The 288358-nt window shown below is 35.9% G+C and overlaps 14 protein-coding genes and 2 long non-coding RNA genes across 24 annotated transcripts; 7 read left to right on the top strand and 9 right to left on the bottom strand.

Annotated features, from left to right (window-relative positions):
- Positions 1 to 3529: 3529 nt before the first annotated feature.
- Positions 3530 to 30015, bottom strand: LOC126965658 (ATP-binding cassette sub-family F member 1). The gene is made up of 18 exons (XM_050809363.1): positions 29663 to 30015; positions 29470 to 29586; positions 28932 to 29030; positions 28662 to 28781; positions 28043 to 28153; positions 27826 to 27933; positions 26654 to 26751; positions 23525 to 23708; positions 22550 to 22837; positions 21087 to 21163; positions 19026 to 19174; positions 17493 to 17576; positions 15823 to 16060; positions 15208 to 15388; positions 13453 to 13631; positions 7200 to 7433; positions 6570 to 6728; positions 3530 to 4243 (listed from the first exon to the last, which is right to left on the bottom strand). Exons 1-18 carry the CDS (start codon positions 29883 to 29885, stop codon positions 4142 to 4144), a joined length of 2751 nt encoding a protein of 916 aa, XP_050665320.1. The 5' UTR covers positions 29886 to 30015; the 3' UTR covers positions 3530 to 4141.
- Positions 30016 to 37869: 7854 nt separating this feature from the next.
- Positions 37870 to 38945, top strand: LOC126965721 (trypsin-like). Its single transcript, XM_050809475.1, has one exon. It carries the CDS (start codon positions 37897 to 37899, stop codon positions 38881 to 38883), a length of 987 nt encoding a protein of 328 aa, XP_050665432.1. The 5' UTR covers positions 37870 to 37896; the 3' UTR covers positions 38884 to 38945.
- Positions 38946 to 47475: 8530 nt separating this feature from the next.
- On the bottom strand, positions 47476 to 50528 carry LOC126965763 (uncharacterized). 2 transcript variants are annotated; one of them, XR_007729583.1, is made up of 4 exons: positions 49978 to 50528; positions 49785 to 49889; positions 48961 to 49146; positions 47476 to 47904 (listed from the first exon to the last, which is right to left on the bottom strand). It is a non-coding gene; the product is annotated as an uncharacterized LOC126965763 (long non-coding RNA). The 2 variants fall into 2 exon arrangements; XR_007729582.1 differs by having other exon boundaries at positions 49785 to 50526.
- A 461-nt stretch (positions 50529 to 50989) lies between these two features.
- LOC126965714 (uncharacterized) lies at positions 50990 to 63495 on the top strand. Of its 2 annotated transcripts, none has more exons than XM_050809463.1 (7): positions 50990 to 51106; positions 51261 to 51394; positions 53329 to 53457; positions 59540 to 59844; positions 60223 to 60357; positions 62075 to 62329; positions 63191 to 63495. In XM_050809463.1, the coding sequence occupies exons 2-7, from the start codon at positions 51321 to 51323 to the stop codon at positions 63316 to 63318; spliced, it is 1026 nt and encodes a 341-aa protein (XP_050665420.1). In that variant the 5' UTR covers positions 50990 to 51106; positions 51261 to 51320; the 3' UTR covers positions 63319 to 63495. The 2 variants fall into 2 exon arrangements, with proteins under 2 accessions (XP_050665420.1, XP_050665419.1); XM_050809462.1 differs by having other exon boundaries at positions 51030 to 51177.
- On the top strand, positions 53494 to 56340 carry LOC126965770 (uncharacterized). Its single transcript, XR_007729589.1, has 2 exons — positions 53494 to 54039; positions 54296 to 56340. It is a non-coding gene; the product is annotated as an uncharacterized LOC126965770 (long non-coding RNA).
- A 3648-nt stretch (positions 63496 to 67143) lies between the features above and the next one.
- Positions 67144 to 68351, bottom strand: LOC126965757 (anaphase-promoting complex subunit 15-like). The gene is made up of 3 exons (XM_050809516.1): positions 68095 to 68351; positions 67886 to 67979; positions 67144 to 67356 (listed from the first exon to the last, which is right to left on the bottom strand). The coding sequence occupies exons 1-3, from the start codon at positions 68212 to 68214 to the stop codon at positions 67184 to 67186; spliced, it is 387 nt and encodes a 128-aa protein (XP_050665473.1). The 5' UTR covers positions 68215 to 68351; the 3' UTR covers positions 67144 to 67183.
- Positions 68352 to 70770: 2419 nt separating this feature from the next.
- On the top strand, positions 70771 to 76479 carry LOC126965712 (uncharacterized). Its single transcript, XM_050809460.1, has 4 exons — positions 70771 to 70918; positions 74512 to 74668; positions 75161 to 75822; positions 76175 to 76479. Exons 1-4 carry the CDS (start codon positions 70862 to 70864, stop codon positions 76421 to 76423), a joined length of 1125 nt encoding a protein of 374 aa, XP_050665417.1. The 5' UTR covers positions 70771 to 70861; the 3' UTR covers positions 76424 to 76479.
- Positions 76480 to 77406: 927 nt separating this feature from the next.
- Positions 77407 to 78009, top strand: LOC126965755 (nucleoside diphosphate kinase). The gene has a single exon (XM_050809514.1). The coding sequence runs from the start codon at positions 77484 to 77486 to the stop codon at positions 77943 to 77945; it is 462 nt and encodes a 153-aa protein (XP_050665471.1). The 5' UTR covers positions 77407 to 77483; the 3' UTR covers positions 77946 to 78009.
- A 367-nt stretch (positions 78010 to 78376) lies between these two features.
- LOC126965691 (zinc finger protein 595-like) lies at positions 78377 to 107619 on the bottom strand. Of its 4 annotated transcripts, none has more exons than XM_050809424.1 (11): positions 107516 to 107619; positions 106959 to 107166; positions 106561 to 106870; positions 104904 to 105029; positions 103066 to 103188; positions 101470 to 101595; positions 98785 to 99088; positions 97936 to 98026; positions 86515 to 86591; positions 85730 to 85887; positions 78377 to 84356 (listed from the first exon to the last, which is right to left on the bottom strand). In XM_050809424.1, the coding sequence occupies exons 2-11, from the start codon at positions 107094 to 107096 to the stop codon at positions 84217 to 84219; spliced, it is 1593 nt and encodes a 530-aa protein (XP_050665381.1). In that variant the 5' UTR covers positions 107097 to 107166; positions 107516 to 107619; the 3' UTR covers positions 78377 to 84216. The 4 variants fall into 4 exon arrangements, with proteins under 4 accessions (XP_050665381.1, XP_050665383.1, XP_050665379.1 ...); XM_050809426.1 differs by lacking the exon at positions 107516 to 107619 and adding an exon at positions 107280 to 107494 and having other exon boundaries at positions 101470 to 101592; XM_050809422.1 differs by lacking the exon at positions 107516 to 107619 and adding an exon at positions 107280 to 107492.
- Positions 107620 to 110166: 2547 nt separating this feature from the next.
- On the bottom strand, positions 110167 to 111848 carry LOC126965761 (general transcription factor 3C polypeptide 6). Its single transcript, XM_050809526.1, has 3 exons — positions 111265 to 111848; positions 111013 to 111183; positions 110167 to 110431 (listed from the first exon to the last, which is right to left on the bottom strand). The coding sequence occupies exons 1-3, from the start codon at positions 111404 to 111406 to the stop codon at positions 110286 to 110288; spliced, it is 459 nt and encodes a 152-aa protein (XP_050665483.1). The 5' UTR covers positions 111407 to 111848; the 3' UTR covers positions 110167 to 110285.
- Positions 111849 to 129058: 17210 nt separating this feature from the next.
- On the bottom strand, positions 129059 to 129906 carry LOC126965756 (endothelial differentiation-related factor 1 homolog). Its single transcript, XM_050809515.1, has one exon. It carries the CDS (start codon positions 129762 to 129764, stop codon positions 129327 to 129329), a length of 438 nt encoding a protein of 145 aa, XP_050665472.1. The 5' UTR covers positions 129765 to 129906; the 3' UTR covers positions 129059 to 129326.
- Positions 129907 to 130515: 609 nt separating this feature from the next.
- On the top strand, positions 130516 to 159440 carry LOC126965680 (probable nucleoporin Nup54). Its single transcript, XM_050809407.1, has 13 exons — positions 130516 to 130754; positions 130908 to 131021; positions 134825 to 134920; positions 138390 to 138631; positions 139726 to 139870; positions 141409 to 141565; positions 142087 to 142195; positions 144592 to 144772; positions 146867 to 146955; positions 149179 to 149346; positions 152389 to 152508; positions 158411 to 158498; positions 159235 to 159440. The coding sequence occupies exons 1-13, from the start codon at positions 130691 to 130693 to the stop codon at positions 159366 to 159368; spliced, it is 1707 nt and encodes a 568-aa protein (XP_050665364.1). The 5' UTR covers positions 130516 to 130690; the 3' UTR covers positions 159369 to 159440.
- A 2738-nt stretch (positions 159441 to 162178) lies between these two features.
- Positions 162179 to 188640, bottom strand: LOC126965710 (zinc finger protein GLIS2-like). 2 transcript variants are annotated; one of them, XM_050809457.1, is made up of 4 exons: positions 188539 to 188640; positions 164158 to 164381; positions 163480 to 163627; positions 162179 to 162919 (listed from the first exon to the last, which is right to left on the bottom strand). In XM_050809457.1, the coding sequence occupies exons 1-4, from the start codon at positions 188539 to 188541 to the stop codon at positions 162242 to 162244; spliced, it is 1053 nt and encodes a 350-aa protein (XP_050665414.1). In that variant the 5' UTR covers positions 188542 to 188640; the 3' UTR covers positions 162179 to 162241. The 2 variants fall into 2 exon arrangements, with proteins under 2 accessions (XP_050665414.1, XP_050665413.1); XM_050809456.1 differs by lacking the exon at positions 188539 to 188640 and adding an exon at positions 164812 to 165134.
- Positions 188641 to 193769: 5129 nt separating this feature from the next.
- LOC126965718 (uncharacterized) lies at positions 193770 to 250558 on the bottom strand. The gene is made up of 7 exons (XM_050809469.1): positions 249833 to 250558; positions 209364 to 209479; positions 204929 to 205063; positions 202948 to 203101; positions 201135 to 201349; positions 199875 to 199988; positions 193770 to 198050 (listed from the first exon to the last, which is right to left on the bottom strand). The coding sequence occupies exons 1-7, from the start codon at positions 249930 to 249932 to the stop codon at positions 197829 to 197831; spliced, it is 1056 nt and encodes a 351-aa protein (XP_050665426.1). The 5' UTR covers positions 249933 to 250558; the 3' UTR covers positions 193770 to 197828.
- Positions 250559 to 253408: 2850 nt separating this feature from the next.
- LOC126965749 (NEDD8-conjugating enzyme Ubc12) lies at positions 253409 to 259428 on the bottom strand. Its single transcript, XM_050809508.1, has 4 exons — positions 259233 to 259428; positions 258960 to 259093; positions 257513 to 257680; positions 253409 to 253622 (listed from the first exon to the last, which is right to left on the bottom strand). Exons 1-4 carry the CDS (start codon positions 259339 to 259341, stop codon positions 253482 to 253484), a joined length of 552 nt encoding a protein of 183 aa, XP_050665465.1. The 5' UTR covers positions 259342 to 259428; the 3' UTR covers positions 253409 to 253481.
- Positions 259429 to 269889: 10461 nt separating this feature from the next.
- LOC126965657 (myb-like protein X) lies at positions 269890 to 286703 on the top strand. Of its 3 annotated transcripts, none has more exons than XM_050809361.1 (6): positions 269890 to 270135; positions 270211 to 271873; positions 273333 to 273498; positions 275270 to 275532; positions 282164 to 282344; positions 282413 to 286703. In XM_050809361.1, the coding sequence occupies exons 1-6, from the start codon at positions 270070 to 270072 to the stop codon at positions 283557 to 283559; spliced, it is 3486 nt and encodes a 1161-aa protein (XP_050665318.1). In that variant the 5' UTR covers positions 269890 to 270069; the 3' UTR covers positions 283560 to 286703. The 3 variants fall into 3 exon arrangements, with proteins under 3 accessions (XP_050665318.1, XP_050665317.1, XP_050665319.1); XM_050809360.1 differs by having other exon boundaries at positions 269891 to 270135; positions 270208 to 271873; XM_050809362.1 differs by lacking the exons at positions 269890 to 270135; positions 270211 to 271873; positions 273333 to 273498; positions 275270 to 275532 and adding an exon at positions 276196 to 279078.
- The last annotated feature ends 1655 nt before the right edge of the window (positions 286704 to 288358 follow it).

Below are 288358 nucleotides of genomic sequence, written 5' to 3'. Positions count from 1 at the left end.
TTATGATGTGTATTAACTGCTAAGCTTACTGCCAAATTACTATAAAGCATATAGTTGTATGTTCTTTCAAAATCTAATTATTTGATATCAAATCAGTGGCAAACAAACGAATTTAAGAATGAATTTTGTATAGGTATCCTTAAATATAGGAAACTAAAATATGTAAGTAAGTCATTTCTTATATCAGTTAATACAAAGATACTGCAAACAAGACATGCACAGGAATCAAACCTGCAAACCTTACTTTAAAAGTGCAACTGTTTTTTTATGTAATTTATTTATTTACTCATACTACTGCCTGCAATATTAATTTTTATTTTAGAAAACAATCTTACAGAAATTTAAAAATCGGAGTTAAAAGTATTTGTGACTATATAATATTACGACTAAAAACGGGACATGTAATCGTGCCATTCTATAAGGGAAAAGGGTCACGGCAGGACTGCAGAAATTACCGCGGTATAAGACTCACAGCTCGCCGGTAAATTGTATGCGAAAGTGTTGATTGAAAGAGTTGTGAATGAAACAGACGAAAAAGTATGGGATGCACAAGCGGGATTTAGAAAGGGAATGGGATGTACGGATCACGTCTTTTCCTTGCGGTGATAGCCGAAAATTTTTTGGCTAAAAACAAGAAAGTCTATTGCGCGTTCGTGGATCTAGAAAAGGCCTATGATAGTGTGGTGAGGAATGAATTCTGGTCAGCTTTATCCGCGAACGGTGTGAGCAATGTCCTCATACGGGCACTACAATCTCTTTATAGTGATTCTAGACCTTGTGTAAGGATAAACGGGGCATACACTGAATGGTTTAATATCGAAAAAGGTGTTAGACAGGGATGTGTAGCGTCACCGTGGCTGTTTAATTTGTTCATAAACAATTGCTTGACAGATTTAAAAGAGAATGTAAGTGGGTTGAGAATGAATGAGTTACTCGTAAGTCGTCAAATGTCTTTTCTATGCTGATGACCAAGTATTACTTGCATCTTCGGCCGAGGAGTTGCAGGGGATGATAACTGCTATGAATGGAGCTTTTGGCAGAAAGGGAATGAAGATGAATGAAGGGAATGTAAAGAAGACGAAAGTGATGGTGCTTGAATGAGATGAGGTAGTGACAGACTGCAATATCGTGATTGGAGATGAAAAAATTGAACAGGTGAATGAGTTTGTGTATCTGGTTTCTAAATTTACAAGAGATGGAAAGTATGAGATTGTATAAGTATGTGATATTGAAAGAAGAGTGAATGCAGGCAACATGGTGAATGGAGCTTTTCACTCCTTTATGAACAGGCAGAAGGTGTCTAATAAGGCTCGTTTGGCTGTGCATGTGGGGGTGTTGGTTCCAACACTCATGTACGGAAGTGAAAGTTGGGTATGGCAGAAGAAATATGAAAGCTGAATAAATGCAGTTGAGATGAGAGCGTTGAGAAGTATGATAGGAGTTAAACTGAGTGACAGGATAACAAATAGTGAGATAAGGAAATGTTGTGGTCTGAAAGAAGATGTTGTGACAAAAATTGAGAAAGGTATGGTGAGATGGTTTGGACATGTCGAGAGAATGAATGAAGAACGATTGACGAAGAAAGTGTATAAGGCCAGTGTGAATGAAAGTGTTGGAAGGGGTAGACCTAGGTGGACGTTTCGAGATCAAATCAGGGACGTCTTGAAAAAATCCAGTTCAAGAGTACCCTAAGCCCAATGTATGTAAAAATAGGACGAAATTTGTGTTATCTGGTATCCCCCGTAACTGCACACACACTAGCTTAAAGGTGCTTCACTTGTTAATATGACGGCGCGCGGTCCTTCTTTTTTTACTCGTCCGTGTTTTCAATATATATATTTTTTCCATAATAAAAACAATTCTCGCATTGTCGTCATCATATTCAAAAACATTTTATACAATACTAGCTGACTCAGCAAACGTTGTATCGTCATGTAAATTAAAAAATTATAATAATATAGATATATAAATAAAATATAGATTATGACCGATTCTAAAACCTACCAAATACACAAATGCATAAAATTTAAAGTTTTTATGAATATAGTGTGTTATCCTTAAGAAACAGATATATTATGCCATCGCATAACGTACATAAGACGTAAATAAGATACACAACTCCACCATACATCATTCACTCAAAGGGTTAACAGCGTTTTCGTTGAAAGCTTCCAAACGGCCTATTTTTTCCGACACCTCCAATAAATATCGTTGATGTTTAAAGAAACTTGACAAATTATATACTAGAACCTTCCTCGAGAACCACGATATCCATTGGTGAGAACAGCATGAAAGTCGGTCAGTAGTTTTTGAGTTTATAGCGAATAGACAGACAGACAGACGGACAGTGAAGGCCTTTGTTTTATAATATGTAGTGATATGGTTACTAACATAATAAACCAATTTTAGTTAAATTTTCAAATGTCCGTCAAACATCAAATGCGAGACGTCAAAGAGATTTAACACGGAGCGGGCATTGGTAAGTTTTTTCATACGAATATGTCACGGGCATGTCGAAGTCAACCTTGACATTAACTCATAAGTTTTTACCCTGCCAAAAATTTTCATTTCAAAAAAAGTTAATGATTTTAGGATTAGTTATTTTATTTGAATAATTTTTTTTCATTATTTATATTTACATTCATAATTACGTAACGCCATCTAGAGTTTAAATAAGTAAATTTAATTGTTCGCTATGTATTTTTTTAGGATAATATATATACATGTGATGGCTCTGATTTGTTTCCTCAGTAGATATACATATAGTTTCATAGTCATAGTCGATTCCGATGACGTAATCGCCATCACGAAAATTTCACCACCACTTTTAAAGTCTAGGCGGTATGATCTATAGACAATAGCCTGCACTTAATAGGCGCATTACAAAAAACTTCATGAACACAAACTGTAAAACTGTGTTGTAGAATGTTTGACATCATCAAAACAAATCCGCAAAAAGCAGGGTCGCTTAAAAGAATAATTTTCGGTCATTGAACCTTGTGAGCTATGGTGCTTGTGTGTGTGAGCGCAAATGAAATATAACTTCTAACATTCCGTCTACTCCTCAACCGAATATTAACTGCTATTTTGTAGTAGCACCCTTAAATAATTGTGTGGCGGTCCTCCTCAGTGCGGTTTTCAAGGAACTTTCTTCCACGTACTACAAAGCTGTGGAATGACCTTCAAAAAACGCGCGTTCCTTAAAGGCCGGCAACGCTCCTGTGATTCTTCTGGTGTTGCAAGAGAATGTGGACGGCGGTGGTGATCACTTAACACCAGGTGACCTGTACGCTAGTTTGCCCCCTTTTCCATAAAATAATATTATATCTAAGATGTTGTCATACCATATTTTTTACTTTATTGTGCGTGTCTTACAACCGCGATACGTAAGTTACTTATTTGATGCGTGAGCGCGTTGCTAATAATAGAGGTTAATAGTTCACCGCAACTTTTTTTAGAAGTGTTCACAGCTGTCATAGTATATCTAGAAGTATAAATTATCCCAGGTAGCACCAAATAAACGACATCATTTGTAACAAAATTTATTGATAAGTATACAATATAGATTCAATTACGATTACTTATAGAACACAGAACGGGCTCTTGATATAATAATTGGTTTTTTCTTGGCTCGAGTCAATTAACATTATCAATATATTCTGGTTAAACCATAATTAGGAAATTAAATTAAGATGGCGCTTTTTCAAATCTTATGTTTATAAATTTATTTTGTGCAATTTATCCCAGAAGTGAATACAGCCAAAAAGGTACCTAATTAATTTATACCAATAGCACCCATTTAATATTCTTTTTTTTTATTTTTTTTCTCTATCTAGTTAGATACGAAATTTCATATCGAAACATTACTTTTTATGCCTATTTTAATAACGCAACCGCGGAGATTGAAATAAATAATAAAAAGAGGATTAAATTCTGGAAATTAGAAATCGATTGGAAAAATAATTTAAACGCATTATTTAGTAATTAACTCGCCAAAAATTAGACTGGCTACTAAGCATAGAACATATTGTGAAGAATACATAATTCATTTTGTAATTTTCGTATGTTTTTATTACGTTTGAGCTCCCATTTTTGACGGAGAGAAAGAGAAGTGTCAACGAAGTCATTATCCAGCAATCTCTTACTGCAAGACAGCCGCGTTGGCAATGATTGAGGGGGAGTTGATGGTTTCTCCGAGACTTTCCAGCAGCTCTTTTCGATAATCGTCGAAGTCACCGTCCACCTAAAAAAAACAATAGAATAACCATATCAATCCGGATTTGTTACCGTTAAAAGAAAATGTTGTAAATAGTGACTCTTTCATTCTCTTTTATTGACAATTGTTCGGAGAGTCAACATCAGATGAGTATGCATTTTTAGAGGCTAAACACGTGTCGAATCTGTTTCAGCAAAGTTTTACTTTACCGATTAACCCGGTCGGTCGGGGGTTCAGCGTGGGCCGATTCCTCGGTGGAGACGTGTATATATATAACCTCTACCTCTACTTTTCTTATTACTAAATGGTAACCCTATATCCATAGATATTATTGGATATTATGGAGATCCGCAATATAACACTTAATTCAATAAATTATCTTATATATATTATTAGGCAAGTACCAGTTTTCCGTTTGTAGTATTAGCCAGACGCATGTTCTGTTTTTTTGATGTATAGTCGTTAAACGAGCGAGTTTAATATTGACTTATTAACCGGAATATATTCAATAAGTCGCTACTCGTTATCGCGTGGGAGTCGATAATTAAGCTATTTAATTTTTTTTTTTAATATTTTCCAAGATCATGCAAAAAATGTTTATCTCATTATCAAATAAAAATTATAACAATGAAGCTAAAATTTGGCCAAAACTATACAAAATGCACATTTCATGTTTGGCAGAAAATTATAATAAGAAAAGCTGAAATGTATACCATGAAATGAGAAAATGCAGACAATGTATAGTTTTAGTATAGTGTGATGTGGTATAATGCGGTGTAGTGTAATGTGGTGTGGCGTGGTATGGTGTAGTGTAGTGTGGTGAGGTATGGTGTAGTGTGGTGTGGCGTGGTATGGTGTAGTGTGGTGTGGCGTGGTATGGTGTAGTGTGGTGTGGCGTGGTATGTCTATTCTTGGACCCTTCCTCTTCCTAATTTATATAAATGATCTACCTAACCTTGTAGAAAAAAACACAAGGTGGTATTGTTTGCGGATGACACTTCACTTATATTCAAAGTGAAACGAAGCCAAGTTTTACATGACGAAGTAAACAATGCTCTATCTGACATCGTGTACTGGTTTAGCGCCAATAACTTATTGTTAAATAATCATAAAACCAAATATATTAAATTCACCGCGCCAAATGTCAATAATGTAGATGCGAATATTTTATTAAATGGAGAGGTGGTAAAACCAGTGGAATCTGCTATATTTCTTGGCATTACTCTTGATTCCAAATTGCAGTGGGGCCCCCATATTGAAGGATTGGCGAATAGGCTTAGTTCTGCAGCATATGCGGTTAAGAAAATCAGACGTTTAACTGACATAGATACGGCGAGATTAGTATAATTTAGTTATTTTCATAGTATTATGTCCTATGGTATATTGTTATGGGGCAGTGCGGTCGATATTAATACTATCTTTGTGCTACAGAAGAGGGCTATTCGCGCGATTTATAACCTAGGTCCTAAAGAATCATTAAGAGAAAAATTTAAAGAAATAAACATTTTGACTGTTGCTTCTCAATACATTTTTGATAATGTTTTGTATGTTCATAAGCACATTGAGGAATTTTCTAGAAACTGTGACATTCATAATGTTAACACGAGGAACAAACATAAACTTGTTATGCCTACTACTCGGTTGGGTCGAGTTAGTAAGTCTTTTGTTGGGCGATGTATATGCTTCTACAATATGATCCCAGAAAATGTACAAAACAAATGTGTTACGAAATTTAAAAGAATTGTTAAAAAACGTTTGTGTGGGAAAGGTTATTATAGCATAAACGATTTTCTTAATGACACCACGGACTGGGATTAAAACGAACACCCTAAGGCTCTTTAATTATTAATGTTTATTGTACGATATTACATTGTAATCCATATTTTATATAAAAAAAAAAAGCCCGCTGAGTTTCTTGCGCCCATTCTTCTCAGGTCTGAGGCAGTCTCTTTTGAATGTGTGGTAGATTTTGACGTTCAATAAGTGATTATAAATCCTATTTTGAATAAAAATATTTGAATTTGAATTTGAATTTGAATTTATGGTGTAGTGTAGTGTGGCGTGGTATGGTGTAGTGTTGTGTGGCGTGGTATGGTGTAGTGTAGTACGGTGTGGCGTCGTATGGTGTAGTGTAGTGTGGTGTATTGTGGTGAATAAAGTGTCGAATAAACGTACATTTATTGTGAATTCGAAAACCGAAAACACATTGATACGTGGCGACATATCGAACCGGGGGCCCGGAAAAGTGGTGAAGTATTGTATGGTGTGGTGCAGTGGAGTGTAGTGTGGTGTGATGTAGTGTGGTGTAGTGTAGCGGAGGGTTGGTGTAGAGTGGCGGGATGCGGCATGTTACCTCGTTGATGGTCTGGTCCTCGATGACGTAGAGCGCACACTCTGTCTCTCGGATGAGCCGCTCGTCGTGCGACACGATTACCACGCCGCCCTTGTACTCGTTGATGGCTTCCGCCAGCGCGTCGATACTCTCGATGTCCAGGTTGTTCGTGGGCTCGTCCTGACCACAATTACAAGGATGTTATTATGACAATAAGGGACGAAACGAGCAGGATGTTCAGCTGATACGCCCTATCCTTTACAATGCAGTGCCGCTCAGGATTCATAGAAAACTCAAAAATTTTGAGCGGCACAACAATTGCGCTCGTGTAGCTCGTGCTGCAGTGATTTTACCCCATGAGGGTACCGGCTCTACCAGAGCCGGAGAATCCCTCCCCGAGAAATTTCGCTGGGGCTGCCGGTCGTATTCTGGAGAGGGCACAGAACCGCACAAATTCGAGGACAAACGAGACAGTCCACCTTCACACGACACTCGAGGCCGGCAACGCTCCTGTGTTTCCCAGAGGAATGCCGTACGCTCGATTTTCATAAGAGGATGACAAGGCTACACTTTACTCCGATGACTATCCGGCGATAAAAAAAATTTAATACTTTAGAAGAAGACTCGGATATAAAACGTAAATACACTCACAAGAATGATAACATCGGGTGCCATGAGCGTGAGTTCTGCCAGCGCAACTCTGGCCTTCTGTCCTCCGCTGAGATCCTTCATCTTGATGGTGTGTGCGTGGCTGGCGAGCCCAAAGGTGCCGAGAGCCTTGCGTGCCTTCTCGTACTGGAGCCCGAACAGCCGCTGCAGGTACTCCGCTGGAGACTCCTCGGCCGTCAGGTGCTCACCGGAGTGCTGGTCGAAGCGGCCAATACGCTACAGCATTCAGGTTCATTGATGAATCCATTTAAATAAAACACTTTTTACACGCTTTTTATTAGCTTCACCTGTATCTATCTTTGTTTGTAACCTACTCATTTGGGCGCGATTTTGACCCACTGCCAGACCACGTTCAAACTTCGTAGATTTATCAACGAGCGATGACAATACATTAATTTGATAAAATTATTACATTTTTCAATTTACAAAATCTTCTATTGTGGATAAGACAGGCATTGATTATTTAATTAACATTTAATACAATGCTCACTAGACACCATTTTCGTTCTATAATGTAATTAGTTATAAGATTTCTATAAACTTTTTGAACCAATTAAACCTTTTAATTATTTATTTATTTATTTATTTTCATGTAATCTACAGCGTCACAATTTATATACAATATATAATATTAAGTATAAAAATAAGGCCAAAAACTGATTACAGTATATAGGTATTAAACAAAAGAAGTAACATTTTATGATGTAAACAAGCCAGAATAAGCTAACAAAATATTTACAATTACTGTAATAAGCTACTTAGAAAATAAGCTTTACAAAATAAGGTTACAGGAGTGTGTGTGCGTATATGTAAGGTTGTGTAGTGTATTTGAGGGTGTATGTCGTATGTGTGTGTTTGGATAATCATTGCAGTCGATGTATATTTCTTATTTCTTTTTTTAGCTGTACTTTGGACAAGCAAAACATATCTAAATTAAAATAAGCTTTATTGTAGGTGAGAGCCAGACGTTTCAGAACAGAGTTTTGTGTGTAATTGGTGTTAGCTTTTGGTACAGCCAGAAAGTGCGTGTGACGAGTTCTAAATGATGGGACGTTCAATGAAAAACTCGCTAATAAGGAGGGACAATCAATTTTACCATTTAGGATTGCTTGCAATAGCAGCATATCGTTTAGCTTTCTGTGTCAATTTCGTAGTGCTTACAAGCTTCTTCATAGCATGAAAAGTTTTTAAATTGCTTGAACGCTAGATACTTTAGGAATTGCTTTTGTATGGATTCAATCCTTTGTTTGTGTATGATATAGTAAGGTGACCAGATGTTACTTGCATACTCAAGTGCACTGCGAACATAACTGAAGTATAGACTTTTTATGCACTCTATGTTGCTGAAATTACTAGTTGCACGTTTGATGAATCCCAGCTATTTATATGCTTTATCGCTACGATATTAACCTGGTCGTTCATAGAAAGCTTAGTATCAATTTTGACTCCCAAGTCTCTAACGGAGCTCACTTTAGATATTGATCCGCCGTTTATCTTGTAATCGAAAAGTATTGGTTTTACTTTACGTGTCAATGTTATGTAGTGGCATTTTTTAACGTTAACGACAATCCTATTATTACTATAATATTCAGACAAAGCATTCAGGTCTGTTTGCAACTTGTCACAATCATCAATAACACGTATTTTGAGGAAGATTTTTTTGTCGTCTGCAAACATTAAATGTTGGCTGTGAGTAAAGCAACTTCCTATATCGAATAAATAGGCATTATAGAAAAGCGGGCCAAGGATAGAGCCTTGTGGCACACCTGATGGTATTGACACGAAGTCGCTTCTGGCGCTACCCGTCACAACAGCCTGCATACGATTCGTGATATATGAGGTGAATCATCTGTGCAGATTCCCACAAATTCCGAGTGCATTTAACTTCTGTAGTAATATTATGCGATCCACACGGTCAAATGCTTTTTTAAAGTCTGTGTAGATCACATCTACCTGGTACCTCTCATCCATGCACTTTAAAACGTAATCGGTGAATACCGCCAAGTTAGTCACGGTGGAACGATCCTTCATAAAACCATGTTGTTCGAAGGGGATAGACCTAGCAATTGTTGGGGTAATCCGCTTGCAGATAACCGTCTCAAATAGTTTGCTTATCCCATTGAGGATTGATATTGGCCGGTAGTTCTCAATTTTAGTTTTTGATCCACTTTTATGAATGGGAACTATTAAAGCTTCTTTCCATTTATCTGGGCAGGCGCAGAAAACGTTAAGGGACAGATTAAAGATTATGGAAAGGGGCTTAGCCAAGGAAGAAGCACATTTATGTAGAAAAATTGAGGGAATGCCATCACTACCGGCTCCCTTATTTGTATCCAATGACTTTAGCAATTTGAGAGTTTCATCTTCTCGAATAATAATATTGCATATCGTTTCGTTGTGTGTAATGTTTGTGAAACTTGGCGCATCGTTTGAATTTGCTGGTTTTACGAATACGCTTTCAAAGTATTTACTAAAGCCATTGCATACTGTTATTTCATCGGAATATGTAGATTGTCCCAACGTGAGTTTTACAGGATACCCATTGTTATTGTTTTTGAGTGATTTTATGTAGGAGTAAACGACTTTAGGATCTTTACGAATATAATCTTGCATGCGCTCTGTATAATCTGTAAAGCACTTCTTTTGAATATTTTTTTGCCTTGACCCGAGTATCACAAATTCATCATAGTCGCGAGGATTGTTAGTTTCCTTCCAATTTCTATGTTTTTTAAGCATTTCCTTCACTATGTGAATCTGAGATTTAGAGTACCATACAGGGAATTTAGATTTGGACTTAACTTTAACTGCGATGTAGTTGTCTATAGATTCTTTTAAGCAAGCGTAAAAAATATCGGTAATGTCGTTAATTGAATCCGCTGATAGAATTTCGTCCCACTTAATTGAGGACAAAGTTTCATTTATTTTAGTGTCAATCACCTTTAAAAAAATTTGGGCCTTTAGTAGGTTTACGCTGTGTATTACAAATTAGCAAGTTAGACAGATCGAATTCAAGGCATGGATGGTATTTATCTTCAGAGACAAGAGGCAAGGAGCTGTGGTTGACTTCAAAATCGATGTTACTAAACAAGAGGTCCAACGTATTTTGTTTGCAATTACAAATTGTATTCTGCTGTTTCAGGCCTGCCAAATTGCATATGTCGTGGAAATTCAGAAATGCATTTTGTAGTTCTACTGAACCTCTGCTCTGAATAGCTGGCCCGGATTCTGACCATGTAATGTTAGGCAGATTAAAATCACCAGTAAGGAGTATGTAGTCATTAGGATATAGAGAAATTATTTCAGCAAGACGAGTTGAGATGGAATTGATGCGAGCAGGTAAGAGGTTGTCTGGTGGCGCATAAATTAAGCCAATGTGGACATTGCGTCTTCCTTGAATGTGAAAAGTTTCTGCTGGTATGGTCGCCCATACAGACTCTACGCCAGGGCAAACCCAATCTTGTTGATGTAAGATTTGCAAATTCTTAGAAGCACATAATAATACTCCACCACCTAATGTCTTTTTGGAGGTTTCAGGATTTCGATCATGACGCAAGATATCGTATCTACTATCGCAAATTTCACGATCATAGATACTACTAGTTAACCAAGACTCTGTGATAAGGATTAAACTCAAATTGAGGTTTTGAATATTAAGACGTACTTCTTCAGTTTTGGTACGTAAGCCACGCACATTTTGATATAATACACTTAAAGGATTAACGCCTGTGAGTTTAGAGAATGTACCAATATATTATAATAATAAAAAATTATAGGGATATGATGATTATTTAATGAGTAATGTGCGTGGTTTTGATTTATGACTGTTCCTAAGATGGTAATGTAATGTCTGGCGGTTATGTTAAGCTTGTGCGATGATAGTTGTTGTTGAAAGTGTAGTGAAACATGTTGTGTTTTCGTGTTTGTGTTTAATGTGGATGTAGCATGAGACATTTTGTAGAAGATCACTTTAACTTGATCAGATCGTTTTCCGTTCGTATGCTTAAGGCCGGTGATTCTTCGTTCTTTCGTAAAAAAATGTTGCAGTACCTGACCCAAACAAACTTGAATGCTTCTTTTTGTGCGAAACTTTTAGTTTTTTAAGAAGCTGTTTGTTTTCTGGTGTTAGGTGCTCGTTCACGAAAAATTTTTTCTCCAGTCCACTGAACCCTATATCTTTTGTGCAAATACCCTTTTTTCTTTTTAAACCCGACAGTATTTTATCTTTATACATTCGGTCCCTCATTTTAACAACAATGGGCTTAGGCCTTCCTGCTGTGGGTCTCTGGGGCTGGATACGGTGCGCAAATTCGATGTCATCTGGCTTGAGTTCGACGCCAGCATACTCCGCTATTTTCAGCACTAGATCAGTGGGCGATTCGCTAGTCATCTGGGGCAGTCCTACGATTTCTAGATTATTAATTCTACCCTGTTGCTGTTGCCTACCGAACTGAGAGCGTAAGTCGGAAAGCTGATCCTCAGAAAAGGTGACGCGAGCTTGCAACGTGCATAAATCGCTTTTTAGCTGGTCATTTTCTGACTGTAGATGATTTTGTGCAACCTGAAGTTGGGAGAGCTCTGAAGACAAAGAAACTATTTAATTTTTTAGTTCAGTAAAGACTGTCGATTTCAATTCTTCAACAATTTCATCCTTAATTGTTTTCAACTTAGCGTCTAAGATACTTTCGAAACGACCAATTAACATAGAATTGGCGGCTGTAGTTGCCCTTGTGACGTCACATACGGATATCGTCGGATCGGCAGAGTCGGTGCGTGTCGAGCGTGCTACTTTACTCGATTTGTCTACGCGGATCGGTGTGTTACTATTGTCTCCGCCTTTCCTGGCAATTGCCACACAGTTTGGGCACTTCCATTGTGTTCTAGACGATGTCGAGTCCCCCGTAAATCGGACGCATTCGGAATGAAACATGTTATTGCATTGAGTACATTTTATACGTTTTACGGTAACACTAATGTGCTCTCTACACGCTTCACAAGTTCCAACCATATTTTTGTAACGGTTTTGATGTAGTTATTATTACCAAAGTTAAAATAATATCCAAATATAAAGTGCAAATTAAAATAAAAACTAAAAAAAAAACTTCTTGACCAACGGGTGTGATACGAACCAGGGCCCTGCGGATCTCAAGTATACTTTAGATACCTATACGCCACAGACGCGGTTAACAAACTGGCGAAATTAATAGTCTAAATGAGAATTATTTGTGATTCAAACGGGTGACGTGTACTCTTATTTGTGGTTACCCTCCGTTTGATAGACACAGATTCAATGGATAACTTCACTTAGTGAGTTAATACACTTTTGGAATTGATATTATCACAGTGTCTATAGTCGAACTTAACAATTCACATGTAATTCACACATAAAGGAACAAGTTTTATTTCAATATAAATGTGAACAGTGAAGTAATAACAGCGTTTAGAATGCACGGGAACTTATGGGTAAGCCGTCACTATAAAAATCACTTTTTATTAGTTATTTACTTGCCAGTAGTCGTTGCGAACATTAACACTTCTTTATTGTCTTCTAAACTATTGTAATATATATTCTGTACTATAATTACTCTTCTATATTATTATTACGTGGTTTCAATACGCTAACACACGCTACGTTACTTGTTACTAGTATTAAATTCTAGTTATTATTAATTGATGTTCATTTTAAATTTCAACCATTATCTTTTAAACCAAAGCGTGGTTTTTAGTTTCTTAAAATATTATGCGAAAAGTTACATTTTTATTATTATTTTAGTTAACCCGACGTTTCGAGACCTTTCCAGACCACATTTTCAGGGGGAACAAATCTAAAAAAAATCAAACGTCAATCTTAAGTCATTCAGGGGACCGCTCAAACACACACAAAAACTCTAATAAAATTCGGTTCAGATGTAGATGATGATATTTATCAAAAATGAAGTTAAAAACGATAATAATATAACAACATCGTAAAAAATAGGTATCGGATAAAAACGCAGTACTCACACACTCCCACTCTCTCTCACTCACACACAAACACACACGCACACACACTGTTGTAATATTTTATTTGTTAGTATATTAATTTATAAGTCTTTTCTGTTATTAAATGATTTCTTTTTATAATATAAAGTTTTAGAAATCTTTTGTGGCTTAATGTAAAACTTAGATCAAGATTGTAAAATTTGTTTACACGCTCTGGATTACCAATAGAATAAAAAAGAAAATAAAAATAACTTACTAATCTGTGATTCCTGAGGAGATCTCCGGTAATAGGGGTCAATTCACCCACGAGCAGCTTCAGGAAGGTGGACTTGCCCACTCCGTTGGGTCCCACGATCGCGATACGAGAGTTCAGATCTATTCCGAAGTCCACGTTAATGAACAGGGGCTTCTGGCCGGGGAAGTTGAAGTTCACGTCTGTGTACAAATAAATCAAATCAAAATCAGTTTATTCACGTAGGTCACGGAAATGACACTTATGAATGTCAAAAAAACAAATTTTTTTCTTATTGTATCTACATCTACATCGTAAAGGTCAACCCTTTAATCCTAACCTAACCAACCCATTAACCCGCTAATGAGAAGAAGTAGCAAGAAACTCATTGCCACTCTTTTATATCAAGATTTATATTTACATCGATTTACAAATCATTTCAATTACAATATAATATGTAAAATGTAAAATGATGCAACAGACACACTCAAACGTCAAATAGTCAATGTCTTACACGAGTAAGTCAAAAAAGTAAATGTAAATTAATACAAAAGTTATTGAGTACAGTAGCTGCATCATCCACATACACCATAAATAAGTAAAGGTATTCAGTAAGCATTTTATAAGCGATTATAAATAAATAAATATGTATATATCCATACATAGATATACACACAATAGTTTTTAAGAATCTGAAACCGAGTCTCCCGCAACAGGATCATCCTGCCACCACAAGCAGCGCCCGTTCACGAGCATGACGCATGAGCCAACCATCGCCTCCCTCAACCATATAGTAGGGAAGGGGACGACCCGTCCCATGTCGCCGCCACAAGCAGTGACATTTAAGCGAGCAAAAAGTAATTATTAGTATATTGCTACTTTGGAACACGTAACACACAAAATTGAATGCGGAGTTCAGAAATGCGATAGTGGTGTGACCTAATTATGAGTGTGTCGATAAATTTAAACAATGCTTCAAGTTTACTATTTTAACCTAATAATTAAATATCAAATTTTTGTTATATCTTTCTTCACACATGTCTAAACATTTTTCGCCATTTCTCGTGTTTGGCGATGAATAAAAACTCGTTATTTTTTTAACGGAACCTTACTGACTTGGGTCAGTCATTATAATATCAAAAAATAACACATAAATAGATAATTACTTTTAAATTAAATATAAAAACAATCATTTTTATATTTTGTAATATTTACTCATTTGTTTCATTCATCATTAATTGTAATTCATTTATCTGGTAGGTAATAAAAAAATAGTATGGTATGTATGTCTGACGTACTGATTAGCGGCCCTTTTCAATGACGTATCTCTAGTTACGGATTCAATGCTATCACCGTTTAATGACAAGATCTTATCTATCCACAGTTATGTCCAATATAGTTATAGTCCAATGCTCTCTGTCGATAGTTTATTGAAATGTAAGTAAGCGTAAAAGGATAGATTTGTCTACCTCTAGTTAGTTAAACTAAGGATAGATAGGTTATTGAAAAAGGCCGTAGATCAATTATCGATAGATTGTAATCCTTTCCAATAGATATCCAAGCCAACCTTTCTAAGTGTTATTTGGGACAGTTTTTTACTGTACAGTTTGTCATTGCGTGGCGTTGTATTCAAAGCGCGGTCGAAACACAACTGAACAAAAACTCTGCCTAATAGACGCATCGGTAGAGTTTTGCTTCAGACAAAATTTGAGCGTGATTGTAAGTTTAGAAGGATAACGGTTGTCTTTATAAGTAAATTGTAATGGCAACCATACGTACTATGAAGTCCCAATATGGGAGGCTGTAAGGGTGGCGGGTCTGGGAAGTTAAACTTGACGATGTACTCCTTCGGCCGCTGTAGCAACGTGACGGGCGCAGAGTTCTCATCAGTCTCTTCGCGCTGAGACTTGCTCTTGTTCTTCTCCTGTTTCCGAGTAAGAGCTTCCTTCTGCTTTTTCTCCTGTAATTACAAATCAAGTAAAAATTCATTGGAAAGGGAGATATTTGAACAAATTATAGTATTATTTTCCATTATTACCCCGCACATACACTCATACACACGCACCGTTTTCAGTTTGTTTCATTGTGCGATTGTTGTAAATTTTTTGTGATCATTTTTGTTTATTTCTATATGTGTATCCACTAAGGAACGAAGGAGACTAAACATTTTATGTCTCACGGTACCGAGCGCAATTGTAGTGCTGCTCAGGCTTTTTGAAAAAAAATTTGGCACATTGTATGGACAGGGCGTATCAATTCTCTTCAGCTGAACATCCTTCTCGTCTCGTGTCTAATTGTCATAAAAAAATGAAAATAATTTACGTAAGTAACAAAAGCCAAAAACTTATTTGTCTTCATCAAGTCCAAGGCTACTGACCAAACAAAAACACTCACCGCCTGCTTCTTCGACTGCCCGTGGGACTTTAAATCCTTCAACCGCTTCTCCTGTTTCTCATACTCTTTTATCATCTCCTTCCGCTTTTGTGCGTACATTTTCTTAAACATAGAGTAGTTTCCCTTGTAGTAGAAGAGCTTCTGTTGATCCAAGTGGATGATCTCATTACAAACGTTATCTAAGAAGGACTGGTCGTGGGACACCACTAGTAGGGTTTTTTTCCACCCTTGCAGGTAACTGAAAATTTCGTCTTGTATTAACGCATAAATTTGCACGGCATAAAGTTATACTTGAGAATAAACCGAGAATACACATTACTAAATTATTTAAACTTTCGTGAGACATTGCTAACTTATGGGAACCGATTTAAGAGAGACAAGGATTGGGATCTGCCACCTACTTGGAAACTCGTGTTGTTAAACGCATTTCGCAATAAGACCTACAGTGCCGATGATCACGTAGTGGACATTGTGAGTACATTTTGTGCACCCGTGAACATATTGATGTTACAGTGACACAGTGTCAGTGATACCGTGCTCCTCATCACCACCGGCGCCCCCCGTGCCCCCTGCACTGTCCAGCCGCGCACTACGAGCCCAAGTCCGCAGTAAGACGTAAGACGACTACACTCACCCTGATGAAGGACCTCCGAATGGTACGAAACAAGTCGGTACCCACACCGATAAATCGTGAGTAAAGCCGTATTAACAAAAAAATATACAAAATGTTTACAAATTGACATTGCACTTATGATTGGTTTATTCGGACGTATAACTTTTCCCCCGTTTATTTGCAAGGGCTGCTTGACATCCGAAAAACTTCAGAATTATCATTGTATTGACAGTGTTGTGAGCGATATAGTCAACATTTTGCACATCCTTTGTTTTATTCTCAGGTATAACTTTATACCAAGTTTATTTGTAGGGCCGGTAGTATTCATACAAGTAGTTGTGAATTAAAAAAACAAGATGGCGGATTTCAAAATGGCCGCCATGTATATAAATAATTTTTTACATAGTACAAAAGTATTTAAATAGTATTACGTGTCATATCTTGTATGATAGTACGGAATGTTTTATGTGGCCTTCCGGCTCCCCTTATATTTATTAACCACAGGGCTGACAATAATAACATAACCAATTGCAACAACACTTAGTAAAGGGGGCTTTGACATGGGGAGAAGAACTGATAACTCCCACTGGCCATCATGTAAATCATATAGAAACTTATACTATTAATATAATATTTATACCAGTGGGAGGCTCCTTAGCACAGGGCGCTGCGGCCGGTTAGATTATGGGTACCACAACGGCGCCTATTTCTGCCGTGAAGCAATAATGTGTAAGCATTATTGTGTTTCGGTCTAAAGGGCGCCGTAGCTAGTGAAATTACTCGGCAAATGAGACTTAACATCTTATGTCTCATGGTGACGAGCGCAATTGTAATGCCACTCAGAATTATGAGTTTTTCAAGAATCCTGAACGGACCTGCATTTTAATGGCAGGGCAGCAATTACCATCAGCTAAACGTCATGGTTGTCTCGTGCCTTATTTTCATAAGAAAAAAAAACCAGACAAGGACCATGCATCATTATCCTATATATAATATACTATAGTATAGTAAGCATTCTTTGTCAATCAATATAATACAAAACAACGATATTACTTACTTGTCTAACCAAATAACGGCGTTGAGATCCAAATGATTTGTAGGTTCATCGAGTAGCAGTAATGTGGGTTCTATATAGAGAGCTCTGAAACAAGTCATATTATATTAGTTTCAAAAGAAATAAATCGTTGGAACAATCTGGGGTGTAAACAATACATGCTTTAAGTCACAAATAAGAAAGAAAAAATAAAACAATAAACAATAGTCACAAATAATAAAAATCATTTATTCAATTAAGTCAAAACTCACTTATGAATGTCCAAAACTGTACCACCACATCGGAATAACTGAGCTTTAATTAGAAGAAGTGGCAAGAGACTCGTTGCCACTCTTTTTAATCTTTTTTATATTTACAGTTTCAATATTTTATATTATACTAGCTGACCCGACAGACGTTGTTCTGTACATAATAACAAAATACTGTTTATAGGAATTTGCCAAAAATATTTTAAAACATCAAGAATTCTTTCGTAAAAAATGTTCCCTGCAATAATGAAATTGTTTCACAGCAGACCTGTCAAACCATGCGTCAATAAATTTTCTCACAGAAAATATGTCCATCAAAACAAATACTGGAAAAAAAAATATTTGGGTCCCAAATCGAAAAAAAAACTATCCTGTCTCTCAAGTTGGACTAAACTGTAACAGACTTAAATGGGGATTACATGATGTTAAGTGAGGCGTCAAAATTACTCAAACATTGTGACTAAAAGAGTAACGAGTGCGTTACATATTGTATCGTTGTAAAAAAGTAAAGGTATTAAGCAAGCAATTATATATATTAGCACCTACAAGACAGAACCGACCAGGCACCACAAGCAGCGCCCGTTCATGATCACGACGAATGGACCAGCCATCGTTTCCCTCGCACACATCTTAGATAACGTAAACACCCGCCCCATGACGCCGCCACGAGCAGTGTTTTTTTAAAGAGCATGACAAGCCCTGCCCCGGCAAATCAACTAAAAAAACCTAACAGATATGTGATATATTTGCTCACTAAATAGCTACATTCTCAATAAAACTTATCCTTGCTATTTTTTCGGCCAATTATTAAAACATTTGATATAAAAAAGTACATAATATTTTGTTTATAACTCACTCGCTAACTTACTTGTAACTTATTCTAGATAGTAGGCTTCATAAGATACATAATAGCTTTAAGGGTAAATGTACACACTTTTATAATAAAGTCCGAGCCACAGTTCAGGTATTATCTATAAATAAATTTAAATGATTTATTAAAAAATGCCTCTGTCGTAAATCCTACTGCTCCTCAGCTGAATATCTAAGTGATGTAACAGCCTGAGACTAGATTAAGATTATTTTATAGCAATAACAATGAAAGTACAATATTGTATATTTTATTAGAAAGAGCATAAAAAAGGATGCTGGGAGAGTTTCCTGCGCCGCTTCTTCTCTCTCAGAGCGCCATTTGTTTCCGAAGCAGTGGTAGTGTTAGAAGCGACATCAAAAAGAATTCTAAAGGAGTCAATTTTGTGAAAGAAAATATAATATTGAAGCCAAGTAATACCTGGCTAAGGAAACTCTCATTCGCCATCCACCAGAGAAATTCTTTGTAGCTCTATTTTGCATCTCCCGACTAAATCCCAAACCGGCAAGGATCCTGCGGGCACGAGGCTCGGCAGAATCGGCACCAATCGCCTTCAGCTCCGAGTACACCTAAAGCATCGATAAATATATGATGAAATGAGTTATAGTAAAACTGTTATGAACAAATTGCAAGGCTGTTAAGTCTTACTAGCTGATGTTAGGTCAAACTAGCTTATACGTCTAGATAGAGCACTGACCTATATAAATACCACTGGACAGGCTGTTCCATGTTTGAAAGCAATTTTTTGTGCCTATTTGAAGCGCCACTCGCGACCGTCCACAGAACTAATTTTGACGTATAATACAAATGGCTTTTTTTATGAAAATAAGGGACGAGACGAGCAGGACGTCCAGCTGATGGTAATTGATACGCCCTGTCCATTACAATGCAGTGCCGCTCAGGATTCTTGAAAAACCCCAAAAATTCTGAGCGGCACTACAACTGCGCTTGTCACATTGAGACATAAGATGTTAAGTCTCATTTGCTCAGTAATTTCACTAGCTACGGCGCCCTTCAGACCGAAACACAGTAATGCTTAAACATTACTGCTTCACGGTAGAAATAGGCGCCGTTGTGGTACCCATAATCTAGCCGGCATCCTGTGCAAAGGAGCCTCCCACTGGTAATGGCTGCTAAGGAACGTACAATACTCTGAAGTATTTTTACATATCGTTCGTTTTCCGTGTTATTCTACGTAAAAAAGTACACAATATCTTTTTGTAAATAGTTTCCCCCTATCTATGTTGTAATAATTAGTTTTAGTACTGCAGACTCTCGCTACATGGCCAACAGCACCAAAATGGCGAATATCAAACAGGCACAAGTCAGTGAGATAGAGCTTCTTGTTGCTAGACAACCGATGAAAACTGGCCAGGTTTACGTAAAACTTTGGTGTGCGTGACAAGCTACGTTTTACACTCACGATTTGTATGTCACTTTGTGTTAGTGTGCGTGAATTGCTCAAAATAGAGGTTAACTGTCAATGTTTTTTTCGACGTTTTCACAGCTGTCACAGTCTATCCAGACATATTAATGATCTAAGACTTCAGTCTTGGGTCTTTATCATTAAATGCGAGGATTTTTTGGGTTTCAAATGCCCATTTGACAGTTGTTACAATAAAATAATATAGATGAAATATATATAATACGTAACCATATATATAAACAATATTTTTTAAATATTTATTTTGCAGAACTGGAAATTGCAAGTATTTTAAATTTGTAAAAATAATTTATTTGTTGACTAAAACAACATAAACGTGACGACCATATTGACCGTTGTGCGTGACGTCACATTATAATAAACATTTACTGTGTTATTACAAAAAAGTTAAACATGTGTTGAAAACTTGTTCAGTTTATCGACGTTTAATGTTACACTAACAATAAATCGATACACAATATCGACACACACTGACCAATATATAATAATAACACAACAAATATTAAGCTTAATCGCTTAGTTACTAAATGACCTATGAATAAAATGCGCCTTTTATATTTACCGGTAAGGATTATTCTCCAATGATATCTAACAGCCTAGGTAGTAACTAGAAGTGTACGATATGTACACGTACTCGTAAGTGCACGAACATGATTCTTGGACTTAGTGTATAATTTTATGACTTGAAATGTGTATCTTGTGGCGATCAGAGAGCCAATATCCGGACAGGTTAAATAAATAGAAAATGATAAACTCCACTTTAGACGTCGTTATTGTTACGTCACTGTCTAACAAAACACGTGTCTAAGCCATGTTTAAATTATTTTTTAGTAATAACACCGCTGTTGTTTACATTTTCTTAGTTGGTACAGACTGGAAGAGTATTTTGTTCTTTGTGATAATGTGACGTGAACATGTTTACGTCAAGGTCGTTAAGGTCGAGATTCCTTTGCGCCGCTTCGCTTCGATAAAAAATTTCAATAAGCCGCAAAAACATATTATATAAGTATAGAAATTTAAAAGAAAGCTTTGGTTACCTCATTCAAACGGTCTTGCTTCGTTAGATCACCCTTCTCAATGACTAACTCCAACTCCTTGCACTCTTGCAGTAACTCTAAAAAAAAAACATACAATGTTTGCATGATACCAGTGTATACATAGGTATAAATAAATAAGAAAGTTGTATCAATTTAAAATAGTATTTCCAATTTTAAATAATTCATCTGTCTATTCCCGCTAATCTCCCCTTACCTCTCCCCATGGAGCCCCCGGTTCGATCTTCGACCGCCACGTACCTACCAATGTGTTTTCGGTTTTCGGATTCATTTGTACGTTTATTCGATGCTTTATAAGGTCAGCAACTCTCTTGTGATTCCTCTGTTACAAGAGAGTGCGGGCTGAGGTGATCACTTACCATCGGGTGACTCTTCCTTAAAAAAAAATAGCGGAAATTCACTGACGGTATTATATAAGGTGAATAAATTGAGACCCATATAGTAAACATTTTTTTTATGAAAATATGGGACGAGACGAGCAGGACGTTCAGCTAATGGTAATTGATACGCCCTGCCCAAATGCATTACAATTAATGCATTGCCGCTCAGGATTCTTGAAAAACCCAAAAATTCTGAGTGGCACTAAAATTGCGCTTGTCACCTTGAGACATAAGACGTTATGTCTCATTTGCCCAGTAATTTCCCTAGCTACGGCGCCCTTCAGACCGAAACATAGTAATATTTACACATTACTGTTTCACGATAGAATTAGGCGCCGTTGTGGTATCTATAATCTAGCCGGCATCCTGTGCAAAGGAGCCTCCCACTGGTAACAATGTTCGGTTCTGAATGAGCCGCAACTATCTATTCTCTTTCTTGTAGTTTTGTTATGGCAAATTATAGTGCAGACGATTCCTGTAAAAAAAATAGAGAGATACCATAGACAACAGACGCATTGTCATCTGAGTGGCTAATCTAAGGCCAGTTGTCTCTTGCACTGCTTAATAACAAAATTGTCATTGGTCGCTTGCACAGTTTGCACGCAAATCGCAGAACATAATATATACGCATATTATAATAGTTAATTAGATACTTCATCAGTGGTCAACGACCTAATCGCCTCGCATTAATATCTCGGTGTAACGCCACGCATAAATCCTTTTCCTACACACGCCGAGAGGAAGTAACACGCACCTTAGCACCAGGAGTTCCTAGAGGATTAGCCCCCAACTGCAGACCATCTCATCTTGGAATCTCAGGTATGTCTGATTTGCAATTTTAATAATATATGTTTTCCTACGCACGCGCTAATACAGGTTCAATGGTCGAATTTCCAACTAAAAGAAAGAAAAAAAAATAACAGTCCGCTGATAAGACTGATTTTAGTTCGTACTCAGCTCAGGTAAGGTGGTCTTGCAATACAATGATAAATTCACACAATAAAGCGACGTCTTTACGCAAGGCAAAGTGATCTAGCCGTTCAGAGCTGATAAAATAATCATTACCTTTCCTTTTAACATCTGAATCAAGCAATGTGTCTACAGCACTCATATCGCTCGCGGTAACTTCTTGCTCACACAGCAGTATGTCAATATGGGGCGGCAATGGAAAGGCTCTCTGGGCGAGATGCCTCAGCAGAGTTGTTTTCCCATGGCCGTTGGGCCCCACGAGACCGTACCTGCGCCCGTTGGCTATCAACAGATTTGCGTTCAGGAACAGATCTTGGCCTTTGGCACTTATTGAGAAATTCTCTACTTTGATGTCCACTGCATTCTCTAAGGCAGCCATCTGACCTGAAATATAAAAAAGCAATTAATTTGTAGTGTGTATTACCTTTATACACTTATGTACATACTCATCTCGCTAACAATTATATAAGCGCTTGAATAATATAATAAATGAGATTATAATCGCAGTCAGACTAATCATTTAATACCCGAACCTCCAACATCGCAAATTCATATTATCCATCCATCTTAAAAGAACTGAAGATTAAAAGAAAGACTATCGTCGACTGTGCAATTACTAATCTCTACGAAATCTCCAGAAATGAAGGATCGATGGAGCGGTTGATAGTGCAGGGCCAGGTGACGAATCTCATCAAAGCAGCGACCCAGACACCTGTGGTGGAGTGCTCCCGCAATGCTACAAACCGTCAAAGTGGAGGAGCATTGCGTGGGAGGCAGTGAGGCGTAAAACTAAAGAGCCCAACGACGACTAATGTTGCATCATCTTAGCAACCATGACCACTCTGACAAGAGTGACCGATTGAGAAGAAGAATTCTAAAGGAATCAATTTTAAGAAAATAAATGCCTTTTATGCCTTTTTAAAGCATGCAATTTGAAACATCTATTCTATTCTAACTACTGCGGCTTCTGGGGAAGGTATACCACAAGAAAGCCAATGTCACGATAAAGTAGACCTCGGTGGTCTTGTGGCTAACAGTGTTTGCTTTCTAATTCTAAAATTTGAAACTTACCAGCAGATTTCTGTGCTTGGCTGACAGTGAAATTGGCATCCAGGTCACTGTGACCCTGGCCACCTTTCTTTGTTAACAGTTCTACTTGCTTCTCATACTCTTGTTGCTTCTTCAATTTCTTTTTCTCTTTGTGACTCAATTTTTTCTCCGGTTCAACTTTAGAATCAATCTTGTCCGACACTGACTGGAACATAATGTTTAAATAAAAAATAATAACTAAAAAACAACCGACTTCAAAAAAAAGTATTCCAAAACATTATAATATGCACTTAAAAGTAAAAAAGTAATTGCGTATTCTCCTACAGCATTAATAAGCAATTTATTTTTAGAGGACTGAAAAATGATAATGAATAATATTAGACTACTTAAAAGTCAATCAAATAACTACGACAATATAATGTAGGTCCAATTATTGTTATTTTCGGTGTCAGACTAAAATGGGACAACACGGGAAGCAACAGCTTCAAATAAAAAAAGAATCATCAAAATCGGTTCACCCAGTCTGAGTACATAAAAAAGAATAACGTCGAATAGAGAACCTCCTCCTTTTTTGAAGTCGGTTAAGTCAGAAATCGAACCCGCACCTCTTGGGTTACCTCGAGGGGCGAAGTGAGGGATAATCACTTTAAAAATAACAAACTGTTTAGACATTGACGGACACAAATGACATGGGGAGGTAGTTAAATATGAAATGAAATATATCTTTATTGCACGTCACAAAATATTTAAATATAGCACAAATTAAGAAGGCGGCTTAAGAGCGATTTATTCCAGGCAACCTGTCAAATAATTTTAGTTGATAAGAGAACAGTAGGTGGTGTTATCGATACACATATAATTTAAACATACACATACAGTACCGTATAGTAAATAATACCAAGAAAAGAACTAATGAATTTAAAACAGTGATAAATAATAATTAAATAGCATTGTTTTGAAACATTGGAGAGTTTCATCCTTTCTGATTTCAGTGGGAAGAGAATTCCAAGTGGAAGTTTTAGGAACAGCGGGACTACCATGAACTCTTATTGCGATTCAATTGACAACCTAAAATGAACTGCTTTGCTATTTCGTACCACGACATGATTAGAGCTATCTAATTTAGGTTGACGTCAAATCAACTGATTCAATCGCAATGATGTCAATTTAATGTCAAAAACGATGTCAATTGAATCGCAAACTGATTTAGTTCGTTCGTTCATTCGTACCATGAGGTAATATTTCAACCTAAACTGGATAGCTTATGTGTCAAAGTGAGCGATTCGAAAAAAGTTGCTACCTCCTAGAGGAAAGTGAATCGTGTCGTTAATAAATTTTAAAAAATAGTGAAAACATACAGAAAAGGAAATTTTTATTGATGAAAGATAAGATGAGAATACTTTATTGGACTTTTTTGTAAAACAAAATACTGGAAATAAATACCAAAAATGAAAATACTAGACGAGGCAATAAGAGCCCGGGCTATAGCCTGTTTGCAAGAACGAATAAAAAAAATGTACTCTGTGCTCCTGTCAAATCAAACATCAATGGAGGTGCGTTCATAACTCGTTATTTTTACGTAAACACTTAAGCAAACATTTAATTTGTAATTTAAAGAACTATATTTACTTATAATACTATTATTTAATAAGTACAAAAAAGGGCTTAATGGTTTATAATTTGATATAAAGCGCAATTTTAATTTTATTTTTTTGTACTTTCTACGCAAAAAGAAACGCTAAAATAATATCATTTTCTGTTTCGAAACGCAACGCATATGGTTCGAATAAGAGAGACAAACTTATGCAACGACTGTAGAGCCTCATCTCTTTCGCACACCGCGAACCACAGACAAATTTATTTCGTTCATTCTTCATAAGCGATCCAAACGCCATTCAGTAAAAGGCACTTCATGGATCGAATTTTAGTGATTCAGTTTAGTTACTTAAACTGAACTGCATCGGAATCGCATCGCTTATTAAAAGTTGATGGTGTATAAAGCAAAAGATTAAGGCATACCCAGACCGAAGATTTAGTTGGTGATAAGTTAATGCTGAAAATTTTTCCTTGAGATATATAGGAGTTTTAGGATCAAATAGGACACGATAGAGAAGTATAAGTATATGGGAATTGCTACGCCGCTTGCGATAGGGAGCCATTTGAGCATTTTGCAATATTCAGACAATATGCCTTTATGTCTTAAAACATTATATAATTTATAATTACGTGGTGTGAAAGTATTACTTTCTGTTACTATACAGAACTGTATTTGACGACTCCCTAGTCTGGGTAGCGAAAGGTGCCACTGGGAAAGGCGGCAAATTAAAATAATCTGAGTGTTGCAAAACGAAAACCAAAAAAATGATAATCTATTTATTTAAAACATAAAACATTTTTAATATTATATACTATGGTCCCTAGAAGATGTTGTTAGGTTAGCTTATTACGTTAGAACTTAAGACAAAAAGACCCTTAAGTAGGGACTTAATAACTTAACTGGCTTTACATAGATCTCACAACTTTTTATGGTAGAAGAAATGAGTTGCGAGACTTGGTTTTTTTACAAGTTATGTTTATTTATGGCATTATCAATTCTCTACAATTATTATTTCAATGATAAGACTGTTCAAGTAATCCGTAGTTGATGTATACTCATTTTAAACTACCACAAAGGTTGTTTTTCAGCAAACATTCTAGTTGCAACACTGTTATATATAAAATGGTATATACTACATTATACTAATCGCTCGTGCCGAATCACTCATACACTATGTTCGACACGCGAATTTCTTCGCCTTTCCAATTCCAAATAACTTGGCGTGCCTTAGGCGCCGCATTAAACGGATGATCATGACAATTTTAACATGATACATTATGTAAATACATATATATTTTAGCAAATCACTGACATTTTAATATTAATAACATTAATTTCATATAACAATAAGATACTTTGTAACAGCATTCCATTTTTAATTACGTCCCTAGACACAAAAAGATGAAGAAAAAACAATTTATAATAAATTAATATGTGAGAAATCTTCACACCATTATTATTGAGGAACCTTCTTTTAAGTATATTATGATTATTTGTGAAGTGAATTTGATGTTTGGATTTATCTTTATGACTGTAATTATTTAATTACTTACCTTCTCTTCTTCGTTCTCATCTTCAGGTTCAGATTTAATTTCAAATTTCTTAAGCTCCTCTTCAATATTATTTATATCGTTTTTCTTCCTATTTTTTACTAAAACAAATAACCATTTCAATTTAAATTCTAAATATCATCATCAGCAGGAAGACATCCACTACTGGACAAAGGTCTCCCCAAAAATGACCATGAGGATTGGTCCTCCGCTGCCTTCATCAAACCTATTCCAGCGATCTTGACCAGATTGTCGGTTCATTCTGAACAAATGACATTTCAAATATCCTACATTGCTAATGTTACGTACAAATTGAAGCACATTCCACTAACGGCCATTAGGTCAAAATGTGAAACTCTATCTCTTTGACATGTAATATTATTCTAGAACTGCACATTTTCCGAGGAACTTCTTGCCTCAAACAGCCACTTTGTGGAATTAATTACTGGTCGCATTTTTCCCAAACCGATACCACTCAAGGACCTTCAAGCACTTCAAGGCCGGCAACACATCTCTTGACCCCTGGATTTTAGTATTACCAACATGGGAAGCACCTCTGCACAGGATGTCGGCTAGATAAAGCAGTAATGTATAAGCATTACTGTGATTCGATCTGAGGGGCGTCGTAGCTAGTGAAATTACTGGGCAAATGAGACTTAACATCATGTCTCAAGGTGACGAGCGCATTTGTGACACTGCATTATAATGGGCAGGCCATATCAATTATCATCATCTGAACGCCCTGCTCGTCCCGTCCCTTATTGACATAAAAAAAAACCAAGGCCTCTGCCTCACCACTTCCTATCATGTGAGTCTCTTGTCGATCATATAAGATAGTGCCCTCAACAAATGTGACAAAATTGACCCAGAAACTTAGTCTTGTTAAAAGAGCTGGCAACACTCCTGTGATTCCTCTGGTTATACAAGAGTTTAGGTGGCAATGATCAGTTCACTTACCAGTTCAGGTGCCTGTACACTTGTTTGACCTCTTGTTTATTTAAAAATATATAAAGTTAGCAAAGTATGGTTATAGTTTGTAAAGTGGCTTTGGTCCAGTTCAGTGCAATACTGTATCACTGCGACCAATGCGATTTATTGTGATAGGCACTGTAAACTATGGCTCATTGCTTCTACAATAATTGCATCTACAACATATTAAATAATTTCAGACTTACATTTATTTTTGACAATCGGCTTAAACTCATCTTCCTCTGTTTCTGCTTTCAATTCTAAAACTTTTTCTTCATCATCATCATCTGGCCAATCCTCTTTTTTATTTTTACCTAGAAAATTAATAATAATTGATCAGCTAAAGAGAGCTTCAATGCATTTTTAATACATATATCTACTAAACCGTAATATTAAATCAAGTAATTGATAAATGTATAATACCTTTTTTGCTTTTTGTTTTAGCTGGTGGATTGCTGGAGACATTACTAACAACAGATTTGGAATCATGATCTGACTCATTTGATGATTCTTCAGGTTTCTTCTTTATGTTATCTAAAAAAAAAAAAAAATCAATAACAATATGATCAGGATCAAAATTCTTTTTTCTAGAATGTATAAACTAGTTAAAGTTATCTAGAATAGTTCTTCTTGGTTTATTAGCTTGCATAGTAATAGTTTAAGCTATTGTCAAACAGACAGTGAACCGAGTATAGTATGAATCTAGTCACATAGAAAAGTGTAAGCAAACCTAATATGTGGCGAACCAAAAGGTGTGCCACAGCTTTCGGTTTTTATACCTCCAGCTACATTCTCTTGCAACACCAGAAGAATCACAGGAGCGTTTCAGGCCTCTACGGAAGGTGAACACACTATTTGAATGTCCACATACCATGTACCATGTCCTTTAGTCAAGGAAACACTGCACAAGGAAGTTCATTGTGGTATGTTGTGGTAGTTACCTGTAGTAATACTACAATATGCCCCTTTACCTATTTAATAAAGCTGAACAAATATTATTTATTCTAAAATATTACTATATAAGACTTAGTCTTAACAATACCTTTTTTATTATTTGTTTTGGGTACTGCTGTACTCGAAACATCACTAACAACTGATTTGGAGTCATCATCATAATCAGATTCTTCGGATTCAGCAACTGAAGCTTTTTTCTTATTTTTATCTGTACAAAGAGAAGAAACTGAATCAAACAACTACTTTTGTTCTGGGTTTTGGAAATAATAATCTATATTTATATAACAGTGTTCCTCATAATATGCATGCTTTATTTAAATATGCCAAATTATAGTATTATAATATCAAATACACATACTCTTTTTCTTTGACACTGGTTGCACAATTTCATCTTCAGATGGTGGTTTTAATTCAACGTCGCTGCCTTCATCGGACCAATCATTTTTCTTACCTTTACCTGAAGAAAGAAACATGCATAGGGGATGTAAATACTATGTTATAAGAGGCGAGACTGCCTAAGTAAAAATTGAAATTTAGTTTAGTATGAAACATGCAGTGATTTGACAAATGTTTGAAATAGTAGTAATTACAATTTGGTGATTAGCTACAAATTATAATCTTGCTAAGCTTGAACGCAAACAGTTGCTTAAGACATAGTGGATTTCGGCTATCCCCATTGTTTACAAGAGGATAGTCATCTGTCAATCTAACAATGACTGAATGTTTCATACAATCTAGTGAATCCCTTTTTTCTTGGAGAATTTCACTAGGCTGGAATTATAATTCACAAATCATCTTACTTAATATAATGCCTATTTAAGTTTAGACAGTTTTACAAAACGTACAATTAATATCTATATATTAACTAATAATAAAAATATTTCAATATACAGTACCTTGTTTCTTCTTGGTTTGTTTCTTTTTTGTAGCAGAACTTAATGTGTCACCAATTAATTTACTAGCATCGTTATCATCATCTGATATGTCATCAGCACCTTTCTTTTTATTTTTTCCTTTAAAATTACAAGAATTACAATTAAAAACATATTCAAATCTAAAAGTTTGATGACAACATTGATATTTCGTCACCTTTTTTCTGACTTTTTTTGGGTGCCGGTTTCAGTTCTTCTTCGTCGGAAATCTGGCTATCCTTTAATACTATTTCATCGTCATCAATATCATCTTCAATGCGTTTTCCTTTCTTTTTACCCTTTGCTTTGCTTTTACAGGTTACCTCTTCATTCAACTTAGGTTTCTCTTCCAATTCATCATCGAAATCAACATTTTTTTTGTTACCTTTCTTTTTAGACATTTTATGAAACTCGCGTGAAAGTGCTTTAGAAACTACGATTTAAAAATTAAAAGAATTAGGTATTTAAAAAATAATCTCTAACTGTATACGTCACAGTAACTTAACTGCAAACCTAGGGCCCCCCCCCTATATATTATTATACTCTTTGAAACATATGGTAAAGAACAAAGAGGATGAACATTCAACATCCTAAATATTACGTATTAGAGGACCACAGAACACTAGTACTCTAACGAGGATGGGACTGCCAAAGTAAAAATATAGTATGAAACATGCAATGAGTTTTGAGTTTATGTTTGAATTAGTTTATAACAACACTGTGGCGACGAAGTATAATACCGTGCCACTAAATAAATTAAAAAAAAAAAAAAAGAAGTATAATACCGCTAAGTTTTAAAGCGAACAGAACAGAAAAGCCTTAGAATAATATCTCTGTATATTCTAAGACAGTTACGGCTATCTCCATTTTTCAATGACGTTCTATACATATGGACATATCATTGGCAGTCTGATAACGGGACGGCAAAAGTGTGCTTAAAGACAATATAAGCACACTTTTCTCCTCAGTCGTATGTCAACTGTGTGTCAATCAACAAGCCTAAATGTGCTATAAAAAGTGCTTCAATAACACACTAACGACTCAAAAAAAAGATGGTGTGACTTATCAACGGTAAGGTTATTTTATTTATATAAGATTGATATGCAAAAAGCGGAAGTAATTTCATAAAACGAATATTTTTTCATTAAATATGGTACAATATTATTGACAAGCCCCAGACAAGACCCGCTTGTCAGAATGGGACAGATGAAAGGACAGAGTCAGAAATGAAAAGAATAGAGTCGCTGTTTTTACCCTACTTCAAAAAAGGAGGAGGTTCTCAATTTGTCGGTATTTTTTATGTTTGTTACCTTAGAACTTTCGACTGGGAGAACCGAAGTATGAGCGCAACAGATTTACGAATAACTCAATATCACTCCTGCTGATATCGATAATTCATTTTTATTGGAAAGGATACACTTCAAATATAGTTTGATGACAGTTTCATATTTTTTTATAAGTAATCTTTAGATTTTAGTATTAAAATAGTAATTTACGTAGTTGAATATTACGATGATCAATGCAACTCCTTAACGACTTACGGCCGTTCCCAATATTCAGTCTATCTCTAACTTGTGATAAAAATCGTAACTATCTACTAGTTTTCTGTCCCAATAAAGTTATCGACGGTAACTCACCTTATCCGTACACGCTGTCTATCAATGGGATGACGTATAGCTTACCAGCGATAGAAGTTTGTATTTTTTTTTTATATAAGAGGGGGCAAACGGGCAAGTGGCTCACGGGATGGGGAGAGGTGAGGCAACCGCCCATGGACATCCGCAACAACAGGTGTCAAGAAATGCGTTGGCGGCCTTTATGGTGGGATTATTGGGTATGCATTTTTCTTGAAGGTCCCTAAGTCATATCTGTTCGGGAAAACCGCAGCCGGTAATTGATTCCACAAAGTGGTTGTGCGAGGAAATAAATTTCTATCGAAACGCGCGGTTGTGGAATGCCAGACGTTTACGTGGTGCGGGTGTTACTTTGCACGTAATGTCCGGTGGTGGAATTCGGCCGCTGGAATCAACCTGAACAGCGGTAGATGCGGTAGAAGATGCAGAGAGAACCCACATCTCTACGCAATGCCAAAGAATCAAACCAATCGGAGATGGCTTGATCGTCGATGATTCGAACCGCTCTTCGTTGTATGCGGTCAAATGGAAGAAGCTGCTACTGGGAAGCACTGGCCCAGAGGTGACAACAGAGGGCCTACCATCAGCTTTTAATAAGTGATGCGATTCCGATGCAGTTCAGTTTAGGTATTTAAACTGAATCACTAAAATTCGTACCATGCAGTGCCGTTTACAGTATGGTGTTTGGATCGCTTATGAAGAATGAACGAAATAAATTTGTCAGTAGTTCGCGGTGTGAGAAAGAGATGACGCTCTACAGTCGTTGCATAAGTTTGTCTCTCTTACTCGAACCATATGCGTTGCAGTTTTTTTTGCGTAGAAAATACTTAAAATACATTTTAAAACCCATAAACCATTAAGCCCTAATTTGTTCTTATTAAATAATAGTAATATAAATAAATATAGTTCTTAATTACAAATTAAATATTTGCTTAGGTGTTTTAGTAAAAATAACGAGTTATGAACTTATGAACGCACCTCCATTGATGTTTTATTTGACAGGACCACAGAGTACATCTTTCTTAATTCGTTCTTGCAAACAGGTTATAGCCCAGGCCCTTACTGCCTCGTCTTTAGTATTTTCAGTATTTTGTTTTACAAAAAAGTCAAATAAAGTATTCTCATCTCATCTTTCATCAATAAAATATTCCTATTCTGTATGTTTTCACTATTTTTTAAAAGTTATTAACAACACGATTCACTTACCCCTAAGGAAGTAGCAACTTTTTTCGAATCGCTCACTTTGAAACATAAGCTATCCAGTTTAGGTTGAAATATTACCTCATGGTAAGAATGAATGAACGAACTAAATCAATTTGCGATTCAATTGATATCATTTTTGACATTCAATCGACATCATTGCGATTTAATCAGTTGATTTGACCTAAATTAAATAGCTCTAATCACGTCGTGGTACGAAATAGCAAAGCAGTTCATTTTAGGTTGTTAATTGAATCACAATAAGAGTTCATGGTAGGCCCCCAGTACTCCATGTGAGGCCGAATTTGCGCCTTATATAGTTGCAGGCGGTGGCTTTTAGTGAAGTAGTGTCTCGCCTTACTGACTACACCAAGCTTTTTAGAGGCCAGTTTGGCCTTCTCTTCCAAGTGACCACGGTACTGAACGTCGCTCTATATATCGACGCCAACTATGCCAATACAGGCTGTGGCAGTTAGAGGAGTGATCTCGAATCGAGCAGATACGACAAAGGGAGACTTTTTAGTGGTGAACGCAAAAAATTGTGTCTTCTTGGGGTTGCAGTGGTCTAAATTTTGTCGACCCCATTCCGAGACTTTGCAAAGCATAGTCTCGATTTCAGGCACAAGTTTGTTCCGGTTCTCGTCGACGATATCCAGGGACATGTTGGCACGGCCGGTGTAGGAATCATATCCTGTGCTGTCGTCTGCATGGCAATGAATACTGCTGATTTGCAGCATATCATTGATATGCAGAAGAAACAGTGTAGGGAATAGCACGCAGCCTTGTCTTGTTTTAAGTCGGAGCATGCACCGTTGATAACAACCTTAACAATCGGCCAAAAAGCTAGCGACCCATTTGCAAAACTTCTCGGGAAGCCCATAGGTTGGCAGTTTCGCTATAAGCGCTTTATGCTACACCCTATCGAAGGCCTTCGTTATATCCAAACTCACCGCAAACGCCTTAACCGCTTGCGCCCATTTATGGGTGAGGTATGCAAGAAGATCACCAGCTGACCTGTGACCCTGACGGAAACCGTACTGGCAGTCGCTGATCAGCTTGGGATACCTAGAGGAGCCTCTAGGTATCCCAAGAGCTGGCGGTTGATGATCGACTCCATTATTTTGGAGAAAATGGAGGTAATGACAATGGGGCGGTAGTTGGACGGATCCGAGCGTACACCTTTCTTAGGGACCGGATGCACTAAAGCCGCCTTCCATAATTTCGGGACTACGCCTGATGCGTAGGAGAGCCGTAAAAGATGGGTAAGGACCGGCGTCAGTTCTGGGGCACATGTCCGCAGCGCTATCGGGGGAAAGCCATCGGGCCCGCTCTATTTGTAAATGTCTAAGGTAAGAAGCGCCTTAAGGACGGCGCCATGCCGGATTTTTACCTCTGGCATGTTAGCTCGCATCGCGGAATATGCGGTGGTGGTCATCCAGAGTCGAGTTGGACACGAAGAGGGAGCCCAGGAGATCAGCTTTCTCTTTCACGTCATGGGCCAGCGAGTCATCATGCCTGTGCTGTGGCGGAATGGCTGGCTGGCAGAAGTTTCTTTGGACAGCCTTGGCGAGTGACCAGAATGCACGAGTTCCCGAGGGAAGGCGTGCAATCGTCTCTCGCCAATGTTGCCAGTGAACTTCGACTTCTCGTCAGCAAAAACTCTTTTGAAGGACCTGGAGGCATGATTGAAGTTTTTTTAAGTTCGCTGGAATTTATATCCTCAGATACCACCGCATTGAGCCAAGCTTGATAGCACTCCTGCTTTCGGCGAGTGGCCATTTTGCAGGAGCGGTCAAACCATGGTTGGAACCTGCCACCGATAGGCACAGAGGAGGATGGAATGAAGAGTTCCATACCTTGCAGTACCACATCAGCAACAGCGTCAGCAGCGACATCTGGTTCACCCAGCGAAAAACAGATCTGCCTCCACGGGTAGGATGCAAAAAAACACCGCATCTCGTCTCACTCTGCTGACCTATAGTGCCACACGCGGCGACAGCCTAAGAAGCAGGGCCGTGTTAGGCGCGTGCTCCGGATCAGGCAGTGGTCAGATGATCCCAGAGGAGGGTCAACGGAAACAGGTAGCCGTCCGGATGTGAGGTCAAGAAAGTCAGAAGTCTGAAGGTCCAACAGTGAAGGTGTATGACCTTCCACATTTGGGATTCGCGTTGGCGCAATAACCTGAGTTGCGTCAGACCATATGCTAAGGCGAAGTCGTGAACAGATCTCCCTGCATGATCGGTGGTACGTGAGCATAGCCATTCGGCGTGGTGGGCGTTAAAATCACCAAGAAACACGATATCTGCTCCAACACGGAACCTGTGGCCATTTGGATGTGTTCGAGGATCCGGTCAGTCTCTGCGTTACCGCTATGGGACCTATACAGGCATGCGTAGATTCGCGGATGGTCATCGAGTCAGCACAGATTTGCTCCCACCAGAATACGCGGGGCAGCCTGGGCAACCACTATTAGGTACAGGCCCTAATTGTGGACGCCCAGGGACGGATTCTCCAGGACTGCATAGCCTGGTACCGTCCTGGAGTAGTCTATTTTGGTCCGTGCTGCCATTTGTATTTGGGAGGGGGGGTGTAGGCCTCCGGATACACCCACCGGACGAAACACAGCGGCATAGCTGCTATTTTACGCCGGTTTCGAGTGGGGGAGTGGTATTTCTAGAGGCGTGCCGGCCCTATTCGGTTGTGTCCGCGAGGACCCAACATGGCACTACCACTTCAAAATGTTTGTATGGAAATTGTAATTCACGCGTCCTAATATAGGGCGATAAGAATGACTTATCGGGTATAATGGGACAGCTTCAGATTATTGACAGCTACTTAATTACTGACAGTAAAAGGTTGTAATTTATCTCTATCTGTAGATAGTATATTGGAAACGGGCGTTAAAAAATTGCAATTCGCTTATGTTTATTGCTGCATTGCAAAATTTTGTAGATCTACACAAATTTAGACAAATTATTAGTTAATCTAGTTCAGATTCACTAAAAATCTATAAATAAAAAAAATTAACAAAAAGCAACCGACTTCAAAAACACTATTCCAAAACAATAGAAATATGCACTAAAAAGTATAAAAATAGTTACGTATTTTCTACAATCTAATTCTAGTAACGATTATTGTTATTTTTGGAGTCGGTTGTTTGTTGTTAAAAAATTTTTTAAAGGTCAAGTGAATAATGATTAGCAATATTGTATTTTGTGTAATGTGAACGGCTTACAATACGTGAACAATTACATACTAGTGCTATTCACACGTTATCAAGTCTCGTTACCTAGTGATAATTGAGAGGTACCTATTTACATGGCAAATATGTAAAAGCTAATATTTTTCAGCTTTACCGTACTACACGAGATAGTGAAAGAGAATTGGCGCCAGTTGGTAGCAAGAGAGAGATGTGAAGAAATTTACAAACCAAATAAGCATATATATATTTCACCACTATAGGTTTTATGTGATTTTGGATTTAACCAAATTTAAAATTTGACAAAAGCTGTCATTCAAATATATGTTTTTGTCCGCTGACACTTCATAATATTCAAAAAAGATGCCCTGGAAAAGATATCTAAGTCTAAAGACAAATTTCAGTTAATTCAAGGAACTAAACATTTAAATAACCAGTTTAACTAATTATTTTATGTAAATAAAAATTTTATATTTGAGGATTAGTTTCTCTCATTAGAGGTTACCTTAACTTATTTAATACAAATCCCTTTACGACGTAAAGAAGTAACAAATATAAACACAAACCAATAAATAAACATACAAACTTTCCCCTTTATAATATGAGTGTGATTTTTGATTAAAAACGTGAAAAACCTCCGACTAAACAGATCTTGATCGGAAAATAGGGACAGACTGACGAAAGTAAAACTAATAGCAACACTTTTTTTCGTTTGGCTTTGAAAAATACCTAACTGGTATTCCACTGATGTCACTGTCCAAATCGGGTTCTAAATTCAAAATACGCAGCTGAAACTGAAATAGTATCTATATGTATAGAACCTCATTGCCATTTTTACAAGATTCTAGCTGTCATCTGTCAATCTATCACTCACAGATCGCTGCACATTAATCGAGTGAATCGTATTTTAGAGTTTCGCTAGGCTGGTAAAGAAGACTGTACTAAAACTCTGAAAAGGTGAATCAATAATACACGCCACCTAGCCCAAATGTCCCTTGTGTAATGTACAGTGTCCAAAAAACTTTTTTGTTTCTATTTAACTTTCTCATACGAAAACGAATAATATTTTTATTATTTAGACCTCTTATATATGTTTAATAAATTACATATATGTATCTGTTTTAGGTAGTTACTTCTAGTTGTCATTGGATAGAAAGCGTATAAAACTCATTGTCTCTCTATCAAAATTAATAAGCTAAGCTAGAAAAAACGTCCAACCGTAATAATGAGAACAAAAATTTTAAAAAGTACAATAACACGCGTTATGATCCTTTAAAAAGTATCTTATTTATACAAAAATTTATCAGATATCTAAGAACTATAAAAGGCATCTATTTTCTCAAAATTGGATTCCTTTAGAATTCTTTTCGATGCCATTTCTAAAATACTAGATACTACTACGCTTCGGAAACAAATGAGAGAATAGGGGTCTGTGAGAGAGAAAAAGCGGCGCTAGAAACTCTCCCAGCATTCTTTTTTTGCGCTCCTTTTAATAAAATATACAATATTGTACCTACTGTCATTGTTATTGCTATATAATAATCATAATTTAGTCCCAGGCTGTCCGATCACTTAGATATTCAGCTGTGGAGTAGTAGAATTTACATTTATATTTATTTATAGATACTCGTAATGCCTTAACAGTGGCTGGGACTTTATATAAATGTGAAGCCTACTAGAACTATTTACAAGCAATCCCTTTTTTCTAGTGTTATAATAATGAAAATCACTATTAAGAGCAAAAATGTAACGATTTTTGTGAACATATATAAAATTTTCATAAATGTACTGACAATTAACAGTATTTATTTGTTTAAAATTGTCTTTGAGAGACTGTCTATAACCAAGTACATATATATCTCGAACAGCTCTCTTTTGCAGAGCAAACACTATATCAATGTCATCAACATGATCATGTTGATCTTACACCGCGCTACATGCACTGGCTTGACTTTACTAACCTACGCGAAGCTCAAAGCACTGAAAAGAGACAGACATCTAACCTTGTTGCTTATAGTCATCAGTCTCAATAACTCATAAAATGTTGAAGTTAATGAGGTTTTTATACTCTTTACTTAATATACTTTTTAATGATTTCAAACTGAAAGTTATTAGTAACACCAATAAAGACTTATATATTTTGTTTTGTTTTATTCAATTTTTACGCAATCATATGAAATGCAATTTACTTCACAATGAAATTAACGATACAAAATGCAAATTATATCGCTTCTGTGCGAATGAGTATGTAAATTGTAAACCTTAATAAAAACCTCTTTGAATAATTTAAAACTGGTTGATATGCTATTATTTGCGTCAAAAAAAACAGTGAGAGTCGAATAAAGAATCAGAAATACGCTGGATTAAATTGTATCCGTCATGGCTTCGTATCAATATTTAATTTATTTTGTGCTTTTTATTACTTTTCATAGTTCTACAAGCGACAGCATAGATGACAACAGAGATGATGATTCTGGAGAAGATTCCATGGAAATACCTACCGACTTACCTGAAAGTAATAATACTATTACATGCGCCAGAAAACAAAATAGCTTAATGCATGAAATATTACAAGCTAACCCAAAGCAATTTCCATTTGTGGTTGCATTAATGTCGCAAAGAAATGAATACATATGCACCGGATCAATAATCGCAAATGGTATGATACTTACAGCTGCTGAATGCACGTCAACAGTTAGTCATGTTTTATTAAATACAACGATGGACAAGAAAGATGAAACGAACGTGCAACTTCATGTTATTAAAACTGACAGTTTTCCAACGTACACTGGACCTGATTCTCCAAAGAATGTGGCTATATTGTACACTGAGAAACATAACAATACTTTAGCTTCGAAAATTCGTATTAGCAACTTTACTAATCCACAGAAAATTAGTGAGATGGAAGCGATAGGATTTGGCCTAAACTCAGAGGTTGGCCATTCAAGACCTTTACAGTATGTTGGAGTCGAAAGGAGAAGTGCAAAAGGGGACATAATGCATGGGTACCTCGATTGTATTGAAACAAAGATCTTGACATGTTTTAAAGATATTGGCGGCCCTGTTATTTTCGATAATGAACTCATTGGAATCATAACCAGAGGCCAAAATGACTGTACCAAAGAGATTATGCCCAACTATGCAATTAATAAGCGCTTAGTTGACGTATTGCCAACTTTCACATTTAAATCTTGGCTAGATGAACAAATTGCTAAGAACCAGGAACAGGTGAAAGAGCCATTAGAAGTCTATCCAACGAAGCTCGTTTTTAGGGAACCAGTATTACGCGTATTAAAAAGTAAAGCTAATGTTGTGAAGGATTTTCTCACGATTTCGATAGTCTTAACTAAATATTTATTTTCTTAAAATTTGAGTGTGATTTTTATCCATTTTGTTTTGATTAAATGCTATTTTTTCTCACAATTCTATTCGTGGTATTTTATTTTTCAAAGATGCTCTTTGGTTTTCGTATCTCTGAAGAAGAAAAAACAACCCGTAGGCGGAAAAAAAAGTGAACCTAACTTATTTCTCCGCCTTTCCGAATATAACTTGTTTTTTAACATATCTAGGAAATATTAATAATTAAAATATATAGATATCATTGAAAACCGAACTGCATTGCAGTTTTACTTTAAAAGTAAAAATAATTTGCATACTTAACATATTTTTGAAGATATTCTTCTTTTGGCGCGTTATGCTCCGGTCACATGATCCCAGTCCAGCGCTGGATTTTTTTTTTATAAAACTAAGGGAACAGACAAGCAGGACGTTCAGCTGATGGTGATTGATACGATTATTGAAAAACCCAAAAGTTCTGAGTGGCACTACAATTGCGCTCATCACCTTGTGACATGTCAAGATGACAAGTTTCATTTGCCCAGTAATTTCACTAGCTACGGCGTCCTTTAGACTGAAACTCAGTAATGCTTACACATTACTGCTTCACGGCAGAAATAGGTGCCGTTGTGGTATCCCTAATTTAACCGACATCCTGTGCAAAGGAGCCTGCCACTGTTACTGGAGTAGTGTGAACCTTCACTGGAATGCACCATTGCAGTAATGAATCCAGTCCAGTTGACTGAATTGACGGTCTATTTTTCATTCGACCTTGCCCATACCTTGGCCACTGAAATAGTCTGAACAGCCAATCAAGTGCTTGATTATCTAAACATTTAACAGTGAAAACGTATTTTGTTTAAGTTAACTGAAAACCAATCCCTTCATTTTGTTACTTTGTACAGAGAACATTATTGTGTCTTTTATCATTTCTTTTTAAATGTGAAATGTTAAGTATTAAGTGTTAAGGACGAGTCTTGCCCATTACAATGCAGTGCCGCTCAGGATTCTTGAAAAGCCAAAAAATTCTGAGCGGCACTTCAATTGCGCTCGTCACCTTGAGACATAGATGTGTGATAGGACGAGACATATCAGGTGCGTTGAAATGTTAAGTCTCGTTTGCCCAGTAATTTCACTAGCTACGGCGCCCTTCAGACCGAAACAGAGTAATGTTCACATTACTACTTCACGGCAGAAATAGGCGCCGTTGTCGAACCATAAACTAGCCGGCATCCTTTGCAAAGAAGCCTCCCACTGGTAGATAAGTAGGTATTATAAGAAATACAGAAAATTTGATGTCTTGATGTGATTACTTATTAGCCTTTTTATTTCGAAACAGATGACTGAGACTTCTGTAATTATCTCCATATTCATTTATTTTTATTTTTGCAGGTATAGAATTTGTTAATTATGTATCGCTACGTTGAATATTGTTTTAAAGTAGTGATAACAACTCCTCAAAATTTTCTACTGTCATTCTCATTCCCAATCTGTATTCAAAGGCATCTTCTGATTTCAGCTGTGGCAACAGCATCACTAAGCCTGCTTTATCATTTTTTTTGCTTATACAATTTCTCACTCAAATCAGCTTTTTTTTTCAGTTCCTTTCTCCACTACGTCAGTTACTTCTACTAACAGTAATAATAGAACAGTTTTAAAACAATTTCTAAACTTTTTTCTTGAAAGCATTGTCACTATAGTTATATATGTTACCGATCTTACACTTTTTGAATGACTGGAATACTATGCACCAGTCCAGCCCTGGGGCTGGATAACTGGACTGGAATAATGTGAACCGAGCATTAGGGAAAAATAATAAGAGAGTGCTAACAATGGGCGCTCACACCCATTGACACCTATACCTAAATTCGACACCCTGATGTTAGCTGGTCAACTAGACCTCTTGTATCCTACTTCAGCTACCAAGAAACGCATCTCTTGACACCTGTTGTTGCGGATGTCCAATGTCCATGGGCAAAAGCCCACAAGGCAACAGCCTCACCTCTCTCCCATTTGCCCTCTCTTTCATAAAAAAAAATAAAGCCTCTTGTAACTCATACGTGTCTGCTGACCCACAACCAATGTACGATTTTTAAATAAAATTAAATATTGAATTGTAATTATTTGCCACATCAAAAAAATAATAATTTCTATCTAATTGTATAAAAATAATGATAACTTATAAACGTTACTTATCAAAATTATGGGATATGAATATATTCAATGGTTGTTGTTTAATACCAACATTATTACTATCTATCTAGCTATCGAAAACGCTGCTTAATTAATCTTTTTGAGAGATACCAAAACAATGTGTGATGGGATTGCTGCTGATGGCGGTGTTGACGACACCTGCTCATGAACAGGCGCTGCTTGTGGTGCCTGCGGACTTCAGAGATTTTTATATTTCATTTTTAAATTGTTGATATACCATTTTAAGTTATTAGTTTAAATATATAATTGCTCTCATGCTACCTTTCCGTATTTACAGCGTATACGAATTATTGATATCAACTGGACTCATTACTCTTTTGAGTTATTTAAAAGATTAAATCACTTTTTTTTTAACCTAACAACAACTAAGAATAAACGTTTGAGTAGTTTTGGGGCATCATTTTGTAAAATGCTGAACCTGTAAATATAGATTAAAATACTAGCAATAAGTTTCTTGCCACTTCTTCTCATTCAAACTCAACTTTCCCGATACGGTGGTAAAATTTGTTGTATTATTGTATCATTTTGACCTAATTGGTGAAATGATTTTTCTTTCTTAATTTTAATAGGTCTACAGAAAAGTCAGCGGTGGTAGGTATGTATATCTCTTAAGACTAAATAACTAAGCCTGTTCTCATTAAAAAGAATGGTAATTCATATAAGTCCGGACTGTACCGAATACAACGGCCGACTAATTGGTGCGACTTGAGAGTCACCCACACAATCCGATCGGATTGTGTGGGTGACTCTCAAGTCGCCAAGATTTATTGGATATATCATCAAATATATCATCACCGAGCCAAAAAAAATGGGCGTTTCCTTTTTCTTATTTTTAATATTAAAATAATTTAAGAAACAGTCCTTCGGAGTGAATTTATTAACATATAAATTTCTTAATATATAAAAACAAATCATCTTTTTATTTGCTTTTTAACCGCACCCTCGTCCACAGAACACTTTTACTCTAACGAGCCCTCGTCCGAGAAGCCTCCGAGGTTACTACTTACTAGTACAAAATACAAAGGTACTCTGTGCTCCGAGGTTGACCATTTAGCTGTACCTACAATCAATAATATCAGATAATACAAATGTCTAATATCTAACTTGTAACGTAGCATTATAGATCGTAGAAATATTAATCGTGCATAATAACTGTAATAAGCGTATGCCGAAAGATTCGTTCTGAAAAGAATATTTTATTTTATGTAACGTAATATTAGCTCTGATAAGAACCATTTCATAATGCTGTACATCAACTCATAGAATCATACAGATCACCAGTAGTCAACTCATCGATGTACGAGCATCGTCACGTTCTCTCGACGACCGCAGATATACTCACGTGAACAGTCATATGCTCCGCGTTACACAACCGCACAGCAAGGTCGAGCGTCCTCGAATGACGCGGACTCGAGGGTTGATCGCTATTCAAGCAATTTTAATCAATGAGCGACAGAGTAGGTGCTGAATGCTCATTGACATCGTATGATCGAGGTTCGACGCGAGTTTACACAAACCGCGCTCTCTGGCCGGCTTACTGCGATAGCATTAGTTTTAGAGCGAGATAGAACACATAATATTATTCTCAATTCTTATTGAATGAAACGTTTTACTATTGGTTAAAATGTAAGCTTTAGTATTGGTGTGTATTTTCTGAACTTGTAAATATTTTTTAAGTAATAATTGTAATTGGGTAAATAGTTTTAAGGATTTTGTATATATATCATGTAACTTTCAAATAAATGATATCTTCCACATATTCCTCACAGTCAAGCAGTTGTTTTATTTAATCGCCAAACGCTCAGTCTCTAAAACCACAAGTTCAAATTGTGATTGTCAAACAGCGTTGCCAGATGTACCGCTTTTCCGCTTTTTACTCCGCCTTTCTTGATAATGGACCGCCTTCCGCTTTTAACTGACGCGGTTCCGCTTTTTTTGAGACTAGTTAGTTCCATGTCTTGTTCAACTTTGAACAAGGTGAAAATTGACTCGGTTGAATGAATACTTCCAATTTGAAAAGAATGTTGTAACAGTAGTACACGAAAAACTGGTGACTTATTGAATGAATGGTGAAATACGAAATTGTTGAACGGCTGTTCACAAATCTTCCTAACTTTGCGCTCACAGCTCTGTCAGTTCCTATTTCAAATGCAGATTATGAGATGAAATATTCAAAAATAAATAATATAAAAACTGACAAGCGAAATCGTCTAATTACACCAACAGTCAATGGAGTTCATTTGGCGGACTAGGCTGTAAGAAAAAATGAGGGGCTGTTCCAAAAATTTCAAAGCTTCTCCAAACATGTTGGCAAAGATGACTGTCAAACAGATTTACAACATTCCAAAAGCAGAGGTCGAAGAGTCGGGAGACAATGCTGAGGATGTGTTTTCCATCGAATAAGGAATAAGAATAAAATTCCTTTTAAACACTCACATTTTTTTATGATCACTGACATATTCCCTTTAATTTATAAAATCACTTTTCCTGGTATGAATAAATATATAAAAAAGACGTGTGGCACTCGGGGACTGCCGCGGTAAAGCTATTGCATAGCATTTTTTATCAACTTATGCAATTATAATTATTTATTTATTTTATTTATGCAGTATTTTTTTTTTGATAAAGTTAATTTTGAAAAAAGGAAACGGAGAGTGAGTAAAATTTAACTTGCAAGATTTGATTACAGACAGACAACGGTACAGGTGAATCTAAATAAAAATGCTTGTCATAATAATAAAAATTAAAAAAAAAGTGATATAAAAAATCAAGTTGTACCCCAGGCTCGAACCTGGGACCTTCTGCTCAAAAAGCATACGTAATAACCGCTGTTCCTGTTATGACCGTGCCGAAATATCTATATACATCTAGTAAGTAAGTGTTAGGTTATTTTCGTTACGGAATTTCTGGATTCGGTCTCCACGCTCAAGGTCTGCGATAGAAGCTATTGCATAGCTATAAATAATAGCTAATAGCTTAAAAAATAAAGCTTATCGATTGTTCATGTTAATATATAATGTTTAAACAAGAAGTTCCGCTTTTTTTGTTGAAAATCCGCATTTTAAAGTACCGCTACCGCATTTTCAACTTTCGTATCTGGTAACACTGTTGTCAAATGTCAAGTAAAAGACTTTTTTTTGGCGGGAAGTCAAACAAAGCGGGCATTTTAAAATTTCTTAATAAATAAAATTCATATTTCTTGGTAAATTAATTATCCCAATCTACGAATAGGGTCTCAAAGTGATGGAGATGGCGATGGGGAGTCTTCGGACAAAAAAAGAAAATACGCGCGGATTTCGGGGAGAGATGAGAGAAATAATGATAAGTATAAAATTTATTTTAAAAGAAATTATACTAGATTATTTCCAGAAAATGTCACATACAGTGACTATACCGTGTATGTTACATCAACGGACGATGAAAAGTTGGGTAATAAAAACCCTGTAAAACTTACCCAACTCTTTACAGAAAATGTGAAAGGCATAATGAGCGTATACAGAATAAATTGCTGTAACTTTTCAAAAAGCTGCTACAGCAAACAGCTTTTTAAAATACGACAGTTTTCTAACAAAATATAAATATAGAGCCTTCATACCTGCCCACCTGGTTGAGAAGTTGGGTTTAATCAAATTTGTGCCAACTGATATGTCCAATGAATATATATATCAAAATATCACTTCAGATGCAGACATAATATCAGTTAAAAGATTCATGAAGAAAGATGAGAATAAAAAGTTAACACCAATGACCACAATAGCTATAAGTTTTTCCTCAACAACTTTGCCAAAATGTGTATTTTTAAATCTATTTCGATACCAAGTTTTTACATATATTCCACCAATAATTCAATGCTTCAAGTGTTTTAAGTTTAATCACTCAGCCAAAGTGTGCCGAGGCACACAAATGTGCTCCTCTTGTGCGGGCAGTCATTTATACAAAGAATGTACAATGGATACCATGTGTTGCATCAACTGCGGAGGGGCTCACCTAGCAATTTCATGGGACTGTCCAATAAAATTAAAGAAATTAGAAGAAAAACGTACACTTATATTAAACCAGAACCGTACATTTGCATCTATTATCGGTTTAAAGAACTTTAATTTCTCATTAAGACTGTCGTCACTTACATGAGAACATAAAATCAGTGAGTGAGAGGCGAATTTGCTCATTGCTGCTTTCCGGTTTTTTAAGGCGGTGGTCCAAGTTACAAGATATAGTTTATTGTTATTTTGATAAGATGTTTTTATTCATTGCTTTGTAAATGATATAGCAGCCTTTTTTTGAAGATGTTGAGCGAAGTCGCTTCTCTAACAGTTTTCGGTAGCTTATTGTATAGCTGTGCTCCTGCAAATGTTATATTATTTTTACCATAGTTGGTTCTAATACTAGGTAATACAAAGTGTCTGGCGCGACGTAATACATATTTGTTGGTATTGTGTTTTGTTGTGAATGTTGTATTTGAGTAAATGAGTCTATGAGTTATCTTATATATAAGTATGCATGTGTAGTAGTTGTAAAGTTGAGTAATGTTCAATAGTTTCGTTTCTTTGTAAATAGTTTCTGTAGGAGTTAAGTAGTCATAATTATGTAAAATTTTTATTATTCGGTTTTGTAGCGTTTGGATTGGTTTTATATTAGTCTTACCTGCTTACCCCATATTTCAATGAGGTAGAGTAAGTGTGGCTTAACTAGGGCATTATATATCAATAGTCGAGCTTGTTTTGGAATACACCGAACTATTTTGTGTAGAGAGCCTACTAGAGATGAAAGTTTGTTTTTTATATTTATTAGGTGTGATTTCCATGTTAAGTGTTTATTGAGTGTCAATCCAAGGTATTTTTCTTCAAAAGTCTTTTGCAATACTTCTCCGTTGATGGTAAGATTAGGAATGTTAGGTAGTTTTTTATTTTTAGCACTATATATCATATATGATGTTTTGGAGGCATTGATAGTTAAAAGGTTACATTGAAACCACTTTTGCAGTATATTTAAATCATCTTGTGCATTTCCCATTAGTTCTTCTAAGTTTTTGCCGAAGTAAAATAGACATGTATCGTCTGCATAAAGGGTAAGATGACCCTGCATACCTGCTTGATGTATGTTATTTACGTACACCAGGAATAATAAAGGTGCTAGAAGGGATCCCTGAGGAACCCCGCATGTCAGCAGCTTGGATTTGCTTTGATGAGATCCAATTTTTACAATCTGGTACCGACTTTTTAAGTATGACTCTAGGATTTTGTGTGCGGTTTCTATTATACCGATGTGTTGCAGTTTTTCTAGGAGCAGGGTGTGGCTGACGGTATCAAAAGCCTTTTTGAGATCAATAAAGACTCCTATTGCAACTTCCCTCTGATCTACTTTGGTTTTTATTGTGGTTACTAGATCAATGGTGGCACCAACTGTATTTGATTTTGGCCGGAAACCGTACTGTTTATCATATATAAAGTTTATCTCAGTTAGGTATTTCTCTAATCTGTTATATATGATTTTTTCAAAAATTTTTGAGAATGTCGGTAGAACTGAAACTGGTCGGTAGTTCCCAGGGTTAGATTTATTGCCTGCTTTGTACAGTGGGGTAACTCTAGCAACATTTAGACTGTCCGGAAAGATACCTTCAGCCAAAAGTTGATTTAGACATTTTGTTAATTTATTTATTATAGGATTTTTGATACATTTTATGGCTTTGGTACTTATACCATCCAGTCCTGTACTCGTGTTGGGGTCTAAGTTGTCTATAATTTTGGAAACCTCATTTATGGTGCACGGAGTAAATTGAGACAAATTATGATGTTTGGTGTTGTGGTTAACTATGGGTAGTGTGTATGTGTTACTATTATGAAACTGTTTAGGTATTTTGTTGGCCAAATTTGTCCCTATATTTGCAAAGAAATTGTTAAAAATTTCGCATACCTCTATTGGGTCCGTAGTAACAGTGCCGTTTTCAGAGGTTAGGTTTGGAGGAGCACAACTATTATAAGTAGCAATACTTTAGATGATAAGAATTTTCCAGCACTTAAATCTAAATCCATTGAAAAAAATGTAAATAACCCTAAGTCTATTGTAAATACTAACTCATCAAATAAAAGAGACACTATAGCAGTAAATAATAAAACAGAATTAGAAAAAATAGCAAACAATGAAATTATTCTCAATGCCATTGTGAAATCATTCGTTTCTTTAGCCAACTCACCTTGTAATGAAGCTCTTACAACAAATAGAATAAGAGATATTTTCTTGAAAAATTTATTATAATATGGATCATAGCTCTAATAAAAATAATCAAAATATAAAGAATTACATTACAGTAGCACAGTTTAATATTCAAAGTGTTAAAAACAAAAACCTTTATTACTACAATTCCTTTTTGAACAGGATATAGACATTTGTATGTTAAATGAAACATGGTTGAAAGAAAACAGTTGCCTTAATATACCAGACTATATTATAATACTTCAAAACGGACCTAATGGTCATGGTGTAGCTATTTTGATAAAGAGTTCATATAAATATAAAGTTATCCAAACACCATACTATGACCATTTACAAACAGTTGCAATTATTTTAAAACTCAACATTGGCCAAATATCCATGCTGTGTGCATATAGTCCTCCAAGAGGGGGTTGTTTTAAATGCAAGAAATTAAAGCAAATTATAAATAACTTGCCCAAACCCTTAATGATATCAGGTGATTTTAATGGACATCATGTTGCCTTTGGTTGTAATTCTTCAAACTCCAGGGGAAATTATATTTTCAATTTATTAGATGAGTCCAATCTTTGTATTCTTTTAACACAGGTTCTCCAACCACAATAGGTACCATAAGTCATAATCCATCTGCAATAGATATAACATGTGTAAGTCCTGATATAGCCCCTTTATGTGAATGGAAAGTACATAATGACCCAATGGGTAGCTACCATTATCCTACAATAACAGATATTCAAACATCAATTGAAAAATATGAAATTGGTAGTCCCACTGAACACTTTATATATAGTAAGGCAGATTGGTGCAAATATCATACTTTAAGTGAAAAAGCATTCAATAAAATAAACTTAGAATCACAAGATTCAATTTATCTTTACAATAAATTTTGTGACATTTTAAACAAAATTAAACAAGACTGTATTCCTCAACTTAAAAAACCAAATAATACAAAATCTTATAAATTTAGAAAACCGGTTCCATGGTGGGATAATGAGTGTTCTGAGGCAGTATTTAAAAGTACAAAAGCATTAGCCTTTTATAGACATTTTCCAACAATACATAATTATATTGAATACAAAAAAGCTGATGCACAAAAAAAAGGTTAATATCCGAGAAAAAGAAGGCAGGCTGGACTTCATTATGTGAGTCATTTAATAGGTATACACCAGTTAGCAAGATTTGGAATTACATTCTACATGAGGTTTAAAAGAATCTCACACAGAAAAGCTCCAATAAATGATGAGTGGATACCTTCTTTTTTAGATAAGCTAGCACCTATAATAAACCTAAACCTAAGATATAAACACAGAAAAGTTCAATCAACTGGTAACCTTCATAGCTACTTTCTTACTGAACCCTATACTATGAAAGAGTTTAAAACTGCTCTCAAATCTAGGAAAGACACCACACCAGGTCTTGATGGCATAACATACAAATTAATAAAGAACCTTCACCCTAATGCTTTAACTATCTTATTAAAAATATATAACCACTTATGGCTGTCAGAAATTATCCCCGATTCATGGAAAACACAGTGTGTTATCCCTATAATTAAACCTGATAAACCAGCAAATGATTGCAACTCATACAGGCCCATTTCATTATCGTCATGTATAGGAAAATTATTTGAATGCATGTTAAAGTTTAGACTAGAACATTATAGTGAAAGAAATAACATCATACCTAAAGAGCAGTTTGGATTTCGTAGACGTAGAAGTGCCACAGAAAGTTTTACATCCTTAATTTCAGACATCAAAAACTCATTTCATAACCATTCCCATACAGTTTGCACCTTTCTTGATGTTAATGGAGCATTTGATAATGTTAACCCTTTAGTGTTAATTGAGATTCTCACAGCCATTGGAATACCTGGCAAAGTTTGTAAATGGTTATTCAGATTTCTGTATGAGCATACAATGTTCATTAAATTCAATAATGTTTTACATGGACCTAGGCTTATTTATAAAGGAATAATGCAGGGATCTACTATCTCACCCTTATTGTACAACTTGAATACATCTCAAATTAACAGATATTTAACAAATTCATCTGCTAAGTGTATCTTGTTTGCTGATGACATAGTTGTGTATAGTGTTAGTTAAAATGTAAATAGTGCTGTACAATGCTTGAATAATTCACTTGACCAAATCCATAGATTTTATAGTGACTTAAAACTAGATATTAATGTAAATAAAAGTGGTGCTATGGTTTTCAGTAAAAAAATGGGTAATATACAAGATACTCCTCTAATATATTTTAGTGGTAATCCATTGGTTTGGTTGAATGAAAAGAAGTTTTTGGGAATATGGTTGGATACCAAACTGAAGTTTGAGTCTCATATTAATAATATCATTAAAAAATCTTCTAAAGGGCTTAACATTATGTGTTCTTTGGCAGGTGTACACTGGGGTTCTGACCCTAAAATATTGTCCATGCTGTACAAAATCACTGTTAGAAGCCACTTTGACTACAGTACCTTAGCATACATGAATATGAATATTACTTACCTCAGGAAGTTAGATTCTATCCAGAATAAGGCTCTCAGGATTATAACAGGAGCTATGTGCTCCACTCCAATAAATGCAATGGAGGCAGAATCTGGCATTTTAACTCTAAAATTGAGAAGGTTACAAATTGCCAATAAGTTTGGTCTTAAGTTATTAGCTAATAACAATAAATTTGTTTTAGATAGAATTCTACCCAAAGAGGATTTTCCTCAGAGTTTGCTGTCTAATCTTTCCATTAATGCTACTCAATTGATATCTGATCATATCCCAGACATAATGAACTTTATATTAAATTTAAAAACTTTATGTATAAATGTATATTCATGTAACATGAAACCTTTGTATAATATTGATTTTAGATGTATGAGTAATGATCTTTTTGAAATAGACACTGAAATAGTTAGAAATCAGTCAGAATTCTTAAGCTTTGTATATAGACAACAACTTTTTTACAAATTATATACAGATGGTTCAAAGGTTGCAGGAAATGTCACCTCAGCTTATTATGACTCTCAAATAAATAAAACAAAATGTTATAAGATTGATCCCACATGCAGCATATTTACGGCTGAGTGCTATGCAATTTATAAAGCTTTATTGTACATAAAGGATGTAAATAGTAGAAACTTTTTAATTGTTTCTGATAGCTTAAGCTGTATTACAGCTCTGGACAATATGTCAAGTAAGCAATGTTGTAATTATATTTTATTTGATATTACTAAAATTATATAAGAGTTAAAGAATAGTGGCAAATCTGTTACATTTAAGTGGGTACCTTCCCACAGTGGTATTTCTGGTAATGAGGTGGTGGATAAAGCAACCCGAGGTGAATTCGATGAAGATCACAGCAAAGTATTAAAAGTTAACACAGCTGGCCTATGGACTTGCATCCCGTGCCACTAAATAAATTAAAAAAAAAATAACACAGCTGATTTAGAACATATGGTCATGAATTGTCAACAGTATAACTTTCATCGTTTAATTTTAGCAGCAGACATTCAAAATATAACATTGGATGATAAGAAGAAAATGCAAACGACACCTTCCACTTTACAAGACATTTTGTGTAATTTATCGTTATACAAGCCATTGTACAAATTTATTGTAAATACTATAGGAAAAATTTAACTTTGTTATCTTAGTAATAAGTGTGGCCTATGGACTTGCATCCCGTGCCACTAAATAAATTAAAAAAAAAATGTCAAGTAATATCAGCTGTCACTCCCTTGGTTCTGTATTTTGTAGGCTATTTATAAATTTTATTCAAAATTTTTATTCCGTATTTGTATGAAATATTGTTATTTTTCAATATTAAGATTTAAGTAATTATTTTATGCAACTTCTGCTATCGATCTTGTAATAAATTGGTCTAATTAATCTTATAATAATAATGGTGTTTAAACTATTTACATGGCTTATATTTTTTTAGTGCTTCATATTAAAATCTATATAAATTAATTCAAATTATGTTAACAGGAATCACCAAAATTTCCATCAAAAAGGCCAAGTATTCATCCGATAAAAAATGTTGTGAATATGGATCGCGATAAGTTTAAACGCAGAGACAGCAATAATGATGAGTCTTACGATGAGGTTGATAATATCATGAGGTAGGGTAATGTTTTTAATAAATAAAATTATAATTATAATCAATTTTAGTATGAGTTTTTTTGCTGCATCACTATTGTATTATTATTATTAGTACATATTACAGTGTAACTGAAATGGTTTGTAAAATGACGAAGCTCCAAATGATGATTAAACGAGTTGCAATTAGTGATGTGCTGAGTCGATGTTTTGGTGGATCATGTTGACTAGAGTCGATTTATACAGTAATCAAATCATGAAGCCATGATTTGATCCCAGTACACAAGTGTTATGCTTATGCAAATGTTTACTAGAGTCCAAACTCTAGTCTGCTACTGCTACTTTAGAACAAAAAGGAAAATATCGAAAAGGAGCTAAAACAACCATTTTAATGAAAGCATTGTGTACATGTGCTATCTAGAACTAAGGAGGTATCTACAAACCAGAAATGATATCTTTTTAGAAGCCATTTCAGAACTTCAGTAATTATAGAATCAAGTCTAAACCAGAAGCGAGTCAGGTGTACTTGATTCGAAATAAATTGGTTTTCAAGTAGGTGATTCCAAGAAGGGAATCAAGCCCGAGTCAAACTGTACTCGGGACATCCCTATTTGCTATAAGTTCCTTGCAACTTCTTCTCATTAAAAAGAAAATGTTTTACATTCTTTACCTACTTCAATAAAGTGATTTTGATTTGATAATCAACTGTGGAAATTTTGAAAATGGGTTTCTTTTTGTTTTATGTGACAAGGAGGGTTAGTGCTAGATTTGTGGTATTAAAATCCATCAAATATCTTAATATATTATATAAATCCAGTGTCCTGATGTTTGATTCCAGTGAACTCCTAGACTAATGAACAGATTGTAATGGGGATTACTTCATGGAGTGCAGTATAGTCCAACTTGAGTGATATGATAGTGTTTATATCAATTTGGGACCCATAATTATTTTTATTTTCAATATTTGTTTTGTATGGACATATTTTCTATGAGATAATTTATTGACACACAGTTGGACAGTTCTGCTGTGAAACAATTTCACTATAACAACAGGGAGCATATTTTACAAAATCATTTTTGATGTTATGAATGATAATAGTATTAAAAATAAAAGTATGAATATATCATGGTTATGATAATGGTTGGTAAAGCGGCTCTAATACAGTTCAGAGCAGCCATGTTTCACTGAGGCCAAAGTGATCTATTTTGATAGCCACTGTTAACTAGCTCACTGCTAAGATTGATTCTTTTCATGAATCTTATTAAATCTTTTGCAGTGAGCTCATGTATCTCAAGTAGGTGAAAAATTTTAAATTTTGACATTAAAGGACCACATTCAGAGGGGATGTGTACCAATGTTTCAACTGCACTAATACAGACTAAGCAGTTCTGTGAACAAGATGTATCAAGGGTTTATTTAACAAGACTCCTTTGGGACAACACAAAAGTTCAGGGCCAATTTGAGTGCTTTTGCGAAAATTCTTGCAAGTTCATCAACACATTCATTGCCTTTGACCCCTTCATATCCTGGAACCCATTCAAATGTAACTTTTCTTCCAGTTTATTTCTCCCAGAGTATTCAGTATAGGCCGGCACTTGTCCACATGTCTTAAGACTGTTCTGATTGAGTCTATAGCAGACAGGGCCACCTGAGTATCTGTGTAGATGTAAATACACTTGCCAACATAGCGTTTGTTGTACCATTGTTTCCACACATTCTAATGTGGCAAATACCTCTGACTCGAAAATGGAGGTAAAGTTTCCCAAGTTGATAGATTTTCCAAGTTTGGGGCACTCTGCTTAGATTCCATAACCAATGTCAGATCCCGATTTGGATCCATCAGTATAAGGCTCCCCAATTGAATGCTAAAGTCACTAATGGTTCACTGCATGAACCAATATAAAAACGCATTCAGTAATTATTACAGTACACAACCATGATTCTTTTAATTTTCAGTAAATTTGCACGAGAAAAAACATGTACGTCAGCACAACAACATCAAATATTATCAAGAGAAAAAAGGAGAAAAACAAGCGAAAGAGAAGTAGATGATGATGACAGTGAAGATGAAGAAGATGAAAATCAGTATGTAACCCAAACATAGAATCTTATATAATTACATTTTAATTTAATGTTATAAAAGAAATTTAATAATCCACCTAGGGTTTGCCTTTTCTTTCTGGAAAACTTGGTATGTATTCCCGTCTGACTCGGGGATTGTTGAACGGAGCGGTAGAGCCTGCGGGCGGAGGGTTCTTGCCGCCGATTTATGGAGAACCTTTCGGACTAAAATTCGAAGTTTCAATTCGATCTAGATTCTGTTTTCGGATTGCTTCTGATCCTTAGACCAGTCCCTTACTTATTTATTACTAGCGGCCCGCTCCGGCTTCGCACGGGTATAAAATATATATCCTATGTCATTCACTGAAAAAATGATAAAAAGCTACGTCCAGCAATTTTTAAATCTGTAATATCTGCGAAAATATTCATTTAATCTCCCGAGACCTCACACGATGACATATGCACTGTTATATTTGAATTTCGCGCTGTCTGGGGCATGAACGAAGTGTTCCCATACTTGAATATATGTATTTTCTGTGGTTTCTGAACGCCATTTTTTAATGGCGACGGTGAGACTGTAGACGAAAGGAGCCATCATGCCGCGCGGTGAGTTTTCATGTTTTTTATCCTAAAAATCGATACAATTTTACTTTATTTTGTTGTTTTTTTGTACAAAACAGTTGAGGTAATATGTAGCTAAATTTGTAAACCAGTATTTCACACAAATCATCAAATTTCGCTTTTTGGGATAACCTTATTTTTCTATGACCTCATATGATCACTCTCGTTCTGAACTACAATTCTCGGTATGTTTTTACGTCCTCACACGATGACACTCGTTCTAAAGATTGATATTTTTTAGGTTTGAAAGAAGATGAAATTCTCAGTTGGCTGAATGAATCCGATGGTGAACCATTATCAGACAGTGAAAATGAACTAGTTCCACCAACACATTCTAGTGGAGATTCCAGTTCCGATGGCGATGAAAATGGAAGCAACACTATACCAATACTAGATGAAAACACATCTTCCAGTGACGAAGAAACAGCAAGCTTGAGTACTCCTTCGCATCCACCTGTAGCAACTACTGTCGGTGGCCGAGGAAGAGCAAGTTTAAGCGGTAGGTGAGACGTCAGTAAGGGGAAGAGGACGCGGAACGGGACGGGGAAGTTCTGTATCGGTAGCCATATCTCGAGGTCGAGGGCATGCCCTCGTAAGATGTGTGCGCCAACGTGGTCGTGGTGTCCAGCAGCGCAGGCGAATTGGTATTCTATATCACCAAAACTGGTGAGGAGTCTCATTCAAGCCAAATTTAAAAGGTATACAGCAACCAGCATACCTGCCTTGTGATCGGTCAAAATGGGAACCAGTTGATTTATAAAAGAATATGTAGACGACGACATACTGGATAAAATGGTCACTGCAACCAACAGAACCGCTTTGTCACGAACCGGACATACACTGGAACTTACTTTGAAAGAGCTCAAAATAGAAAAAAGACAAAGAGAGATAGATTATTCAAAATCCGATCTTCATTGAAGGTCGTTTACGATGATGATTAGATCTCTGAAGAGAAGATAGATGATAAAATCTGGAAGGTTCGCCCTTTTTTGGATCTTGTATTAGAAGGGTGTCATAAACAAGAACGTACTGTTGATATGAGTATAGATGAGATGATGATACCGTTTGCTGGCCAGTGCGGTATAAGAGTATATTTGCCGTGCAAGCCAAATGCTCTCGGGTTAAAAGTCCTTGTCTTGGGCAATCCCAATGGAGTTGCTTGTGACATGATAGTTTACCAATGCGATACTACCTTTCCGACTGAACTTACAGAACGTTACAGTCTTGGTGAATGTTCGATTATGTTTCTGACTCGGACCTTGGTAGCTGGGCACATTATACACTGTGACCGTTATTTCACCACTCTCAAGCTTGCAGACTCCATGTTGGAAAAAGGATTTTACCTCGTGGGTACCATTATGGCCAACAGAATACCTCGGCACATTGCTTTGATTCCAGATAAAGAGTTAATGGCAAAGGGACGCGGAACAACTTTTACCTTAGTACGAGAAGATGGGAAGTTGGCGACTACCAAATGGCAAGAAAAAACTGACACTTGTCAACGCTGGTCGAAAAAAAACAAAGTTTACGACCGTGACTCGTCCAGAAGTCGTAAAAGAATATAATTTATCCATGGGTGGAGTCGATTTGGCAGATCGCATGTGGTCTGATTGTCCATCGCGAGCCAGAACAAAAAAGTGGACGGTACGAGTAGTGTTTCACATATTTGATTTAGCAGTCACTAACTCGTAGTTTGTTTATCGCCATGAATGTGTGAGGAACGGTGTAGCTCGCAAAAACACAATGCAACTGCAGGAATTCAAAATGGTCCTAGGTCACTACTTTATCGAAGCTAATGACGTGTCTAGCGACAGTTCTGAGACCGACGACGGAGTGTTGGAGCCCAAATATAAGAAAAGGAAGGTGGCCATCGTTTCTCTTCCTTCAGATATCAAAAGGTGTCAAAAAGCAGATCATATGCCGCTAAAAACATCGGTTCAAAACAGATGTCGGCTATCTGGCTGCAAACAATCAAGCAAGACCAAATGCGCAAAGTGTAAAATTTATTTATGTAACACTTTGAATCGCAATTGCTTCCAAATATTTCATAAGTAAAGTTCTTATTATTTTATAGAATTCGTTTTGTTTTAAGAGACACTTATTTGAATGTACATTTAATTAATTTCTTTGTTGATCTCAACACGATTTTCTATTACAGGTATCTAATCGTACGAAAAAATTACTGATTTTTGTGATTATAGTTCTGAGGTAAAAATAGAAGTATTTTGAGGTTTATTTTTTTGGTAAATAACTCTAAGTTACAAAATAAAAGTAATTTGATGTTAATCATAGTGTTTTATTTAACTCAAGTCCAAATTGTGCATAACTTTAGGAGAACTCTTTATGTCCTCATACGGGACCTGACGCCTAACCTCCTCATATGAGTACATAACATAAGTGGGGTGGGGGGATGTTTTTAAATATTTTTCCGGGGACCACAGTTTTATACATTTCAGATATAGTAAATAGTAATTTATTTTAAAATTTTGTAAATAAATTGGTCTGGGTCTCAGGAGCTTAAATCATATGCTGTAAAGGGCCATATAGATCTATATTAAATCAACAATTCATTTAAGGTATATAATTAAATAAGGATTAATGGTGTATTGGTTAAAATCGCTTCGAAAATTAGACATTATTTGTCGTAAAAAGTAAATGACAAAACAATCTTATTGTGGGATATCCATAAGATATAGGGACAGAGAAAGCGACTTTGTTTTATACTATGTAGTGATAGTGAAATCTTATGAACTAAATACAATGAATATCTAAAAACAAATAACAAACACTATTAAAACATGAAACAATTTATAAGAATTGGAAAAGTGACTAAACAATTAATATTATTTACATACAAATTTAACACACGAATTTAACTGAAAATATTTTAATTATCGCCGTCGTGTACAGTAACATGTCTAATTTTAATAATTGCAAATAAGGACTACAGATTAATGCTTATGAGTAATGCGTGTATTCCGTCTGGCCGGAGCGCAGTACATACACGACACGGACGGCGCAGCGGACATACCAATCCAAATTTCGTTGTGTGCACCCTCGAGAACCTTGGATACGATACCCATATTGTTGAAATCATAATTTTGCGCGGCGGCCATCTTGGATTTCAAAAATGATCCCAACTTCGTCCCCTCGAGAACCTCGAATAGGATATCTTTAATGTTGAAACAATAATTTTGAGCTTAATATAACATTTCTCTCATACGTCGATAAAGAAGTTTCACTTCAAAAATTTATAAAAAATATCACAGTATTTCGTACTCTTGCGCAACTGCGTACGGAATTCAATAGTTTTGCCTCCTGAAGATTGCTTAGCGGCCGTTTAAATCGTGTCTATGTGTGTGTGCATCGCTGCGGGCGCTTTAGTATGAAATTAAATTACGGTCCAATTCTGTATTGTGCCCAATCGCAAGGCTTAGAGATAGACGCTATATGCGTCCTCTACCGAAGAAACGGTGAACCAATCACCAAATATAATTTAGTGGTTAGGGCATGCAAAACCGGTCCCGGGTCCAGTATTTTGATATCCGGTTCTGAGATGTACTTAGAACCAGGGCGTCCAGTTCTACCATATCGTTACTCCGGTCCACTGATCTAATGAAAATGTCAATACTTTGGAATGTTTCTTGTTGGACTTAAAGCTGACCAGCCTATTCTTATAACTTCCGTATTAAGAACAACAGTCGTGGCTTTGTTATGATCTCCGAAAATATTGAATGATGCGCTTTGCTGTCAATAACCTTTTTTAACCGACTTGGAAAAGGAGGAGGTTCTCAATTCGATTGGTGAAGAAATGTTGAACCCCAGACCGTACGATCGGGTTAATCGGCAACGTAAAACTCTTCTTCACCCAATATAATGTTTCGAATCTAGATTTTCTCAACATATCGCCTAATTCAATAAAAATATATAAATAAAGAATTATAAGTAAGAAACTGCATAGGAACCTTATTTAAAAATATGTTTTGAGACAGTTTTAAAGATTTTACAATGGAAGAACTACATGTGTTATAATATTGAATAGAAAAATAAATATTTTTATACAATGAATATAAAGTATATTGTTTTTTTTTTTTTGTTCATTTATTTAATAGAATAAGTGGGACTATACAAAAATTTAAGCTAATCAAATTGTTCTCGCTAAATTTTGTTTTAGCAAACGGAAAATTTAAATTAAAAACATTAGATTTGGTCATTGTAATAATCTAATAGGTGTGACCTACGGAATTTGGTAATAACTGCGTTTTGGCCCAGATTAGTCTTGGATAGTTTAAATACAAACATAGGCATTTAGTCTTAAATAAAGTCTAGATAGACTGATGGCTATGAAAACGTCGAATAAAATAGCGGTGACTGTTAACCTCTATTTTAAGCAACGACCGCACTCTAAATCCATCGTATTGCGAGTGTAAGATGTAGCTAGTCACGCACACCAAAATAATATACCTGGCCTGTTTTCATGCTTTGCCTAAAACAACATCTAGTCAAGGCCATTGAATTAGAGTTAGAAAAAGATTTTCCTTACAATACTATATAATATATATTATACTTCTTCTTTCCGTGAATGGCTAAGGTCACTTGGCGTTGCGTAGAGACGTCACTTCATTGTATGTCTTCAAAATCAAATCAAAATCACTTTATACATGTATGTCACGGAAATGACACTTGGATGTCAAAAAAATATTCTTCTTATTGAATCTACCGCTACTTCGTAAAGGGTTGAGCTAATGATAAGAAGTAGCAAGAAACTCATTGCCACTCTTTTATATCAAGATTTACATTTCCATCGATTTACAAATCATTTCAATTACAATATAATATGTAAAATTATGCAACAAACTTACTCAAACGTCAAATAGTCAATGCCTTACACGAGTCAAAAAAGTAAATGTTAATTAATACAAAAGTTATTGAGTACAGTAGCTGCATCATCGACATACACCATAAATAAGTAAAGGTATTCTGTGAGCATTTTATAAGCGATTATAAATAAATGAATATGTATATATCCATACATATATATACACACAATAACTTTTAAGAATCTGAAACGAGTCTCCGGCAACAGGATCATCCTGCCACCACAAGCAGCGCCCGTTCACGAGCATGACGCATGAGCCAGCCATCGCCTCCCTCAACCATATTTTAGGGAAGGGGACGACCCGCATTTATCGCGGAGAGTGTTCCGAAGAGCTGTTTCACCTGATTCCAGCCGCCGAATTCCACCTTCGCACGACACGCCACAAATTTGGATATCTCACCCATCATCTGGATCTGTGGCGGTACTGAACAGTACGGCTTTTAAGTAACTTTCTTCCACGTACTACAAAACTGGAATGAGCTTCCTTGTGCGATTCTTCCGGGACGATACTTCATGTGTACATTCAAAAAAGCGCTTACACCTACTTTTAAGGCCGGCAACGCTCCTGTAATTCCTCTGGTGTAATAACTATCTTAATAATTACAGATCTTATGATCCTAGTGACGCTGAAGACCAAAACAACTCACTGAGCCGATCAACAAGCCGGAGTCATATAACATCTAACATAAGTTTTTCAAAATCAAATGAAAATATAGGATATTGGATATATATCTTAGTTATTATATTGATAGCTATAATAGCATATTTCACGTTGCCCGAATACCTAATCAATAGATCAGTTGAGAAGACGGCAAATTTAAAAAATCTTCAGTTAAATTTTTTCAATGAAGTTGAATCGTTGGCCCGAGAATATAATGTTGATAGCGAATCAATGTTGCAGATACGTAGTGGTGAGTTTTGTTATTCTGTTTAAATCTCAATTTGTACATATTTTTTAATGATAATAAGGGACGACACGAGCAGGATGTTCAGCTGATACGCCTGTCCAAAACAATACTGAGCGGCACTACAAATGCGCTCGTCTCCTTGATACATAAGATGTTAAGTCTCATTTGCCCATTAATTACACTAGTTAGCGCGGCGCCCTACAGACCTAAATACAATAATGCTTACACATTACTGGCTTCACGGCAGAAATAGGCGCCGTTGTGGTACCCATAATCTAGCCGGCATCCTGTGCAAGGGAGCCTCCAACTGGTACAAAGAGGTTCAAATGTGGGTTAGTCCTAAAATAATATGTTAATAATTTCAAAAAATTATAATTACAGGTATTCGTACAATATTTGAAAATCAGGACACAGGATCATTTATATTCACATATGATGGAGATTCAAAGAAATTTGATCCAAGATCATTCGATAATTTTATGAAGGATATCACGTCGGCTGTCTCGAGATACTTACGTATGTAAAGTATAATATATTTACTAATAATAATAGAGATATCTGCAACGACTTTCTGCAAGCATTATCGACCGAACTTTCTGCCATCCGTTCTGAAAGCTCCGTAAAATCTCGTCCCAAATACCACACTGTGTGAAGACGAAGGTTTAATCAGTGTCTGTTACCACTGATGACGTACGGAACGCAGACGTGGTCGCTAACTATGAGCAAATAATATATAATAGTACAAGTATGGAAGTCTCACTCCGCAAAATAAATTAAAGAAATAGGGAATCTTGTGGTTATACAATAATGTGTATTTCAGATCGCATAGCGCTATTGACTAAATTTTTATTCACTTAGAAGTTGCCTCTCTTTCTATCGCCTGATTTTTACCTTTTCTGACGACATTAGGGTTGACTTCTTTGCCTATAACTGTAGTATAAGTATCTTATAAAATACTTCTGAAAAATATAATTAATACTATGACTACAATAAAAACAAAATAAGAAATGAAAGTACAAATTATAAATTTAACTTATTAATTGAAACACAAAAAGAATGGGAACGAAAAAAAAGAAAAACTACTTATTTGACTAATGCAGTTTGAGTACCAGCTAAGTGTTTAACAACACTTTCTTTGTAACTGACCAGCCAATTACTGAATATATCAAGTTCTGAATTGGTATTGTTTAACTTATTGTACTCGCGAAGAATTCGAGCGAGAGGTGCCTGAACTCCCAGGATGGTTTTTATGGAATATGGAATGAATAAGGGGAAGGTTAATATTCTGTAAGAGGTTACTACATTGTATTTGACCGTTTAAGAGTTTGAAAAGAAATATTACTCCGGCAAGAGATCCCCGATCGAGCAATGAAATCATATTAAATTTCCTGAGGCGCTAATGATACGGGTGTGAATGTTATTTAAACTTACCCTCATATTACGTATCTTGGTATTTTTGTTCGGCTCTTTAATCGTGGCTGAGGGTCCACTTTACAGGAGATAGGCTGATGGGAAGTTGTGAAGACAATCGCCCATGGATATCCGCAATACCAGGGGCTAAGCAATGCGTTGCCGGCCTTTAAGGTGGGAATATGCTCTATGCTTAAAGGTCCTCGAGTGGTATTGGTTTGTACTGCCAGTAATTGATTCCACAAAGAAGCAGTGTGAGGCAAGCCACTCGCAAAACGCGCGATTGTAGAATGCCAGATGTCAACATGATACAGGTGAAATTTGGCATCTCGATGTAATGTCCGGTGGTGAAACGGTTGAAGATTTTTTATGATAAGGGACGAGACGAGCAGGACGTTCAGCTAATGGTATTTGATACGCCCTGCCCATTACAATGCATTGCCGCTTAGGATTCTTGAAAAACCCAAAAATTCTGAGCGGCACTACAATTGCGCTCGTCACATTGAGACATAAGATGTTAAGTCTCATATGCCGAGTAATTTCACTAGCTACGGCGCCATTCAGATCGAAATACAATAATACATATACATTACTGCTGCAGGGCAGAAAAAAGCGCCGTTGTGGTACCCTATGCAACGGCCTTTTCCACTGGTAAATGCCCTCCATCGCCTCTTAAGAAAACTTTGGGCCTGGGACTTCCCTTTTCTTTTTATGCCCGGGAGAAGCACTGTGCAAAACTATTGGTGCCCAACTAGCCAGATTTCCTGTGCAAAGAAACTTACCACCGACAACGGTATTCTAACATTCAACTATTTACTTCTAGGTAACTACAGTAATGACATTAAGCAGGTTATATTTGACACCTCCGAAGAAATCTCATCGCTATCAGATGTTGATTTGATGAGGAAATACCGGCACGTCGTGGATCGCGTCGGAGTTCTGCTCGTCAAAGATATTGACAAACTCCCATCTAGTCTTGCGATGGCATTTCATTATTATTGCGACGAATACAATCCCCTTGTCAAGAAGAGCGCCATTTTCTTTACGATCAACGCCGCACAATGCTCAATTCCGCCATGTAAGTACTTAATCTGTCATTCGTTAAATTCAAAATCAAATATTTTTTATCGAAATAGAATTTTAAATTATTGCATGTCACAAATTGCAAACTATTTGAAAATGTATGCCTCAGACAGAAGAACGCAAGAAAATTAGCGGGCTTCTCTTAGTTGTAAAAAAATATTATTTACACATCCTGAGGTTGTGGAGGAGGTTGGGAGGTGAGGAGGATGTTATAGTATGCTTTACCACATAAACGTTTTTGTACTCCTTGTACATGGAGTTTCATCTGCACTAGTACAGAATGTATAAAACATGTAAGTTTGTCAAGTTTTAGCCTTGATAAGTTATACGTATAGATATAATAGATCTTGCTGTCAGGCAACACATGACAAAAGGCCAGGTTTATTACTTTAGTGTATACGTGACAAGCTATGCGATACGTAGGTCACTATTTTTTCGACGTGTTCACAGCTTTCATATCTCTATATAGACGTATAAATTGGATGTAGTTCACAAACATCGCAGTTAAGGAATTCGTGTTTAAAGTTTAATAAATATTAGTGTATTCCGTACATGTGGGTTGGGCTATTAAGACGTGATGTCATTTAAAGAGTCACAGTAGGGACTGCAATTTTTTGTCAGTCCGTTAATATGAATCACGTGAATAGTTTTGTGTTCTAAACTCAATTGCGACATGATTGTGGTTTGCAACGTTTTTTTTGGAATTACGTCGAATTATCTAAGTGTTAGTTAACACTTAATTCACATTTCTATCACATCTATAACTTATCTAAGTGGAAATTACTATAAAGTATGTTAAAGACTATTTATATATTCTATTCTTTTCAAATTATTTATTAAATTATTTCTTCTGCAGCTCAAAAGCCAAACCATAGCTACATCGAGAGATGTTTAAAAAAGAGATGGACTAGTATCGAAAGTGACAAAATTGGACCGCTGCTGACAAGAGTTGTCAATGTCATTGTTGATGTACGGAATTCATAGAACACCAATATATGAATCAGTATTATAGAGAATTAATATATACAGAGATATCCTATGCTCAAGTTACATGGAGAGTCATGGCAGATACAATCAGTGCCTTTTTTAATTTATTTATAGAAATTAAAAGACTGTATTTTATAATTTAAAAAAATATTATTAAAAAGTTTTGATGATCTTTTTCTTTGTTTTGTTAATCTGTGTGTAAAAAGTTACTTATACAAGTTTGAATAAAATCCCGTGCTATATCTTATAATGGTATCAAAGGCATATATTGGTATGAAGTAGAGAGAACATATTATAGGTACCTATATATTTATTTTTAGAAAACAGGCATATAAAAAAGTGAATAAATTAAAATAATAACGTAACGTAAATTAAATTAATTAACAGTAACGTAATAGTATTTTATGTAACAAATGTATAATGAGGGTCAAATATTACGAGTGGCGTGGTGAATAACTCCACGAGCGTTTATTTGACTTATTTATACAACGTGTCGCATAATATTATATATTTTCTACGAGGTAATTTTAAGCGAGCGTTATTTATGTGTATACCTACTTTTTTGAGTCTTTGAAAAATTCTATACTCTATGGCCTAAAAAAGAATTTTTTTTCGTACTATAATGTCGCCAAATGTAGGTTAGGTATGGTGGTACGTTCATAGAAATATTAGGCAAAGAGGATGTAAATACTACGTAATAAGAGGCCTACCTAAGGAAAAATTGAAATTTAGTTTAGTATGAAACGTGCAGTCATCTGACATAAGTTTGAAATAGTTGTAATATCAATAAGACGATTGGCCACGAATCATAATCCGGCTAAGTTTAAAAGAGAACAGTTGCTTAAAACGTAGTGGATTTCGGCTATCTCCGTTGTTTTTTAAAAATTATAGCCGTCATCTGTCAACAACAGCACGTTTCATACAACCTGATATTAGGTAATCCATACTTTATCTTCTATACATTTAAAAATTAATTGCTGTTTGTTAGTCTCGCTAAAACTCGAGAACGGCTGGACTGATTTGGCAAATTTAGGTCTTGAATTATTTGGAAGTCCAGAGAAGGTTTAAAAGGTGAATAAATAGGAAAATGTTGCTAAATTAAATAAAAACAACAAATTTGTTTTTCCTTTGGTGTGTCCATACATAAGTTCTGCTGTGAAACAATTTCATTACGACAGCAGGGTGCATATTTTACGAAGTAATTTTTGATGTTATGATATATTATTGACAAATTCATATAAAAACATTATTTTATTTATTATATACAGAACAACGTTTGTCGGGTCAGCTAGTAAAATATATAATATTTTCATGTTTAAATCATTAAACTCAACATTTTAATGTCAACTTGAGAAAAGAATAATCGACAAAGTAAGGAATAGCAGCATCAAATTCAAGACAAAAGTTCAGGATATAACCAGGAAAAAGCAGGTGGAAATGGGCAGGACATATGATTAGAGTAAATGACAAATGGAGTAAATTTGTCACCCAGTGGTACCCAAGGAATGGAAAAAAAGAAGAGGCAGACCACAGATTAGATGGGATGACAGGTTGAAGGACAACCTGGGGTAGAGTAGCACAGAAAGGCCCGAATGGGAAAGATTGGAGTCTTCAAGGAGGCCTTTGCTAATTGGCAACCAGACGTACAGAAATGGACAAAGTTTTTTTTATATAAAAGGGGCACAAACAGGCATATAAGTCCTTTTTATAAAAATAAGGGACGAGACGAGCAGGACGTTCAGCTGATGGTAATTGATACGCCCTGCCGATTACAATGCAGTGCCGCTCAGGATTTTTGAAAAGCCCCAACTATTCTGAGCGGCACTACAACTGCGCTCGTCACCTTGAGACATAAGATGTTAAGTCTCATTTGCCCAGTAATTTCACTAGCTACGGCGCCGTGCAGACCGAAACACAGTAGTGCTTACACATGACTGCTTCACGGCAAAATTAGGCGCCGTTGTGGTACCCATAATCTAGCCGGCATCCTGTGCAAAGGAGCCTCCCACTGGTGAACACAGTCATCTGATGGTTAGTGATCACAGCAGCCCATACTCTTTTGTAACACCAGAGAAATTACAAGAGAGTTGCCGACCTTATAAAGCGTCGAATTAACGTATATTTTTTTTATGGAATAGGAGGTCAAACGAGCGTACGAGTCACCTGGTGTTAAGTGATCACCTCCGCCCACATTCTCTTGCATCGCCAGAGGAAGCGCAGGAGCGCTGCCGGCCTTTAACGAAGGTGTACGCGCTTTTTTTGAAGGTACCCATGTAGTATCGTCTCGGAAACACCGCACAAGGAAGTTCATTCCACAGCTTTGTAGTACGTGGAAGAAAGCTCCTTGAAAAAAAAACTATTTTACAATATTTATTGTTGCAGTAACTTTGTAAAATACGCTTTAAGATTTATTTTATGACACTCGCTCGATCCTGTAGACAAACTATGTAAACAGTTTTACAGGACTTTGTATTATTTTAAGAAGAAACTGTATGTTTATAAATAAATAAATAAAAAATAAATCGCACTGTGGGGATCCAGATGGTGGGGATGATATCCTAACTTGTGGCGTGTCGAGCGTAGGTGAAATAAACATATTTCCATATGAATTCAAAAACCGAAAACACGCTGGTACGTGCCGGGCGAGTAGCGAACTGGGGACTCCGTGGTGTGAGTCAACAGTCAACGGTTCAAGCTATTGTGACACCCACTGTCCGATTAGGAGGATAATATTAATTTGCCAAGGGTGCAATCATCGTAACGAGACCGCAGCTCGCAGGGAATACGAAGAACATTTTGCACTCTCGCTTGGTCTGGAGTTGTCGTTGCGCAAATCTTTCCAGTACGCTGACGCAGGCCAGCCACGGTTGCTAGACAGCTTGGAGGAGGAAGTGCTGGAACTGTTCGCCGATGACACGATGAACAGACCGAATTATTTACAATTCCTGCGTAAGGAGTTGAGTCTCGCTTTTTATTGGCTGCTCCACATTTTTCGCGCGTCGTTCAAGAATATCTGCAGAAAGGATACCGCACTCGGTGGATAGGGCGATGTTCAGTACTGACATTGAGGAGCAAACGAGAGCCCGGATAGTTACAGGTTTGTATACCATTATGCCTTACACAACGGCTCTGTGCCAATCTCATGAAACTGCACAAAATATATCGACGTCTGTGATATGCTTTTTTACTATAAGATTCTTAATTTATTCATATTCCCGCACACCATCCCCTCAATATCTGGAGTGTTGTAAATGTAGGTATGTATGTAGCAATGTACCTAACATATTTTGTAGGTTTACCTGTGGGTGACTCCTTTGCACAGGATGCCAGCTAGATTATGGGTACCACAACAGCACCTTTATCTGCCGTGAAGCAGTAATGTGTAAGCATTATTTTGTTTCAGTCTGAAGGGCGCCATAGCACATCTATGTCTCAAGGTGATGAGCGCAATTATTGTAGTGCCACTCAGAATGTTTGTGTTTATCAAGAATCCTGAGTGGCACTGCATTGTAATGTGCAGGGTATATTTATTAACACAATCCTGCACATTTCATCCCTTGTCATAAAAAAGGTATATCCTGTACATGGAGCCACAACCTGAGAGTTGAAGAAGGTATAACAAAATTTACAACCCCTGATACTCGAACAGTTGGCTAAGTTGGAAAAAGCTCTTGGATAGAACCTGAGAGGTTGCGGGTTTGAGTCCCGCATCATTCATAAATTTTGGTTACATATTTAATATGTATAATTAATCCCATAAGTGAGGGATAACACTTTAAAAATAACAAATTGTGACTGATAAAAGTAAGATAAACAACTAAAAACCTATATATGTTTATTTAACTAATTACATTTCTTATATCTATGGAGATGGCCATAAACCACTTTGATCAGACGCATTTAAATTAGGCGCATCTTGGATATCGTCCAGAGAGTCTGGCTCCAGTTCATTGTTATTCCGAGCTGGAGAATAACTAGTCCTTAACTCTTCATCTTCATCATGAGATTCATCTGACTCATCTGTATCATCGTTTCCTATAAGCAAAAAATAATTAAAATTCTATAAATTTTACTAAGATTATTTTATCTCTAGATAGGCTGTGACGCCTGTGAAAATGTCGAAAAGTTTAGGCTGATTTGATTGAAAGTCAAAAACTACCACCCATGTATTCAGAAGAGGTAAGAGTCATACAATAGAAAGGGAGGCAACTTCTAGATGAATAAAAATGTAACCCTGTGTGATCTGAATTACACCTTATTGTATGATCGCAAGAGTCCATTTCATTAATTGATTATACAGAGTGAGACTTTCATACTTGTCCTATTATATATTCTTTAACCATACTAAACTAGTAGCAACTGCTTATTATTATAATAATATTCAGAGTCAAATAAACTGTGAATATTTTTACTGCTGCCATTCAATAGCTTAAGTATGTTCTAATTGATGCAACTATTAGAATCCATGTACTTAGCAAGCTTATCACTAAGGATCCAATTTTTGTATGAAGTGTTCTATGATTTGTAACAAATTAAAGGTGCTAAAAATTTAAGTGAGTAGTACCTTCTTCATCAGTCTCTGCTTCTTCCTCTATTTGTTCTTGATCTGTTTTTCCAACAGGAGCTCTTTTAGCAAATTGTCTTCCAACTGAATTCAGCTGAAGTAAGAGAATGAATATTTAATTATAAAGCCAAAAACTAAAATATTTACAATTATTTATTTAAAAAACAATCAAGAAGAGTTAGGTTTTTATTTTCATAAATAGTACACACCCATTGTTCATTTGCATGCTCTAAAACAGTCAATTCTGCTTCTTCGTCGCAAGGACTATCCGCGTTAAACCATTTAGGGTCAACCATTCGAGGAAACAATACAGGGAACGGTATATTCATCTTTAAATAAGATACAATTGAATTTAGTATTTACTATATAAAATACAAGCGTTAAAATTTCAGTCCGGCTTTTATCAACAACAAACATTTTTTTTTTTTGGTTCTGTTCGTCCATCTGGACAGGCAAAGGTCAACAACAAACAATTAACAAACGTGAAACATCAATGTTTGGTAAGAAAAACGTCAATGTAAAATGAAATGAACCAAAGAGAATGTAAATTCTATGTAATATGAGGCGGGACTTCAAAATTGAAATTTAGTTTATTATGAAACGTACAGTCATTTCATTGTTTGAAATAGTAGGTAGTAATTACAGTATGGCGATTGGCGACGAGGTATAATCCGGCTAAGTTTGAAAGTGAATAGTTTCTTATAACATAGTGGATTTCGGCTATCTCCGTGTTTTACAAGATTATATGCACCATCAATCAATGACTGCACGTTTCATACGATCGTGTGAATAGCTTTTTTTCTAAGTTTCGCTTGGCTGAATTGAAATATGAACTTCACATCATCAGCCGTAAGAGGTCCAATGCTGGACAAAGGCCTCCCCCAAAGATTCCACGACGATCGGTCAACCAACAACCAACACTGTGTCTTCAGGTACGTGGTCGCCATTCGACGACTTTTCTGCCACACCAGCCATCTGTCCATGTATCTATACAATTTTATACCTTCTGAAATACCCCGTCCTACTTCCTTTAAGTATCTCCTTTCCCTGGTGTTTACTCCATTTGTAAATATTTTATGTAAATATATTAGGAAAAATAAGATTAAGTTTTAAGTAACATACATAAGTTATACATATTTATATATTGTAATATATCTGTGTGTGTTTTTTAAGTTATTTCAAATTTTACTAACAGCTGGTGTATTTGTTTCAGATTTATCATAAAATAATACAACTTTTGTATATAAACACTGATCATTACCGTTAAAACTGGAATGCTCTTCAACACCGTACCTTTACTCATTACTTGGTAGACTACCTCAACTTGACATTGGCTCAGTCGTGGTGACTTTTCCACAAAAGCCACAATGTAAAGAATAGAATAGAATATGTGCCCTGCCCATTGCCACTTCAGTTTTGCAATCACATGGCCTATATCAGTGACTTTGGTTTTCCTACGGATCTCCTCGATCTTGATTAGATCTCGCAAGTAAACTCCGAGCATAGCCCACTCTAGTGCTCTCTGAGCGACCATGAGCTTCCTCAAATATTTTTCCTCAGATTTTACGGTGCTTTCCGAACGCTGCCCATCCGAGTTGGATTCGACGAGTGACCTCTTTCGCGAAATTGGGCGCTTCCTAACTGGATTTTTAACTCGTCAACAATTTTGAGAGTACAGCTCCCAACTTTTACGGGAGTATGTGTGACATGGACATTAGGCATGATCTTCGTCTTGTCCTTATTAATTTTGAGACCTACTCCTTGCAAATCTGTATTGAGGCCATCGAGCAAATGGCTTAAGACTTCCATGGTCTTAGCCATGATTACGATATCATCTGCGAATCGAAGGTGAGTGTTGTATTCGCCGTCGATATTGCTGCCCAGTCCGTTCCAGTCCAGAAGCTTAAAGACATCTTCCAACGCGGTGAACAGCCTGGGCTATATGACATCGCCTTGTCTGACATCTCCCTGCTGCATTTTCGAGATCTGATCCTGGAGACCGACTGACATGTTGGCATTTCCATACACTTCAACGCTTCGATATATCCATAATCAATGTGGCACCTCTACATAAATATTACCTTTACTGTCAAAAAACAATAAAATAAAAACCATGAATATCCTTATTCATGGACAATTATTCAGTTGATGTCTGAATTCAAACGGGCAGGGTGATGACCTATTATCAAGTGGTAACGTGTCAGTTGAAGACGGCTTTCCTGCTTATGCAGAGTAATCTCCAACCATCACGTGATAGCTTGTCCGTTGGTGAGTGATAACAATTAGGAGGGATAACCTTGGTAAGTTGAAGGTTTAAGTAATAGTTTGTGCGTTAATATAACATATATGACTAGGTTTTTACAAAAAATTGCAACTGATCACATCACTCAAATTTAACTATCATAGAGCAGCGCTACCTTTTATAAGAAGAAAGAATTGACGTGGTTTTAGCGTACCTACTGTTTTTTTATGGAAAAGGAGGACAAACGAGCGTACGGGTGGCCTACAAAAACCTACAAAAAAAGCGCGTACACCTTCCTTAACGGAGAGTAACGCTCCTGTGATTCCTCTGGGGTTTCCAGAGAATGTGGGTGGCGGTGATTTATTTACACCAGGCGATCAGTACGCTCGATTGTCTTCCTTTTCCATAAAAAATAATAGAAAACCTAAGGAGAAAAGACGCAAGACACTCTGGCAGAAGGGCTGTTTTTAATTGCTTAGCAATTAATTCAGAATTAAGAATTTATGTAACGTACCAGCGTCCAGCACAAAAGGAAGTCATAATATTTATTTTCTAAAGTCAATTCTACGGTCGACAGACTTATCAGAAATCAGAATCATAAACTTGAATTTTACGAGCACTTTGTTCATTGTGTTTAAGTAAACATTATTGAAGTGTAGTATAGAATTTTCAAAAGTAGATGATTGAAGTGCTCTATATAATATATTAATTTTACTTTTGAATAACCGGACGGAATGTTTGTTTCTTTAAAAATAACGTGTAGTTTAAGTTTAATTATGTTAATGCTCTCGGTAAGTAAACCACGTCGACTACTTTGTACTTAGATAAAAAAACAAAAAAATATATTTGCTTGGAATGGAACAAATATTTGTAATTATTATTATTTACAGAGCCGAAAAAGGCTGACTCTGTAAAAACATGCTTCTAAATCGACCCAGTTTTTTTTGCGCTAAGTCTTTGTCCAAAATAGTAAGTAGTAGAAATCGAAAAACTTAGGTGCTGCATTGAAACACGACATTAAGCATATATTTTGAAATAGGTTAATGATAAAGTATTTAAATACCTTTATATGAATACATTTTTAGTTTTCAACTTAAACATAAAAATTACGAATTTAAATTTTAATGTGAGTATAAATTTAATTTTAGAGTATAATAACAAATCTTATAACTATATTTACAAGACTATGACTACATAAAATTAAAACTATCATTACGTGGAAGCGTACCAATAATACTGACAGCGGTAATGCGTTGGATAACAAGGCTGATCCGTTGACCGAAATAGCTGCCAGGGCTTGGGTTTCCAGTAGCCTTATTGGGGCGCGAAGATAGTATTTTGAACATTCTCCGCGCCTCTGGGCCCCACGGGCCAAGTGTCTCGTCACCAAACGGCACAAAGATGTATGACTCACTGAGACCAACATATTTGCGACGCTTGCTGTCTTCTGCAGTCGAAGCCGCAGCCCCAGCACCAACTGACGTACCTTGGACATGAGAAGGAGCCAGAGTGTCGACGCAAGTAGCGTCCCACACCAACGTCATTCCATCAGGACGCTTGCCATCGCGGCGGGTAATACCATTTGGTTCTAAAACAGCTGGTATATAAAGAGCGGCAAATGCCCTGCGGATGATTTCATTAATGCTGGCGTGACGACTGATACGGCCTGACGATTTTAGGCAGGATAACCCATGAGCATCTACCGGAAGGCCACATCTAAATTGATGTGGTTCATTCAGCGGCGGAATGAATGGCTAGGCTAAATATTGCTGGACCAAGAGGGTTGCCTAGCTGACAGTCAACGGAAGACCAAATATTATGATTTTTGAATAATAATTTGGATGGTTCACTATAACATTCCCAAATATAATGATAGATTGAAAGAATTGAATTTTTAACTTCTCTCAGCAGAGCTATATACCCCTATCAACAGAGCATTTTTCACATCAAATTTTAGAAAGATATCACCAGAGTTACTCTCCAAAAAAGTTCGCGCAGCGTGGACTGCAGCTTCGCAACCACGTCCGCAGCCGAAACCAAACTGAGTTGGAATGAATTTAGTTGATAGGAAAGGAGAAATATGTTTGCAACAAATTTTAGAAACAAGGCGTCGAAATGTGTGTAAGATGCTGGGGTGTTCAGTAGTAGATATATACCTAATAGATAGACCTTTCACGTCACCGTCATTAACTTTCTGTTCTACTTTTTAAAAAGGTTGAAATTTTTGTTACTATTTCAAATATTGGCAATTTAGTAACAATTTCTGAGTGAATAAATTGGTCTCAGGTAATAATTTACTAATTGTATACGACTTATTTCAAAATGTTGTAGAAAAGAAGTTTTATTTAAAAAAAAATACAGTATTCAACGCTTTTATTAAATATGCAGTTTACAGTTGAGTATGAGCCTCGTGCCTGAATTTAGCGAGTCAACATCTCCTGAGGCTGCCTCGTGTAGAGACGAAACACGTGTCAAATTTATTAAGAATTATCAGAATTAACACTCAATGAAAATCACAACATTTGGATGAATATGCAGTAACTAGGAAGATCATAAAAGAACAGCATCAAAAACCGCAAATAATAATTATCTCCTCTTGTTCTAAACCACTAGCACTTTGCCCTATTCGTGTTTAATAGTTTAGTGTGGTTATTCTTCTTTTATAGTAAAAACTATTGTATGATTTTGTGAAACCACTTTGCAAATGCTCTTTTTTTCACAAAATGACATATGAATATAAGCATAATAAAAAAAAATTTGGAAAACGGTTGACCCTAATAGTCATCGCTTCAAATTGTACAAGACGATTTTGAGCTCTTCAAGCTCAAAAATATAGTTTGTATTATTTTGAGCTCAAAGACTTAGCTGTTCTATGTTTTTCAGCTATTCGAGCTCAAAACACTATTTTTTGAATTTTCATACGGCAATAACTTTTGAATGAATATAAAAACCGATTTTCACGCGGTTGGCGGCATTCGACACATCTTTTTGAGCCTCTTAGAATATTTGAGTAGTTTCAATTGATCGAACTCGGAATTTTAAAGTAATTCGAAAAAAAACTTTTTTCGTTTTTCTTTCGTCAACGTTAACTCACAAACAAATCAGTCAATTTTGACCGGCTTGGTGGGTATCGATGTGGTTTTTTGATGTTAAGAGCTAATTAGTTTTTAGAATTGATCGGTAAAGCAGTTAAAAAGTTATTCCAAAAAACCACATATGAATAAAAAAATATAGTTTTTGTGAGATTTCTTAAAATCTACTGGTCCGAACCGGTCCGAATTGTATTCAAATTATATGTTTGGTCAAGCCTTTTCGAATTCCGCCAACCGTGGTGTAATCGGTCGAGCCGTTCAAAAGTTATAAGAAGTTTATATACACACACACAAACATTCATACAAACTCACGGACACCATCGCGGGAATAGCCAGGAAAGCTTCCGTATCGTCTTAAACCTGTTACATCTGATGTGCCTCAGGGCTTTCATCTTGGTCCACTTCTTTTCAACGTTTTTACTTATGTCGTGATGCATTGTTTTCAACATTACAAACTTATGTTACATTATACTGGTGACACAAAGATTTTTGTGATTCTGTTGAACATTGTCGGCAGTTTCAAGAGGAGTTAAATACATTTTACAAATATCTCAACAAACAATCGTTACATGGGTAAAAGTTAAGCTTCCATTTCTTATTCTCTAAAGGAACAACCGATCTATTATTATTCTAAGTCTAATAATTAGAATAAATTTCTGAACAGAGCTTGCAGAACACACAAAGGCTTTATAGCCATTATTATAACCTAAATAAAAATAGGTAACTAAAGCAAATAGCTTTTTTAGTTTAATTATTAATTTTTGTCCTAAGTTAATGTTATAAGCATCGTTAACCTTTGTCTAGTGAAATAATTATTTTGTATAATATCATTATTACAAATTAATAATAAATAAACGAAAGAATTAACGGGATGCATAATTAAGTAGGTCGTAGATAAATAGTAGACACTTAAATTTAATTTGATATTATTATTACTTATTTCATAAGATTAATATTTGTAAAATGATTTGAATATTATTATTATATACAAATAATATTATTATTATACTCCCAAACAAACTACATGTTCTCTAGTGTTTTATTAAATGAATTAACTAACATAACTTTTCAAATTTACCAATTTTCTCTTTAATGGACTTTAAACGACCTGGCGTGTTGTTTTTCAGCGATTTACTTAATCAACGGGCTATAACCCGTCAAATTGATTTTCAATCGACGGACTACCAGCCTCCAAATTGACCTTGGTGCCTGCTGCTTAATATAATATAAAAATTGCAAAGCTTCTGAAGAATTCAGTACGAATTTGATACCAAGTATTTTTTTATTTGTAGCTCACTAAAACACAAAGGCCAATCAATAATAAATATTCACTAATTATGGATACTGGTGGATCTGAAAGGGATTTAGCCGAAATGATTTCGGGAAAAAGCTATGTCCCATATGTATATGAAAACCAATTACCGAGAGGGACAATTGTAACAAGTAACGGTTAGTGTCTGAACTAGTATAAAAGTACACAATTTAAAGAGGATTATTTAATTGTAATTTATTTTTAAACCGTATTATATATTTATTTAAAATGTTAAAAGAAATATAAATTAACCTACTGTATTTTATGACTTTTAAAATCAATAACGCCAATAGTAGCTACGCTCCGGTGGTTTAACGATGGCGTTATGACATCAAGAGTGGATAAAATCTTTGATATAAAATACATGTCACTAAATAATGGTTGCAAAATAATGTATGAACGAAAAAACATGCCGCTTAGGAACTTTACTAGCGTAATCCTATAGAATTATATGAACACAATTTCTATTAAAATTATCAAAAATATAATGTTTCTAACGTACCTAGTAATGAGTACACGTCTGGTCGTACTGCCCGTGACCGGGGCGAGTCAACAGAAGTGGGAGGGGTAGCTAGTAAAGAAAGATGCAGTGTAAATTTTGAGACTGATTTTGTTTACTGTTGTTTCAGATAACGATGTCACATATTTACTATCTAAACTTTCTGATGAAGAACTATTAAGGCTGTTGAATGAACAACCAGCTAAAACAGAATACGATCTTAATGATATTGCAAAGGTTGCTGTTGGGTTGAATGTAAAAAAACACAAAAATAATAAAAAACCACGTCTTAATAAGTTGGATGAACCTTTAAAAGATGGTCCAGGGCAGATGGGATTCTTTAGATTAGAAAATAAAAGGGTTGTTCATGATGATTCTGTTACAGATGCGAATTATTTAGCACTGCAAAAGTTACAAAGTTTACTGTACGCTCGTCCACAACTTGATGTTGACGATCTTGACGAGAAGAGAAAAGAATTACTATTTGACGTTCTTGTCAACCAACTCAAATTATTATGTTGTAAAAAGCCTGGATCAATAAAAACACCTAATACCGGATTTCAAAAATTAAAAGGTATGACCGATATGAATCAGGACGGTTTGAACACAAAAATACAGTCGGAAAATCTAAAACCTCAAGAGTTTATGTTTTTGGTTATAAACGAAGAAATCAGAAGTAACGTTAGTGAAGAAATAATTCTTGTCGACCCTGATACTCTACAACAAAACAGCAGCATTCTTTTATTAGGTCCAATCACTACTCCACTAACGAACAGTCAACTTAAAGTCATTGTAAGTATTGAAATTTATTTTCTTATATTAATTCAATGATGATATAAATGTCAATACTTACAAACACCACATTTGTCAGCACATCAAATTGATGTAAAAAGGAATGGCTTGATTTAAGTTATCGTGTAAAGGCGGTGTGTTTTTCTCTTGTGCATAAGTGTAAACGTTTATAACTGTCAATGTATGTCCCAATAAAGACGCTTGCTAGTCCCGTATCCCACGCGCAAGTAATATAATATATCTGCTCCTTTTTAACCGACTTCAAAATAAGAAGGAGGTTCTCAATTCATCGGTATGTTTTTTTAAGATTCTTATGGAAGCCATGAAATTGTAAACTTATTTTTGATTTTAGATGAGGCGTTTAGAAAATGAACTAACGAAACCAGAATATACTTCACTGCTACAAGAACTTTCTGATGGCGTCTTGAGTGCAAAAAATCACAAACTTATAAAAAGTTTTATTCATGGACCACATACTCGAAGATACATCAAACCCCACCGATGCAATCACCAATCAAAACTTGCTAGGGTATATGGTGGTCCAAAGTGGTTAATTTGTACAGGGTATATTAACTTAAACACACCTAGTTTGTATGATTAAATAAAAGCTTATATACATATACTTATTTATATCTTTGACAATTATTTTAAACTGCTATTTAAATATATTTTTGAATCGAGATCTGTACACATGTTACAGATGCTAAATTTCCATAAATCGAGTTCCTCAGAGCCTGAATGAGTAATTCCAAGTCCAGTTATTTTCTGTTACTTTCTGCAAGATAAGTAAGCCAATTCCTCGAAGAGCGAGTATGCGTACCATGAGATTACTCTTCCTCCCATCTTTAACAATTATTTTAAACTGATATTTGAACGTCGTCCAGAAGTAAGGATTGCCCAAGTTGGGAACTTTGAATTTTGGAACTCCAGCAGTAGATACTGCTCCTGCACCGCAACGTTCCAGCAAAATAACTGCAACAGGCCTGGTGGTGGAATATCTTTATGTAATTTTTTTTCTTTCTAACCGGCATCGCGTTGCAGTACAGTTGCAGCTTTAAGTGGAATAGCTCTGCAGAGCTTTTTGCACAGGTTTATCTATGGTATTAATTTTCTACAATAGTGTAGTTTAGGTACATTATTTTATTATCTTTTATTTTCAATGACACTATATAACGTAAATTATTACCGCTAAAACAACAAATAATAAACACCCAGATGGCGTATTCCAAAACGGCCATAAGTGGTGTAATGTTTTTAACTGACTCCGACTCGCACCTGACCGTATGTGGTACGGTCCGGCGGTGTGATGCGAGGCACCCAGCAGACTGTACTAAGTCCATCCATGTGCTTAGGCTATATTAATATAAATACATGATTGGATTTGGTACGACCCAACCACAACAATCTGGTAAAAATAATTATTTTGTGCGATGGACAATGCGATATACCATCGAATATGGTTCGGTACTGGACTGCATCCTATGGTTCGGTTGGACCAAATCCGGCCATGTGCTTAGGCTATAATAGTGACATTTAATTGACATTTGACAGTTTAGAATCCACGTTCCACGCTTGCGAATTGCGAATTTTTAAATCCATTCCATTTTCTAACCTGCAGCAGCTGAGTGTCGACTGCATTTAGTTAAATTTATTATACTAAAATGGCTGAACCACGTGAAAGAACCTTCATCATGGTGAAACCCGACGGCGTACAACGTGGGCTGGTTGGAACTATCATCGAACGATTTGAGAAGAAAGGATTTAAGTTAGTAGCACTCAAATTCGTATGGCCATCAGAAGAGCTTTTACAGAAGCACTACAGTGACCTTTCTGAGCGTCCATTTTTCCCGGGTCTAGTTAAATACATGAGTTCTGGTCCAGTCGTTCCTATGGTTTGGGAAGGCCTTAACGTCGTGAAAACCGGCCGTCAAATGCTTGGTGCCACAAACCCGGCTGATTCACTACCTGGTACTATCCGTGGAGATTTATGTATTCAGGTTGGTCGCAACATCATTCATGGTTCTGACGCTGTTGATTCGGCCAAGAAAGAGATTGCTCTGTGGTTTACGGAAAAGGAACTTGTCGGCTGGACTCCTGCTGCAGAAAACTGGGTTTACGAATAAGTGCATCTGTATATTATATTCAAACTATAATTTTAAGCTTGGCAAAATAAATTAATTTAAACTAGTTATTAGTTTTATTTCCTTGTCACAAGGTTCAAATATTAATATTATACATTAATTTTCTTGGAAGCAGGCATCTAAGAACACAAAATTTTTGTTGCACAGCTGTCTTTCTGCTTTTCACATGAAACTAGCAGCCTCAATAATTTTTATATTCACCTATAATTATTTGTTTCAAGTAGGTATCCATTTGTTTCTCCTCCATCCAACACATCCACTGATGTTGGTTAGGTTAGGTTAGTTACTTAGTTTTATGATAATTAGTTACCTAGATTACACCAAACACCTACCATAGTCTGAGCTATTTTAGCAAAGGTGTAGTCGGAAGCAATTGAGTGAAATTTTAAAAGCAGGGATGTAGTATGAAAAACTTTTGTCTTTGTAATGTTTTATTTAATCCATAACATAATTTACAAAATACATCATTATGATGTGGCCTTATTGGTATGGATGAGCCATTTCCATACACATTATCTAGTTCATAGAAATAAAAATAACAGGTTACTCCTTCAACTCATTAATTGATAAATAAATAAAACTATACTTGGTTTCCTGGGTTGGAATAAGTCACTTCATTCATACATTCTTGATGTAGACCAGATGTTTAGATGATCAAAATGTGCTATAGGTTCTTACCTGTTTATTTTTTATTTTTTTTACACCAAATCATGGTATAAGGCAATTCAAAGTGAATTATATACTGAGACAGCCTTTATTATTCAAGAATCTACTTGGGTAAAACCAACCTTTCATCCATTAAAAATAACATTAATAACTACATCACAAGTTTATATCTAATTCTGCTACAAAATTACAATTTATGTATAAATTAGGTATTTATTTAATTGATACTTATATTTATTTCTGTCCTCTCCACACCAAAAAAGATGTTCATTATTATTTTAGACACATGTGTATAACTTTAATATTTACTTATTAGTCCTGAATATCTAATTTAGTTTATATCACAATCATAAATATATAAAGAAAAACATAATATTCTGTAGGTTTCAGTAATTTTTAAATTTATAATGATTAAAAACATACAATTTCTTTATTCCAGTAGTAGTGATCACAAGTAGAGTAGTGTAGACCATGGATCCCAAGATACAGGTTTTTAGATTATATATTTATGAGTGATATTTTCTTATTTGTATAATATAATATATTTAGAATTCCTTTGTGCGTATGTTCATTATTATAATGAGCTTGATCAATTTCGAGAACTATGACTAAGTATAGTTTTTAGTATAAACACACAAATTCAACCTCACCTAATGAAATATAATGTATTGAGAATTTCATTTGTAAACCGATGAAATTTAATGTAATATTCTAATTGTAATTATGTTTTATTCACATAATATTGGCAGTGATACATATCTAGTCTTTAATAATTCTATACCCATTATCACACATGACATAAAGAAGTAATCGTAGAATCCATACCTAATTTAATATTTACAATATTTATATAATATTATCATATTATGTAATGCTGTGTTTAAATTATATTCATTTAGTGATTGTGCTAAAGTATGATAAGATTTAATTTTGAAAGAAATAAAGTTTAACCGCTCAAGTTCAAGTTTAAGTTCTCAATTCTCACAATATTATTTGTTAGAATCATCTCAATCTTCTCTATGTTGCTGTACCTCAGATAATTTATACGTCTAGCTAGACTGTGAGAGCTGTGAAAACGTTTAAAAAATAGCGGCTAACAGTTAGCCTTATTTTCAGCAACACAAAAACAAAGTGACTGGCATATGGCGAATGTAAGACGTCGTTGTCATGGACAATAAAGTTATAAACCTGGCCTGATGTGCTGTGTTGCCTAACATAAAGAGGCTTTATCTAGATGTATAAATTTACCTTATAATCCTTATTGTGAGGCTTAAAATGGTGTGAAATTGGATTCTTTTTAAAACAGATTTTGACTTTTAGAGCATACTTACATGTAAATAATAATATGTATAATTTGTCTTAATTGTAATTATTATTTGAAGTATCTCACTTTTAAATTTTCCTATTGAGAATTAAACAATATTTTAAGTATTGAATTCCCAGAATTATAATTAAGGGAATAACATAACGTTACAATACACAAATCATCATTACCCAGTGGCTGGTATCCCTGACCTTTACATTGGGAATCCCAAGATCAAATTTTAGATAGTGCAAACATATTTTGTATGATGAATATAAATGTTTTTTCCGAGTCAATAATGTTTATATTTGTGTTTATGTATGTTAATATAATATGTATTTTGTATTAAATGAATTGTTTCACACCCATAGTACAAGAATACTAAAATTAATGTTTAGATGTGAAAAATAAAACTTGTGTGAGATTGCATCAATGATAGATACATCATAATAATTAATAACCTAGTTAGTAACACTTGAGATTATTATTTTTATTAACACAAATATAGTGCAGTTGGTTATACTGAGAGTAGGGTTACCATCCGTCCGGATTAAGCTGGATATGTCCGGACTTTTAGCATCTAGTCTAGATTTTATTTTTTATTAGATGGACGATAGTAATAAAACTGCATATTAGCTAATAGCAAATAAGTCTTAATGAGAAACGAAATTTAAACGAGATCAACTAAAAAGTCCGGACTTTTATCAAAATGTCAGGACTTTTCAAATTACTAAATGGTAACCCTGAGATCTACATTGCATGATTTAGTTCATTGAGTGAAGTTCTGGGATTGTATTACTGGTGGATATATTGAGTAAAACTGTTTTAATTATGTTTCTGTGTATGTTTGCTATTTTACACATAGACAATGATATTTGCAATTAAGTAAGAAAACAGACACATTTTATATTTATACAAACAGGATTAAAAATCAAACAGATGATTCTTATGCCTACGAAGTCATTTAATTCGAAATATCTATCAGGTCCACATGAATATAATACTTTAAATTATAATTAGGCCAATGAGAAAAGATAAAGAATGTAAACAAATAGACATTTACTGTGATATATTCATAAATACGGCTGATTCGGACTCTCCCGAAGAAACATCTTTGTCTAATACAGATAACAGCGATTAGAATAGGGAATCCATAATTTGTATATAATTTATTCGACTAAAAATGTTTTAAACCTCTGAAACTGTGTTTACATTCTTTATATCGTCTCGTTGGCCTTACTAAAGGAACCTATTCTTCTAGTCTCAAAAAAACCATAGAAATCATGCCCAGAATAAATAACACAATATTATTTTGGTATTTTTGTCAGTCTCTGAGCCTCTTAAAATACTGTCTAATTATTGCAGTGTTCTTCCTTCCAAATGATAAGCAAAATGGACATTCGTGTGATACTTGAAAAGGTATAATTGTGAAGGAAAAATCAGTAATAAAATGAGACATAGCAAGTGTAGTTCTTTTTATGATCACATGAGTTGTGTAATACAGCTTTGTGTAGAAATAATTTAATTAGTGAATCCACGGGCAGAAGTGCAGAATAATACTGGGAGCAAAACTTATACATTTATCGCGCGAGTTGAATGCAGCCGGGGCTTGAGGTAAAGAGCGGCCTATCTCTCGATGTGCTGTGCCGTAGACGTCGCTTACCTTGTTATCGCGTTAATCTATATATATTAAAGAGAATGTATGTTCCCTAATAACTCCAAACTATTCGACCGATGTGAATCGGTCGAATAGTTTGTGAATGAAATGTGAATGAAATATTTTGTATTAGATTCGTTGAAGCTCAATGAATGTTACTATATAGTTTGTCGTGTCACGATCCCACCCACGCATTTACCATATCTTTCGAACCGTTTATTGACAGAACAACGTCTGTCGGGTCAGCAAGTAAGTCCTAAAGTTGCCATCACGTGATTTTGAAGTTATGCTTCTTTAGGCGCGTTATGAAAAAATGATGAGAGTGAAATTTTAAGATGCGCGCGCATCAACATAACACGCAACACAAAAGTAACAGGTTGAAGTTGGTTTTTGACATTTGCGTCACTCGCAATTTTTTTTTTGGTTTTTGTCCATTATTAGGACAGGCCGTTCAAGCCCATACAGCCGTATTCATAATTAATTGTCAAAGCCCTCTTTGATTGATCTTTCTTAAAAAGTAGAATAGCACGAGGAATAAATCATTTTAATGATTTTTGCTTCCTTAGGCCAAAGAAGTATAATTTCTTGCGTGCATGTATTCACGCAAGCAGCACTATGTATAATTATACATATACTTTTTTTTATTTTAATTATGACGACAGATCCATCAGGTTCCGTTCCAAAAAACAACGAGTATTTATTCATCGCCAAGCACGAGAAATCTCGAATAATGTTTTAGACATGTGTTGACAAAAAGCAGAACAAGATTGTGAGATTTAATAATTATTATTAGGTTAAAATTGTTAAAATATTTTTTCATCATTTTCACCTCGTGTTAAACAGTGAACTTGAAGCATTGTTTAAATTTATCGACACAGTTATAATTATGGTCTTCAATTATAATTAAGTCACAGCACTATCGCATTCCTGAACTCTGTATTCAACTCGCACGTAATCTGTACTTGGCTAGTTTTCTAATTATCTACAGAATCGTTATTAACCTCATACATAGCTCGTTAAATTGATCCGGATTCGAATTATTGTCATTCTAAACTAGCAATGTATTACTATAATTTGTAAAAAAAATTGCCTATCATCTTAGATCATTTATACGTCTGGATAGACTGACAGCTGTGAAATCGTCGAAAAATGAGGTTGACAGTTAACCTATATTTTGAGCGGTATAAATTATCTAAGCCTATCATATTTCAATTGGGCCTGGGAAATGAAGAAGTCAGGTTAAATAACCAACTTTAAAGTGTATATTATTGTAAATCCAAATGTTTTCTAGACGTTAGGGACAGTTTCAGTTATATAGCGATTTCGAAACCTTTTGCTTGCTGTTAGCTACCTCTGAATAAATTTCTTTAGTATTACTGACTGAATTGTAGATTCACTCACGTTTAGAGAAATAGAATACCAGAAATAACGATAAGATTCGCAGACTGAAGATGAAGACTACGCCACTGGGTGCACGTCTGTCCTGAGGATATACTTACTGATGACAAACTGACAGCTTAGATTATTATTTAAAAACAGATCGCTGAGTAGCAGGACATTTAAAACAGTATAACTGGACTCTGTATTTTTCATTACTCTGTGGTTTTAACTATCAAAATTCAAAAAGACCAACGGCGCAGCAGATGTCATTGGGGTCGTACAGTATTACTGCGCCCATCAACCCAAGAGTGAAAGATACAATGAAGTGAGAGAATAAGATAAATTACTTAATATACAACAATTTGAACCAAAATTTATGGACGATGCGACGACGAAGAAACGATTAGCAAGACATACCAAGATTTACGATCGATGCGTCACTCGGACGGTAAAATCAGTTAGTAAGAGCGCTCGGACTAAACTCGAGAGGCGCGGGACCCAGTCCCGCATCGTTCATTAATTTTGGTACAAATTAAGTTTGTATATTTAATAACAAGGAATATAAACAAGGAATATCACTTGAAAACAACAAACTGTTTAAATTACTTAACGTTAACTAATAATCGTATTTGGACGTTATCAAATCACCTTGGAGTACTAATACTAGTAATCCATATACTCTCTGAGATGTTAGTAGCCAGTAGGATCTGATCAGATCTTGAAAGCTGTTTAATTCTTAAGTTCTCTCCTTGACTAGTCTTCCGAGTATTTTTAAGTCTTTTTAGAATGTTTAAAGTCATAACACTAACATATTACACGTAGCCTACCAAAGAGGATATAAATTGTACATAATAAGAGGCAGGAAGGACTTCCTAAGTAAAAACTGAAATTTAGTTTAGTATGAAACATGCAGTGAGAGTTGACATAAGTTTGAAATGGTAATTACAATATGGTGATGAAGTATAATCCGGCTAAGTTTGAAAGCGAACAGTTGCTTAAAACGTAGTTTATTATGGCTATCTCCATATTTACAAGATTATAGCCACCATCTGTCAGTCTATCAATGACTGCATGTTACATACAATCACTTTGCTAGAGAGTTTCGCTAGGCTGTTAGCGACTTGTGTAATCCAATGGTTCAACACAAAACTGATTCTTCTTGGCCTTGTTAAAATAGGACCCAACACTGACATGGCACAGAAGTATATTTCCTGGAAGGTGTTGTTAGCATGTTATATGGAGGTGTTTCATAGATTCTCCGAGCAGTGTTCCACTTCATCCGGCTGAGAATTGCTTTGTTGGGTATTGTTGAGACTTTGAGAATCTTGTTGCTGTGTCTGTTCTTGTAATGATTGCTGTACTCTTGAAGGCAGTGGCGCTGTTTGGCCTGTGGAAAAATATGTTTTTATTAGATACTTCATTAATTTCCTTGATTATAATTTGTTTTTAAATATGGGTTTACCTTCTAAAATATGTAAATAAATTTTATTGAAATTGCCACGCCATCTATTGGTAGAAAAGACTACAACGTAAAAGCATGACAACCCATATATTAAAATATACTAACGTTTAGACGACCTGACAGCTCGATATTGCGTGTCCAATTTTGATTTATTAATGTGCGTTAGCTTTGCGTTGGTTTGATATAGAAAATACTAAGGAGAAAATGTTAAGACTGGCTGATTTTTGACGACTTGTTAATCAAAAGCGGTTACAGACACAATAGATTCGCTTTCCTTTTCTACCTTACTGTATCTTCTCTCTCGCTAGCTTAGTTAGTCTATACGCTAGTATATTGTAAGTCTATCACGACAACCAAATAGTAATAATATAATTGACTACAGTGACTACTATAGTGTTAAGTATGTCATATTGGTATGTAAACTATTATTAAAAATAATATCCGTACTTCCATTTGATGTAGATTCCAATAAATATTACTCCAACCTGTATTGTAGGATATAGGTGAGTAGTAATCTTTAATCAATATGTATTACTACTCGGTTACATTATCTCTTGACATGACGTCGATGACGTCATATCGTCGCTCTGTTACGGTGTGCAAAACAAGCATCACTAGGATATTATTATTAAAAAAAAACGATTTTTGTAATATTATAAATTTATGTAAAGGTGTCGTGTTGTGATGCTGATAATAATTATTACAATGATCAAAAATCAATGAAAGAATCTGGGTTAAGAAGGCAGAACAAAATCCAAAACGTAACAACGAGAACTTCGAAAAAAAGCAGTGATAGCATGAAAATATCACTTATACGTTAGGTACATATGATATAATAATAATAAATAAAGGTAAAGGTAATTATTTTTTTCGAGAGGAGGAAAATACAGTTACGTATTGAAGACCCCGAATCGAGGCCCATACGTCGGGGTCGGGTGTAAACCCCCGTACCGACTACAAACCTCCTCCGTACTGAAAGTCCTAAAGGCTTTTACAGCGAAGCCGGGCGGGGGCCTTGGAGGCCGAAAATGTAGCTCACAGGCGCGGGGCGTCTCGGAAGGAGACTCGAACCTCGGACCGCCTGCTCACTAGGCTGCATGGAGAGCAGATCACTAACGATCTAATATATCTGTTAGTCCAGTGGACTCTGGGTTTGAAGAGACTAATAACGGTAATGAAACTGCAAAACGTACTGACGCAACAGAACGAGCGCGAGGAGGTGTCACGTTGCAGCGAGGTCTAAAGATAATGCGGCTGTATAGTACTGTGTATCTAACAATGTTATTATATATCGGTACCGTATTTATCGTGAATCCCTTTATGTCGTTTGAGCGCGAACCGGTCGGCGAAGGCCGCCGTGCAGATGTCACACTTGAACGGCTTCTCCCCCGAGTGCACCTTCGCGTGGTTCTTGAGGTGAGCGGCCTGGCTGAACGCGGAGCCGCATGTGTCGCATCTAAACATAACGAACATTAAATAAAAATCAAAATCACTTTAATCATGCAGGTCAACTATATATGACTTGTTATTCCATTTATTGTTTAAAACAACAAGCGTACAATAAAATTTCTAAATCCAAAAATACCACGAAAACCCCTAAAGTTTTTATCTGGGTAAGTTGTCGCTCGCGATTTCAGCGTTACATTACTATATAGTAGTGCCTCACACGAGTAAGTCAACAATTAATTCGTAAAAACATGAGTTATTGAGTACAGTAAGATGCATCAATACACCACACACCGTAAATAAGATAAAAGTATTTCGTGGGCATTTTATTAGCGATTGTAAAAATATGTTAAGTTTAATTTTAAAAACATAAAGCTTCTGGTAACAGGATCAAACTGCCTCCACAAGTAGCGCCCGTTCACGAGCATAGCGAATGGACCAACCATCGCCTCCCTTGACCAGTATATTATAATAATTGTAGTACCTATTTACTTATTAGTTTTAGCCCGCAGCTTCGTCTGACTTTAAATTTATTTAATTTGACACAACATTATCATTTTGATAGCAATGTCACTTTCCCACTGGGCTATATGGGTCGTCGCACAATATAAATATAGATAATAAAAATATCACTCACTTGTACGGCTTCTCTCCCGTGTGGATCCGCCGGTGATTCCACAGTGTCGCGTGTCGAGCAAATCCCTTGTCACATACCTGCGACATTAAATAATATTACTGAGAACGTGTGTGGATTAAGGTGTATGTGGAATATTTGTGGCAACATCACGCCTTGTTTTTACAGAAGGGGACAATCCAGCTTATCGCTTATATAGCTTTTTTCTGTATCTTGTAGATTATGGGTACCACAACGGCGCCTATTTCTGCCCTGAAGCAGTAATGTGTTTCGGTCTGAAGGGTGCCGTAGCTAGTGAAATTAGACTAAACATCATGTCTCAAGGTGACGAGCGCAACTGTAGTGCGCTATTAACCTTCATTTTTAAATAAAGCCAACCGGTCGAGTGACGTATCGTTCGTAAATCTTGGTGTGTCATGTTCAAGTCCCAGGTTGTGGCTCTATCTAAAGGATCTACTTTACAGTTTGATAACCTGCTCAATCCCAAAAACTGACTTGAGATGTTGCACTTTCAGTGAAGTGAGGGATATCACTATAAAAAAAACAAATTGTCTAAATTTCCACACCAAGTGTCTTCCCTTTCTATCACGCGACTCTTACCTCTTCTGTCGAAGTTAGGATTGTCTTCTTTACCTACATCTGACTATACTAGGTAGGTACCTACCTACCTAGGATAGTCATCTTATAAAAATAGCTCAGTTTTTCTATAATATAAATACGTATGTAATCGTAATTTTATATCAGTATTCTTTCGCAGTCAAACCTACATTTGTTGCAAATTACAATGTAAACCTTGGAAGACCACGACATAGTCAACATACTTTAGTTATTTTCATAGTATTGTGTCCTATGGTATATTGTTATAGGGCAGTGCGGCCGATATTAATACCATCTTTGTGCAGAAAAGGGCTATTCGCGCGATTTATAACCTAGGTCATAAAGAATCATTAAGACAAAAATTTAAAGAAATAAATATTTTGACTGTTGCTTCTCAATACATTTTTGATAATGTTCTGTATGTTCATAAGCACATTGAGGAATTTTCTAGAAACTGTGATATTCATAATGTTAACATGAGGAACAAACATAAACTTGTTATGCCTACTACTCGGTTAGGTTGAGTTAGTAAGTCTTTTTTTGGGCGATGTATATGCTTCTACAATATGATCCCAGAAAATGTACAAAACAAATGTGTTACGAAATTTAAAAGAATTGTTAAAAAACGTTTGTGTGGGAAAGGTTACTATAGCATAAACGATTTTCTTAATGACACCACGGACTGGGAATAAAGCGAACACCCTCAAGCTCTTTAATTATAAATATTTATTGTAAAAATATATGATATATAGACAAATATCACATTGTAATCCATATTTTTATATTTAAAAAAAAAGCCCGCTGAGTTTCTTGCGCCCACTCTTCTCAGGTCTGAGGCAGTCTCTTTTGAATGGGTGGTAGTTTTTGACGTTCGATAAGTGATTTTGAATAAAAAAAAATTGAATTTGAATCACTTTAAATTAGTTTTTTTCAGCATCTTTACGAAGCTTTTAAATTTTTTAATTTGGATCACAATGACCTTTACAATGCATTGTTTTTTTTTATGTTTCTCCATTTTTAATGCCGTGAGTGCGCTGAGGTTTTGGTTGTTTTTGATTTATACATACAATATTCAGTGGTTTGCTATTGTTATAACACAATTATATTTTGTGAGACATCATATTTTAAAATTATAATAGTATGATTATATAATATTTGTTGATAAAAATTGGACTTGAAATAGGGTTCCATTCAAATCGAAAAACGACTTTGAAGCGTGGTTTCCTTTGCCTGTTTTTTAATATTTATTTAGTTTGGAATATGTTGTCACGTGTTTACTTTACTTGGAAAATTATATAACAATATAGTTCAGCAGTTATTTTGTCCAAATATAGCATAAATGTATTTTATATCCAACACAAGCGATCAGTTCAAGGTCAAGGGTTACTATCGGCGCAAGTATTTTTCAACAATTTTTTTATAACATTTTGTTCCAAGATGTACATGTTTTATACATAACTGAGAAGCTTATTGAAATAATAAATTGGGGCATTTGCAAATTATATGAACAAAATTTGAAAAAATACCGTCAACTTCCTAGTTGAAATTTAAAATAATCCCATTTTTTAATATAAAAAAAAATTGGTGAGTTGGGCTCAAAGAATCAAACAGCAGAAGTTGAAAAAGGGATTACAGACAAGCTTGAGACACTTCATTTATCTACAAATTAAAATATTCAAATAGCACGCCCGTGTACACAAAACCATAGGTCAATACTCAGAAGTCCGCAGACATTTCCCGAGTCACGCAGACTGGAACAGTATCGACAGTGACGTACATTACCAACTAGACCAATTACCTATTAAAAGTTCGTCAGCGTTAACTTATATAGATAACAATATTCATTGAAAAGACTTGTCCGTAAGTGTCATTTAATATTTTTAAACTTTATAATTGAAAAAAATTCCAACCTAGCCATATTTGATGATTAAAATAATTTTAAACACCTGCGTTTTCACAAAAAAAAACATTTGAATATCACTATCACTAACATCTAAAAATCTCATTTTTTATGTTTATTTTAGTATGGATTCGATGAGTTTTTTGTTTTATTGTAAAAATAACATACGCTGATATTTTTTATCATTTAAATTATTATTTTTTTATTTTAAAATAAATATACATATTTTTTATATGTATCGCATTTGTACATGCTAGCAACACACTCACAGATTATTATTTTTGTATTTCCAAAGCTTTATCGTTCATGTGTCAATTTAAACGTTTTATGTCAGATTGAGAATTAGGTGTGTCTCACTGCTCACAAGTCACAACAATCAAAAGTACATACAACAACACAATAAATAGATTATTTTCGCTCTACCCTCCAATTAATATTGTTGCGTAGCAACCCTTTGAAGTATATGACGAGAGTTGTCAAACTTCAAGACATTGTTAATTTCAACAGCTCCGTCAGCAATACTCGTAGCTCAGCGGAAAAGTGTTTACTTTAGACGCTGTAGACCCGGGTTCGATACACCTACCAGTGTATGGATTTTTTTGGGTTTTGTAAAGTTAAAGGAAATTTCTAGTAAGTTCAGGATCAAATCGAACAGAAAAAAAGGGATGGAAAATGTGTAAGAAGGATAAAAATAGTTAAAAGAATTTTCTAGTACAATTTAAATTTAAAGATGGAATGGGAGAATCATTTTGAAAATAGAACGGATCCGGGGGTATATAAGCCGTACTAAGCATGGCCTACGGCAGTTCTAGTTCTGACTCGAAAGTGTAAAGAAGAAGAAGAAGAAAAGAAGAAGTAGTGAAAAGTGGAAGTGTTCTAAGAAGAAGAAGACAGAAGAGAAGTAGTGTTCGGTGCAGTGTGACGCGTTGAAGGTACCGCCGCCCACAAGAGGAACAGCGGCAGACCGGCGAAGTGCAAGTTCAGAAAAAGTGAACGCAAATAAAGACTCGTTCCTATAAGCGGAGTATTATTTCCAATCCCTGACCCACTCCCGTGTCAATTGGTGTCAGAAGTGGGATTGGAAAGATGCCATTAGTGCCCAGGAACGAGAAGGGAGTGACCACGCGAGCGGGAGCAGCTGCAGCGGCAGAGGACGAGTCAGAAACATCCGGCTCTGGACTCAGTGCGACCGTGTCAGCACCGCAGGCTCCTGCCGTAGATATCAGCGCGCTCATGCAACAGATGGCCGCCATGATGCAAGAGCAAGCGCGCCGACAGGAGGAGCAGCTGCGGGCCTTGCAAGAGGAACAAGCGCGCCGACAGGAGGAGCAGCTGCGAGGCCTGCATGAAGGCCTCTCCAAAGACATTTTATCCGTTGTGCAGAAAAACTCCACCCGTATTGACGCTGTGGAAAAAGAGATCGCCCGGATTGATAGTGTGGAAAAGAAGATGGACAAAGTTGAAGAGAACTTTCAACGGAAGATGGGAGAGATGGAAGTTACCATTAATCAGCTCAGTGGGAGGGTCGTGTGTCCTTCAGCCAACACAGGAGTTTCCTGCGGAACCACATCGAGCAGAAATTTAAAAGTACCTCCCTACGACGGCAAGTCTTCCTGGGCTGCCTTTAAGCTACAATTGGAGACGGTCAGAAGAGCCTGCGGTTGGAGTGACCAAGAAGCGCACTCTGCCCTCACACTAGCGCTCCGTGACGAAGCACTCTCCGTATTGGAAGCACTCGGCGCTGGGAAGGAGGAAGTGACCTTCACAGACCTTATTGACGCGTTGGAGGCACGCTATGGTGATAAACACCTCGAACATGTGTACCGGGCGCAACTTAAGGACCGCAGTCAAAGGGCTAGCGAAACTCTACAGCAGTGGTCCGTGGAAGCCGAGAAACTAGTGCGTAAATCATATCAGTCGTCGCCAACTGCAATAGAAGAAATGTTGCTCCAAGTTTTCATCGATGGAATACGGGACGCCGAAGTTAGAGCAGCCGTACGATTGAGTCATCATACCAGCTTGAAGAAAGCGGTGGCACATGCTTTGGAAGTGGAAGCGGTTCGCCACGATTCTCGGGCGTTGAGACTCCGCAAAATTGTACCAGCAGATTCCAGCCGAAGGCAAGCATATAACCCAGTATGCTATGGTTGTGGGGAGCGAGGACACATTAGGAGCACTTGCCCCAGGCGTGAGAGCATAACGCAACGTAGGAAGGATGCGGCGGTCTCAACATCACCGCTGGAGCAGCAGGAAAACTAGAAAAGGCCAGGGCAGTGGGGTGGGCGCTGGCCGGTAGAAGCAAAGCCCCAAGGATCTTCGTTAAGCAGACATGTGACGGAAACACTTTAGTTATAGAAGGAATGATAAATGGAAAATCTTGCCGTTTCACTTTGGATACGGGTGCCTCACGTACAGTCGTTAGCCAAAGAAGACTAGAGAGCATCGGAAGACGACATATGCGAGAAAATGTAAACTTAATACTCACAACAGCTACCGGCCAGCGCATACGAGTCCAGGGAGAGAAGGTCGTGGCCATGAAAATCGGGGATACGTTGTACTGGCAAAAAGTGGTAATCGCGGATATCACAGATGACTGCATCATTGGGTTGGATTTTCTTCGAAATCATCAGTGTACCATTGACATGAAACATGGTGTATTGAAGCATGGAAGTGAAGAAATTCCAATAAAAGGCGGAACTGTTGGGAAAGTGTTGTGCTTAAGAGACACTACTTTAAATCCGAGATCGCAGACCCTAGTCCCGGTAGTCCTACCAAGGGATGACAGAGGAAAACCTTGTAAATGCGCTATAATAGAAAGAGAGACATCGGACACGACATGGATCCCAGCCAGGACTGTTGTGGGTAACTCCCAGATTGCGATGGTTCCCGTGTTTAATCCTCATGGGGACAAGCAAATCATTAGGAAGGGAACAGTGATCGGAGCTTGTGAGGAGATAGCTTGGTTAAGAAAGTGTGAAGAAGGGAGGAAGACCGAAGCTGCAAACCAGGATGTGAACATACAGAAACTTCTGGATAGCTGTAAGGACAATCTTACCAAGCTACAGTTAATAAAAGCGAGAAATTTCCTGCTACGCTACTCCGGGATTTTCTCAAAGAACGACGGGGACATCGGAAGAACTGGTTTGGTGAAACACAAGATCGACACAGGAGACACTGTTCCGATACGGCAAAGACCAAGACGTATTCCGTTTGCACGCGAACAAGAAGTGGAAGACATGATTCGGGATATGAAAGAAAATGGTGTGATAGAACCGTCGTCGAGTCCATGGTGTTCTCCAGTGGTTCTGGTGAAGAAGAAGGATGGATCAACTAGATTTTGTGTGGACTATCGGCGTCTGAATGATGTTACTAAGAAGGACAGTTATCCATTGCCAAGAATCGATGACACCTTAGATTCACTTTGTGGCATGACGTGGTTCTCTACTTTGGATTTGAAAAGTGGCTACTGGCAAGTTGATCTGGACCCTAAAGACAAGGAGAAGACGGTTTTTTCAACCGGAAAAGGATTATGGCACTTCAAAACAATGCCCTTCGGATTATGCAACGCCCCAGCTACTTTCGAAAGGTTGATGGAGTATGTGCTGGCAGGTATGTTGGGAGAAACCTGCCTTGTCTACTTGGATGACATAATCATTATGGGACGAAGTTTTGAAGATCATCTTAAGAAGCTCGAAAAAGTCTTCGCAAAACTGCAGGGTGCCAACTTGAAGTTGAGTCCAAAGAAATGTTCCTTCTTTCAACGTCAGGTGAATTACTTGGGGCACGTTATCTCGGAGCAAGGCGTTGCGACGGATCCTGCCAAGATAAGTGCTGTCAAGGACTGGCCGACGCCGACAGAAAAGACACATGTGAGAGCATTCCTTGGACTATGCTCTTATTATCGACGCTTTGTGCAAGGGTTTTCTGATGTTGCTAAGCCCTTACATCGACTGACAGAGGAGAAAAGAGCCTTTTCCTGGGATGAAGACTGCGAACAAGCTTTCTTAGAGTTGAAGAAACGGCTATGTGAATCACCTATCCTCGGATATCCTGACACGGAGGGAAGATTCATAGTAGATACTGATGCTAGCAATTCTGGAATTGGTGGAGTGTTATCTCAGAAGAGGGGAGATCAAGAAGTTGTAATTGCATACTTTAGCAAATCTTTATCGAAGCCGGAGAGAAACTACTGTGTAACTCGTAGGGAGTTACTTGCCGTGGTGAAGACATTATAACATTTTAAAAAGTACTTGTTGGGTCGCAAATTCCTAGTAAGGACTGATCATGCCGCCTTGAAGTGGTTACTAGAATTCAAGAATCCGGAAGGACAAGTGGCCAGATGTGGATTGAGCAACTTCAAGAGTATGACTTTGAAATCGAACATCGAGGAGGAAAAACTCATGGAAACGCAGATGCTTTATCCAGAAGACCTTGTCTGACGGAATGCAAACATTGCATTCGTCAGGAGGAGAAAGAAAATCCAATAATCCGACTGATCAGAACAGATTCGATCGATGGGAACTGGAGCAACGATGCAATGAGGAGAGCTCAGGAAAATGATAAAGATCTTCAACCACTTTTACATTGGCTAGCAAGTGGATCACTTAAACCAAAATGGTCTGAAGTGGCTAGACACAGTACGGCTACCAAGAGTCTCTGGGCACAATGGAATAGTTTGGTGATGCATGACGGGTTGCTCTGCCGGAAATGGGAAACCTCGCAAGGAAAGGATTGCCATCTGCAACTGGTCGTTCCCAGGGAGAAGGTGAACGAGATCCTGAGAGCTTATCACGATGGTTCTTCAGGTGGACATTTGGGAATAAGAAGAACTCTCATAAAAATTAAAGAACGATTTTACTGGTTGCATTGCCGTGATGATGTGGAAGACTGGTGCCGTAAATGCAAGAGTTGTGCAGCTGTCAAAGGACCTCAAACCCGGAGCAGAGGAGCTATGAAGTTGTATAATGTTGGGGCTCCGTGGGAGAGAGTAGCTCTGGATATAGCCGGACCGTTTCCAGTCACCAAAGCTGGAAGCCGTTACATAATGGTGGTGATGGATTATTTCACGAAGTGGCCGGAAGCATTTGCTCTACCGAATCAAGAAGCAGTTACCGTTGCGACGAAACTGGTGAATGAAGTTTTCTGCAGATTCGGTGTGCCTTTGGAGTTGCACAGTGACCAAGGGCGGAACTTCGAGTCACAAGTATTTCAAGAAGTTTGCAAGATCTTGGGAATCCATAAGACCAGAACTACGCCATATCATCCACAGTCGGACGGGATGGTGGAGAGGTTTAACCAAACATTGGAGCGACATCTGGCAAAAGTAGTGGACAGTCATCAGGATAACTGGGATGAGTACATTCCACTGTTTCTTATGTCGTATAGAAGCGCAATACACGAGACAACAACGGTGACTCCTGCGTACGCCAATTTTGGAAGGGAATTGAAATTGCCAGCTGATTTACTCTCAGGCTGTCCACCGGATACTCCGAAAAGTATAACAGAATATGTGGATGAGTTACGGAAAAAGATGGTTGACATCTACGAGGAAATTAGAACAACTGGGCTTAAGGCAAGTGAACGGATGAAGACCCGCTACGATCGAAGAGCTAATATTCCTAGTTTTGAAGAGGGAACCCTGATTTGGTTACACAATCCTGTAAGGCGAAAGGGGAAGTCTCCGAAGCTCCAACCAAGTTGGGAGGGACCATATAAAGTAATCACAAGGATAAATGATGTGACTCTCAGGATCCAGCGTACCCCTCGAAGTCCCCCGAAAATCGTACATGTCGATCGGGTGGCTAAGTACTACGGAAGCAACGATGATCGGGACGATCATGTCTTGGGAGGGGGCAGTGTTGCGTAGCAACCCTTTGAAGTATATGACGAGAGTTGTCAAACTTCAAGACATTGTTAATTTCAACAGCTCCGTCAGCAATACTCGTAGCTCAGCGGAAAAGTGTTTACTTTAGACGCTGTAGACCCGGGTTCGATACACCTACCAGTGTATGGATTTTTTTGGGTTTTGTAAAGTTAAAGGAAATTTCTAGTAAGTTCAGGATCAAATCGAACAGAAAAAAAGGGATGGAAAATGTGTAAGCAGGATAAAAATAGTTAAAAGAATTTTCTAGTACAATTTAAATTTAAAGATGGAATGGGAGAATCATTTTGAAAATAGAACGGATCCGGGGGTATATAAGCCGTACTAAGCATGGCCTACGGCAGTTCTAGTTCTGACTCGAAAGTGTAAAGAAGAAGAAGAAGAAAAGAAGAAGTAGTGAAAAGTGGAAGTGTTCTAAGAAGAAGAAGACAGAAGAGAAGTAGTGTTCGGTGCAGTGTGACGCGTTGAAGGTACCGCCGCCCACAAGAGGAACAGCGGCAGACCGGCGAAGTGCAAGTTCAGAAAAAGTGAACGCAAATAAAGACTCGTTCCTATAAGCGGAGTATTATTTCCAATCCCTGACCCACTCCCGTGTCAATATTATAGGGTAAACTGGGGGAGTATATAAATCATTTTAGGACTGAGCTCGTAGCTGCTTGTAAACGGAATTTACCACTTAGCATTTGTATGCACGCGGCATTTTATCACATAATTTTACAACTGTGCTGTAGATACGCGACAAGCAACGCAATATCAAAATATTTAAAGCCAGGAGACATATACAGAAGTGATATTATAAAAATATCAACATAAACATCATAATATCAACCTTAGAAATTGATACTTATAATAATATAATCCAAATCGGACAGGCTTTCCTATTCATGGACTTTTCGCTAAACGTAAACAAACAATTTGGCCTTTACAGTTGAGGACAGATAACATAAATTCTATGTTGACATCCTTATGTCTTTATTACTAGCCTTCTAGTAATAAGACTATACAGGTGGCCGAGAAGTTGATGTCCAAAGCTAATATTTGAAAGCCTCATGGTGATGAGTATCCGAATCACCCCTATGTATGTTCTACGATTTTGCGTAGTTTAGGAGATAATAATTTTTCCCCCTTTTATCCGCTTTTTTCACTTAATTGTGGTTTAGGACTTTTTAATAATTTTTTGAACACTTTTAGTTAATTTTATTGTTGATAATTATAACTATAGTTGCAATAACCACATAAGAAACTATGAATAGTTTAGACAATGCGGAACTAGTTTAGAATTGAGTCGTAAGTTCAAGATAACTGCTCCAGCTAAATTCATGAAAATGTTCAAGGTATCAAAAATAAAATAAAATGGGGAGCCTATGGCTTCTAACTATTTATAAAAACTTCCCAGAACATTGGCCAATAAAATGAACCAAATTAAAATTTTAGCTTTGGCTCAACTTCTCAGCCACCCAGTATATTTTTGCTTTGTAATGTTGCTATATTGAATACAATGGTAGCAGCTTTGATATTTAATTTAACAAAAACGCATGTGTTTAAAATTATTGTTGTAGGTAGATTACTTAATGTTTCATAGGGCATTGTAGTTTGGTTTTGTTTAGTGACCGCAAAATTCAAAAACCACACTCCATAGAAAAACGGGACAAGTCCTTTAAACCTTATTTCGTGGCAGTTCAACGATAAAAATGTATGTTAATCATGTTCAAAGTCTATTTATTGTTAACGCTCATTAGAAGCTCGGACGCGAACACGAGGCAAGAACATTTTGTTTAGACAATTGAAATGTAATTACTTAGCAAAATGATTAAAAACGTCAAGTTAGTTTTAATTTTACTTTGGAGGGTCACTTACCTGAAATATGACAAACCATTTTAGGTTGGGATATGCCATCATTTGGACAGTTTTTCACTGAACACTTTGTTATTGCGTGCCCTTGTATTTAAAGCGCGGTCGAAACACAACTGAACGAAAACTTTGCCTTGTAGACGGGTAGGCAGAGTTTTGCTTTTTTGAGCGTGACTGTGAGTCTAGTTGTTTATAGTACGTCAATCGGTGTCGAGCTTTATCAGAAAAAAAAAATAAACAACTAAATGGCTGGGTTCAGAATCAATCCAAACCATACCAATGATTCGTAAAGTTCCAACGTTATTATTTTGCTTAACTAGCCTAAAGAACAATGAGGCCTTATTATAATGAAGGTTTCGACTTTTTTTAAATATGAAATTATATTTGCACGAAAAAGAATGTATGATAATTCGTAGACTGTAACGGCCTTACAAATAAAATTTACATGAAGTTGTAACTTAGCATAAACCAAGAATATGTAAAATGTTTACAAATAGACATTTTGCTTACGAATGGTTTGTTCGGACGTATAATGTTTCCCGCGTTTATTTGCAAGGCAGCTTGTCATTCGAAAAACTTCCGAATTATCATTGTATTGAGAGAGTTGTCAACGATATTGTAAACATTTTGCATTTTCTTTGTTTATCATCAGTTATAACTTTATACCAAGTTTATTTGTAAGGCCGTGAGTGTCTAATAAAATGATAACAGTTACTAAGGAAATGTGTGTTTAAGCGAATTTCGTCCTACTTCTTTATTATCGGCCGTACCCAATATACTATCTACAGATAGAGATAAATTATTACCTTCTACTGTCAGTAATTAGCTGTAAATAATCTGAAGCTGTCCCAATATACCCGATAAGTCATTCTTATCGCCATATATTGGGACGCGTGAATTGCAATTTCCATACAAACTTCTATCGCTGGTAAGCTATACGTCCTCCCATTGACACACAGCGCTTACGGATAAGGTGAGTTACCGTCGATAAGTTTATTGGGACAGAAAAGTCAAAGATAGTTACGTTTTTATCTCAAGTAGGCCAGAACCGGACATAGACTGAATATTGGGAACGGCCGTAAGACTGTAGATATACGATTAAGGTGGGTCCCGATTCAATTTTGTCAATAGTATCTAAGTTACCCTTGGGAGGTTATGCGTTAGTTATAAGTAGCCCGGTAAATTAATTATTTACCTCACAAACATATGGTTTCTCCCCGGAATGTGTTCGTTCATGATTCTTCAAATGAGGAGACTGGGAGAACTGCATTCCACATGTGTTACATCTATAACAAATAAATATTTTTCTTCAATAATTTACTAATTGTTCTGAAGCACTATAATTAACTGTATGGGCAGTACCTAACATCATGTCATATTTTTATCTCAAGACAGAGAAGCCCTTGTACCATTGTGTGCTTGAGGACAGTGAGTGGAGATGTGATGGACGAAGTCACATCGCATTTGTAAAAAATTATAACAACAATAATATTGTCTCTGCTACAAATAGTAAATTTAATAACTATTATATTTATTTATTTATCACAGCTTTGACATTACACTAATTAAAAAAATGGTCCAGCAAAACCATCTTGATGGTCCGCCTGTGGGGGAAGCAGTAGATAAAAAAAGCTGCCAAAAAACCATCTTGACGGTTTGTCTAGGGCAGGTAATGCCGTTTAACATCTGATCGACGTCGAAGTCCTAAAAGTTGGTCTTATCAGATAGCTGAATACATTGTCTCTAAAGCTAGTATAGCCGTATAGCCGAAACCAGCGATCGGAATAAGTGGCGACAAATTGGACGTAATTCCAGAAAAACGTTCCAAACCACAATCATGTCGAAATTGAGTTAAGAACACAAAACTGGTCACGTGATACATATTAACGGACTGACAAAAAATGGCAGCCCTACTGCCACTCTTTAAATGACATCATGTCTTAGTAGCCCAACCCACATATTATATGGAATACACTATTTATTAAACTTTAAACACGAATTCCTTAAATGTGATGGTTGTGGTAGTAAAACTTCAAAAAATCACCTGTAAGGCTTTTCGCCTGTGTGTATCCTGGAATGGTTCTTCAGATAAACAGCTTTAGCGAAGGCGATACCACAAATGCCGCATTTATAGTTCTTTTCACCCGAATGCAACTTCTTGTGGGACCACAGCGATGAGTATCTCGAGAATGATCCACCACATATATTACAATGGTAAGCCTTGTCTGGGTTCTGGATGTAATTCTTGTTCTTATTACCACCAACGAATATTATACCAGAGCCATTGCAGTTTGTACATTTTGTAACAGAGGCCAGGTTTCTCTTTTTCACAGGATGGTGTCCGGGCACTAAAAGCATTATTTTAAAATTACTAACTGAGAAGGTACATAAATAAAATTGATAAATAGCATTCTTAATGTAAACTTTCAAAAGAATCTTTATTTACTTATTTGAAATTATACAGCATGACCGGTGGGACAAAAATATGGATATCACACCCAAAGACGTGATATTTGGCGATCATAATATATGTAAAGAAAAAAACATTCAAGATAATATAATTAATTAACTACAAGTAAACTTAAATGAAAGTAAAGTAACAGCAGACGTGTGGATTACGAGCTAATCGCGGGGCGCGTATTAAGAGGGGCAAGTCACACACACGGACCTGCGGGCTTACGCTAAACTAACAAAACAATCGCGAAGTGCACTGATATATCATTTACATACATACATAGTATATGCTAAACCCAATTTTAGTACAAACTAGTTCTTCCTATGCCAAAGTCTGTACCGGTTTATCCTATCACCTAAAGGTTGTATTGATTTGTCCAAGGAAAAACTAGATTGTCCTATAATCACGTTTGGCCGGTAACACTTCATTTATCTATAGGGAAATTTATCAAAATTTAAGTACCTTACACAAATTAAATTTACCTACGGAACTCGAAGTGACGGTTATCGCTTTAAAAAAATAACAATTTTTTTAAGTACCTTATTCTATTACATAATAAGAACGAGATTTCAGTACCGGGTACTCTGGTTATCGTTAGTGTCTCACGAGTTATACTCAATAAAATGAATAGCGAATAATTAAACATTATGATAAAAATACACATATTTTCTTTACAAAAACACACCATTCTGAAAAAATTTAAAAAGTTCTACAGCTTCTTCTATATAAAAATTAAACACCAAACTTTATCAGTTATTAGTAACGCTTATATTTTTTCTACAATATTTATGCAATGAACGTTACAGATATCACTGAATGACAAACTTTTAACCAAATAATAAGCATTAAAGTTATGTATAATATAGCTATGCCTTAGGTTTCAGCTATTTTGTCATAAAATACCTATTGTAGCTAGTTAGTGGTTTACACAGCCTTTCTTTAAATGTACTGTTTCAATATTATTGTTGAATGTTTAGTTATCATTATCCTAGCATACACAGGTCACAGATAAATCACATAAGATACCATATTATAATAATGTAAATTATGGAAAACAGACAATAACCTTTGAGCGAACGCACATATAAAATAACCTACCCTCGGAAATAAAAAATGCCAAAACATTGACTTATTTTAAAGCAAGATAAGTAAGTTAAATTTCACATGTAAGTGATAATATGTTAATGTGAATTAAGTTTATTTACACCTAAATTATACCACCTTTACAAAAATTCAATTGTTAAAGCTGCAAAAGACGCTGTGTTCTTTTTCATAACAATTCAAAGCAAAAAATATATACTGCAATAATATTCACAATTACATTATCGTGATAAAGAAATTATTATTGGTTACCACTATGAATGAAGATTTTTTGTGTACTAGAAGTGTTTCATGTAAATTATTAAGGTCGCTACATACGTAACAAGATTATACCTCAGACGGGATGTGAATGGGACGGAGACGTGGAAACGGGAAAGAGTGGTAAATGTATACAAGCTATGACAGTGACTCGGATCAGATGTGCTGGAAGGGAAGGTGGATTTTTTATTTCAAGAATTGTCTTTAATTGCTATTGCTTTAAATGATATAAGAGCTACGGCCGTAAATAAATCTTGTATGTAATATATTAATGATTTGGGGTTTGTTAAATTATATAATGCTGGATGGACACTTGCATCATTACTTCTGTTTACCGGAATGAACGTAGTTACTTGGCATACGTAGTGGAAACACGGACAGGATGGGTCACGTCCGGGGCGGGTCATGCTAAACATATACCCCCTTATTCATAATAGTCTGCTAACTTAAAGCATTGCTAATTCTCACTCTGTCTTCTTCTATTGACCTAAGTCAGATTGAGAAAAAACACTCCTTAGCGGCTGTTTAAAGTTAGCGGACCATTATGAATAAGGGGGATAATATATATATTTCTATGTTTTTATCGCCCCGTGAGTGTCACGTTCCCGTCCTGTCCTCATCTCCGTTACATATTATGCTCTTTCATATACATTTTGTATGAAACTTCCAATACATTCCACCCCATCCCGTCCATATAAAAACCCATCACAAATGCAGCGGCCTTTAACCCATGGTGTTGAAAACGTCCATAGGGCATGAAAGGAAGTGCTAAGCCACTTTAAGCCTCTGTTTTTTTGTGGCCGCTACATTTAATCTAGGTTTTTGCTGATACCCAAACTGCTGCTGATACAAGTATAACTTAAGCATTACTGAAAGTATTTTGTTTTATCACACAAATTTAGGATGAAAACTTACAAGGTTTCTGCTGCTGCTGTTGTTGTTGTTGTTGCTGCTGTTGCTGTGGTTGAGACTGCTGTTGTTGCTGATTGTTCCGCGAGTCAGACAGAGGGTCGGTCTGTACCGTGAATTTTACATTTACTTCTGCAGCAAAACGATCATAATTATAGAAGATACTTTTGTGAGCTATTTATGTATAATTAAAATAATATTGTAATTGGCTACTTGACAGCTGTTGTCCATTTTTAATATTTAATAATTTGGCCAATATCATGTTAAAGTATACCAAGCTATGGTATTTTGTTGTTTGTCATAATGTGACGTCATCAATCAAAATGTCACATGACTGACTGTTTGCGCGCAACATTTAAAATTGATTACGAAAAACAATTAATTAATTAAAATAACTCAAAAACTGATATGAGTGGTGTGAAATAAATAATTGTAAATTCAAAGACATTTTTCAGAAAAACAGTCAAGTAGTCAATTGTCGAATATAATACAGCGTCAAGGTACAATGGCGACATTAAATGAATGCATGAGTAGTGCTACTTAGCCGTAATCATTAGAATCATAATTCACCTAAATAAATCAATTTTCAATAATATCACTGACACATACTTCTGCAGAAGCCGTGACTCGTAGATGAGTAGCGCCCACATAAGGATGATCAAAATTATTAAAGTTAAGATTTTTATTTGTTAGGCTGGTTTCAGTGCTACACCGACCGTCTGCGTCGGTGCGTACGATACGTCCTGACGAGACGTATTAACCGACCGTCAGTTTGTATCATTCTGTGCTCTCCTGACCTGACTGCTACAGTCGTACACGAAATGGACGCGAATTTCGAATAGTTTAATTACTGATTATTATTTTCATCGACATTTTAGGAACAGAAGACGTAGATATCATTGAACATGATGGGTGAACCCAATCGTCGCTAAAAGAGCATTACAACAATTAGATTTACTATTTTATATTCATTATTTCGCGAAGAAAGAGAAAAATGTTTATTTACTTCAGAATGTCGATCAAGTTTTGATGAATTATAAGCGAAATTACAAGTCAACTTGACACATCAAAGCTTATTCCGAGCTCCTGTATTGGTTATTCTGTAGTGCTTCGCGAAGTCGAATTTCGGTGATTAAGCGTACGGTGTCGATATATTTGTTCATGTTCAGTACGAAATCACTTTTAACGACGATGATACAGACATCCGTACGGTCGGTCCACCAAACAGTGCAGCACTGAACGCGTCCATGAAATTCATATATTTCCTAGCGCGTCGGTCGACTGACGGCACGCATGTGCAAGCGCTCGACCGACGGTCGTTGTACGCAGTGCGTAGCAAAATACGCGTGCGTACGGTCGGTCTAGCACTGTACGATTAATGAATATTTTCATATAAATGACAAGCGCGACTGACGTACGCACCGATGATCGGTGGAGCACTGAAACCGGCCTTACGGTTACTTACTCGTGTGTTCAATTAATATCGCCGTTGTACTGCCACACTATATATTAATAGGTCACTAAACTCAGACTCAAAACTATGTTCTGGCATCCATTTTATTACAAACAATAATTATTTCAAATAAAATCCAAGAAGCATACCTTGTTCAATGCACTTTTCACATCTTATAAGTTTAGGCCCTTTTCTTTTAGGATTATTGGGAATATCATTTCCACATGTTATACAAGCTTGCAACCTATTGAATACTGTTGATACTGGTTTTGCTGAAACAGAAATAGTTTTATTAATTCTTTGTATGTGTGTGTATAATGCTTAGATCATATATATGTCTAGATTGACTGTGACAGCTGTGAAAACTTCGAAAAAAATTGATGTTAACTGTCACTGCACATGTGACATACAAATCGCGAGTGTAAGGTGTAGCTTATTACACACACTAAAGTTATTAACCTGGCCTGTTTTCATCAGTTGTCCAGTAGCAAGTGGCTCTATCTAGTCATAAATTATCCAAGGTAAAATGTAACGAGAAAGTCATGAATTTAATTCTTCAATATTATATTAAACCAACTATCCTCAATAATAATGCACAAACTCTGATTCCCAATTTACACCAACATGGTACACATTTATAATAATGCTAAATGACACCTAATGCCAATGACACATAATAGGAACATGAAACACAGTAATGCAGAAAAGCCATATCAAAACTGAAGGGTAAAACCATCATTGGTTTGTTACACTCTTTAAACTGCTATATAGAGAGAACTCTGCTTGAGGTCATTTATGACAAAGTAAAATATTAATATTTTTAAATTTATTTGCTTATTATAATTAAAAATTTGAGGACCTAACATCTTAAAAGGCTAAAATCTCATATTTATCTACTTTATTTACCATATTTTTTTTTAAAATGTTTATTGAATTGAAAACTTACTACTTTCTCCAAAAAGATCCTAACTATATATCTGAGATACTGTTTTATAACTATTTGTTTGACCCATTTACAACCTTAATTACCTTTGATAAATGTGGGGTTTCTGGCCACAAGAATCATATTTCATGCTATGAAGCGGCAAAACTTTTTTCCAATAAAAATAAGGTAAATACAATGTATTTAAAAAGTTTAAATAATTTTCAAAAATATCTTTGTAATTATAGATTCGGAGAAATGGATTATATATTGCGAATTAGTGATTATTTTACAGTTTGTGGTATGATGGCTTACCATAAAAGTGAGTTATTGTGGTTTAGGTACCTTTATTTGATATTTTCCAGCTATACGTCTTACAACAGTTATTAGAAAAGGAGAAGTGAATAAATTGTATTCATTATTAGCACCATAAATTAGGGGTCAACATATAGTAGGAATCGAAAGTAGGAATTTAAAATAGTAAAAATAAAGTATAATTCATTGTACTAAATTAATGTTTTTTTTCGACACTTTTGATGTTTATGTTCATTATTAAATTGGCTTTGTTTTTTTCTTGATGTTTTCAACGGATTAGGAATTTATTATTTTACCTTATAAAAACTAATTGAAAAAATATTTTATATCAAAGTAAAACTGCAGCCGACTTTAAAACAAAAAAATACAATTACATGATAGATACTGTGCATCAATCTATTTTTTCGAGAAAAGAGTACTATTTGGGTGAACAAAAATATGAGAGCTATATATATACTGTTTATATATAATATGTACTTTTTGGGTGAACAAAAAGCGTGAAACTCGGGTTAACATCACACGCTTCCCATGAGCTATATGTATACTGTGTAAGTGTATATATGTACATAATTATACCTCCGTAGATTGTTAGTATACCAACAGTATCTCTGTTTGTATAACATCCACAAAGAATTTGAAAAAATCATAAACTAATATCTCAATGATACAATTCACACTTAGTTTTTTCTCTTCAGTCAAAGTCCAGTCACCAAACACTGCAGTTTTTTGTAACACAAATAATACACTTACTGTCTTGTACTTGTACAGCCAGTTGTTGCTGCTCATTAGGATCTGATGAGAGTATTTGTATATGTGGTGGCATACCAACATCATTAGCACTGCTTACACCCGTTGCTACAACCGTTATGTTGTTTTCTGCAAATAATGAATACATAATATATCAGTTCTAGTTATAGAAAGTAAGAAAAGAACATCTGATGGACCATTATCAATACAGAAAGTCATCTCTTGCAACCAGAGGTGGTTATGCAATTGATAATGAGTTCCTTATTCTAGAGGGCTCTGTTTTATGCAGTAAGTTTAAATGAATATATTAATTTACATTCATCAATAATACCAGTTTTACAAACAATATTATTTTCTATCATGATAAATAAGTGCCTTGTGCCAAGTGTGGGATATTTTTTGAAGTAAAACTTCTTTAGGCGCTATACGAGGTAACTGGATGACAATGCATAACAGGAGTCCGGTACAGCAAGATGACGCCATCTTTTCTATACCATCCGGCTTTTCATACTCAATAATATTTAATGACAATGTCATATTGATATGTGGTAATTAATAATAATAACCTTCAATTTGTTATTTTCAATTATCATAATTAATGAGTAAAAATTTATAAACATGCAAGTGGTATTAATGAATTAGAAATAGAATATAAAGTGAAAATAATAATCAGTTAAATGAAATGGCGGAACCCATTCAACATTTTACTCTTTCATCAATAAAAATAATAAAATTATAAAGATTTTTTTTATTCTAGGTAGAGAATGAAATGCCAACTTTGCTCAAATGATGAGGTTATATTAGCAGTGTTTCTGAGACAAAAAAAACTAAAAAGGCTCCTAGCTCTTCAGCTTATGTGAGTTCTTAGTTGGTAACACAGCTTTAATCAATGTATTTATGTATCTGTTAATAGTTCCGAAAGTTAATTATTATTAAGTTTTACTTCAATTGGGTGTAAAAATTATATATAAACTTATTTTTTGTACAAATGATCTTCTTTTCAATTAGAAAACTTCAAACTATTGTTTTCATCTTCACATTAAAGTAGCGAGAGATTTTTTCTACATTATTGATATCAAAAAGACAGACTTCTACATCTTAAGTCTCTTTGTACAGATATATTAGAAATTAACTCCAGTAATTCCAAATCTGATTCTGAAGAACTGCTCAGAAAATCCATTATGTGGTTATCCAAATAATACAAAAATATTAAACTTCGTATACTTCTAATATATTTTAAACATAATGGTATGGAAACTTTAATAATTATAATGTAAAACTTAAATGAAACATCAAATAAAGTTAAGGAACAGTTAAACGGCACACATTGGCCAGTTAATTATATTTTTAACAGAGTTTAAGAAGAGTTGTGTAGTTCAGCAGCACACTTTTGTGAGTTATCAAAAACCGCCTTTTAATGTACCTCAGAAACCCAGCATTAGTAAGTCATAAATACTTCATCAATGGTCATCACATTGTAAATAATATCCTAACTATATGTTTCCAATATCCTATACACTTTAGATCTTAAATATATTTTTAAATGTTTAGAAGAAAATACCCAAAGCATGTGCACCATATGTCTGAATTAATTTTGTACTTCTAAATAGAGCCCTATGTTTGATAGCAAGCAAATATATACCAAATAAAAATTAATTACCTGTATCTTGAGCATGTATTCTCTTATGTGCATTCAATAGTGCCAGATGGCCAAACATAAGACCACAAACATCACATTTAAAGCTAATATTAGATATTGTATTTTGAATCCCGTTTGGTGCTAGTTGCATTTGATTCACTAAAGCATAATTATATGAGAAAGGTTGTGCTAAGTAGCATGTCTTATCATCACTAGTTGTGAGCTGTGCTATATTGACACTAGCTGGAACACCTCCAGGATTATTAGCTGTTGTTGCACCAATTTTCCCTATCATATTTACATTTGTGGTATAGCAAAATGTTGGAAATTCCTGTAAAATAAATGTAAGAATTGTTATAGTACTATAATTGTTGTTTGATGAATGTTAATGTCATTTTGAGTAAGTAGTAGAGAAATACCTGCTGAGTTTGTTGTGCTTGTTGATTGTTCTTTTGTTGTACATTTTCTATATTTTTCCCGAGGGACTTTTGTGTGGGATGTTCTTGATATTGCAGAGTCGGTACTGTACCGGCCTGCACTGTGTTTGTTGTAAACATTTTCCTGTTATTTTTAATTCACCAAACTGTGATAAGTGTAAGTCTTCATATAAATACTTTAATTCCTTCACTGCAATTCAATATTGAAAACTTAATTGTATTTTCACATTCAAACGCGCGGCTAAATTGTCTACGTGAAAGAGATAAGTACAAAACACATCGTGTGAAGGTAACGGGAAATACCTCAATATCGTTCTACTCTACTCCTCCAAGTCGAAGCTGTAGTCATAAAAAGATTCGTGTGATGAAAGTAGTAACTACACATTAGTCGAGTTTGGGTAAGAAAAGGATGGCGGAATGTCTTTAAAGACGCGCTTCATGTAAACCGTTGACGCCATTATCATTTTTTTATTAAATACGATTCATTAATTTAATAAAAGATTTCATAGATGCCCTTGCAACACAAGTAAATTGTATACCTTCAAAATATATTCACTTATTAGTACTAACTATCACAAAACACAGAAATTTTAATATTATTTCTGTCTCTCTTTGAAAACTCCAATTCTCCATCTCATTGTACAAATGAAATGGAGATATCACCAAAATGGCGGATAAAAGTTAGTTTTTTTTTAATTTTATTTATTTAGAGCATTGGTAACAAGACCATCAGCTCAAACCGAAATACAAAGAAGAATAATCACTTTTCAACATAATATCATTAGATATTCGATTACCCAGGATTTTGCATTTGACTTGTACATTTGACAGATTTTTCAAATTGTTAGCCTAGAGAGTCTATTGGCACTACATAATATACAAATACAATACCACTGAATTTTAAAATAAAGGCTTGAAAAAAACATATCGGACATAACATGTGAAGACGAGAACGAAGGAAGAGAACGAAGAAGACATGGCCATGGCATAAACCCTTTGCCTTTCCTAATTATGGACAAAGAAAGGAAGTCTATTAGTACTACAGAACAAAGAATGGGGATAAAATACCTATCCAGACTCTGTACTCATCCATAAAATAATAATACTAACTGATCCGACCTAGTGCAAGTTAGTTGTACCAGTGGGAGACTTTTTAGTACAAAATACAAATACGGGCTAAATGGGTACCATCGCGGCGTTAAGTCTTGTCACTACTTAGTTTTTATCAAAAAAGAAATTAAATATTCCGATAATAATTAGTTGCGGAATAAGTTTCTTCGCATTTAAATGAAACCTAGAAGTTTTATTTTCTTCAGTTTATTTACATTTAATTATAGTAGGTATTTTGTAATGACTTCTTGCTATCTTGTATTAATTATCATCACTATCCTGTTGCCGTATAAATTTTAATAGGTACATCTGATAAAAAAACTGACAAGTAGCTTTGGCAGTCCTCTCTTGTGACACTGCTTTGATAATTCTGAAGATATCGAAACCGGTGGAAATCTGACCGTGCAGTCAGGGCTATATTGCGGGTACTTGACAGCTCCCAGCAAAGTTCTCATATTTTTTTCTGTGTGACTAGAGATGTGAGTGATCTAACGTTATCGTTATGAAGGAACCTATCTATTGAATAATTCCAGCCGCATGATCTCCACTTCTTTTCTCAATCTCTTTGGTTTTTGGCAGTAAAGATCTGAATAGATGGTTCTGCCAGGCGGTAAAAGCTCATTATGCCCAATGGCCTTCCAATCAACCCACGATACACACAGCTGCAGCACCATCTTGCAATATTGTGAGTTTTTATAATAAGAAGCCTGACCGAACTTTCACCACTAGATTTTCTGCCATTCTTATTCTACCTACGTATTCCACTTTTTATCACCACTTAACAGTCTCTACAAAAAAGGTTCAGTTTTATTAGCTCGTGTGGCATTCAAATATCGACAATGGTCAACTCCAAGTTCTTTAGCCATAAGCCAGGCCTTAATATTGTTTCATGTTTAAAAAAAAATGCGTCTATTTATCCGTAATATTCAAATAGAATGCCAAGAATAAAAAATCCCTGATTGAAACAGCTTTAAACCAACTTTGTGCTACTTTTGCTGACACTACTTAACTGAATTGATTTGTACTTTTCCTTTTTTTTTTTTACGAAAAAGGGAAGAGGTTCACAATTCAACGGAATGTTTTTTTTATGTTTGTTACCTAAAAACTTTCGACTAGGTGAACCAATTTTAATAATTCTTTTTTTATTTGAAAGCGGATGCTTCCCGTGTAGTCCCATTGGTCCAGATCTGACAATGGCATCTGCGAGAAAACCATAAGTCTTAGGTATAAGCACACATAGCGCTACAAATTTACGAATAACTCAATATCACGTCAACGGATTTCGATGATTTTTTTTGTATTGAAAAGGATCATCCAAGGTAGTTTGGTGAGTTTTGGTTCGGTTCTGATTATGTTATGAGCAAATTAATGATACTCGGCCGAATCCATTTGATGGTATCCGGATATTTGAGTCACCTACTGTAACGTCGTTATAGTCAAGTAATTTTCTTAGTTGAATATGATGATCAATGGAACTCCTTAACAACTTACAGAAAGGGTGGGATCTGTCATAGAATTTCTAATTGTCTGTAATCAAGTTGCAATATGCTTATGTTCATTGCTGCATTACAAAATTTAGTAGAGCTACACATTATTTTGGGGATACCTTAAAAGTGAGGTCTATGAGAATAATCTGGCAAACCTGGCTTAATTAAAGCAAAACATCAGGTCAGAAATGGCAGCAATTAGAAGAGTGCCAGCAGCATAACTTTCTTGGTTGATTGTAAGTAGTTTTATCTAACTACCAAATACCCGATACTAATTTTTGACACCTCATACAAGTGTTTAAGCAAAATGAGAAGACCCAAACAGACATACTTAGACATAACCACAAAGATGATATAAGACTAGCAACAGAGAGATACAAAAGTAGGCTGTCCTGTCAGCTCAATAATTTTCCCTTATAGACATAAGCTGCAGGAGCACATGACACACTAAGATATGCAAACATGTGACTACAGAGAGTGAGTAAGTGGGACAAGTAGATGCTTGTTTGGAAGCTTATTTTGCATGCAAGAACTCGCAACATAATATCTAGATTATAGTCTAAAACATATAGCAGATATTAATAAACACAAAGTTAACTATAAATTTTAAGTTATCCATTTAATATAAATTAAAATATACTTTGTAAGTTTACAACATAATTTAAATAATTATTATTAGTGACAAAAAATATTCATGCAATATATGACTACATTATGACTGTTGTGGATTACAGCTGCTTTGTACATCTTCAGAACTGCTAGATAATTCCTGTTTAAACATATCAACCGCTTCAGCAAGAGAACTAAATGTAACAGGTTTGATGTCTTCCTCAAATTTATCATTTTTTTGTTCTTGTTCTGTAAATTAAAATAACCTAATAAAGTATATTACATAGTATTTTCTTTGATTAACGCAAGTGTTACACATTTAAATAAAACACTTTTAAAGGATTAAAACGCATGTAATTGTAACGGTTTTACATTAGATGTTTGTGTAAGTTACATTTTTATTTTAGTTAACCCGATGTTTCAAGACCTTTCCAGATATCATTTTCAGGGGGACTGCAGATGAGTGCAAGGGAGTCAAAGATAGTATTTGTCATAGTTGTCATTATGAAGTTTAGCACCATTTATTTCCACGGAGCATTTGCTGTACACAGATGGTTTTTGGCAAAATTAACTGACAGTGTCCTCTTCTTTTTTGGTATGTGTAGTTATGGGTTTTATATATTAAATTAAATCTTTTTGATGGTCTAGTATTGAATGCATGCACCATGCATGCAAAAAATTTAAATAGAATGTAAGTAAGTATACATTCTATTATGGAATACCATAAGCATTTTGTAGACAATTTGGTTAATTACTTTGCAATGCAATTTATCAATATTAAGAAGAGACCTTTGATTGCCTATTATGATATATATTATAGTAAATGTTACCTGATCCATATTTTTGTTTGACATAAATATGCTCAGCCTTAATACATTTTCTAGTTTTTGTTAGATACTTCAAGCTTATTTCAGGTGATCTCTCAAAAAGTGGATCTGATTTTTTTTCTATTGGATCCTCTTCAAAAAACATGTATGTACCGAAGGGATTCTCAAATGTACCTGCAGAGTGGTATGAAATGATAAACTATTGTAAAACAAGTATTACAAAACGGTAACAAAGATGTGTGGGTTGTTTCCTACCTTTGAAAAATGCATCATCTAATTGGATAATAGGATTCTTAGTATCAATACCCAAAATGTGTATATTTTTAAAACCCTCTATATTAACACTGTCTTCAAACTCCACATAAACATATGCTTCTTCTATTTCTGAATCTTCCATTCTTATAGTATTTTAAAAAGATATTTATAATATTATGTAAGGAAAATATTGATAGTAATATATTAATTAATTTTTAAATTTATTTAAGTACAAAGTAAGTTTAAGTAGTAATACTATACTAGGTTAAAAAATCAATAAAATATTGAAGAAAGGAAACACGGGACGAAAAGTGGTCAATATGAATTATGAACTTGTAATCTTCATCTTTCAAGTATCCGAAGGAACCTAATTTCGTGTAGGGTGCTTGTAGGAAGGTGAAGGTAATAAATATTTATCTAAAATTTACAAGTATATAGTAAATTGCATTTAACGTAAGGATGTAATAATACTCTGACCCACAGAACACATTTACTCTAATGAGCTCAACTTTTGTGTTTAAAGAGGTTAATATAAATTATAAATCTTATAATACTAACACTGTGAAATATAAATGTAAACATAGAAACGTCATTGTCAAAAACCTTTCTTTTGTTAATTTATTTAGAGCATTGGCAACGAGGCTATCAGCTCAAACCACAATACATATTCAAAGGACACACAGTTCGGAATACCCTGTATCCATAACCCATATTCCATACACAAAGCAATATTTATTATTGTCAAAATAACAAGAATATAATAACTAAAGCATTTCGCCGACAGGGTAAACAAAATGTCACTTTGAAATTATTGGGTATTTGCACGCAGTAGTGATATACTCCATTCGTTACCTTTAAATGTATTTATGCTGCATTCAAATTTGATTCTTATTCGTTTCGCAAAAGAAATAAAAATCAAAATAGCTTAGTATGATCAAAGAATATGTAATAGTACAAAATAGAAACTATATAATGAGGTAGGTACCCGCCCACTCGTCAATGAAGTGTGAACGTCCTTTCAAATTCGGTGACAAGTCGTTAAAGTAAAAAATAAAAATGTTCTTTGTTTCAGAGTTGGGGAGAAATCCACTGGCAGACTTTTTAAACAGTGTATACATAAAATTTATTCATTTAATAAAAAGCTGTTATAATATAAAATTATAAACACACAAGATTTACCTTGATTATAAGCAACACACATAATGACTGATGACCCTTTAAAACCCTACGGCTAGCTGCCCTGAACATGGAGCTTTAGAGAATGTGCGTTTGGAGATTAAATAAAACAACTGCTTGACTGTGAGGAATATGTGCAAGATGATGATTTATTTTAGTTACATGATATATATACAAAATCCTTAAAACTAGTTAACCAATTACAATTGTTACTTAAAAAATATTTACAAGTTTAGAAAATACACACCAATACTAAAGCTTACATTTTGACCAATAGTAAAACGTTTCATTCAATAAGAATTGAGAATAATATTATGTGTTCTATCTCGCTCTAAAACTAATGCTATCGCAGTAAACCGGCCAGCGAGCGCGCACTTGTGTAAACTCGCGTCAAACCTCGATCATCCGATGTCAATGAACATTTAGCACCTACTCTGTCGCTCATTGATTAAAATTGCATGAATAGTGATTGACGCTCCAACGCTTCAGTCGAGTACGCTCGGCCTTGCTGTGCGGTTGTGTAACGCGGAGCATATGACTGATCACGTGAGTATATCTGCGGTCTTCGAGAGAACGTGACGATGCTTGTACTTCGATGATATGACTACTGGTGATCTGTATGATTCTATGACTTGATGTACAGCATTATGGTTCTTATCAGAGCTAATATTACGGTATATAAAATAAAATGTTCTTTTCAGAACGAATCTTTCAGCATATGCTTATTACAGATATTATGCACGATTTATATTTCTACGATCAATAATGCTACGAAGGTATTACGTTACAAGTTAGATATTAGACATTTGTATTAATTGATATTATTGGTTGTAGGTATAGCTACAGGAGTCCCCTTCAAGTGAAACGCACCGGCAACTTGATGTGTCGGCCTGTCCTTGACATTTTGATAGACTGGGACGTCAAGTTGTTTGTAGGGTCTGGTAACTTGGTATTTTGGGTATTGGTGGTTGTTTGTCAGATATGGTATCGGTAAGGTTTTTGGTAACTTGTACAGGTAAAAGTAATGCATATAATGAATTGTTTTCTTCGGTTTCATTTAATAAATATGCAAGTTTTAAACGGTCGATCGATATGTTTGTTTGTCGACCTGGTAACTGAATGGTATATAAACTTACCGCTTTGTTTAATAACACGGTACGGTCCTTCATATGGTGTTTGTAATGATGGTTTTACTGAATCTATTCTAATAACCACATGACTACATGTATGTAAGTCTTGATGAACAAATATGTGTTTGTTATTACGATGTGAAGTAGGTGAGTGTGGTTTATTAGCTGCGATATGGGTACGTAATTTATCAACGTAGGTATGATCAAATTCAAATATTTTTTTTCAAAATAGGATTTAAAATCACTTATTGAACGTAAAAAACTACCACCTGCCTGAGGGTGTTCGCTTTATTCCCAGTCCGTGGTGTCATTAAGAAAATCGTTTATGCTATAATAACCTTTCCCACACAAACGTATTTTAACAATTCTTTTAAAAATCGTAACACATTTGTTTTGTACATTTTCTGGGATCATATTGTAGAAGCATATACATCGCCCAACAAAAGACTTACCAACCGAGTAGTAGGCATAACAAGTTTATGTTTGTTCCTCGTGTTAACATTATGAATGTCACAGTTTCTAGAAAATTCCTCAATGTGCTTATGAACATACAAAACATTATCGAAAATGTATTGAGAAGCAACAGCCAAAATGTTTATTTCTTTAAATTTTTCTCTTAATGATTCTTTAGGACCTAGGTTATAAATCGCGCGAATAGCCCTCTTCTGCAGCACAAAGATAGTATTAATATCGGCCGCACTGCCCCATAACAATATACCATAGGACATAATACTATGAAAATAACTGAAGTATACTAATCTCGCCGTATCTATGTCAGTTAACCGTCTAATTTTCTTAACCGCATATGCTGCAGAACTATGCCTATTCGCCAATCCTTCAATATGGGGGCCCCACTGCAATTTGGAATCAAGAGTAATGCCAAGAAATATAGCAGATTCCACTGGTTTTACCACCTCTCCATTTAATAAAATATTCGCATGTATATTTTTGACATTTGGCGCGGTGAATTTAATATATTTGGTTTTATGATTATTTAACAATAAGTTATTGGCGCTAAACCAGTACACGATGTCAGATAGAGCATTGTTTACTTCGTCATACAAAACTTGGCTTCGTTTCACTTTGAATATAAGTGAAGTGTCATCCACAAACAATACCACCTTGTGTTTTTTTCTACAAGGTTAGGTAGATCATTTATATAAATTAGGAAGGGGAAGGGTCCAAGAATAGACCCTTGTGGTACCCCCAAGTCTGGAAATTCAACTCAAGAGTTCAGTCTCTTGCCAGATTTTGGCAAGACAACACGTCCTGAGGATGCCTCGTGTAGAGGCGAAACACGTGTCGTGGCGGTATTAACACTAAAGAAAACTTAAATCATTTGTATTATATGAAGTAACTTATAAGTGTTTAAGTGAGTAAGCATTTGCCTTAAAATATTTTTTTCAAATATTTTACTAAGGGTCGACAACACCGAAACAGGGCGATAGTTATTCGGGTCAGAAGTGAGTCCCGATTTAAATATTGGTGTAATTTTACTATACTTCAGAAGGTCAAGAAACACGCCATGTTCAAACATCTATTAAAAACTAGTGCTAGATATGGTGCTATGACGTCAATAACAGAACTTATTATTTTTACAGATATGCCCCATATATCAGCAGTTTTTTTTCATTTCTAAGGATCTGAAAGTTTTAATTATTTCTGCTGGGCCAACAACACTGAATTTGAAATTTTGTTTACATTCCTTAACATTTTCCAAAAGAAGTGAATCGGCAACACTGGTGGAAGGCACAAGGGTGCTTGAGATGGAAACTGGAATGTCAGAAAAAAAAATCTCAAAAGCAGAAGCTACTTCCTGCTCAGAGTGGATTATTATAAGATTATATTCAAAGTTGCATTCTTTCGCTCTTCCAGATTCCCAGTTAATAACTTTCCAAATCATTTTTATTTTATTTGAAGCATTTTTAATTATTTCTCTAATATGCATTGACTTAGCAATAGTACATACTTTCTTAAATAATTTTGAATATTTTTTCACATATACAAGGAAAGATACATCATGATTACATGATGATCTCTCACTATATAGTTCATATAACCGTTGTCTGCTCCTATGAATACCAGCTGTTGCCCAGTTGTTAAATGACAAGAGACCACCAGAGTTGACTGTCTTTGAAGTAAATATAGAAGCAAACTCTGTTTTAATTATTTTAAATAACTTACCATACATCTCATTTGGAGTACTGTTATAATTCAAATACAAGTTTGAGAGTTTTTCGGAAACATTGCCTCTATATTTCTCCATAGATCCAATGAGGTAGATAATGTTTGTGTGTTTATGTCGAAGAAATCACTTGTTAGTCGAAGATTATAAACGTATGTTAGTTCAGCGGCGCTAACGCCTGTGTCCGATTGTAGAACTGCGCGCAGGCCTAATAATACGGTTGGTAGTTGATTGATCCATGAACAGGTGTTTGTTAACCTTGAACGAAGGGCTGTCTTCAAGCAACGACGAAAGCGTTCTACCTTTCCGTTACTCTTTGGGTTATAGCTAGTACTTCGTATCCGTTTAACTTCCATAGTTTTCATGAGGTTGGTAAACAGAGTGCTTTCGAATTGTCGACCTTGATCACTAGTTTTTACCAACTACTAAAAAAACCCCATTTGTCGTATCATCGCTCTTCGACAACACTTCCCTAAAAGCCTCGCCTAGTATCGGAATTCTGGGTCTCGAAATCACGAGCGATTGCCAATTCCGTGGCCATCTGGAGGGCAAAGCCAAATTGGCTTCAAAGAAACTGGGCGTCATTAATAGAGCACGGCAATACTTCAAGCCGGCCCACATTCTAGCGCTGTACAAAGCGCAGGTCCGGCCACACATGGAGTATTGCTATCATCTCTGGTCTGGCGCACCCTAGTATCAGCTCGATCCATTTGACCGAGTGCAACGCAGAGCAGCTCGAATTGTCGGGGACCCAGACTCTGTGAACGGCTGGATCACTTGGCGTTGCGTAGAGACGTCGCTTCATTGTGCGTCTTCTACCACATTTATCACGGGGAGTGTTCCGAAGAGCTGTTTAACCTTATTCCTGCCACCGAATTCCACCTTCGCACGACACGCCACAAGTTAGGATATCATCCTCACCATCTGGATGTGTGGCGGTCCGCCACAGTGCGGTTTACAAGGAGCTTTCTTCCACGTACTACAAAGCTGTGGAATGAACTTCCTTGTGCGGTGTTTCCGGGACGAAACGACATGGGTACCTTCAAAAAAAGCGCGTACTGTTAGACGGAATATTAAAAACGAACTTTTAAAAAAGAAATTTATTTAGAACTAGAAAATATAATTGAAATGTATGAGTGGCTCAGGATTCGGAAGGAGACTGACTGCCTTTATATTTTATTAAGTGACGCCTTGGTCTTAAAGTGCTGACGCTAATGTTATGTCTGCATTAAAGCATACATATGTGCATATATAACAACCCCCCCTTTAAGAGGAAACTTATCGGAAATAATAAAGATAAGTTTTCAGAATATTTTAACCAACTCTAAGTTGCGGTGGAGGTGGTGATGATTGAAACTCAATATCTATTTCTTCGGAATCCTTAGCCTTTACAAAATATTTTGAAAGTAGGATATATAATTTCTTACATATAAAAACTACGATAAAACATACAACTAGAAATAGTGAAATTATACTTATAACAGAATTATTTGAATTATCACTAAAGGTATCAACAGGATTTGCAATATATAGGTCATCACTGATATCTTTTATGTTAAATTTAAGATCTTTTAACTGATGTAGATTAATATTACTTATTTCAGAAAAGTTAATTTTGGACATATTGAAGCGGTTAAGATTACAAAATTTATCAGATATTATATTATAAGTAGGTTTTATGAGTGGAATATTAATTTCTGGATTGGATACCTTATTAAATTAATATAATTAATTAATATGGAATGGTAAGTTTTCCTGTTCCTGAAATGGTTGTTTCAAATAATACATCCCGATTACATTCTATTGTTATTTTATTTAAATTTGATTCTACAAATATCCAATCAGCATTATTGAGTTTATGCCAAATATCTATATCACCATGTATAAATTTAGTTTGGCAGGTATTTGGAATACTGGATACAGCTTTTGTCATAATTTCTATTTCACAAGACGGATTACCAGGAGCAGAGAATATGTTAGTTATTTGACATATGTGTACTTTGGGAGAAATAACTTTACACTCATTAAAATCCTTTAAATATGTAAATGTAGACTTATCAGTATTTATTGCCAGATATCGTTCTGTAGGTATAATGCAAACATATGAATAAGATGAATTAACTTCATGCGGAATAGGTAAAGTAACAGTATCATAAACATTATAATCTAAGGCATTAACTGATGGAATCTTAACAATAAAAATCAGTTTACCATTACAATAATATGAAATTAAATCTGCTACATTAATCAAAACATGAATATTACTTAAATCTAAATTAATAGGTAAGTCCCTATACTTAGGTATATTTTTATAGACATTTAATAAATCGTTATATAATTGCTTGGGTGTTAAGACAGATGGATGTAAAGTATTGCTTTTTATGAATAAAATAGAATTCAATAAGTCTTCAATTTTAAACGCAAGAGTAAACAAATGTGATTGAAGACAATTTAAAATGTTTATTAGTTTTACTTTGAAACTATCTATAGTAATTAAATTCGATATATTTCTCACATTTGTAGATAAATTATTAATGGCATCATTGAGTTTAAATTGATTCTCCAATATTTCATTGATAGATTGATTAATATTAGAAATAGCAGATTTCGAAACTAGAATAGTTTTCTTAATCGAATTCTCTAACCGTTTATCATTATCATACAATGTTTCTATTGCTCTATTGTAATTTATCGCATCGTCTTCATCAAGGGTGCCGAATATATGCTTAAAGACTAGACTGACGCCAGAGAACCATGCAGATCTTTTGGGTCTCTCGCTAGGGATGATATGAGATATGGAATTATAGTCACGAAGTATATCATTATAGAGTGAATCCAAGGGTTGCATTATATTTTGACAGACGGAAATATCTATCTCTATACTTTCCTGACACTGTAATTTAACAATGTTTAAAACATCCTGGGTGTACTTAATATTTTGATCAAAAGAAGTAACATCTATCGGAATAACTATATGAAGATAATCGTCTATGAGCTTCAGAGTGTCCACTGGGTCGAAGAGCAAGCCAGGACCTTCCTTGATGCATTTAATATACTCATTTTCGCTAGCGGCTATGGCGCAGTATGTATTAACCATTTTGTAATGACAAAACTAAACTAAACTATCATGCTTATGTAAATAAACCTATAATTTTGTATATGATAAAAATATAATATAGTAAAATAAAGCTGTATAAAATGAAATAAGTATTAATAATCTTAACTTAATAATTAATAAAAGAAGAATTAGTTACGATCCGCGTTGTATGCAGGTTTTACTTCATCATAATGATGTTTTACATATCTTCGGTTTATAAGAAGAGATAAGGTGTTATTGCTATGGATTTTGACGATCTTATATGGACCTTTCCATACAGGAGATAGCGCCTTCCGAAGTCTTACATGATTTTTAATATAGACATATTCACCGACTTTATACTGTACTGGACGGCTGTGTTTATCATAATAATGTTTTGACTTTTCTTTTGAAGAGTTTATATTTTGTATGGCCTTTTCTCTAGACAGTTTAAGGCGATGGTGAAGCATCTTAATATCTTCTGGGTATGTGACGTCAGATCGTAAATCAAAAACGGAATCGGGAATGTAGGGCTTGTGCCCGAAAATAAGTTCAAAAGGTGTAAATTGGGTAGTTGTATTGACGGTACTATTATATGTGAGCATGGCAGTAAATACATATTTATGCCAATTAGTTTGGTTTTCGTTAATATAAGATTTTAAATATTCTTTTAAAGTGGAATGACTTCTCTCTAGAGCACCTTGCGTCTGAGGGTGATAGGGAGATGACCAAATCTGCTTGATTTTCAAAAATTCACAAGTTTTCTTAAAAAGTTCGGCTGTAAAGTTTGTTCCTTGATCTGTTAAAATTGACTTAGGTATTCCAAATAAAGATATGAAATGAACGAGACATTCACATGATTCTTCAGCCGTAGCATTAGATATTGGGTAAGCTATAGAAAATTTTGTCAAGTCATCTTGTAAAGTAAGTATATATTTTAATTTATAAATTCCAGCTTCAGGCAAAGGTCCCACTATATCGAGACTTATTCTATCGAAAGGTCTAGAAGATGTTGTTGTGATTTGCATAGGCGATTTATTAATTTTCCTTAAGGCTATATTGGTTTGACAAAACTTGCAATTTTTTACATAGTTTTCTATGTCTGATCTCATATTTTTTCCAAAAATAACGTTCTTTTACGCGATTAAGCATTCTGTTTGACCCTAAATGCCCCGCTATTGGTATATCGTGGTTCTCCTTCAAGATTTTTGTAATTTCTGTAGGCACGGGATATATTATACTATTGTGATGGATATTGACTGTTATATTTGTACCATCAAAAAGATACATTAGCATACTATATATTTTTACAATTGAATGTTGTTCAAATGAATTCCTAAAGTCGGAAATAGCTATCTCATTGATTGTGCCGGTAAGTAGAATACTGTCTCTGCTCAGATTTTAATGCTTTAAATATATCAGGGTAGGTACAAGTATCAAAGTAATAAACTTTAGTAAATAGGAAATAGTAAATCTTACCATTTATTTCAGATATTTTAAACGAATGCACGCTCTCCTTCTACAACATTGACATTCTCTGAGGCAGAGATTAAGTCGGAAAGGTAAGGATTTGACTCATCAAAATCTATTGACACTGGAAGAAGAATTACATTTGCAGAACTCTTAAGAAGGCTTTCGTTGTGCTCTTTTATATATGTATTAAAAATCTTGTTTTTATCTTTAATACATTTTAAATAATTGGAATAATCTTCACTAATATTTGTTTGATTTTCAGCTATCTGACTAGTGACGCTAGTTGATGGACTAGCGGATACAGGTAAGTTTTCAGGTAAAGATTGAAGGAGATCGGTGTCATTAGGAATATGTGAAGGTAAGTTTTCAGGATTTTGGTTACTAGTAGAAGGTTGTGGATCAGAATAAGTTTCATGAGGTGAATTGTCTGACGTAAAGAATGGAATCGCAGAGGGCGATAAATTTAAAGGACTCAAATTAGTTGGGTCAAAATCTGTTGACAATAGATCTTCAAGGTTTTGATCTGGCAAACTAGGGACAGATAGATGGGGTGAATTTGGTCTTTGATCTCTGACTTCATCTTCAGCATTATCTGTTGGATCTTTCGAAATTAATGGATTTATTGGGTATCGTGACAATGCATCTGCGTTAGTGTTTATTTTACCCTTTTTATATTCAATCTCGTAGTCAAATTCTTCAAGTTTAAGCCTCCATCTAACGAGCTTGGAGCCCGGGTCTTTGCAATTAAAGAGCCACTTGAGTGGACGGTGATCTGTTATAATTATGAATCGTCTACCATAAAGGTAGGGACGGAAAACTTTAGTACCATAAATGATCGCTAGACATTCTTTTTCAGTGACGCTGTAATTGCATTCAGCCTTATTTAATGTTCTTGAAGAAAATGCGATGGGGTGATCTTTGCCAATGGATCCTTGTGAGAGTATAGCAGATATCGCGAAATTTGAAGCGTCACATGTAGGTAAAAAGGGTTTAGTGAAATCAGGATAAGCTAGAACAGGTGCGGAAATAAGAGAATTTTTTAATTTATTAAAAGATAATTCCTGTTCATTATTCCATAGAAATGGGACGTCCTTTTTAAGGAGATTGGTTAAAGGTTTAGCTAGTTTTGACATATCAGGAATGAACCTGCGATAGTAGGAAACTAATCCAAGGAAGGACTTTATGTCCTTAGGGCACTGGGGTGTAGGAAAGTCTGCAACAGCTTTTATTTTCTATGGGTTCGGTTTTACCCCGTCATCGGTAATGATATGTCCAAGGTAGGAAACTTCCTTGCGGAGAAATTCGCACTTGTCAGGTTGCAACTTTAACCCGTAGGTGCGGAGCCTGTCAAATACATTAGAGAGGTTGTTTATGTGCTGATCAAGATCGAAGGAGTAGATTACAATGTCATCCAAGTAGACGAAGCATTGTATACCTTGTAACCCAGATAGGGCAGAATTCATAAGTCTTTGAAATGTTGCAGGTGCATTTTTTAGTCCAAAGGGCATTCTAGTGAATTCAAAATGACCTTGTGGAACTGAGAAGGCTGTTTTGGGTGCATCCTGGGGCGACATTTTAATTTGATGGAAGCCCGACGCGAGATCAAGAGTATTGAAATATTTACATTTGCCCAACTGGTCTAATATATCGGATATGTTTGGGATAGGATAGGAATCGCCGATTGTGATATCATTTAGTTTGCGGTAGTCGATTACTACCCGCCACTTCTTTATTCCGGATGCATCCATCTTTTTTGGGACGACCCAGATTGGAGATGACCAAGGGGATGTTGAAGGTTTAATAATTTCTTCTTCTAACATTTTGTTAATTTGTGATTGAACCTCACCTTTGTGAATGTCAGGGAATCGATAGGATTTTGTATGTATAGGGATGTTTTAATTTCATGCTGAATACCTTCTGTAAAAGTTAACTTATCACTAGGCAAATGAAATATATCAGAGAATGTGGAACATAAATTAAACAGAGCGTCTCTTTCTTCGTAATTTAAATGGGATACTCTTAAAAGATCTAAAACTTTATCAGTTCTATCTGAAATATTTTGATCATTAATATTCGAATAAAATATAGAGTTATTTTCATTGTACTCTAATGGATTAATTATTAATTTGAGGTCTGAATTGATCTCTATTTGATTTTCGGATGTATTTACCACGGATATATTAATTCTAGAATTAGGTTTTACTTTAACAATACAGTTAGCGATTAATAGAGAATCCATCATATGTTGATCTAGAATGAGACCTTCTTTGATTTCGGGATTATGTACTGAGCATTCTATTACCGTTTCGGTTCTAGGCGCAATTGCATAAATGGGGTTATTAAATTTTAAATTGAATTTTACGTCATCAATATTAAGTTCCTTCAAAGTATAATCTATTTTACTTTTATGTAAAGAAAGGAAATCATTTCCGATAATACCGTCGTATGGAAAGTCGAAATTAGGTATGAGGTGGAAATCATGTTCTATTGATTAATTTCGATAGATATACAACCTAATGAATTGATTGGATTGTCGGTATTTCCTAAGCCACTGAATGTTATAATGTTTTTAATCATCTCGGGCATATTTTCTATTATATGCATTTTAATAAGACTGATTGTAGCTCCACTGTCGACAAGGAGTCGAAAGGGTTCTGAGGAGAGAGATGTTTGGATTTCAATAAAAGGTAAGTAATTTTTTAATGGATTTGTGTTAACGTTGTAAGATTTTAATACTTTTTCTTCTTTTTTAGGTATTGGATTTAGAGGATTTGACTTCAGGCTTCCGTTTAGGGGCTGGTTACCTCGTCGTGTAGCCTTGAGAGTTAGGCTTCCGTTTTGGGGCTGGTTACCCTGTCGTGTAGCCTTGAGCGTTAGGCTTCCGTTTTGGGGCTGGTTACCCTGTCGTGTAGCCTTGAGAGTTAGGCTTTCGTTTTGGGGCTGGTTACCCTGTCGTGTAGCCTTAAGGGTTAGGCCTCCGTTTTGGGGCTGGTTACCCTGTCGTGTAGCCTTGAGCGTTAGGCTTCCGTTTTGGGGCTGGTTACCCTGTCGTGTAGCCTTGAAAGTGGGAATGGTGTCGAAATAATTTTTGGATTTGAGATTTTTATTGCAGGGCTTCGCGTGACACCTTCGCGAGCCCACTACGCGTTTAAATGGGTAAGCTGTTGGTCATTATTATCATTAGAGCATAGTTGTCGTGGCTCTGAGGTATCATTATTTAAGTTTTCATTTATGACAAAATTAACATTATCTGCTCTGGGTCTGGTTGGTTGTTGAATTAATTTGTCGTCTAAAACAATTTTCTATTGAATGACCTTGTTTTTTACAATAGCGACAGAATGGGCTTCTGTTCTCAAACTGCCTTGTGGTTTGAAATTTTTGGGTATTATTATGTGTAGGACCCCTAAATGGCTGTTGGGGTTTAGGAATTAATCGGTGCAATGATAATTGCTGAGAACTTCTTTTATGAAATAAATTTAAAATTTTCTCTTCTGAGACTGCTAGGTTAATTGCTTCATTGAGATTTAGTGGATCTTTACAACGAACTAAATTTGAAATTTCGGGTTTAAGACCCAATAAAAAGGTATGGAGAGCTAGGTCTTCCATGGCTGCCATTCGACCGGTTAACTCTGATTTCTTCTTATTCGATATAGTTACTTCTGTTAAAAGTTTTGAAAGACATGTCTCTACGCGTAAAGAAAATTGTGACACTGATTCTGTATTATTTTGTTGACATTCCTGCAATTCAAGTAAAAGGTGTGCATAATGCTTTCTTTCTCCAAATTGTGTTTTGAGAAAATCGCTAAGTTGATCCCAATTGTCGAATTCCTTAATAGAGCAAGCTAATTCCGCTTTGCCCTCAAGTTGAGAAAGTATGAATTTAAATAAAATCGATTTCTGAGAATCCGGTGCTAGTCCAATAGCATTATTGCAATTATTAATAAAAGAATTTAATTTTTCGCGTGTCCCATCAAAAGGACTAATGAATTTTAATAAAGTGCTAATTTGTAACTCATTTTTTTCATGTTTAATTTGAGATTCTTTTACCGACATGTTTAATTAAATAAAATATTCACTTATAAAATTTAAAATGTACTACGGTGTGATAGACGGCCACCCAGATTGTTTATAAATTCGATGCGATAAGCTACTCGACAAAATGTTCTCGGAACCTAAGATGATGTAATTAAATTAGAATGTAGATGACAATAACGCTCTTTAGTATAATATTTGTGCAATAAACTTTAGATAAAGTATTTTTAGACCTCACACCTTGCACTATCGCTGTAGTTTTAGAAATATGTCTATTTAATATATCTGTTATTATGGGTTTTGCACTTTCACACTTGAAATATTTAAAATTTGAAGACTTACAGGACCACGGAGATATTCACGGCGAATTCAAATCGAGTCATAATTGGCTCAATTTATGGTAAATCGTTAGGTACCAGAGGACTCGGCGTTGATGAAGAGAAGAAGATTCAGCGATGTTGGAGAGCACCACGTAGATAGTTATTTCTTTCCGGTATAGCAGGTCGAAGCTTGTTAGCAGTTCACAACCATTGGATTCAGGCGGTCACTAAGATTTGTATAGTACTCTGGATTAGTACTGTTTTGTTAACCACTTATTAAAACCAACCAACACAGATATTATTTTCACTTTTACACTTTTGGTATCACTATAACTTTTCACTTGAGGCGTTTACCGCGGATTTATAAAATTTTAAATCCTTTGGGCTGCCACCATTTGTTAGACGGAATATTAAAAACGAACTTTTAAAAAAGAAATTTATTTAGAACTAGAAAATATAATTGAAATGTATGAGTGGCTCAGGATTCGGAAGGAGACTGACTGCCTTTATATTTTATTAAGTGACGCCTTGGTCTTAAAGTGCTGACGCTAATGTTATGTCTGCATTAAAGCATACATATGTGCATATATAACAGTACACCTTCCTTAAAGGCCAGCAACGCTCCTGTGATTCCTCTGGTGTTGCAAGAGAGTGTGGGCGGCGGTGATCACTTAACAACAGGTGACCCGTACGCTCGTTTGTCCTCCTATTCCATAAAAAAAAATAGTGTCGCTGGGCATCCAAATCTTGAGATCCAGTGATTGTAGATGATATCTGCTATTGTCTCGACTGTAGTATTGTCGCTAGGGATTGCCTCAGGCCAACCAGTATGTCTGTCGATCATTGTTATCAGATAACGATGTCCTTGAGCAGAGGTCCAACAATATCTGTGTGTATATGCTGAAAGCGATCGGTTGCGTCAAAACATTGAAATTTGCTGACTGTGTGGCGTTGTATTTTACTTTTCTGACAATTTATACAAATTTTACTCCACTTCCCGAAGTCAATATTCATTGAAGGCCAATAGAATTTTTGAGATATTAATTTACGTGATGTTCGTATTCCTGGGTGAGTAATATTATGTACACCATTAAAAATTTATTTGCGGAATTCTGTAGGTATGTAAGGACGTACGTGACTTGTTGATGTTTCGCAATATAATTCTAGGTTCGTGTTAGGTACATTTATTTTCTTGGTTAAGTTAAGGTTAAGTTTTGTTGTTGAATGAGTTGTGTTATGCTGCTGTCTCGCTCTTGTGCGTTTGCTATCTCGCTGTAGTCGATCGTAGGTGATACTGTTATTGTTTCTATGCGGCTTAATGCGTCGGCAATAATATTGTTATTTGCGCTGATGTGTCGAATATCGGTTGTGAATTCACTGATGAATAATAATTGGCGCGTTCGGCTTGGCGTTTCGTTTGCAGTATGTGTTTTATTCATAGCGAATGTGAGGCGTTTGTAGTCTGTGAATATAATTAATTTACGTCCTTCAAACATCTTACGGAAATGTTTCACTGACTTATAGACAGCTGAGAGTTCTCTCTCATACGCTGAGTATTTCTTCTCCGCCTCTGAGAATTTCTTTTAGGACGGCACCGACTGCATTGTCAGACGCATCGCAGAATATTGCGATAGAGGCATCATGTGATGAGTGAGCGAGTAAGGTAGCTTTAGATATGCTATTCTTGCACTCTTCGAATGCTTGCGATGCTTCGTCGGTCCATTCAATTATTGTTTTATCACGTTTCTTGACATGGTGTAGGTAAGCGTTTAGCGGAGCTTGTATTGATGCAGCATTCGGTATGTGGTCACGATAGAAATTTAACATGCCTAGAAATCGTCTTAAACCTTCTATAGTTTTCGGTTTTGAATATTCGGTAATGGCTTTAATCTTCTCTTCTGGTGGCTGTATACCGTTTTTTGATACGATGGATCCAAGAAATTTGACTTCCGTTTGGCCTAAGTTACACTTCGCGGGGTTGATAGTGATACCGTTTTCTTCCAATCTTCTAAGAACTGTTCTTAGGTGATCGCGATGCTCAGTCTCGTTTGCTGAGGCTATGAGCAAATCGTCGATGAATGGGAAAACGTAGTCTAATCCACGGAGCACTTCGTGAATAAATCGCTGAAATGTTTGTCCCGCATTCTTCAGACTAGGACACATGCGAGGAAATTCGATTAAACCCATTGGTGTGACGATAGCTGTTTTCTCTATGTCCTGTTCCCTGGTCTTCAATTGTTGGTAAGCGCGGTTGAGGTCGATTGTGGGGGATATTGTACTCTTGGCACTGGATAACGATCGGGTTTGGTTAAGCTGTTCAATCGTCTATAATCACCGCATACCCGTATATCGCCATTCTTCTTAGGTACTATATGGAGTGGTGAAGACCATGGACTTTTACTCGGTCTGCAGAATCCTTGTTGCATCATGTTTTCGAATTCTTTCTTCACTATTTCATAACGATGAGGTGGAATGGGTCGAGCACGGCAATGTAATGGAGGTCCTTGTGTTTCAATATATCTTAATATAAGCCTAGATAAATATTGCTAATAAAGTTTATGTCTTCGACCATTCGTCTTTTCCACTAAAAAAAAAGCGGTCTGTCCGGTAAATGTTTAAACTTTGTCCAGCAACCATGGATAGAGTATAAAACTTGTTTTATATAAGTATTATACATAAACTTCAATAAAATTAACAATCCTTGTTAATAACATGTGAACGCAAATGTGTTTTATTCTTGTATTAAAACTTGTTTGCAACTGTGTGAACGCTAGAATGTTTCAGACAATTGCAATACATGTTAAAAACAAATAATTATGTTTTGACAAGTATTCTACAAGTTTTAGACTTGTTTCTTGGTGTAAGCGAGGGGTTATGTTGGTGTGAACGCTGTCCTTGTATCAGACTGTATCAAACATGTCTAAGATCTATATGTGTACTATTACCAAGTAACTATTCTTAAATCATTCAATAAGGAACGATAGACTCCTTCTTTCTGTTGTCTCCTCAAAAATGAGCGCGACCAGTACGTGCGTGGTTTTCTTGAATTTTATTGTGCACAATGTACAAGTATACTGCACTCATGAAGCAAAGTTCCGCAGTACCTTCACTTTCTATTGTCTGTGCCAGTAGTCAAGTGTGTTGTCAAATTCCTTAACTTATGCACTGACATGTCTTAAACAAGTTTGACAGCCTACATCAAGTATAAAACATGAGATCATATACATGTAGACAACTAATAGGTGACACACAATTTCATCAAACAAGTTTCATACAGATATTGTCTACAAGTTTTATGTTTTTATATTTTGAAAACATTGCATACAACTTGTATTTGTAAATTGCATGAAACTAGTCAAATACATGTATAATACCTTGGTGTAAAGGAGGAGTAAGAGTGACAAGATTGACTGCAAAAAATATAAAGCTTATATTTTTATCTATAAACAAAAGTGGGCTTGAAGGAAAGGGGTTAGAGAATACAACATGCACGGGCTTAGATTTATGTGAATGAAGGAGGCATTATTTCTGCTATTATATTCTGTTAATGTTTTAGGTTGGCGTAAATTTCCAAATTAAAGACTGTATTCATTCTATTATTACAGAGTTTTTGAATACCATATCAGATAATTCAGTAAATGAAATTTGTTAGTTCTATTCTTCTATGCTGGCGACAAAATGACTAACAAAAGGTCTACTGATGGTATATGATCACTGCCTACACTCTGTTTTCACACCAGCACAACCACTACTCTATTAAGTGAATGTTTTTAGTAACTTGTGTCATAATATAGACTTATAAAACATAGCAAACAATGTTCACTCTAGATTGTTAGCATGTGAAATACAGATCCATTACAAATCACACTATACAGGTATTCCACATCTTAATAGGTGAGGATTATTTTAAAGTTAGTTGTCAAATTGATAAACACTCACTAAAGATGGTTACTCATTATTAATTTGGCTTACTTAATAGAATTATATACACCTTCAAAAAAGGTCTGCAATACCTGTGATTACTCTAGTGTTGCAAAATGTGGTACAGATGACTTGTGATCAGGTAACCCTACACTCATTTGTACTTGTATATAAAATAAGTAAGATTTTGAATTACACAATATTTACATTAACTGGTGTAATCATTATTCAAGAATTTTGGCATGACTATGAATAATTATTACAGGTTCTAATATAAAACTTCCAGATTTTAATTTATATTATATATATATATATATATATATATATAGAGGTTGCAAGTGGCATACCTGATGAGAAGTAAAAACCATCATCCAAGATCATCTCTTAAACCAGAGGTAGTTCGGTAGAGATCTGTTACCAACCTTATAATATACATACTAAGTATACACTATATATTATGTTATTAAATAAAAATAGCAGGCACAAATACTCATATTTGTATTACATGTTTATTTAAAAAGGTATTTTCAGAAATAAAATATTGACAAAAATTAAGTTTCAAGTAGTAACAAATATAACTATAATTATTGCATTTCACATCTGCATTTAACATTTTTTTTTTATTTGACCACATTAAAAGATACAAAATCGGGATCAATATGATAGCAGAAATTATAAAGATTCTTAGATGTTGATTTACAGAAAAATTATGCAATGACTGGAGATTAGTTTTCATACTACCAAAACTGCTATTTCTTTGGTCCTGGCTGTAAGGGTTGGCCACGATCTTTTCCCCGAAGTTTAATTCCAATGGCTCTTTCTATTTTACCAAGTACAATATTATTAGGAATGCCACGTCCTGCTTCATAATCATTTACGATTTGTGGTTTTTCACAAATTTTAGTAGCTAAATCTTTTTGACTCATTCCCTTGTTCTGACGTCCTTGCATTATCAATTTACCCAAATCCAGTGGAACTTTTTCATGACGTAATTCTTCTGTTTCTCGATCGAGCTTTGCTGTATTTTTTGTGGTCATGTGTTGTTTATTTGTGCCTGCACCAAATTTCTGTTGAGTATCCACTGGTAGACCTTGGCGACGTGCTGCGTTTACGGCCTGTTCAGTCTTAAGTGCTGATGCTTTTGGAGGTTTCTTATGAAGAATAGTAACTGTATCCCAATCAGACATTTTAAAAGATGAAATCAGATGATCTTAAGAAAAAAGTTAAATGCTTCGTGCTTGTTGATTGCAATTGAAAAATCACAATTCTCATGTATGTAGAAATCTCGTGCAATGTGTATCAACTATCAAATCAAGTCTGAAGTCTGTTTTGTGTAAATGTCAAATAAAAAATTGACGTTAGTCATAGATCACATCAGGATAACCATAGACTTGCAATATATACGCTAGTAACAAATCATACTAGTTCTATTAGGCCTGGCATAGCACAGATTTTCTGGGAATGTGTGTATGTGTGTGTACAGTCACACATTAATAAATAAACCAATACCTTTATAGCTGAATACTTCATATGTGATTCATAATCACTACCCCCCTATATTTTCAATTGGATTAAATTGAGGGTGATATAGCGATAAGCGTTTTAAAATTTTGGTATACTAGCATAATCGACGAGGCCTGCTTGAGAGTGAGAAAAGTATCCTACTCAAAAACCTAGGTGTGAGAAAGAGACTGAATGGATGGACCGTTTTGAAACAATTTAGTTTCCATTAGTCTCCTGCCAAATTGTACCTCGTTTTAATTTTATTGTAATTGTTCTGTGTTTTTATTGAATAAAAAAAAAATTATCAAAAGAAAGACAAAGTTAGAGTGTAGTTTACTAGTTTAGTCTTTGGTGCAGATCTCGTTAACGTATTTGTGTTCTGTGGTGCAGATTGCAGAGAGAATTGGCTCACGGCTTAAAGGCCTTGTGTTCAAAGCCGTTAATAAATTTAATAAAAAAGAGAGAACTCTGAAGTCAGTTCAAAGGTGTTAGTTGTTACTACTTACCTACTTTCGGTAAATAAAATTTGTGATGAGTTCAGAAAGTAAACAGTGTATAGATTCAATTTTAATCATATTAGAATAAATAATAAACATACTCTAACGTAAAAATGTCATTCTCATTTGGGTCTGCAACGACTTCACAAAGCAATCCCTTTGGAGGCACAACAAAACGTAAGTAAACATGAACCGAACCTAAAATTGTAATATTACTCAACTTTAAATAAAACTATGATGATAGTATTTTTTATATTTGTCTACTATATCTGTTTTTTTGAGCGAACTGTATTTTAAATTGTCTAATTTATTATTTCTATAAAATTACAGCGGCATTTTCTTTTGGAGGCACAAATACTGCTACAACTAGTACAGCCGGATTCGGAGGTTTCGGTACGAGTACAACATCTTCAGGATTTGGAACACTTGGTTCAACTAGCACTGGTAATTATTGATTATGTCAAGTTTTATTTAAAAAAAAAATAATATAATTGCAATTGATAAATGTCAGCGACTATCAGAAATTTTATGTACTTAAACACACAAAAAAGCAAGGTTGGAGTTAAAGTAAGATCCTTTATTCTAAACAGGAAATTACCTAAGCAAATCATGCAATTAAACAGATTAGTGAAAAAATAAGAACTCATAGAAAACAAATAAGAAAAAGAACAATTCAATACCATATGAAAATAGGAATTACAAAAAAACATTAATTGATTTAAGGAGAATATATTATGAATTCCACACATTAAATATAAATACAATGAGTGGGTGAGGCAGACTTATTCATTGGCAGTTTGATAGCGGAATGGCAAAAGTGTGCTTAGAGACCATGTAAGCAAACTTTACTCTTTAGTCATGTGTCAAGTGTCACTGTCTTGTCTGTATTGCTTATAGGCCCTTTGGCTAAAATGTATATAGGCGTGGTAGTGCCTTGTTGGGTCCTCATGGACACAACCGAATTGGGCCGGCACGCCCGGAGAAATACCACTCCCCCACTCAAAACCGGCGTGAAATAGCGGCTATGCCTCTGTGTTTCGTCCGGTGAGTGGGGTATCCGAAGGCCTACACCTCCCAAATACAAATGGCAGTATGAACTAAAAATAGACTACACCAGGACGGTACAAGGCTATGCAGCCCTGGAGAATCCGTCCCTGGGCGTCCACAATTAGGGCCTGTACCTAATAGTGGTTGCCTAGGCTGCCCCGCGTATTCTGGAGGGGGCAAATCTGCGCTGACTTGGGGCAAACAGAGCAGGAGGCTCAAACCACCCTTCTCCCCACTCGCTGTGGACTTTTGCAAAATCAGGGGGCTTCGCTCAAATTTAAATGCCGTCCACTTTCACCTTGAGAAGGCGAAGCCGGCCCTGCTCTTTTTAACCAAGACACAGATATCCCCCTGGCTGATTCATCTTACCTTTCATACCCGGGGTATAATTTGGAACACTCCTTTATACCACGGGCTGGCGTGTGCGTTTACGTCAGGGAGGATGTCTGTTCTCGACGCCTGAGTTTTCTTGAAGGACAGGACCATCATCTGGCTGCTTGTAGACTGCGACGACCATTCGCGAATCTATGCGTGCCTGTATAGGTCCCATAGTGGTAACGCAGAGACTGACCGGCTCCTCGAACACATCCAAATGGCTACAGATTCCGTGTTGGAGCAGATCCCCACTGCAGAGATCGTGTTTCTAGCCGTTTTGAACGCCCACCACGCCGAATGGCTAGGTTCACGTACCACCGATCATGCAGGGCGATCTGTTCACGACTTTGCCTTAGCATATGGTCTGACGCAACTGGTTATTGCGCCAACGCGAATCCCAGATGTGCAAGATCATACACCTTCACTGTTGGACCTTCTGTTGACCTCACATCCGGACGGCTACCTAGTTTCCGTTGACCCTCCTCTGGAATCGTCGGACCACTGCACCGTGCCGATGACGCGCCTAACACGGCCCCGCTTCTTAGGCTGTCGCCGCGTGTGGCACTATAGGTCAGCAGAGTGGGACGAGATGCGGTGCTTTTTTGCATCCTACCCGTGGAGGCAGATCTGTTTTTCGCTGGGAGATCCAGATGCCGCTTCTGATGCTGTTGCTGATGTGGCATGCACACTGCAAGGCATGGAACTCTTCATTCGATCCTTGTCTGTGCCTATCGGTGGAAGGTCCCAACCATGGTTAGACCGCTCCTGCAAAATAGCCACTCGCCGAAAGCAATAGTGCTATCAGGCTTGGGTCAATGCGGTGGTATCTAAGGATGTGAATTACAGCGAATTTAAAAAACACTATAATCATGCCTCCAGGTCCTTCAAAAGAGTTATTGCTGACGCGAAGTCGAAGCACATTGGCAGAATTGGCGAGAGACTTGCACGCCTTCCCTCGGGAACTCGTGCGTTCTGGTCCAAGCTGTCCAAGGAAACTTCTGCCAGCCAGCCATTCCGCTACTGCACAGGGTTGATGACTCGCTGGCCCATGACGCGAAAGAGAAAGCTGATCTCCTGATCTTCGCGTCCAACTCGACTATGGATGACCAAGGTGCACCACCACCGCATATTCCGCGGTGCGAGTCATACTTGTCGGAGGTAAAAATCCGGCATGGCGCCGTGCTTAAGGCGCTTCTCACCTTGGACATTCACAAATCGAGCGGGCCCGATGGCATTCCCCCGATAGTGCTGCGGACATGTGCTCCAGAACTGGCGCCGGTCCTTACCCGTCTTTTCCGGCTCTCCTACTCATCAGGCGTAGTCCCGAAATTATGGAAGGCGGCTTTAGTGCACCCGATCCCTAAAAAAGGTGTACGCTCAGATCCGTCCAACTACCGCCCCATTGCCATTACCTCCATTTTCTCCAAAGTAATGGAGTCGATCATCAACCGCCAGCTCTTGGGATACCTAGAGGGGCACCAGCTGATCAGCGACTGCCAGTACGGTTTCCGTCAGGGTCGCTCAGCTGGTAATCTTCTTGCATACCTCACCCATAAATGGGCGCAAGCGGTTGAGTCGAAGGGAGAGGCCTTGGCAGTGAGTTTGGACATAGTGAAGGCCTTCGATCGGGTGTGGAATAAAGCGCTTATAGCGAAACTGCCATCCAAGCGAAGCTTCCCGAGAAGTTGTGCAAATGGGCTTTTTGGCTGATCGGTGCATCAAGGTTGTTATCAACGGTGCATGCTCCGACTTAAAACCCATAAACGCTGGTGTCCCGCAAGTAAATCCCCTACGCTGTTTCTTCTGCATATCAATGATATGCTGCGGACGACAGCACAGGGTATGCTTCCTACACCAGCCGTGCCAACATGTCCCGGGATAACGTCCACGAGAACCGGAACAAACTTGTGTCTGAAATCGAGATTATGCTTTGCAAAGTCTCGGAATGGGGCCGAAAAAATTTAGTTCAATTCTACCCCAAGAAGACACAAGTTTGTGCGTTTACCACTAAAAAGTCTCCCTTTGTCGTATCCCCTCGATTCGAGATCTCTCCTCTAACTGCCACAGCCTGTATTGGCATACTTCGCATCGATATATCGAGCGACGTTCAGTTCCGTGGTCACTTGGAAGAGAAGGCCAAACTGGCCTCAAAAAGCCTTGGTGTACTCAGTAAGGCGAGACAGTACTTCACTAAAAGCCACCGCCTGCAACTTTATAACGCGCAAATTCGGCCTCACATGGAGTACTGTTCTCTCTGTACGTCTGGGCGGGTGCTCCCCAGTACCAGCTTCTTCCATTTGACCGCATACAACGAATAGCGGCTCGAATCATCGACGATCAAGTCATCTCCGATCGGCTTGATTCTCTAGCATTGCGTATAGATGTGGGTTCTCTCTGCATCTTCTACCACATTTACCACGGGGGGTGCTCAGAGGAGCTGTTCGGGTTGATTCCAGCGGCTGAATTCCACCACCGGACATTACGTGGATACTTTCCGAACAGATACGACTTAGGGACCTTCAAGAAAAAAGCATACGCCCACCTTAAAGGCCGGCAACGCATTTCTTGACACACCTGTTGTTGCGGATGTCCATGGGCGGTTGCCTCACCTCTCCCAATCCCGTGAGCCTCTAGCCCGTTTGCCCCCTCTCATATAAAAAAAAAATAGGCGGTTTTACATTGCTGCTTATTAGCCAAGAATATTTGAAACAACTGAAGTAAATAGGGCAATGTATAGCAGTTGAAGCTTATTATTATGTAACTTGTGGCATGTTACATTTTTAGGTGTGATTTTTCTATTTCACATATTTTTTTTTATTTCACAGCACCATTTGGAAGCCTGGGATCAACACCTGCTACAACAGCACCATCTCTGTTTGGAGGGACTGGTTTCGGGAGTGCTGCAGCTAAACCAACTACAGGTGAGCTGTAAAATGGGGGCTTCAAACAAAAACATAATTTTTTTTCAAACCAAATACAATACAAATGCCAAACACAAAGTTAGCATGCTAAGTCTATTGATTGATCATGTATCAGTCAATCTTGCAGCATCAGGTGTTTTATACAAGTAACTGTATGTATCTTTTGGCCAATAATTGAAATAGGGGGAGGCCCTACAATGCATTATACACACGGCACACTATGACAGCCGTTTTGACATTTGTCCACTCTTGAAGTTTCATATTAATAAATAATTGCATTGAAGGAGCAATTTACTGTTCTTTATTGTCAATAGTGATGTGCAGTTAGTCATAAAAAATTATCGAATGTATAATTTTAGGACACAAAATTTATTTATTATATTGATTTATAAACTATATTAGGGACCCTAATTATTATAAGATTCTAATTATTGGTGTACTTATTTACCACAAAACACGGCATTTGTTTTTCGAAATTCAAAATTAAATCTAATACGATCGTCACATAGGATCGCTGGCCAGCACAACTACAACCTCCGGCAAACTCGCGTCAATGTTCAATGCTAAACAAAGCAGTTTCGACTTGATGTTCCTTCGAGAAGTACAAATCTGACAATTTGCTCTGCGATTGTGATATAGTTTTGACCTGGCTTTGGATTTCGGATATTGATACTGCATTACTGTTGACCCTTGCTCGTTAATTTGGACTCTGTTTACGCCTTTTGTTGTGGATTTCGTCGATATGTCCGAACGTACGCAGAGAACTCTTCTAAACAGTCGGACACATGAGTTCGTTATACGCCTTTGTAACTATTTCGATCGCGAATCTCAAAATGACGGTCCAATTTTACCTTTAACGTCAGTTGTTGAACGCGTAGCTGATGCTAGAGGTGGGCGTTATAACACACAACACATTATATATTACAATATATTTTTACAACAGTATAACACATTATAAAATTTGCCACTAGACTGTTATAATATAATTACATATATAAATTATTTCCGTACTATTAAAATTCGTTGGAAATTTAATTACAGCGCCATCTATGTACACGATCGGAAAGTGGTGCGTTTCTTTTATTAAAATTTTTGTAAATTTAATGTTTTTTAACAGATGGCCCTTTTTCCAATTCGCTTTAGTAAGTGCTTAGTATTCAAAGTAATGTGAACACTTCGCATATCACAATAAAAGCAATTTTTACTTGCGACGAACAAATATAAAATTATAACACTGTTGTTTTAGATTGAAAAGTATTGTAAACACTCTTGCTATAAACATTAGAGCTATTTCGACTTGCGATGAGACGAAGATAAATAACATTTTGGTTAAAACAACACTGTCATTAATTATATTTCCAATGAGAATCATTATTTGCAATTTTTTAAATTGACAAACTGTGTTTTGAAAATTATTATTATCATTTTGAAGTAAAATGTTTTTAAAAACTATAGTATGAATTGCAAATTAAATGGATATGTGAAATATATAATACGTCTTGAGTTATTTTTTTTTATGTAATGTAGGTATGTATAGACAAGACTGTGTTAGTGTAAAAATAAAAGTTTTGTGTATAGTGTAAATATACGTTGAGTTAATAGTTTCTTTAACTAATTAGTCGATAAGATTGTTTTGTGTAGGTACCTACACAGGTAAAAAAAAGCTTTGTAAAAAGCACAACAAAAAATACCATCTACCTATCTAAAATTTATAACATCTAATATATATTATAACAGTTTACAACAACAGTTAGGAAAATATAACACAACAGTATAATTCATTGAAAAATTATAACAGTTTAGGCCACCTCTAGCTGATGCGCTTAATATTGGATAACGAACTGTTAGACGAATAAATTAAGAAAAATATGGCGAGACTGGCACAGAAGAAAATAAACTTCACACACCAAAAAAGAGAAAACGAGCAAAACCAGTCATAGGCATCGATAGCTTTGTTGCCGATGCAATCCGAAGACATGTGTACGGCTACTATTTACGAAAGGAGTATCCAACAAGAAAAAAGTTAGTGCAATCACTTAAGGAAGCTGGATTATTCTTCTACTGCTACAAACGAAAAAATATTGATGGAAAGAATTGATTTTTACGGCAAGCGAAAGAAATTGAATTGGCAAAATGTTGTGTTTTTGGATGTAACATGGCTTAATGCTAACCATACTGTAAAACGTTCTTGGACCGATGACACTGCAGCATCTACGTCCAAAGTTCCTGTTGAAAAAGGATCGCGACTTATAATTTGTCACGCCGGAACCATCAACGGGTTTGTCGAAGGTTCTCTCATGGCTTTTGCGTCAAAACCACTGGAGACTATCACTTATATGTTATTATACTATACTTCAATGTTGTGTAGCCTCCCTGAACCATCTATTATAATTATGGACAGCGCCGCATACCACTTGATGCAAATTGACAAGCCACCTGCCCAATCCCAAAACTAAGCTGACATAGTCGCATGGTTTCAAAAAAATGGCGTAGATGCAAACATAAAAATGTTAAAAGCGGAATAAGTACGTCTTTTAAAAGAAAACAAACCAACCGAGACCCGATACGTCATTGACGAAAGACAAGACGCAATACAGAGCCCCCATTTACCACAACAAAAATTGTAAAAATATTAGAAGAAGCTTGTGAACACTAGCTTAGTCACACTAAAGGAGACTGGGCAAAGGTTGTGAATAGAACTGTTAAATTAATAAGATTATGAAAGTGATGTGAAAACGAAATTATAATTAATGTAGGTGATGATAGCAGCGACGACAGTGAAAATAGCAGTATGGACGAATCTGATTAAATCTGGCCTTTTGTTACACCTTTTTTTGGTCTCTTTTTGTATTCATATGTTTCTTACGTCCATATAAAGTATGTATATTCATTTTCATTCCAATATTCAGTTCGTTCAAATATATTAAGTAAACATTCATATTTTTGTTTTATTAAACCTTTTTAATCAGGTAGGTACTACTTGCAACAAAAACTAATAGATTTCAAGATATTTTTTTCGAGAATAAATTCACATTTCACATCACTATTATAATAATTATGTCAAAACGGCCATCATAGCGTGCCGCTAGTATAGTGCACTTGTACTTGACTCCTCCCTTCTTGGGTTTGGTTTCTAGTGTAATTAGATGCAATTGGAAATTTTTGTGTCAGGAGACTGTGTTTTAGAAGTGCAAAGTGAAATGATTGTGCTCATATGGCAGTGATGTCTCTATTCCTATCTTCTAGCCCGTTCCCATAGGCGATTCCTGCACTATCTCACTCAAACTGACACATCGACTTATAAGCTTAAACAGACACTATATCCCAATCACTCGCAAGCACCTTTTCACAATTTGTGTAACGGATAGTTCCTAAGTGCAGAGGTTTTTGTATGAAAGTAAGGGACGAGTCGAGGAGGAAAATGGTCATATTAAGTGATTTGCACTGTTGTAATTGTCGAATTTTTTAGGGTTTGGTGCAGGATTCGGCACAAGTACCTTTGGCACTGGCACAGGATTTGGTGCAAATACATCATTCAGTGCACCACAGCAACAATCAACGTTTGGGACAAATACATTTGGTACCACTTCAGCCTTTGGTACTGGATCTACATTTGGCAATTCATTTGGGAAACCTGCTACAACAGGGTTTGGAGGTTTCGGAACAGGGCTTGGAGCGACACCAGCTTTTGGCCAGCAACAGAAACAACAGGTAAACATTTTGTGATATTTGTACTTAGACATAATTGTTGACTAGTTGCTGCCCGCGACGTCATCCGCGAAGACGCTATGAAGCAGCAACAATATATATTATGCATCTAGCGTAATAATGTGTAGAATATATCATGATGTAGTTCCCACCTCTAGTAAATATTGCAAATTTGAATTAAATCTATTTAGTAGTTCACCCGCCGCCGGACCGCACCATAGTTTCGCGCACTCGGTTGATCATCGTCTTTACTATTAAAAATATTTGTTCAAATGATGTAGCATGAAAGGCTAAGCTGTTTTAGCTGCGCACACCGGAATAGCTTGCAGACGGCAGATATTTTCCTACTAACCTGACACCAATCGTTATATTTGTGTTATTCTGATGTGTAAGCTATATAATTGTAAATTTTCATCAAAATCCATTCAGTAGTTCTTGCGTGAAAGGGTAATAAACAAACATCCATACATTCTTACAAACTTTCGCGTTTGTAATATTAGTAGGATTATTCTATAAAATAATAGTGTCAATTATAACTATTGTGGCTATAAATATTGTAAAACTATAAAAACATACTTTTTCATATTGTTACGCTACGTAGCTGTACGCGTGTAGCAATTATCGGCGCTGGACTGTACACGTTCATATGTTTTCACTGTTATAACTACGCTTGACCGACGTCAGCGCTGACCGTCGGTCAAGCACTAAATGCAGCCTTACACCTGTGAAGAGAATGTTGTGTGTGAAGTGGACCTAACCCACACTGGACTTAGGGTGAACCTAGGGCGTTTTCACGATAAGATTGAGTCTTGTGGCACAGTTTGGTGAGTCAACATGTCTTGAGGATGCCTCGTGTAGAGGCGAAACACGTGTCGAATTATTTTAAGACAAATATTGGCGTAATTAACACTAAGGAAAACTCAAAACATTTGGATAATTATGGATTTCCGCAAAGTAACGTCCACTTCAATAATTTTTATTTAAAAGATTTCAGTCATCGTCGAGGTTCGGAAATAACCCTATGAATGCCTGTAGTATAGTTGTTTTACTTTTCGAAGTGATACATTAAGTTGTACTGGGTTTCCTCGAAATTTCAGCCACAGCAGCAACAACAACAGGCCCCGGGGCCTTCGAATGCCCACGAAGCTCTAGTCGCAGCTGTATTCAATTGTGCTGTGTTTGGCGACGAAAGGGACCAGGTCCTTGCCAAGTGGAACTTATTGCAAGCGCAGTGGGGTAATGGTATGTATTAAATACATCATTCAAAATTTTTACTTACAGAAGAAATATTCCACTATAATCAATTTTCTTTTAAAATTTTTAACTTGTAAAAAAATCCATATCTCGCAACTTAATTCCTCTACCGTAAAAAGCTGTGAGATCCATGTCTGAGATGAGTCTGTCAATTTATTTAGTCACAACTTAAGGGTCCTTCTGTCTGAAGTTATTACGTTATTAGCTAAACTAGCACAACATCATGTAGTGACAATATCAATTTTAAAAATCCTTTATGTTTTAAATAAATAGATTAACTTGGTCCTCGCATGCCATTACCAGTATACCTTTTTTAGGGTTCCGTAGCCAAATGGGAAAAAACGGAACCCTTATAGATTCGTCATGTCTGTCCGTCCGTCCGTATGTCACAACCACTTTATTCCGAAACTATAAGAACTCTACTGCTGAAACTTGGTAAGTAGATGTATTCTGTGAACCGCAATAAGATTTTCACACAAAAATAGAAAAAAAAACAACAATACATTCTTCATACTAAGAACTGAAACTCAATTTTTTTCTCTCATCAAACCCATACGTGTGGGGTATCTATGGATAGGTCGTCAAAAATGATATTGAGGTTTCAAATATCATTTTTTTCTAAACTGAATTGTTTGTGCGAGAGACACTTCGAAAGAGGTAAAATGTGTATCCCCCCCCCCCTGCAACTTCTAAAATAAAAATAAGAGAATGATAAAACTAAAAAAAATATATGATCCAACCTGACCATGCAAACTTGCACCGAAAATTGGTTTGAACGAGATCTAGTCAGTACTTTTCTTTAATTTTTGCTACGGAACCCTTCATGGGCGAGTCAATTTCACACTTGGCCACTTTATAAAAAAATACAATGTATCTCTCAAGTAATACATATTATATTAAATTAGATTGTTTAGTCACTACTGCCATGTACAATACATATTTTTTTATATTTCAATTTAACAGCGTGTCCTGTGACACATAGGCCTCCTCCAGTTTCCTCCATATTTTCCTGTCCTATGCTGTTCTAGTTCAAATAGCACAATTTTTTTTTTAAATCATCTTCCTATCTCATGACTTGTCTGCCTTGTTTCCATTTTCCATCTCGTGGTTGACATTCTGTTATGATTTTTGTCCATTTGACGACCCTTATAGACCGATTGGTTAGTGACCCTGTCTACTAAGCTAGAGGTCTCGCGTTGGAATCCCGGTAGGTGCAATCATTTATATGATGAATGTGGATGTCTGTTTCCGAGTCATATTTATAATATGTATGTTTAAGTAAGTAATCGTATATCGTATTAAATATATCGTTGTCTTGCAACTCATAGCACAAGCTATGCCTAATTTGGGGCAAGATAATTTGTGTAAAAGTGTGTCAATATTATTATTATTATTTTAATCTGCTGTCTCGAACCATGCGTACTCGAACGGTTGGCTCAATGGATAAGAGCGCTCGGAACCCAAGACGTCGCGGGTCGCGTGTCCCGCATCGTTCATAAATTTAAAGATTCTGTTTTGTTTGTCAGGTCAAGCATACTACAGCCGAAATGCACCAGCTCTTGAATTAAATGAACAAAATCCGTTATGCCGCTTCAAAGCTGTGGGCTACTCCCGAATTTGTGGTAAAGATGATGCTGATGGACACGTCGCCATGATCTTCAACAAACCGGAACAGGAAATAAAGTGGGTATAAATTTGTCTAATAGCCATAGACAATGAATATACTAATGTGTGACCAATTTGTGTGTTAGCCAGTGGTTAAATATTTAAAACACAAAGGAGCTAATGTCAAGTGTAGCTGTTAAAATTAGTTACAGTATCAATTCAGATTTGCTTTCCTTTTCTATCTTGCTATATAAAAAGACCCCACTGATACAACAGTATCACCGTTCTTCGAGAACACTTAACGCCTAGCATTGTATCGGTATCGAAATCTTGAGCGATTGCCAATTCGGCGGTCATTTGCAGGGCTTTTGCTACTGCAAATTGGCTTTGAAGAACCTGGGCGTCATTAATTAGTAGAGAGCACGGCAATACTTCAATCCGGCCCACGTTCTAGCGCTCTACAAAGCGCAGGTCCGGCCACACATGGAGTATTGCTGCATTTTTGGCCTGGCACCACCCAGTACCAATTTTTCTCAGACTGTTACAAATTTTTCCAAATTAATGTCTTACGTATTCTAAAACAATTGTATCTGTTTCAGAAATAACCAGCAGGGATTCATTTCATCATTATCAGGCCTTCTTGGGAACAAACCTAATCTTGCTGTTAATATAGAAACTGTTGAAGCACTATCAGAAAAGAAGTGTCAGGTAATTGTCACATTACATAATATAATTAATAGCTGGTAGAAAAAATCTGTTCGTGCACTTAGATCATTTATACGTCTTGATAGACTGTGCTATGAAAATGGAAAAAATTGAGATTGATAGTCAACCTCTATTTTGAGCAATGTACGCACACTGACACAAAGTGACATACAAATCGCGAGTTTAAGACGTAGCTTGACAGGCATACTAAAGTAATAAACCTGGCCTGTTTTCATCGGTTGTCTAGCAGCAAGAGTTGTCTATCTAGACGGAAAATTATCTAAGTTATAGTAGGTATATATTTTTAATTAACATCTCTTCTGTTGTAATGTTTGTAAATGTATACATTTTTATAATAAAGTCCTAAAGTACTGTTTGTAAATGTACACTCTTTAATAATAAAGTCCCAGCCACTGTTCAGGCATTATCTATAAATAAATTTAAATGTTTCATTAAAATGGCTCTATCGTAAATCCTACTAGTCCACAGCTGAATATCTAAGTGATCGGTCAGCCTGGGAATCATGATTATTTTATAGCAATAGCAATGACAGTACAATTTCATTAAAAACACCGCAAAAAATAATGCTGGGACAGTTTCTTGCGCCGCTTCTTCTCTCTCAGAGCGCCATTTGTTTCCGAAGCGGTAGTAGTATTTAGTATATTAGAAAAAAATATTTTAACATAGGAACAACCGACTTCAAAAACCCTAATAGTTATAATATGCACTAAAAGTATAAAAATAATTGCTTATTTTTATACAATCTAATTAATTAATCTAATTCTAGTTACGATTATTGTTATTTTTGGAATTGGTGGCCTTCCGCCGCGACCCGCTCTCGCCTCTCGCCTCCTCACGACTCAAGCACATCTCACCTATAACTATGTACGTAGTTACAAACCTATCTTCGATGACCCGACTCCAAAAAATACAATAATCGTAACTAGAATTGGATTAATTAGTTAGATTGTATAAAAATACGCAATTATTTTTATACTTTTTAATGCATATTATATCTATTGTTTTGGGATAGTGTTTTTAAGGCGGTTGTTTTTTGTTAAAATATTTTTTTTTTAGATTTTTAGTGAATTTGAAGTACACTAACTAACAATTTGTCTTAATATGTAGATGTAGATATACTAAATTTTTCAATGAAAAAATTATAACGTTCATTTGCATTTGCTTTGCAATTTGATTACATACAGTAAGAAATTCTGCCACAGATCGCAACCTTACTATAAGTCGTTAAAGTCCCATTGATCATCATATTTGACTACGACAATTACTTGACTATAACTATGTTATGGTTAGATGACTTAAATATTCGGATAGCATAAAAAAGATTTGGCTGAGGCTCCTAAGAATTGAAGAGATTCCGTAATCAGAACCTAACCAAACTCTCACCAAACTATCTTCGAAGTATATCATTTCCATTAAAAAAAGAACCATCGAAATCGGATGGCGCGATATTAAGTTATTCGTAAATTTATCAATCACTTTGCTATAAGTATGTATAACTTTAAGACTTTTATGGTTTTCGCATGGATGCCATTGTCAGATCTGGACAATTTACCAATTACAATGGGACCACACGGGAGGCACCAGAATTATCAAAATCGGTTCACCCAGTCGAAAGTTTTGAAGTAACAAACATTAAAAAATGAATTGAGAACCTCCTCCTTTTTTGAAGTTGGTTAAAAAGACATCAAAAATAATTCAAAAGGAATCAATTTTGAGAAAATTTATGTCTTTTATGCCTTTATCTGGCTGGTTTTGATGTTATTAAAAAGTGACATCGCAAAAAAAGAAACAAATTATTAATATGTTTTTTTCCACCTACTTTATTTTCTATATCTCACACTTCCTACTCCATTAGGTTACTTGGGTGGCCTAATTGTGCTACCATAACTATAATACAGTGTGTCCAGTTAGCGGTGTCGGAGCCTTTAGGGGGTTAAAATACGGTAAATTTTACCGACAACTCATCCTCTTTAAGTAGTTTTTGTCCCACCACACACAATCAAATAGCAGACATTTTGTGTCTGTGTTTCGGTTTGAAGGGCGCCGTTACTGGGCAAATGAGACATAAGATGTTAATCTTATGTCTCAAGGCGCAATTGTAGTGCCGCTCAGAATTTTTGGGCTTTTTAAGAATCCTAAGCGGCACTGCATTAGTAATGGGGTCTATCAATTACCATCAGCTGAACGTCCTGCTCGTCTCGTCCAGTATTTTCATTAAAAAAAAAACCTTTTGCGGACTCTCCATTTCCGATTTTTGCAAATGGGGAGGAGCCCAGGATCTTAAATGGGATATTTCGGTCTGCTACATGTAGTATGTCTTTAGCGTTTTTGTTTTGGCTAAATATTTTTTTTTAAGAATATAACTGTTTTTCTTACAGGTCGTAGTGTACGTGGTTGATAAGAATAACAACATGAATATTAATGCGTCGGAACTGAGCACGTTCCTGAACAACGGCAGCCCGCGGAGCACGTTGAACAGCGCGGGGTGCGGCCACGTGGCACCCGTGACCAAGCCCACGAGCCACATGCTGCAGCAGTACCTGAACTCACCACCCCCAGGTCAAACTACACTCAATGACGTTCTAAACATATGGACATATCACGTTGTACAAAAACAAGGCTGAAATATGAAAAACATTTCAAAAATTACACCATTCAACTGCTATATCTATACATCATCGCATTTACTTCAGTTGCTTAAAATATTCTTCGTCAATAAGTAGAAATGTAGGAAATTCATTCAGTTGATCTTTGATTCGGATTTTCCGATATTTGAGTCAAAAATTGAATAAATTGCGGTGTACTTGGGACATAAAAACGCAACTTTTTACAATATTTAATAAAATTGTTTTTTTGTAAAAGATAAAAATAAACTCGTTATTTGAATTTTTCACATATATTTTCAGGTTATGTGAAAAAAGTGTGTAAATATCAAAAGTTGTAGATCCTTTTATTACCTACACCTTTGCCATTTTTTCCATAGGACTTGTAGTTTCGCCGGAAATCAAGATAAACCGTTTATTTTCTCCCTTTTTCCACTTCCTGACCTCAGATCGCCCGTCATTTATTTTTCATTTCATTTTTGTTATATTCTCTTCCTTTTCCAATGGGTTTCATCCTAATACCTAGGTAACACTGAAAATGTTTAGAAAACGAAAAAGGGCTTAATGTAGAAAGTTGCCAATACTTTTATTGTTCTTCGATGTAATCTCCGTTCCTCTCTACACATCGTCGCATTCGATGGAACCACTGAAAAGCAGTGGGCCCATTCTTCCTTTGGGGTCTCTTCTATGGCATTTTCGTACCATTTCACCGCATCTTCAGGGCTCGTAAAGCGAAAAATTCGAATTTTACCTATAGTTAATGGGAATAAATAAAAGTCGCAGGGCGCCAGGTCAAGACTGTATGGCGTATGACTCATTATCTCGACACCTGCCATAGTCAAATATTCAACAGTCCGTTTTGCGGAGTGCACTGATGCATTGTCGTGTTGAAGCAGGATCCTGCTTCGAGGGCGCTGCTGTCGAATTTTTTCCAAGACAACAGGCAAACAGCGATTGACATACCAGTCTGCAGTAACTCTCCTTCCATCTTCTAGCACAACTGTCGTGAAATGACCTTTCCCACCAAATAATGAGGCAATCATCTTTTTTCCTTGACTTCTTCCTTTCACTGAGCTGATTGTCGTTTGGTTTCGGGTTCGTAGCAATATATCCGGCTTTCATCAGCTGTGACGATGTCATTTGCAATACAGCATTTGAGTCACCGCCGTTGAACTTATCTAACATTTGGCGACACCAGTCCATGCGAAGGTGTTTCTGGTCGTCGGTTAAAGTATGGGGAATCCATCGGGTACAAAGCTTCCTGACGCCTAAATGTTCGTGTAATATTTTTTGAACTTGACTCATACCAATGCCTAGGCTTGCCCGTATCTGCTGATAGGTCACTCTTATCTTCCTGTATCATGCGTCGCACAGTACTGATGTTATCTTCAGTAGTCGCTGTTAAAGGACGTCCCTCACGCGTATCATCATTGAGATTGGTACGTCCACGCTTAAGCTTTTGTAAATAGTGGCACGAGATGGGGCTACATTAATAAATGCTAATCGCAGCCTATCATAGCTTTGTTGTTGAGTAAGCCCACAACGAAAGTCATAATAATTTATTGACCGAGAATTTTCTCGCGTTAGGTTCATTTTCACGTGTAACAAGAGTTTTAGATTTGCCGCCAATTCACAAAAACAAATAACAAATGAATGCAATATACTACCAAAGTTACCAAAGAGTTCTAAAATTGAAATTCAAAAAAAGTTTTCATTAGCAATGTTTCTAACTGGCCAGTTCTAAAAACTTTCAGTGTCAACCACGTATTATTGTTTTTGTTTTCAAAAATTATCGACCTTCGAGCTATAAACCTTCATTGTAAAAAGATGCTTTGATATATTTCTTTAATTTGTGTTTAGTGATTCCTAGTGGCGGCGGTTATCACTTAAGTCTACTACGAACTATTTTCCGCAAAAACGACGCCTACTCTGCGCCTATGTTGCGTGATAACACCCCTAGATTAAAGCCTTTTTCGAGCCCATTTTGAGGTGTACACTTGACACAATGTTCCTTCAGTTGCAATAATATGTTAATGTAATATTCCTGCAGGTATGGACCTGCGACTCTGGAAGCAAGCACAGGCTGACAACCCAGACCCGGAGAATTACATTCCTGTGCCAATGATTGGATTCACAGAGGTACGACACGAATTCACATTATCTATACTAAAGCCAACGAGATGGGATACGGAATGTAAACAAACGGACCATTAAGGCTCCCCCACACAGGCACGTTATTATAGATAGATAATATCGCATGCGTTATTGTGAGAATGAGTCCCAATTGCTTGCACATAGCTGCGGTTTTGTCGTCCTATATTTGTTACGAGAGGCGCACATGCAAGCAAGACTCCAACAAGTCAGCGCGTATTTGTGTGTTCTTGCGCTATATTGCGACACTCGTACAATCATGTAACCACAAATAAAAGAACGTTCATAAAATTATGTTTTCAAATTTTATTTGTGTATTAATCCTAGAAGTGAGGGTACACTAGCGACATCTCAAGTCAATTTCCTAATATGCAAATATTGGCGTAGAGCAGGTTATCATCTGTAAAGTAGATCCAGTAGATGAAGCCACAATCTGAGAGTTGAACAAAGCATACAAGATTTTATGACGATACGTCACTCGAACGGTTAGCTCAGTTGGGAGAGCACTGGCACGGAACGCCCGAGGTCGTGGTTCGAATCCCGCATCTTTCATAATTTTTTATTTTCAAATTTTATTTGTGTATTAATCCTAGAAGCGAGGATTATCAATTTAAAAACATAACAAATTGTTTAGTCATGTAACCACTCTCAAACTGTCGATAAAACCAAACGTCCTGTGTGTACGGTTGTTTTCGTCCTAATACAAAACATTCTAGAACCCATTTCGGAATATCGCAGGACGGAGAAACGCAACGTCCTACTTCCATTGCGGCGTTATTATCGCGGCAGTGTGTAACTGCATGGCCATCCTAATACAAAATGTACTGAAAACAGATATTGCAATAACTCATGCGATATTATCGACCCATATCTATTGTCGGTCTGTTTTATGTTTATTTATGTGCAAAACGCAAAAATTACAGAAGAGACTTAATTCAAATTTTACATGAATATTTTTTTGTTTATTTAAGCAAACATTACAGCATTTCTATTTTACAAATTAATACTTTAAACTTAATAAATGCCTATTACAAAGTTTGACTGTTTAAATTTTAATGAAATAATAACGCGGCAACATCGTGCAAAAAATCTATACACCGAGGCGGCCTCTCGCGGCAAAAGTCCGAGGCTTCGTCGCGAGGCTGCTCGCTCAGTCAGAACCGGGCTATTATTTAAATTTGTTTTCGAATAAGTTTTCTATCCTATGCAGAACAGAATGTCTGCCATAACAAGTTTGCGGCTGGCCAATGTCGAAAAGCTCTCTACTCTGTGTACAAGAGGGCGGGAGAACTTCATAATAGGTATAACCCTAGACGCTGACATTATTTTTGCTGCTAATCTATATATAAATAAGAGATTTCCACTGATAATTGACTCATCACGATATCTCAGAAACTACAAAGCCTACAAACTTGGAATTTGGAAGATAGTTTCTTTCTAGGACGTAGGTGTCTAGTAGGAGCTAAGAAATGGAATTGAGAAAACCCGCCCCCAAGGGGGTGAAAGAGTGGGTAGAAGGTTCTATGAAAATCCTATGTTTTTGAAGTTAGAGACGTAAAAATCGACATTTAGGTTATTAGCTTTAATTAATAAAAATCTGTTTAAGTCATTTTGGGAAATCCCCTTTTAAGAGTGGTAAAGTAGGGGGGTTAGGTTTATAGAAAAGTTGTAACTATAGTTATTTCAACTCGTACCACAAGGGTCTATTCTTGGACCCTTCCTCTTCCTAATTGTTATAAATGATCTACCTAACCTTGTAGAAAAAAAACACAAGGTGGTATTGTTTGCGGATGACACTTCACTTATATTCAAAGTGAAACGAAGCCAAGTTTTGTATGACGAAGTAAACAATGCTCTATTTAACATCGTGTACTGGTTTAGCGGCAATAACTTATTGTTAAATAATCATAAAACCAAATATATTAAATTCACCGCGCCAAATGTCAGAAATGTAGATGCGAATATTTTATTAAATGGAGTGGTGGTAAAACCAGTGGAATCTGCTATATTTCTTGGCATTACTCTTGATTCCAAATTGCAGTGGGGCCCCCATATTGAAGGATTGGCGAATAGGCTTAGTTCTGCAGCATATGCGGTTAAGAAAATTAGACGGTTAACTGACATGGATACGGCGAGATTAGTATACTCAACCTGAAATTTGAAATGTAGTTGTTTAAAGGGGGCAGCTGCTAGTGTTATGTAATGTCGCAGCTCAAGTTCCGCGCCCAGCGCCAGTCGGAGCAGGCGTCGCTGCAGGCCAGCTACCTGCGCCAGGCGGCCCACACCCTGAGCGAGCTGCGCGTGCGTCGCGCCTCGTCGGTGGCCTCGCTCGCCAACCTGGCCGCCAGGTTCCACTCGATGCGCCACTCGCTGTTGACGGTCAGTATATCATATCTCATATATAAAATTCTCGTGTCCCGGTGTTTGTTACCAAACTCCGCCAAATTGTTTGAAAATTTCTGTGTATATCGGGCAGGTCTGAGAATCGGCCAATATCTATTTTTTATTCCCCTAAGTAATAAGGGTCACTCCTAAATATTTTTTTGTCACATTTATTGATTTTTTTATACAATTATAATATGTAAATATACAATTATATTTCGTTATACAATGCAATGTTATATAAATATATTTTCTCTCTGATTTCAGGTCACTAAATCTAAGAAAAGTATCTTGTCACATCAATTTGCCTACGGAGGTTTTATGTGATTCGAATTTAGATGTATATGTTTTTTTTTAATTTGGGCACATAAATTATCTGGCCCCAAACTAGGTATAGCCTATGTGTACTATGGGAGGCGAGAATAATAGCTCAGAAACTGTAAAAATCTTTTTCATATAATTTATCCCTTTTCAAAAGAATCGGCTTCAAAAAAGACTTAAATTTTTCTACAACTTTGTTTTTTTTTTTTATATTTATACAATTTTACACAAATTATTTAGCGGCAAATACTGAGCAAATGAGACTTAACATCTTGTAACATGTCTCAATGTGACGAGCACAATTGTAGTGCCGCTCAGAATTTTTGGGTTTCTCAATAATCCTGAGCAGCACTGCATTGTAATCTTTTAGCACATCCACATGCCCTGACATATGGAAAACAGCAAATGTGAAGCCTTTACCAAAAAATTCAAACCCTTGTAAGATTAAAGATCTCAGGCCTATAAGTGTATTGCCATGTTTATCAAAGGTGTTAAAGAAAGCTGTTTGTACACAATTTACAAAATATCTTGAAGAGAATAATATTGTGCCTGAACTACAGTCGGGATTCAGAAAGGGTCGAAGTACAGTGACAGCTTTGCTTGATGTTACAGACAATATACTACATGCACAAGACAATGGGATGTGTACATTACTAGTATTGCTAGATTTTTCTAGAGCATTCGACTAAATTAATGTTACTTTACTGTTATCCAAACTCAGATATTATGGTGTTGATAACAATGCTTCAAAATGGTTTAATAGTTACTTAAGCAATCGCTCTGAATATGTGAAATTACAGAAAAATGATGGGACTACATTATTATCAAATAAGGTAAATATAAAAAGGGGAGTAAGGGTTCCCCAGGGTTCTATTTTGGGTCCCAATCTTTTCATTTTATATGCTGCTGATATTAAAAGCCATATACAGTACTGCAATTTTCACATTTATGCAGATGATATACAGGTATATATCTCTTGCTTGCCTGCTGACATTGATCAAACTATTCAAAAGCTAAATGTAGACCTGGCTAGAATAGCCATGTGGGCCGAGAAAAATGACCTGTTACTCAACCCAGATAAAACCAAGTTCATGATATGTGGTAGTAAGCATCAACTTAGTAAAATCAGTACAGTAGAGAAAGTGAGGCTTAAAGATAAATCCATTGAGCAAATATATGAAGTACGGAATTTAGGGTTGATAATGGACAGTGAATTGCGATTTGAGAAGCATGTTGCACGCTCAGTTAAGAACTGCTTCTATAAGCAGAAAATATTGTATCGTTTAAGACCCTACATTAATGACAGTTTACGTGTTCAGTTAGCTGAGTCACTAATTCTCTCAAAACTCAACTACATGGACACAGTCTTTGGTCCTCGCTTGTTAAAAAAGACCCAGAATCTTATCCAGCGTGTTCAAAATGCATGTGCTCGTTTTTGCTTTAACATTCCATTAAGGGCCCATGTGACACCATTCCTAAATAAACATTGCATCCTAAAAATGAGACAGACGTAAGCTTCACTCAGCCTGCCTGCTTTTTGACGTTATAAAATACAAGGTTCCTTCTTACTTATATAAAAAGCTTTCCTGGTTTTCAAGTCGTAGGGTCCTGTGATATTCGAAAAGCTGCTATGCAAATCACAATACCTCAACACAGTTCAGTAGCCTTTAGAGGAAGTTTTCGTTATGCTGCGTCCAAGTGTTGGAACAATATTCCACCACTAGCCTGCAATGCAAAAAACAAAGTTTTAAATTAAAAATTAAACAGTTTTTGTTAAATCATCAGAAACAAGACGAAACACTGAGACATGACACCAGTACTTTATAAAAGTATTTTACCTAATATATTTTTACTTATTACAATGTACATGAATAGGTACTCACCAAATATTGTTTTCTCCATTATCTTTTCAATTCAAAACATAAACTCTTAATTCTAATTAGATCTTTAAATATATAATTTAGGCACTTGTCAGTTATTTATACTTCGCTGTTAGCAGTTTTAACTTTTATGAACTATAATGTTGATTGTTTTACATTTGCATTTTTTAGTTTTTTTTGGGATAAATTATAATTGACAGTTGACGTAACAAGCAACGAACAGAAATGATCTATTTATTTACATGCGGCCACTGAGTATACAAGTAGAACGTTCTAACTCATTCATTGCCCATCGTTATTTATAATCAGATAGAAACACTTAAAAAATTAATTTATGTAAGTTTATAAGATTTAGTATTTATACCACGTTACTTTTAGTTTCCTATCAGTAAAAAGTTCTGCTTTTAACTTATATATAAATATTTTTCGTGACGTCACAAAATGGCCCAACGGAAGACCAGCGTTTGAAACGTATATAAATAATAATAGAAATGTTTCAGTCTTTTTGTTTATCAAACTTAAGTTTATATTTATTTTTTATGTTGTCTTTGTATACTACTTACTTATACGTTTCAACATAAAAAAAATTTCTTTCTTTCTTTTCTTTAATGGGGCTGAACGCCCTGCTCACCTCGTCTCTTATTTTCACTAAAAAAAAAACTAGGTAGAGCCTATACTTTGGGTGTAAACCAACAATATATAGAAAAATATGTGTTTTTTTATTCTACGATTTTAAGTGTAGTAGAAGGTCCATTCCTAAACAAACATATTGAAATTTTAAGAGAGGCTTTTTATGTTATCCCGAAAAAGAGCTGTAATTGATCCATAATTTGTTCAGATAATAGCGCGACGGGAGGTGGTCGGCCGTGTGGGAGTGACCCTCAGCCCGGAGGAGGAGGCACTGCGCCTGAGGCTGCAGGAGCTGGGCTCTCAACTGTCGTCGCCGCCGCTCTACAACGTACGTATTACTGTTACTACAACTGAGTGGCGTGTGTAGGGTGTCAGAAGAGGGCAAACCGAACGTTACAAAGCTATGTAGTTTAACGGCCGTTCCCAATATTCAGTCTATCTCTTACTTGAGATAAAAGTCGTAACTATCGTTGACTTTTCCGTCCTAATAAACTTATCGACTGTAACTCACCTTATCCGTACACGCTGTCTGTCAATGGGACCACGTATAAATTACCAGCGATAGAAGTTTGTATGGAAATTGCAATTCACGCGTCCCAATATGAGGCGATAAAAATTACTTATCGGGTATATTGGGACAGCTTCAGATTATTGACACCTAATTACTGACAGTAGAAGGTTGTTATTTATGTCTATCTGTAGATAGTATATTGGGAACGGCCGTAAGTCTATGGTGATCAGGGGTGTGCATAGGTTTTCTAGCAGGTTAGGTACTGTAGATCTAACTAGTCGTAGTTGAGCTTTGGAATAGGCAATCTGGAGATTGCGTACCGTAGATATTTAGTATCTTGCTGAAGGAAAAAAATTATGAGTAATTAAATTAAATTTATTATAAATTAATTAATTAAATTTTAGACTATAATATTTTTATGGAAGAGGACAAAAGAACATACAGGTTACCCGGTGTTAAGTGATCACCGCCGCGCACATTCTCTTGCAACACCAGAGGAATCACAGGAGCGTTGCCGGCCTTTAAGGAAGGTGTACGCGCTGTTTTTTAAGGTACCCATGTCGTATCGTCCCGGAAACACCGCACAAGGAAGCTCATTCCACAGCTTTGTAGTACGTGGAAGAAAACTCCTTGAAAACCGCACTGTGGAGGACCGCCACACATCCAGATGGTGAGGATGATATCGTAACTTGTGGCGTGTCGTGCGAAGGTAGAATTCGGCGGCAGAAATCAGGTTAAACAGCTCTTCGGAACACTCCCCGTGATAAATGCGGTAGAAGACACACAATGAAGCGACGTCTTTACGCAACGCCAAGTGATCCAGCCGTTCACAGAGCAATAGGTCCCCGACAATTCGAGCTGCTCTGCGTTGCACGCGGTCAATTGGATCGAGCTGATATTGGGGTACCCCAGACCAGAGGTACGCAATACTCCATTAATTTGCCTATATGACTTGCACGCCCTTGATGGTGATTAAGAGGATTCATATGGCCAAACAAAAAAGGAAGTCTTATTAATTCATATAGAAGAGCGCGCGACACTCAGAAATCGAGTGCAAATTATATTACGGAGCATTTTGTAGTTTTATTTTTCATTACTAGAATTTGTTTTATTTTTGAAATAATGCTGCTTTTGTGTCTAGAAAATTCCCATTCAAAGACGTAATTTTTTTCTTTCAAAATAATTATCCAGTATGGAGTTAGCTTCACATAAGAAATTAAAAAGAGTCACACTCAGTATTTTTTAGAAATGAAAAACCTGTAAAAAAAGTCCTGCTGTACGATATATTATCAAGTTTTGAAAGTCAAAATAATTTTTCATGCTATGTTCTATATAAAAATAGATTATTGTTCGATGTTTTTTTTTTAAATAACATTTTTCATTTAATGTCCTATAGAATCCTAATAACTTAAGGATAACTTTGAAATCGTAAAATTAGTTGGCACTCAATGCATGCGTGGCCCTTATCTGTTTATATCACGTCTGCAGATATACAGATAAGTAGATAGCACAATGACTGTCGCTTATATACTGAACAATGACAATGCATTTACGAATGCCTTAGTTGAATTAAAAAATCCAAATTTCTATATCATTTTTATTTAGTCAAAATAATAACCATTATTATCTACACATTGCTACCATCTAATAGGAAGGTCATTTATGCCTTACCGATAGAACTGTGGTGATCTAGATTCGATAAACTGTATGAAAGCATTTTGTACTGAGAAAAAAACTTTTTATCACGTATAAAATGACGTCATGCCTTACACAAACAATAAATTCAAGCTCTAAAGTTTGATGTGTATACGACAATTTATATTTGTACAATTTATTCTTTATTAATCTTTATGAAATATTTGATATTTAAAACGCTTTAAACTTTGAACACGTTTCATATATTAGATGCAGCACATGTTTTGTACATTACAACTATTGTAAAATACTCAATTGATTGAAAAGAGTCGCCGTTGTGTTTCTTGTATGTTCTTCTCACGAGCTCGACTTTTCCCGAACATAATAAGGTGTAGATTCAGTAATTTAAAAAAATATATTTTAGTGACGATTCAAAAGCGCTTAATTTAAGCCTAATTAAATAAAGTATATTTGACTTTAACTGTCAAAACTCACGCCTGGCATAATGGATGAACAGAAGGCCTACCATCAGTTCAGATTAGGTACCTAAACTGAATCGCCAAAATTAGTACCATGAAGTACCTTTTACTGAATGGCGTTTGAATCGCTTATGAAGAATGAACGAAATAAATTTGTCTGTGGTCCGCGGTGTGAGAAAGAGATGACGCTCTACAGTCGTTGCATAAGTTTGTCCCTCTTACTCGAACCATATGGTTACAACTTTTAACAACTTTTTTTGAATCACTCACTTTGACACAGAAGCTATCCAGTTTGGGTTGAAATATTACCTCGTGGTACCAACGAATGAACGAACTAAATCAGATTGCAATTCAATTTCCTACTTCATTTGACGTCAACCTAAATTCGATCGCTTAAAAGATGTGGTGGTATAAAATAGAAAAGCAGTTCATTTTAGGTCGTCAAATGAATCGCAAAAAGAGTTCATGGTAGACCCGCAGGTCTTAGCATACCAAAAGGTCGCCAGCTGATCAATAATCAAAATTTCTCCTTGGGCCATAGTCGATCAGCTAAATCTTATTATATATCTACCATTGACCTACTAGACTCACAATCGCCCTACTTATAAACGACTTGACTCACAATCGCCTACTAAAAGGTCGTCAAAACTGTCCGAGCGGCGTTGTATATACAGATAACATTAAAACATTCATTCAAATTAACACCTTATTAGATGGCAGTAATGTTCAAAGTCTATTGAAAAAGTCTTATAAGAAGCTCATTCATGTATTATGGCAAAGAATATATAATAGTACAAGGTACAGAAGTCTCACTCCGCAAAAACTATTAAAGAAATAGGGACCCTTCTGGTCATACAATAGAGTGTAATTCAGATCGAACAGCGCCACGTATACTCAACTCACGATCTGGTAGTGTACCGTTTCCCCACAGTTCTTAAGGATTTTAATGCCACTTGCCACTAAATTGGGCGACTTCAGTATTATTTAAAAAATAACGTGTGCGCTTGGACGCTCGACAGAAGTGACAACTTAAACGAATCTAAGTTGAATTATTTAATATTGAAATTGTTTAACTTGAGAAAAGCTTAAGTTATTACTTAAAGTAAAGAGTGAGTAAGGAGGGGAGGCCTACCGCTGCCGTATGCGTGAGAGAAAGGGAAGCCAGACGGACTGGCGCCGTAACGCGTTACGTTACGAAGTGGTTTAAGAAGTTATCACTTCAAAAACCCGGCAACGCTCCTGTGATTCCTCTGGTGTTACAAGATCACCTACCATCTGACGAAGAGTCGTTTGTTAGGTGTCTAAATATGACTAATTATATAAAAGTATAGCGTAGGTAACAATAATAAATATAACAAAAATAAATATTATAACAAAACTCGAGCACTAGGAAAGTAATACGTAATAAGATTTTTTGATAATTTTTAATTTATTTTATTATTTAAAGCTTTATTTTTGATCAAATTTCTTTATTAATCATGAAATAAAAAAAAAATATATATTTTTAATAATTGAAGAAAACAAATTAAATCTGTCTAAAGGCTTGCAAATTACTCCTTACTGTCCATTTATAATAAAACAAATATATTATTACGATTCTTAAAAGGCATTAGTGTGTTCGAGGCTAGAGATAATTGCATGCAATTAAAAAGAAATTAGAAACAGAAATTGTCGCATGTAGCCATGTCATTAATTCTTATCTCTCTGAAACCGGCGAAATCCGGTTTGTAAAGTTGTTATGTCACGAGATTAATGATTATTGACATTATCGATTCACTTGCAACGATGTGTTATTATTGTTATTTATTATGACTTATTAATATAAAATTCTCGTGTCCCGGTGTTTGCTACTAACTGCCTCGAAACGGCCAAACTGATTTGCATGAAATTTTCTGTCCGTATCGGGTAGGTCTGAGAATCCGCCAACATCTATTTTTCATACCCTAAATGATAAGGGTTAAAAATACTTTTTTTTTCATTTTTTTTTGCCATTTTTTTTTTATTATGACCAGCATTACAAGATCGTCTACGATCAAAAACTATTTTTGTATCGCTATTTTTATATTATTCTGTTCCATCTACAGATCCGTAATAGGGTTGCAAGATGGCAATCGAATACAAAATTTTATGTACGATATATTTGGTAGTTCTGAGAATCGGTCGTCATATTTGTTTTATACCCCAAAAATTGTTTTGTATTGAATGCTTTTTGTTACTTTAATTAGCAATACAACGTTCGCTGGGTCAGCTAGTAGACTTATAAAAAAGATGACAAGGAAAAAGGAGACTACCTATCTCATAATACATCATTGGGCCCAATATTTGATGAATCGTCACCGTGTGAAAATTAGTGTCATTAATAAGTTAAAATATCAGTTTTAAATTCATAAATTTTAATTTTACTTGTGTTGACAGTTACATAATCAAGATAATATAGGCACTAAACGAAAGTTAGGTTATGTTAATGAATATTTGATCTAATAGTCTGCAATTATCAATTTATACAGAAACTCACGACTAATAACATCTATAAATACGTTTTCATTTTACAAAATAAATCAACAAAAGTGCATGATCTGCTTGTAACTCATTGTGAATGCATAGCATGGTCTGGTTAAAACTACGTCACTATTATGTAGGTACCTACCTACCTACTTATTAAAGTAATATTAAAAATAATATGCAATATGCTTCATGGCAAAATAAATATAAATAAAATATAATAAATTATAGTAAATAACCTTAAGTCATGATGCTGTGAAAATAACTGAAATACACTAATCTACCAGTGGGAGGCTCTTACACAGGGAGCTGGCTAGATTATGGGTACCACAACGGGGCCTATTTTTGCCGTGAAGCAGTAATGTGTAGACATTACTCTGTTTCGGTCTGAAGGGCGTCGTAGCTAGTGAAATTACTGGGCAAATGAGCCTTAACATCTTATGTCTCAAGGTGACGAGCGCAATTGTAGTGCCGTCCTGCTCTTCTCGTCTCTTATTTTTATAAAAAAAAACTTACAATTTATGGACGATGCGAGACTTGAACCCGCGCCTTTCGGGTTCCGTCCGACTGACGCATCGACCGAAATTTCGGTATGTCTTGTTCAACCCTCTCTCCTTTATTGTCTTAACAGTCGTACTGTATTTGTTTGAAGAATTGTTGGTTTAATTACAACTAGCCTTTAGACCGAGCCTTGCTCGGATTTTTAAGAAGGTACAAAACTTGAACAAAAGAAAATACTAATAGGACATCTGGATTCGAACCGTGGTCTTCTGCTTTCCGAATCACCCAATGTCCTATCTGAGCTATTATAGTCTTGTATATAGCGGCGAAATTTACCTTTGTTTTCTAATGTTAGTGTAGCATAATCATAGTATAGTTTCTCATTAAAACACGGATGAAACTATATTTTTTTAAATTGAAACCTTGCTAGATCAATTTCTCGCCCCCGAAACTTCCTGTATACAAAATTTCATTAAAATCGTTGGAGCCGTTTCCGAGATTCAGATTATTATTCAGATATATTTATCTTTATATTTATATACAAGAATTGCTCGTTTAAAGATTTCAATTATCGCGTAAGTAACAATTGTTTATTTCTATAGGGTCGTCTGAACGAGTTGTTATGTGCGGTTCGTCTTCAGCGCAGCGCGAGTGCCGGCGTTCCAAGCGAACGCTACCAGTTGGATCCAGGTACGAATTACGAGCCAACGAAACACTTCCCGATCGCACTGGATACACTTATTACGTGGCGTTTGTAACGACCATGACGAAGGTTATAGACGAGGTATTTGTCTATTTCGATACCTCAATAACAATTCAGAGAAGGGTTCTCAAAGAAATTAAAAAAAAAGTGTGTGTGTACTTATGTATGCCCGCGTGAACTTATACTTCTTTGGCCTAACAAAGCAAAAATCATTAAAATTATTTATTGCACGTGCTATTCTAGGTTTGTAGAAAGAACAGTATTGTAAAAATCTTGCAACGATGGTTTTGACAGTTAATTATTAAATATGGATTACAGCTGTACGAGCTTGAACCCTTTGACTATCCTAATAATGGACGAAGAAATAAAAAAAAAATGTTGCAAACGTCAGAAAATTTAATTTTATAGATTTTACAAGTTTAAAAGAAGGTCTAATGGTATAAAAATACGGTATTTATCAAAATTATGCGTTATTAAATTAATTCATTAATTATCTATATATAGTTAATTATCAAAATATTTTCATTGGTTATATTTAATACCTTCTTTATTACAATATTGATTGTGTTATTACCCATAAGCAAAATAACTTCTTACGTGCGTAGGTACATTAGTACAAATACACACTTTTTTTAAATAATTACTTACATAATCCGTAGTATTTTCTTACCGCCAACGACTCTTACAAGATATCGTACCAGGTAATTTTTCTGTTGCTTCTAGGTGCTCAAGAAGACGTGAAGCAGTTCCTATCACTGCAGCAGCGCGGCATGGCACACCTGATGGAGACTGCACGCCAAGACTTGGCAACACTGAACACGATAGCGGAAGGAATGTCCAAATTGATTCAGACATAACATACGATTACCAATATTACCATCAAGATCAAGGAAAATATTTTACAATAAAACAATTTGATATTAATATAACTTGTTTTTTTTACGCATAGATTATTATTATTTATATCTAGACGTTAATTAATTATACATCGTTAGAGAGAGTCGTGAGAGAGAGAGACATTAGATACATCCAGTGAGACCTTATGAACTTATAAATTTTAAAGTTCTGCTCGTGACTTTTCAAACACTGAAGGGGTGAAAATCACGTTCAAAGATATTTTCATTCAAGTTTATAAAGTAAGGAGGAAGAGAAGATCCCCAAGAATTAGGTCTCAAAATGGACATGACGAAGATCATGTCTAATATCCGTGTCACACCTACTCCCGTGACAGTTGGGAACTGTACTCTCGAAATTGTTGACGAGTACGTCTATCTTGGACAAATAATCTAGTTGGGCATGTCCAATTTCGGGAAAGTCGTCACTCGTCGAATCCAACTCGAATGAGCAGCGTTCGGGAAGCTACGTAAAATCTTCTCGTCCAAAATACCGCAGTGTCTGAAGACGAAGGTTTTTAACCAGTGTGTGTTGCCAGTGATGACATACGGAACGCAGGCGTGATCGCTTACTATGGGCCTTATGAGGAAGCTCATTGTGCTCAGCGTGGAATGGAGAGGGCTATGCTCGGAGTTTCCCTGCGAGATTGAATCAGAAATGAGATCCGTAGGAGAACCAAAGTCACCGATATAGCCTAGATGGTTGCGGAACTGAAGTGGCAGTGAGCAGGACACATAGCTCGACGGACAGATGGCCGTTGGGCCAGTAAAGATTTCGAATGGCGACCATGTACCGGAAGACGTAGTGTTGATCTCCCACACGATGGACCGACGATCTGGTCAAGATCGCCGGAGTAGGTTGGATGAGGGCAACACAGGACCGCTCGTCATGGCGATCTTTGGGGGCTTTGTCCAGCACTGTTTTTTATAATTGTATTGTCGTCATTTCAAAGTGGGTGAAAATCGTGTGTAAAGGTGCCGTTACACATTAAAATCAAAATCAAAACAATTTACATTTATATAAATCCCTTGTACGTTCCCAATTGGAATATGCCGTTCCTATTTGGCACCCTTTTTATAAAAAGTATTACGAAATGATAGAAAATGTCCAACGTAAATTCTTAAGATCCATGAGTTACAGATGCTATGGCAATTACAATATGTCGTACGCAGATTTGATAGATAAGTATAAACTACTATCCCTTCAATCAAGGCGCAAACTTCTTCAATGTATGTTTCTGCACGGCATTATACATAGCAAATTTGATTGTACAGAATTGACGAACAAATTAAATTATGTTATTCCTAGAACAGCCTGTGTAATCGTAAACTTTTTGCAACTGATAAATTTCGTACTAATGCAGGAATAAGATCACCTCTGCATCAATTAGTTGACAATTACAACAAAGAATTCATTAGTGTTGACATTTTCCATTTATCCGAGAGCCAGTTCAAGTGCCAAATTAAAAAAAAAATACTGGATAATATTTGATTTATTTACATACATTCTTTTAAATACCTACTGAACATCATAAGTATTGTTTATTTCTCTTTAGTTTCAATTAGTATTGTATAAACATTTCTTTTTGTACCTAACATTGAATACCTCAAAGTTTTTCATAGTAAGATGTGGATAGCGTATCTGACTACAATTTTATTAGACTTAATTGTTATTTCTTTATGTATCTACTTTGTAAGTTGTAGTTGTGTGCTTTTCCTAATAAAAAAAAAATTATTGAAAGTAGGTATATACAATACACTTTTCCATGTCATAAATACAATTATTTAGATACGTGTCAATCTCATAATAAAAAGCGTGTAAAAATGACAAATTCTTAGTTTAATTGGTACACGCAGGAAATTATTTTTTCATTTGTCATACTCGGAAAGTAGTCTTAATACCTCGGGAGTTGATTCTTTCGACCCTCGGTTAACAATCTACTATTTCACCTCTCCAGCTCAAAAATTGTGGCCTTGTTCCATTAAACCAGTGAACAAAAATCGTTTTTGGGCATTACGAGAAAAAATTCTTCGTTTTTGTTTTTGGCTTTTCGTAGTGATAAACTATAGATATACACATCGTCAAGTTGTTTGGAGGAGGCACGAAGGTTATTATATTTTCTTTTACCGGTTTCAAGTATTTTTTACTATAAAAGGAAAGATGTAAAGTAATAAATAAATATTATTCTCACATTTTGCATTTTTTCGGTAGTGAATTTATGGAGTATTTAATTTTATTTTGAATTATTAAGTATCTTGTTTTTTGTGCATTTCAATCTTTTACTAGGCTCAAGGCCATCCATCGCTTGCTAGGAATTTAAACTCGGCACTCGAAACTAAATTACTGGGCTAATGAGACTTAACATCTTTTGTCTCAAGGTGACGAGCGCAATTGTTGTGACGTTCAGAATTTTTGGGTTTTTGAAGAATCCTGAGCGGCACTACATTGTAATGGGCAGGGCGTATCATTTTCCATCAGCTGGACGTAATGCTCGTCTCGTCGTGCATAAAAAAACCTTGAAACAAAACCGGACTTGTTGAACAAATTACTTTTTTCCACATTATTTTGAGCGCCTAATGGGGGGTTTCTTTTTATTTCTGGGACACCTTGAATATACGGCGTATATTTACTGGAGGGTTGCAATAAGAGTACAATTTCGGTCTGAAATGGTTGATGCTTCTCAATATCGCTTAGGTCATAGCAGATCACATTTTGGTAAAGCTATTCTTCACAATATAACTTCTTAAAATAATAGGTAATGAAATAAGAGACATTTTTCTTTAAATAAAATCTTATTAAATAAATATTTACCTACACTTAAAATTATTTGCATATGTTAACTTTTAGTGCTTAAATCTAAAGGTAATTCTGTACGTATGACTAGATCTTCAAATGGTTTGCATTGAAGGCGTTTGGCACAAATTAAATTCAATGGTACTTCAATTTCCTCATGATTCTCCCTGTACTCTCTCGTTCTTTCATCAGCAGTTATGTCCATACGATCATGGGCTTCATAACTGTATACCTTTTCATCGACAATAGGGTTTAAATTTGGATAATCAGCTCTAGGTGAGTAGTAACTTGAATATGCGTGATCGTACATTTTATTGTAATCACCGTAAGATAGCTCATGATGAGGTACTCTATGAAAGACTGGTTGTATAGCTTGTCCGTAAGGTGATTCTATGAGAGGGACATAGGCAGGTTCTGGGTATGTAGTAAATTGCGAATAAGGGAACGGTGAAAGTCTTGTTTGGCTCATAATGTGAGAAGAATGGTCTGTATATATTGGAGTGGGTGATGTACTTTTTGGACTGATGCGTTCTTCAGCATTGTTGACAATGTCTTTGTCGTTAGTAAAGTGTCTGTAAGCTTTTACGTGCTTTCTTAAGCTTGACGGGTCTGTGTATCGCTTGTTGCATCCAGGAGCTTTACACGCGTAGGGTTTTTCTATTTTGTGTGTGCGGGTATGCTTGAAACGATCACTTGAGTTCGAATATGCTTTGCCACAGCCCTGGGAACAAAGAAATATTTGTTAAAGTTATGTTTAGCTCATCGGAAGGATACATTCTCAATGGTAGAAACTTGCGACCATCCCAGCAGTGTTCTGAACTTCTGGAAGGATATGGGCTGGTTGGAGTAACTGGCCAACACTGCACGAAAAATGGACGCAACTAGGTTAATGGTGCGAACAGCAGCCACTATACCATCATGATAATCATCAGCCGGAAGACGTCCACTGATGGACAAAGGCCTCCCCCAAATATTTCCACGACGATCGGTCCTGCGCTGCCCTCATCCAACGTATTCCGGCGATCTTTAGCAGATCGTCGGTCGGTCCACTATACCATACCCAAATTGTTTGATTTGGAATATTTATGTTTACGCATTTTAAAAGTTTCTGGGTATCAATTTGGAAACAAAGTGTGAACAATAATTATTGATACGTCGAAAAGAAAATATCATTCAATATTTTCCAATCTAAATTAATAGTATCTGGTTAATAAATAGTTGGTTGTTTAAAAATTTGATTAGTGTTTCGGTAATACTAGGGATATTGCTTATTATAGTTACCTCGTAAGGGCAGACGTATGGTTTTTCCCCGGAATGAGACCGGAGATGGATTTTTAAATTTTCGGCCCTTGAGAAACTCTTCTGACATTGACTGCACACGTGCGGGCGTTCATTAGTGTGGATTCGCATGTGAACGATCATTTTATATCTGTTAACAAAAGAAGCATTTAATAAAATAGAAATCAAATGTACTGCAAATCTTAGAGTAGCATTTTACTGGTATTATGTTTTGGATTGTTTATATTACAATCTGGAAGCAAAGACAAATGAAGTAAGTAAGCTTCACATTATCTTCGAGCTTGCATGTGTAGCCAAGAATTTCTCTTAATCTTAATTAAGCCAATTATAATTTTCTATCAAATCGAATATAATAATTGAAGCTATGCTAATTTATTGTTTGTTAGCAAATCTCTTGTATGTTGGGCGAATATTGAGAAATTAAAAAGGATTAACTTAAATAAACGTTTTTTCTAAATATATCATTTTAATATCAGCATAATAATAAATCAAAGAAGAAGATCTCGCAGGGAAACTCTGAGCATTGCCCTCTGAGCGACCATGAGCTTCCTCATAAGGCCCATAGTTAGCGACCTCGTCTGCGTTCCGTAACTCATCACTGGCAACACACACTGGTTAAAGAGCTTCGTCTTCAGACACTGTGGTATTAATATAACATACCTGGCATTAAATCCTTTCTGGGTTCTCGCGCAGCCCCTCCAACGACAGTAGAAGAAGCCGTCTGCGTGCGAGAGCGCGTGTGTTCGTGCGACGTGCGCGGACAGTCGGGCGACGCTTTCGAATCTTGCCCCGCACCCTCGCCACTCACACACATTTTCCAATCCATCGCTGGGGTCGCTTGGGCGCTCCGGTGAAAAACCCCCCGACGATGCATCGTCATCAATCTGATAATTGATTAAATATAAATATAAAATGTCGAATGAAAAATATATTTTTCGAAACCGATTACTCAGTTGTTACAACAGAGTATGAACTATTAGACAATCGCATAAAAAAGAAGTTACAGCCTAATAAGTCCATCAAAAGATTCGGCCGTTACCTGTTCCGTAACTAAAAACATAACGAAAACTTTGGTAGAGCTAGTGAATAGCTTTGGTAGAGCTATCTAATTTAGGGTCTTATAGCACTTAAAAAATCGTATATATTAATTTAAAAAAAGCTCAGTAATTCAAAAATAAAATTCAAATAACAAACACAACAATAATTTGTTGAATGAATTTTTTTTTTAAATAAGAATACTATTTATATTAAGTGAATAAAAAATATTAAGCTTTCCTAAATTTTGAAAGTATAAAGATTATTGTAAATAAGCACCTGTGGGGGTAAAGGTGGTAGAACAGCTGACTTAGCAATGTAAGGCGCGAATCTTTCCGCCGAAATCCATCTTTGCACTCTACAGCCGTTGGCTGGCAATTCGGGTCGCCAATGCGGAAACACTAACATTTTCTATCAATTCAGACTTCCAAATAGCACTGAACAACACGCGGTCTCTTTTTATAATGAAATGTAACACACGCGTTACCTACTTATAGAATATCTCACTTTCCGCACCGCCTGATAAGAGTTCGGAATCCCCCGCGAAGTCCGAACGCAGGTTTTTAAACAAACTTTGCGCCAACGAGAAGTTTAGATACTCGCGATAACTGGTACAGTTTAACGTTTATATGGCTCGCTGGAGAGCGCTCGTCTCATTTAGAGTACGTTTACGAATAAATAAGGCGGCGTCGTTATCATCATCCGCTCACTTCAGCCTGGGTCCAGTCAATACCAGTACGATAGGCCTCAGTTCAATAGGTGACTGATATGACCATGTTTATGCCCGGCGACCTCACTCTACTCTTACGGCATTTTCAGGCATAAGCTTAGCAATTATGCAATTTATTTACAGTATTTGTATATGCTGTATCTATGTATAGTATTTTCCATAAACTGTATTTTTGGCATAATGCGAGTGCATTAATAATAGGTTATGTTACAATTTTGACTAAAAAATAAATAAAAATTATTATGACTCATATAACCGATCGTAATAAATAGTTTATTACGCCCTTAGGGAGAAAAGTAGGCCATTCCCATACGCGAAATATTGTGTGACGATCGCGGGTGGCAATGTCCTACTTATCTACCACGTGGTGCGTATACGATTTTTTCCCACCTGCAAGAAAAGATCGCTTTTAGTCCCTGGTACGCAGGACCACAGTCGTCTTGCCGGGAGAGAAGCGGCCACTTCTGTTCCTCGTACCAGGGACTAAAAGTGAGCTTTTCATCAAGGTGGGAAAAAAAGATGTTTTTTCTTATGACTTTGTTACGTAAAATTATCGTCCGTAAACCGACTTAACAGATAATTAATTTTTAAAAAAGACATTGAATGGATGTGACAGTTAAACCTTTTCTATACTATCCCCCTTATTCATAATAGTCTGCTAACTTAAAGCATTGCTAATTCTCACTCTGTCTTCTTCTATTGACCTAAGCCAGAACGAGAAAAAATACTCCTAAGCGGCTGCTTAAAGTTAGCGGACCATTATGAATGGATAAAATGGGTAAATGGATATGAAAGAAAGAAAAATCATTTATTCAAGTAGTTCAAAATGACACTTCTATGCCTAGAACTTAACTGGTGGTAAACTTCGTAAAATTTGAGCGTTAATGAGAAGACATTGCTACTTTACCTATTTAATAAGCGTTTGATTAGTTTCAGTTCCTAGTAGAACATTTGTACAATTTTAATGCCATAATGAAGTACTAAGGCAGGTATGTTTAAAATGATGTTGATTCGTTATAATATACTGATTATGAGCGCTTTCTCACTACGTCTGATCCGAATCCGTTCCGTACCCGTGAAAATACGGTCTGAAGTAGTGCGTCGTCGTATTTCTATGGCAGTATTCGCACTAGATCCGGCTTCCGTCATCCGATTTCTTTCTGTCAACCGTAGAAACAGTTCTACGACTACACCGGACCGTGTTTTCACGGTTACGGATCGGATTTTGATTGGACGTACTGCGACGTATCGCTCTTACCTATAACCTCTCTATCGTTAGTTTAACTTAATAGAGGTTAGACTTACTACCTTCTACTGTCAGTAATTAGCTGTCAATAATTTGAAGCTGTCCCAATATACCCGATAAGTCATTCTTATCGCGTTATATTGGGACGCGTGAATTGCGATTTCCATACAACTTCTATCGCAGATAAGCTATACGTCCTCCCATTGACAGACAGCGTGTACGAATAAGGTGAGTTACCGTCGATAAGTTTATTGGGATAGAAAAGACAACGATAGTTACGATTCTTATCTCAGGTAGGCCACAACCAGAAATAGACTGAATATTGGGAACGGCCGAAAACGTTAACTGCAATGTATCCGTAACTAGAGATACGTTATTGAAAATGGCCGTTAGTCTGTCGCTTATTAAGTTTTCGAGTATGAGCTGACATTATGAATTATTATCAGTCACAGCGTGTGTGTGTGTGAGTCGTGTTGTTTATAATGTGAACTGTGAAGGAGGACGAGTACGCGGCCCCCCTGTGGCCGGCACTCGGCCCGTGATCCGGTTTATACCAGTTGTGTTATCTCTGAGTTGACTCCGCCACTGGCGGGACTTCACAAATAATGAGATATATCACTTATATCTTTATTTATTCATTTATGACGTAAAACCAGACAGAATTTCTTTTTTTAATAAGATGTTACGAGACGAGCTCGGATTTCTGAGAGAAAGAAGAGCAGCTGAGTTTAAACCGTTATATTTTTTCATACAAACGCTCGAGATTTCATCCACCCAAAAAGTGTCTAAACTATGTATATATATAATATATTTTTTTTAAATATGTATTTATCGCGTGCGCCAGTCATGCATGTCGGTGACGCAATCCCATAAGATTTTTTCCCTACCAATAAGTGGCCAACGCGGCTAAAGAAGTTATCACTTTAAAAATAACTGCTAGGTATCTAGAGCATTGTATCTAGGTTTCTATCTAAGCAGAAATACAAATTTTAAGAAACAAATTCAGTATTATACTGCCGTCATAAGAAAAAGGAAAGGCGCATGTAACATTTTTTTTTTCAAAATTGAGAAAAAAAAAATTTTCAAATTCATATTCGGAATCAGTAAAAAAAGGCGCATCTACTGATATTTTTATTTTTTTATATTACAACTAGAAGTCCGTCAAACTCACTGCGGAATAGGACAAATCTGTATCATGGGTGTTATCACTAAAATGAAAAACCGCTTCCGGTCTTTACGACGTTGAAAAAACGCATTTACTTAGAAACGTCTTACGGCCGTTCCCAATATACTATCTAAAGATAGAGATAAATTACTACCTACTGCCAGTAATTAACTGTTAATAACCTGGAGCTGTCCCAATATACCCGATAAGTCATTCATATCGCCTTATATTGGGATGCGTGAATTGAAATTTCCATACAAACTTCTATCGCTGCTAAGCTATACGTCGTCCCATTGATCGACAGCGCGTACGGATAAGGTGAGTTACCGTCGATAGGTTTATTGGGACAGAAAAGTCAACGAAACTTACGATTTTTATCTTAAGTAAGAGATAGACTGACTATTGGGAACGGCTGTAAGTCTCGTAAGAAATATTAAATTGATCCTACAACGAAAAAACGTTTCTGAATTATGCTAAGAAAAAAAGACACTTCTGCGTAGATATGTCTTGTCATCTTAGTATAAAGAAAAATAGTTATGCGTAAGTGACAGATGCGTTTTTTTTTACTTACTACCGGTATTTGTGCAGAAGGGAGCGGGTGTCGGACTTGAGAATCAAATTTATTTTCTTAAATATAATAATTTGAACTAAATATCTTTAGTAGCTAGTTAGCGGAACACAATACCTACTCATCTTTTCACACAATAATAATATATATTTTCTTCCAACGTTAGGGACAGCAAATTATCTACTTTTGGATTGCAAAACATTTATTTTCTCCAATTTTAGATTTTGGTAGATACGTCTTTTTTCGTTATGGCGACAGCATAATGGCACGTTGCTATGTGTTTTCGGTTCTTTTGTGGAATCATGGACCTTGACCCAAAATATGAGCACCGCTTAGATGCCTTTAAAATGTGGGCGTACAGAAGAATTCTGAAAATATCGTGGACGGATAGAATATCGAATGAAAGAGTTTTGCAGATAATTAACAAAAAAGTAGAGATCTTGAATACTGTCAAGAAACGCAAGCTGCAGTACTTTGGTCACATAATGCGTAATGATAAGTACGACCTGCTCCAACTCATCCTGCAAGGGGAAATCCAGGGAAAGCGTCCTCCCGGAAGAAGGCGTACTTCGTGGCTTAAAAATCTCCGGACATGGTTCAACCTTAGCACAGGATTCCTGTTCCGAGCTGCTGTGTCAAAAATAAAAATAGCACTAATGATAGCCGACCTCCGGTAGGAGATGGCACCTCTAGAAGAAGAAGACAGTATAATTTCTCAAATATCTCTCTACTTTTTTGCACAAATTTTTCCGGAATTTGTCTGTTCATAATGTAGTTATAAATAAATAAAACATTGCGATAGAAACCTCGCGCATGTAATTCAGATTCTATTATGATAAACATTTCACAAATTTGTAGGATTACTCAAAAACACATATTTCCTGGAAGAAGTTTTATGGAGTTTCTGGCTTAAGTAATTTCACCGTGACGTGTATTGAACAGATATACAAATAGTGTTTGAACACTGAGTTCTGCATTGCAGCAGATAAGGGCGGTACCAATTTAGCTGGCACACATCCTGTATATGTATGATGTATTAGGAAAACGTTATGACATACCAACACACACTAAAATATTCTTTTAAAAAATATTATTTATGGCATTTTTATGTGTTTTTTTATGTATGTAGACACTTGATTAGGTCTGTGGCTGATAAATTATTAAATGAGTGGTAGTGTTTGACGTTCTTTAACGGCCGTTTTCAATAACGTAGCTCTAGTTACGGATACATTGCTGTCACCGTTTAATGACAAGATCTTAATATCTATCCATAGTTATGTCCAATATAGTTATAGTCCAATTCTTTATGTCGATAGGTTATTGAAATGTAAGTAAGCGTAAAACGATAGATTTGTCTACCTCTAGTAAGTTAAACTAAGGATATATATATATATATAGGTTATTGAAAACGGCCGTAAGTGTATTTAGATGCTATTTGAATTTGAACCACTTGCTCGTTTTATTCGTTTTCTCGCTGTGAGTTAATTATTAAAAAATGAGCCTGTAACTTAATTTAAGATGTAGGTACATGTCATCCTAGCTATATCTGTCTTCAGATACTGTAAGTACGTACCTACCTACTTATAGATAATAACTTTCTTATTGCTTCACAGATAATTAGTCAGTTTCCTTTAAATTATACTATCAATCTATACATAAATACCAAATCCATATTATGAGTAAATAAAAGTCTATACTAATAAAATATGAAGAGCCGGTTTTTCACTTCTTTTTACAGAGATTCGATTATACTGCAAAAACTACTAAACCGATCGGAATAATACTTATACTATAAGATGCAGCATCTTATCCGTAACCAATATTGCGCTCGGTAACGTACCAACATGCTCACATATAATAATTTATATAATATAATAATAATTTTTAATTTGTTTCCGAAACATAGATGTTTATAAGTATTTATTTATGTTTAAGTAAGTATTAAATATGTCGTTGTTTCGCAACCCATGGTACAGGCTATGCCTAATTTGGAGCAAGATAATTTGTGTAAAAGTGTGTCAATATTATTATATTATTATTGTATATTATATTCGCGGTCTGCGCGTCAACTGCCGTATAATTTCGGAACTTCAACTGTACTGCGGCGCGCCGATGCACCATATTATGACTATGAGTTCCGAAAAACTCATAGCCAATGGATTGCCGGCATTCCTTCATCACGCAATTGTCAGTATGGACAAGGTCAGTATCATCCAGATCTGTGCGTTAAATTTCACCAGTGAGGAGATCATCAACGCCATAGACGCTCGTGTACGAGGTCTTGAAGAGAACTTTCTGAGAGATGAAGTGCGAATTTTTCAAGACATGATAAATATCCTGAAATTGACTGATCCTGACGACGTGCCGTCGTTCGTGGCAAGAACCTCGCACAACCTAGCTGAAGGACATCATATACCTCAAGGCAAGCCGGGTAGATATAGTGTTGAAATTAGAGGCATCTCAGAACACCATCAGGGACCTGCAAGGTGAAGTAGCGACGTTGCGCAACAATACAGTTGTTAGTAGGTCAACAGAGGCTAATAACATGAACTCGTGTCATGGGACATACATTGCTTTGCCAGCGAACTTTTAAATCAGCGAAATTCGACTCGACACTGGCCGCTGTCCCCGCATGCGTAAGCGGTAATGTACCGGCCGCCCGTTCCTCACTTCCTCCCCTCTCGGAGGTGCCGCCTGCTATCGGTACGTCAACGCCTCAACGTGACTATGATGCTGACCAGACAGACCGACAAGGATAGATTCATTAAGGTGGAGCGGAAGAAGAGGAGGCCTTCTAGTCGTAATCAATGTGGCACAGCATCGATAGGACAGAACCAGCTCCAGCGTCCCGTAGTTCCAGCGACGTATACCTACGTCTCTCGTTTTCACTACACCACCAAGGCCTCCAACGTTGTTCAGTATTAGGTGAAGAAGTCAAGGTTTCAGTTGGGTACGAAAAGATGGTGACGCGTGATGCAGTAGACTTTAACTCTTTTGTTGTTCACGTCCCGACCGAACATATATCGGCCTTTCTGGACGTGAAGCTGTGGCCGAAGGGGGTCGTGTTCCGCAAGTATCGCGGATGTCGCCGACCGCCTCAAGTTACCGAACCCGCGCCTCACATCGCCGCGAAAATAGACACAGAATTAAGTTATATGTATGTTAGATTATAAGGTATTAATGTTATGGGCCTTGTAGCCTGAATAAAATGATTTATTATATGATTAATATGGCAAAACACTGCTCCCAGTGAATGCAGGACCCAGTGCTCTGTGTACGGCTGATCGAATCGATCACTTGGCCGAGTCTTCGTCTTCTACGGCATTTATCATGGGTAGTGTTCCGAAGAGCTGTTTCACCTGACTCCTGCCGCCGAGATCCGCATTCGCACGACACGCCACAAATTAGGATATCATCCCCACCATCTGGATGTGTGTCGGTCCTCCACAGGGCGGTTTTCAAGGAACTTTCTTACACGTACAACAAAGCTGTGGAATGAGCTTCCTTGTGCAGTGTTTCCGAGACGATACGACATGCCGGGTACCTTTAAAAAAAGCACGTAAACTATTTCTCTGGTGTTTCACACGATAATTCCATAACTAAAGGCTTCAAATTGTATTTATGACGATTTTTCGTTTTTTTTTTGAGATTTCTTCGAATGTACCGGTCCGAATTGTATTCAAAATCTATGTTTGATCATGCCCTTTAGAATGGCGTCAATTTTGATGAAATCGGTTTTGCCGTTGAAAAGTTACACGATGTTTACCTACACACACACACACACCAATACATACATACAGACGTAGGGACACCATCGCGGAAATAGTCAGGGAATCTTCCTAGGACCTTAAATGTGATCTGATGAAAATCGATCGATCGATCGAATCGATTGATCGATTATCGAAAAACAGGTTAGAACCAATAAATTCCCGAATTTTCGAAAATTTTCAACTTTATTAGCGGGGAGTTAAAAAAACAACGTTTGCCGGGTCAGCACTTGTTTACAATGAATGCTATTATTTAACTACCAATGTTAATGTTTCCTCATCTGACAAGTGACATTTTCTACCGGGTATAGATATACTTTATAATTCATGATAAGTGAAATATTATTAATATTGATTATCATTACATATTAAATAATCATCTTATCGGCCTGAGATCACAATTCGTTCGTGAGGTGTCTTTAATAGTTTCGTATTTATTATTGTCATTTGATATTTTAAACCACATACTTTTAGTGAACATCATTTTATGTATTTCTAATTCAAAGTCGCTATTGTACTCAATTCTTCTGTACGTTTGTGTTTCACTAAACTGCCAATGAACAGTTTTATGATTTTTGAAGTTATAATAATAATAATAATATTGACACACTTTTTACACAAATAATCTTGCCCCAAGTTAAGCATATATAGCCTGTGTTATGGGTTACAAGACAACGATATATTTAATACAATATACTTACTTAAACATACATAAATTCATATAAACATACATAAATACATTTAAACATACACGACTCGGAAACAAACATCCATATTCATCATATAAATGCTTGCACCTACCTGGATTCGAACCCCGGACCAGTTATAGCCTATAGGTATTTCTTTAGGCGCGTTATGAAAAAATGATGACAGTGAAATTTTAAGATGTGCGCGCATCACTGTAACACAAAAGTAGTAACTGTGTGAAGTTGGTTCCTAAAATTTTCTGACGTTTGCGACATTCGTTATTTTTTTTTGGTTTTTCGTCCATTATTTGGATAGGGAAAGGGTTCAAGCTCGTACAGCCGTATTCGTTATTTAATAATTAATTGTCAAAGCCATTGTTGCAAGAGGAATTTTAATGATTTTTGCTTTGTTAGGCCAAAGAAGTATAACTTCTTGCGTGCATACATAAGTACAGACATACTTTTTTTTTATACGTATGTATTGTTTAAGTCCTAATGGTTTAGATTTTCAACTGCTAAAACAGAGTGCTTACTTACTTTATTTTACGAAGGTGTACGTACTTTGTAATCTATAACACTAATATATTACGCCAAAATACTGTTCCTACAAAATCTGACACATTTATATGGCATATGGTTGCCGCCATAACACAAAAAAAAATCTTTTCACTAAACTAAATAACTTGGTTGGTACTCTAACTCATAAAACTCTAGATTCCTACTTCCTCCAATAAAAGTTGTCAACCCGATTCGGTACCTACTTAGAAGAAAGATATGACTGTATGGGCCTTACCCTTTACCCTTTGCCTGTACTAGTCATTACTAGGTGGAAGAATGGATTAGATATTAGGTGGAATGGACAAAGAATTAAAAAAAAATAAGATGAAAATTTATTTTTACAAATAGGTAGTCACTAAATTACTCGCTAATTATTAAGGCGCGGTCATACCTCAATATCCACAAAAATTGGTTTCTTAGAGAGTCGATTACAACATGACGCAATGAAAATATTCCGAAGCAAAAAATACATTACAAAAAGAAGGACTTAAGGAAAATTTTGAACGGAATAGAATATTTATATTTAATTTGAAATATCCAATAAAATATTTGGAAGTTGCTTCCCGAAAATAAACTTTGGAGTCAAAAATCTCCGAATTTTCAGCTATAACAACATTCTTTTTTTAAAGAATTTGATAGAATTAGTACCTACTTTTATAAAACTTAAACCGTTCCATTTTTCATTTAAAATGTAAATTTTGAATAAACAAAATAAAATCAGTAAAATAAAGTAAAATAAACACAAATATTGTAGGGTTGGTTGTAGCATTTATAATCCTAGTCAGTCTGTGTTTATTTCTCATAGATATAATTCCGATTCCATCTGTTGTGAAAACAATCGTTGCATCACTATTACAAGTTATTTACAAAGGAATCCGAAGCGAACATACTCAAGCGTCTAGAGAATCAGTTTGATCCGGTTCTGTTATCGCAATAAAATCGTATCAATGACATATTATTTTATTGCACTTTCTAAGTATATAACCAATATATAACATAATAATATTATGTTTTATTGAGAGTTATATTGTAAAATTTTATTGTATGCTTGATATTTTTTTATAGAAATATGTGACTGATCGAACTCAAGGGTCCGACCCAGTGGCGTAGCGTTCCTTGGGGGCCCGTATGTGAAATTGCTTGAAAAGTAAAGATTTCTCACAAAAGAAAAAAAAATGTTTGCATATATAGAAATATTTATTCATCATAATTATCTATCTGTCACTTTTTACAAAATTTCTACAAACAATTCGAATTAAATATACACTTTCCGCGCGTTTTTTTTGGGAAGCAGCAAAAGTTTTTATTAATTTTTGTTCGGGGCTCGGGGGCCGCCGTTGCCTGGAGGCCCCGAATAATTGATACGGCGGTAGTTACGCCCCTGGTCCGACCATAGACTTAAATTAGAAGCTACTAGTTAGTAAAAAGTTACATATAATAGAAATGTCAGGGTGTAATGGTTAAGTGTGACTAGGGGATTATTCTGTAACTATTACAGAATACAGATATTAAAAAAAAATAAACGGATATCGAAAGAATGTTACCTAATCAGTAAAATAATATTACTTAATAAAAATCAAACGAGAATTAGTATCCAAAATTATGAGATGAAACACTCAGTTACATTTAGTAGGTAGTAGTATCTAGTATATTAGAAATGACATCAAAAAGAATTCTAAAGGAATCAATTTTGAGAAAATAAATGCCTTTTATGAGATTAGTAGAATCGTTGATAATATAGCCAGGTTTTGCCAGTTTCCTGGATTTTCCCCCACAAACCGTAGAGATAATAGATAAAAGATTTATAAGTTGTAAGCATAATAAAGTTTTATCCCTCAACACGTAGATAGGGTTGTAGAAATAAGTTTCTGAGACCTACATGATATATAAAAGGCTTAATTGTAAATTGCTATAATAAGTAGGTTATAAGTAATTTTCTACATATTTTAATAGCATATAGAAATAAGAAAATTTGAATTTTTTAATTTAAGTTGAATGGTTTTATTTTCCGTATTTTATTTAAGTGGTCTAGTACCTAATAAGTATTTAGATATAAATATTATTAAATTAAAAGATTGTTTTATTACTTTGTCAATTTAATATACAGTTTACTGTAATATCAGTACTAAGCTAAATTAACCTTTTAAAATAAGGAAACTAAATTAGTGGCCCTTGGGCTGCTAAAAGATTAAAATGTTAAAAAATTAACACTCAATACTTCATTTGCCTTGTTCAAGCCTTGATAATTTTTTTAGTTAATTATTTATAGACAAGACGAGTACAGATAATGCAAGCACACTTTTCTCCTTGCTCGTGTGTCAACTGTCAGAGTCCGAATCAAACCTGAACTGAATAAACGTTTTACATTGCTGCCTTATTAACTAGGAATATTTTAAACAACTGGAGTAAATACGGCAATGTATATATATAGCAGTCAAAGCATTGCTATTTTGTAAAAAGTGTACTTGCTAAAGTGATTTGTTAATATGTATAGAAAGAACCAAAATTTAAAGAAATTAACATCTTAACTGTTGCTTCTCAAAATATTCTTGATAATGTTAACACCAGGAACATACATAAACTTATAATGCCTACTACTCGGCTAGGTCCAGTTAGTAAATGTTCAAAACAAATGTATTTACGATATTCAAATGAATTGTTATAAAACGTTTGTGGTAATGGTGACTATAACAGTGTATAGTGACAGCACATCTGTTGAATCCGGGTCTGATATTACTAATCTCTTCGCAAGCCACTTTTCTTCTGTTTATAATGCTACCGAGAACTCTTCACAAAATACACCCTATGATCATTTCATTATTAATAGTAATGCTATCAACAAAATTATTGTACACGAAAGGGAAGTATTAGCTAAATTAAAACAAATAGATATTTTTAAGGGTTCTGGCCCCGACGGTTTTCCTCCTATTTTTGTTAAGCGTTGTAGTTCTGCTTTTGCTTTAACATTATGTATTATTTTTAACCGCTCTTTGGCTGATGGATACTTCCCAGATGAATGGAAAATGGGGCGAATATTTCCTTTGCACAAAAAAGGGAATAAGGCAAACGTGAAAAATTATCGGCCAATAGCTATTTTATCTTGTTTTGCAAAAATATTCGAGTCTCTTGTATGTAAAGTCTTAACATCACATGTCAAATATTCCCTTTCTGTTAATCAACATGGGTTTCTACCAGGTCGTTCCACTTCAACAAATTTAGCATGTTTTTTATCAGATCTTTGCGCTACAGTTGATCGGGGTGATGAAGTAGATGCAATCTACATAGACTTTGCTAGTGCGTTTAGCAAAGTTGATCATAACATTCTCATCAAAAAACTATACCACTTTGGAATGACTGGTTCCCTCCTCAGTTGATTTCAGTCTTACCTAGCAACCTCTCACCTCGGTCCCATATTATTTTTAATTTTTATCAACGATATTGCCTCTGAAATATATTATTCAAAATTTTTGTTATTTGCCGACGATTTGAACATCTATAAGACAATTATATCATCAGAGGATATAATTCAATTGCAGTCTGACCTATGCAGAATTGAACAGTGGTGCACGAACAATAAAATGGAACTCAATACTCAAAAGTGCTATCATGTTAGATTCTCAAGGAAGAAGAAATCAATTCCATCGTATTACAATCTCAGTACTACAACTTTGCTTAAACTTAGTGAAATAAAGGATCTTGGGGTTATATTGGTCAGAGAACTTCGCTTTACATCTCACGTTGATCATATTGTGACTAAATCTGCACAAATGCTTGGTTTCATCAAAAGAAATTCAAAAGAGTTTAGAGAGCTCTTATCCACCAAAATTAATCTTTTCAATGCTTTAGTCCGAAGTTACTTAGAATATGCCTGTGTAATATGGAATCCCTTTTATAATATACATTCTCAACGCATTGAAAACATTCAAAGATCATTCACCAGACACTTGGCTTTTTTAGCAAGTGGAATTAGCCACAGATGTCCTTACACACAGCGTCTTTTTTTCTTTAAGATGAAATCCCTAAACACGCGCCGTAAAATGTTTGATATTTTATTTATTTCCAAAATAGTTAACAACCATGTCAATAATACGGAGCTACACGATAAAATATCTTTCACCGTACCTTCGAGGTATCCGCGTAAAAGTATTCATAATACATTTAGCAGACCTCTTATAAAATCGAATTTAGGACTGAATTCGCCAATTATCTGATAGAGCTGGTGAACAATACAACATGCTTGTTAGAAAACACCCAAATGTAGATATATTCAATGACTTTCATGGCCCACTTAAGAATAAAATACTAACATACTTTTAAGTCATTCTATAAACTAACCTAGTAATTAAAATTTAATTTTCACATTAACTTTTATATGTAATTAATTTTAAAATACCTACTTTAAATTATTATTAGTCAATGCTGTGCATTTCTTTTATAGGTGTGCATATTAGAATTGTAAATTATGTTAAGTTTATATGTAAAAGTATTAATATGTATTCTGTTGAAGTGCCTAATAAATAAATAAATAAACATACTTAATGATACCACAGATTCGGAATGGAGCGACCGCCCTCAGGCTATCAAATAACAAGTTTAATTGTACGATATTTCTTTGTAACCATATTTTTTGTGAAAAAAGATGCCCGCTGAGTTTGTTGCGCGTTCTTCTCAGATCTGAGGTAACCTTTTTGGAATTTGGCAGTTTTTGACTTTCCATAAGTGATATCACATCCTATTTCGAATAAAAATGTTTGAATTTGAACGTTATTGATTCATACACACATTTCATAGATATAAAGACAGAAATGTGGTAATAGTCCCAAGCTTCATCAGGTAAGATGTTGCAAATAGCTCTCTTACACATATTTGCGATAATAAAACCCAGATAAATATTTTTTACAATTTCCGCCAAATTGCAGTCTGTAAGTATATTAGATTCATAGTAAGTGTGATAAGCTAGCAATGTTGTTTGTAAACAAGCAACTATTGTTATTTACATAAAGAAAGCAATTGATTTTGCCACAAATGTTAGAAATATATGATTCCCATCTGATATTATTTTATCCCATCTAATGTTATTTGGTTGAGTGTGCGCTTGTGGCTGCGACGCAGAACGGGTCGTTCCCTTCCCTAAAGAAAGGTCGAGAGAGGCAAATGGCCCAGAGAGGCAAATGCATGCATCATGCTCAGGATTATCCTGTTACCAGAAACTCTGCTTCATGTTTTTAAAATAAAAGTTATTAAGTAGTATATAGTTTTTAAAATCGCTAATAAAATACAGCTAAAATACTTTTATTTATTTACGGTGTGTGTGGATTGATACTCAATAACTCTAATTCTTACGTATTGCATTACTTTTATCTTTTTGACTTTCTCGTGTAAAGTATTGAGCAGGTATTAGACGTTTGTTTTTTTTTTGTTGCATCACTTTACATAAATTATACATAGTTGAAATGATTTATGATAAAACCATGAAGCTGTAAATTTAAAAGAGTGGCAATCAGTTTCTTGCCACTTCTTCTCATTAAAGCTCAACCTTTTCCGAAGTGGCGGTGAATGTAGAAAGAAAAATAAACTTGACATTCATAAGCGTCATTTCCTTGGCCTACACGAATAAAGTGATTTTGATTTGATTTGATTTATTGTCATCCTGATGCATCAGCAACCCCAGAAACTGTGTTTGATTAGTTTTATCAATAGTGGTGGTATTATAATGAACATTTATGATTGGCATTTCGCATTAAGTTGTGTTAAATTGAACGTGAAGCGTTACGTAATTCGTCTTTGCCATATTATTCTTAAAGTTATTATGTCCAATCCATTAAGTTATTTAATACATCGTAATTTATGTCAGCTTCATGATCACTTACACAGGCATTTTTGTCAGACGCCATAACGATGGAAATATCGTCCGCTAAGAAGATACAACTGCTTATCGTAATGTTTTTAATTTAATTAATATAAATAAATAAAAGAAGCGGCCCAAGAACACTTCCTTGGGGAACCCAGTACTTAGTTAATCTTTGGTCGGGTGCATATGACTTCATCTCTGTGCTTTGTATTATTTACAGCATTAAATGATTATTTTTGTAACTGTTTATTTAATATAACTTTTTATAATATATGCCTATTTTAGTAGCTCCCTCATTACTTATACATTTTTTTTGTCAGATCTTATTTAAAATAAGAGTTTTTTTTAATACAAGAGGAGGACAAATGATATTATGGATCACCTGGTGTTAAGTGATCACGGGAGTCCAGATTCTGTTGCAACTGAGTACAGGAGCATTTTTGAAGAGTGGATGTACTTTTTTAGGTACCCATGTTGTATCGTCTTGGAAAGACCGTATAAGGAATCTTTGTACAGCTTGTTTGTACGTGGGAGAAAGTTCCTTGAAAACCGCACAGCTCCTTTTCAGTCTCCAGATATACCCAATGTGGGAGTATTTAAAAAAATTCTAAGCGGTCCTTAGGTACTTCAGTCAAATATATATATACCAACTGTTTTAGAACCAAATAAAATATTATACGCCCCGATGGCAAGCGTCCTGATGGAATGACCCTGGTGGCTTGGGCGCGAAGAAGGGCGCTGGTGTGGGACGCGACTTACGTCGACACTCTTCTCATGTCCAAGTTACGTCGTTATCGCAAATATGTCGGTCTCAGTGAGTAAGACTCACATCTATGTGCTGTTTGGTGTCGAGACACTTGGGCCATGGGGCCTAGAGGCGCGGAGATTTTACAAAGTATTCGCGCCTGAATAGGGCTACTGGAAACCCAAGCGCTGGCAGCTATTTCGGTCAACAGATCAGCCTAGCTATCGAACGCGGAAATGCTGCCAGTAGTCTTGGTACACTTTCCCGTAATGATAGTTTTACTTGAATGTAATCATAGGTGGTATTGTAAATATAATACCTACATAAAATTCTGTGTTTGTTACCAAACTCCTCCGAAACGAAAATTTTGTGTGCACTTCGGGTAGGTCTGAAAATCGGCCAACATCTATTTTTCATACCCCTAAATGATAAGGGTAACCTACCCCTATCATATATTTTTTATATTTTTGCCATTTTTTTTTATTTTTATTTTATTATGATTCAACATTAACAAATACATACAACTTCAAATTTTCGCTCTTCTACGATTTACAACTATTTTTGTATCGCGATTTTCATATAATTCTGGTCCATCCACAAATCCGCTATAGGGTTGCAAGATGGCATCGAATGCAATAATTGTAGTACGATAAATTTGGTAGATCTGAGAGTCGGTTGCATATATTATTATACCCCAAATATTTTAATTATTGAATTTTTTTGTTACTTTATGATACTTTATATATTTCTTAATGATACTTTGTACAATTTCCGCCTAGTGGCAGTCCGTATGAATATTAGATTCATAGTAAGTGTGATAAGCTAAAAATGTTGTTAGTAAACAATTAACTATTGTTATTTACATAAACAAAGTAATTGATTTTGCCACAAACGTTAGAAATGATATGAATGAAATAAAATTTCCATCTATTGTTATTTGATTGAATTTTTTTGTTACTTTATATGGCAATACAACGTTTGCTGGGTCAGCTAGTATTATTATAAAATTTGTTCGATCTTACAAATAAAATTGACATAAAGTTATAACTAAGCATAAACCAAGAATATGTAAAATGTTTTGCAAATAGACATTTTGCTTACGAATGGTTTGTTCAGACGTTATAACGTTTCCCTCGTATAATAAATCAATCGTAAGCAAAATGTCTATCTGTCATTTTGCATTGTCCTGGTTTATGATTAGTTATAACTTTATGCCAATATTTTATTTGTAAGGCCGTAAATGTATACATCCTTTTTGAAGTAAGCCAATAAATAGAAATTCATGCGCCAGACATTGTTATCTGATAGAGGTGCTATCATTACGACCGCTATATGACGTTCCTCGACTGATAATATTTGATAAAAATGGGTAATCCGTCTCCGAAAAAGGTTACGTATTGAACACGTTTACTTCACGTGCAACTATTTATATCATTTTATGATCTGTTATCACTTGAACATGTCTCGAGGTCATTTCACAATCTGTTCTAAGGTATTATATATTTTTGCATTTTTGAAGGATGAGCCTTTTGGTCGATTGATTTACGTGTTTGATATACTCGATTCAAACAGGCATAAAAGGCATTCATTTTCTCAAAATTGAATTCTTTAGAATTCTTTTTGATGTCAGTTCAAACACTACCACCGTTTCGGAAACAAATAAATATATAATCTAGTCCCAGGCTGTCTGATCGCTTAGATTAGAAGCTGTGGAGTTGTAAGATTTACGACAGATTTTTTAATATAAATCATTTAAATTTACTTATAGATAATGTTTGAGCAGCCACTGGGACTTTTTTAAAAGTGTATAGTATTTCCCCTTTAAGCTATGTATCTTAAGAAGCATAATAGAATTAGTTACAATCCCTTATTTCTTGTGTTATAATAATGAAAATCACCATTAAGCTAAAAGGTAACGATTTTTGTGAATGTATATTGTTAAGTTTTCATAAATGTACTTGACAATGAACAGTCCTAATACTTATTTCTTGCTGGGAACACTATGTCTGGACCGCTGTGTTTATCTCCGCGCTACCAATAATTTTGGGTTTTTACTGTCACGCGGAATATCATCCGCGTGCGGACCAGCCGCATCCTAACATTTTATACATGTGTTTCCTATCACGCGTGGTGCACGCGCGCGGAACGCGGATTGTTTGCAGGTGGGACATTGTCTTGCGTGTGGCCAGATGGTTATAACGGATTCAAGGAGCGATTTTAAAAATGTAAAGCGAATTATAATAAAAATGTTCATACGGTTCGATTAAAATCGGTATACTTAATATGAATAGCAAAGATGGTGGACATTGGAAAATTCTAATTGTGTATAATTATTATCCTATTTTTCGTCCTCCTACTTTTTTTTATTATATCATGAATATGGATGCTAGTCCTTCAGTCGAAATTATGCTCCTATTGTATACATTAAACTGAACATAATGTTTTATCGAGGTTTTACGTCTGACAACTAGAACAACAGAAACTACAAACAACAGAATTATGCATATATATTAAACATAACTACACTACTATATTACTAACAACTATACATTAAATTTAACATAATTATCTTTGTATGGTAATTGTAACATAACCATTGCGGAGAAAACAACATGATTTTAATGTAATAGTGTCAAAGAAGGTGTCAAACAGATAAAATGACTTCTAAGCAAAACTTCTGAAATTTACGCGGGAAACTTAAATTACGTTATGCTAGAGCCACAGATGAGTAATATCGCCGATAATTTTAAACGCTTTAAGAGATTCTATTTCTACGGTTGACATGGTTTTATTTTAGTAAAAGTCAACAAGTTTGGTTTTATTTGAATAAGAATTGAATTTAATATATATATATATATGTATTTATAATTTCATATTGAACTATTTATTTATTCATAAAGGCTACCAAGTAAATACAGTTAATAAGTTGAACATATGAAATTGTTCGTAAGGCGTTAAGCCATAAATGTGACCCCGGCATAATACAAACTGACTGAAACCGAAAAAGCTATGTCAAACACTTGCGACACTAGTCGCAAAATAAAATTACTTGATTTTTAATATTTTTTTCTAGCTTACCTCTTTTTACAGAAACAATATCAGATAAAGATACAAATAATACATATTTAATTGATTTCCTACTTAAATAGTCTGCTCCTACTTCCAATGTTGATTTTTAACTTTTAGTACCTACACTACTCGTCGCGGGACTTCTTTCATGAAACAAAGTCTAAACTCTCTCTGAGCAAACTAGTTAATCGTGAATCGTAATCATGAAAGATGTTATGGATACATAAAAAAGAAAAAACGATATTTGGTATTCAGTATGATAAGTATTTTATTTATTCATCATTCATTTGATAGACATAATATGCTCCAAATATTATCAATATTGATGTTGAGTGATACGAATTATTGACTAAGTAATTTAAATTCTAATTTTTGTAGCATTTTCTTTTTATTGCATCTCAGAAGCTGTGTTGAGTATAGTATAGACCTCTGGAATAATGCTTGTATTATTAATTAACACTTCTTACTTCATTCACAACAATTTTTTTAATTAAAAATATAATATTTACAATAAAACAACTGGAAAGAAGTAAGTAGATGATATTATTATTAAAATCATAAAATGCTGTAGGTGGCAGCCCTATCACTGTTTACGTACTACGCGGCCACACGCAGCCTTAGGTATTACTCCAAGGACAGGGCGAGTTCGAATACTGTATGATAACAATTAACATTACCATGGTGAGTGACCCTAGCTTCTATATCTCACATCAACTTTATCAGAGAGATAATAAATGTTATAGCTCTAGTATGGGATTATACATAACATTTTTGAATAAGCGTATATTAAAGACGTTTTTAACCAAGAGTTTTTAAAGGATTAAAACGTGTGTAACTGTAACTCTGTTTTTACATTATTTTTCGCGTAAATATTACATTTTTATTATTATTTTAGCTAAGCCGACGTTTTGTGACCTTTTCAGAGCACCTTTTTAGTGGACTGTGCTAAAATAATAAGAAAAATGTAACTTTTACGCAATACTAATCTAAAAACACAATTACAATTAGGTACACGCGTTTTATTCCTTTATAAAGTGTTTTATTTAAATGTGTAGGTAAATACTACGTTTTAAACCTTCAATTATAAAGTCATTATGAATAAGACCACTAGATTATACCTACAATTTATATCGCTCTCAGCTACAATACTGCGTTCTTAAGAACTTAAAATTCAAATTCTCATACCAAATAAGCTAGGTAATAAATAAGGTTATAATTTATTATATTTTACATTGTAAACATTAATTGTTTAAGAATAATCGAGGTTGTACAGTGTGTATGTGTATGTACAGAATATTTTTTTTATCTTCTTCCCATTCATTGGAAAGGCAAAGGCAGAGCCATGAAGCCATCGTCAAAGGTATTGTACTCAGCATAATCTTAACTGTCAAAATAAATACCTAATCAAAGATAATGCTAAGCTTACACTCAACCTAGTTTTACGTGAGTAGATGAATAAATTCTAAGCAAACTCTAAGTACGCTGTGTAGATCGAGGCCTTAGACATATGTTAAGATAAAGTCTTTTCGAGTCACTCGCATGAAAATCAGCCTAAAGATAAAAACTAGCATAACATTTAAGACATTTAGTATATCGCATGAATATCACGCCGAAACTTGCGTCGAGAGCATCTGTGCCGGGTGTGCACTTGTAGGAAATAGCTATCCGAACAGATTGTGTTCGAGATTATATTTTTAATCTATTTACCGACAAAAGTTGACGATGCTTAGTTATTTGCTTTTTATGAATTTCATATCTACCTTTTGCCCTTTGCTTCCCCGGTGCATATAAAGAATAGGGAAGTCCCAGGCCCAAGGGTGAGGTAAGTGGTGACTAATGGTACCTATTTTTTATTTTAGTTTATTTTTTTTATTTATACTTTAATACAACGGCGTAAGCCAATTATTAAAGTAACAAGTACCACAATATTAAAGTAAGAATTAATTACAAACTAAACATATAAGTTTACTGTAAATAACTAATTAATTAACATCCAAATACCGTTCATCCATTCCTCTCACAAAAACGCAAGCACTCTGTCAAAATCGTCTGCCATCCATCCGCAAATAAATCACAAGCAGGGTTGGCTTCGAGAAGAGCGTTGAGAGCAGAGAGAGACCTCGGTATAGGTGAGTTGGTGCGAGCCACAGTACGATGTGTCGGACTCGCGAACAATCTATGCCTGCGCCTCGAACAGTAATTGTCCGGTACAAAGATTCTACATAGCTCAACATGCAAACTCGGCGCATCTATATTACCTCTGAGAACTCTGCACATAACTGTGAGCTGCTGTCGTTTTCGCCTAACCTCGAGGGAGTTTTAGCCTAATGTACCCAGAAGAAATTTTGTGGGATACATATAGGATATATATAGTATCCATGCGTACGTTTGTAAAGGTACCTAAGAAAAGCTTTTTGCACCTTTTCTAGCTTGCTGCGCACTAAAGCACCAAATAAAAGCTTTATGACTGGTTCAGATGTGAAATCCCCAGAATTCCTCAAAACAAAGCCTAAAATTCTATAGGATTCCTTGGCCAGAGTGGTAATATGATCATGGAAGGTTAACTTTCGATCGAATGTGACACCCAGGTCTTTGATAGTTTCTGGTCGAGATATCGAATCACCACCAATTTTATAATCATACTCTATTAGGCACCACTTTCGACCGAAAGTCATGGCATAGCATTTGGACGTATTAAATGCCATACGGTTCCTCAAGCTCCACTGGAACACAGCTTGCACATCATTTTGGAGTGCCATGCAATCTGAATCAGATTTGATTTCTTTGAAGAGTTTCAGGTCATCAGCATAAAGGAGCCACCGAGAATTATCAAGCACATCTGGAAGATCATTTATCATTAAAAGAAACAGAAGAGGCCCCAGTATCGATCCCTGACTAACCCCAGATCGCACGATTGGATTCGAACAGACCAAGCCGGACATATTGTTGACAGTCACGCAAGTAGTCTTCGATAAGTCGGAGAAGTCTCGGTGCAAAGCCAATAGCGCTAAGTTTTTGTAACAATATGTCATTATTGACCCTGCCAAACCTGAGAACCACGATCTAGTTTGTCCGAGATAAAATCAACTAGTGACAACAAGTTAGTGTCTACAGATCTGTTCGGTCTAAAACCATGCTGTTCGCCACAAATGTATTTGTCCACTTGCGCGTATATGTAGTTGTGAATAATGCTTTCAAATACCTTTGCGGGCGAAGACAACACTGCAATAGGACGGTACTCTTCAACTTTCGATTTATCAGAGCTTTTTGGTATTGGGGTAACTCTCGACAACTTCCATTGGGACCGATATTCTACCGATTCCAAGGTAAGATTGAAAATATGACAAAGAGGCATAGAAAAGTTCTTTTTTGCCAGCTTTAGAACTGCAGGAGGAATACAATCCGGTCCTACGGAACTGCTCTGCTTCATCTTGTTGATTCCACCTATGACATCATCAGGTGTAATATGAAAGATGTTTACATAATTGCTGTCATACGTCCTATCGAAACTATATGCTTCATCTGTATCGAGTACAGGTATATCTGGCAAAAATGTGCTTGAAAAAAGTTGGCGAAAGCATCTGCAGCAGCAACACCTGAAAAAGTTTGCCCCTCAAAAGTCACACTAGGTTCGAATCCACCTTTGGTGCAAAGGCTTGAAACGTGATGCCAAAAACCGCGAGGGATGGCTTTGATGTTACCTTCAATATACTTAATATAGTCGCAATAGGATGACTATGATATGACCTATATACCAGTGGAAGGCTTCTTTGCACAGGGTGCCGCCCAATGCAACCAATTACCGATAATTGATAATTATACTGTTTATTTTTTATTATATTTAATGTAATATTTGATATTATCTTTATTCAATTTGGCTTAAAATAAGCGCTGTTGAATCATCACTATAAATATTTCTATTAAATTACTGAATGTACCATATGTTCGGAAAGTAGAGCACGTGAGAAGAACATAAAAGAAACTCAAATGCCATTACATCTACATCCATAATAAGCTCGAAGTATAGTTATTCCAAATTTAAAACTTTGTCTTTGTGTTACCTTTGTCACTACAGAATTACATAACAGGGAGAAGTGATTTTAAGCTTGGAGTAACTTTACATCATCGTTTATATGGCGATTATTAATAAGATAGTTTATGTCGAGAGAACTCATGGAGGTATCGAAGAAGAATATGAAAAATTTATTCCATGCCACACACATAAAAATACAGTCTAAATATTAGTCTGGCCATAAATACTTTAACAATTAAAAATAAACAAAATATTACATTTGAATTTGGAAACTGTCATTTTTACATGATTGTTCATTGAGTTTTCTCATTTTAGCGCCAATACATTGTACAATATTTTTCGATATAAAAATGGACTGGGGTGATAAAGAGAATCGAGTTGAAACGATATACTCAAGTCCACTGTCTATTCTAACTTCTAAGTTAACGTTAAAAAAAAGTACGGCAGTTAATGCCGCAAGAAACGTATATTTCGACGCTCAAAAGAATTAAAAAAAAATATAGGATATTTTCCGTTGGACTAACTATGAAATTTAGTAAGTAATACCGTCTTATACAAAAAGTATTGGGAAACGTCTTCAAACTATACATTTGTAATTCATGGACGAGTAAAAAAAGAAGGACTCCGCGCCATGATATTAGCACTTTATGCTAGTGTGTGTGCGGTTAAGGGGGATACCAGTTACACAATTTTTCCTCCCTTATAGCCCCAATTACTTTAAACTCAGATTTTTTAAATACTGATAGATTTTTTTACACTTTTTCACAACGCACGACGGCATTTATAAAATATTTTATTGTGACTCAAAACTGATCTAGCAAATATCGCGGCCGATCGGCTTGTATTAGTGTGTGTGCCAGATTTTGGCGAGACAACACGTCCTGAGGATGTCTCGTGTAGAGGCGAAACACGTGTCGAATTGTTTTAAAGACAAATATTGGCAGAATTAACACTAAAGAAGACTTAATTCATTTGTATGATTATGGATTTCCGCAAAGTAACGCCTAATTCAATTAATTTTCTACAATATTTTTTATGTAACGAAACGACCGACGACGATGATCTCAGAATAAATCTTATTTTTGTTTAGTACGTATTGCACCATGTTGAATTTTCGGAAACCGTAATATAATATAAAGGAAACCTGTTATTGGCATTATTATTGTAAAATATTAATACTTAGTTATTTATCTAATATGCTGTTGATTTTCATAATTAAATAAAATGAAAAGTAGCGACTATGTTGAAAGTGAAGTGGAATCTAAAATTGCAAAATATCACACAAATGTGACCAGTTGTGCGAAGGGGGGTCAAAAAATAGTAGTTTATGGATTGCCCCTAAGCTTTTTGACAGCCACGATGTAACAAAATGGCGCGAACTCTTTGCTAATTTAAAAACTTTACGTTTCAAACACCTCGAAAATTCAACACAAATAAAATAAAATCAGTCACAAAATGTATAGTATGGCAACTATAGTAATTCCGTATTTAGTATATTATATACCAACTTATGTTGTTATAATTGTCTGCTAAAATATATCATCAAGTAAATCAGTAAGTTGTTCGTAAATGTTAATTAAAAACTTACCATTGATAATACAATCAGTGTATTTTCTTATTTTCAAACAAGTCCCAAATATTAATTAATTCTTCGTGAAAGTTCTTTAGATGTTACACTGTCCACTCACAGATAGCCACTAAATAATAATGAGTTTCCCGCCAAAACGCTATTAGTATCGACCACACGCGAACTATATCAAAATAAAATGTCTAAAATAGCATACTTATATTGTGCATCAGCGAAATAAAACCGTCATACATAAGTCCGGTGTTTCCCCCCAACAGAGACTTGGCGTGGTACCTATTTATTATTTTTATAGCTTTCCTCCCACACCTCCCACACTTCGCCATACTTCTTATTATTATTTCAATTTAGCAACTAATTAATGAGTAAATAATGAGTTGTTACGCTATCTTGTGGCTAAGCTAAACTAAATCGCAAATATATATTTTTTATTTATTATATTTATTAGGAAGCCAACATGTATGTATGTATGTACAACTATCTTAATCTATGGGCACATTTAAAACTTCTTTTATAATGTTGAGGCTAACTCAACATGCTTAGTAGACATTCTATGTTTACAATTTTAAGCTAAAGGTAATTTAAAAAAAATTAACAAAAATAAAGCCACAAGCAAAAGGCGGGTAAAAAATAATTGCAAGTACAGTTTACATAATAAACAAGGAAACGGAAAAAAGGAAACAAAAGCAAAAAAACAATAACTACGGACTAACCATCTTGCAGTACTTTTATATACTTTTTTACTTCTTTTTTGAAACAAGGGGCAGTATGTTTGTTGCATCACTCTTCATATATTGAAAATGATATGTAAAACGATGAAAATGTAAATCTTGATTTAAAAGAGTGGCAATGAGTTTCTTGCTACTTCTTCTCATTAGCTCAACTCTTTACGAAGTAGTGGTGGATCCAATAAGAATTTTTTTTTGCATTCATAAGTGTCATTTCCGTGGCCTACATGAATAAAGTGATTTTGATTGCGAAAATTAGCTATGCCAGCTCTCTTAACCATTTTTTTTTTGTATTGGGGGCGGATTTGCCTAGATTCGATCTAGTGGATCTAGACCTGAACGTAAGCTTGTATGTTCTGTCGGGACGCAAAAAACAAAAGAGTTACAGTCTACTACGACACGCGTCACCATACGTACATATTCGTCGCTGAGACTACGATAAGCAGGAGCTGGTTCTGTCCACATTGATTACGACTAGGAAGCCTCCTCTTCTTCCGCTCCACCTTAATGAAGCTATCCTTGTCGGTCTGTATGGTCAGCATTATCCGAGGGAGGAGGAGGTGAGGGACGGGTGGCAGGTACATTACCGCTTACACGTGCGGGGACAGTAGCCGGTGTCGAGTCGAATTTCGCTGATTCAAAACTAAGCAATGCATACCCGGCGCGTGTTGACGTTATTAGCCTCTGTTGACCTACTAACAACTGAATTGTTGCGCAACGTCGCTACTTCACCTTGCAGGTCCTTGATGGTGTTCTGAGATGCCTCTACACTACATCTGCCAGGCTGGTCTTGAGGTTTGTGATGTCTAGAGACCGGATTATATGCTACAAAATACTGCATAAAATTAAACAGGAAAAAATAAAAAGCCATATTTTTATTTCATTTTATAAAGGCTTGTACTGACAAACGTATTTGTGAAAGAAACTATTACAAGATATACCTACTTAGCTAACAATGAAATTTAAGATTTACCTTTAAAAATATGTACTAAGTAGGTACTAAATGTTCTGTAGACAAATTGTGTCTATGATCGCTTAATAAATTTTTGTAAGCGGAAAAGGAGCGTTCTACGTCTACTGAGGTTACTGGGCAGAATATTTTGAGTGCAATGTTTGGGCGTACTATGAAAAGCATCGAACGATGGGCGAGATCGAGCGTAAATATGCATAATAATTATTTTTTTTCTAAAATATGCAACTACCGCTGAAAGGTACTAAATATGCAAAAGCGTTCATTGCTTGTGCTTCCGTAGAAATATGAGTTACAAGAGGCTTGGTAGCTGAAGTATGTTACAAATTGTTTAGCTGACAAGCTAACGTCAGAGTGTTGAATTTGCGTGATGGTCGCGCGCATCGTCAAAAGAAGTTGTCCCTAAAACAACAAAGATTAGAAAAGGCGGCGCTGATTCTTTACAAATAAACATAAAAAATGTACTGATGTCCTAATTAAAATACCTTCTTTATTACAATATTGTTTTTTCTACAAACGTAATATAGCACGAGGAATAATTTATTTTATTAGTCAAAAGAAGAATAACTTCTTGCGTGCGTACATATAAATAAACACACACTTTTTTGTCCAGAATGTCTGATAGCTGGGTACCACAGTAGCGCAGTCTGCCCTGAAGTAAATATTATTGTGATGTCCAAGCAATAGTGTGTTTCAGTTTAAAGGATGCCGTAGCAAGTGAAATTACTGGGATAGTGATACTTACCGTCTTATGTCTCAAAGTTGACGACTGCAATTGCAATAACTCTCCAAAATTTTGGTTCTATTAAGAATCTTCAGCGGGCATTATTTGTAACGGACATTGCGTAGCGTGTTGAGCGTCTTGAAGCCTCGTCACGTTTTCACATAAATAAGCTGTTTTGTATTTATAAGTTATAGACGGACGTAGTATCGACGGACTGCAGTCTTCCAAGTAGATAGATAGAATTGCCATAGCCATAAATCAAAGAAATTCAGCCTTATAATATATAATACCAGATAAAAATGTTTGATATATATATATGATGAAAGAAATGAAACTTGTTTGCGCGCATGAGGATATTAATTTTACGGATGAAACGCAATAAAGTGACACGAAAATGTGGGACGTATTTGTCCATGAAGAGGGAGAAAGCGATTGGAAGACCGATTGAGAGACAGTGAGAAAGAGAGAGTTTAGCATGAAGCACATAGCACCGCTAGTAAGTAGAACATCTTGCCTACTAGCGTTGTATCGTGCAGGTTTAGCGGGCGGCCGCTAGTAAGTAGAACATCTTGCCTACTAGCGTTGTATCGTGCAGGTTTAGCGGGCGGCCGCTAGTAAGTAGAACATCTTGCCTACTAGCGTTGTATCGTGCAGGTTTAGCGGGCGGCCGCTAGTAAGTAGAAAATCTTGCCTACTAGCGTTGTATCGTGCATGTTTAGCGGGCAGCTGCTAGTAAGTAGAACATCTTGCCTGCTAGCGTTGTATCGTGCAGGTTTAGCGGGCGGCCGCTAGTAAGTAGAACATCTTGCCTACTAGCGTTGTATCGTGCAGGTTTAGCGGGCGGCCGCTAGTAAGTAGAACATCTTGCCTACTAGCGTTGTATCGTGCAGGTTTAGCGGGCGGCCGCTAGTAAGTAGATAATCTTGCCTACTAGCGTTGTATCGTGCATGTTTAGCGGGCAGCTGCTAGTAAGTAGAACATCTTGCCTGCTAGCGTTGTATCGTGCAGGTTTAGCGGGCGGCCGCTTGTAAGTAGAACATCTTGCCTACTAGCGTTGTATCGTGCAGGTTTAGCGGGCGGCCGCTAGTAAGTAGAACATCTTGCCTACTAGCGTTGTATCGTGCAGGTTTAGCGGGCGGCCGCTAGTAAGTAGAACATCTTGCCTACTAGCGTTGTATCGTGCAGGTTTAGCGGGCGGCCGCTAGTAAGTAGAACATCTTGCCTACTAGCGTTGTATCGTGCAGGTTTAGCGGGCGGCCGCTAGTAAGTAGAAAATCTTGCCTACTAGCGTTGTATCGTGCATGTTTAGCGGGCAGCTGCTAGTAAGTAGAACATCTTGCCTGCTAGCGTTGTATCATGCAGGTTTAGCGGGCGGCCGCTAGTAAGTAGAACATCTTGCCTACTAGCGTTGTATCGTGCAGGTTTAGCGGGCGGCCGCTAGTAAGTAGAACATCTTGCCTACTAGCGTTGTATCGTGCAGGTTTAGCGGGCGGCCGCTAGTAAGTAGAAAATCTTGCCTACTAGCGTTGTATCGTGCATGTTTAGCGGGCAGCTGCTAGTAAGTAGAACATCTTGCCTGCTAGCGTTGTATCGTGCAGGTTTAGCGGGCGGCCGCTTGTAAGTAGAACATCTTGCCTACTAGCGTTGTATCGTGCAGGTTTAGCGGGCGGCCGCTAGTAAGTAGAACATCTTGCCTACTAGCGTTGTATCGTGCAGGTTTAGCGGGCGGCCACTAGTAAGTAGAACATCTTGCCTACTAGCGTTGTATCGTGCAGGTTTAGCGGGCGGCCGCTAGTAAGTAGAAAATCTTGCCTACTAGCGCTGTATCGTGCATGTTTAGCGGGCAGCTGCTAGTAAGTAGAACATCTTGCCTGCTAGCGTTATATCGTGCAGGTTTAGCGGGCGGCCGCTTGTAAGTAGAACATCTTGCCTACTAGCGTTGTATCGTGCAGGTTTAGCGGGCGGCCGCTAGTAAGTAGAACATCTTGCCTACTAGCGTTGTATCGTGCAGGTTCAGCGCGCGGCCGCTAGTAAGTAGAACATCTTCCCTACTAACGTAAAAGGCAGATAAATCAGATATATCTAATTAGGTACCGTCCAATAACTCTTATCTCTATCTTTGCTAAAATTTTCGAGAAATGTATGTACTTAAAAGACTATTGAATTTCTGTTTAAAATTTTATATTATTTCACCAAGTCAATATGAATTGCAAAAGGGTAAATCCACTTCCCTTACCATTTTTAACCTATTGAAGTCAGTATTATTAGTAAGTATAACATTTTCCCTACGCTACACATCGCTAGGTTGTGTAGCGGCCGCGCGATAGTAAGTAGAACATCTTTCCTACTAGCGTGTTCAATGGGATTTAAAAATTAGTTTACCAAAGGAGTTCCACTTAGTTCTTAAATGTGTACTTTGTACACACGCAATTTTTTATTTGGTAGAGTAGGACCAACTAGAGGTTCAACTGATGTTAACTGATTACCGCCGCCCACATTACCTTGCAACACCACAGGAATCACAGGAGCGTTGCGGAATTTTAAGAAGTGTAGCGCTTTTTATAAGTTGCCATAACCATGTATCAATTGCGACAGGCCCCACCCATCGCCAAGGAATATATAACATTACAATTCTGCCGAGTCACTGAGTAATTGTTATAACTTTTTACTGTATAAAAAAATGTTTTTCTTCGATTATTTAACAATTTCGCTACATTAAAGATTTGTTCTTTGCTAAAGAAGTAGTTATAACTTTTAACATAAGCATACACATTCTTATTTTATCTTATATAATACAAAAATAAAACAAACATTGGGCCTTTATTAAGTTTTATTTAAAAAAAAAGACAAATATCCACAACATAAGTACGAAACAGGGACAAAAATAATACAATTTCGTAAAGTTTTTTCTTCCAACAAATGTCAATTTGGTACGCTGTATTAAGTTATAAAAAGTCAATTGACTACTTAAATAACTAATTAATATAACATTTTGCGTATAATTATAATATATAAATTGGCGATTAACGAAAGTTGAGCTAAAGTTGGATTATTCATCTATTAGCTTGTTTTGATCTGAGTTAGATTAATCGCCAGATTAATTCAAACATTTAATTAATATATTTAATACGGTCATAAATTCTTTTAAGTACGTCTGGCAGTGTATTCTTAAGAGAAATAAAATAATACGATATGTTATATATAACTCTTTATTTTAGCTATTTAATATTTAATACTATGCAGTAGCCCGCCATCAAAAAACATAATGACAGTTGTAACGTAAAATAATAAAAATCAACTAAAACACAATTCTATGAATCAGATTAAATCTACTTCCAATAATATTACAACGTTAAAGCGAGTTTTCACTATCCGCGGAGACTCGAATCGAATGCATTTTAACTTTCACGGAGTACAAATTAAATTCCGCTTTATACACAACCGAATTAGAGCGCTGTCGCACTACGTCCGATCCGTGTCCGTAAAAACACGTGTAGTCCGTGAAAACATTTCTTACGGTTGACGGAATGAAATCGGATGACGGAAGCCAGATCTAGTGCGTAAACTACCATAGAAATAGTTCTACGATTCAGATCAGACGTAGTGCGAAAGCGCTTGTCTTTACACAATCAATGTGACAGCAACTGATTTCTTGCTGCGAGAGGCATAAGATTTTATATTAATTAAATTTAACTAAAAACTATAGCAACAAAATTTAACTAACCAAAAATACAGAAGACAGACCTATTAGAGGTCCTGTGCGAGCCAATCTTTTAATCCACTTATTCATAAATGACGCCATTTTGTTTTCTCGCGCGCGCACGCGCACTTGGATTTCAAGCCCTCTTCAGAGTGCGCGTTTACATTATACGAGTAGGCACGAGTCTGAATGTAGTTGGATAGTGAAAACCCCGCTTAAGGAAGCTATTTTTGTCAAATAGCTAAAAGAAACTGTCGAACCAAATTTGTTGTTAGGTCATGAAAATGTTTATTAAAGTAAAACCAAATAAATTTGTGTAGTCAAAATTTCAACAAAACAAGGCACTTGGTCGTGAATCATACTTCACTTATATATTATTTATAAAACTGTGTCTGAAAAATTAAGTATCTATAATTTTTAATTTCAATTTTTTCAGTCAATACTAAGGTATATAGAAAAAATTGAGCTAATATTAATATAATCACACGATGTATACAGATAAATGTAAAATAAAAACATTTTAAGTACGACTTAATATAAGAAATGCAGAAGCGAGAACACAAGGCTATATAATATAATATTTAACAGAAAAACAATAGGATATGTGTCATCACACCGCTAATTGCTAATTAAAATAACTCCTTAAGAAAAAATGACATTGAAAAGCTCTAAATATAAAAATTACATACACCAATCAACTGTAGATATGAACTAAATAAGCCTTATCAATTGGGAATGATAAACTTCGCTTAAAATAATTGTTTCGGCAAGATGTCTATTGGATTATACCGAAACGCGCCAGTAGAAATCGTTTTAAAAATAGCAGCTATTTTTTCACGTTTATACCATAAATAATTTATTCGTCTAGATAGTCTTTTGCTGTTAGACAACCGATAAAAACAAGCTAGGTTTATTACTTTAGTGTGCGTGACAAGCTACGTCTTACACACGCGATTTTTGTGACACTTTGTGCTTGTTTGCTCAAAATAGAGGTTACTTCAAAACTAAATTTTTTTCGACGTTTTCACAGCTGTCATAGATATCTATATATATAAATTATCTAGGTTTCTAACCGGAGAACTTCTTTTGCAGTAACCATTCACGTTTTAACGGCCATTGTGCTGTGAATAATTAGAAAATCAATCAAATAAGAGCTCTTATAAAAATCAATAAAATAAACCTTAATCTATGTACCTACGCTATAAAATACTTTACGTATAGTAAGTACGTGAATAATACCGAGGCAACAAAAATCTGGACTGCAATCCTTTACAACGCAATAGTGGACAAAACTCGCTTCAAACTTATTAAATCTAATAAATACTCAAATTATAAATGAGGTATCCGTACGAAAATGCTAATATAATGCAACTTTACGTTAAGTAAGAACTATAATCGATTAATAATCATCAAAGAAATGAATAAGATATAAATTAGTCAGGCATACCAATTATTTCCTTTTTATTTATACGAATAGTTTATAAATGATATAGGTATGGAGGCTTTTTCTGTAAGTTCAAATGTTTAAAAAATTGTTACCAAGAGAAAAAAATCATATGATGACTCAGATATGTGAATTTTACAATTATTATGAATTAAGTAGATATTGCATTCCAGTGAAACTGTACCATGTTTTAAACAAGAGACCTAGAATTCTGCAAACTGTATAATGCCCACAACAAGTTTTAATGAAGTGTGCAAACAAAAAATAATGTCAATATTCACAGTTTTATTAAGCGTTGCCAAAGAGGCTACAGTTCAAAACAAAATCCATTATTGACCAATATTACAAGATAAAAGCCCCCTTAAGCTTTTTGAGTAAAACTTATTACTTAATATTACTTACATCCTGTGTAATTTTTTAACACTATTTCAATAAAAATTACAAACAATAATATGTGAACCTTAAGGCTGCATTTAGTTGCTCAGCTGACAGCAAACTTGCGCGTGTACAATTGCGAAGAAAAATGAATCCATTTTATAGTTATTTATGCAACTGTTGTGTAATAAGGGGTATTAAAACACGAATGTGATAATATTATCACACGAGTGTTTTAATACCTAATTATCAACAGTTGCATACAAGACTTTATCTACACCCAGAATATGAATCCTCTAAAAGATTCTGGAACAGTTAGCTTACTGCTAACATTAAACACCAGTCGTAGTAGTAACCTAATATCATTAATTACAGATTATATACATATAAACTAAGTATTAATGAAACAATTATATATTTTGGTAGTATTTTCCTTTTGTTTAGTGCTATAATTAAAATTCACTCGAATATAATGTTCTTTTGCAACGTTTAAAATGAATCGCTTATTTTTTGTAAACAAAACAATAAAAATATCGAAGAAAAATGGCGGGGATTTGAATAACGTACTTTTTTTTACAGCGCGCGATGTTCTGGGAGTGTGGAACGCGTGTATACGAAAATGTACTTTTTTTGAAATTCATACAGATACCACGCATCGAGCAATAAGAATGTGGCTGTATGTTGAAACTCTTTGCGCGTGAGGGGATAAAAAAAACATAGGAGTGTTGTTATGAAATTCAGTACAACACTCTTTTGGATGATGTAATGGTTATTAGAATATTGGGTGTTATAATGTTGGTAATAAGCTAACTGTTTCTGAATCTTTAATAGAGGATTTAAATAAAATATATTATGTGTGTACTACTTTCGCAAACGATTACGGAATAAATGACGGAGAAGATAATATCATTTTTACTCAATTATTATAGAGCGTCAAATTGGAGGAGAAATTTATACAATATATTCGAAATTGCCCGAACACGAATTTTTGTTTATGATGTTACACACGTGCGGACGGTCAGTCGCTCGGTCAGCGTCGCACTGATATATCGCTATAGCGCGTCAGCGGACCGACGAGGTCCATCGACGATCCTCGTCAGCAATTCATCAGCGCCGGAATGAATGCGTTCATACATTTCATAGTTAGCGCTGACCGTCGGTCGAGCACTAAATGCAGCCAAAAATAATAGCCATACCTGTCTAACGGATATCGTACGTAATAAATTTACTCGTCAATAATTCTGAACTTCGGTTATAAGTATTGTATGCATAGAAATCGTTTAAAATCGGCCACACCGCCGCGTAAATCAGCCAATAGTTTTTCGCGATCTTTTGCCACTAGAGCGCGCTAGTCACGCGTACGTCTCCCGGAAGCGTTTCTGGATGTGGTGAGCGGCGTTGAGCAGTCTGTGGTGCAGCGTGAGGTGCGGGGCGAGGGCGGGGGGCGCGGGCGCGGGGGGCCGCGCCGCCAGCGGGGGGATGGCGGCGTCCTCGTCGGGGTGACAGAAGAACGCGACGCAATGGCGGCCGCGAGCGCGTGCGTACGTGCCCGACGGAACGACCACGCGGTGCATCTGGAATATTGTAGCAGCTTCATGAAAATAACGCAAACGTTATCACCTTCCAAAAAATATTAAAGAGATGCTTAAAACAATAATGCATAAAAAATTCAAAGTGGTACCTGCTAACTTTTGTTTTTTTGTTTTATTATATTACTGAATTATAGCTATGTAATGTGTATTACAGACGTATAAATAAAGTAATTGTAATGTTGACAGTCAAATATTTGTATGCCGATTTATTGGCGAATTGTGTTGTGCATCTAACAATTATTGTTAAGAACTATGTTACTACGCCTCATATAAATATATGAATTTCATTTCATTTCAAGTTCTTTATGAGAACTCTATAGACCAGGGTCGATAATTTTTGAAACCAAGTAAAATAATAGTAGGATGAAACCCATTGGTAAAGGACGAGAATATAACAAAAATTAAGGGAAAAATAAATTACGGGCGATCTGAGATCGGGAAGTGGAAGACAGGTGTTTTAGAGTAAAAAATGATTTATCTCGTTTTCCGGCAAAACAACAAGTCCTATGGCAAAAAGTTAATCGGCAAAGTTGTAGGTAATAAAGAGATCTACAACTTTTGTATTTACACTTTTCCAAAAATTAAAAAAACCAAGTAATTGGTTTTATATTTTTATCTTTTACAAAAAAAAAAAATTATGTCCCAAAAACACTGTAATTTATTTGAATTTAAATATTTATTTTTTCACCTTATTTTGACTCAAATATCGGAAAAGAACCCTTATTTTCAATCAAAAATTCACCCGTCCAAATATCAGCTTTTTTAAAAAAGTTTATGTGATTTCTATTCGTTAAAACCTTTAATTTCCAATGTTGTAAAAAATATAAATTATAATTGTAAGTGTTCGAAAAATTTATGGCCATCAAAAGGCATTAAGCAAACTTTTTACAATATTTCGTGAACGATTTTTTTTTTGGAAAAGATAAAAATAAAAAACCAAAAACTTGTTTTTGTAAATTTTTCACATAAACTTTGAAGTTATGTGAAAAAAGTGTAAATACAAAAGCTGTAGATCTCTTTATTACCTACAACTTTGTCACTTACTTTTTGCCATAGGACTTATAGTTTTGCCGGAAATCGAGATAAACCATTTTTTACCCTAAAACACCCCCCCTTTTCCACTTCCCGATCTCAGATCGCCCGTAATTTATTTTTCCCTTAATTTTTGTTATATTCTCGTCTTTACCAATGGGTTTCATCCAACTATTATTTTGTTTCATTTTTTATCATTTTCAAAAGCTTCGGCACTGGTCTATTAGGACATTAAACGAACAACAAATTAATTATATCAGGTGCAGTACCAGTGGGAGGCTCCTTTGCACAGGATTCCGGCTAGATTATGGGTTTACTACCACAACGGCGCCATTTTCTGTCGTGAAGCAGTAATGTGTAAAGGCGCCGTAGCTTGTGAAATGACTGGGCAAATGAGACTTAACATCTGTCTCAAGGTGACGGGCGCAATTTTGAGTTTTTCAAGAATCCTGAGCGGCACTGCATTATACTGGGCAGTGCGTATCAATTACTATCAGTTAAACATCCTGCTCGTCTTGTCCCTTTTTGTCATAAAAAAAATTTGGCTGAAGGGCAGCAATAAAATCAAATTTTTACCTCTCATCCACAACCCGAGAGTTGAACAAGTAATACCAAGATTTACGAACCATACGTCAAACGGTTAGTTGGAAGAGCGCTCGGAAGGAACCCGAGAGGTCGCGGATTCGATTGCCGCATCGTACATATATTTCCGTTACTAATTTAATTAATCCCAGAAGTAGCAGAAATCAACTCAAATTGTTCATAAATACTAACAAGAGCTGGCAAGAGGTTGGTAGTCCAGGAAGCTAGCAGTTCACCAGTCTGAACTAGTATTGCTCCCGGGAGATGACCAACAGCCTGCCACTTATCACTTCCATTCAACTTCACCTGAAATCAACAAACAGACCCTGTAAATGAACAGTCTTCCATTATCTCTAATTAAACCACCTGTTGTCACAGACAGACAAAGGAATTACAGTAGATGTATCACACAAAAAATCACCACACAATGTGGTCCAGTTTGACAGGAGACAAATGGACACTAAATTGGTTAAAAACGGTTTCACGGACCATCTATTCCGTCTCTTTCTCGCACTTAGGTTTTTGTGTAAGGATAGTTATCTCACTCTCACACAGGGTTCATCAAATATAACTTCATAACAGTACTTGCTTTCAAACTCCATATACCTTGTAGTTGATACTTGACTTGTTATAGTAGTATCGAAATCAATGTTATTAATAAGCAATTATAAAATTTTTACAGATAAGAAATTTGTTCTAACAAATCAGTCTATTTATATGGTGGTTATAATGTGCGGTTCTTGAACGCATCATGGAGGGTCTACGATATTTGAGTATATAAAAATATTAAAACTATCGGAATTTCACTTCCAGTTAGGTTCTCAAGGATTATCCAAATGATTTGAGTTTTCTTTAGTGTTAATTCCGCCAATATTTGTCTTTAAACAATTCGACACGTGTTTCGCCTCTACACGAGGCATCCTAAGGACGCGTTGTCTCGCCAAAATCTGGCACGAGACTGGTCTCGTACCAAATTTTGGCGAAATCATTTGGATAATCATGGATTCCCACAAAGTAACGCCTACTTCAATACATTTTCTCAAGGATTGTCCATAGACAGCAGAAGCCTTTCTGTGGTGATTGTGATTGTTACTGTTAATACATCTTCTGTAATTCCTCTAGTTTTGTGTCAAGTAGCATTAGGTAAGTTTAAGACCCCCCCCCCCCCCCCCCCCTATACCAGAAACAAAAAACAAGAGTGTGCGTGTAATCATTACGGGCAATTGAAGTAAAACTTAATAATAATCAACGATATATAAATTTTAATTAAAGCCGTCTTACGAACTAAAGCTCAAGACTATATAACAAGTACGCACATATGAATATAATGTTGTTATTGACCATTAATGAATGTCAGCAAAAACAACATGGCGCGTAACCGAAAATCGTGACGACATTGCTATAAAATTTCTCTTATACGTCGCTTAAATAAGTTTCACCTCAAATACTCACTTCAAGTCCGCCTTCGGAGTCCTGCGCAACCAAAGTAAAAGTACATCGATCGCAGTGGGCTCCACAGCGGGTGTAGGCCACAGCGTCTTGACAGCACGGTCCCTTGTCTTCCGGGGGGACGGGGGGATAGTAAAGCAGCTGCATGCAAGATGGGTTGCATCCATCACTCTGCAGCATACCGGCATGACACGCGAGGAGAGTGGCTGGCGGAAGACCTAGAATTTTATATAATTTTTTGTTAAGTCATAATTTATGAACAGCCTATTACAACCGCCTTCACAAAGATGAGGACTTGTAAGGATGAGGAGTCTTGTAAAAACAGATAGATTTTACCAAGAGGCCTACGAAGATCCTAAACACATTCTTCTGGAGTCTCACACCAATGAGGGCGGGATGCCTCAAAGCCCTCAATATCCAGGCAGAGGACCTACCTCACTGAGGATACTTCGCCATTTACCAGTGGCAGACTTTTTCTGCCGTGAAGCAGTAATATGTAAGCATTACTGTGTTTCGGTCTGAAGGGTGCCGTAGCTACTGGGAAAATGAGACTTAACATCTTATGTCTCAAGGTGACGAGCGCAGCTGTAGTGCCGCTCAGAATTTTTGGGGATTATCAAGAATCCTAAGCGGCACTGCATTGTAATGGGCAGGGCGTATCAATTACCATCACCTGAACGTCCTGCTCGTCTCGTCCCTTATTTTCATAAAAAATAGCTTAAAGGTCATAGGCCTGGACGATGTGATTTTATTAAAAAATGGCTCTGTCGTAAAACCAACTACTCCACAGCTGAATATCTAAGTGGTCGGACAACCTGGGACTAGATTATGATTTTATAGCAATAACAATGACAGTACAATATTGTATAATATTTTATTAAAAAGAACGCAAAAAAGGAATACCGGGAGAGTTTCTCTCAGAGGAGAGAGAAGAAGCGGCGTAAGAAGCAAATGGCGAGAGCGCCATTTGCTCCAATTCCAAATCTCTCACCATTCCAAATCGGTAGTAGTATTAGAAATGACATCAAAAACAATTGTAAACGAATCAATTTTGACATAATAAATGCCTATTATGACTTTTAAAGTATGCTAATGATAAAAAGATTAATATTTAACTGAAAACATCTTTTATAGTGGCAACTAATTGACTCGCGATAAAAACAATATGATTATAATAATTAACAAAAAATATATTTCATTAGCACCAATTCAATAATGTGGTTTAGTTTCTGGCGTATTCAATCTTTTATACGTCACTGGGGACATTTTCAGCATAAAAAGGGGGCCATCCATAAATTACGTCACACTTTAAGGGGAAAGGCTAATGAAATGTCACGTTTTAGGAATTTTGCATGTGACATCACAATTCATTGTAATGAAAAAAAAAACCCTGGAAAGTTATATGTGGAACCAAATTTTAAAGAATTTAGTGAGGAACCCGCTGCCGAATCTATAGAAAAATTTTGAATATTGCTATACAATGTATTACTTATAAAAAATAAAAGATACAACATTAAAAAATACATACAACCCTAAATTATCACCCATCTACGATAAACACCTATCATTGTATCGAGATTTTAATGTTATTCTATTCCATCCACAGATACGCAATAGAGTTGCAAGATGGTAATCGAATGTAATGATTATTGTAGTATGATAAATTTTATATACGATATATTTCGTAGTTCTGAGAATCGGTCGTCATCTATTTTTTTATACACCAAAAATTTATTTTATTACTTTATATCTTCTTTATATGTACAACTTTAGCTGGGTCAGCTAGTGTTATATTTAATAATAATATATGTATTACCAAAAGCGTACGCCAAGGCTTGCAAGAGTACTCTGGAGAGGTTGGTGAGGTCGTGAGCCAGTGGGAAGGTGTGGGTCGTGAACTCAGGCACCTCCTCCTGGGCGGGCATCGCGGCAGCAGACAGGGTCGTGATGTTGAACGAGTGACGCAACTCCTGAAGTGAAAGTGTTTTACAGTTAGACAGCCGCTAGCACTCATTACGTACACTAACCTCATTGTTTAAGTAATTGGATACACAAATGCAAGGTCCACAATAATTATATTCACATTTGACATTATATTAAACATCTTAGATTATTTTTACGTCTAGATAAACTGTAAAAACTGTCAAAACGTCGAAAAAAATTGAGGTTGATAGTTAATCTCAATTTTATGCACGCACACTAACACAAAGTAACATACAAATCGCGCGTGTAAGACGTAGCTTGTCAGGCACACTAAAGTAATAAACCTGGCCTGTTTGCATCGGTTGTCTACTAATTGAGATGAGAGAGAGATTGTCACTAAGGCTGAGATTTATATAGCGTACTCAGACTTTGCTTAGACTTAACTTACGTAAAATTTACCAAAACGTGATAAAACGTGAACTTGACTTTTGCATTAGCTTAAGCTCACCGTAATTTCATCTGTCAAAAGAATATAAAAACGAAATCAAATATTAAGCTAAGCTTACACTCAGTTAAGTTTTACGTAGGTAAGTATAGTCTGAGCAAAGTTTAAGCACGCTTTATAGACCTCAGCTAAGTACTTAGTACACAAAAAGTTAATTTAAATAAATATCTGCATTGGAAGTAACACTTTAAATGCTAAACAGTTATAAAAAGGACTATTTCAACTTCTTAATTCCTTTGCGGTTTAATTAATGAAAACTTTTAGAATAGAAAAACGGAAATATGTAATTTTAATTTTTCGATTTAATAATGAACTTCAAATGTAAACGGACCTTTATTGGCACATCAAAGAAACTAGACAAAAGTAAAAAAAAATGGTGTTTCTATCTTTATTTCTCATTCAAACTCTTTTCCTAGTTAGCTGTTGTGCGTGCAGAAAAAACCGGTACTAAATAATTAATGACACAAAATTTTTAGGTCAATCAAATAACGGTATCAGAAGGCGAAAGTCAGTTTTACTTTTTTTTGGTAATAACTGCAAATACAAGCTGCAATTTAAGGTTGTTTCCTGTATTGGCTAGGCTTAAAACTTTTATGAATAAAGACTCTTTAGGAGCCGTAGCGTGTGTCAGAAACCTTGGATAATTTATACGTGTAAATAGACTGAGACAGCTGTAAGAACGTCGAAAAAAATTGCGGCGAATCGTTAGCCTCTATTTTCAGCAACGCACGCACACCGAAACAAAGTTCCTAACAAATCGCGAGTGTAAGACGTAGCTGTCATGCACACTAAAGTAATAATGCTTGCCAACAATGTCATGCGTTGTCTAACAGCAAGTTCAGTATCTAGGCATATAAATCATCTAAGACAGAAAGCGTCTGGAAGCATTTGTATGCATATGTTATATCCTTTCAAAAAGGGAAATATTACTTATGTGTTGTAAAAGTGATCTATTATACAAAAATTAATATCTTTACAATTATTTTTGAGCTTTGACGTCAGTTTTATCATTACTATTAAATGGCGTGAGTAACTCACATTTCGTCGGCGATGTATTTTATTTTAGCAGTTGAAATGTTATTATTATTTATATTATATTATTTGCAAAATGTTTAAAAGCGTCAAATTAGTTACATAATTTTGTTAGTTTAAACGGGCACATACTTGAAATACGACACTCCATAGTTTTCACTGAACACTTTGTCATTGCGTGGCGTTGTATTCAAAGCGCGGTCGAAACACAACTGAACGAAAGATCTGCCTCACAGACGCGTAAGCAGAGTTTTCTTCAGACAATTTTTTAACGTGAATCGAGTCCAGTTGTTTATTGTACTTCAATGAGTGGCAACAAAAGGTTGTGTTGACGTACCTTTTTAGTAGTATCGAATTGTTCCGTTCCAGGTCGGACGTAGCCGTGTTTGTTGACCGGGTTCCGGAGGTACTGAGCCTGACATCCTTCCGGGAGGGCGCAGAAGTTATCCAGATCCGCATATACAGCCTTCAACTGAAATTGTAATGAAAATGATGATGAAATATGATATTTAAAAGACTTTGACCCTTTATTTGGGCACACTAATTTCTCGCGACCAGACACGATCACACGCTCTTACCAATTTCGAGTCCCGCATCGTCCATAAATCTTGGTTACAAATTTAATTTGTATAGTGAAATACACAATTTCGAGACACTGGAGCCTAAACTAAGCCCGAACCTGTATCTTAGGTCTACAGTAGTGCTATTCAAAATCCGATCCTATCCAGTTTCTGCTCTAGATACGTATTCTCCTATAATTTCCCTAGAACGTTAACAGATTCAGAGCCGCGCGTTAACATTTGAACGACAGGCTCATACAAAGTTACCAAAATTGTTCTACCGAATCTAAATTATTTCTACGACTGCTAAAAGGATTATTATTTATGCTCTATTATGATGTTTTAAGTTATCAACAAAACCAATCGTCAAAATTTTGCAGAATAGGCACATGAGAAGATAAAAATACTCATGAGGAATGACTGTACGCATCTACAAATTATGCAGAATGCGCATCTCCCAACAGTTGAGGTTCGATCTTATGACAAAAATACGCTTCATATGATGTCCCTAAATCACAACGTTACTTCGTCACAATCGGAACTGAAACGTCAATTTGCGTCACAAGAATACGAAATTTATCTTTTTTTCCCACCTTGATGAAAAGCTTTTAGTCCTTGGTACGAGGTACGAAAGTGGCCGATTCTCTTGAGATTCGCGAGCTTTTCGTCCAGGTGGGAAAAAAAACCCGCGATTGCCACCGGAACCGGAGCGAATATTCCACGGATGAAAATGACCTTCTTTTCTCCCTAGGTGCGTAATGTGCTATTTTGACAAAAGAACGCTTCGATCCTTTTCTCGTTATGTTACCAGAATGGGGCTACAGATTGTCCCATTTTGGACGTTACAAATTAGTGTCTTTCAAATTCCCATGTAAGGTTTTCGAATTCCATGATACTGCAATCCAACGTGTATAATAATACACCACATATTAATTTGAGGAAAAAGGGCTAACTCAATTTTGTTATCAACGTGTAAAATAAATTACAAGGTATTCTTTTATCTGTGACAAATTGCCAGTAAACCTGACAAATACGATTTTGACAAGCCAAGGGTTTTAGCTGATCATGTGCTAAGCCGCATACGATTAAAACTGTCTGAATAAACTTTGAGTGAAATCAAAGCGATAAAAATCGATTCGAACAAAAGCTTGACACCTTTCCAATGTTGCATCAAATCTCTTGTTGAATGAAATTCGACACGTCTGAAATGATCCACTTGTAGGTGTCTATTTTGCATGCTGTTTGGTTATTTTTTATGCGTAAAACACATCAAATATTTTCGAAATACAAATTCCTCACTTTTAGCCACATTGGTTTCCAATCGATTTCCTGCCCTGTAATTCCCCGGGTGTCTTAAGAGGCGACCTAGGGCATTTACCAGTGGCTCCTTTGCACAGGATGCCGGCTAGATTATGGGTAGCACAACGGCGCCTTTTTCTGTCGTGAAGCAGTAATTAGTAAGCATTATTGTATTTCCGCCTGAGGGGCGCCATAGCTAATGAAATTACTGGGCAAATGAGGCTTAACATCTTATGTCTCAAGGTGACGAGCGCAATTAGTGCTGCTAAGAATTCTTAGGTTTTTCAAGAATCCTGAGCGCCAGTAATGGGTAGGGCTTATCAATTACCATCATTTGAATTAGATTAAATTTTTTAGAAAATCGAAACGTGATTACTGTTGAAATAACATAAACAAAGAGACCAGACATAAGTCTATATAATCCAGATAAAGGGAAATGATTCCTACAGGTTTTTATACGTACTTGCGCCCTCTTCTGGTGACATTTTTTAAAATCTCTAAAGAAATGTTATTTTACTATAGATATTGGTCCTATATTATGTGAGAACAAAAAAGAAAGCTAAAAGAACACGAGTCAGTGTTAATTCGAATGAAATCGTAAGACCTTTAGTTTAGCAAGTGCTAATTAGTTTCACTAGAATCTGTAAGTGAAAGGCTAATCTGCTTTTGTTTAAAACACACTAACATGATAATTCGCTCTAGTTTAGTTCTCTCGGGTCATGTATATATACTAGCTGACCCGACAGACGTTGTTCTGTACGTAATAAATAAAATACTGTTTTTTATGATTTTTAAATAAAACACTTTTTAAAGGATTAAAACGCGTGTAATTGTAACTTTGTTTTTACATTTTCTTATGGAATAGGAGGACAAACGAGCGTACGGGTCATCTGTTGTTAAGTTATCACCGCCGCCTACAATCTCTTGCAACCCCAGAGGATTCATAGGAGCGTTGCCGGCCTTTAAGGAAGGAGTACGCGCTTTTTTTGAAGGTACCCATGTCGTACCGTCCCGGAAACACCGCACAAGGAAGTTCATTCCACAGCTTTGTAGTACGAGGAAGAAAGCTCCTTGAAAACCGCAATGACTAAAACGTTACATTAGATTTTTGCGTAAAATTTACGTATTTATTATTATTTTAGTTAACCCGACGTTTCAAGACCTTTCCAGGTCTCGTTTTCAGGGGGACTGCAGATGACATGAGTCAAGAGAGTATATTTTGTGTGTTTAGCGCCATTTATTGCCTCGGAGGTGGTATTTGCTGTAGACAGATTTGCTGTAGGTTTTTGGCAAAATTTACTGACAGTGTCCTCTTCTTTTTGGTATGTGTAGTTGTGGGTTTTAATTTAGAGATTATTGGATCCCAGGTGTTAGATAATTTTAGACAGTCTTCTCTATTGAAATTTGGGTGTTTTTTAATTTCACTTACCAGTCTTGGGAAAAATCTTCTCTCTTTTATCTTTTTTTGGTTTAGTCGAAGCGAATGTAGTGGTTTTTACGGTCTGTTATGTGTTCACATACAGCTGACTTATATTGAAGTCTGTGTTTGATATGTTTGATTTTATGATTTTGTCAATATTATTTCATAAAATATGCTCCCTGTTGTTATAATGAAGTTGTATCACAGCAGAACTGTCAAACCGTGCGTCAATAAATTCTCTCATAGAATCTATGTCCATAGAAAACAAATATTATAAATAAAAATCTATAATAATAAAATCCTATCTCTCATGTTGGGCTAAACGCACTCCATGAAGTAATCCCCATTAAAATATGTTCATTAGGAGTTCACTGGAAATAAACATCAAGACATTGGACTTATTTAAATAAACATATATGTATGTATATACACTACACACTAGATTTCGCGATCCGAACATTTACACTTTTCGAATGAAGAGTGATGACTGTCTTACGCTTAGATCGATAGAGCGTACTTAGACTTGACTCAGACTTTACTTAAGTAAACTTAGCTGAGTGTAAGCTTAGCATAATCTTTGATTTCGTTTTTAGTTATTTGGCAGCTGAAATTAGGATGCGGATAAGCTAAAGACAGCCGAATACAAAAGTCAAGATTGCATTTTATTACACTCAGCAAAGTTTTACGTAAGTAAAGTCTGAGAAAAAGACTAAGTACGCTCAATAGATCTCTCAGCCTTAAGATGACGTCATAATTTGCGTGGCGACTTTTTTATCCATATTGGCTTTTTATTATTTGTTGTTATAAAGCAATCATTATACATAGTCTTACAAATAATTATGCATAGACTTATAAATCTTCAGTTGTCTAGCTAATACAGTTTGCGGGTTACATATCTACAAACCGGCGACAGACAGCCGTACAGCGGTCAGCGGGATCTAATAGAGTTCCCATTCGTTACATGCATACAATTTGTTACCATTAGATTAATATAATTCTCTATATAAACTCGAAATTGTCGACGAGTATGTCTACTTCGGACAAACAATCCAGTTAGGCAGGTCCAATTTCGCGAAAGAGGTCACTTGTCGAATCCAACTCGGATGGACAGCGTTCGGGAAACTCCGTAAAATTTTCTCGTCCCAAATACCACAGTGTCTGAAGACGAAGGTTTTCAACCAGTGTGTGTTGCCAGTGATGACTTACGGTACGCAGACGTGGTCGCTAACTATGGGCAATGGAGAGGGCTATGCTCGGAGTTTCCCTGCGAGATCGAATCAGAAATGAGGAGATCCGTAGGAGAACCAGTTACCGACATAGTCCAAATGATTGCGAAACTGAGGTGGCAGTGGGCAAGGCAAATAGTTCGGCGAACAGACGACTGTTGGGGCAGTAAAGTTCTCGAATGGCGACCACGTACCGGAAGACGCAGTGTTGGTAGGCCCCCCACAAGATGGATCTAATATAATGGACATTAATATAATGTTAATTACCTTTTCCTCAGCAATTCCATGATTCACAAGCATTGCCAATCCTTTAGTACTGAGCGCGGCGAATAGTTGCTGCCCGATTCGTCTGACCACTGATTTCATAGGACATACATCCGTACCTGGAAATAAATACTATATTGAGTAAAACATTATAACAATTCATCGAGAATCTGGACCACCTGCTTAGCACATGTCGAGCAAATAAAACGGTACAGAGAGGTCTCAGAGATTGTAGACCATGTAGATTATGTAATGGTGCAAATGAAACCCTGTTACACATTCTCACTGAATGTGGTCCCTTAATGCATAAACGCAGCATCTTTTTGGGAAGTCCAATCCTTCAACCACTTGAGATACATCAGCTCACTGCTAAAGATATAATTAGATTCATGAATAGAATCAATCTTAGCAGCGAGCTATAGTTAACAGTGACAATCACAATAGATCACATTGGTCGCAGTGAAACAGAGCTGCACTGAACTGTATCAAAGCCTCTCTACAAACCTACAGAGATTAAGCTTCAAACAAGCAAACGAAATGGTTGCACTGCTACAATGATCCGGGGCACGTGTGAGTGTCCACTGGCTGCTTGTGGCGTACGCGGCGAAACTGGATATTGGCGGTTGACGATCGCACAGGCAGTTGACAATCTCAGGGATAGCGCGACACGTGTGTCGCGCTATCCCTGAGATTGTCTTATTTTATTGTTTTAATAATTGCAACCTTGAATAGTACATATTCTCATGTGTTTGATTTACTCCGTTTTATTTACTCATATGCTCTAAATAAACACAGAAGAAGACAGTATTTTAGGTCCAAAAGGCCTCTCAAGAGTCAATAATACACATGATAACGTTTTAAGGTGTACTATGAAATAAGGACAAGTCTGTTGGGTTCATAGGTTTTATAAGATGATGAGGTATTTCCACATAACCGTCCAAGATCAAAAAAATTCGCGCGATAAACACGCACCCATATTCTCGCAATAAACTTTAAGTATTCAGGAGAAATCTGAAAATGTCGGCCCGACTTACCACAGAATATGGACAAGCCTAATTTTTAATACTATTTAATTGTGTAAGCAACAAAACCATCAAGCTTAAACCCAAAAGACAATAAAAAAGAATACACATTACATACACCAATTTTATTAAACAATATCTTTTTAATCCTGTTATTATAGAACGATGTTTAAATATTAGACTAGGACATAAATAGGTATAAAGAGTTAAGAAATTAGTCCTTGACATAATTAGGTAGATATACTGATACAATAATTATTTTCATGTTCAGATGTAATTACGGAATTATTAACAAATTTTATAGTCCATTACCTGGGAACTCGGAATATAAAACCAGTTTTTCTAATTACTTTAATTAGATAGGTAAAACCGACGCTGAATTATTTTAAAGCGTTTACTTTAATTATTATTATATATAACATTTTTAAGGAGCATTATTTTAGTTAATTAAAATTAAATTGATAACAATATCAATTCCATGGTATATATTGTAAGTATACTGTCTGGTATTTTATTGTATAATTAAATACTCTATAGTATAATAGTTTATTCTTTCTGCTTGAACTGAATGAATTGAACTGTTTCCAGTGTTTAAATTTCTATTCCAAAAAAGTGTGTGTGTTCATATGTATATGCACGCAAGAAGTTATACTTCTTTGGCCTAACAAAGAAAAATCCTTAAAATTATCTATTTTTCGAAAATTATATCAAACAGCTTTGACGCGCAAAATTAGTTCAAATAGAACGACATACTCGGTTGAACCTACAAAAAAAGCGCGTACACTTTTTTAAAGAACCGGCAACGCTCTTGTGATTCCTCTGGTATTGCAGGAGAATGTGGGCGGCGGTGATCACTTAACATCAGGTGAAACGTACGCTCGTTTGTCCTCTCTTCCATAAAAAAAAAGAATAGTTGAAGCTGAATAAAGGGTGCCCCTAATTGGTACGTCATATGTAGCGCACAATGCACGATGGCCAATTTATTGTAAACAAAGTAGGTACAAGAAGATAACTGAGATATATTATCACTTATAGTATATTCTACGTATAAATAATATTTACAAAGTTTAAATACTAGTTTATAATATTGTAAACAGAAATGAAGTAATGTCTTACTGTATCTTGATGATTTAATTATGACTATTTACATTTACATTGAAAGAAAAAGTAGATAGCTCATAAGATAGCTAAATAAAATTGTAGGTAAGTCGTATACTATAGATATAAGGCCACAATTAAAATCATAATATCCTATTGACATCCATCCCTGAACGTGCGCAAATTTTCAAATAATACGAACGTCTTGAAGGTGATGAAAACTTAAAGATTCCCCGATATAGATGGATTAGATTAGGTACGTACATAAATACAGGTCGAACTAGTATAATGCATGTAAACATGGCAATAGAACCCGAAATAAAATCGGAAGCAACACTTGAATTTAGAACAATCATAATCCTTATAAACACGAATTTTATCGTTACGGCTGGTTTATATTCAGAACACGCGTACAAAAATTATTGACCTATTTTAGATCTAGACATTTGCCAGTGGGAGGCCCCTTCGCATAGGATGCCGGCTCCAATATGGGTACCAAAACGGCGCCATTTTATGCTGTGAAGCAGTAATGTAAGCATTATTGTGTTTCGGTCGGAAGGGCGCCGTGGCTAGTGAAATTACTGGGCAAACGAGACTTAACATCTTATGTCTCAAGGTAACGAGTGCAAATGTAGTGCCGCTCAGAATTTTTCGGTATTTCAAGAATCCTGAGTAATTCGCAGGGCATGTAAATTACCATCAACTGAGCCTCCTGCTCGTCTCTTATTGTCATAAATAAACAAATAGATGATTCATTCACCCGATACACTTGAAGAACACGCGGTGATCATTGAGATTATAAAAGTATATTGTGGCTTAGATCTAGGCTTAGCTTAGCTTAGCAGCTGTGTTTGTGAATACATAACGTATAATAGCGTAATAAACTTGTCGCAATATACCGCATCTATGAATCACTAACCTCTACTATATACCACTGACGGCTGTTATAGTGCTTTTGTGCCCGTTTGATATTCGCCATATTGGCGCTGTTGGCCATGTAGCGAGAGTCTGCGGTACTAAAACTAGTGATGACAACCTCAGCCAACATTGATAATGGTGGGAAACTATTTACAAAAAAAAATGTATACTTTATTACGTTGATTCCTGAAGTATAAATAACACGGAAAATGAACGTAATTAATTCAAATGCAAAAATACTTCAGAGTATTGTACGTTCTTTCGCAGCCATTTTTATTATATGTCAAAATTAGTTCTCTGGACGCTCGCGAGTGGCGCTTCAAATAGGTACAAAAAATTTGCTGTCAAACATATGGAACAGCCTGTCCCGTGGTATTTATACAGGTCAGTGATACTATCCATGGTTACATTATCACTGTCACATTGTCGCTTTGTTACGGTGTGCAAAACAAGCATCACTAGGATATATTAATAAATAAACAACGATTTATTGTTTCAGTATCATAGATCGATGTAAAGGTGTCGTGTTGTGATGCTGATAATAATTATTATAATGATCAAAAATCAATAAAAGTATTTAGATTTAGTAAAATGAGTGCATATTTATTTTAACTAAAACTACAGAACTATTAACAACCAATGTCAAAAAATAACAATGAAAACTTCACAAGCAAACCAGTGATATCACGAAAATATCACGACATGTACCTAACGGTAATGTAACTGCAAACCGTACCGACGCAACAGGACGAGCGCGAGGGAGTGAAAGGGGAACGGGTCGGGCCATTACGTTATTTACTAAATTGAGATAGTGTAATTTTTTTGTGAGCCCAGCTATAGCCCCGCCAATTACTCATAATTCCATTATGTCAACTGAGCCAATTCAAATACTAGAGAAAGAAATAGAAATATATTTATTTACCATTGTTTAGAGAGTGACATTTTTACAATTATTAACCACACAGCAACAAATGCGATACAAACAAAATATGAAAATTCCGGGAAATGGCGCGCAAGTTTTTTTTTTGCACTCGCCAAATATAAGGTGATTGATTGCATTTAGCCATACAGTCCACTTCAAAATTTTAATTTTCGATATAAAATCCATATATTTTATTACGAATTATTGTGAAATACAAATAATTTGATAATAATAAATGTTTTTTCATAAGGACACATATTTATTCCAAAATGTTCGTGGATTTTCAGCGGCATAAAACCTCTTTGTTGTTACTGTTAAGAAACTATTACCCGGTTAAATTGAAAATGCTCTGTTTTCTCTCATATAATTTGCGGTTAGGTACTTAATTCACATTGTAGGAATAATTGTATTATGCACGTGTGTGTTATAGTTCGGTTTATAGCCGTAAGAACGATGTAATAAGACTAACTTTACGAGAAAATGTGTTGAAAAATAAATTACTCTGTAGAAAGCACTCACTATAATGCGTCTTTGTTAAAAAGCATATTTTTTTCCAGAAATCCACATGTTCGCCGAGTTATGACTTCCTTGTTCCTAGTTCTAGGTACGCGATGACGTCATTCCGCCATATTGACGCAAGATTTGTGTTGACAAACACTATGTACGTTAAATCCTCAAGATTGATTTATGTTACATTGTTTTTAAGATCCGTACATTGTTCTATTTTCAATTTGAACATACTTATTTCATCAAATGTACGTGCGGTGGTTTTTAAAATGTGGAAATTGAATATTACAAACATAACGTTTTTTTTCCATTATTGTAATGTGTTACAGCGTGTCCTTGTCATATTACGGTCTACGTGACGTCAGCAGTTTGCAAACGGTACTTCTGATCATAAGGTCACCATAGAGTATAGACTATAGTATACATTAAAATATACTAGAGTCGAATCGACTATGTACTTAATTTGTCGTGGTCACTAGCACTAGCATTACAATGTGTGCTTTAGTGATATAATATTCAAAATGCTAAGTATTGAAAATAAATACCGAAAATACAAATACTAAAGACGAGGCAGTAAGGGCCCGGGCTATAGCCTGTTCGCAAGAACGAATAAAAAAAATGTTCTCTATGCTCCTGTCTTAAAAGTTGATGGTTGGCCCTCTTACCGTCTTAACGTAATGAGCGGGAATGATCCAGTAAGACTCATCCATTGATTATCGATAGCCAATAGAGACGAATCATAGTGAGCTACAGGTAAATCACTATCGAGACATATTTGCATTTGTGTGTGTGACACGTGTACAAACGTGTACGGTCAGCACATAAATAAAACAATACTTTTATACTTTTTTTAATAATTTTATAAATAGTGAATTTTAAACTTAATTTTTAATTTCTTCAAGTACAGACTTTTTGAACTCATCCTCATCCTCACTTTCATCCGATCAATAATTTGTGTTAACTGTAATTTTTTCTGATATTATATCTAAAGTCTCATTTGTCCCTTGAAGTTAATAATAAGTTCAAAATAATTATACTGAACAATAAATAGGTATTATAAACAAAACAGATATGTTTGAAGCGTTTAAGCAAAAATCAATCATACATATATCGTGAACTTATAATGTCAAGTATAAACTAAATAGTCAGACCTCACAACAATAAGCAAAGTTTTTAAATTTAATTATTATTTATTTGGCATCCTAGACTTTTGATTGTCAACATATTTTCTTCTTCAAAATGTTACGAACCTCTTTTTTCTGACTGTACAAGGAAATTCAAATTTCAAGTTTAGAATTCCTGTAAAGTACAAATACAGTAACACCAACTTATCAGTGAACTGATGGGTGTCGCCAACGTCGTCTCAGTGTTGCTAATTAATTCCAATGTGCAAAAGTCGGGGCATATTTAACGCATAAAATTCAGAAGTATCGCAATAAAACACACGGAACACTCGGAAGTAGTAGACACTGACAGTCGAATGACATTTCAACATGGCGACCGTAGTTCCTATTTTTGCCACTTCACAGTTATGTTGGTATTACTTTACTACTACAAAAGCAAAAACGCCCAGTAAATTACCTGTATGCTTCGCGGCTTCAATAGAGTATCGGGTAGTTTATGTATAGCAATACTTCAGTTATCAGAACAGTTACAAATCTGACCACGCGTGAGCGATAAAAATTGATTCATAAACTTATGTAACAGTTCAATTTGTAATTTACCTTTTGAATTGCTGAGCAATGTAACAAGGTATTGTTGGGCTACTCTGTCAGGAAATTGATATTTATGCAATCTCTCCATAATTACATAAGAATTTTTAAGAACCAGTTTGCTGTTTTGCACAGTATGTATTTCAATGAAGTAATGTCGAAATATTGTAAGCATTTAAGACAGTTCAATGTCAATTGTTATTGGTCTATAGTAACAAAGAGTAGGGATTGATTTTCTTCTTCAAACTACTTGTAGCAGAACGTAGTAGGATACTGTCTGAAAATGGGGAATGGAGAGCCCGCAAGGATGTCGAGATAGAAGACCTAGTGGCTGAGCCCAACATTATTAGAGAAGCTAGGGCCGTCTTCGCTGGCTCGGCCACGTAGAACGCATTGGAGAGGTTCGTGGAGTGAGAAAAGCATAGTCGGGGAATTGTAGACCGACGTGAAGTAGGTCGCAAGTACATGTGGAAACACCGGGTGAACGCTGACCTGTGCCAGATGAAAATTATAAATTTGTATGATATCGCACAGGACCGGATAAGTAGACTCTCGTGTCGGAGGCCAAGTACCACATTGGGTCGCTGCGCCGCAGGAGTAAGTAAGCAGGGATCAGGGGCGTGCATTATTTTTTAAGCAAGGTAGGCACAGCTGTAGCTACAAGCATCTAACAATATATCTAAGAAATTTAGGATTGCACACATAAATTACTGGGTGAGTGTTCAATAGAAATTTAGTTATAGAATAACGGAGTGAACTTACACACTAGTGGTATAATTAATTTAGGTTCTTATTAAGGTAGGCATTGCCTCATTACCTATATGGAATGCACGCTCCTGGAAGGGATTGTTTTTTTTTGTTTAGCTGATGGTAATTGATATGCCCTACCCATTACAATGCAGTGCCGCTCAGGATTCTTGAAAAACCCAAAAATTCTGAGCGGCACTACAATTGCGCTCGTCACCTAGAGACATAAGATGTTAAGTCTCATTTGCCCAGTAATTTCACTAGCTACAGCGCCCTTCAGACCCAAACACAGTTATGTTTACACATGACTGCTTCACGTCAGAAATAGGCGCCGTTGTGGTACCCATAATCTAGCCTTATGGATAATGAAAATGAAAAATATACTTACGTATAGTAGATACATAAATATATACATTAAAATTTTTTGAATAACTGTAGTTAAATGATTCGTTAAAGTAAATAACAAGGTTTTTATAATAAATTTTGATTACACTAATAAATATTGAAAAATTGGACAACATTGACAGTCAAGGAACAGGTCAAAGCCATATGCATTTTAGTGTGGTTACCTATAAGGAATGTTATGCAATGAGGTAACTCTTTAAAAGGTTGCAATGTCTTTATCGATTTAGTTATATAGTTGAAGTGTTGCTTCAGTTAACGCATTGAAGACATTAATTGACTTTAAATACCGAAAATTCACTCTTGTTATAAGCGTTTTTTATGGAAAAGGAGGACAAACGAGCGTCACATGATGTTAAGTGATCACCGCCGTCCACATTCTCTTGCAACACCAGAGGTATCACAGGAGCGTTGCCGGCCTTTAAGGAAGGTGTAAGCGCTTTTTTTGTAGGTACCCATGTCGTATCGTCCCGGAAACACCGCACAAGGAAGCTCATTCCACAGATTTGCAGAACGTGGAAGAAAGCTCCTTAAAAACTGCACATAACCAGATGGTGGGATGATATCCTATATATATTGTGGCGTGTCGCGCGAAGGTGGAATTCGGCGGTAGGAGTCAGGTGAAACAGCTCTTCGGAACACTCCCCGTGATAAATGTGGTAGAAGACACACAATGAAGCGACGTCTCTAAGTTTTATCTATATTATTATAAATAGGAGTTCTATAAAAACGAAATATAATATATTTATATGTGTATAATATAAACGTCGGATGGTTGTTGTACTTATTATTTTTTTTAATCACATGTTGTAACCAAAAAATCATAAATTGACCTCGGAATGTTAAGCTTAAATCTAAACGTTCGGTTCATACTACAAATAACATAATTTTTGTTCCCAAAAATGCAGAATTAAAAATTAACATTGGGTGGTTGTCGTGTTGTCTCTACAAGGCAACATAAATCTAATATTAAAAGTTGGAAAATTATTAAAAAAAAATCATTGCACACTTTTTTTCTGTAGAACACATAGGAAGTATTCTATGCTGTGTGTTCTACAAATAATATCGACACGACAAAACGTAGTTTTAGAATTTTCGTCTGTTTGTCTTAACATAATATTATCACGCATAATCCGGCTCGAAGGACCATGAAAAGGGGTGCACTTAGGGGTAGATATCTATATTGGTTTTATGGTAAAAGTATTTATTTACTTAAGATACTAAATTAATCTATGACATTTGGTAAATAACTATAATTAATGGTTCTATTTGTGAGTACGCGGATCTTTACTATTAATTGATTAAAATGGTTACTCGGACCAGTCCTGTAATGGTTATAGACAAATGGTTAATGGTTAACTTGGACCGGAGCGATCAATGGTTACTCGCGTACTGCCTTACTAAAGGCAACACATGGTTTTATTACAATTAATTTTATCTACTAAGCAATATTTGTAATATAATACTGTTCGATGGATTTACTTCGAACAGTATGTTTGCTGATAATTATTTATTTACGTTTTTTAGTTCCAACACATAAGACACACACACATTTTTTTATAATCGCTTATAAAATGCTCACAGAATACCTTTATTTATTTACGGTGTGTGGATGATGTAGCTACTGTACTCAATAACTTTTGTTTTGTATTAATTAACATTTTCTTTTTTCACTTACTCGTATAAGGCATTGACTATTTGGCGTTTGAGTATGTTTGTTGCATCACTTTACATATTATATTGTAATTGGAATTATTTGTAAGACGATAAAAATACAAACAGACATACAGCAGAAGTTAATAAAAGCGTATTAATTAAAAAATCAAATAAATCCTTAACGCTCAAATATGTCAGGTAATGCCCAAACACAACTCCTGTTAAAAGCGGAACTCAAAATTCCAATTTTAAAAGGTCCATCAAGGAAGTTACATTTTGGCACACCCTATTAGGTATATATAGAAGGTATATACGGAGTATACTGTGTATATACACACAACTGAAAAGTGAAAGGTGCGCGAGAAATGATGCGCACCAAAAACGTTACTATCCCATTTGATGAGTAGGTTTTACTCTCCATATTTTTGTCATACCGGGCGCCTTATATGAAAATCGATTCTTAAGGAGTAAACTCAAATATTCATTTGATTAGATTTAAGGAACAACTAAAACTATATTTTAACGTAAAACCTTCAAATTAAAGCACACATTGTTAAGATAACCGTTGATAATTTTATTCTGTGGCTGTTTAAATAACTACCTAATCTTAAATTAATCTTAAACACGTCTAATTTACGGAAGCGACTGTTCGCCACGCGTCTATCGTATGCACAGACGGAGTTGTGACGACACCACGAAGGCCACGTAAACTCTTTGTTTAATTCTCAACTCCTCGCATTTTGTTAATAATTATTTAAATTATAATTGCAGGATGATGACGTCACTGTGACTCGCTTATCAGTAAATGGCGCGCGTTGATTTGAATGTTGGCGTTCTCAGTAATTTTGCAACATAATTAGTATTCTCTATAAACGGCGTAGGTAGATAGGTAAGTACATTTACTTTTACGCCTTTTTAACAGACTTCGAAAAGAAGAGGTTCTCAATTCGTTTGATTATCTATACCATCTATACTATTAATATTATAAAGCTGCAGTGTTTCTTTGTTTGTTTGAACGCGCTAATCTCTGGTACTACTGGTCCCATTTGAATGATTCTTTCAGTCCATTTATCGAGGAAGGCTATAGGCTATGGTTTTTTTTCAAAATTAGGGATCCGTAATAAAATTGCTATTTTGTAACACAGGGTGTAAAATCGAAAACCTATTTTTGCGTGCGCTGCAACTATTGACAATAGAACAAAATGATGTACAGGCTATAATATAGGCAATATTTTATTACTTATAAAACTATCGCGTGAATTATACTTTATATGGCAAAACAACGTTTGCCGGGTCAGCTAGTTTTTTATATATGTTCACATTACTACGTTGAGATTTATGAGCCGATTTCCGTGATTTTTATTTTTTTTTTGATGTTTTTTTATATATAATGCTTTAGTTTGATGCAGAATGTTTGTCATTTGGTTCCATAAAAATTTGAGAGTTTGCCCCAGTAGTTTTCATTTTATGAACATTTTCGTCGTTAGTCTTTTCCTGGCCTCCTCGTCCTGTTTTTCATTATAAAAATTAATACCACGTTTACCTTTAGTACAAGTTCCTTGCTCTTCTTATTAAGACCTATTAGCATATTTTGGGTAAGTGCCACAGACATACAGAGATTTATAGCAGACAAAACATTCGATTAAAATTACGTAGCCATTATGCACACATAGGAAGTGTTGTCATTACAGGGACTGACTTGACCCACTATCGGTTATTATCTAAAGATATTGAGACAACCTAAATAAAAAACATATTGAAATAGATATTACATCGAGAAATTTCGAGTCCTGCATCATTTAATCCCAGAAGTGAGGTTTATCAATTTGTTGAAATCGATATTATATGGGAATAATGTACAATTTTATAAATAAAATCTTCATAAATAAAACTTTCCATATAGATGGAATGAGCCACGGGAATAGTCCCGTGGTTTATTGTAATAATCGACTATGGTAGCATTTAAAGAGGATAGCAAGCAATTTGACTAATGCCAAATGGAGTAAAGTAAAATGAACGAATGAATAAAAGGAATGTCTGCTTGTACTAATGTACACGGAGACCGTTGACGGGTATCAGTATAGGATAGAAGAACTGGCCATGCCGTAGCTTAGTGGGATCTAGAGTCAAGGATTGGTATGTCTAAAAGCTAGGATTTTTTTATTTATTCACATGTTTTGGAATAATACAGGTGTTTTCAGGTTATTTCTTTGATACCAATTTGACCTTTTGCGTTCATGTTTATACTAATTATTAAGTGTCCTACCTGTCAAAATCGACCAGTGCCAGTTGGCACTAGATCTTTTATATACACCAAAATCGGAAGTGCCGTTTGGCACACTACGCTTGACCAAATTCTGACTCTCATTTTGTTTATAAGATAGTTTATTTTGCATGGTCTTATAGCTTGATTCAATAGTTTTCTTATATATTCTCTCATATCATCCTAATTATAAGCAATCTATTAATGCACGTAAAAAGACGCTGCGCGCGCGCCAAAATGGCGACAAACTATGGCATCCCGCGGCCCGGGGGCACTTGCGGATCGTGGAAGGTTATTACGCAACAATTTTAATTAACTAAATGTTACACGGTTTTTGTCTTGCTATGGGTCGGCTCAATAAAAAAAAATAAGCAAATATAATCAGCGAAAATATTCATTCAATCTATTAAATTCATTACTTTTGGTAATTTGAATGCACTTTTCATAGATTTGACTTACGAGTCCGGCTCTGTCTTTAAGTTTTATTAATGAGTCAAATTAGACGTTTACAAAATTAAGTTATTGAGGAAGTATGTTCAGGATTAGTGTTCGCGTATTTGACTGCCAATAAAAGTTCTGAGAAAATAATCCTTTATCCTCATATTGTACGCGATGACAGCCCTTTTTGTTTATACGTACTATTTATTACGTAGAATACGAGGAAATATATTACGGAAATCAGGTGCTTTATAGTCTGCGAGGTGTTTTAGGAACATCAATGTCTATAAAAGTTTTTCCTGTTTATCATCGGCGTATTGGTCATCATTTAATATTTTTTTATCAAGAACTATCCAAACTAATATTATAAAGAGGAAACAGTTGTGATTTTGTATGTATGTTTGTAATGTTTTCACACAAAAACAACTGTTTGAGTTACAACCCAGACCATAATAAATAAAAAAAAAACACAAACTTAATCGAAATTCTCATGGACTGATTTAATGATATCAATCCTGATTTAAGAGGCTTAAAACGGACGTGAAGTAGTGTCAAAAGTGTGACAGTGTAACGTAAGTAGGTCGTGAGACAATAGCCCACATCGAGCGACATAGTTTTATCTTCACACAGCGTTAAATGTTAATGTGATTTTGTTTCTCGCTCTCGATTATTTTTGAGCACACACATATCGAGTTTGATTATAAGTTTTTAGAATATATTATAAAGCGCTCTAGAAACATTATGGCGAATGCTACACACGTGGGTATTGAATGTTTATGTATTATTTCAGTCATGATTGGATACGCGTGATAGTTCTTCACCCCCTTTTTAATATTCAACAGCCCAGCGTAACTCTAAATAAAGAAAAAAGCGATTCACTCGATTGTATGAAACGTGCATCATTGATATATTGACAGATGACGGCTATAATCTTGTAAAAAACTCCACTACGTTTAACGGCCGTTTTCAATAACCTTTCTATCCTTAGTTTAACTTACTAGAGGTAAATAAATCTATCCTTTAAGGCTTATTTACATTTCGATAACCTATCGGCAGAAAACATTGGACTATAACTAATAATGTAACTATATTGGACATAACTATGGATAGATAAGATCTTGTTATTAAACGGTGATATATCTGTAACTAGAGATACGTTATTGAAAACGGCCGTACAGCAACTGCTCGCTTTCAAACTTAGCCGGATTATACTTCGTGGCCAATCAACATACTGTAATTACTACTATTTCAAACTTATATCAAATCACGGCACGTTTGTTACTAAACTAAATTTCAATTTTTACTTAGGCTGTCCCACCTCTTATTACGTATCCTCTTTGATAATCAGTGAAACTTTTTATTTGATGTAGGTATATTGTACGAAAACGTATGTGTTTGATGAAAAAAAAAATTTTTGAGTTTCAGTTCTAAGTATAGGGAACCCCAAAAACTGTATTGCTTTTTTTCTATTTTTGTGTGAAAATCTTAATGCAGTTCACAGAATACATCTACTTACCAAGTTTGAACAGTATAAGTTCTTATAGTTTCGGAAAAAAGTGGCTGTGACAAACGGATGGACAGTCAGACATGACGAATCTATAAGGGTTCCGTTATTTGCCATTTAGCTACGGAACCCTAAAAATACTAGCAAATCAACTTCTAATTCTACTTGACTACGTCTACTTGAGTGGACGTGTTATCATACAGGATAAGATTACGAATAAAGGATATCCTGCATTCACTAATTCAACTTAATTGAAAATTTACCAAATTAAAAAATTTAACAACTTTCAACACAAGTCAGCAACGGATAAATATTACCTCTAAAATCATTACTTAGCGATTTCTCAATAGTTCACTGAAATATCAACTCATAAACGTTATCATAAAGTCAAATTGCGTGCCATAAAGTAAGCTTAAGTTAACAATTATTCCTACAATGATAAAGTTGGCGATGACCTTGCTCTATTTTGTGAATTTATACATTAAGGCCAAAAATTACCGGTACTTTTCCCGTGTCTAGGTGATAACGAGGTTAAGTCAGGTACTAATACGATTACCCATTCCATATGCTGTCGAAAAACTGCTAAGACGATCAACTTTAGGTGGTTAAATTCAACATTAAAAAAAAGTATGATTTATTCCTCGTGCTATTCTACGTTTTTAGAAAGAATAATTTTGTAAAAATCTTGCAAAGATGGCTTTTTACAATTAATTATTAAATAATGAATACGGCTGTATGGGCTTGAACCCTTTGCCTGTCCTAATTGGACGAAGAAACCATAGAAAAAACGAATGACACAAACGTCAGAACATTTTAGGAACCAACTTCAACCTGTTACTTTTGTAGTACAGTGATGCGCGCGCATCTTAAATATTTATAACATAACGCGCCTAAAGAAGTATAACTTCAATAAATAAATATGTGTGTAAATAAGTGCCTGTAAGACTTTTCACTTCCTTAGATATACCTAAAACTACAAACAAGAGCACTTTGATAGAAAGACAAATATTGTAGGTTCAGTCCATTGAAAACACGTGCTGTAAAGGGTTTTAGGGTAGGAAAAATAAATAAAAGAGTAAAAAATATTTTGTTTTCGGACCAGCATCACCCAGATGATTTACGCTATGAAATAGGAAGATTTTCTCGTGCACTTAAAAACATAAGTAGGCTATAGATGTTTATAAACGAATATTGAAAAGTAACGACTATTGTTATTGCTATAAAAAACGAACGATGAAAGAATGTTTACGTTGAGACGTTTTATGAAGCGATAGAGCACACGTGTGGCCTAATGTGTTTGTACTACAATGTAGGCTACGCTAGCAATAGTCAACAAATCATTTGTTTAGAAAACACGCTTAACTTGCAATTGATAGCTTTTATTGGATCATTTCCACGTTATATTGAATTTATCATTGTTTGCCTTTACCTTTTGTATTAAGTTGATATTGTGGGTTCTGTGATTGTTTTATGATAGTTCATGTACAGTTTATGATTCACTAAAAGCATCATTAACTACATCAAGTACTTCTCTTCTATCTTAAGTTTAGTCAAGAATAGAACAAACTATTCTTTAAATTAAATTTTATTCTAAATAATAGTGCACACTTGACACTATACAGTGCAAGCAACGAACCGCACACACTAGGTACTTAGACAAATAAGTAATTAGGTAATCTTTCTTCAGTCATCGTGCGAGTTTTAAGATTTGGCTTCGATTAGCCCTCAATTAAACACAAGAGTAAAGTTATGCTGCAATTTTCGAGCGACTCAGCCCTGACTCGATACCCAATAAGTAACGAGTAGATTATATCGTATTTTATCTGCAACTTACAATGAATCTTACTAACGGGTATTTAAAGTAGCTATTTCCTTAAATTTATTACTAAGTGAAACTTCTGTACTACTCTTTATTACTTTTGATTCCTACATTGTGATTCTTCATTCTGTGCCCAAGCCTCTCCACTGCTGTTGTATGTCGCTTTATGCTCTGGTGGGTCTTTAGTACATTTAATGTCATTCGTCCCATCTGCGAGTTGATCATCCTCATTGTTTTGATCACCTTGTCTCGTCTTCTCAATCCAATTATCAGTTAATGATCCATTTTCATTAAAGTTTTTAATGGTTACTTACTCTGGTGCGATAGCAACTATTACACTATGATAATTAGGAAACAAATCGACACAAGCATTCCAACTCAAGGTAATGAGCAGAGATAGAAAGTTTATATTTGAGTGTCGTGCTACTATTTCTAGCTGAACAGGCGTCCAATCATTTAGCAGTCTATATTTATCGATTGACAGCTGAACTTTTTGCATTCTCTTTTATAATGTTACAATCTATTGTAAGTATGACATTTATACTTTTTGTAGGTACAGTTTATTTTTAAACCGCTGCTTTATTTCAAAGTCACATTAATTTTACATCGGTTTTTGTTCCACTCAAAGTCGAAGCAGGGGTCATGCAGTTTTAAATTTTAAATTCACGGCTGCATTGTCAGTCGATGGATTGCTGTGTAAACAAAATACTGTTTTGTTATTATTTTGATGAATTCTAAAAGGTGTGATACTTGCGCGATTTTTAAAGATGTTTCCAGATGATTCGATTTAAAGTTATTTTTATTATTTTATTTCTTAGAAATTATTAACACCTTTTAACTGTGTAGTCTAAATTCATGAGCTGCCGACAGTTTATTTTTACCTCGAATATCGGGCAGATTACCAGTGATGTCACACATTAAGTCGCATCTCACATTTCCGTTTGGGTCATTGCTCCCAACAAATTGTATTGAATAAACACTCTGGCTTCTTCTCACGTGCCGAAGCTGCTGCTTCGACTGCCGAAGATCACAAACGTCACAAAAATATCGGTCTTTGTGCCGTTCGGTGTCGAGGCACTTGACCCCTGGGGCCCAGAGGCGTAGAGATTGTTCAAAGTACTATCTACGTTTTTCTACCAACCTGACACGATACATAACCGCAGCAGTTGAGTATTACAAGTAAAAAACTGTAACAAATCTCTCAATGAACGGTTGAATAATATTTTGGCAACCAACATCCTTGCTGAAGCCAATTAGGTTAGCGTTTACGTAATATGATTGCTTCTGATTTGCCTTATTGCGTCATAACGACGTTCATGTAAAATTACCCAATATCATCGATGAGGTACTGAATCAGTTGTGCCAATGTCGAGGCCAAGTCATTTATGAACTCCTGGTGATTTAAAAGTGCTTATGCCATCAGTTTGATGCCGATTACGCTGGAGAGGTCCATCAAGCCATAAGCTTTTGACACCATCTGGTTATGCTATGTACGAAAATGATGATGACTTTTCAAGATTACTTTTCATAACTTGACATGATTTTGATCGATTTAAATTGAAAACAATACAAAGTTGTCTAACTTTCAGCGTCAACGTTTGACGTGAAGAAATACATAATGACCTGTGATAAATAATAATAAAATAAAAAAATATGCAAAGATTTCAATACACGCAAGTGTTATGAATTCTTACATTAAAATTAAAATAGTAGAATAATCTGATAGTGGAGCCGATTATTCCCGAGAGGAGATCTATTCGTTCTACGCATAACTTTTCGAAGCATACTACCCACTAGTTCATATAAAATACAAAAAAGATTTTCTATCCCAAAATTATCTCCAATTTTGATGCTTTTTGGGAGTGATTAAGATAATAGAAGACCAGGCTTGTACATTTTACTTTTTTCAAAATTCATAACAGCTTATAAGTTAATGGCCATGCAGCCTATGCGATTTTTATCGTTAAAATTTCTTCATTTTCATTTATGGAAAAGTAAACCGCTTCGTAACGTAACGCGTTACAGCGCCAGTCTGGTTTCCTTTTCTCCCACGCATACGGCACTTTTAATAAGCTATTAAGAAGGACGCACACTTTTTTTTTTCCGAAACAGATATTTGAAAACACCTAGATTATAATCTACTCAAGCGATTGGCATCAAAATATTTTGAATCGTTTCAATTATTAGACGAAAAGAGTTTTTTTTTCCAAAACCGATTCAACCAAAAAATATACTGAATCCGCCAACGGGCTTCTGTCCCGTTCGCAAGTTTGGTATCTACGTACTTGTAAGTAGTTGTAGTGTAATTACTTTAGTGTGCGTGACAAGCTACGTCTTACACTCGCGATTTGTATGTCACTTTGTGTTAGTGTGCGTGCATTGCTCAAAATAAAGGGATATAGTAAACTTCAATTTTTTTTCGACGTTTTCACAGCTGTCACAGTGTATCAAGACGTATAAATGATCTATTCACTGAGATCCAAGAACAATGGAGACTGTGTTAAACAAAGCCATTTAATGTTTCGATAAGACTTCCATACAATAAAGGGTCTGGTTGCTCTGGCACGTGTCCTTGCCGTGAAGCATGTATCATTCTTATAATTTGAGCTATCAAAGCATCAATTGATAAGGCGTGATTGCATTTGCATGTCGATCGTATACAATGTATACATACACATATATCTATATTATAACTAAATTTATCGACAGTTCCAATGGTTATTCAATACATAGCGATTTATTTAACAAACATAAATCAAATATTTTTACTTAAATTTCAATGTAAAAACATCTACTGAAAGTGGGACATCCACTTATTCGGGAAAGAAATACCTGAAGGCGTGAAATATTATTTATACAGCGAAAAAAGCTTTGAAAAAGAAGGATGACACTACCATAACCAAAAACAAACTTTACGAACGATGCGGGACTCGAACCCGCGACATCTCGCGTTCCGTGCGAGCGCTCTTTCCAACTGAGCCAACCGTTCATAAAACTTGTATGCTTATGTTCAACTCTCAGGTTGTGGCTTCGTCTACAGGATCTACTTTACAGTTGATAACCTGCTCAACCCCAATATCTGCATATTAGGATAGGACTTGAGATGTCGCTCTTGCAAACCTAAACAATTTGTTATGTTTTTAAAGTTATAACCCTCGAGTATTTGGAAGTGTATTTGTGCACAGATGGTAGTCAACAATTGTATAGCAGTGTGTTGAATTTGGCTTGTTACAGAGTCATCAACCATTTGTATACATAGGCAATAGAGCAGGGGTGCTCAAACGGTCGATCGCGACCGCGAGTGCGTTTTGAGTCGATCTCGAGAAAAAAATCCGATATAGAACTATTTACAGATTTTGTTTTAGGTAACTAAAATCGGTAATTACGTACCATCTTATGAAAAGTATGCTCAGGACATGCAGTGTCATGCAGCTTCAACATCCGAAGTCACTCTTTTGTTAAGTTTAGAACTTTAGACACTAGAACGCATATGTTTTGTAAGAACCAATAAACTCTAAAATTTGGAATAATTATGACTTTTTTCATGGACATTTTAGAGCAGAACTACACTTACCTTGACTAAAAAAATGCATATTGTGCGTAAAACTAATATCTATGTCATCGTGACACTACCTAGACGACAATCCTTCCATCACACATACTTCAAGCCTCTCAGAGTCGATCGATCGTAGTCTAGCAATTTTGAGGTAGATCGCCAGCTGTTCAAGCTTGAGCACCCCTGCAATAGAGTATGTAGAAATAGCCCAGAAGATTGAGTTGCTTAAAAAACCATTACTACAATAATATTTACCAATAACAAACAAAAGTTTGCACAATACCTATCACTAACACATAACGTGTTTGATGAATAGCCGACAAAAATTTACTTAATATTGTTTGCGGTTTTCTCAGAAAGTATTTTATACTTCTTTGGTTTATGTCTCTGTTTTATGCACCTCGTTATAAATAAATTTTCTTCATTATACTTAATATATGTTATGTCCTTAGTAATGCAAATTGTTGAAGGCATTGGCCTTTGATAAAGTTCTGAATAGGTGTTGATTTAAGGCTGGGGACCGAGCCAATGACCTTGAGGATTCGAGCGGGGCTCGGATACCTCTCTCGCACAAGATCGCCATTGTTTTAATTCAGAATTAGAAGCATTTTTAATTTATTACAAACATATTACAATTTTCTTTACAAAACTATGTCATAGTATTGGTGTACAATTAATAAATTTTCGTACAATTTTTATCTAGATTGAATGATAAGCATGGCTCCAACTGTAAAAAGGGGTAGTTTGGGGATTTTTTTCGCACTGTTTATAAAAAATATAATCGTCTCATACCACAGTATAAGTACACAACTTATATCATTATTTTTTGTAAAAATATAAGCTTTATATACCGTCAAGAAATGGTTTCAATTATGCGCTATTTTGGCGATTTCTTGGGATAGCGGCCTTAATGAAATAAAATTCAAAATGTCTGTCACTAAGTAAAACCAGTAACATCAAATAAGTTATTGATGTTTTCTTGACGTAAGTAGCATGTGGAATTCAATTCGGCGTGTGGTGTACACAGATGGCAGTTGACACGAACAAAGGCCTGACGCCATACACAATACCTTAACCTTACAACACACTTCGTATTGGATGAGTGTCCAACAAAAATATATATTTTAATTACGATTTTCTTTAATATTATAGTAACTAACATAATTGTGAATTACAATAATATTAAAGGGGTGTCAATTGGGGTGTCTAAAAATACCTTCACTCAAAGAAGTGGACGTGCCCTGCCTAAGCCCCCTGAGCATCCTACGCCGCTTTAAAGTAATCGGTCTTCAGGATATAATTTAAATTTCGGCACAGTAACATGTTTCCTAGTTAGTAGCCTCGATTCTTTTCCTAATCTAATTTTTATACATAGGGAGTTGAGGGAAGGTGCGCTAGCGCAAGCACGGGGCACAATAGATGCTAGGATTTAAGTGCATTTTAATCCCCTAATCATAATAATAACTCACATAATTTTGAATATAACAATTAACAATATATATCTTACTGTTACTTACTTACAAAGGCACATTATGTTTTATACTCCCCAATATTAATGATTTTATTTAAAAGAGCTTTTGTAGATGTTAAAATTTGCTCAAAGTGCCTCTTCATACGACGCGCTTGCAGGTTGTATGGTGCAAATACTCATGGTCATTCCAGAAACCAGATGTGTGCACTCGGCGACTGCTTACTAATTTCTAACAGTAACAAACAGAACATAGGAAAGCGTGCACTCACGCAGTTTGCAGCGGAATATCCGGGAACTAGAATTTAGACTAGAAGAGACACTAATAGCCTAAACACATCAGATTTGGCACGACCGTAGCCTCCGACGCGGTAGCGGACCATATTCGATGGTACCTATGTCGCGTTTTTCATAATTATTATTATTACCGTCCGGACAGGATCAATTGGTGCGAAGCGCCCATCGGACCGTACCAAATCCGACCATGTGTGTAGGCTATTAGTCGCGAATTCTTGCATTGTCCTTTGACGAAAGCGACGAGTTGAATCGAAATTAGCGTGTGATGTACGCAGATGGCACGAACAATGGTTCGACAGTATTATAATACGAATACTTAACAGATACCTACACACAGCGTATTCGAAGAATATTTTATTATTACACTGTCCTTACATAGTACTGTGTGATTATTAAACCAAATATTATTTACGTACTTTAGAATTTATCTGTTTGGATAAAGAAACCCAGGTTAATTGGTGGCACCATATTTAAAACTGTAAGGAAGTCGCTGTCATAATATTGTAATGATAAGTGAACTGGCGACATACAGGGCTGTAACCGAAAAGTTATAATGACTAGGCTAACCTAGCTTAAGCTAGTGGGACAGAGACTACGATTACTAGAAGTAAAACAGTACTTCAACTTCATGCTACAGCGTCCGAATCAACGCACACATACCAATGATTTAAGTTTGTATGGAAATTGCAATTCACGCGTCCAATATAAGGCGATAAGTATGACTTATCGGGTATATTGGGACAGCTTCAGACTATTGACAGCTAATTACTGACAGTAGAAGGCAGTAATTTATCTCTATCTGTAGATAGTATATTGGGAACGGCCGTAACTATATTGGACATAACTATGGATACATACGATCTTGTCATTAAACGGTGACAGCAATGTATCCGTAAGATAAACTAAGGGTAGATAGGTTATTCAAAACGGCCGTTAATCAGTCAAGTCTTATAGCTGATTGAAAAAAAAACACAAATACAGTTTTTGTAGTAGTTTCGATGGCGTTTCTACGAATGACCAGTATTCACTGGTTGTTTTAAGGAAACTAAACATACATGTTTTCTTGAATAACCTACTCCACTAACCGACTTGATAAACATCAGCGTAGATGGGGATTCATTGATTGATTGTTTAAATATGAGTTCAGATATATAACAACCTGCCCTCAGAAATAAGAAATGCCAAAACATTGACTTCTTTTAAGGCGAGCCTCCAAAGGCATATACTCAATAATTATGAAACGTTTCAATAACATAGGTGGGTTGTTTTCTATCTATTTGCCTAGCATTGTATTGCATTCTGTACCTACCAAAATCATTGTTTGTAAGTACCTTCTTTAATTGTTGACATGTTAATTTCTCATGTAAGTGACAAAAGGTTTTAATGAGAATAAAGTTATTTAAACCTAAATGAAAGATAATTACGAATTTCATTCATCCATCTTTTTAGCACACAATCTATTTCGCCTTTCTCTCGCCTCAGTAAAGTTGAAAGTCTAATATCGCAATTAGATCTATACACGGACTAGTAAAAAAAGAAGGACTCCGCGCCGTGATATGAGCAAGTGAAGCACCTTTATGGTAGTGTGTGTGCGGATACACCAGATACACAATTTTTTTCTCCCTTAAATAATCATATATCCACAAATACTATTGATATTAATAGTATTGTTTTTACACATTTTCACAACGCACGACAGCATTTTTTAAATATTTTTTTGCGACGCAAACTGATCTGTCGCAGACAATGGCGAATCTCATAATGGCGGCCGATCGGCTTGCATTAGTGTAAGTGTATGCGTGGGGCTATGTACCACGTTTACCGGCTTGTTTTGGTGCCTCACTGTTATGTAAGGTGACACGGAGTCCTTCTTATTTTACTCGTCCGTGGGTCTATATAGTATTAATACTAATGAAATTCTAATAATTAATATTATGATTATATCTAACTTTTAAAATTTCACGCCCAAACTTATTTCAATAAGTTTGGAAGATAGATATCAACATGGTATCTCGGGAATGGTACTTTTACTACAATTTCAAATCGATAAAATATTAAAAGTCATTAAACGGCTAATAATTATGTGTTATTAACGGTTGTACTGGCGTCATGCGTGGACAAAGAAGTTCTTTCATTGCATTACATGCCTCCCACCCTAGCTGTGCCTGGTGCCTGTGTCATCAATGTAACAAGATGATGAATGGAAATATATTATTATTAAAAAGACAATATAGTTTTAACTCTAGACACAATTATTTTATTATTGGTAAGTTTCGTAATTTAAATAACAATTACATCTAGCTAGGTAATTAAAATAGTTAATGGATTTTTTGTTTTGATACTTCAGTGAACAATTACACTGTGGATCGCGCTTTTAAATTAAAATAAGTCTGGTAAAGGTTATTTTTTCAAGAAAGTCTTGATCAGGGGTAACGGTAGTCTCGTGTGACTTCAGCCTTATTACAATCACACTTACACTTGTACTTTTACAATGTAAACGTAAAATTTGTTATTTCTCTTGTGTAATTTATTCTTAAATAGGGATATAGTGTTGTATTTTTACAAGACACCCATATCGGAAGCTAAGAACACACACAAAGGACATCTATCAGGATTCATATCTACATTCAAATTACAAAGTTCGGGCCAAAAAATTGTGTCGATACATTCTGTTAGAATTTCCCCCTCAATCATTTCGTATAGTAGGATTATTAACTTTAGTTTTATTTGGATTAACAATCATCCTTTTTTACATTAGCATATGATTGAAGTACTTTGAACCATACGTTGGCGTCTGATCTGATTCTGATATGATTTATATATTTATTTCAAAAATTCCGCCAACAAGGTATAAAATGACATGCATTTTAATTAAGCCAAAAAAGAAAATAAAAATTCTATATAGTAGTCAACCTGTTGTACCTTGGCACTATGTACCTAGGCCATAAGGCTGGTTTTAAAAATTCCCGCAATGATAAATTCTATTGTCTAATGTATTCTGTATGTCACTACTGACTATTCAATTTGAAAGTAGTCACGTACCGCCATTAAGCCGGTGCTTGGTGTTATCGATTTTTGGGGAATAAGTGATAAATGCGATAAAAGACACACAATGAAGCGACGTCTCTACCGCAACACCAATTAATCTAACCCATTCTACAGCTTTCATAGGGGTTGCGGTATCATTATTTTTAACGAGAGAACGTTCACATGGCTCCAGGTCTTGGATAAGGTGACATTCCCGTTATCCAAGAGCTGGAGGCATGTGCTATTCATACAATTATTGTATCATAATTATTATGATATAAGTAATTATTTGATGCACACTCTATGTGGAAAGTTCTATAAACTTGGTGATACACATGAGAGTAAATTGAATTTAATTGAGGCACTAATGAAGATTATTTTTAGTTTTTGTCTCAATTAGCGCTAAACGATATTATTAACATTGATATGACGTCACTTTGTCAATGTCAAATTAATAATTCAAAAATTTTCGGAGGTCTTTCTGCGTAAACTTATATGCAAGTATTTTTTATTTATTATTAAAAGGCATAAAAGGCATTTATTTTCTCAAAATTGATTCCTTTAGAATTCTTTTTGATGTCATTTCTTATACTACTAGATACTACTACCGCTTCGGAAACAAATGGCGCTCTGAGAGAGAAGAAGCGGCGCAAGAAACTCTCCAGCATTCTTTTTTTTTGCGCTCTTTTCAATAAAAGTATACAATATTGTACAGTTGCTATAAAATAATCACAATCTAGTCCCAGGCTGTCCGATCATTTAGATATTCAGCAGTGGAGTAATAGGATTTACGACAGAGCCATTTTTTTATAAAACATTTAAATTTATTTATAGACAATGCCTGAACAGTGGCTGGGACTTTATTGTAGAAGTGTATACATTTACCCTTAAAGCTATTATGTATCTTATGAAGCCTACTAGAATTAGTTACAAGCAATCCCTTATTTCTAGTGTTATAATAATGAAAATCACTATTAAGAGCAAAAAGGTGACGATTTTTGTGAACATATATTAAATTTTCATAAATGTACTGACAATAAACAGTCATAATATTTATTTCTTTAAATTTTTCTTGGAGAGACTGTCTATAACCAAGCTGATATATAGCACGAACAGCTCTCTTTTGCAGAGCTAACACTATATCAATGTCAGCAGCATGACCCCATAGTAATATACCGTACGTCATGATGCTGTGAAAATAACTAAAGTACACTAATCTAGCGGTCGCAACATTCGTGTACTCTCTAATCTTTCTAACTGCATATGCCGCAGAGCTGAGTCTATCTGCTAGATGGGTAATATGTGGACCCCACTGAAGCTTTTTATCTAACGTGATACCCAGGAAGACCGTAGTGTCCACAAGTTCCAATCTCTGGTCATTCATAAGTACGTTGGTTTGTACCTCCGCTGTGTTTGGTGTAATGAACCGTAAACAATTTGTTTTTTTACTGTTTAAGTGCAGATTATTCGTCTCAAACCAACGCACTATCTTTGAGAGTGCATTGCTTACCTCGTCATCAATATCCGCACGTCGCTTCACTTTAAAAATAAGTGAAGTATCATCAGCAAACAATACAATCTCATGGCTATCATCTACCACAAACGGTAGATCGTTAATATATATAAGAAACAAGAAAGGACCGAGAATAGAACCCTGTGGAACACCTATTCCCACAGGTTTACCCGAAGACCGTTTGCCATTTACATCGACTATATGAACTCTTTCGCTTAAATATGATTTTAACAGATTTAGGGCTCTATTTTTCACTCCATAATGCTTTAGTTTTAGGAGTAAAGTTTCATGGTGGACGCAGTCAAATGCTTTTGACAAATCACAAAAAATGCCCAATGCATCCTGTGACTCTTCCCAGGCGTCAAAGATGTGCTCAATGAGTCTAGTACCCGCATTAATTGTTGATAAACCCCTAGTGAAACCAAACTGATTTTTGTTCATTAATTTACAAAAATGCATTTGTAGCTGTTGAAGCAAAAGTTTTTCAAAAATTTTACTAAAAACAGGCAGCACTGAAATAGGTCTGAAATTAGCAGGGTCAAAAGAACTGCCCGATTTAAACAAAGGTATAACTTTGCTGTATTTCATGAGGTCAGGGAACACACCCTCATCTATGCATTCATTAAATATTATTGCTAATTCAGGTGCTATAATGTCAAGTATGTATTTAACAATATTAGTTGAATGGCCCCATAGGTCTTTTGTATTTTTTAGGTTAATTAATTTGAAGATTTTTATTATATCGCTACCTGTAACATACTTAAATTTCAAGTCAGTAGAAGATACTGGTACGTGTAATTTAAGCATATCATATGCTGCTTTTGGCGAAGAGTTAAGGTATTTGGTCGTGACAATCGGGATTTCGGAGAAGTATTTATCAAATTCATTTGCAATTTCTATTTCCGAATTTATAACGCGATTATTAATATTTAAACAGATAGAGGTGTTACGGCAATTCGATCTACCAGTTTCATTGTTAATTACACTCCAAGTCGCTTTTACTTTATTATTACTGTTTTTAATTTTATCTGCAATGAAACGTGTTTTCGCTTCATGACAAACTATTTTAAAAAGCTTGGAGTATTTTTTTACATATATTTTAAATTCTTCACTATTATTGTAATGTTTCTCATAATAAAGGTCATATAAGCGTGTACGACTTTTGTGGATACCCATTGTTGTCCAATCATTAAAACTATGTTTGTTGTTTACTGTCACCGTTACTGGAGTAATTATTATTATAATCCCCGCGGGATAACAATGGGACAGTCTGCCATCTTAGTGACGTCACGCCCAGGTAGATCTTGAAAATCACCAATCAAATGTACATTTTGCAAAATTGCGTAACACGTTAATTACGATAATATCCAGCCCTGTCCCAATGCGGGGGATTACACCTTTATTCCTTAAAATTTATTTTACTCTGCGGTCATCATTTCAGCCGGAAGATGTCCACTGCTGGACAAAGGCCTCGCCCAAAGATCTCCACGACGATTGATCCTGTGCTGCCCTCATCCAACGTATTCTGCGGTACCGTCCTATTATTTAATATTTCTCCATCTAATTTTAATTTATTATTACACAAGTGGTAAATTAAATTAGCCACAGACAAATCAAAATTATTTACGTATTATCTGGTTGTCTGATCGTATAAATACGCGTATGAATAAGTATATTCTAAACCTATGATTGTATGTTTAGTTTCACAATATTACACTATAAGACCGAGACTAGAGATTTTCTTAAAATTCTAATATATGCAGCCTAATATACAAAATTCCCGTGTCATAAATGTTTGTTACCAAGCTCCTCCCGAAAAGGCTTGACCGATACATATTTAACAACAACGACCGATACATATTTGACATCTAATACGCCCAAGTGGGTCTACTCGAGCCAGTCTCGAACAATGTATGATGTTGATGTGCCACATGTTCAGTTAAATTATTGCTAATAATTGAAACTGAAACCGGGTTGCGCAGTTTACTAAATTTTAACTTTGAATACTACAAGAAATAAGAAAGACACTGCACTGAGATCAATCATCAGTAAGTATTATGTATTTTATTAATTTCAATGTAGAATGAACCCGAAGCGTATGTTACAAAATGTGAAAGATGCCATTGAGTTTCAAAATGCTACGCACACAAGCATCTAATTGAATCCGCATTAAAAAACAGCTATTTTTCTTAGGTAGTGCGGTATCTAGTTGGAGCTTAGCGGAGACCAATCCTTAATCTCAGGCCAAAGTGATAAGGGTGGCTTCCCACATTTTTTTTATATTTATATCAGCGAAATATTCAGTAAAAACAATTTATACCGCGAAAAACGTTTGACAGGCAGATAGGAAATGTAATATACGTATACATTATCTACTCTTTGTTCAAGAAACCTCATCGATATTCATTATACAAGTCAAATTATGACAACCGTGTTGACCCACTAACGTTCCACTGAGCAGGATTCGTTTGATTTGTTACACAGACACTCCGGTCAGGAGTATTATGTCGAGACAAAATGGTGCCAAAACGCATGATTAATTAACTAGGCCACTGCTCTCAGACAGCGACAAGGCCGAAAGTCATTTTAAAATATGAAAAAACAACAATGAATTATTGCCTTTGACACTTTTGGTGCAAACATAAATAAAAGTCACATGCGTGTGTTTCAATGATTACGAAACTAAGGATCCACATCGTAATAAATCGAGTAACCGTAATAAATCTGAACAAAAAGATACTAGAAATGGCATAACCGCGTTTAACATGCTGCCTTACGGCCGTTCCCAATATTCAGTCTATCTCCGGTTGTGGCCTACTTGAGATAAAAATCGTAACTATTGTTGACTTTTTTCTCCCAATGAACTTGTCGACGGTATCTCGCCTTATCCGTCCACGCTGTCTGTCAATGGGAGGACGTATAGCTTACCAGCGATAGAAGTTTGTATGGAAATTGCAATTCACGCGTCTCAATATAAGGCGATAAGAATGACTTATCGGGCATATTGGGACAGCTTCAGATTATTGACAGCTGAGTCAGTAGAAGGTAGTAATTTATCTCTATCAGCAGATAGTATATTGGGAACGGCCGTAGACGTGACAAAAACTACAACAAAAACTGTAAGTAGTGATTTAGTATCAAATAGGACTGCGGAACTTACAATTGCGATCGTTTTGGACAACATTGCTGCGCAAGTCCCTTAATATCGCGAACATTACAAACGCATGCAGCAATGAATGTAAACGCAAGGAATTATCACTTATTACATTTCTATCTCCGTATTTACATTTCAATGTTCCCGACACATCCAACCATGTTCTCTAAATCTATACAGTCAATCTAACTTGATCTTGTAATTGATAACTACGTATTATTGTATTAGACTACATTTTTCTGTTTCTTTCATTAAATACTTACCTAAACCTAGCTATTGTTATTTTCTTTCTTAGTTATGTTTTACGTTATCCTTTTTGGGATATTCCAACGTCATTAGATTTCCGAACAATAACAGTAATATATTATAAGATATTATGAAAGGGTTGAGACCGTTTTGAAACAATGTAATCTTCACGTAGTAAATACTAGATAAATATAAATAAAACAATAGAGGTAATGATGAAACCGCGTGCATGACTGCAATTACTTCTAATTAGCATAGGTTCTAGGAAATGAATTGCAATGTTAGCATAATGATACAATAGATGCAGTTGTAATGACAATGAGTAGAGGTGTTGATTTTGCAGCGACCTAATAATTGTTGATCACTCATATCAACGAGCATGTACGTCGAAACGACTAAAATGCAAGATCTCGTTCGAATCGATCAGATCATCGTCAATTAACAAACGTGCAGCACTATTTTAAGAGGAATTTGAATGAAAGTGAATGTAAGCGTTAAAAAGAAGAGAAAATAACAACCTACGTCTTTCCGGGATTAAAAAGAGTTGTACAGGGATCAATTTTGAGAAATTGCGACTTTCTGGTCGGAGTTGGATGAAAAAAGGGGTTAAATCTAAAGTACGAAGAATATGAGAACTTGCATTTAAGGGGCAATACTGGTGAAATGGCTCTCTTGTAGACAGAATCAGATCCGACCAGTGGGAGGCTTCTTTACACAGGATGCTAGATACAGACTTCGTGGGTGTCACAGTAGCGCTTTTTCTGCCGTGAAGCAGTAATATGCAAGCACTATTGTGTTGCGGTCTGAAAGTCGTAATAAGTAGTGAAATTACTGACGTAAATTGACTTATCGTCGTATGTCTCAAGACCAGTGCAATTGCGAAGCCGCACAGAGTTTTGGTTATTAACAAAATATAATCAATCTTTATCACAATTAAGGATATGGGACGAAGAAAAAGAGACAAGAAGAAACAAAAAAAAAGAAACTAGCTGATGATAAGCGGTGTTATCTTTCTGTAGGGCGCTTTCATTATCCAAACTTTGAAATCAAATTTTGTCATACGATAACAGTAGATCTTAAATCTACAATCCAATATAATTACAAATTTAATAGTATCGTATTGTCGGTCCATCTTACTGCGGGCGGCCTCCGAACACTACGTCTTCCGGTACGTTGACATTCGAGGACTTTACTGCCCAAACGGCCTTCTCTCCGCCAAGCTATGTGCCCTGCTCCCTAACACTTCAGTTTCTCTACCATCTGGGCTATGTCAGTGACTTTGGTTCTGCTTCGGATCTCCGCATTTCTGATTCGAACTCGCAAAGAAACTCCGAAAATGAGCTATTCTTCTCCTTCTCCATTTCCCATAAAACCCATAGGTTAGCGACCACGTCGACACTGGTATTTGGGATGAGAAGATTTTACGAATCTTCCCCAACGCCCCTATATAATATTATCGTGCCATTTGAAAATTGTGCAATATACATTAGAACATCCAGATATAGTTTAATTTTACCTATTTTCCACGCAGCCTTACAACTGGTGTACAAATTAAACCAGGTGATTTCCCACTATACAACTTCGCAGTATAACATAGGCATTAGAGTTTTTATCAGATAATATATTATCATATCTTCATACGACGAAGGTGCATATTTCAAACATTTTCTGCGAAGTACTCTGTAATGAGTTGAGCCGCAATTCTACGCAATATTTTCCTCCGTGATCATATCATAATGATAATGACGTTTTTGCGGATCGTATACAACCAGGACTTAAACAAACAAGTAATGAAGAAAACACAATAGTTATGACGGATGGGTTATGCCAGCGGGTGGCTCTTTTGCACAGTATGCCGGCTAGATTATGGGTACCACAACGGCGCCTTTTTCTGACGTGAAGCAGTAATGTGAAAACATTATTGTATTTCGGTCTGAAGGGCGCCGTAGCTAGTAAAATTACTGGGCAAATGCGACTTAACATCTTATCTCAAGGTGACGAGCACCTTTGCTGCTCAGAAAATTCAATGTTTTTCAAGAATCCTGAATGGCACTGCGTTGTAATTGGCAAGGCGTATCAACTGAAAGTCCAGCTCGTCCCGCCCTTATTTTCATAAAAAAAAAAATGGTATACAACCGTGAAAAACAAGGTGATGAAACAATATATTGTAAAAAAAGGCAAAAAAAAAAACATAACAACCAATAAACCGCACAACTATATCATGGATACATAACTGTCTTATTAATAAACGCAATGTAAAGTAATGTATTATTATTATTAATCTCATTATATATTAACGATATAGGATCAACCTTCAGAAATTCAATGTTTTTGCAATATGCCGATGACACAAAAATTTTTCGTATTATTGAAACCATAGATGTCTAAAAATTACAGTTGGATATCGAGTCGTTGTCGAATTATTGTACAAAAAACCAACTATTTATCAATATAGATAAATGCTCCGTTATCTCATACATTCGCAACAATAGAAGAAAAATTACATTCGACTATAGGTTAGATGATTATAATTTAAAACGCGTAGATACGGTAAGAGACTTAAGACGGATCAAAACTCACTTTTAATCATCATATTGATACAATTGTGCAGAGAGCTTTCCGTAACTTAGGTTTTATAAACAGAATCTGTAAACCATTTAAAAAACCTCGAACACTATTAATACTTTATTTTTCGTTTGTAAGATCAGTTCTGGAGTTTGGTTGTAGTGTATGCAATCCTAACTATAAGTTCCATGAAAATAGAATAGAAAAAGTGCAAAAGAAAATTATAAACACTTTAAACTATCACTCCAATAATACGACTCCTTCTTATGCAGACTCACTTGAAAAATACAATATTCTAAGCTTAGTTAATCGTCGTAAATTCATCGATATTATATTTATCTATAAAATTCTAAATAATGAGATTGACTGTCCTTATCTACTTTCAAAAGTATCATTTACATTACGCGCCAAACTTCCCATCCGCTCCTGTCGTAAATTAAATATTTTTGTTCCACCACGCTACACAAAAAAATAAACTTTGAATAGCTTTATACCACGAGCACTTAATTCCTACAATAAAGATTTTTCTGATATGGATGTTTTTGGGTTATCTTATAAAGAACTAGCTGACCCGGCAAACGTTGTTATGCCATATAAAGTACAATTCACGCGATAGTTTTATAAGTAATAAAATATTGCCTATATTATAGCCTGTACATCATTTTGTTATATTGTCAATAGTTTTAGCAGCGCACGCAAAAAATAGGTTTTCGATTTTACACCTTGTGTTACAAAATAGCAATTTTATTACGGATCCCTAATTTTGAAAAAAAAAACATAGCCTATAGCCTTCCTCGATAAATGGACTACCCAACACTGAAAGAATCATTCAAATTCATTGTGACCAGTAGTACCAGAGATTAGCGCGTTCAAACAAACAAACAAACAAACAAACAAACAAACACTGCAGCTTTATAATATTAGTATAGATTTAGAAAGAAATTAATTCTCAAACTTATGTAATCTTGTTACGAATAGAGAATAAAATATTTAAAGTTATTGTATTGTACACGTTTGTTGTAAATGTTAACTCTTCGGCCTAAATAAAATTGGCGTATTAACAGTGTTGTCAACGATATTGTAAACATTTTGCATTTTCTTTGTTTATCATCAGTTATAACTTTATACCAAGTTTATTTGTAAGGCTGTTTATGTTTAGCACTAGGTATTTAATTTAACATTGTAATTTTCGGCACTATAAGTCTTCTCTTTAGTAATTATATAACATTAAAATTGTAATTTTGTGTTACCAAAATAAAATAAAATATATAAGTACCTAAAGCTACCATGTTTAAAAATTACTTCTCCCTATCTTGTAATTCTGTAGTGGCATAAAAATACCAGAGAAATTATATGCAAAATGTGTAGTTTTTTTTCAGTGGTACAGTCATTTTGCTAATGATTGGTTTATTCGTACGTAGAACTTATCCTGCGTTCATTTACAAGGTTGCTTGAACTTCGGAAAACTTAAGAATAATAATTACCATTGCATTAAAAGTGTTTTCAGAGATATAGCCAATATTTATGCCGAGTTTATTTATAGGATCGAAACGTTTTAAATTTGGAATAACTTTACTTTGCATTTATTAAAAACACAGTAAGGGATTCGTCCTAGAAACAGTGCATAGAGAGTCGAACGAACACGGTTAGTTTAACACTAAAATTATTTTGACATTATAAAGTTATTAATAATTATTAGTTCCGAGCATGCATGAGCCACAACCACTATCAACGCCAAAATGACGAACATGAAATGGAATCAGTTTACTAGTAAAACATGTGAGTAATACAGTAAATGTGTCTTTCATGAGTCAGGACTCGGAACGCGTTATATGTCCCATATCATGCATTTAAACGATTCTTTTCCTGAACACATTACAAAGAGTTACTTATTTGCCGAACGGCCACAGTGAGTGTGTGATGAAAACATTTTGACGTGAGACACAGCCACTGTGAGCGCTAAAATGGCGCATAAAAAATGGAATTATTTTACTAGTAAAACGTGTAATACACATCAGTGAATGTGTTTTCATGTGCCAGGATTCAGAACGCGTTATATGTCTTATATCATCCATTTTAACGATTCCTTCCTGAACACACTACAAAGAGTTACTTATATGCCGAACGACCACTGTTAGTGTGTAATGAAAACATTTTGACGTGCGTTACAACCACTATGAGCACTAAAATGGCGCATACAAAATGGAATTAGTTTACTAGTAAAACATATAAAGTGAATGTCTTTTCATGCGTCACAGTCACGTTCCTATACCACCCATTCAATTTAATTTTATTTGTCATTGTGATACATATATACGTATAAATATATATTTAAGCTACACCTAATCAAAATTTAATCATTTATTTTTATATTTTTCTTTTATTTTTTATCAGGCTTCTACGACTCCTGTACAAATATGTAACCGCTTTAAAAAAAGGTCCAAATAGCTCTCGGCGTTGCGTTTTTTTTGGAAATATTATTAATCGTTTTAATTAAGGTATTAATAATCAAGGTATTAATTCGTTTTAAATTTTATGACATTTGGTATAATAAGTCGAAATGTATTATCAAGGAAAGAAACATCTATATAACATCACAATAACACAACGTGAAGTATGATAATATTATATCGTTATTTGTAGCTAAAATATTAATGATAACAGTTTTGCAAGGCTATCGTTGTGTAAAGGAAATTTTATCATTTAATCTGGTAGGAACTATTTTTTAAGCAAAATTAGAAATATACAATCTTTATTACCTGCCTGTTGTGAAATTCCATGTTATGCTTTGATAATATTATCAATAATTTGACAGTACTACAGTCTATTTGATTTTGTTTTGTCGACTGTGTTCGTAAAAGTTAGAACTTTCGTAAATAAATATATTGAAAATGACAAATTCAGACGTATTAAATGAAATTTGATATTCAACAAATAAATTTATTGAATTAGGCGTTACTTTGCGGAAATCCATAATTATACAAAGATATACGAGACTCAAAGAGACTGTGTCACGTGCCAGATTTTGGCGAGACAACACGTCCTGAGGATGCCTCGTGTAGAGGCGAAACACGTGTCGAATTGTTTTAAAAACAAATATTGGCGGAATTAACACTACAGAAAACTTACATTTGTATATATTCAACAAGTAGTTGAAACCAATAAGCTAGCATATTAACACACCGGACGAGACTAAAGAGCATCTTTAACGGAGATACAGCAAGATAGAAAAGGAAAGCGAATCTGTTACTGTAACCCACAGTCATCCATGCTTGGTATTAGATATAGTGATTTTTTTTATGGAAAAGGACGACAAACGAGCGAACGGATCACCTGGTGTTCAGTGATCACCGCCGCCCATATTCTTATGCAACAACAGAGGAATCACATGAACGTTGCCGGTGTACGCGCTTTTTTTAAGGTACCCATGTCGTATCTTCCCGAAAACATTCCACAGTTCGCACAAGGAAGCTCATTCCACAGCTTTGTAGTAAGTGGAAGAAAGCTCCTTGAAAACCGCACTGTGGAGGACCGCCATCATCAAGATGGTAGGGATGATATCCTAATTTGTGGCGTGTCGTGCGAAAGTGGAATCAGGTGAAACAGCTCTTCGAAACACTCCCCGTGATAAATGCGATAGAAGACACACAATGAAGCGACGTCTCTTCGCAACGCCAAGTTATCCAGCCGTTCACAGATTATTGGGTCCCCGACAATTCGAGCTGCTCTGCGTTACACGCGGTCAAATGGATCGAGCTGATACTGGGGTGCGCCAGACCAGAGATGACAGCAATACTATATGTGGAAGGACCTGAGCTTTGTAAAGCGCTAGTATGTTTTGAACTTAAGAGATCATTTATTCGCCTAGATAGACTGTGACAACTATGAAAACGTCGAAAAAAATTTAGGTTGACAGTTAATCTGTTAAAGTTAAAAAACTTTTTATGTTCAATTGTGTTAATTTTGTTATATTTCCAAAGTCGTAAGCTCATGACTCAAATATTCAACTACCGCATAAAACTATACATAAATTAAAACTAAACTATAAAAAAAGCAATTATGTAGTTTTATGAAACCACGATGCAAGTGAAACTTTTTTTCACAAAATAACATAGGTATTAATATTAGCATAGAAAAAAAACAAAATTTATATACGATGCTTTACATTTTCTTAAAATAAAAAATAAAAACTTTATCAAGTGTGTGGTTGTATTTCGAACCTACTCTTCCACCCGAACAGCCCGACCGTCATGCGACATGCAACACACAGACGAAAAAGTTTCAGACGATGTAATAAATTTGAAATGCGAAATTATGGGTACCTGATGGTATACGAAAACACCCGTCCATCTCATTATCATAAACTGGACTTTCTGCGACTCGTCGTCTCCCTTTGGTTAAATATTTCAATGTCAAGTCGTCGTCATAGAAACAACGCAAGCCACATTTTTAAGTATATTAAATATGTAACGGTTTCATTTGGGTCGATAAGCCATCTCAATTTGTCAACAGCTGATATGTATTTCACGAACTGTGACTCGCAAATTAGGTATTATAATATAATACTATTAGAGTCGTGATTCGTGACTTCTGGTGACACATATTTATAGTGAACGGAGTAACGGATAGTAACGGGAATTCTGTTACGTGTATTTAGAATACACCAAAGCGAAATCGTGTTATTTGCGACACTTTTTAAAAAATAAACTTTAACGCATTACATAATTAAGTATTATTTAAATATAAGTACATAATTGAATTTTTTACTGTTTCAGTAGATTTGACTTTCTCCTCTTTTGTGCGTTGGTATATCTAACAGTAAGTATAATGTTAGTTTATGTTAATTTATTACCTTACGCAAAGTTATAAATAAAATCTCCTCCACCTTTAGGTTACCTGGACGAGATCGCTCATTAGCGATAAGGTCGCGAAATCCGACCAGAAATGTACATTACTGCTTCACAGCAGAATAAGCGCTCCTGTGATACCATCCAAGCCGCAATCCTATACAAAAAACCTTCCTACTGGCCTTATAACCAGCCCCCCAGTCTTCAAAATCTTCTAAGCCAATCAGTGACTGTCTCTCGAGTAGTACAAAATAGTTAATATGCAACCTTCAGTCATTGGCTGGATGTTACAGACGTATAAAAATGCAAAGGTTACGTACTTGTATACAAGCTACCAACAACCTTTCCTTATAACAGACTTAAGAAATCCATGACGTCACACATCCATAGAAGTTCCAAGAACATTCCGAGTTACGATAAATGTGATGTAAAATAATAATCTTAAAGATTTTTCGTCAAGATTGCGATAAAAGAGACATATAGGTACTTGAAGGTGGAAAGAATATGATTATTTATATTTCCGAATATCTTCGAAACGGTATCTGCTTCCAAACATAGCTACAATTTATGTGGTGATGTTTTTTAGCTTTTTTAACATACATATTTTATTTTTAAGATAAACTTGTTTCGCCTACTACTCGGTTAAGTCGAGTTAGTAGGTCTTTTTTTGAGCGATATATGTTCTTTTACAACATGGTCTCAGAAAATGTACAAAACAAATATGTTACGAAATTCAAAAGAATTGTTAAAAAACGTTTGTATGGTAATGTGATTTTCATAATCATAGCACAGGCTGGAAATGTACGATTTTACATAAATTACATCATTGTTTCTTGCGAGCAGTAAGTTCAGCTGATAGTAATTGATACAACCTGCCCATTACAATGCAATGCCGCTCAGGATTCTTGAAAATACTTACAATTGTTAAGTCTCATTTGCCCAGTAATTCCACTAGGTACGGCGCCCTTCAAACCGAAACTCAATAATGCTTACACATTACTACTTCACGGCAGAAAAAGGTGGTACACATAATCTAGCCGGCATCCTGTGCAAAGGAGCCTCCAACATCTTCTCAGGTCTGAGGCATACTTTTTCGAATGGGTGTTAGTTTTTGACGTTTAATATGTGATTTTAAATCCTGTTTTGAATAAAAAAATACTTGAATTTGGATTTAAATAAAACAGTTGCGGATATGTTAATTTCTTCGAGACTGTTAATATGTAAAAATTATCTTAATTGTAAGTACTTAAAAAAATTGTTGGTCACAGTATGTTTTAAGGTTAAGATTAACGTTAAGTATAGGCAAGGTAAAGGCTACAGAAGGCCAACAAAGTATAATCTATATGAGGTGCTATATACCTCATGCATATATAAGCTTTTACTGTATTCAAATAAAATTTGAAAAACAAAATTTTTATGAACGATGCGGGACTCGAAACCACGACCTCCGGCGTTCCGTGCCGGTGCTCTAACCAACTGAGCCAACCGTTCGAGTAACGCATCGTTATAAAATCTTGTATGCTTTGTTCAACTCTCTGGTTGTGGCTTCATCTACAGTACTTAGTATTGGGAACGGCCGTAAGTGGCATACGGCGTGGCATTCAATAGTTTTGCCTCCCCAAGATTGATAAGCGGCCGTGTAAATTGTGTGTATGAGTGCGTGCGTCGATTCGGGCGCTCCCGTATGAAGTTACTATTCGTTTACTGTATTGTGACAAACTACCGTCGCGGGCGAGACAATCAGTGCGATAGAGAACCGCGATTCCGACTAAAAGTCGTGAGTAAAAACTCAAAAATCAGGTTAACGTTCTCCGCAATTTTCTCTTCTAAAAATTAACAATCAAGATACTATATATATTATTTATGTAACTTAAGTAACTAAACTATTAAAATGTTTGCATATTAAAATCGATCAGCACCGCAGTTATGTTATCATTATCTCCAATAAGCATAAGAATATAAGCTCAATTATTCTTATCATTTATATTTAAAACACTATTTTAATTACTGCTCTTTGTAACGGTTATTTTATCGCGGTTTCACTAATCAAATTGACGTAGATTGCGTAATACAATAATTGTCACAGATAATAATTAGGAGTATAGTTATTTTTTATTATTATGACAATAAGGGACGAGATGAGCAGGACGTTTGACTGATGGTAATTGATACGCCCTGCCCATTACAATGCAGTGCCGCTCAGGATTATTGAAAAACCCAAAATTTCTGAGGGGCGCTACAATTGCGCTCGTCGCCTTGAGACATAAGATGTTAAGTCTCATTTGCCCAGTAGTATGTCAGTTTTTATCTTCGAAAATTATTTTTATTTATTTTTGTATCTAATGACGTACACGGCACAAGCCATATTATAAACTAGCTGCAGCCCGCAACGTCGTCCGATTGGCCGCTTTATGTAGCCTAGATGCCTGTGAAAACGTCGAAAAAAATTGAGGTTGACAGTTAACGGCTATTTTGAGTGATGCACGCACACTCACACAATGCGACATACAAACCGTGAGTGGAAGACGTAGCTTATCGCCCACACTAAAGTAATAAACCTGGCCTGTTTTCATCGGTTGTCTAGAAGCTAGCAGATGCTTTGCTAGCAGCAAGTGGCTCTATCTAGATTGTAGACGTATAAATTACCAAAAGCCTACATGTTGTCCTGACCTCTGGTTAATATTCAAGCAATTTGAATTTAATCTATTTAATAGATCAGGCGTTTTGCCCGGACATATATACTTATATGCAGACAAAAATTCTATAAATTCAATTAAAAGCATAGTAAAACTATGTTTACGACCGTGTTGAGTTCTACGCAAAGTTAAAAGATACTTTGAAAATAATACACATATAAACTGTTCTTTCTCTCAGCACACTTCTATGATACAGCGTATATTCCTTGTCATTGTGGACAGTCTCTTTAATAGTATTTCCCTGTGAACTTTAATCTCCTATTTCATACCCATAGTAGGTCAAAGTTACAAAAATGCTCGAACAAATGTTTATAAATTATTTCTTATCAACTGGCTAAATACAAAATCTCAGGGGGATGACGAATGTATATACAAACTGCCATCCCCTATTTCAACCCCTCCATTTATTTATTTTGCAATAAAAGGTAACCTACGTCCTTTTTCAAGCTGTAGTCTATCTCTGTACTAAATTTTATTAAAATTAGTTCGGTGGTTTAGGCGTGAAAGCGTATCAAACATTCATTCACATTTATAATATTAGAAGAGAAGTAAGAAGTAGAATAAGGTTATAAGAAAACTTCTAATGAAGTAATAATAAATATTTATCAAATTCGCACAGTGATTATTAACATCCCGAAAAAGTTGATAGAAACTTATTTATTACTAGCTGACCCGGCGAACGTTGTTTTGCCGCATAAATTATTTTTAGAGTTAGACCGTTTCTTGGATACTGCAACATTACTTTATTTTTCTAAAATAAACGTAGCCTAAGTTACTCCTTATAACATCAGCTACCTGCCAATAAAAGTCCCTTCTAAATCGGTTCAGCCATTTCGGAGATTAGCCAGAACAAACAGACAGACGGACAGACAAAAATTATAAAAAATGTTATTTTGGTGTATGTTACGTATATATATTCATATACATGTAGTAAAAACGGTTATTTCAATATTACAAACAGACACTCCAATTTTATTTATATGTATATAGATGTATTTACTTTAGTGCGAGAGTAGTGTTGAATACGTTATACGTATAATTTATAAAGGGAGGGCTTGGAGCTACAAAGGGATTCGGTTATTGCCCTTTCTATACATATTAATCTTTTTAGATTGTATTATTATTGGTTCACATGTAAGAACGTATTTATCATATGATGTTTTTGCGAGGGAAAGGATTACGATTTTGAGAAATTTAATTCTCTTTATCAGTGTTACTCACTTATCAATTTGATGGAACGATTTAAAATCAAAAGCTTAAGTTTTTTATTTATTGTTGTTTTAATATAAATGTATTATGTAAATTGATAAAATATGTAAAGTTATGTGCATATAGATAGATATCTAAAAATTTATATGGTTTTCTGTTAGAAATAACGTTGGGTAATTTTATACAATAAGTATATTCTATGTTAATTTTAACTAATATGTACATTATTGTTTCTTGTTTTTTATAAACTTACATCGATTATTATCAGTGGCATGTTGGAAATAGATCCTAATCCATTATTTAGTACATACCTACCTAGAGCGAAACAATTCAATGAGTTATATTTATTATTATGTAATAATAAATAATTGTCTTATTGGTTTCAGTCAGGCCTAATTTAGTTCTTTTCCTTAATTACCAACGGCCTTGGAAACAAGTCCTTTAGCCACTCAACCACAGAAAGTAATGAAAATAACGATCACAAAAATAATTGCAAATACTGCCAGATGCTTTTCATCAATGTTAATTTTCGTCTAAGATAAACAAAAGACAGTTGCATTCAAACGGAATACTCAGTTGAACGGAAATGAGCCATACATTAGTGCAGTGAACCCGTCTGTTTTGAATTGGAGCTGCGTTTAAATATCTTGAACAAATCTTCGGCGCACAGCTGTCACACACGCATTTCAGTTCGACCACCTATAATAATTATTGGAGAAGCGCGCAGGTATACTACCGGTCCTTTGTTGCTAAGAGCTTTTTAATAAAGACGGCTCGACCGTTAGAAGTTTTAGAATGATTGCAAGATAGTAAGATACTGCTACCTGAGCTTATTTGTAGTTGGAAGTAGAATATTTACATTGTTGTCTTGAGTATAAATGCTTACCTATATGCGCCAGGTCAATTATGGGTATCTCGCAGCGCGCCAGCAGGGTTTCCTCTTGAGGAGCCGCCATAGTCGAACCTCTTCGCTGATCCGAACTCATTGAACAGTCGATCACACCTCCCTCGTCTTATCACACGAATGCACAGTAATTAGCAATTAGCGATCGTGACACGGTACGATAAAGAGAATAGGATACGAACAGATAAGCACTAAGAAACACCGTATGGGTATATACGTTAAAGTTTATTGAAATTGTGAATGGTCTTTTGATTACCCCTGGTGTAAAAGCGTTCAGAACTCATTTGCATAACCTTGTAATTCCTACTCGAGGCGTTCTGCGATCTGACGTAGCAGCAGTAAGCTATTCTGACTTGACACATTAAAAATTGCTTTTCGTGGCCTGCTTGCAGTAAATGTGTTAGGAACGTTGATCCCGCGTGTACGAACCGACGGCGTCGTGCGCCCCTCGCCTCTCAGACGTGTAGTTTCGAATGTCTTCTTGTCTAATAAAGTGGCTCACCGTTCGATGAGCGTTACCCTGCGTCGGTTAGCTCTCACTTGTATATCATCGCGCAGACTTTCGCAACCGAGTGGCGTGACGAAATTGTGCCTTGAACACTTTTGTGATAACTGGTAATACACCGTGACAACGTTAGCACTGCGCGACGGGCGGAACTATACTAAACTCTGAAGTGAGCAACGCGACACGCGACGGATGCCAACTGCCAACTGGCATATTTTGGCAACTGCCAACAGCCAATTGGTACCTAACTGGTTACTGTCTGACGGATGACGGCCGGGGATCGTAAACTTCACAAATCACCACTCAGCGCTGACGCCTGACGGCAGCTATCTGACTAGAAGTAGAAAGTAGTAGTGACTCATACATTGCTCACTTCGCGTATAATAAATTGTATATTAGATTTTTATTAGAGAGCATTATGTTCTACAAATAATTATAATGGATATATCCCCTTATTCATAATGGTCCGCTAAGTTAAAACAGCCGCTAAGGAGTGTTTTTTCTCATTCTGACTTAGGTCAATAGAAGAATACAGAGTGAGAATTAGCAATGCTTTAAGTTAGCAGACTATTATGAATTAGGGGGATAGTATTTCCCAAGCTTTCCATTATTTTCTTGAGGCTTGGGTATTATGACGATCTTACTCTCGAAATGTATATAGAGGCTGGTAATAGGAATATTCATTCTATGCTTAGATCATTTATACGTCTAGATAGACTGTGACAGCTGTGAAAACGTCGAAAAAAATTGAGGTTGACAGTTAAGCTCTATTTTGAGCAATGCATGCACACTAACAAAAAGTGACATACTAATCAGGAGTGTAAGACAAGCTATGCCTTACACTCCTGATTAGTATTAGTAGTCACAAACACTAAAGTAATAAACCTGGCCTGTTTTCATCGGTTGTCTAGCACAGTAGACGTGTAAAATATCTAAGAATCTATGAGTTAATTTTTTGCGGGACAACGGTCACTTATATTATATATAATAATAAGTTAGTATACATACATTACATTGCTTAGTTCGCTTGTAACGCTACGGATATTGAGGAACATTTGCAGCAACGGTTTGCAATACGAATAAATTATTAATAAAATGATCGCAATACCTTATTTTATAAAAAAAAACAGCAGTTAGGTTAAGTTTGGTTAAAAGTAGACAGACAGATGAATTTTTTATTATTTTGTATTTTAATTATTGCAGGTTGTTGAAAGCGTTTCTGCAGTTATAGGTATATATCTACCTACTGAAATACACCATATTAAGTCGTTGTTTCCGCCTTCCGATAAATACGAATTTAAATTCTAGTGAAATTCTACACTTGGGACATAGAAAGGTAAATTTTCACCAAATGTCGTGAAAAAAAAAATTAGTTTTTTAGTTTTGGATTAAATAAAAATAAAAACCAAAAAGTTGTTTTTTATTAATTATTCACATAAATTTTGAGTTTATGTGAAAAGATTGTAAACACAAAAAGATCTTTTATTACCTACAACTTTGCCATTTTATTTAGTTCCATAGGACTTCCAGTTTTGCCGTAAGTCGAGATAACCCGTTTTTTACCTTAAAACACTCCCCCCCCCCCCCCCCGTTTCTACTTCCCGACTTCAGATCGCCCGTAATTCATTTTTGTTATATTCTCTTCCGTTTCCAAAGGGTTTCATCCTACTATTATATTTTTTCACTTTTTATCATTTTCAAAGACTTCAGCACTGGTATCATTAAATGTAACAGTAATTATTATATGTACAACAACAAAAGCATTAACAATACTTGAGTTGTTATAAGCTAGTACGCTTAGGTAACTTTAGCAGCTTTAGTAAGCTTATTTAAGAAAAAATCTTTTATTGCTTTCCTACAAATATTATTTCTTGCTTGTTAGTTCATTCATTAAAGTCCGATTACGGGTACTAAAACATAAGAAATTATTCATAATTTTGTTAGATTTTTGTATGCCATTTATTCAAATAATAATTTTAATTATTGTTATCCACTGAAATGTTAAGTTTAGGTGCATGTCTAATTTTTTTATTACGCGTGTTGACTTTCCTCCTTATTCATAATGGTCCGCTAACTTAAAACAGCCGCTAAGGAGTGTTTTTTCTCATTCTGAATTAGGTCAATAGAAGAAGACAGAGTGAGAATTAGCAATGCTTTAAGTTAGCAGACTATTATGAATAAGGGGGTTAATGTTTAGTTCAGCCTTTATGACGTTATTGCACAGAAAAGTTCTACTTTTAATTTAACTTTCTTCGCAGTAACATCATAAATATATATAAATATAATATGGAATATAAACAATATTTTGATCATCAATTTATAATAGAATAATTTATACATTTCGTTTTAGCAGAACTACTACTTTTAAATCCAAAGATAATTTTAACACTACGTTCATTTAAATCGATCCCCTGAAAAAACGTCATTTGTTACACATATTATGACGTTATTGCACCCGGTGTGCGATATTCTAAAAAAATAAAAGTTAAAATAATTTTCAATTAGATTCTTATTGTGTTACTAACGCCATCTATAGGATAGCTTAAAATACTTTTATAGTCATTTTAACGCCATCTGTATTAATTAAGGAAACTATTTATTTGGCAGCGGTAGATGTCACAAAATTACTGTAAGTTATAACGACGTTACGGTAGATGATTCAAATATCTGGATACCATAAAAATATTCGGCCAAGTATCGTTAATTTGCTTCTAAGAATTGAAGAGTTCCGGTACTTTGTCATGGATTTAATAATTCGAACCTAACCGAACTATCACCACACTATCTTTGAAGTATATCCTTTCCAATAAAAAAAGAATCATCGAAATCGGTTGGCGCGATATTGAGTTATTCGTCCATCTACTTATAGCAAACTTAAGACTTTTATGTTTTTCTCATGGATGCCATAGTCAGATCGGGATCAAATTATGGGGATACCTTTACCACACAAACGTTTTTTAACTTTTTAACTTATTTCTACTATACAAACCTTGACACCCAACCCATGAAAAACACCGCCATCTACATTTTGTAAGCGAAATAAATAAATCAAATTCAGTACAAAATGAATGTGAGAGATTTATTTAATTGTGTATTTGATAATTATATTACAGCCGAGTTATTATGTCACTTGAGACACCGTTCGAAGTATGAGGATCCGACGTAGCCGCCGCGCATTGCTCTTTGTACGTGCTGTTCGAAAAGTCTTCGGTTGCTTTGGAGCTCATCAGCAGCTTCCTTGTTTAATGGATCTTCCGGATTTGGTTCCTGATGAAAAAATATTAAGTATTAACTTGTCTCTTGAAGTTAAGAACACTTGTGAATCGATGTGAAAACAAAGACCCATATTCTAGCACCTCTAAAAGAACTTCGACTCAAAATCAAATGTGGTCACTTTAAGGATCATTTAAAGCAATCTTCCAAATCGTTAGACTTTGAAAAAAATTGACGAATCCATATTCATACTCCTCATATCCTCCGCCACTTAAGGCTCAGTCATGGTGGGGTCATAGAATCGTAAAAAAATAATTATTTTACGTATTAACAATAGTAACTATAAAATTAATTATGACAATTATTATGTATTAATTGAATAAACATAAAACAGAGATACAACAGCGAAAAACAGCTGACTGTAACTTTCTCGGGTGAATTCGGGACCGCCGCGGCCGGGTACAATCGAGCGTTGTATCCCAGAGCGTGACGAATCAGCCTTACCTACTAAATAATGTGTGTGGGGTGAGCCAAATTCTTTTGGTTCTAATTCTTTTCGTTTTCACCTCAAATAATATTACATACGAGGGCTGCACTAAAAGTATCGGGAATGGAGTATTTCCACTGTTCCTGTCATATTAAAATCTTTTTAATTGAAAACTCCTTGGTTTTAAAATTCGAATACCATTTATTTATTTAAAAAAAAATACTCGGTCTTGTCACAAGGTCTTTTGAAACTTGTTTAGTCGTTGAGGAAATGGAATTGACTCGAGAAAATTCTAGAGCGATGATTTATTATGACTTTCGAAGTGGTTTAACACAAAAACAGTGTGTTGACCGGATGATTTCTGCATTTGGTGATGAAGCCCCATCCAAAACCACAATTTATCGCTGGTTTGCTGAATTTCAACGTAGACGTATCAAGCTCAGTGATGATATCCGTCAAGGTCGTCCAAAAACTGCAGTCACCAAAGAAAACGTTGATGCTGTGCGTAAGCTGATCGAGCAAGATCGACATGTGACATACCGCGAAATTCAGGCAACTTTAGACATTGGCATGAGTCAAATACAAATAATCTTGCATGAACAATTAGGTGTAAAAAAGTTGTATTCCCGATGGATACCGCATTTGCTCTGTGAAGAGCGAAAAGCGGCTTGCGTTACTTGGTGCGTCAGAACTCTCGAAAGATTCCACGCAGGATCCTCAAATCTCTGGTACTACTGGTCCGATTTGAATGATTCTTTCAGTGTTGGGTAGTCCATTTATCGAGGAAGGCTATAGGCAATGTTTTTTTTTTCAAAATTAGGGATCCGTAATAAAATTGCTATTTTGTAACACAAGGTGTAAAATCGAAAACCTATTTTTGCGTGCGCTGCAAAAACTATTGACAATAGAACAAAATGATGTACAGGCTATAATATAGGCAATATTTTATTACTTATAAAACTATCGCGTGAATTATACTTTATATGGCAAAACAACGTTTGCCGGGTCAGCTAGTGTTGTATGCAACATTATATCAGGTGACGAATCCTAGATATACGTGTACGAACCCGAAACAAAAAACCAGTCACGAGTTTGGGTGTTCGAAAATGAGTTAAAGCCAACAAAAATTGTTCGTTCACGGAGTGTTGCAAAAAAAATGGTCGCCACGTTTGTCTCCAAAACCGGCCATGTTGCGACTATTCCTCTTGAGTGACAAAGAACGGTTAATGCAGAATGGTATGCTAGCATTTGTTTGCCACAGGTCGTTTCTAGACTCCGTAAAGAGAACTGCAACCGCCGCATCATCCTCCATCACGACAATGCGAGTTCTCACACCGCGCACAGAACAGAAGACTTTTTAGAGCAAGAAAACATAGAATTATTAGACCATCCGCCGTACAGCCCCGACCTAAGCCCTAATGATTTCTATACTTTCCCTAAAATAAAGAATAAATTGCGTGGTCAGAGATTTTCATCACCTGAAGAAGCTGTGGACGCCTACAAATCGGCCATTTTGGAGACCCCAACTTCCGAATGGAATGGTTGTTTCAATGATTGGTTCCATCGTATGGAAAATTGTATCAAATTTCGCGGAGAATACTTCGAAAAGAAATAAATACATTTTTAAATAGTAATATTGTGTCACTTCCTTGATTCCCGAAAGTTTCAGTGCCGCCCTCGTATACCATATGTCCTGGTAAATTTTGTCTATAAGACAATGAAAATTGAGACTGACTGATCACAACTAATTAAACCAGTATATTGCAACCAGGAGCAAAAATAACTGTATAATTATATTACCCGGTATCTCTGGATCTGACGTGGATGACGTCACATCGTCGCTTTGTTACTATAAAATAATATATATTTATGCTAATATAATTTTATAATATAATTTATAATAATATAATATATATATGTATATATATATATGCTTCATAAATAAACAACGATTTATTTTTTCAGTATTATAGATGCTGATTATTATAATAATTATATAGAATATCAATGAAAGAATCTGGGTTAAGTAAAAAAAGTATTTATTTTCTGGAAGTACTATTATAGCGACAGAGAACAACGGAACTATTAACAACAGGAAAACTCAAAAAGTAACAATGAAATATTCAAAAACAAAGCAGCGATAGCATGAAAATATCACGAAATACCGAAAGGTAATGTAACTGGAAACCATACTGACACAATAGGACGAGCGCGAGGATTTGAAGGGGGTTACGGGAGGGAGACAAATAATTGACCACAAGTTTTCTAGCACCAGAATTATTTAGAGGAATCAATATACTAACAGTACAGTTTTTGACTGTCTTATGTATGTTTACAAATAACAAGTGTGCACACTTCTCTAAGCATTCATACATTTGACATTTCAACATAAATAAGTCAGTATCATAATAAGTAAGTTGAAGTCTGACAACTTCGTGCACGACCATCCCTCGCGGTGACAGACGGACGTCGCGCAGACGGGGTACTAAAGATTTCAGCAGATAGCGAAATATATGGTATTGGGGGGAAGCGCAACGTGTGAGTACTGTAACTCGCTACCCGCTAACATATTAAGTACAAAAGGCATAAGAGGCATTTATTTTCTCAAAATTTATGTCATTTCTAATAAACTAGACACTACTACCACTTCGGAAACAATTGGCGCTCTGAGAGTGAAGAAGCGGCGCTGGAAACTCTCCCAGCATTCACTCTTTTTAATAAATATATACAATATTGTACTTTCATTGCTATTGCTATAAAATAATCATAATCTAGTCCCAGGCTGTCCAATCACTTAGATATACAGCTGTGGAGTAATAGGATTTACGATAGAGGCATTTTTTTATAAAACATATTAATTTATTTATAGATAATACCTGAACAATTGCTGGGACTTTATTATAAAAATGTATACATTTACCCTTAAAGCTATTATGTATCTTATGAAGCCTACTAGAATTAGTTACAAGCAATCCCTTATTTCTAGTGTTATAATAATGAAAATCTCTATTAAGAGCAAAAACGTGATGATGACAATGAAGAGTCATAATATTTATTTCTTAAAATTTTTCTTTGATAGACTGTCTATAACCAAGCTGATATAGCACGAGCAAACACTGTGTCAATGTCAGCAGAATGACCCCACAGTAAAATACAGTATGTCATGATGGTGTGAAAATAACTAAAGTACACCAATCTAGCTGTCACAACATTACTGTACTCTCTAATCTTTCTTTTCTATCAACATCCCCACTCTCTGCCACCGTCTGTCACCCCAAGGGACATTTGCACAGGAAGTTGTCCCACTACAGTATCTGACACCCTGTTCTGGGGATGCAAATGATTCATGGAGTTGGCTGTCTTAACCAAAATAACTTTGTTTATGTCTAAGTTTGTATCACTAATACCTACTCATATATGCCAACTTCAAATAACACTTAATACCATAAATACTTACCAAGAATAAATATTGCAATCCATATACTATAGAATTCACAGTCAGCACAGGTTTCCAGTCTTCTCTGAGTATATTTAAGCAGACATTTCCCTCTAGATCTATGTTGGGATGATACACTGCTGTTTCACATTTCACTTTAGGCGGTTCATGTGGATAGTTTGGTCCTACCTGTGAAACTTTCGTACATTATAGATAATAAATGATAAATTATTTTGTTTAACTTAGCATTTAAATTTAAAAGGCATTTCAATACATTCATCTTATGAGCCAAATATTAAAAGAAAAAATATTCATATTGTACCAGAACAGATAAACAGGTACAGCTCATAAATCTACTGAAAGGTTAGTCAAGTTGGTGTCAAGTAGATATTGTCATAAGTACCGACAAGCTTGATGATGAGTTGTAACATGAGTGGCAACATATAGTTCAATCATGAATGTGGCGTTACTTTTACCAACAATAATGACTAGAATAATAGCCACCCTCTCCAAATAATAGTAATAGTATAGTGGTACAAATATTTTTCTAGGCTATCAATCAGTTTAATTAAATCAAATCTAAAATTTCTATCAATCAATTATAGGCAGGCAAAATACTTGTACACCTTTCCTTTTTTTTTAGTTAAACCGAGGAGACGAGCAAGACATTCACCAGATGGTTAGATACCTGATTCACTCCCACTCTGAATTCTTGAAAAACTCAAAATCTGAGTGATGTTTGTAACCTTAAGACATAACATAATGTTAAGTCTCATGATCCCAATTCACTTGATAGAAAAAGCCGCCTGCATAAAACCTATCTACCCGAAATCCTGTGCTAAGAAGCCTACCGCTGAAACAATACCTTAAAAAGCTGACAAGGTACTGAAACTAAACTGCTATACCTACTCTGATACAAGAGAGCATGAGTGGTTCTAATCACTTACTGAACTGTAATTATTTTGTGACACTGCATTTTTGCAATTTTTAAGCCACTAAATGATGACAGATATAATATAAAAATACAAGATATCAGAAATTTATCAAAAATGAATGGTTATCAATATTTAAGACTAATATAAGTATATATTACATACATTACATAATATATAATACAACTATTTCACACATAATTTAGAATGCGGTATTCACCTTAAAAGAATGCATTTAGTAATAAGACCCTTGTAAATTAGCATAATAATTATAAATGTATTATTGTAATTACCACTAGTGAATCTAAATAAATATATAACAATGATCAAATTTTATTATTTTTGAAAATGGTACCACTTTTACTTATAGTAAATAGATCATAGGTTCCTGTTGAAATTGATTTTGACCCTTTAAGGTGGTTGGCTTTCAATTGTATTATATTATTTTAGGAATTTGCATGTGCCTAACTAAACTTTTATTAAAGTTTTGTATTTAGGTCTTTTCGAATGATTGGCTATACATATTCTTAACTTACCTTAAAGCTAAATACAAATCTTCCTCCTCTGTAAAAACCTTCATCAGGGCATATAATTAATTTAAAATTAAGCAGATCATCTGGGTCTGGAAACTCTGTGCTACACGTCTTCGGTAAGTTTAATTCATTTAAATCTGAAATATAAAAAACTTGACAATATTAACACGAACAGTAGAAAATAATGAGTTAACCGCAATAAAATAATGAGTTTAATGCAAAATTGCACCAATATTATTATAGGAACGCTAATATCAACAAAAAAATACATTTAACCTTTTGTGATACGTAATTGTGCGGCTGATGCTTTTTTTTGTGATCCGCCCGCTCGGGCTGATCCTTCCTCATCCTTTTTTTGCTGTTTTAAAGAAAACAGTTTAATCATGGTCCTAAATTAGATTTATAAATTACAAACTGATTTCAACAAAATTTATTTTGATAGTTGATGCTAAGTACATTCTTAAGATTTGTCATTTGTCAGTTATCATTTAGTGAATGTCAATGTCTTTTTTTTCTGAATTTGATGATCTGGTAACTAAGACTCCTCAGTTCGGTTTGTTTTAGTTTTTCTGTTTAGCTTTCGTTTCAAATGTGTAATAACAAAAGTATTTCCTGTTATAAATAATAATTAAGAGAATAATATATTATAGTTAATAAATAAATTAATAGTATATAAATTATGGGTATGAATAAGGATATCAAATTATTATACAATTATTAAATTATTGACTCAAAAAAAAGAGTAGTAGATATTCTTCCAGGATATGCGAGGAGGTCATTTAACAGATAAACTCGAAAACCACTGAGTGATTTAAATACAGTTTTCACCAAAACATGGAGTGGTGCATGTAGGTTTATATGAGTTAAAATGAAGATACTTTTCCATATCGGAAAAAAATCAAACCGGCTGAGAGCATTCATCAAATTACTGGCTTATCTCTTTCATATATAAAAAAAAACCTGGTGCGGTTGTTTCTTATTACAGGTCTGCAGAAATGTCCACGATGGTAAATGTTTACTTTTAGGAATAAATTACTAAACCTACTGTAATTAAAAAAAATAATCAGGTACAACGTCACTTAACACATAATGTGCTAAGTAGAAAGCTATTTAGACGGATTCACTATTTATTCTTATTATATTAAGTTTTTAAGTACCTCAAGTATTTCATGCGAATTATTATAACTGATTATTATGATGATGCCTCTAACACCATACACTTCAAATAAATATCGTCGGAGTCATCGCAAAATTAAAACGAGTGTACAACTTAATAAGTGCAAGCGGTCTCTGATTCACTATAATCCCCCACACATTTTGACTGTGAAAGTACCTAGTCTCCGCGTGCCCCTTTTTAGATACCTAGCAATAGTTTTGACAGGAGTAGTCTTAGGTGTTGTCTTTTTGAATTAAACATGTCACATACTCAACAGATACTTAAGGAAATATATAGTCTTCTTTTTTATTTCTAATCACATGTATATATTTTCTTTCTTAAATCTATTTTATTTATTATATTTATTATTTAATATGTATTAAAAACTATGTGTTATGGTATTTATCTAATAAATATTATATATTTATAAATGTAAAATGCATTGACGGACTATAAACAACTAGACTCACAATCGCCTAATAAGAGGTCGTCAAAAATATCCGACCTGCGTTGTATATATGTATGTCGTAACACGGAACGCCAGCGCCATCTGTCGGCGTTCGATGGAGTCAACGTTCCCCCCGGCCGAGAGGAGCGCACTTCACTTCTTGTATCGCGGCCGGCCAGAGCGGTTGAACTTGAACCATCGCGCGTTCCATATATCCTATAGTTGTGTTTATGTAAATTGATACTATATTATAATTTGATTGTGTGAATAAGTTTGTTTCGTTGCACTGACATTACCCATCGACGCCCACTGCTAGAAGTCTAGGACTATGGACCCTGATAGTGACGGTGACCCTCTTCCGCCGTTATCAGAAGTGGCATCAATGTTGGTGCAAAATGAGAAACATAACGAAGCGAGTATTTGGCGTGCCATGTTCGAACAACAAAACCAAAACATGCGAGCGCTGATCGAAGCCCTGCAAGCGCCGAAACCTGTATACTGTGACAATCTACCCACATTTGACCCTGACAAGCAAGATACGGATGCAAGATCATGGTGCGCAACAGCTGAATTGTGTTTATCCGAAAATCCACCAAGTGGCGGTCAACTCGGTGAAGCATCCACATGGCTGTCTCAAATTGCATACGAAGGAATGACGTGGACCGAATTCAAGGTACTTTTCGCCGCCAGATTTATTTCGACGGAAACATTGGCAGGTTCCCTCATTAAATAAAATGAAAAAAAAAAACAAGTGAAAAAGAATCGCTACCAGCATATGCAAGTCGATTAATAGCCTCTTTGACGAATCGTTGGAAGGATGTTAACAAAGAAGAAATCGCGGTAGCTACTGTACTGGCTCATATATCGCAATTTGACCCGATACTTCAACGTTTGGCGTTTACTGCTAACATTGTTTCGCGAGAAAAATTACAACAAGAATTAAACGCATTCTCGCAATTGAAACGCAAGATAAATACCAGCGGTGACTCATCGAATGCATCGATTGTAAACGAATGAAGCTGACCACTCTGAAGTGCTACAATTGTGGAAAAACCGGCCATCAGCGAGCAAAATGTAGAAACAAGACGATCGACATAAAAGGACGAAGTATAACATCATAGACGTCAAGCCCAGTGTGCGCGGGCCGATCGACGGCGGCGCCGGCGCGTAGATGTCTGAGTCGTGTAACCACCGTCGGGCACGTTACACGTAAAGGTGCACTGATTTGCTTTACTTATGATTCGGGAGCTGAATGCTCGTTAGTCAAATAAAGTTTTGCAGCCAAATTTATTGGCAAGCGTTTTACTATAGTTGTTGCTAAGACTGGTATTGGTCAAGCGCGAGTGTTCAGTACAGAACAGATTTTGTCTTGTGTAGAAATTAACGATCACCATCTTAAAGTTTTGTTGCACGTTTTGTCCGATTATTCCCTAAAGAGTGACGTCATGATAGGGCGCGAGATTTTAAATCAGGGTTTTGCTAGGTTTTGCTTTTAGAAGTGGGAGAGTCACGCTGCCGTCTTATGACGTCAGCACAATCGGTCCAGACTCGTCCGGGTCAATTACCACACTCGCACAGAATACCGGCGTGAAGTAGTGGCCTAGTGCCGCTATGTTTCGCATAGGTTAGTGTCAAGGACTGGAGGCCATTCCTTCCCCCCTCCCCCCAACAAAATATGAGAGCGGTCTTGAAAAAGAAATTACCCCAGGAGGGTACCGGCTCTACCAGAGCCGGAGAATCCCTCCCCGAGCACTCTCGCTCGGGCTGCCCTTCGTATTCTGGGGAGGGCACAGAACCGCGCATGACCGAGGACGAACGAGGCAGTAACATCACGGCACCCCGCTCCACGCTCAACGTGGACTTTTGCAATATCAGGGGAATTCACTCCAATTTAAACGCCGTCCACCACCACCTTGAGACGGCGCAGCCGGCCTTGTGTTTCCTTACGGAGACGCAGATATCTCGACCTAGCAATACGTCATATTTTACGTACCCCGGGTACAATATTGAGCACAATTTTTTGCCTCATGCCGAGGTATGTGTGCACGTTAGGGAGGATATCTGCTGTCGCCGTGTCGGCAATTTTGAGGGTAGGGACCTGTCTACTCTCTGGCTGTGCGTAGATTTAGAGGACCGCGTCCGCATCTATGCGTGTGTCTACAGGTCCCACAGTGGTAACGCAGAAACCGATCATCTCATGGGCTGCGTTCACTGCGTTCAGCGGCAATTGACGACGTGCTTGCACAGATTCCCTCCGCTGAAATCTTAGATTTCAACGGGCACAATGCCGAATGGCTTGTATCACGCACCACAGACTACGCAGGGTGATCTGTGCATAATTTTGCATTGGCGTATGGTCTGTTCCAATTGGTTGAATCGCCAACGCGGCTCCCGGATGTGGATAGCCACATGCCGTCCTTATTAGATCTTCTGCTGACTACTCATCCCGATGGTTATCAGGTCTTTGTCTACGCCCCCCTCGGAACGTCCGACCATTGCCTGGTCAGGACTGTAGTGCCTATCCGACGTCAACGTCGCAGACCACCAGCGACCCGCCGCGTTTGTCACTACAAGTCAACAGATTGGGATAGGATGCGTTCCTTTTTTGCATCCTACCCTTGGGGCAAGGTTTGTTTCCCTTCTGATGATCCTAGTGCCTGCGCCGTTGCAGTAGCCGATGTGATACTACAGGGCATGGGTATTTTTATACCAAGCTCTGTAGTACCGATCGGTGGCAGATCACAGCCCTGGTTCGATGCGTCAGTAAAAGCAGCATCTGACTGCAAAAAACAGGCGCATCGAACTTGGGTTACGGCGCTGGGCGCAAAGGATCCGAACTGCAAAGTTCTTAAGAGGAAATATAAATTTTAAGCGGCAAATCGCCCGTGCGAAATCGAAGCACGTCGTCAAAATCGGCGTGCAGCTTTCCAGTTACCCGACTGGAACTCCCAAGTTCTGGTCGTTGTCGAAAGCTGCTCTTGGTAACTTCAACCAGCCATCCCTGCCGCCGTTGCACATGAGAAATGACACCCTGGCACATACGGCAAAAGAGTGAGACTCTTTTTTCCTCCAACTCAACTCTAGACGACAACGGAAAAACACCGCCGACCATCCCGCGGTGTCAGAGCTCTATGCCTGAAGTACAGTTTTGACAGAAAACTGTTAGGCGAGCTCTGTTTTCGTTGGACGTCAGGAAGTCGAGCGGGCCGGATGGCATTTTTCCAATCGTGCTTAGAACGTGTGCCCCTGAGTTGACGCCGGTGCTAACGCGTTTATTCCGGCACTCTTATTCCAAAGGCGTAGTCCCTGACTCATGGAAGTCAGCCCTTGTCCATCCGATCCACAAAAAAGGAGACAGTTCGGATCCGGCAAACTACAGGCCTATTGCTATTACCTCCCTGCTCTCCAAAATCACGGAGAGCATAATCAGCTGCTAGCTCTTGGTATATCTAGAAGGTCACCAGTTGGTCAACGACCGACAGTACGGCTTTCGCCATGGTCGGTCGGCAGGAGATCTTCTGGTATACCTAACACAGATGGGCGGCGGCTATTGAAAGCAAGGGGGAAGGCCTGGCAGTTAGTCTGGATGTAGCGAAGGCCTTTTATTTTATTTATTTTATTATATTTGGAAAACTGACAGTGTTACAATAGCTTAATTACTATACATTAGTGTGGACATTTAACATCATTTAAAAGTTTTCGCATATTGATTCTAATAACACATAACATTATACTGATACAACCTTTTTTTTTTTAGTATTATATAAATTATGTTGAGGATTAAGTACATAGGTTTGTTTATGGTACGGTACATTTATTATGTTCAAAGAGAATTTAAACACTACGTTCGATTATGATTATATTAACAGTTAGGGAAACACATTAAACCAGTTTTTAGTCATATTTAATCTGATAGAATTTGTGGATGAATTAAACAGGTCAAACTCAGGAAAGCCTCTAAGGTTATTTACGTAGTGAGATGCTCTTGAGAAGAATGAGTTTTGCTTATAACTTGTAGCGCAATTGGGTATATGTAAATATTTAGGATGTCTTGCGGAGATTCTGGAAATATTTAAATTTATGTTCGGGAGAAGATGTGGAGCGTCAATGTGACATTGTGCTATTTTTGTTAAGAAAAGAATATCAGCTATTTTGCGTCTCTCATGGAGTGGTAATATATGATATCTCCTGCATTTTGACTCATAATCATTGTCGTATGTATTGCATTTATATTCAATCTATTTAACAAATCTGCGTTGGATTGATTCTTATCTGTTAATATATATATCATACTGAGGGTTCCAAATTTGTGTACAATACTCGAGTATGCTACGAACATATGTACAATTCAACGTTTTTATAACCTTGATACTTGAGAATTGGGAACAGGATCTCTTGATAAATCCCATACACTGGTTGGCTCTATTAGCGATGTTTTCAATGTGTTTATCATATGAAAGCTTAGAGTCATGAATTACGCCTAGATGTTACAGCGTAACATTTCGGAACGTTCAGGTCTAATTTGTTGATGCTACAGTATTTTTCAAACCTGTGCATGTCTTGTTGTAATGAAAGACAGTCATCAACGTCACGAATTTGTTTAAATATTTTCATATCATCTGCGTATAGTAGAAATTTGGAATGTTGAAAACAAGCAGCGATATCGTTAATGAAGATATTAAACAGCAATTGAGCCAACAAGGATCCTTGAGGGACTCCAGAAGGCACGAAGTTCCATTCTGATGAGTATCCGTTGAGAACCAGAGCCTGCGATCTGTTCTCAATGTACGAGGTAAACCACCTATATAGGTTACCATGGATTCCGGCCGATAAAATTTTCTGGAGTAGTATTTTATGGTCAATTCGATCGAATGCCTTGCGGAAATCTGTGAAGATAGTCTACTTGAGCCCCAGAATCCATGTTAAATGTTGTATAATTTATGAATATGATAGTAGATTAGACGTAGTTGAGTGATTTCTAATAAATCCATGCTGTTCGGGGATAAAGAAGGTTGATATACTATTATACACTTGGGTGTAGACTAATTTTTCAAAAACTTTGGCAAAAATGCATAACTTCGAGATTGAACTGTAATTTTTAATGTCATTTCTGCTGCCATTTTTGTGTATGGGAGTGATAAAGGCAGACTTCGAGATTTTCGGAACTACCCCTTCCCGTAATGAAGGTTTAAATAATATAGTAAGAGGTTCCGTTAGTTCATGTGCGCATTTTTGTATAAAAAATGGGGGAATTCGATCGGGTCCTCCTCCCTTAGTAAGGTCTACAGATTTGAGTAGTTTATTTAGTTCATCTGGTATTATTTCTATTTCACTTATTGAGAAACTAGAGTCTGACTGAGTCCTATTCTGCACGCTTTGGTTGGTAGTGGGTGAAAGAAACGTCGATTGAAAATAAACTGAGAAGAGACGACAAACTTCTTCTCCTGTGTCTGCCGATTCATTTTCATAAAAGAGACGGGAGGGAGGAATGTTAGAATTGTTTTTTAAAGATTTTGTGAATGACCAGAATAATTTGGGATTCTTTGTTATTGATTCCTCGCATCTTTCCATATAGGTTTTGTAGCATTGGTCTTCTAAAACATAAGCTCTTTTGCGCAGTATAGAAAATGTATTGTAATCAGATGTATTGCCGTAAGTATTGTATTTCTGAAGAAATTTGAATTTTTCTTTGAGGACCCTTTTTAGTGATGCGGTGTACCATGGTGGAAAGTTATTGGGCGAGTAAAATTTGTGAGGAATATATTTGTTAATAGTATCATATAGATTTTTGTAGAATACTTCTATTGCTTCTTCTATGGGATTGATTAGTAGATAGTCTTCCCAAGCCATTTTACCTAATATTAATTTGATATTATCGTAATCACAAGGTGATTGCGTATTCGTACATGTATTTCTGTCTTTTGTTTGTTTTTAGGTGATTACGATTTTCTAAATTTAAGATTAGTCTTAAAGATTTATGGTGGGAGTCCTCTGATATTAAGGGGTCATCACAAGAAGAAACTGCGAGGAAAGTATTATTTAGCACTAAATCTAGGATTCTTTTATTGATGTTGTGGCATAAGTTATATTGTGTGAGGTTACATTCAGACATGGTATCAAGAAATAATATCTGTGCTTTACCTGACGCACCTGAGTGTTCGGGGTGATCATGATAGCCAGGTGACCATTGTATGTTACTCAGATTAAAATCTCCCATTATAATAAATATATCATTTGGACAAGAATTGTTAATGAGAGATAGGTTTTCTGTAAAATTATTTAATTGTGTGTTAAAGGAATGACCAAGTCGTTCGCTACATAAGTAAATACAAGAAAAATGTATTTTAGGCGTTGCTCTATTATTATATCCTCGGCAGAGGTACGCTACTCCGAGCGTTCTTCTGCGATGAGTCCCCGTTTTATGGCCAAAAGGACTCCCCCGCCATACCTTTCACGTGTAGCTAAATAATTTATGTCCCTTCGCCAAATAATGTATCGGTCATCGAATAATTCACGATCATTTATACTGCTAAGCAACCAAGTTTCCGTCAGCGAGATAACATCATATGAATTAAGTTGTATGTTTCTTTTAAATAAGTGTGTTTTTGTTCGTAGCCCTCGAGTATTTTGATAGTAGATATTAAGATTATAAGCCGCCATTATTATCAGCTGATACCAATAGTCTCAAGCATATCTTGATATAAAAATAGTATTTTAGTTTGCAGCAAATTGTATTGGTAGCATCTCATAAGTAACGATAAAATATTGACCCATTTAAATTAATTATGATTGAAAGTGAAGTAATGCAACATCTTAGTCTGTTTATGTTTACCAGTACTAATTGCGAAAATAAATATATTTTAATTTTGTAATTTATATAGTAGGAGCTAGTTTTAATAGTGTTTCCCAAACTGTCAAGTGTAAATTTATACAGTTGAAAAGGTATTTTAATTGGACTTATAACTATGTTATTTTTGTGAGATCGCTTTCGCATTTTATAAAAAATATTGGCGTGGAGTCTGATCGTCTGGCCATTATTTTGCAATGCTTGACCCATATTCAGGATGTCCCAAAGTTATGGGACATGAAGGGGAAGTACCTTAAATATCGTAGATAGGGTATTTTACTGAAAGAAGACTTTATGTTATTTTTAAAAGTTAGTAGTTCTGCATTCAAAGATTTTCTAAAAATTACTTGCCTCGTCTGGGACTCGAACCGACTTAAATGTACAAAAAAAACATCCCTACTTTTATGATGCCAATTGAAAGAATGGCCAAAAACTAATAACTCTTCTTAAGTAACATAGTATTTTAAAAGAAAGGAGCAACGTAAAATGTTTGAGTCAAATTTTGAGAAAGTTATTTATTGCCGACGACGACGTTCGAAAAGTAGAGATATTAACATTCCACAGATAGCATTGATTATTCGTAAATAAGTACCCACTTCATAATTAAAATACTCAAGAGCATAGTTTTTTTTAGTTTAAAAGCGATACGAGAATGTGGGCGAGTTACAAACAGAATTGTGCCACATCATATCGAGTATTCACCATAAAATGATAAGAAAATCAAAAGGCAGCGGACTCATTAATTGGCGATTTGCGTAAGACACATTTTGAGCATTTAATTAATTAATTTACAAAAAAATACCCACTTAATTGACTACTTTCTCATATCTACATATCATAAAAGTAGGGGTGTCTTTTTTACATTTAAGTCGGTTCGATTCCCAGACGAGGCAAGTAATTTTTAGAAAATCTTTGAATGCAGAACTACTAATTTTTAAAAATAACATAAAGTCTTCTTTCAGTAAAATACCCTATCTACGATATTTAAGGTACTTCCCCTTCATGTCCCATAACTTTGGGACATCCTGTATACTGGAAATTCTTCTCCCTAGCCAAAGTTCTCTCTTTACTTAAAAGATTTTTATTGCGCTGCGTCAGATGGTCGTTAATGTGGGAAGTTGGGGTCTCCAAAATGGCCGTTTTGTAGGCGTCCACAGCTTCTTCAGGTGATGAAAATCTCTGACCACGCAATTTATTCTTTATTTTAGGGAAACTATAGAAATCATTAGGTCTTAGGTCGGGGCTGCACGGCGGATGGTCTTATAATTCTATGTTTTCTTGCTCTAAGAACTCTTTCGTTCTGTGCGTGGTGTGAGAACTCGCATTGTCGTGATGGAGGATGATGTAGCGGTTGCAGTTTTCTTCTCGGAGTTCAGAAACAACATGTGGCAAATAAATGCTAGCATACCATTTTGCATTAACCGTTCTTTGGCTCTCAAGAGGAATGGTTGCAACATGGCCGATTTTGGAGACAAACGTGGCCACCATTTTTTTGCAACACTCCGTGAACGAACAATTTTTGTTGGCTTTAACTCATTTTCGAACACCCAAACTCGTGACTGGTTTTTTGTTTCGGGTTCGTTCGCCTATATTCAGGATTCATCACCTGATACGATGTTGTATACAGCATTTGAGAATCCTGCGTGGAATCTTTCGAGAGTTCAGACGCACCAAGTAACGCGAGCCGCTTTTTGCTCTTCACAGAGCAAATAATTATTTGTATTTGACTCATGCCAATGTATAAAGTTGCCTGAATTTCGCGGTATGTCACATATCGATCTTCCTCAATCAGCTTACGCACAGCATCAACGTTTTCTTTGGTGAAAGCAGTTTTTGGACGACCTTGACGGGGATCATCACTGAGCTTGACACGTCCACGTTGAAATTCAGCAAACCAGCGATAAATTGTGGTTTTGGATGGGGCTTCATCACCAAATGCAGAAATCATCCGGTCAACACACTGATTTTGTGTTAAACCACTTCGAAAGTCATAATAAATCATCGCTCTAGAAATTTCTCGAGTCAATTCCATTTTCTCAACGACTATACAAGTTTGAAAAGACCTTGTGACAAGACCGAGAATCGTTTTTTAAATAAATAACAGGTATTTGATTTTTAAAACCAAGGAATTTTCAATTAAAAAGATTTGAATATGACAGGAACAGTGGAAATATTCCATTCCCGATACTTTTAGTGCAGCCTAAGTATGTATCTACAATATAAAGACACTGCATTTCGTAAGGCAATATCACATAACGATCTATCCTCTGCGCTCGCCCAGTCGAGACTGAATAGAAAACCGAATGCGGTTAACCGCCGTGCGTGCGCCACCATACTAATACTATGGGGCACAAAAAAACGCGCTTTTACAAACCGCGATCAAAAATTAGCAAGTTGCGTTTTTAAAATCAGTCACTGAAAATAGTCGCTAATGCGTGCGCTTGTATAGAAAGCTATGTGTTAAATTTATTTGCGTGCGTGTATTCTGTGGCGATCTGTGGTTCCAACATCCAAGTCAAACTTCAAGTAAATTTGTAAACATTATAATACATTCGTGAATATTGATAGAGATTAATCAAAATTTAAGACAGTACATATTAAAGGAGGATTTGTGTTACTTGTGATAACTTACATAAAATCCTGTGACGTTTTAAGGCCGATAATGTCTTCTGAAGATGTTATAGAACTGGGGTCTTCTGACGACGACGCGCCACCACCGCCGAAAAAGGTATCGTTATTTTTTATAAAACAAATGCATGTAAATTTATAGTTGTGATACAAATAAAAACCCTTATTTCAGAAGAAACCAGCGCTAAATGCGATGGTGCACATACCGGGTAACGTTAGTTCATTACCGGGTATTAAAACTGTAAACTCAGGTAACCAATCAAAGAATATCAAAATATTTGGTATAACGGGCAAACAGGTAGCAGCTGTTCCTAATTTAAAGGTAAAAATCTTGAAGAAGCTTCCACCAAATCAACTTCTAAATCCATTAGCAAAAACTGGGATGAAAGTCAAAAAAATTCAAGAAAGTAAGCTACTGCGTAAATTACCTCCAGGTATTACAGTAACAAAAACTGATCGCAATATTGCTAAGTCACATACTTTATTTCTTACCAAAGTTAAACATAAACAAAACAACACTCAAGTTTCTAAAAAACTCAAATCTGTCAATCAACGAGCAGCAGGTTCTTCGAAAGTTGTGACTGTTGAGCTTGATGATGAAAACATAACTGAATCGACTTCATCTACACCTCAATGGTATCTTAAGCCTGAAGAGCAAAATGTAAAAGATTCTAAATGTGAAACTGACATAGTTTCACTGGAAGAACAAAATAACATGGAACCTGAACCAATCAAATGCATTGAAATAATAATTGAAGACAGTCCTGCTAAGCCAATACAATTGAAACATTTAGAGGATGCCAGTAGTGCTATACTCATTGAGGATAGTCCTGTCAAAATTCAACAAGAAGATAAACAAAGCAAAAAAAAGCTTAAGTATGATAGCCCAACAAATAGCAATAGAGATTTAGTTGAAATTGAAATTGATATGGGGAATCCAAAATCAGATAATGATGTTGACACAAAAAATAAACAGTGTTCAGAGAATAAATTAAATTTGAATAAGAGTGAGCCAGAAAATTCTTTTTTGGCTGAAGCTAGTACTAGTAATTATGTAAAACCACCTGAAAAAATATGTAGGAATAAATCAAATTTGAATAAGAGTGACCCAGAAATTTCTTTTTTGTCTGAAGCAAGTACTAGTAATTATGTAAAACCAACTGAAGAAATATGTAGGAATAAATCAAATTTGAATAAGAGTGAGCCAGAAATTTCTACTTTGGCTGAAGCAAGTACTAGTAATTATGTAAAACCAACTGAAAAAATATGTAGGAATAAATCAAATTTGAATAAGAGTGAGCCAGAAATTTCTACTTTGGCTGAAGCAAGCACTAGTAATTATGTAAAACCAACTGAAAAAATATGTAGGAATAAATCAAATTTGAATAAGAGTGAGCCAGAAATTTCTACTTTGGCTGAAGCAAGTACTAGTAATTATGTAAAACCAACTGAAAAAATATGTAGGAATAAATCAAATTTGAATAAGAGTGAGCCTGAAATTTCTTCTTTGGCTGAAGCAAGTACTAGTAATTATGTAAAACCAACTGAAAAAATATGTAGTGAGTTCACTCCTGTGTATCAAAAATTTATTGATACATGCTTACTTTTGGAAAATACTGAGGATATGACACAAATTGTTGAAAGAAAAGTTAAGGGTTACTACTTGAGATGTCCCAAAGAATATGTAGAATCTGAGGAGTTTACCGATTTAGTATCTGGCAAGATACTGTCAATGAAAAATGCACCTGTTAAAAGGTACATGTTTATTAAAGCTGTTGTTGATGAACTAAAGATGCAAAGAAAACTGGCCGAATCTGTACCACCTAAAGTACAAGAAGGTATGTGTTTTATTCAAATAACTATTATTTTTTATTTATGGAATAGAAGACAAGTTTTTCCCCACACTGGGCGACAATTTCCTGAGAGAGAATAGCATGGCCCATGTATATGGCATCAGCAGTGCTGTTGTCTGCATGGGAATGTATGTTGGAGGTGGCCAACATATCATTCAAACATGCATTGATGGTTTCAAACAGGAATGAGACACTGTCTAATAGTCCCTTAACACATTAACTGCTCACTTCTCGGATCTGAGCTACAGGGCTACAGTAGCGGTGTCTTCCACTCGGATCTGAGAGAGGGTCCCGTTCATTTTGTAGTAGTCAGTTAATTGCTGGCATTTGAGGCGAGTCAATGTTGCTTTGTGTGGCAACTCTGGCAATATAGTCGACATATGAAAACGAGTATACATTTATCCATATGTTCAAACATTCATATGTACCAAAAAATGTAATCAAAATTCGCCTTAAGTAGGTTCCCAGCTATTATTTTGATTTATTTTGTTGGCAGTGAATGTGTTAAGTAAATAACAGTACCCTACATGACAAAATAAATTAATTTCATCTTATATTTAACCTATGTTGCATGTCAAGGAGTCTCCATTTAGGCATAGTGAATGCCTGTATTTGTTGGCTCTGCACTCTCCTTACCTACATTATAAACATACAAATGAGTATGTAAAAAGAGAAAGAATAATTATGATAAAATACAATCAATTTATGTGTGGAAATGCTTGTGTTCATGTGTGGTTGTGTGTGTATATGTGTGAGAGAACATCATAGAATGCACAGGTTTCTTGGCACAGGCCTTCTTTGTATGCCTTTGTAAATAACATGAGACAGATAGCACAATATAATTCAGGCTCATTTGCATTCTTATTTTGTCATTTTTATATTATTATTCCTGATCTCCAAAGTGTTTATATACACATTATTTATGTACCAACAAGAAGTCTTATTGGTTAATGGTAAAAGATAGTAAGACATAGATCATTTATAGACCTAGGTTAACTGTGACTGGTGTGAAAACATTGAAAAAATAAATTTGAGGTTCACACTTTAAGTAAAAAGTAATAAACCTAGCCGGTTTTTATTAGTTGTCAAGTAGCAAGAGGCTGTATCTAGACATAATATAAATTAACTAAGGTAAAAGCATTGAATTGCATTTTCAATCTCTGGTGGGAATGTTCTATTTATTTTCATGTTTTTGTATGTATGTGCAATGTATTATTCGTTATCCCCATTTATATTATACTCCCTCAGATTACTTAAGAATTTCGGTACAAATTTACCTATCCAATTCCTTTTCTGTATTCCTCGGAATCAATGGTGAAGTTTTAAATTAATTACCTTTTAAAATTTTGGCAATATTTCATGGTGATGAATGTTATGGCAGCATATGGAAAATGAACAAGCCATCAAATTTTTAGATGAAAATTACCTTACTTATAATTTTCAGAGAATGAGATAGAACCTGAACATAGTGAACATGATGAGAAGCGTCAACGTCAAATTCGAAAACTAGAGAAGACTCTAAAAAAGCTACACAGAGCTATCCAGAAGCTAGATGAACAAGAAGTCGACTTTGAAGATGAAGATGATTCGGTATATTTGCTTGCGGCAAGGTATGTTAAAATAATATTATTATTTAACTAGCTGACACTCCGCGATTTTGTTCACATACACACATATTTCAAAATTTTTAAAATACTTAGAACAACATTTATGACTAATTATGCTGTAGCGAAAGTCTTTGTAAATAATGATTCGTTCAATCGTGTTCTGCAAATTCATTGTAAATTATTTTATTCTATCATAATAACAGTGTGGTGTAAAAAATATTTTAGGTAGTTTTTTACTCCTTGGTGTCATTATTGGAGCTTAAGTAAGGATTCCTTATTTAAAAAAAAATATAACATAGCCAATGTCCCCCAGGGATAATGGCTAGCTATCACTGCTTAGCTTAGATAAACCAGCCTTGAACTTTTAATAATAATTATACAATATTGATTTTACATATTGAATGTGTAATTCCGCCACAAATAATGATTAATAGTGTGTTTTAGAACTAGACAATTTAAATACCGCCACCTATGATTAACTTATAGAACTAATCACACCGATCAAACGATCTGTCGTGAACAGTCATGGTGCAGTAACTTTTGTGTAGTAGCAGAAGGGCAGGCTGGCAGAAATTTTCTTGATTACTCTCTGAATGTACGAGTTCCCGAAATAAAACGTGCATGTCAGCAATGACTCTTTTGTCTTTCCATCCATACACACCATAATGACCTAAGCCTGATAGCGATATTAGTTTCGGCGGGTTTTATTCGCGAGCGGTGAAGAGATTTAGAGTTTCATACCCTGATGTACACCATTTGCATCAGATTTTAAGTAGCTGCATTTGGATCATTGGCGGAAAAGTAAATCTTGCCAGGGTAGGATGCAAAAACGTCCGCATCTTATCTCAATCTGCTGAGCTATAGACCGCGCCGACTATCCGAAAAGTGGGGCTATGTTAAGCGCTTTATCTTCACGGTGCTTCGGATCAGTCAGCTCCGTCTGTCAACGAAAACCTGGTTGCTGTCCGGATATGCGGTCAACTGAAAAATAAAATAGATTTGCGTCTGCGCAATAACCATAAGAGAGAGATGATAACTGCGTGTGGACTGCATTTAGATGTGGACAAAGCCTTATTCAGAAGAAAGAAAGAAAATATATTTATTGACAAAATGGATACATAAAAATACAAAATTAGCAGCGCTTTCCGCACTAGGCAAGCCTGTATCGCGGATAACAAGTGAACATACAAATACAATTAAGTTACAAAATAGGTTCATGAGTGAGCTTCAAATTAAATTTTTAAATGAGTTCTGAAAATATTTGATGGAAGTAAAGTACTCCTTACAATACAATAAGTATTGTTGCGATCTTGACATTCATTGGAGCCTCCAATTATTTAAATAAGTCGGAGTTTCACGGGCAATTCGGCGTCTTTTATTTCTTTAAATATTTGTCTATATTGTTGTCCGCGAAATGGTCTGTTGCACAGACAAAAGAAACCTTGCGCGCCTGTGCATTGGTCGCTTGCCCGTTGATCCGTAGCTTACGCGTATAATAAAAGCCATACAGAGCCAAGGGGCCAGCTATACTACATTTATCAGACTCCCATCTTTTAACTGTCTTCCTCTTCTTCTTTTTTCCTTCAGTGGTATCCATTCTGTCACTTTCTTTGTATATTTGTTTCCTTTATTTCTATGTATCTGTCATATCTATTTTTCCATATATTTGTTTCCTTTATTTCTATAGATGTGTCATATCTATATCTACAATGAATGGCATTTCTAATCTTTTGCTATGCGTACTATTAAATTATTATATGGTTACAATTTTCAGATACCAAGAAAGATTAGTACGTGTTCATGCGAAGTTTTGTCAACTAACAAACACAAAAATGCCATCTGAACCTAAGATTGTAATCGCATCTAGGCCTGGTCGTTCAACCGCTCCGGCTAAAAAGATTGAAAAATGGATCAATAGAAAAGTGCCAATAGGGACACCACTACCATTTCCTGATTTTCATGATGTTCTTAAATGTGTTAGGGAAGCAAACAAGGAAGAAAAGCTTGGATGGAATGAGATTGAAATTATGGAAGAAGGTATGAATTAGCAAATATTATGATGTTCTATGTTTAGGTTGAAATGTTGATGAAAAACTATTTATTTTAATAGATGCAAATAAATACTTTTTACAGGATTAAAATGCGTAGACTGAAGTAAGAGACAATAGTGTTTTGATATGTTTTATACTGGGGATTGAAGCTCATAAAATGGTTAACTTAATTATGAAAATATTACTACTATCCATATTCTTTCTTAATATTAAGGTTAAAGTATGAAATTGCCGATTTGTACTGAATAATTGAATTATTATCTATACATTGCTGCCATCTAAAAGGAAGGTCATTTATGCCTTTGACATAGAACTGTAGTGATCTAGATTCCACAAACTGTGTGAAAGCTTTTTTTTATTGCCTTCTGAGAAGAAAACTTTATGACGTAGAAAATTGTCCCAATCACGAAAAAAATGGTAGTCCGGTGGAGCACGGCCTGGCGAATACGGAGGGTGACGAATGGTTTCTAATTGCAGTACCTGTAGAGTAAATACGGTTTCACGTGATGTGTGAGGTCTCGCGTTATCATGGAGCAATAATGGTGAAAATCGATTCATGAGTCGGGGCTGTGCCATTGCCAGTTTTGCAATCATTGTTCGGAGTTCGGCACAGTAGAGATCTGCCGTTATTGCTTGACCAGATCGGAGAAAGCTATAGTGAATAACACCATGCTGAGACCTGAGACTGAGTTTCCTTTTTATTGTTAAGCTTTGCTTTAGGACACTTTTTCGGTGTTTGACCTGGGGTCAGCCATTGAATTTTTAGCTTATGATTATCGTTAAGAATCTCATTATTCGATCCAATATTCCGTCATTTCTGTATCCATTCAACAAGGCAACACAAGTTTTAACATACGTTTCTTTCTGCAGATCAGTCGAAACAAGAGGCGCCCATTTTTCTAAATTTTTTATTTTATTGATTTGACGCAAATGCATCCACCTTCTTTTTCAATTGATTTTTATTCACCTATGTGGGCGGTATCCACGTGGCTCGTTCTTCAAATCAAAGTTACGAAAGCGTTTAAACCAAAACCGCACGGTGCGTTCATAAGCACTTCCCTCTCCAAAAGCAACGCAATGTCAATGTTGCTTTTGGAGAGGGTGCTGTTTCTGCCGCGTTAGTTCCGTGTCGGAACTTGTATTCAAAAATCACTCGAATTTCTTTTCCATCATCAAGTATCCATCTATCTTATCTAAGCTGAATAAAAAAAAAACAACTGAAAGTCGATAATCCAATGTTCCACATTTTCTAAAAGAAGAACTGCATAGGTACCATGTGAAAAAAGTTATATTATCGTGTTCCACATTTTTTAAAAGAAGAACTACATAGGTACCATGTGAAAAAAGTTTCACTCAAAAATCTCAAACCATGAAGGTTCAATTCAAAATGTATCTATTACTAGAAAACGCCATTTTCATACTTTAACCCCTATTATATCCGTATTAGACTACAATATTGTGCGTGTGGTGTCGCACCAGAATAGCACCACCCCATCTGCTCCCGTGAGTGTCGTAAGAGGCGGCTAAGGGATACAAACAACGGAGGATGGGCAGCAGCATCTTTCGTTAAGAGCACACCATTTACTGCGATCGCCAAACTGCCTGACAAGCGTGGTGATTATGGCAAAAAAACCCCAAAATATGACAGACACGACAAGGCCCCGACCCGCAGTCCCCGGCGGCCCTGCTCGTGTTGGCCACGGTAGCAGCCACATAAGCGACGGGGCAGGGGTGCTAAGAATCCCCGGGGTACGGCAACGCTACCATAAACGAAGACTATTGGCCCTGGCAACATACAATGTCAAGACACAGCGGACCGACGAGAAGTTGGAGGAACTGGAGGAAGCTGTGAGCAGTTTACGATGGGATGTCGTGGGGTTATCTGAGGTCCGAAGACAGGGTGAGCACTCGATAATCCTAAATTCCGAACACATGCTCTTCTTCCGGAAGGGCGACCAACTGTCCCAGGGTGGTGTCGGGTTCGTCGTTCACAAGTCTCTCGGCAACAACGTAACTGTGGGGAGCGTGATGTCTTGGGTAGCGTACCTAATACTCAGAATTACTGAACGGTATTCGTTGAAGATCATACAGGTTTACGCTCCGACCTCGACACACTCAGACGAAAAGGTGGAGGCCATGTACGAGGACATCTCAACAGCCATTCACATTCCGATGATCCACTTCAACGATTTCATGTGAGACTTCAACGCAAAACTGGGCAAACGTAGCGGCGATGACTTGAGAGTGGGGCAATTTGGTTATGGAAATATATACATATATATATATTTACATCATACAATCTTTTTGGCGTCATGCACGTCGTGCATCATTACGACGTCCTCCAGTTCCCATTGCTTTTTTTAACATGTCTTAATGAATATTGCTTAGTTTTTCGATTGCCAGCTCCGTGAGATACGTCATTTTCCGATAATTTTATTATTCGCGATATTCTTCTTGCGTTCGTGCCGCAACCTTTTTGAACCCCGAACCATGGTCATAAATTATAGGCGTCCTGGATATATTGATCGTGATTTACCTATGGCATCTACTATTCTCTACTCATAGGATGAACGACATTTGTGAGTGCGACGTTGCCATCTTTATGTTTACTTTTTCTTTCTTTGACAATCGCTTGTATAATATACCAATTTCGTCAAATCTATACAAATACGGATGCCCCATATTTTTATATAATTTATTATTATCTATCTACATGTATGTGTCTTAGTAACAATGGATTTTGATAAAGTTAAGTACACAAATAGTTTATAATAAGATAAAGTAAATTAAGCTCCTGTCTCTGAGATTTTTACATGAAAAATCGCATGTAGTAGCTAGAATAACAAGCATATAATATGTACATGTTAGTCTAGTCTATTTTTTTATAAATTTAAGACAAGTAGGTATGTAATAACTTCATTTGTGGGTTTAATATAAATATAGGTATGATAAAATCGGGATTGTATCCTACCATGGCCTGAACCAATATTATATATGGATGTCCAATGTAAATCAAATACACGGACCCCAATATATATATATACGGAGGACGTCTAATAGCTATATACGGACGTCCAAGAACCTGGCTTCTTTAATTATAAAAATACGGCACTATGTGAGGCAGTACTGTTTGGCTACAAGCCATATAGGATTATTCCCATTTGTCCCCATAGATTTCCCCGGGACAAATGGGAATTATTGGCAGCAGGAAAAAATATTTTTAATCAACTTCTCTTGACTTTCCCCACTAGATTTGAATTGGACATCCGTGTATAGCAATTGAGCGTTCGTATATAGCTATTGGTCGTCCGTATAAAGCTATTGGGTGTCCGAACAGATTATCAACTACTATAACTAATCAATTTAACTAAAACTTTAAAACTTTCAGATCCTTAGAAATGAAAAAAACTGATATATGGGGCATATCTGTAAAAATAATAAGTTCTGTTATTGACGTCATAGCACCATATCTAGCACTAGTTTTTAATAGCTGTATTGAACATGGCGTGTTTCCTGACCTCGAGTCGAGTTAGTAAGTCTTTTGTTGGGCGATGTATATGCTTCTACAATATGATCCCATAAAATGTACAAAACAAATGTGTTATGAAATTTAAAAGAATTGTTAAAAAACGTTTGTGTGGGAAAGGTTATTATAGCATAAAGGATTTTCTTAATGAAACCACGGACTGGGAATAAAGCGAACACCCTCAGGCTCTTTAATTATAAATGTTTATTGTACGATATGACATTGTAATCCATATTTTATATTTAAAAAAAGCCCGCTGAGTTTCTTGCGCCCATTCTTCTCAGGTCTGAGGCAGTCTCTTTTGAATGGGTTGACGTTCAATAAGTGATTTTAAATCCTATTTTGAATAAAAATATTTGAATTTGAATGTCACAAATATTACTAAAATCACCTTATATGTCAGCACTTAGTGGTGGAGGTGAATATTGCTTTAAGAACTATTAAAGCAGAATTTTCAGACTTTAGTTGTTATAATTAAGATCAAAACAATTATAAATTGGTAATAAAATAACTTTATACAGGTGTATTTTTCAAGTGGAAGTGGATGGGCACCGATGGGATCCGAAACTATGAGCGCGAAACACTCGAGCCTCGAGCCCGATTTTGATGAAAACTACTATAACATCATTGGATTTTCGAAATATCAATATTCCTAGCCAGGAATCGAACTTCGTTATTTTGAAATAAAAAATACATTTGTATTATTACACCATTCGATAGTGTCGGTAACAACGAAGAAAAATACAGAACGTGTCTTTTTTTTTTCAGAATGACCGATTTTGATTCCTGTCTAGAAATATAGATATTATTATTTTGATTAAATATCGTGTGATAATTGTGATCTATTGTTGCAAACGAGCTGGCAACGTCGCAGTTGTGGACGCCAAATACGCGGATCCATAGTCAGGAACTCCCCGAGATATGCGGCTGTCAATATACGCGCGACAGCAGTGCCACACCTGCGCTAAGATTTCGTTGCGAACTTTTTAATATATTATTGCAGCCATTTAAGCGATATTTTGGCTTCTATCGATATTTGTACTAGACTTCATGGAGAAGGAGGATCTCTATATGATGAACTCCTTCTTTTTGAAGCCAGAACAGCGTAAATGGACTTGGATCAGCCCCGATGGAGCCACCAAAAATTTCGACCAAAAGACATATATTCAAGTATGTCTCTGTGATCAACTCAGTGAAAACTGGGAGTAATCACCGCATAGTAAGAGGCACATTGAATATCAATCCAAAACTTTCAACTCGAATTGCAAAACCGCTTCGAATGCCTCGGTGACTCAGTTGACGTGAACGAGTATAATAACAGGTTCGTGGCAGCTGTTTAAACGGCTGGGTTCTTCAAGGCCAGCCGGAGCTGAAGACCGGTGACGGCAAAGTCATTTCGTCTAAACCCGAACTTTTGAGGGAAATGGAGAAGTTTTACGAAAATTTATACAAGACCGCACGGGGCACCTGTTACCAACAAGGCTGAAGACCCAAGAGCTAAATTAACCCGACACTATACCGAAGATATCCTGTATGAGTAAGTATGGCCCTAAAACAGCTTAAAAACAGCAAGGCGCCGGGTGATGATGGAATTACAGCTGAGCTTCTGAGAGCTGGTGGTACCCCTGTATTTAAGACCCTCCAGAAACTATTCAATTCCGTTATCCTCGAGGGCAAAAGGGCTGTTCTTCAAAAAGGGCGATAAAATGCTTTTGAAGAACTATAGGCCCATATCACTTCTGAGACATGTATATAAGCTATTTTCTAGGGTTATCACGAATCCTCTCGTGGGCAGGCTTGACGACTTCCAGCCTCCCGAACAAGCCGGATTCCGAAAAGACTTCATACGACAAAGACACCATAGACCACATACATACGCTGCGGCAGGTTACACAGAAGACAGAGGAGTATAACCAGCCACTATGCTTGGCGTTAGTAAACTATGATTTAATCGGGACCTGGACGGTGCTTCAGTCTCTCCAGAGGTGCCACATTGATTACCGATATATCGAAGCGTTGAAGTGTTTGTATAGTAACACCACCATGTCAGTCCGTCTCCGGGATCAGATGGAAGCCTATCCGACTGCAGTAGGCAGTCAGACAAGGCGATGTCATATTGCCTAAGCTGTTCACCGCTGCGTTGGAAGATGTCTTTAAGCTTCTGGACTGGAACGGCCTGGGCATCAATATCAACGGCGAATACGTCACTCACCTTCGATTCGCAGACGATATCGTAATCATGCCAGAGACAATGGAAGACTTAAGCCATATGCTTGATGGCCTCAATACAGCTTCCGAAGGAGTAGGTCACTAAATGAACATGGACAAGACGAAGATCATATCAAATGTCCATGTCGCACCTACTCCCATAACAATTGGGAACTGTACTCTCGAAATTGTCGACGAGTACGTCTACGTCGAGGTCACTCGTCGAATTCAACTCGGACGGGCAACATTTAGGAAGCGCAGTAAAATCTTCTCGTGTCTATTTGGTTATTTGTGCCACAGTGTCTTAAAAAGGGTTTCAACCAGTGTGTGTTGCCAGTGCTGACTTACCGTACGCAGACGTGGTCGCTAACTATGGGCCTTATGTTTCTCATAAGGGCCTTATTTGCTCATGATCGCTCAGAGGGCTATGCTCGGAGTTTCCTTGCGAGAACGAATCAGAAATGAGGAGATCCGTAGGAAATCCAAAGTTACCGACATAGGCCAAATGATTGCGAAACTGAAGTGGCGGTTGGCAGCGCACATAGTTCGACGGAGAGCCGTTGGGGCAGTAAAGTCCTCGATTGCCGACCACGTACCGGAAGATGCAGTGTTGGTAGGTCCGCCACAAGATGGACCGACAATCTGGTCAAGATCGCCGGAATACGTTGGATGAGGGCAGCGCAGGACCGATCGTCGTGGACATCTTTGGTGAAGGCCTTTGTCCAGCAGTGGAAGAATCCGGCTGATGATGATGATGAGACTGCAAAATCTGAGATAGACTAATTTTAATCTCATATTTTAATTTAGGGTGATATTGACTTCGGACTAAATTGAACTTGGATCGGATTAAACTAGATACTTACTTAACTTTTTATTTTTCTAGCTCGTGATTTATTTACTAGATGTGGTAAAAAATTGCAAAGGCGCCGGCAAGAAAATGAATGGAGAATCGCGTCTTCTAGATTATCTGTAGATAATGATCCTGCTGAACAAAATGAGTCTCTGAAAAAGAAGTTGGATGAAAACAAATTATTGGCAAGCAATGAGGATGAAGTTCTTAACAAGTAATGTTTTTATTTCCAATTTATAAATATTAGAGATATGAATTTCTTTAAACACTTTTTTTTTTCAGATTTGCAAGTAAACAGAGTTCATTGATGCTGGAGGCTGAGGAAATAGGGGATAGAGAAGCTGAAGAGTCGCCTTTGGAGTCCGAAGAGGAAGACGAAGGAACTAGTAACTCATTAGAAAATAAAGATAAAAGAAAAAACAGGATAAAGCGGCTCATAAATGACAAATCAAAGCGAGATTCTGAGGTAATGGAAAATTCTAAGGATTTAGTTGACACAAAAACCGATAAAGAAAGTGGCCCGATTAAGGAAAATAAAAACAACAAAAACGATGATAAAATTGAAAACGAGGATAGGAATAAAATTAGTATGCAGAATGAAAATGCTAATGTGGGCGATCAAAATACATCAAAGGCTATTGATCTGAGTAGTGAAAAAGACGTCAGTAGTGACGTCGACGAATTAAATTTACTACAGAAATTGTATTCAGAAAATGAAGAAAATCCAGCAGTTGATTCCTCAAATTCTGAATCCCCTATTCCTATATCCGATTCAATTTCCTCTGAAAGTGAAACTGAAGATAAACCCAATGAAGATATAATTAGCATTGAAAATTCGAGTTATTCAGAGGCCGAACAAGATATTGATGCTAAAAAATCAATTAGTCCAGCTGATAACATCCTTGTTAAAAATGAAAATATAGTTGCTTTGAAAAATACTAATATTGAGTTTGAATGTTCGGTGGGCGAAGCATCAACCTCTGTGGTACAACTGAATGATAAAATGGCTTCAAAAAATGTATTAGAGGAGATAGAGAAATCAAATATGAAAGAAGAAGTAAGTGGATTTGCTAAATGTGATATAAAAAAATCCGAAGAAATTCTATCAGGCGAAAGTGAATCAAATTCTCAAAATGGAAAAGAAATGTTTCTTATGAACATAGCAGACGACAGTCAATCAGATATTGATAGTTTAAATGAACCGAATACACCTGTGAATTTAGGAGATGACAATATTTCTATATCTGAAACATGTATTGGTAATATAGTCGCACCATCAGAAAGTAGTATTATAAAAAGTGAGAAGGGTGTCAACGAAGAAGATTATCCTTATAAAAATGAGAGCAATTCCGATGCCAATAACATCTTAACAGACCATCTTAAATCCACGGCAGATGCAAATATTGATGCTAAAATAAATGATAATTAAAAAGATAAATTATATAATTAAAGAAATTAAAGCAATTTCAAAAAAACTGCTTTTATAAAAATTATTTTTTAATACGGCTTCAGTTTGAACCATTCTATCATTGTATACGGATTTTTTTTATTGCAATTTAAGAGACTGAATATAGCATTGTATAGTAGTTATAAACTGAAAAGTTTTTAACTTCTTTTTTTTTTTTTTTTTCTTCTTTTGGCAATAGCGTTTGCTTTTTGCCAATAACGATTTTAACTTCTTATATACTTCCGTATAAGTACATCACAAGGTAAAATATAAAAAGAAAAAATATTTATTTCTCCTATGTTATTTGATTGTTAATTTTGTAAGGTAAAGATGATAGTTTCTTTCTTTGCTATCAGACTAAACAATCATGCTATTAAAGGATGAGAAACTCTTGGTTGAACAGTGTCAGTGAGTTTTGGTGCTTCAAGAAGAGGATTATAACTTTCAAGAGTTGATCGATGTGATTGATTGATGTGGAAAGAAAAATCTATTACCCAAAAACGTTCTCGATATTCGCACATTTAGAATAACTACACCACTCCAAAAATTTGTAGTAGATACCTTCAATATTAATAAATGTGTTTATTTTTTAGGATGTAATGTATGTATGTGTGTTTTAAATATACTTACTGGATTTTATTAGGGACAGTGATTCTTTATTTCCTTGGCGGATTGTTTTATTTCGCTTACATTTTTTAGCTTAGGACTGTTGTGGATCTAACTGATAAATTCTATTCGAAATGACTACCTGACTAACAATTTTCCGACTGATCCTATGGTGAATAGAGCAGACTTACGGCCGTTTTCAATAACGTATCTCTAGTTAAGGATACATTGCTGTCACCGTTTAATGACAAGATCTTATACAGAGTGGTGAAAACATATGACTTTTAATTAAAACAGGATCACTACTAGTCAATCAAAATACTTTGTAATAATTAAATCGGGCGTTACATCAACAAACAAAAAACGAAATTTTCAAACAAACTAATTCCGAAAATAATCTTAACAAAAAAGAACAGCCTTTGATCATGTTTCTTCTGACCTCTACTGACCTGTAAGTACTACGGGTACGACCGGCAACGTCGCTACACGCCTTTGTCACAGCATAGTACTTACATTTCATTCATGCAGGTAGGCTAGGCAAAGACGCCCGCGCTAAAAATCATAATCGTAATATCAATGGCAACAACAATGCGCGCGCGCCTAACAACTTATTTTAAAAAACGATTTCTCATAAGGGTAGCTAGTCACGCACTGATGGTCTATGGGGTAGGTAACGGGGAATAAACAAATTGCAGTAACAATCCCAGACGATTTCTTTCTCTTTCTGACATACTAATTCTTCCTATTGCGGAAGTGAATACGAACTAATTCTGTTTATGCATAAAAGATGTCAAATTGGCAACGTAGCATTTCTCTGTCTGTTAATACTATGCCGACGACCATACTAACAGAGCAGCTCGGAAATATTTGTTTGCTAATAATAATAGGAATTTTAGCTTTTTAGTAATAAGGACTAAATTTAAGCAACAATATTGTGTTACTTCTAAGTAACCGATGTTTTCTGAGACGCACATTTTATTTTATATGTGGTTTACGCATGTAGGTAAATCTAAATTGTTATGATCCGCCTAGGTGAATGACCTAATAAACGAAACTTGCGAAATTGTAATGTATTTACAGCATGAGTTTAAATTATTTAAGTGAAAATAATTCAATGTGGCTATACCGTTCCATGTAGATAATTTGATGAAAGTTGGTGTACGAACTACTGTCATGATACCCAATATGTGGTTCAAATTAAAGTCATAATGTCGTCACCACCTTGTATATCCATAATTGTAGTCCATTGCTTTATTCGATAGGTTGTTCATATATAAGGAAGCGTAAAAGGATAGATTTGTCTACATCTAGTTAACTAAGGATAGATAGGTTATTGAAAACGGCCGTTAGATCATTTATATGTCTAGATAGACTGTGAGAGCTGTGAAAACAATGCAAACAAGTAATGCATACACACTGACAAAAAGTGACATACGTATCGCGAATGTAAGGCGTGGCGTGTCACGCACACTTAAGTAATAAACCTACCCTGTTATCATCGTATGTCTAGCAGCAATAGACTCAATCTCATGACACCACAGGGTCATTTCTCATTAGCTATAGCTCATTAACTATAGTGTCATATACATCAAGATCTTGATATATATCAGAAAACCAAGATTACAAAGTCCTCAAAAAATTGTCGAAACATTTACTGTACAAAACTGTCCCCCCATATTATCATAGCATTGTAAATAATCCATTAATACACACCATTGCTAAATCACAACATATTTGTTATGCCTAAACCAAGTTTTGTCACTTGATAACTTGTAACGCAATAGCTATATTTATAATTTTCTGGAAAAACCAGTGAATTATATTCTAAGATAAGATAATATTAAAGTTTTTGCGAGTTGAACTCGCGTAGCTTGTTGGTATTTTTTACCAAAATCAGTTGGAATTTTTAGAACGTATTTTGCCTTTTATTTAAACGTACACTCGCTAAACTAGTTATATACTATATACAGGTGTCCCAAAGTTATGGGACATGAAGGGAAAGTACCTTAAATATCGAAGATAGGCTATTTTACTGAAATAATACTTTGTTATTTTCAAAAGTTAGTACTTCTACATTCAAAGATTTTCTAAAAATTACTTGCCTCGTCTGGGAATCTTACTTTCCCTTAAGGTACTTTCCCTTCATGTCCCATAACTTTGGGACATCCTGTATACAAAAAAAGGAACAATTACAACCCTGCATAAGTTGGCTTAGTAGCACCTATTTAATTGCAGTTGTACCTACACAAAGTTCAAGAATAGTTGTATAGTTCATGGTAAGCTATTTTCGTAATTTTAAGTAAGTACCTATACCGCAATAGATATAGTAATGAATGGTTACGTAGTGTGTGTAACATCGAAAAAAACTATATAATACTGAAAATATAATTTTAGTGTTTAAAAGAAACAATTTATTGACGATTTTAATCACATTAGCATTGACTAAGTCGTTATGTGTGTCTAATATTATTGTGGCAGATTTAATATTTTGTTTCGATTGTAATAAATTGTAAAAAGCAATCTTTGTTTGATTTCTCCTTTACAGATCTTGATACCAATATATTTAAAATCTTAAAGACTTAAGGCGAGGTTTTCCCAACACTTCAGGAAAAAATCGCTCGAACGTATATCTATAAGATTCGATAGGTACGCATAGACATGGGCATGGCTGAGAACGAACCGACCGATGCGGGTCAACGATCCCCGACCCGGAAGGACCGCGTAATATTTTTTATCTACACCCATGCTTTAAATCCTCTATTAAAGAATCTGAAACAGTTAGCTTATTGCCAACATTAAAACACCCAATGTTCTAATAACCATTACATCATCCAAACGAGTGTTGTAATGTTGTACTGAATTTCATAACAACACTCCTATTTTTTTTTCAATCCCTTTATGCTCAAAGAGTTTTAACAGACAGCCACATTCTTATTGCTCGATGCGTGGTATCTCTATGAATTTCAAAAAAAGAACATTTTTTTTACGCGCGTTCCACACTACCAGAACGTCGCGCGCCGTAAATAGAGTAGTCTATTCGAATCCCCGCCATTTTTCTCCGATATTTTTATTGTTTTGTTTACAAAAATTGAGCGATTCATTTTAAACGCTGCAAAAGAACATAATATTCAAGAGAATTTTAATAATTGCACTATACAAAATGTAAATTACTACTAAAATAAATAATTCTTTCATTAATATTTAGTTTATTTGTATTTAATCAGTAATGGATGATATTAGGTTACTACTAGGACTTGAGATATTGAGGAGATATAAATTACTGGTTGTCAAACGACTAAGTTGTTTTGTAAAGTGTCTCCGTTAGATAAATTGAATTTGTAGTGAAAAAGTGCGATATACTACGTAAAAACACTGTAAGTTACTAGAAATAACAACATTCAATAAAACTGAGTATTTTGCGGTGCATGAACGTGAATAATAACAGTGAATTTTTTTACTTGTAAAGTTTCGAATACAAACCACAAACTGCAGGAAAAAAATAATAACATAAATGCCAAGTCACAAAGTGTCATTTTGAAACATCAACAAAAGACTCCATTGAATTCTACATCAGTCGCACCAACATAACAACGCGAAATCATTTAAGCCGCGCATAAACGACACGATACTACTTAAGCCTCGTTCTGACGATTCGAAATCGCTTAAGCATCGCTTAGACGACACGAAATTTCTTAAGACTCGTTCATACGAAACGATATTGGTCAAGACTAGCAGTCAGTTTAAATTCACGCGTCCGCGAAGCAACGTTCCGTTACACTCAATCACAATGGAGAATCTTCAAACATTTTTAGATCAAATGAAAATCGAAATGGCGAATCAAACGAGAGATATTATATCACAAATAGATGAGAAACTGGCACCTCTAAAAAGAGAAATTGAAGATTTAAAGGTAGAAACCCAAAACTTAAAATATAAAATAACGCAATTAGATACACACAAAAGAAGAAATAATATCATTCTCTATGGCCTTAAAGAAAACGAAAAATTCACATCAGATCTCTTAGAAAATACAACAAACAAAATCAGAAGTGATTTAAAAATGACTTTAGAAAAAAGAGATATCGATTTTGTATACAGAATTGGACAAAAAAAATATGATATAAAAGAAAAACCAAGACCAATACTAATTACCTTCGTTAATGGCTGGCAAAAAA

The sequence above is a fragment of the Leptidea sinapis genome, chromosome 8 (assembly GCF_905404315.1).
Source record: "Leptidea sinapis chromosome 8, ilLepSina1.1, whole genome shotgun sequence".
In the NCBI taxonomy this organism is placed as follows: Eukaryota; Metazoa; Arthropoda; class Insecta; order Lepidoptera; family Pieridae; genus Leptidea; species Leptidea sinapis.
The sequence above is the reverse complement of the archived record's forward strand: the minus strand, read 5'-3'. Positions and strand labels throughout refer to the sequence as shown.

Coding starts and splice junctions, on each gene's coding strand:
- LOC126965710 (XM_050809456.1), bottom strand. CDS start 164,940: ATGTTAGTGTTTCCGCATTGGCGACCCGAATTGCCAGCCAACGGCTGT. Junction 164,382..164,811: donor TACCACCTTTACCCCCACAG/GTGCTTATTTAC, acceptor ATCAATTATCAG/ATTGATGACGATGCATCGTC. Junction 162,920..163,479: donor CATACGTCTGCCCTTACGAG/GTAACTATAATA, acceptor CTTTGTTCCCAG/GGCTGTGGCAAAGCATATTC.
- LOC126965691 (XM_050809424.1), bottom strand. CDS start 107,096: ATGTTTACAACAAACACAGTGCAGGCCGGTACAGTACCGACTCTGCAA. Junction 106,871..106,958: donor AAGCACAACAAACTCAGCAG/GTATTTCTCTAC, acceptor TTTATTTTACAG/GAATTTCCAACATTTTGCTA. Junction 98,027..98,784: donor ACAGGCGAAAAGCCTTACAG/GTGATTTTTTGA, acceptor TATTTGTTATAG/ATGTAACACATGTGGAATGC.
- LOC126965756 (XM_050809515.1), bottom strand. CDS start 129,764: ATGTCTGATTGGGATACAGTTACTATTCTTCATAAGAAACCTCCAAAA.
- LOC126965712 (XM_050809460.1), top strand. CDS start 70,862: ATGTTTGTTTCTTTAAAAATAACGTGTAGTTTAAGTTTAATTATGTTA. Junction 74,669..75,160: donor GACAATTGTAACAAGTAACG/GTTAGTGTCTGA, acceptor CTGTTGTTTCAG/ATAACGATGTCACATATTTA. Junction 75,823..76,174: donor ACAGTCAACTTAAAGTCATT/GTAAGTATTGAA, acceptor TTTTGATTTTAG/ATGAGGCGTTTAGAAAATGA.
- LOC126965718 (XM_050809469.1), bottom strand. CDS start 249,932: ATGAGTTCGGATCAGCGAAGAGGTTCGACTATGGCGGCTCCTCAAGAG. Junction 209,480..249,832: donor AATTGACCTGGCGCATATAG/GTAAGCATTTAT, acceptor ATTTATTTCCAG/GTACGGATGTATGTCCTATG. Junction 203,102..204,928: donor AATTCGATACTACTAAAAAG/GTACGTCAACAC, acceptor CTTTCACTTCAG/GAGTTGCGTCACTCGTTCAA.
- LOC126965658 (XM_050809363.1), bottom strand. CDS start 29,885: ATGTCTAAAAAGAAAGGTAACAAAAAAAATGTTGATTTCGATGATGAA. Junction 19,175..21,086: donor AGCAAGACCGTTTGAATGAG/GTAACCAAAGCT, acceptor TCGATGCTTTAG/GTGTACTCGGAGCTGAAGGC. Junction 7,434..13,452: donor TCCTCAGGAATCACAGATTA/GTAAGTTATTTT, acceptor TGAATGCTGTAG/CGTATTGGCCGCTTCGACCA.
- LOC126965721 (XM_050809475.1), top strand. CDS start 37,897: ATGGCTTCGTATCAATATTTAATTTATTTTGTGCTTTTTATTACTTTT.
- LOC126965761 (XM_050809526.1), bottom strand. CDS start 111,406: ATGGAAGATTCAGAAATAGAAGAAGCATATGTTTATGTGGAGTTTGAA. Junction 111,184..111,264: donor AGATGATGCATTTTTCAAAG/GTAGGAAACAAC, acceptor ACCACTCTGCAG/GTACATTTGAGAATCCCTTC. Junction 110,432..111,012: donor CAAACAAAAATATGGATCAG/GTAACATTTACT, acceptor TTTAATTTACAG/AACAAGAACAAAAAAATGAT.
- LOC126965749 (XM_050809508.1), bottom strand. CDS start 259,341: ATGATTAAACTGTTTTCTTTAAAACAGCAAAAAAAGGATGAGGAAGGA. Junction 259,094..259,232: donor ACAATTACGTATCACAAAAG/GTTAAATGTATT, acceptor TTTATATTTCAG/ATTTAAATGAATTAAACTTA. Junction 257,681..258,959: donor GATTTGTATTTAGCTTTAAG/GTAAGTTAAGAA, acceptor AAAGTTTCACAG/GTAGGACCAAACTATCCACA.
- LOC126965680 (XM_050809407.1), top strand. CDS start 130,691: ATGTCATTCTCATTTGGGTCTGCAACGACTTCACAAAGCAATCCCTTT. Junction 141,566..142,086: donor AAACCGGAACAGGAAATAAA/GTGGGTATAAAT, acceptor TATCTGTTTCAG/AAATAACCAGCAGGGATTCA. Junction 149,347..152,388: donor TGCGCCACTCGCTGTTGACG/GTCAGTATATCA, acceptor TAATTTGTTCAG/ATAATAGCGCGACGGGAGGT.
- LOC126965757 (XM_050809516.1), bottom strand. CDS start 68,214: ATGAATATACCGTTCCCTGTATTGTTTCCTCGAATGGTTGACCCTAAA. Junction 67,980..68,094: donor AGCATGCAAATGAACAATGG/GTGTGTACTATT, acceptor CTCTTACTTCAG/CTGAATTCAGTTGGAAGACA. Junction 67,357..67,885: donor AGCAGAGACTGATGAAGAAG/GTACTACTCACT, acceptor TTTTGCTTATAG/GAAACGATGATACAGATGAG.
- LOC126965657 (XM_050809360.1), top strand. CDS start 270,070: ATGTCTTCTGAAGATGTTATAGAACTGGGGTCTTCTGACGACGACGCG. Junction 270,136..270,207: donor CGCCACCACCGCCGAAAAAG/GTATCGTTATTT, acceptor CCCTTATTTCAG/AAGAAACCAGCGCTAAATGC. Junction 282,345..282,412: donor GAGGATGAAGTTCTTAACAA/GTAATGTTTTTA, acceptor TTTTTTTTTCAG/ATTTGCAAGTAAACAGAGTT.
- LOC126965714 (XM_050809462.1), top strand. Junction 59,845..60,222: donor AATGTTGCAGATACGTAGTG/GTGAGTTTTGTT, acceptor TTATAATTACAG/GTATTCGTACAATATTTGAA. Junction 60,358..62,074: donor GGCTGTCTCGAGATACTTAC/GTATGTAAAGTA, acceptor ATTTACTTCTAG/GTAACTACAGTAATGACATT.
- LOC126965755 (XM_050809514.1), top strand. CDS start 77,484: ATGGCTGAACCACGTGAAAGAACCTTCATCATGGTGAAACCCGACGGC.